The sequence below is a fragment of the Ranitomeya variabilis genome, chromosome 2 (assembly GCF_051348905.1).
Source record: "Ranitomeya variabilis isolate aRanVar5 chromosome 2, aRanVar5.hap1, whole genome shotgun sequence".
NCBI classification, from domain to species: Eukaryota; Metazoa; Chordata; class Amphibia; order Anura; family Dendrobatidae; genus Ranitomeya; species Ranitomeya variabilis.
This window is the reverse complement of record NC_135233.1, coordinates 821,064,496-821,308,288: the sequence shown is the minus strand read 5'-3', so window position 1 is coordinate 821,308,288 and position 243,793 is coordinate 821,064,496. Positions and strand designations below refer to the sequence as shown.

Sequence of the window (243,793 nt, the reverse complement as noted above, 5' to 3'; positions counted from 1 at the left end):
CCGTGCTATCCATCTGCCCATGGATGCGGACCAGATGGCCAGGCCCCTTGGCTGAGAAACAGCCCCACAGCATGATGCTGCCACCACCATGCTTGACTGTAGGGATGGTATTCTTGGGGTCGTATGCAGTGCCATCCAGTCTCCAAACGTCATGTGTGTGGTTGGCACCAAAGATCTCGATCTTGGTCTCATCAGACCAGAAAAACTTGAACCAGTCAGTCTCAGAGTCCTCCAAGTGATCATGAGCAAACTGTAGACGAGCCTTGACATGACGCTTTGAAAGTAAAGGTACCTTACGGGCTCGTCTGGAACGGAGACCATTGCGGTGGAGTACGTTACTTATGGTATTGACTGAAACCAATGTCCCCACTGCCATGAGATCTTCCCGGAGCTCCTTCCTTGTTGTCCTTGGGTTAGCCTTGACTCTTCGGACAAGCCTGGCCTCGGCACGGGAGGAAACTTTCAAAGGCTGTCCAGGCCGTGGAAGGCTAACAGTAGTTCCATAAGCCTTCCACTTCCGGATGATGCTCCCAACAGTGGAGACAGGTAGGCCCAACTCCTTGGAAAGGGTTTTGTACCCCTTGCCAGCCTTGTGACCCTCCACGATCTTGTCTCTGATGGCCTTGGAATGCTCCTTTGTCTTTCCCATGTTGACCATGTATGAGTGCTGTTCACAAGTTTGGGGAGGGTCTTAAATAGTCAGAAAAGGCTGGAAAAAGAGATAATTAATCCAAACATGTGAAGCTCATTGTTCTTTGTGCCTGAACTACTTCTTAATACTTTAGGGGAACCAAACAGAATTCTGGTGGGTTGAGGGGTTGAATAATAAATGACCCTCTGAAAAGACTTTTCACAATTTAAAAAAAAAATAAACAAAGAAATAACATTCTTTTTTGCTGCAGTGCATTTCACACTTCCAGGCTGATCTACAGTCCAAATGTCACAATGCCAAGTTAATTCCAAATGTGTAAACCTGCTAAATCTGCAGGGGGTTGAATACTACTTGTAGGCACTGTATATATATATATATATATATATATATATATATATATATATATATATATATATACATACAGTATATTGTACTTTATAGATCACCCAACAGTATTAAACCTTGAAGGCACAATCACAATTCAACATTATATACAACAACCAGATCATGTACATATTGCTTACATTCAGCTATTGACAAACTTTTAATTATGTTGCTGCTATACCACTCCACTGCTATTAGAATATTAGCATTCTATGAAGTTATAACAATTACAATATATGTATTATCCATGCATAGTATTCCATATAGCATGACAAGGAAAGTACTAATAATAAAAAGAATATTATGGCTTCATATAACATTGCTGCAAAGACAACAATTTCTTACTATAATTTCTATCACAGCTCAGAAAATAAAAAAATATATTCTAAAATAAATTATATTTAATTCATTCAATTTAGCTTAATTGGATACATTTGTTAAAATATTCATTCTGTAGGCACTGTAAAATGTTCACTGCATAATGCTGCTAATGAAACTTTGGAATTTGTCTTCTTATTTAACACAGAGGATATAAAATTCCCAGCTTCCATGACTTTGTAGAGGTCAACACCCTAGGAACACAAAGAAACCAATAGTTAAGTAAGTTAGTGAAATCATACAATATTTAAATGCTTAAATATACTATATACAGTGGCATGTAAATGTTTGGGCACCCTTGGTCAAATTACTGTTATTGTGAACAGCTAAGCAAGTTGAAGAAGAAATGATCACTAAATAACCTAAAGCTAAAGATGATACATTTCCTTTGTATTTTAGACAAAAAAATATATATTGTCGTTTTTTACATTTTAAAATTTACATAAAGTAAAATGGACATATACAATAGTTTGGGCACCCTTGGAGATGTGTGCTCAGATAACTTTGACCAATGTTTCAGACCTTAGTTAGCCTATAAGGCTTATGGCTTGTTCACTGTCATCATTAGGAAAGGAGAGGTTATGCAAATTTCCCAGCTTTATAGCAACCCAGCCTCTTCAAACCTTGTGCCAAAAATAGCAGCCATGGGTTATTCTATGCAGCTGCCTAGCACTCTAAAAAGGATAACGGTGAAAGCCTTAAAGAAGGGGAAGGCTATAAGAAGATCGTAAAGCATTTTCAAGTTGTCCTTTCCCCAGTTCAAAATGTAATTAAGAAATGGCAGTTAGCAGGAACAGAGGAGGTCAAGATTTTAGAGATCATTTCATCTTCAACTTGCTTAACTGTTCACAATAACAGTAATTTTGACCAGTGGTGCCCAAAATTTTACATGCCACTCTATATATACCTATATATCTTATTTGTTGTATAGCTCCTTTCTACAGTATCTATATGTAGTTTTTGATACAAAATTTTTATTCTCCTAATCATACGTTCCAGAATCCATAGGCTAGGGAATGACTTGCTTATCACTGGGGGTTTAACTGTCATGATCTGCAGCCCCAAGCATGTACAGTACACCTCTGTTCCTTTTACAGGGAATCTGTCACCCCATTTTAGGCCTAAAAGCTAAGGCCACAGCCATCAGGGGCTTATCTACAGCATTCTGTAATGCTGTAGATAAGCCCCCCGATGTAACCTGAAAGATAAGAGAAAAAAGTTAGATTATACTCACCTCTCTGACCTTTCCCGGCACTTGCGCACTGCAGTACTTTGCTCTGCCCTCAACAGGGCAGACAAAGTATGCCTGCACAGGAGCCATGGCAGGAAGCAAAGAAGAGGAGGTCATCATATGAAGATAGGAGGCGCCGGACCGTAATGCCCATCGGACTGGACCAAACCGGGACCACCCCTAGGTGAGTATAATCTAACTTGTTTTTCTTATCTTTCAGGATACATCGGGGGCTTATCTACAGCATTACAGAATGCTGTAGATAAGCCTCTGATGGCGGTGGCCTTAGCTTATTAGCCTAAAATGGGGTGACAAATTCCCTTTAAGAAGGCGCTCTAGAGTTCTGATCATTTTCATTTTCAATTAATGGTGTGAACAGCTACCAGCATGTTTTGGTTTAAACATTTCAATGAAATAATAATTAGTGATGAGAGATTGTGCTGTGATAATGAGCTATCCGAGCATGCTGGGTGTTATCCAAGTATCTCGGGTGTCCTCGAATAATATGTTCGATTCCCTGCAATTGCATTTGGGGATTGCCTGTTTGTTAAGCAACCCCAATGTTTTGCAGCTCTCCAACAGCCATAAAACATGCAGCCACAAGGACTTGAGCGTGCCCAAGATAGTCGGATAACACCCGAACATGCTCAGATAACACATTATCGGAGCACGTTTGCTCATCACTCGTAATAATGCATCATTTTTAGCCAATTTTGGCATACTAGTATTTTAGCCATGTATTGCTAAGTATGGTGTCTTTTGAATTATTTTTTTAAGTTCATTTATGCAATAATCTACAAAGAATGCAAATAATCAATCATAAATGTATATAGATATATGGAAAATTCACACACTAAAATAGGCAAAAAAGCAAAAGAAAACTATTGGGTTTACTGTAGAAGTGCTAAGCAAGTAACTAAAGATGGGAAGTAACATTTTATGAAATTCGCACATCCAGGAGAATTTGAACAATTTGTGATTCAAAATTTTACACATTGCAGAAGATTGTATCAGCCACCAAAGGCTGACACGACATCGTAACTGCCTATGCTTCCTTATAATGGCGTGCAGTGGTCACATTACATGGTACAGCGCAGCCAAATAGGAGGGCTATAAACACTATATAAAAGCCAAAGCATGCAATGCAGCAGCCAGTTTAAAATACTATATTGAGATGAGGTCAGAGTTCATAGTTCACCAACAAACATAGGAATAGAAAGCCCTATATCATTTGACAAATACCAAGTAATGTGTTATACAACTGCAGCAGATGGGGAGAGAGATGGGAAAGGTATCAACTACAGCAAGTACAAGCCACATCAATACGCAGGCCTGCTAAACATTTTTCTTATTGTAAGTGTACCTAATAAGCTTTTCTTGCTATGCCATTTATGCAAAGGGTTGAATAATTTGCTTTGAAAAGATAGTTAAATGTTAATTAGAGTTTTGTAAAGGCAATTGATGGGGTAGGGTAAATGAAAAAATACACATTCCATGGCTAAGAATGTGGAAGCCGCTATCAACTGCAGAAGCAGTACCACTGGCATCAGTCCTTTAGTCTGTAGAGCTACCAAAGGCAGGCAATGATTGCCTGATTTGGTCTACAGCAAGCATACTAGTGAGCATAAAGAAGGGGGCATCATAGAATACATGACACATCACTCGTCTCTGTCATAGCAGAAGGATGATATTAAGTCTGATAGCGACACTATCAATTTGAGTCAGTTTCTTGCAAAAATTACACTAGACCGAGTATCGCTAGAGTCCCCACCCCACATGTTTTGCGCATGTTAGACAACCAATAAACATGCAGGGATTGCCTGCCATACATGGAAATGCCATACTGTTATTACTGTGATTGGCCTGTGGCATCAAGTCAGTGGGTTTTTTATATGACCCTGTGATGTGATGCTCAGCACACTTTCCAAAGGAAGAAGTTCAGGGAGAATTGTTATAGGTGGGAGAGCTTACTTTAGTGCAGGCATATAGTCATGGTTTGATATTGCTATTGCAGTACTTGTAAACCAATGCTGCACCATGAAAAGAAAAATTATTTTCTAGGCTACAAACTGTCCTTTTCCTAGTAAAACCGCTGTTATCTGCATTCAGTTTAGGGATAGCTGGTGGAAGAGGGATAGTTTTTGATTATGGGCATAAAGGCAGGGTTTAATATTGTCATTGCAGTACCTATATACTGCTGGGCATCATTAAAAGAAAAGTCCTTTTCAAGGCTACATATTTTCTTTTCCCTTTTAATATCAGAAAGTTTGTAGTCATATATACCTAATTTAAACTGCAAAATGTGCGGTAAAGGAAGGGGAAGTGGATGTGCTGCTGAGGCACACACAAGCTGAGGCTATGGGCCAGGAGACACTGTGCTGGTTGTGGGAACACAACAAACATGCTCATCCACGAGACCAAGCTTCCTGTTCCACATTGCTTGGGAGTGCAGGATACCACTTATGAAACCAGAATGGTGCGAACAGGTGGTCGGTTGGATGGCAGATAATGCTTTCAGTATGTTTCCCAGCTTCCACAGTGTCCAGTGTTAGGGTACTGTCACACAGTGCAATTTTCGTCACTACGACGGCACGATCCGTGACGTCGCAGCGTCGTATGATTATCGCTCCAGCGTCGTAGACTGCGGTCACACTTTGCAATCACGGCGCTGGAGCGATGCCGAAGTCCCCGGGTAACCAGGGTAAACATCGGGTTACTAAGCGCAGGGCCGCGCATAGTAACCCGATGTTTACCCTGGTTACCAGCGTAAACGTTAAAAAAACAAACAGTACATACTTACATTCCGGTGTCTGTCCTCCGGCGTCTCAGCTTCTCTGCACTGTGTAAGCACCATAGCCGGAAAGCAGAGCGGTGACGTCACCGCTGTGCTCGCTTTCCAGCCGGCAGGCGCTCACACAGTGCAGAGAAGCTGAGACGCCGGAGGACAGACACTGGAATGTAAGTATGTACTGTTTGTTTTTTTAACGTTTACGCTGGTAACCAGGGTAAACATCGGGTTACTATTCGCGGCCCTGCGCTTAGTTACCCGATGTTTACCCTGGTTACAAGCGAACACATCGCTGGATCGCTGTCACACACAACAATCCTGCGATGTCAGCGGGTGATCAAGCGACGAAAGAAAGTTCCAAACGATCTGCTACGACGTACGATTCTCAGCGTGATGTCTGATCGCAGTAGCGTGTCAGACACAGCGATATCGTAACGATATCGCTAGAACGTCACGAATCGTGCCGTCGTAGCGATCAAAATTGCACTGTGTGACAGTACCCTTACTAGCCAAGAGTCTGGACCACATAATCCTTACTCTGATCCTCCTTTCTCTCACTATGGCGAGTCCCAGGAGACAAGTGATCCTACACTCGGACACTCTGAGGAGCTCTTGACATTTTCATTTCTTGATTCTGCCCTCTTGCCCTGTACGTTTTAAGAGGGACATGAGAGGATCATCTGCATTGATGCCCAAATATTTGAGCAACTATGATAAGAAGAAGACAATGGTGGGGAACGGCAATTAGTGTCTCAAAAGGTAGATAATGATGAAACACAGATACCAACAAGTGATGTTGTTAAGTCAACAAGAATGGAGTACCAGACTGCGGAAGTGGAAGATGAGGTGGTGAACAATTAAGTCACTGATCCATGCATAGCAAGGACAGCAGCACAGAGGGGCAGAGATCCACAGCACAACAACAAGGTGGAAGAGGCAGTGGAGTGGCCAGAGGGGGAAGGTGGGCAACTGTTCCCCAGAGCAACAACAAGCGGCAAGTTCCCAGGCTAAAGTCTAGGTATTTCCCTGTCATGTGCTTAGTAAAAGAAAGTAGGGATGATAAAAGAATAGTTATTTGCTGTACTAAGATCATCAGAAGCCTGAAAACTACCAGTCTCACCAGCATGCTCAGGCTCATGTTATCAAATCACCCGAGTAGGTGGGCAGAATGCGTGGGTCCACAATCAGTGTCTGCGGTGATACCACTACTTCTTCCACTGTGCTATGTGCTTCACAATCTTCTGTTCAGGAAACAGGCATGCATGCCTTTCGCCCTGTCATTTCACATTTACAACCAAGTTCAATCCTTTGTACTAGTGCTGCGTTCAGCTGTACCTGGTCCAGGAATTGGAATGCAAACAAAATTCCCAGCCACCCACCCACAGGCCCAAACACTAAACAGTCACATTTCCAGACTGCTTCCAGTGGAAATGTTGCCATTCAGGTTTGTGGACACTGAAGCTCTCTGCAACCTCACGAGGGCCTGGTTACTCGGTCCCCAGCCGCCACTATTTTTCCCACCTTACACCAGCATGTGTCCCATAGCATCACTTGTGCACTGACCAATCCAGTTAGTGGGAAGATCCACTTATGACCAAAACATGGACAAGTACTTATGGTCAGGGAAGCTACATTTCCCTGACGCCATACTCGGTGAAGCTTGTGGAGGCAGGGACCGAGTCTCACTCTGTGATGGCACACTGCTGTTGATGAGGATTGCAGGCTTTAATTCCATCAGGGTTTCCTTCACCTTGTACACTAGTTCCTGCACCCCTTCCTCCTTATCATCATTTATCTCCAAATTGTTATATTAAAGCATGTCGTCCATTTCAGTCGCAAGCTGCAAGCACTGCTTCGATGAAGCGACAACAGGCTCTGCTGAATCTAATTTGTTTAGGTGACAAACAGTACAGCACCAGACTTGTAGAAAGCTATAACAGACCAGACAGATATGTGGCTCCCACCATTGAGCCTACAACCAGGTATGGTTGTGTGTGATAATGACCGTTACCTGGTGGTGGCTTCGAAGCTTGGAAAACACGCACATGTACCATGTCTGGCCCACATGCTCAATTTAGTAGTTCAGTAGTTTCTGAAAACCTACCAAGATTTGCCTGAGTTACTCAAGAAGGTATACTGTGTATGTGCCCATTTCTGCAAGTAAGTTACAGCACTTGCAAGTGCCATTTCACAGACTGGTGTGCAACGTGACCACAAGCTGGAGCTTCACATTACATGCGCTGGCAAGTCTTTGTGAGCAGCAGAGGGCAGTAGTTCAATATCAGCTACAACATGCCCATCGGTCAGCCTCCACACAACTGATTGGTGGGCAAGGATGTCTGACATATTTGAGGTTCTACAAACTTTGAGGCATCATTCAAGATGGTAAACGACAATGACGCCATAATCAGTATTTTGTGGATAAACTTGGCACACACGTGGTCAAATGAAGGTGAGATTTAATTGACAATATTGACGTTTCGGTCTCAGGTTAGACCTTCATCAATGTACCTCTCTGAGTATTTCACAGATTGACGTTCTAATAGGAGATTAATCCCTCTGCTTGTGGCTGGTACAGCTATAAATAGCAGGCTACACTTGGTGCCGGTGCTGTGCTATGCGGACGCGGCATCCACCGCTCGTCCTCAGAGAGGTACATTGATGAAGGTCTAACCTGAGACCGAAACGTCAATATTGTATGTACTCTCTTTCAATTAAATCTCACCTTCATTTGACCACGTGTGTGCCAAGTTTATCCACAACATAAGTACGGTTTGGGCACCTACTTGTGCACCACAATTTATAGTAGTGCCTACGGCTATCTTCCAAGCCATAATCAGTATTACCATCCCAATTCCATGTCTTCTCAAATGCTCGCTGCTCAAAATTAAAGAGGACACTTTGCATGTGGAACAGATGGAGATGGAGAAGAAAGTATGCAGGATGATGGTACCCAACCCAGCCTTCCTTGGCATTGATTGGGCATAAATGAGGAGGAGGAGGCTACGGAATGAAAAAGGGAGATGGTTGCCTGCGCTACAGAGGATACTACCTACACCAGCTTCATGCCATCTGCTCAGCATGGATGGGATGCATAGGAGGAGGAGTAAGATTGAAAGGAGGAGATGCAGAGTTGTCCTCCTGTTGGGGACAGGGAAGTCTTGCCTGTTGGAAGTTTGGCACACATGGCTGATTTTATGTCCTGCTGCCGTTCCTTTGACCCTTGCGTTAAATGCATTTTGGCCAACAATTATTACTGGTTGTTCACCGTTCTCAATCCATGCTACAAGGAGAACTTATGATCTCTCATTCCTGCGTCAAAGAGGGCTAGTAAAATAGTGTAATACCAAAAGGCCCTAGTAGAGCAATTAGTGCAAAAATTCCTATCTAACAAGACTGACAGCAGAGGTAATAGTAATAAATCACTTGGCACTCAAATGATTTCTTTCAGATGAAAAAAGTGAACATCCCATTTATTTGTGCATCCAGTTCAAAGATTATTTAAACGTTTTCGGTCAAATCACAAGACCTTCATCAGAAATATCTTTAACAAAACGTGGCGGTCAGAGTAAATCCAGGATGGTGTTCCGTGAGTCGTGAAGGTATCTGAATCAAAGGCTGACGTGGGTACAATAGTGATCCGGGTGCTGGAGTGCCGTGCTGTACACAAAGGTACCTAATAGTGACCTGGAAGCATAGGACAATGAGGTATATGAGCCTAGATAACCCGGGATGGAAAGCGCACCTGGAGCGTCTCAGATCCTTGAATGGAGAAGGAGGGCGTGTATCCGCCGCTGCATATGGCACTTATAGACGTCCGGTCCAACACGCTGTGTGGAGTAATCCCGGGGGCCGCTCCAGGTGCGCTTTCCATCCCGGGTTGCCTAGGCTCATATACCTCATTGTCCTATGCTTCCAGGTCGCTATTAGGTACCTTTGTGTACAGCACGGCACTCCAGCACCCGGATCACTATTGTACCCACGTCAGCCTTTGATTCAGATACCTTCACGACTCACGGAACACCATCCTGGATTTACTCTGACCGCCATGTTTTGTTAAAGATATTTCTGATGAAGGTCTTGTGATTTGACCGAAAATGTTTAAATAATCTTTGAACTGGATGCACAAATAAATGGGATGTTCACTTTTTTCATCTGAAAGAAACCATTTGAGTGCCAAGTGATTTATTACTATTGGATTGACGGGCTGGAAACCTGACTTGGGCACCACACAGGATCCTTGAGTGCCGTGTGTTTTGTCTTTAGCAGAGGTAATAGATCTTTGTGAACCAAGGAGGAGAGACACACTCCAAATTTTTAAAGAATCATCATGCGGCGCTCACTCAAAAGTTTTACAGGGTCCTCATGTGAACACCAGTCCAAATTTTTACAAGATTATTATGCAGCCCTTGCTTCAAATTTTTAGAGGGTTATCAAGCAGTCCTTGCTCCAAATTTTTACAGAGCCATCATGTGATGCTTGCTCCAAACTTTTACAGACTGATCAGGTGGCAATCTCCCAACATTTTTACAAGGTCATCATGCGGCCCACGCTCATAACTTTTACAGGGTCCACATAAAGCCCTCGCTCCAAATTTTTACAGGGTAACCATGCGACCCTCGCTCTAATTTTTTAAAGAGTCATCATGCAGCCCTCGCTCCAGATTTTTACAATGTCTTTATGCTGCCCTGACTCCAAATTTTTACAGGGTCATCATGCGGCCTTCACCTTCTTTTCTGGGAGCCCTGATACCTCATGCAACAGCTGAAACTGGATTTTTGATCAGCCACACTCAGGTAACACACAAATTTTATAAACATTTAAGGATGGTAACACAGGTAGTTGGCAGAGTATTTATAGGCCTGCTGGTCTGGGAGCCCTACTTCCACATGCAACACACATGTAGGAGACCCAATTTGGAGTACAAACATTTCCCAAAATTATTGACACACGCCACTAAATTGTCATCAATTTCCTAGAGTACAAATATTATAATTGAACAGTTTTTTGAAAACCTGTTACTGCATGGTCTTCTCGACTCCCTGTCTTTGGCAGCCGCACAGCGGTATTATTATTATTTATTGTTATAGCACCATTTACGTGGGAACGGTTATACATAATATAAGCAAGTACAATAATCTTAAACAATACAAGTCTGCTACTGGAGAAGAAAGGACCCTGCCCATGAGAGCTCATATTCTACAAAAGATTGGTGTGGATTAATGATGAACAAGTATGCTCATTACTCGATATTTCTGAGCATGCTCGGAAATCTCGAGTAACGAGCATAATCGCTCATCTCTAGTGAGGATACAATAGGTGAGAATAGAGCTGATTGTGCAGCGTTATAGTGGAGCTATGGTTAGTATAGGATGTAGGCTTGTTGGAAGAGGTAATTCTTCAGGATCCTTTTTTAAGGTTCCCATGGTAGGCGAGAGTATGATATGGTGACGTACACAGTTCCAGTGTAGAGGGGATCTATGGGATAAATCTAGCATGCGATGGTGGGAAGAGGAGATAAAAGGGGAGTAGAGAAGGAGATCTTGTGATGATCGGAGATTGCATGCAGGTAAGTAACACGAGACTAGGTCACAGATGTATGGAGGAGAAAGGTTTTGAATCTCTTTGTATGCCAAAGTTAGAGTTTTGAACAGGAATCTCTAGGCAATGGGGAGCCAGTGCAGGGATTGAAAGAGGGGAGAAGCCGGGGAACAGCAGGGTTTCAGGTGGATTAGTTAGGCAGCAGGGTTTAGGATAAATTGGATGGGTGCAATAATTTTAGAAGGGAGGCCACAGGGAGGAGGTTGCAAAAGTCGAGGCGTGAGAATTATGAGGGTATGCACTATTGTTTTTGCAAATTCATGGGTGAGGAATCTGCAGATTCAGGAGACATTTTTAATTTGGAGTCAGCAGGAAAGGGTAAAGGCTTGGATCTCAGATTTAAAGGAGAGATCAGAGTCAAGCCATTGATTTTGATGGATAGGTCAGTTGGGGGGGTTGAATGAGATGGTGGAAAGATAATAAATTTGGTTTTATACATTTTAAGTTTTAGAAATCTAGCAAAGAAGAAAGATGAACTAGAGTACTGACATTGTGGGATTCTGGTTATCAGGTCCTGAGAGGCAGATCTGTGTCCTCAGCATAGATGTGATACTAAAAGCTATGAGACTCCATGAGCTGTCCCTTGCAGAAGGTGTAGATGGAGAAGGGCAGGGGTATTAAAACTGAACTTTGGGGGATTGATCAAGTTCACAGGTGGTGAGACATGATTTGGAGAGTAAAGAGAAAAGTTTATCTTTCGTGATGGTGGAGAAGTTGGTTTTGGAGTAGGAGAGTTGAGTAGTTATGAGGATGGGCTATTGGAACTTTAGGCAAAAGCTTTGCCTTATTTTGTCAATCTTCTGCTTAGAAAAATGAGGCAAAGTCTTCAGCTGAGATGAGTGGATAGGGAGGGGGAGCTGAGGGATGAGGAGAGAATTGAATGTACTTAATAGCTGTTTAGTGTTGTGAGACAGGGATGATATGAGAGATGAGAAGTAGGTTTGTTTTGCTGCAGTGACTAATTGAGTGGTATTTTGGCAACTTTTGTTACTGGATTGACTACTCGACTCCCTTTCTTTGGCAGCCGCACATGGGTATGTCTTGTAGATGAAGGCCAGAATGTGTGCACAGATAAAGAACCTCTGCAACCTTTTGCACAGATTTGTAATGGCTTCTAAGATGCATAGCACTGATGCTGCTATCATCAGCATCACTATTCCGGTCATCTACATGCTGGAGCACACTTTGAATAGTCTGTGGGAGGAGGTGGTGGTTGCAGAGGAAGAGGAAGATTATCTCTATGTTTTGGACTGTCTTCATACAGACGGGTACCATGGGAGGGTGGATTATAGCGATCAAGGGGGCTCAGGTACCAAACAAACTGTTAGTAAAGGTGCAGGAGCTGAGCAACAAATGGAGGATGATGAGAAGGAAGATGTGATGGGCGCACAACAGTCAGGAGATGAAGATGATAATGATCCCCTCTCTGTTATCTGTGGTGTGTGGGAGAGGATGGAGGAAGCAAGCTTAAAGGCCCCGTCACACATAGCGATTTACCAACGATCACGACCAGCGATACGACCTGGCCGTGATCGTTGGTAAGTCGCTGTGTGGTCGCTGGGGAGCTGTCACACAGACAGCTCTCTCCAGCGACCAACGATCAGGGGAACGACTTCGGCATCATTGAAACTGTCTTCAACGATGCCGAAGTCCCCCTGCAGCACCCGGGTAACCAGGGTAAACATCGGGTTACTAAGCGCAGGGCCGCGCTTAGTAACCCGATGTTTACCCTGGTTACCAGCGTAAATGTAAAAAAAAACAAACAGTACATACTCACCATCTGATGTCCGTCAGGTCCCTTGCCTTCTGCTTCCCGCTCTGACTGAGCCGCCGTACAGTGAGAGCACAGCACAGCAGTGACGTCACTGCTGTGCTCTGCTCTCACTGTACGGCGGCACTCAGAGCAGGAAGCAGACGGCAAGGGACCTGACGGACAGATGGTCAGATGGTCAAAACCTGGACTCCTGGACAAAGCAAAAATATCGGCACAAAATGATTACCATATTTCCCGTAAATAGGGCGCCTCCCAAAAGTAAGGCATGCTAGGGGGAGCACTGTACCTGCTAATATAAGGCACCCCCCGAAAATAAGGCATACCTTGTTCTGTGCATGGGGCATACAGTTGTGTCTCGCTCCCGCTGTCCCCGCTGTCCGGTGCCCTCTGGTGCCCACCACTACAGCCGTGCTGTTCGCAGGAGTCAATCACAGCCTCTGAGCTGTGTGCCGATCTCTGCCCATGAGCCCTGCGCCAGTCACAGCGCAGGAACCATGGGCCAGCTGATGTCATCCATAGCCTCTGATTGTTCCTGGGCTGTGATTGGCCCAGGGCTCCTGCGCTCTGATTGGCCCAGGGCTCCTGCACCACCAAAGCACTGAAAGCTGCACTGCGGAGGAAACCAGTGAGAAAGTGAAAGTGTGTGTTTGTGTGTGTCTGTGTAAGGGTGTGTGTGTGTGTGGGTTTGTGTGTGTGTGTGTGTATGGGTTTGTGTGTGTGTCTGTGTAAGGGTGCATGTGTGTGTGTCTGTGTATGGATGTGTGTGTCTGTGTAAGGTGGGGCGTGTGTGTCTGTTTATGGGTGTGTGTGCGTCTGTGTAAGGGTTTGTGTGTGTTTGTGTATGGGTGTGTGTGTGACTGTGTAAGGGTGTGTGTGTGTGTACAGTACACACATGGGAGGCTGCAGTGGGATACTGTGATAATGGAAGACTGCAGTGGAATGAGAAAATAAGACAACCCCCCCCCAGAAAATAAGACATGGTGCAACTTTCGGAGCAAAAATTAATGTAAGACTGTGTCTTATTTTCGGGGAAACAGGGTAGATACTGAAATATCCCCTGCTTTCTAGAGCACTGTATTAGAACAAACAATTTAGATTTTTAAATGTGGACTCTTGGACGGTGCACAAAATGATTAGATACTGAAATGCGGCCTGCTTTCTGCAAGTTGCTATTACAATAAATACACTAGATTCTCTAATGTGGACTCCTGGCTCAAGCACCATATTAGCAGCACAAAAGAGTTATATGCTGAAATGTGCTGAGCAAAAACGATTGATTTGCCAGAAGGTCGGTTTCACAGCCACACAGGATCCTTTGTATCTGAACTAGCTGACTGACTATCAACTGCCTACATAACTTTCTGACTACTCTGTAGCAGCAGAAGTGGCCTGTCTGCGCGGCTACACTGACAAAATAGCGCTAAAACAACATGATTGCTCTTTACGTGGAGAGAGACATGTGACTTTGGCAGCCAATGACACAAGCCCTTGTGTCTGGATGTTGTGGATGTTTTTTGCACCCTGATTTACTGCCGGAATCAACACATACAGTTAAGGGGTAAAAAAAAAGCACGACGCAGCTCCTCTATCCTCTCCACACATTTCTCTAATCTCTCCACACACCCTTCCCTCATCAAACACTCCCCCTCATTTCCCCCGCTAACACGATGCTAGCCAAAGTGATAACAAAAGCATTAGTGGAAACACAATGATTTACTGAACTTTAACCGAAATTGGTGACTATGAGTAAAAATGCTCGTGAAACCGAACACGAATCTGAATGTGCTAAATTCGTGTCGTATTTGAGATTGGTGAATGTTTTCTGAACAAGCTCGCTCATCCCTAGTCAGAGGCACTGGGGAAATAGGATGAGAGATGGCCCAACTATTGGCTTATATACAACTAATTATACAGGAAATACTGTTTTCTTTGTTCCTGTAAAATTCTATTCATCTTTGGTTTTGTATGTCTTATTCTCAGCCACTAAAAGTCGAGTAATACTCTGACAACATTGTTCTCAGCAGCTACCTGGCAAATTTGAATTTTAAAAGATTCAATCATCTCTACAACTAACATAATGAGGCACTGCCTTGAGAATAAAACCTCCTTTTTTATGACCACAGAATGAGTGTTGTGACCAGCAGCTCACAATATTTGTGTTATGACCAAGGACCATAAGGTATAGTGCACAAGATAGGCAATATTTGCTTTCTACACATTAACAGCTTGAGAGAGCTACAAATATAATGGCAAAACAAATACATAAATTGGTCAAATGAGTGTTCAATAGAATGACTTTGCATTACTGTCAGTGAGAATCAGATATACTCTAGGATGTAGGTTTTATATAGTACAGATATACTTAGACAATAAGGCAAGAAAAAAGGATTGATTGTTTAAGAGCCGTGGCTCTTAACTAGTTAAATGCTGCTGTCAATCTCTGACAGCGGTATTTAACTCACGCTTACTAGAAGTGCATCGTAAATCCCGCAGTCGGTGACCCAGTCACATGATCGTGGGTCACTGATGTGTTGGCATGACAACCAGAGGTCTGAAGCAGACCTCTATGGTTGTCACTGCCTGACTGCTATGAGCGCCACCTTGTAGCAAGTGAGCATTTCTTCTACACACAGGCGATTTGATCATCAAAGTACTGCAGCTTCTATTGAAGCATGCAAAAATAAAATGTTTTTAAAAATATAGAAAAACTGAAAAAATATATATTTAATATATAAGTTCAAATCACCCTGCCTTTCTCCCCATTCAAAATAAAACAATAAAAAATAAAATAAACACAAATTTGGTATTGCCGCATTCAGAATCGCCCGATCTATCAATATATAAAAAAAAAACCTGATTGCTAAATAATGTAAAAAGAAAATAATTCAAAATGCCAGAATTATGTTTTTTGGTCGTCGCTACATTGCAATAAAATACAATAACGAGTGATCAAAAGATCGCATCTGTACCAAAAAAGTATCAATAACAACGTCAGCTTAACGCACAAAAAACAAGCCCTCACACAGCCCAAGATGACAATTTTTGTTTTTTTTTAAACAAATTTTGGAATATTGTTTTACTACTTAAATAAAAAATAACCTAGACATGTTTGGTGTCTGTCAACTCGTACTGATCTGGAGAATCTTAACAGCAGGTCAATTTTAGCATTTAGTGAATATGGTAAAAAACAAAAAGCTACTGTGGAATTTCACTTTTATTGCAATTTCACCGCACTTGGAATTTTTTCCCTTTTTCCAGTACATTATATGTTAAAACCAATGAGGTCATTCAAAAGTACAACTTGTCTTGCAAAAAACAAGCCCTCACATGGCCATTTTGAATCAAAAATAAAAAAGTTATGCCTCTGGGAAGAAGGGGAGCAAAAACAAGAAGTTCAAAAACGTAAATACCCCTGGTTGTTAATGGGTTAAAAGAAAGTTATGTATAGAAGTCATACCCCCAGAAGAAAACACAAGGTAAAACTATTGGTTGGATTATCTCACTTCAGATATAATATTTCATGCATTGCTTTAAACAATGATTTTGTAAGTAAAATAAAAAATCTTTTGCAATAAAAAAGGTCCCATAGTGCATCATGGTTCCAAACTGTTGGTGGCTACAGTTTCGGCCTTTCCATCTTTCTTCACCAGCAGTTGGCTTCCTTTGCTTCTGTGAGTGTTGGGTTTCCATAGTAACTCATTGCGCACATCTAGTCATGTGTTTAGGCCTTATACACTATCTCAGGTGGCAGCATCCTGTATGAGTATTCAGGTACTTGACTTACCTGTAAACGTGTGTGGGACTTTGAACTACGTGATATACTCAGCTCTGCTGTTTTACTGGGTTCTGATTCATCACCACAAGTATGCCTCCCAGAAATACCCAGCTCTGCTATGCTGCTCTCTGCTACAAAACAACTTGTATTTATCCTGACTAAGGCTGGTTTCACATTTGCGGTTGTCAGAAAACACAAAGTTTGGACTGTCATTGGTTTAGATTTGGAACGTACCTTAATGTAACCAGCAGACGTTCCTCTGGTGGAATCGCTCTACGGAGCTGGGTGTCCTGTCTCCGTATGGCTCCTTGGACATGAGCAAGCAAATCCCGGAACGAGTCTTGCGACATCCTTGTATATTCATGGAATTTCTCCGGGTTGGCATTAAGCTCGCCATACAGCGTGTGATAGGCTCCACGGCTCTCACGTAGTTCGATAATGGGGTGTCTCCAAAAACGCCTACGTTGTCTCCTTCTCCATCTTTCGCGATTTCTGTCTTGCTCCCAAGCAAAAGCACAGGCAAGAAACAGCTTGATGCTTAAATCCAGGTTGAAATAAAAGCTCTCCATTCGAAGATCCATCATGACACAGGATACAGGAGCAAAAAGATTACAGCTGTTCAGGGGTCTATATAAAGAAATCCCATAATACACGCCCTCTGCAGTCCCATTGGCGGTGTCTGGTTATCTTGATTTTTGTCTTGTGAAATTTCTCATCATGCGCACCAAAAATGCAAACGCAGGAAAAAACGCATATAATCGCGTACAAACGCGGCGTTTTTTTAACCGCATACGTTACCGTATGCGTCTAAAAAGTGCCGCGTTTGTACGCGTTTATATGAGTTTTTTCCACTACTTGCAGATGCGGATTAAACGCTGCAGATTTAAATGCAAATGTGAAACTAGCCTAACTCAGCTCATATATATCACTGAGCACTGAGTAAGTTTTCCTCCTGATATTCCCAGCTCTGCAACATCACAAGTGTGCTTCTTAAATATGCCTAGTTCTGTTCTGCATGCAACATTACCTATTTTCTGGAGAAACATTCACCTGGTACCAGGGACATGTAGACTCCCCTATGCGTTTCTCCTTCCGTTCGGGGGGTTCATCAGGGGAGGTAGAGAAAAACATTTAAAAAAAATATAATGTTGTCTTAATGGGTTCCTTGCAGTGGCAAGTAGAACCTCATAGAAAACTGATTGTGTCAGGGGAAATTAAGGAAATAGTTCTCAACAGGTTAATGTCCCTATGGGTAACTTATAACAGGTTCACACTAGGGTACTGCACGACATAGAGTGATAAAATACAAAAAAGTACTCCTAAAAATCCCCTTATTATATTTGTTGATTCTTTATTGTCTGAGTCAAAGATATTCTGAATATGAAGTGACAAAAACATACAGGATGAAGGAGGCTCTATATTTGTGAGACTGTCCCAGTTTTTTATCTAGAGCACGGTTGTTTGGAGCACTTGCACTTTATGTGTGTTTTGTTGATCATTATGCATCGTGGCTTAGGGCCTTTTTAGAGTATTATTATTAAAGGTTATGTTTTATATATATATATATATATATATATATATATATATATATATATATATATATATATATACTGTATATTCTTTCCTACATTGCTGGTAACATTGGTCTCTAATTGAGAAGGTGCTGAAACTCAGATCAATATCTGATGCACTATTGCTAAATTATATGGCCTAGGAAAGGGCCATGGATTCTGGTCCCCAGGCTAAAAACATTCCCACAATAATGCATGTTGATTGCACATGTGAAGGTTCATACACGTAGTAGTCAAATTATTGCACTTTTTACCTCTACTCAGTATTTTTTTGCAAAGTTGGCAGATTATGTGAGTTGGCTCATCCTTTGCAGTGTCAAAAAAGGCCCAGGCTAGGTAACCCTTGCCACCCTTGCCAGGTGCAGGACCACGGACGCTGCTGGTCACAGCCACAGTTGTGGCTGAGGATTCATTGATCGTCGTGACTGCATCACTACTACATGTCTGCGACGTATGGCCCAATGTACCCTCCTCATCTTTTCCTCAGATAATCTACTCAGCTGTGTGCCTCTATGTTCATGCCAACTGGGATCTAACACCTCATCATCATCCTCTGTGTTATCACATTCCTCGACCTTGGAGTCCTCCTCATCCTCTTCCTGTCCTGATAGCACAGTACAGTCTGCGTGAGTCTCATCAGGATCACCTCCCCCCAGGGGTTAGCGTCTGATGATGAGGGTCAGGATGCTGTATGGACCCTACTTCATCCTGCCCAGATCCAAGCTAAAAAATATTTGGGAATCAGGTTGGAGATTTCCTCCTCCTTTCAGCTTCACCCATCTGTTGTTCCGTACAGTCAGTTATATGGTTGGAGAGTTGGGAAAAGTGGGAATGCAAGAATAATTTGAGTGCACCTCTGTGGACTGTACTGGGTTTGATGTTGAGGTGGAGAATGAGGAGGACAAGCCGCTTGAAGCTGTGCTTGCCACCCTCTCGAGCACATGCTCTTTCTGGGCCTCATCAACAAGGCGTACCGCTGTGCATCTGCCAAAGAAAGGTAGTGGAGTAGCCCATCCAGTAACAGAAGTTGCCAGATGTTTTTGTATAGGACATGACGTTATTGGTTCACATAGCTCGAATCCGGGACAGGTACATAACAAATCTGAATGTTGAGCTCTATGTAACCCTGCCCGCATCAATGATTTGCAGCTTTCTGCCTATGTACGGTGTATACAGAAACCTGCCAATTACTGATGAGTAGGGTTGAGCGACTTTTATTTTTATAGGATCGGGTCGGGTTTCACGAAACCCGACTTTCTCAAAAGTCGGGTCGAGTGAAATCGGCCGATCCTATAAAAAAGTCGGGGTCGGCCGAAACACGAAACCCAATGCAGTGCAATGGGATACTATGGTTCCCAGGATCTGAAGGAGAGGAAACTCCTGGCCCTGGGATCCATATTTAAGTGTAAAATAAAGAATAAAAATAAAAAATATTGATATATTCACCTCTCCGACGCAGCCCCATGTAACCGGCAGCTTCGGTACCTCAGAATGAGCGCTTGAAAGACCTTAGATGATGTCGCGGCCTGTGATTGGTCGCGTGGCGGTCACGTGACCGCCACGCGACCAATCACAGGCCGCGATGTCATCTAAGGTCTTTCAAGCGCTCATTCTGAGGTACCGAAGCTGCCGGTTACATCGGGCTGCGTCGGAGAGGTGAGTATATCAATATTTTTTATTTTTATTCTTTATTTTACACTTAAATATGGATTCCGATACCGATTCCCAATATCGCAAGCATATCGGAACTCGGTATCGGAATTCCGATACCAGATTCAGAAGATCGCCGACCTCATGGCCGACCCCACACAGGGGTCGGGTCGGGTTTCATGAAACCCGACTTTGCCAAAAGTCGGCGACTTCTGAAAATGGCCGACCCGTTTCGCTCAACCCTACTGATGAGGGTTATACGGAGCTCATAATTATGGAGGACTACCTAGATGCATATATACTAGTCACGTAGTGAAAATCTTCTGCTGGTAAAACTTTGATTTTATTAAATACTCAGCCACCCAGTAAATGATACATTGCTGGAATCAGGACCTCTGTCACTACCTTATGATGCTCTCAGGTGACACAAAGCTGGTGATAGCTTCCCTTTAAAAAGTGATGTTATACTGCCTGAAGGACACATCAGATTACTGTACAGTACCTGTTATAAGGAAGACCATTCCAGGAATGTTAATTACCAGGGTAAGTATTAGGCAGACATTAGACCATAAACAAATGCTAAGAGATTTTATTTCTGCTACCTGCATTATAATGAAAATAACAATGAATATTACCGTTTGAACACCAAGGCCATTAAGCATGTATAGTACATCTTCAGTTGCAACATTTCCCGTTGCTCCATTTGCATAAGGGCATCCACCAAGTCCAGCGGCTGCGCAGTCCACAACACTAACCCCCATCTTCAAAGAAATGTGGAGATTATATTAAATTTTATTTATGCACATGTCATATATTAAGAATAGAGTACATTTAGGAAAAATATAAGGTTAATTAAATATGTGTTTAAAGTCTTTAGTCCTTAAAAGTCTAATACTCCCTAATTTGCTTATAAAATTACAGAACATTGGAGACCATTAATAAATGTAATGTAACATTGGATCCATTTAATTACACCAATATTTGTAAAGTAAGACATCAATATCTATTTTACCTAGGTATAAACAAAAAGTATGCCTAGTAATTATAAACTACAATATTGTCCATCTTATCTTTACCCACCTCATCAGTGGGCATTGTCAGAAAATATAACCTAGAATAAAAACAATTCATAGAAACTCTATAGTAACACATGTAAAAAACATATGGTACTTTGTGTTAGGGCTAGCGGAATGCACCGAGTAAATAGAGATGTTTTTATTGATATTGGTGCGTTCGCAGCCCGGGGTCCACCGTGCAGGAGTACCTGCTGCTAGCAAACGGCGGCACTATATGGCGGTATGGACTAACTCAGTTAATTCACCGAGTAGCCGTGAAAGCAAAGCACTGTGCCCTGTTAGACTTCACAGAGGCACAGGCTAACTGCCCAAACAGAGAGCAGTCAGTGGTCACTTATGCACACAAAACTCCTCGCCGGAGGTGCCAGCATTCTAGGCGCTTATTTCACGTGACCACACTGGCGCAAAGCACATAACAAAGAACAATACTAGCGCATGGCCGTGCGGCCATGTGAGCCTTAAATAGTTGCAGCACGTACAGGACCTTCCTAGAAGGACCAATGAGAGGTTGCCACAGAGCGTGAGCACCTACAAGACCTTCCTGAAGGACCAATGGCCTCAGCTGCAGAATCTGATCATGTGACCCTCGATCTCTACTGAGAGATCTTACTCTGGGCATGCTCAGAATGAGAAAAGCAGGACTTAGTCCCAGAAGCGTCTGCTCGCCGCTGCCCAGCACTGACTTCAATGGCAGAAGCAGGAAAAGCAGCAGTAACTCTTTGTACAGAGTCAGACTGAGCAAGACGCTGGGACCGACGTCTCCGCTGAGCAGGTTCCACTGTGGGAGGAGAAGAATGGGAGACTGCAGCGGAGATGGCCCGAGATTCCCCCTGTGCAGAGGTGGGAACTTGACCTCTAACATTACCCCCCCTCCTTGGGCCTCGCTACGTTCGAAGGCAGCAATGAGCTGCGGAGCCCGAGTGTGCTCAGCAGACTCTCAGGACCGTAACCCTTCCAGTCCACCAAATAAATTTTTTAGCCACAAACCACCTTGCACCCCAAAATAGCGTTCACCTCGTAATCGTCGGTAGACAAACCCGATGTCCCGGCAGATGACTCAGAAAACCGGGACATGTATACGGGCTTAAGGAGGAACACATGAAAGGTGTCGGTGATACCTAGGCGTGGAGGAAGGGCTAGATGGAAGACAGGATTAACCTGTTCGAGGAACTAGAAGGGACCCAAGTAGCGAGGAGCAAACTTAGTGGACTCCAGACGCAGCCTGATGTTACGAGCGGAGAGCCACACTAAGTTGCCAGGAGCAAAGGTCGGGGCAGGGCGCCGATGTGCATCGGCGGAGGACCTCATTCTCTCCTTGGAGGGCCAGATGGCATTCTGAGTGTGGTCCCAAATGTCTCGTGCCTCCACTGCCCAGTCTGCCACCCTGGAGTCAGCAGAGGACATGGGCATAGGCACAGGAACCCGCGGATGCTGGCCGTAATTAAGGAGGAAAGGAGTCTGACTGGTGGAGTCGGCTACAGCGTTGTTAAGGGCAAACTCTGCCCACAGTAACAAGGATGCCCAGTCATCCTGCCTGGCAGAAACAAAATGTCGTAAATAAGTGACCAGAGTCTGATTGGCTCTCTCAACCAACCCATTCGTCTCGGGATGATAAGCCGAGGAGAGATTTAACTCAATACTGAGTAGATGACAAAGCTCCCTCCAGAATCGAGACGCAAACTGGAGACCCCGGTCACTGACAATCTTGTCCGGCATACCGTGTAAGCGAAAGATGAACAAGGCTGCCAGAGCCCGTGCTGAAGGTAACCGTGGAAAAGGCACCAAATGAACCATTTTGGAAAAATGGTCTGTGATCACCCAGATAGTGGTGCAACTACGAGACTTGGGTAAGCCCACCACAATGTCCATCCCGACCATCTCCCAGGGCCTGTCTGGCACTGGCAGAGGGTAAAGCAACCCAGCTGGCCATTGCCGAGGGGACTTGTTCTTGGTGCAAGAGACACACGCCCAAACATAGTCTGCGACATCACGAGGCCACCAGTATATCCTCGCCAGTAACTCAGATGTCAGAGAACCTCCGGTCGCAAACTGGATGGTACAAAAGTCTTGCCCGGAGGCACAGACTCTAGCAAAACCGGAGCCACAGTTCTCAGGCTCTCGGTGGGGACAATAAGCTGAGGCTCCTCTTCCTCCTCCACAGATGACACAACAGAGCGAGAGAGAGCGTCGGCATGAATGTTCTTCTCCCCAGAAAGAAAATGGAGGGTGAAATGAAACCGGGAGAAGAACAAGGACCATCTGGCCTGGCGAGAATTTAACCGCTGGGCTGTCTGCAGGTACACCAAATTTTTATGATCTGTGAAGACTTGGAAGGGAAAGCGAGCTCCCTCCAAGAGATGTCTCCACTCTGAGAAAGCTAACTTCATGGCTAGCAACTCCCTGTCCCCGATGGAATAATTCCTCTCTGCTGGTGAGAAGGTCTTAGAAAAGAAGAAGCAAGGATACTTCCAACCTTGAGCATCCTTTTGGAAGAGGACTGCTCCAGCACCAACAGATGAGGCATCCACCTCCATGATAAATGGCTTATCTACATCGGGGCAATGTAGGATGGGAGCACTAGTGAAGTGTGACTTTATGGAGATAAAGGCCTTGGAGACCTCCTCAGACCACAATTTGGGATTTGCCCCCTTCTTGGTGAGGGCAACCAAGGGAGCTACCAAAGTTGAGAAGTGCGGAATGAACTGGCGATAATAATTAATGAACCCCATAAAGTGCTGCACCGCTTTAAGAGAATGGGGTTCCTGCCAGTCCATCAGCACCTGCAGTTTGGCAGGATCCATAGCCAATCCCTGGGCGGAGATGATATAGCCTAGAAAAGGTAAGGACTCCTGCTCGAACATACACTTCTCCAACTTGGCATAGAGGGAGTTTGCCCGTAGGAGGTCGAAGACTTTGCAAACATCGCTCCCGTGGGAGTCAATATCTGGAGAGTAGATGAGAATATCATCCAGATAGACTACGACCGAGGTGGAGAGCATATCCCGGAAGATGTCGTTCACAAAGTCTTGGAAAATGGCTGGGGCATTACAGAGCCCGAAGGGCATCACCAGATATTCATAGTGCCCATCCCTGGTGTTAAAAGCCATCTTCCATTCGTCCCCCTCACGGATGCGAATCAGGTTGTAAGCACCCCGCAGATCTAGTTTAGTAAACACCCTTGCTCCCCGAAGCCTATCGAAGATCTCAGATATCAAGGGCAAAGGATACTTATTCTTAACGGTGATGGCGTTAAGACCCCTGTAGTCTATACATGGATGAAGTTCCTCATTCTTCTTCTGCACGAAGAAGAACCCAGCCCCAGCAGGAGACACTGACTTCCTGATGAACCCTCTTGCCAGATTCTCTTGAATGTACTGAGACATTGCCTCCGTCTCCGTGAGAGATAACGGATAAACTCGACCCCGGGGAGGCTCAGCACCAGGCAAGAATTCAATAGGACAGTCATAGGGGCGATGGAGCGGAAGGGTCTCCGCCGCCTTTTTGGAGAACACGTCTGTATAAGACCAATATTGCTTGGGGAGCGAGGATAGATCTGCAGGTACCTCTGTAGTAGCAACCTGAACGCACTCCCTCTGACACCTACCCCCACAAGATTCACCCCATCCCAGAATTCTGCCTGAGGACCACTTGATATGAGGAGAGTGGTACCGTAGCCAAGGTATCCCCAACAGGACCTCATCAATTCCCTCAGGAATGACGAGCAGAGATATAATCTCCTGATGGGATGGTGACATGGACAGAGTAAGAAGGATGGCCTGGTGTGTTATCCATGAGGGCAGTGTCGACCCATTCACCACTCGTACCGTTACTGGTTGAGCTAGCATAACCAGGGGTATTGCCTGACATTGGGCAAAGTCAGAAGACATAAAATTGCCCTCCGACCCAAAATCCACGCAGAGCTCTACCGAGTGGGAGTATGAGCCTGTAATAATTGTCCCCTTAAAGGACAATTTGGAGGCAAATGTCGCCATGTCTAGTGTACCTCCATCTACTACCACTAGACGCTGACGTTTCCTTAACCGCTGGGGACATCTGGTGGCAAGATGTCCTGACTGCTGGCAAACATGACAGACCTTGAGTGCACAAGCGGTCTGGGACTTAGATCCCGCTCGTGACACTTCCATGGCCTCATGTGACTCAGGAACCAGGACCAAAGATTCCAGAGGTTTGGCGAAGGTGGGAGCCAGCCGAAACCTCTGCCTACATGGGGCTCGCTCTAACCTCTGCTCACTAAAACGGAGGTCAATTCGAGTAGAGACAGTTATTAACTCCTCCAGTGTGGCAGGAATCTCCCTAGTGGCCAGAGCGTCCTTAATGTGATCAGCCAGGCCCCTCCAAAATATGGGGATAAGGGCTTTATCCGACCACTCCAGCTCAGAGGCTAAAGTACGAAAGCGGACGGCAAAATGGCTGACCAAGGACTCACCCTGAGTTAATGCCAGCAGTTGGAGTGCCGTGTCATGGGTGACTTGAGGTCCTAAAAAGACCTGTTTCAGAGTGCTCAGGAACAGCGGAGCACTCTGCTCCACATGGTCGCCACGCTCCCACAGCGGCGTAGCCCATTCCAACGCCCTGTCCGACAAGTGAGACACAATAAATCCCACCTTAGCCCGCTCTGTGGGAAAACGTGCAGCCAGGAGCTCGAGGTGAATTGAGCACTGACTCGCAAATCCCCTACAAGATTTGCTATCTCCAGAAAATCTTTCTGGCAGCGGGAGGCGAGATAATGTCGGAACAGGGGTGTCAGTGGACAAGGTTGCTGCAGCCACACTAGCAGCCTGAACAGCAACTGCGGTAACATCCACAGCTGAGGTTGAGCTCTCGAGAGCCGCCAACCTACCCTCCAGCTGCTGGATATACCACAAGGATTGCTGAATGTCCGCCATTTACTAGCCAGACCCTGGCTCTAGTACTATGTTAGGGCTAAGCGGAACGCACCGAGTAAATAGAGATGTTTTTATTGATATTGGTGCGTTCGCAGCCCGGGGTCCACCGTGCAGGAGTACCTGCTGCTAGCAAACGGCGGCACTATATGGCGGTATGGACTAACTCAGTTAATTCACCGAGTAGCCGTGAAAGCAAGGCACTGTGCCCTGTTAGACTTCACAGAGGCACAGGCTAACTGCCCAAACAGAGAGCAGTAAGTGGTCACGCGTGCACACAAAACTCCTCGCTGGAGGTGCCAGCATTCTAGAGGCTTATTTCAGCCAGGTCCCTGAATACATACAGACACAAACTCCTCGCCGGAGGTGCCAGCATTCTAGGGGCTTATTTCAGCCGGGTCCCTGAACACACTCTCACGTGACCACACTGGCGTAAAGCACATAACAAAGAACAATACTAGCGCATGGCCGTGTGGCCATGCGAGCCTTAAATAGTTGCAGCACGTACAGGACCTTCCTAGAACGACCAATGAGAGGTTGCCACAGAGCGTGAGCACCTACAGGACCTTCCTGAAGGACAAATGGCCTCAGCTGCAGAATCTGATCATGTGACCCTTGATCTCCACTGAGAGATCTTACTCTGGGCATGCTCAGAACGAGAAAAGCAGAACTTAGTCCCAGAAGCGTCTGCTCGCCGCTGCCCAGCACTGACTTCAATGGCAGAAGCAGGAAAAGCAGCAGTAACTCTTTGTACAGTCAGACTGAGCAAGACGCTGGGACCAACGTCTCCGCTGAGCAGGTTCCACTGCAGCAGAAGAATGGGAGACCTCAGTGGAGATGGCCCGAGATTTCCCTTGTGCAGAGGTGGGAACTCGACCCCTAACATTTTGTTACCAATTTTTGAAGCTCCACGCCAGTGTATTTTTTTATTTTACCACTAGAGTGGTGCTTTGAATCTAATGTCCCTTCATTTAGTCTCATGCTTACCTGCCACCATCATCACCTTCTATCACTGCCGCTCCAGTCGGTCTCCGGTAGTTTGTAACCTTCCTGGTCACTCCAGTGTTTTCTGGAGCGAGTTGAAGGTCAATCCTCAATGCAAGTCTATGAGAGCCTTATTGTGGCCCTCAAAGACTTGCGTTAAGAGCTGACGATGTAACTTGTGACTTCTGGCCAGTTGGAAGTTGTCACAAGATGCTGCTTCGGAACTGCAGTGGTGGCAAAAAAGGTGAAGACGCCGGAAGGTGAGTATAAGACTAGGAGCATGGACCTTACATTAGAAGCATCCCTAAAGCTCTGAAAAGAAAACAATCACTGGAATGTTCCTTTACATAAAAAAAAGTAAAAAAAAAGTGTAAAAAACATCACCCCGCAATAAAGTGTAACCAATCAGGATGGTCCCTACTCTTGCAACTTACATCACTACATACCAGTAGGCCTTAAAATAGAGAGGGACAGAGCTGGACCTGGGCCATACTGTGTTTTGCACCTGCATGTGGAAAGCTGACTATATAATGACGTACAGACCAAGGGGGTGAACACACTCCCAAATGTACTGAGTAGCAGAAACTAAAAGTACAACTCAGGGGCTTCTTTTTATTTCAACACTGGAGTAGTGGCATTAATGTAAGTTCCCTGCCCCTAGTGATATAATCACCAACCACTGTCTTCAGCTGTTGCTGGTGCCACTCTGGTACTGATCTGCCATTTTGTGAGTGCAAATTTTGACCAGAAGGGAGAGGTAACAGCCACAAGCTCTCAATGTACTCTAAGTCTATGAGAGGCTCATTCTGACTCCCATAGACTTATATTGAGAAGTGACCACCGGCTCACATAGCAAACACTGGAGCGATCTGGTAAGTCATGAACTGCAGAAGACTGATCGGAACAGTGGCAAGAAGGAAGATGGTGACCGGTAAGTATAATACGAGGGGCAGGGAACTTGCATTAGTGACACCATTCCAGGGCTATAGTACAAAAAAATACAATAGTGCTGCTAGAAACAAAGCCAAAAACATGGGCCAGCACACCTGTTAGTATTAGTGTAAGTGGTGCTCATTCCTATTCCTACTGTGGCCTTTATCAAATATAATCTAGAATAAAAACAATACATAGAAACTCAACAGTAATACATGTAAAAAACAAGTTGTTTTTTTCAAAAACAAGAAAAAGTGTTCCCCCCTTGACAAGGTGTACCCAATCAGGATAGTCCCAACTCTGGTAGCTCATTACATTTGGGGGTGCTTTTACGGGTTTTTTTTAATTAAAAAAAATTGCAACTACGGAACTACTGTTTTTACACTTGTTACTATTTATTTGCTGTAGAGTATCTATGCTTTGTATTTATTCTAGGTTATATATTTTCGGCTAATGGTCATAGTGTGTGTGCAAATACATATTACACTCATCCTAACAGGTGTGCTGGCCCATGTTTTTGGTTTTTATTTTTCGGAATTAGTCTGGGATAACATTACATGTATAAAATACTGAATTTCTTCTGCTGCCTCTTCTGCCATCTCTCGGTTTCTTTTATCTTCAGCTCTGTTTCCATAGTTATTTAGTGCTTTATGTACTTTTTTTCCGTCTTCTAATGTATTTCACAGTCATTCACCATTATTCCTACTATCATGTACCTGTCACTGTCAAGCAGCAATTTACCCCAACTCACCTCTAGCAAAGTATTTAAAGGGGTTACTAAAATGCAATAAAAGGGGTCGCGATTTGCAATGAGCGGGATGAAATTCATGGCAAGTCTACAACATAATCTGCAATAAATCTACTAGAAAAAAATGCTGATTTTTTTTTTCACAGATTCATAACGAATTTCCATACCATTTCACTCCTAAATATAGCTGCAATATACAAAATTGTATCATGTAACTTTATGTCCATAAACTAGGCACATTGTAATCTCCTAGAAAATGTTTTATTCCTTAGATTAACCTTCAAAATTTAGGCAATGAATACTATGTATTTTCTGAAATCAGATTACCCCTTAAATATTAATAGATTTAGAAATGGAATTAAAAATTGATAAGTGTAAAGGCAGATTAGCAGACATGAATAAATAGAACATCTGAGATCCTGCACAGTACTTGTGGAAATAAGCAAGGCTGAAAAAAATTAGGGAGCGGATGGGAATGAAGTGTTAAATGAATGCTTTCTCACAAGTTAGCAAATAAATGTAATCATGATTTTTTTCTTGCTGATACCTTATAATAAGCAATGTTTTAAAAGGTACAACATTGCCCTCTAGCAACAAATAACAAAAACTGCAGCAGAAGTTTTGAACTTTTTCATTTACATGTGTAACTTTCTTATAATATTCCTCATATTAAAATTAATGCTGTGATAGCTGTAAATGTTGTTGAATTTCATATTTTAATGCAATATCACTCTAGATTCTCATTTTGGATGTTAATAATACTGTATTACAGTATACAATCATTTTTTTTTTTTTTATAATCTTCTGTCTTCCAAAGTATGCAACATTAATTGACCCCATATATAGTGACACTAAAAAAACATATTTTTGAAACCATTCAAATGGTTAACGTCCCAAAGGGCTGAACTGATTATCGCCTTAGTGACCAAGCTAATTTTCAACTTCATGACCAGGACAAATTTTTTAAATCTGACCAGTGTCACTTTTTGTAGCAATAACTCTGGCAGAGGAAAAATCCAGCGTAGAAGCAGGTAACTAAAATGTCCAATTTTATTAAAGAAATAAATCACATCCATAAAAATATAGTAAGTGCGGTTGTGGTCACAATGGATACAACCAACGCGTTTCAGCTCCGATAAGCCTTATTCATGGTTGTTTAGACCACCAAACACGCACAGGGGGAATTATTACTTTCTAAGGAGCAAAATGTGGACACTGTTTTCTAGGACACTTGCAAGGGCATTCATTTTACCATCTAGAGGGCACAAATGAGGCATTTGACTTTGTAAAAGGCACAGTGGTGGGCATTATTAAGATGAGCACTGATTTTGTGCCACACAGCAGATGCAGTCATAGGGTCACATACAGCAGCAGCCATTTCTACCGCATGTGCCAGAGGATCATATCTTAGTTTTTTTACAAACAGCATAACGACACAGTTGCAGAGTAACAGAGTATTTATTCTACTAATATCAATATCCCACACTACTGTGCAGTGCTGAAGCAATGCTATGTATAGCACAAGCCATCGAACAATGGCAAATTTAAGTCTCCTAAGGGGACTATTAAATTCAGTAAACAGTGAAAAGAATGTTTTTTTTAAATATGTAAAAAATAAAAAATTCAATCACCCCCCTTTTGCCCCACTGAAAATATAACAATTGAAAAAATATACATAATTGGTATTACTGCATTCCAAAATGTCTGATATATCATGATATAAAATAAATTAATCAGATTGGTAAGCACTGCAGAGTACTGAGAAAAAAAATTGAAAAGTCAGAATTACGTTTTTTTGGCCACCTCAACATTGCAATAAAATGCAATAAGAAGCTATCAAAACATCAATGAATGAAAAAAAATTTCATTCAAAATTTCATAATGTTTCCACAATTAAAGAAAAATAAACTATAAATGTTTGGCATGTGCATACTCGTACTGATCTGGAGAATCATATTGCCAGGTCAGTTTTATTATATAGTGAACATGGCAAATAAAAAAAAAACAAAACAATTGTGCAACTGCACTTTTATTTGCAATTTCACCACACTTGGAATTTTGTTCCCATTTTCCAGTATAGTATATGGTAAAATCAATGGTGCCATTTAAAAGCACAACTCATCCCGCAAAAAACAAGGTTCCATATGGCTATAGTGATGGAAATATAAAAAAGTTATGGCTCTTGGAAGAAGGGGAGGAAAAAACTAAGATGAAAAAAAATGCAAAGTGGCCATGGCGTGAAGGGGTTAAAACAGCAAAAAATGCAAAACATTAAAGACATGTTTACAGCAAGTCTTCAGAAGGGGTGCTGACACTTCATCCACACCTTTACTACTGGGCAAAAAGAAAGCTACTTTCGGCGTTCCCTCTCCTTTCTTCCTCTTGTTTTTATGGATATTTTACCTTTATGTTCATTATTTTAGGTATGTCGGTATTGTTGCTTTGTTATTGCTCACAGCTGGTTTATTTCATTTTATGTAGTTATATCACTTCACATTTTAAAACCTACTGAACTTGGAACACTGATTTCTAAAGATTGTTACATTGTATTTGACCTCGGAAACCATTAGCGGGACTGTATTCTACTTTTGAAATTGTAACATTTGTTTATTTCCATCCTGATACTGTTATGGTCTTTTCTATGTTTCTTTTCTTTTTCTGAGCTCACATATATCTATTGCTGCTAGCTAAGGCTTTTTTTGAGCTTGATGCAACTCAAGTGATCACAACTGATGAAAAATTCATCAGTTGTCAACAGACTTTTCACCACATCAGAATGTTGGATCAAAAATTGTATTGGAAACAATGGGTTCAGGTCCTAAAAAGCTTAGGTTAAAACAATTAAGAAAATTATAAAGATGTTAATTTTCCATTAACCTATCTCTGGCTTTGGGATCTTTTAATATTTGCTCATTTTTCCTAATTATAGAAAAAATAGTTGAGCTATACCTGCATTGCTGTAAGAATATTGGCCAAAGCTTGCCCATATGTGTCATGGCAGTGAACCGCTAGAGCATGGACGGGAATCTCTTTCATTACAGCTTCCAGCATTTTTCGGATACTGCCTGGTGTTCCAACTCCAATAGTGTCCCCAAGTGAGATCTCATAACAACCCATACTGTACAGCCTTTTAGAGACCTGAGTAAAAACAAACAATACATTATGCTGCATATTTAAGATTTTGGGCAGTATTAATTTTGACTTGTAAAAATGTCATGAATTTCATGAATTTCGATTTTTTATCATTCAGAAATCTTGAACTGAAATTTTGCGGTTGTTTTTAACTTTTCTTATCGAGAACTCTAGGGAAAAATGATTAATAAGACTGCAATCTTTAAAACAGTGTTCCCAATATGTGGTACTCCATCTGTTGTGAATACTACAATTCTCATCAACACATGCTGCATTTTGTAAGGGTGCAAAAAACAGTAAGGGCGAGTTCTGTAGTTTTGTTACACAAATTTTTGTGATAGATAATCAGTATATATTCTGAATGGGGTTGCTTCAGATCAATGGATTAGCTTCAGAACTTCGCGCAATGAAATCTGAAGGTAATTCCAAATATGTGAAGGTAATCTTAGAAAAAAAAATCACAGATATAAACATTTAAACAAGGAAAAACATGCCAAAAATGTCTTCATTTTCCCCAAAATTTTGTAATTGAGGGTACCCTTAGGCTTCCTTCATATGATTATGTTTTTATTGAAGTCTATGAGAAAAAACGCCACATGTAAAAGGGTGGTCCCACAAACAAAGTACATTTGAATCAATAAATCTTGTAATAACAATAATCATAATTATACCCGAACTTGAACCCAAACCCTGACCCCATTCAAATGAATGGGGGTCTCAAACATTCAGTGTTTCCCACGCTTTCACAAGCTTCTGGCTCTCAAACTGTCATTTGTTTGACAGCGTGGGAAACACTGGGTCCGATTGGAGGTAAATTTACATGTTACTGCCAGTCATAGCACTGCCATTCCCACTGTCACATAGATGACAGAAGCTTTGACCGGCGCTGAAAAGGTTACAGATGGTCAGGCGTCAGCTGATAAGTACTACTCTCATCAGCACAAGTTGAATCGTAAATTGTTCAAATTTATTTAGATATGCGAAATTTATGACATTTTTAACCTTATTAATAGTTATAAATAACATCTTGCCTCTGCTACTTTATGAGCGTCAATTTATGAAATTTTTAACCTTATTAAGTTATAAATAACATCTTACCTCTGCTACTTTTTGAGCATCAATTCTTCCTTCATAAGGGCAGCCGATTACACAAGACACATATCTGTAAAAGCAAGCATGTTTTATATGAACAAATATGAGTGTAGCAATAGTTTTCTCATCGTAGTCTTTAAGGGAACCTGTCATATCGGACACCAATATTAACCTGCAGATATAGAGTCAGCTTAATAGCATTGTTTTTATTATGCTTTACTTGTATAATGTCATGATATTCTGCAGCACTTTACAGATATTATCATCGCTGTGCCCATTGGTGCTCACATTCTAGATTACCTTTTGATATGTCTTTGGAGTGTGGGAGGAAACCAGAGTACCAGGATGAAACCCATGCAAGCACAGGGAGAACATACAAACTCCTGGCAGGTGTTGTCCTTGGTGGGATTTGAGCCCAAGACCCTAGCACTGCAAAGCAACACTGCTAGCCACTGAACGTGAGGCACCTGGGAGAAAATGAAATTAGTAAGCATGTCCTGGCGCTTTGACTATCAGTCAGCTCTGCAGTGCATCAGTCAGTGCATCAGTACAGAGCTGGCTGTCAGTCAAAGTGTCGGGGGATGCTGATAACAGTGACTCTAGCCACAGTGACATGCCTGTATGACTGAAAAACTGTGGCTACCGGGTGGAATAAAGTTCATTTTCTTTTGAGTCCAGTACTTTTAGTAGGTTGACCAGGATCTTTTCTAATGCTAATCATTTTAATAATTTGAAGATTAACCATGTATCTCTAAGTTAATAGCATTATTTGACATAAGTTCACTTTAAAGACACAGAAAGCTAATTCCAACATTGCTTTTTAACATTTTAAATTATGTGGTGTTCCATGTATTAGTTATATTTATTCTGTCGGTAACTCAAATTTTAGTTATTCCAAATGTATATATTTTTTAATTTTTCATACATTTGCACAAGAAAAATACTTACAAACTCATTTGTGTTCCCATATTTTGAGACCTATAACATTTTTCTTTCAATACAGCTGAGCATATACAAGTTTGTAACCACTTTGTATTACTTTCATAAGGCTGGAACAGTCTGGAGAAAAACTACAAGTGAACGGCTGAGTATGTACACACAAAACAGGCTCAGAAATCATACAGGTATAGATGCTCCCATTTTGTGCATATTTGGAAACACAACAATAAATTTGTGCAGTGGAAGTGGAAAGTTTTACCGTTTCTGAAGGTTCCCTCACAGCTGGTGCTTTTAGATGGGGTTCACCAAGATTTATTGTGAACAGGAATCCTATTCCAGGAGGAAAAATGGGTACTTTTTTCACGCAATACACATTGGAGGAAAGGGGTTCCAAAGCCGTTGATAATTTTTTTTTTTTTTTTACGGTCTCAAAATAGATAAGGTGTTTGGGAATTCAGTGGACCCCTTTTTTAGATCAGAGTAAAGATGGCATCCAGTAGATCTATCTAACATGAACTATTTGCTTTCAAACAATAGTTAATGAATTAAAGCAACTTCAGTACCCCTTCCTTCAAATGTGAATTGTGAAAAAAAGTTCCTGTTTTTCCGTTACCACTAGTATTCCTGCATAATAAACTATTGAGTTAAATTTTCTTGTTGCCTTGAGATTACATTTTACAGAAGAATTATTCAGATATAACACATTTCTATTTGTCTAGCAAGGTGATTCCCAATCTTTTGTCACATCTCCACCAAAGCCTATTCCTGCAGCTTCTGCTTCTATCACCATGCCATATTCACTCTGCAGGCATCGCTGGTGATAGAAGAGAATTCAGAACCAGAAGCTCTGGACAGCTGGGACCATCCAGCCATGAAGGTAAGGGTGTATGGGACATGCAGTGTTGTCTAATCTGGCCATATGGATGTGTGTGCTGCCATGCCCAGCTGATGTTATCAGATCCTTGCTTCAGCTAATTGGAAAGCAACACACTCTTCTAAAGCTTCCAGCAAACTGTTGGAAGCTGCCAGATATAGTTTTGTGCTCCTGCTCGTCTGTGCCCCCATTCAGTTGCTTATTCCATGGTCCAAGGCCAGGGGCCCTTGTTTGGGTCCTGATTCCTTTGCAGGAGTTGAGGGACAGGGTCCAGGGTTGCCCCTGGGATCTGTTAGGCAGAGCTGCTTGCACTAGCCCTGTCTATGTTAGCCCTTTCGAAGCTGCCAGGCAACCACTGACAGATGGATTACACCTTTCCTATCTTGATATTTACATACAATACTGAGTTATATCCAGCACGGCCCTACTGTAGTGTCACCCTGAACTCACCATTAGCGATATAATGATAGCCAAAGCTTCTCAACAGAAGTCTCACTGAGACCTTCTGCCTTTTCTACCCTTATTGGTAGCATACTTACATTCAGGGATTGCCATATTACCCCTATTTTGTATTCTCACATCCACCACACTATTACATCCAGCTTCAAGCACGGTCTTTCCACTAGGGTTAGTCATAAAAGTCACCATCTGGTGTCATTCACTTTATAGCTGTATGCTAGACCTGGTGCTAAGGAACCAAGCTGACAGAGAGATGTGATCCACAAATCATGGGTCTGCACGCATTACATGGTTCTTGAGCCACAGGTTAGGGGCTCTTGATCTAAAAGCTGTCATTCTTGGTCTGTTCTTGAGTATAGAAAACCCACATGCTTTTAGGATTGTATTTTTGTTCTCCTAGAATATACTTGCCTTTAATCACATAGAAACAAATTACATTATAAAGTGGTTGTTAAAGTGTTTAACTTTGATGCTTATGAAGGGTACTTTATTTTTAACAAAATGCAACAGATAGTTCATCACCTCTAGTAATTATTTTTTCCCTGTGACGTGCTGTAGCTGCCCTCCAATTAATTTAATCATTCCATAGGTAGTAAAATCTTATCTGCTGAATCATTCTATTAATTTTCTTTCAACGTATCTACATTTTTTTATCTCTGCTTGAGCTAAGCAAAATTAGCCACTGCCAGCAATTTCATAGACAAGCAGGCATCAAAATGAAAAGCTCTCTGCAAAGAACAACTTGACTAGAAGGCTTCTCAACTGAGTTTATGTCCAGAAATAGTGACTGAATACACTTGGTGTGATCATGAGGCCAGACTTATAGATATCAAGGAAACTGAAGAAGAAAGGAGCAAAAATCCAACTTAGGCTGCCTTTCACAGTCAAAAGAACAATGGATATAATTCAATAGCAGCAATTTCTCCTCCTCCCATCTTCAAAGTCTGTTGCTATGTTATGGAACACCATGAACCTTATTAAGGAAGCAACCACCATAACCAATGCAGGACAGACACCTGTTATAACATATGACCAGCCACTATTTAAAATAATGAAAGGTTTGGCAAGAGATCCTTGGGAAAAATTTACTGTTAACAATACAGGTTGATCATTTCCAATATGCCCATTGACGAAGCACATGAGTGAGAATAATGCTATAATCAAAGGCAATGGAGGTTTGACTTAAAACCCAGATGCTTTACTTTGATGGATAGTTTGTGGACCAGAGGTAGAATGCACTTTTGAAGAGTTTGTAAATCAAATAAATTTGATCCCATAAAGACCAAACCACTATTGAATAATATCATGAATATATTGCCACTAAAAACAATGTTAATTATGGACTACACACTCTCCTGTATTATGAAACCAATTGATAGGTGTCGAGTTCCCGCCTCAGCACAGGGGGAATCTCAAACCATCTCCGCTGCGGTCTCCCATTCTTCTCCAGCTGCAGTGCAGTCTGCTCAGTGGAGATGTCGGTCCCAGCATCTAGCTCAGGCTGATACTGGATGACTGGTTACTACTGCCCTTCCAGGCTCTGTTCTTGTAGCCAGAACAGCAGCGAGCAGGTCTTTCTGGGACTAAGTCCTGCTTTTCCCTTACTGAGCATGCCCACGGAACGACCTCCCATTGGAGGTTGGGGGTCACATGCTCAGGTCCTGTTGCGGCTCCTATTGGACCATCTGGAAGGTCTTGTAGCACTGCCACTATAAAAGGTTTGCATGGCCTCTCGGCCATGCGCTAGTGTACACTTGTAAATGTGTGTATGTTGATGTGTGAAAGTCGCTCATTAATTATCCCCTCCCTTGTGACTGCTCATGTAAGGTGGATGATTGCTATGTAGCACCCGACTTGCTATCAGCACGTGACACACAACACAGCGTCAAATTGCTGTGACCGCCAGTGCGGCGCCGTGCGCTTTCACAGCGCTTTCCTTGCCCAAGCCTGGGTAGTTAGTGGCATCCGCCAGAGCCGCACTGCACGCACTCCCGTGCATTTGCATTATTATTTCAGTTACGCTGACCCCCCAGTTGTGGTGTAGAGCGCAAGAGGTCTAGTTGTATTCTAATCCTGAGTCTAGGGGTAGAGTCCTGAGACTCCTTGCTTGCGTTCTTTGTGTGGTACTGCGGCCCTGTGACGTAACAGGGTTTGCTTTCTTCATACTGGGTGAAGTTAACCCATGTGTGAATCCATATTGTACCGCCATATAGTCCGTCATTACTTAGCAGCAGGTTTCATCTCTGCATGGTGGACCCCGGGCTGCGAACGCACCTTACTCTATCTATCTAATTATTTGGTGCGTTCCGCTAGCCCTAACACCAATTGATCAGAGTTAACACCCTACATAAAGATCATCTCTTACATCACAGATAAGTGAAAACAAAATAACTTATTACTAGGGATGAGCAAACTCAAACTGTAAATTTCGGAGTCCATACCGGACACCTAGTGTCCGGACTGAACCATAAACATGGACTTTAATCAGGATGTCTTGTTTGCTGTTTGGGTTTGAATGGCTATTAAAGTTTGTTGAAAGGCTGTACAGCAGCCAATTAACAATTGTTTAGGCTGTAGGTACTTTTGGAGCCATCACAGTCATGCCAAATATTGACTCTGCTCTGCTTGGTTAACCACTCCTCTTCCCTATAAAACCCGGGTTCGATTACCAGGTCCTTGTCTAAGTTAGCATTAGCTACACAGATCTGGAATGAGAGAAGCTGGTATGGTAAAGGAGAGTTGAAGGAGTTTACTAGCGACTGTTGCTTGGTTTGTACACTTGGAAATTCCTTATCCTTTCCCATTTTAATTTCTTCCCCCTATATTTTGTGTGTTTGCATAGTTTTCTTTGTACCCTTGTCTCTGTCCCCCTGTCTGTTGGGTTGGTGTACTGCGGTACACAGTAGCGCCTCTCTTCCCCATGTGGGGGAAGGGGACAGACGTAGGGCTGTTGTAGGAAATAAAGCAAGGACGGAGGCCCCGGCATCTTTGCCATCTGAAGTATCCTGGGGAACAGAGAAAGCTAGGGCGCCCCCTAGTGCTAGGGCCGGTAAAGGTGCCCGCTAGTCCCAGGTCACTCGCCAGTTGAATTGTGACATGCCACCTTTTTGTGAGTAGTGTTTCTAAGAAAAATTTTCCACTGTGCAGTAGACTTTTTCCCATTTTTGGGCCAAAAAATGTGTTTTTTTCTACCACTGTGCCTATACACATAATGCTTCTAAAAAAAAATTATAGTACACAGCTGTCTCTTCCCCATTTGTGGGCCGAAAAAAATATTTTACTCTACAGCTTTCTTTATTCAAGTAGTGATTCTACTATACAGCCGTCTCCCACATGTGGGTCAAAATTTAAAATGTAAAAAATGTTTCTACTTTGCAGCCATCTTTTTGTGAGCTGTGTCTAAAAAAAATCCCTTTTGCTTGCCAAAAAGCCTCTGTTTGCACTGTACCAAAAAGCCTCTGGGAGTACTGTGGCAAAAAGCTTCTGATTGTACTGTACCAAAAAAACGCTGGGAGTTATGTGCCAAAAAGCCTATGAGAGTACTCTGCCAAAAAGCCTTTGTGTGTACTGTGCCAACAAGCCTCAGTTTCTACTGCACCAAAATACCTCTGGGAGTACTTTGCTCAAAAGCCTCTGTTTGTACTGTACCAAAAAGCTCTGGAAATACTGTGCCAAACAGTCTTTGTACTGCACCAAAAAAGCCTTTGTAAGTATTGTGCCAAAAAGTCTAGAAAGCTTCTGTGTACACTGCAGCCATGTTTGTACAAGTAATGTGCCTAAAAAATAATTATACTCTGCAGCTGTGTCTGTACGAGTTGTGGCCCTAAAAAAGATTTATACTCTGCACTCATGTCTGTGGGAGTACTGTGCCATAAAAACAAATGTTTCTAATCTGCAACCATTTCTGTGGGAATATGGTGCCAAAAATCCTGTGTGTGTACTCTGCACACGTCTGTCAGAGTACTCTACAAAAAAGCCTCTGTAGAGGCATGTGTGGATGCATAAAAACCGCATTTTTTATTTATTTATTTGTTTATTTTCTAATTTGGTTAGGATCCAAAATATTATGAATGGAAAATAAAACAAACAAACTCCGGTGGAAAATAACAATGGCTCAGTGAGTTTATACTTTTATATTCAGCCGAAGGTACAGAAAAGTACTGTGGGATCTATGCCTGGTTCATTTTAATGAATGTGAACTTGCCCACATTAGCTGTGGATAGGTGCATGCACCAGTCTGTGATCACACCTCATGCTGTGCTAAACTCACGTTCTGACAGTACACTTTACGCAGGGAAGGCCAGCACCTCCAAGGCTTAAAGGGCAAGTTCAGGCCATGTGTTCAATTTGGAGATCCAAAAGTTAAATGGGCCAGGCCCATCACTCAGTATGTGGAGATGTGTAGACACATACTTTCATCATTCTGTCAGTAGTGTGCCTACCAGCATGCATTTGTATTCTTGCATTTTACGATTTCGCTCTAGTGACAGAAATAAGGATTTGACAATGTGCTTGTAGCAGGGATCCAGCAGGGTGGCCACCCAGTAATATGAATTTGTAACAATCTGGGCAACTTGTCGGTCGTTGTGCAAGCCTTATGCAAAAACAAGCTGGCCTTGGTGGGAGGTGTATCGTCTTTATCCCTCCAGCCACGCTCCAGTGATGCTCATGATCTGCTTTGAGTGCCACTCTGCGGTGAACATGGTTGTTCCTCATCCTCTTCCTCATCCTCACTGTCCCTGTCTGGACATTTGTGTACCTGACCACTGTTGGTACAGGAACACATCCTCCTAAACATGTTTGGACGCCTGACCTGATAATAGTGTGAATGTTCCCCGTTTCTCCTTCTCTTCCTCCTGTGCCACAACCTCATCCATCATTGCCTGAAGCTTCTTTTTTTCTAGGCAGCACACAAGCTTTGACCATGTTTGTGAAGAACTTGAAAGAGCACAACACAGCACACATGACTCACATGGTAGCACACTTGTTCGTCGTAAAGTGGTGTTGTTCTGAAAAGCAACTCACCTGTGTGTGCTGCAGCTCAAACTCCAGTATTGCCTTTTGCTGCTCGCACAGTCTCTACAGCATGTGCAAGGTGGAGTTCCACCTTGTTGGTATGTCGTATATGAGATGGTGAGTGGGAAGGTAGAAATGAAGCTGCAGTGCAAACAGGCGAGCAGCAGTTGGGGTGAGAATGCCAAAAGCATGCACGGACAGCAAGTACTTTCAGCAGCAGTTCTGACATTGACACAGTGTAATAACCAGCCGTGTATTATCAGGTACCTTAACTCTTCTGTCCTACTATACCACTTCTGTCCTTCCTACTCCTCTAGTTCTACCCTCTGCAAATCCCTTCATTGTATCCCAATTCCACAAAGTATCTACTAAAAGCTACTAACACTGACATACAAAGCCATGTATAATCTCTCTCCCCCATATAGCTCATGACTAATCTTCCTCCTCTTCCTCCTATGCCAATACCTTATTCATCATCGCCTTAAGTGTTTTTTCAAGGAAGCATAGAATTTGAGAGGATAACGCTGTTGATGGCATCAGCACTGGCCATGTTTGTGGAGTACTCAAAACAACGCAACACTGCACACACATCCCGCATAGAGGCCCACTCATTGGTCTAGAAGTGGCGCTGTTTCACAGAGCGACTCACCCATGCATCCTGCAGCTGAAACTCCACTATCGTGTGCTGCGGCTCGCACAATCTCTCCATCATAAGCAAGGTGGAGTTGTATATTGTGGTTAGGTTGTACATGAAGTGGGAAGTGGGAAGGCCAAAGTGATGCTGCACCATAGACTGGAAAGCAGCAGCAGGGTGAGAATGCCAAAACTCAGCACTTTCTGACAAGATGAGGGGATAGTGGAGGAAGTGGAGTGGGAGGAGCCAACATGAACAGAGAAAAAGATAAGGGCTGGCAGCGGTGCGAAGTAGCAGCTAGCTTAATGTTTAGGGGGCCGGCCTTGATGCTTTTTCACCCTACTCCCTAGTTTTCTGTGCAGCTGTGGCAGCGTGACCACCACCTCTTTCTCCGAACTGCCCACGTCACTTGTATGGCCTTGAGTCCATGTAGGGTCTAGGTCCCCATCATCCCCCATCGCATCATCACACCTCCAACTTGTCTATAAATCTGCTGCCCTACTAATCCACTTCTGTTATCGCTACTTCTCAGCTTTTCTTCTCTGCAAATCCTTTCATTGTCTCACAATTTCACAATGTATTCTCTCCAAGCAACTAGCACTGACCTACAAAGCCGTACATAATCTGTCTCCTCCATATATCTCTGAACTGATCTCCCAATATCTCCCACCAGTGCCACGTAATGTCTAGTCCACCTAATACCTCCTTCTCTTCTAAAAAAACAGACATTCCTCATCAAATTGCCTGCAAGACTTCTCCCAAGTATCCCCCATCCTGTAGAATTCTGTGGCCCAACACATCTGATTATCCCCTACATTCAGAACTTTCAAGCGGAAGTTGAAAACCCATGTCTTCTGAACAGTGTACAGCCTTCAATAACCCCACTGGCACCTCTCTAACACCACAACTACTGCAGCTCTCAAACCAATTGTATCCTTCCCCATTATCCTGTAGAATGTAAGGCCACAATGATAGGGTCTTCTTCCCTCTGTACCTGTCACTATTCGTTTGTTCACTGCAATTTCAATTTGTGTTTTGTATGTAACCCTCCTCATGTACAGCACTATGGAATCAATTGTGGTCTAAAAAAAAATAATATTCTCTGCATGATGTTCCACCCAGTACTCATCTCTGCCCTCCTTACCAGTCTGCACAAAGCGGAGAGCATTTGGCACCTGTGTTTCATCAACATCATTAGAGATGTGCTGCGATGGTGCATAGACTGTTTGAAGATGAGTACATGTGAGGGGTAGTGCAAACAGAACAAGTGGTTGGGCATCAGTGCACTCAATCTCTTCCACTTGTGGGAAAGGGCCAGGTGGATGGCCCACTGAACCATAGCCAGCAGAGTCATCAAAAAGCAGACGTGCTTGCAGCATGACTTGGGGCTCAGACTGCTTGCCTGATTTTTAAGGGGGTGAGGAGGAAAACAGATACCAATAAGTTGCAGGTGCAAAGTCTGCGCTTCCAGCAGGGGACCGGGTGGAAGACAAAGCGAAGGAATTGAAGGCAATCTCTGCCAACCAATCTAAAACCACCTCTACTTGTTCTGGCCTCACCATTAATCTAGAATTATTCGGGCCTACAAAATTACACAGAATGTCCTGTTGCCTGCACCATAGGAAGGTGTTTCTTTTAGATGCATAGTAGACACAGATTGACGAGGGCCTCTCACTGTAATAGCTACACTACGACCACCAGCAATATGACCACATCCCCTACTTAATGCTGTACTCATTGTTTTCACTCTAAAAACATGTGCAGTATTACATGGCCTGCATACAGAGAGAGTGGCCACGAGATTATAACACTGCCCGTTTTCAGAGTGCCTCCAAGAAAAAAACACAAAAACAGTGTTGGCTATCTCCTCATCCTACACCTCTTCCACCTACTCCACCACCTCTTCCTCTACCATCTCTTCCACTTGGACCTCCGCCTCCTGATTCAAGATTTTATTTTTTTTTTTGTAATTTGCTATTATAAGTAATTTCCCTATCCATATTTGTTGGCAAGGCAATTTTTTTGCTCTTACCCCCATTTGGCGTCCTTTTGATACCGTACTGAACTGTCAACTGTGATTCGGCTGAACATGCTGAAGACAAACAACCACGAGTCTGCTCATCCCTACTTATTACCAATAAAATAATCTCCTACTGTAAACCACCACAATTTCCTAACATCGCCCAAAATTGGATATAAGTCCTTAATCAACATTCCCTCCATTCATAGAAGATTATTGGATGAAGGATGTATATGAGATGGACTCATTGAGACTTAAAGGGGTAACCATTTTCAACCTGAATAACCATTCTACTTCTGTTCTTAAGACTCTGTCAAAATCTCCTCCTCTGGGAGATGCTCTGATTTTTTTCTATCTCCTGGAACCTAATCAATTTAATATTCCCACCAGGCACCATCCACATATGTCTATAGATGGTAATATCCTGATTCCTCTGAATGTTGTCAACATGTTTAAGCATTGTTTTTCTAAATTCACAAATCGTCTTTCCAATGTAACTTTTTGGACATGGGCATTTTGCAATGTAAATAATCTCTTCTATTATACAATTAATGAATTTCCTATTCTGGAAGATCTTACCTGTGGAATCACTTTCAAACTTGCTTTTTTCTCTACAAATTTGCATGCTCTGCAAGACCCACACCTATAAGTACAAACTATAACCGGTCTATTAAGCTATGTGTTGTTTTCTATGTTTAGTAATAAATGAATGTGGACTAATAGATCCCTTAGATTGCGAGCTCTCTAATAAGTTACTAACACCTTTGTTGGCAATAGGTCCTTTAAATCAAGATCTAGTCTCAAAACCTTCCCAATAGGTTTTCAAAACATCCATAAGCTCTTTAGATGAATTATCCTAAGTCCCTAAAAGATGTATAAGGCCACTATATTCATCTTTCGTCTTTGATACTAAAAGGGATGATCTATTAGCTGTTCTGGCATGATGGTATGCTGAATCTAAAACTTTGCCAGGATAGCCCCGTTTACCAAACCTATACTCCAGGTCCTTAGCTCTTTCTTCAAAATCTTTAATAGATAAGAATTTCTGTCTCAATCTCAAAAATTGACATTTGGAATTCCATGTTTGAACAGATAGTGGGTGATAGCACTGAAGTTTTCCGAACTTACCACCAATCAGAGCCGGTGTTTCTTGTGCTGTCACTGAGATGACAGAGTGGGAAACACCCGATGTTCAGGTACTCCATTCACTTGAATGGGGTCCGGGTTCAGGTTCGGTACCATTATGGTACACAATCCGCATTTTGTTAAAACATTTGGGCTAACCCGCAAGACCCGAACATCGATGGATTCGCCCATCTCTATTTATGAATAAAAATAGTTTAAGCAAAATTGTAAATACCCGCGTACTGGGACTTGTAAGCTGTGTGCAGACTTTATGACGTCTTCAAATCTTCCCATGCTTTCCTCAATAGAACAATTAATGTTCTTCTCACTAAATGTCTCTGATGCTGCTCCAAATACAGATACTTCTTTAGCTCCAGCAGCAATCTGGAAAACAAATTAAAATACAATAAATAGCTAAAATACTTAAAATTCACTGAAAGAGAATTTCTACCGTTTTCCTTGTTGGTCTCCAGACTTAAACAATGTCATGTGACCACTGTATCCAATACAGTGGACATAGGGATCAGACATGAAGAGCAATGTCAGTCTGGGAGGTAAGGATAGACTATTTTGTAAAATGTATGCAGCATCTTGAGGCTGTTAGGAAAGGACTGCTTAGTAGATGGGAAGCCCTAGATATTAGAGAGCTAAGGCTATGAAATATAATGAAAAAATATGTTTGCTCACATTGTGTACTGTAAATTTCATAATTGTATAATATTAATGTTTTTAAAACAGAGGATTAATAGACTGACCCTACAAATTGTTCCGGGGTGTGTGTTAATATGTTTAGATGTGCGTGAACTTTTGGTGACTATCACTAGTGCTATTACTTTAAAAAATCAACAAACTTTGAAGAAGTCAATAGTTCAAATAAATTTACACAAATCTATAAAATATATTATCTAAAAAACATGCTGCTTTCTGCACTTAAGAGCCAGAGAGTGAAAGATAGACTGTGTTGCTTTCTAGTAAGAAGTTTTTCTTTTTCACACAGTACTAGATTGACAGCTAAACTGTTTGGTACTGATGAATTTTGGACTCCCTTCCTTTGATGTAGGCTCCGGCGCTGAGCCCACATCTTTTCTGGCACATATCAGCAGTTTTAAACAGCTGACATGTGCGTCTAACCACTGCGGGCAGAATCGCAATCCACCTGCAGCAGTTAGCTAGTTAAATGCCACTGTCAATCTCTGACACCAGCATTTAACAAGCTTTTCTGGCAAGCGAGCCAGAAATCCCACCCATTGGTGCCCGTGTCACATGTCCGTGGGTTGCTGATGGGTTGGCATGACAACCAGAGGTCTACAGCAGGTGGTCAGCGCTCATAGCAAATGAGCAATTCTGCTACATACAGGTGATCGGATAATCACCTGTATTTGTATTACTTATTATTTATTATTATAGCTCATTTATTCCATGGCGCTTTATATGTGAGGAAGGGTATACATAATAAAAACAAGTACAATAATCTTGAACAATGGAAGTCACAACTGGTTCAGGAGGAGAGAGGACCCTGCCTGCAAGGGCTCACAGTCTACAAAGGATGGGTGAGGATACAGTAGGTGAGAATAGAGCTGGTCATGCAGTGGCTTGGTCGATCAGTGGTTACTGCAGGTTGTAGGCTTGTTGGAAGAGGTGGGTCTTCAGGTTCTTTTTAAAGGTTTCGATGGTAGGTGAGAGTCTGATATGTTGTGGTAGAGAGTTCCACAGTAGGGGTGATGCGCGAGAGACATCTTGTATGCGATTGTGAGAAGAGGAGATAAGAGGGGAGTAGAGAAGGAGACCTTGTGAGGATTGGAGGTTGCGTACAGGAAAGTACCGGGAGACGAGGTCACAGATGTATGGAGGAGACAGGTTGTGGATGGCTTTGTATGTCATGGTTAGGCTTTTGTACTGGAGTCTCTGGGTAATGGGGAGCCAGTGAAGGGATTGACAGAGGGGAGAGGCCGGGGAATAGCGGGGGAACAGGTGGATTAGTTAGGCTGCCGAGTTTAGAATAGATTGGAGAGGTGCGAGAGTGTTAGAGGGATGGCCACAGAGCAGGAGGTTACATGTTATGGACCTGGTGGTTAGGTGCACCCGGAATGACCTGATAGTTAAACACGGAATCGGGACGAGCTCTGGGGAAATGGGAACTCTGCTGACCGCAAACCCTACTCCTATCAACACACACTAGAAATAGCCGTGGAGCGTGCCTGACTCTGCCTAGACGCCTCTTCACAGCCCAAGAGCTAACTACCCCTAAAGAAAGGAAACAAAGCCTCACTTGCCTCAGAGAAATTCCCCAAAGGTAAAAGCAGCCCCCCACAAGTATTGACTGTGAGTTAAGAGGAAATCACAAACACAGGAATGAAATAGGTTTTAGCAAAGGAGGCCAGTCTAACTAAACAGATTGAGGATAGAAAAGGGATCTTTGCGGTCAACACAAAAAACTACAAAAACCACGCAGAGTGTGCAAAAAAGACCCCCGCACCGACTCACGGTGCGGTGGTGCCACTCTGAACCCCCAGAGCTTCCAGCTAGTCAGGCAATTTCATGAAAGCAAGCTGGACTAGAACTTAGCAAGAAAAACAATATGCAACAAATGAACAAGCAGGAACTTAGCTTCAGCTGGAGTAGACAGGTCCTCAGAAAGGTCCAAGAGAGATCTGAACCAGTGCAAAGACATCGACAGCTGGCATGGAGTAACGATCTGAGTGGAGTTAAATAGAGCAGCCAGCCTAGCCCTAAACGAGGGCAGGTGGGGAAGGAATCTCAGAACCAGCAGCTCCATTCACAGCCACCAGAGGGAGTCCACGGACAAAACTCGCCGAAGTACCATTCATGACCACAGGAGGGAGTTCGAGAACGGAATTCACAACATTAACCCCCCCTTGAGGAGGGGTCACCGAACCCTCACCAGAGCCCCCAGGCCGATCAGGACAAGACAAATGAAAGGCACAAACTAAATCGGCAGCATGGACATTAGAGGCAACAACCCAGGAATTATTCTCCTGACCATAGCCCTTCCATTTGACCAAGTACTGAAGTTTCACTCTCAAAATACGAGAATCCAAAATCTTCTCCACCACATACTCCAACTCCCCCTCGACCAACACCGGAGCAGGAGAATCAACGGAGGGAACCAGAGGCGCCACATATCTCTGCAGCAACGACCTATGGAACACATTATGGATGGCAAAAGAAGAAGGAAGGGCCAAACGAAATGACACAGGATTAAGAATTTCAGAAATCTTATAAGGACCAATGAAACGAGGCTTAAACTTAGGAGAAGAAACCTTCATAGGAACATAACGAGACGATAACCAAACCAAGTCCCCAACATGAAGTCGGGGACCAACACGGCGACGGCGGTTGGTGGGTGGTCAAATTGTCAAATTGTCCACCACATGAGTCCAAATTTCTTGCAACCTGTCCACCACAGAATCCACACCAGGACAGTCCGAAGGCTCAACCTGCCCTGAAGAAAAACGAGGATGAAAACCAGAATTACAAAAAAAAGGTGAAACCAAAGTAGCCGAACTGGCCTGATTATTAAGGGCGAACTCAGCCAATGGCAAGAAGGTCACCCAATCATCCTGATCCGCAGAAACAAAGCATCTCAGATAAGTTTCCAAAGTCTGATTGATTCGTTCGGTTTGGCCATTTGTCTGAGGATGGAAAGCCGAAGAAAAAGACAAATCAATGCCCATCTTAGCACAAAAGGACCGCCAAAACCTTGAAACAAACTGGGAACCTCTGTCAGACACGATGTTCTCAGGAATGCCATGCAAACGAACCACATGTTGGAAAAATAATGGAACCAAATCAGAGGAAGAAGGCAATTTAGGCAAGGGTACCAAATGGACCATTTTAGAGAAGCGATCACAAACCACCCAGATGACCGACATCCTTTGAGAAACAGGAAGATCTGAAATAAAATCCATGGAAACATGCGTCCAGGGCCTTTTCGGGACCGGCAAGGGCAAAAGTAACCCACTGGCACGAGAACAGCAGGGCTTAGCCCGAGCACAAGTCCCACAAGACTGCACAAAAGAACGCACATCCCGCGACAAGGAAGGCCACCAAAAGGACCTAGCTACCAAATCTCTGGTACCAAAAATCCCAGGATGACCAGCCAACACCGAACAATGAACCTCAGAGATAACTCTATTAGTCCATCTATCAGGGACAAACAGTTTCTCCGCTGGACAACGGCCAGGTCTATCAGCCTGGAACTCCTGCAGCACCTGTCGCAAATCAGGGGAGATGACAGACAGAACTACCCCCTCTCTGAGAATACCAGCCGGTTCAGGAACTCCAGGAGAATCAGGCACAAAACTCCTTGAAAGGGCATCAGCCTTCACATTCTTAGAACCTGGAAGGTACGAAACCACAAAATTGAAACGGGAGAAAAACAGCGACCAACGAGCCTGTCTAGGATTCAACCACTTGGCAGACTCGAGATAAGTCAGATTCTTGTGATCCGTCAAGACCACCACGCGATGCTTGGCTCCTTCAAGCCAATGTCGCCACTCCTCGAATGCCCACTTCATAGCCAACAACTCTCGATTGCCAACATCATAATTACGCTCAGCAGGTGAAAACTTTCTAGAAAAGAAAGCACATGGCTTCATTACAGAGCAATCAGAACTTCTCTGAGACAAAACAGCCCCTGCTCCAATTTCAGAAGCATCAACCTCGACCTGAAAAGGGAGCAAAACATCTGGCTGACACAACACAGGAGCCGAAGAGAAATGACGTTTCAACTCCTGAAAAGCCTCAACGGCCGCAGAGGACCAATTCACCACATCAGCACCCTTCTTGGTCAAATCAGTCAACGATTTAACAACACTAGAAAAATTAGCGATGAAGCGACGGTAAAAATTGGCAAAGCCCAGAAATTTCTGAAGGCTCTTCACAGATGTAGGCCGAGTCCAATCATAAATAGCCTGGACTTTAACAGGATCCATCTCGATAGTAGAAGGGGAAAAAATGAAGCCCAAAAAGGAAACCTTCTGAACTCCGAAGAGACATTTAGATCCCTTCACAAACAAGGAATTAGCACGAAGGACCTAAAAACACCATTCTGACCTGCTTCACATGGGACTCCCAATCATCCGAAAAGACCAAAATATCATCCAAATATACGATCATGAATCTATCCAGATACTTTCGGAAGATGTCATGCATAAAGGACTGAAACACAGAGGGAGCATTAGAAAGGCCGAATGGCATCACCAGGTACTCAAAATGGCCCTCGGGCGTATTAAATGCTGTTTTCCATTCATCGCACTGTTTAATACGCACGAGATTATACGCCCCTCGAAGGTCTATCTTGGTGAACCAACTAGCCCCCTTAATCTGAGCAAATAAATCAGACGGTAGAGGCAAAGGGTACTGAAATTTGACCGTAATTTTATTAAGAAGGCGGTAATCTGTACAAGGTCTCAGAGAACCATCCTTCTTGGCCACAAAAAAGAACCCTGCTCCCAATGGTGACGTCGACGGGCGAATATGCCCTTTCTCCAAGGACTCCTTTATATAACTCCGCATAGCGGCATGTTCTGGCACAGACAAATTGAAAAGTCGTCCCTTAGGGAACTTGCTACCAGGAATCAAATTAATAGCACAATCACAATCCCTATGAGGAGATAGGGCACTAGATTTGGGCTCATCAAATACATCCCGGTAATCCGACAAAAACTCAGGGACTTCAGAAGGAGTGGAGGAAGAAATTGACAACAATGGAACATCCCCATGTACCCCTTGACAACCCCAACTGGACACCGACATTGATTTCCAATCCAATACTGGATTATGGACCTGCAGCCATGACAAACCCAACACGACCACATCATGCAAATTATGCAACACCAAAAAGCGAATATCCTCCTGATGCGCAGGAGCCATGCACATGGTCAACTGGGGCCAGTACTGAGGCTTATTCTTGGCCAAAGGTGTAGCATCAATTCCCCTCAAAGGAATGGGATGCTGCAAGGGCTCCAAGAAAAAACCACAGCGCCTGGCAAACTCTAAGTCCATCAAATTCAGGGCAGCGCCTGAATCCACAAATACCATAACAGAATAGGATGACAAAGAGCAAATCAGAGTAACGGACAAAAGAAATTTAGGCTGTACAGTACCAATGGTGACGGACCTAGCGAACCGCTTAGTGCGCTTAGGACAATCAGAGATAGCATGAGTGGAGTCACCACAGTAAAAACACAGCCCATTCTGACGTCTGTGTTCTTGCCGTTCAGCTCTGGTCAAAGTCCTATCACATTGCATAAACTCAGGCCTCTGCTCAGAGGATACCGCCAAATGGTGCACAGTTTTGCGCTCACGTAAGCGCCGATCGATCTGTATGGCCAAGGACATTGATTCATTCAGACCAGCAGATGTGGGGAACCCCACCATAACATCCTTAAGGGCTTCAGAAAGACCCTTTCTGAAAATTGCTGCCAGGGCACACTCATTCCACTGAGTAAGCACAGACCACTTTCTGAACTTCTGGCAATATACCTCCGCTTCATCCTGACCCTGACACAAAGCCAGCAAAATTTTCTGTGCCTGATCCACAGAATTCGGTTCATCATAAAGCAATCCCAGCGCCAGAAAAAACGCATCTACATTACGCAATGCAGGATCTCCTGGTCTTGAGGGTCGTGACGCAACAAAGAAATAATGATTCTTACTTGCTGAATAGGGTCACCAGAAGAGCGGGGTTTCAGAGCAAGAAACAGTTTACAATTATTTTTGAAATTCAGAAATTTAGATCTATCCCCAGAAAACAAATCAGGAATTGGAATTCTAGGCTCCAACATAGGATTCTGAACTACATAATCTTGAATGTTCTGTACCCTTGCAGTGAGTTGATCCATACTAGAGGACAGACCTTGAATGTCCATATCTACACCTGAGTCCTGAACCACCCAGAGTTTAAGGGGAAAAGAAAGACAAAACACCCTGCAGAGGAAAAAAAAAATGGTCTCAGAACTTCTCTTTTCCCTCTATTGAGATGCATTAACACTTTGTGGGCCAGCTGTACTGTTATGGACCTGGTGGTTAGGTGCACCCGGAATGACCTGATAGTTAAACACGGAATCGGGACGAGCTCTGGGGAAATGGGAACTCTGCTGACCGCAAACCCTACTCCTATCAACACACACTAGAAATTGCCGTGGAGAATGCCTGACTCTGCCTAGACGCCTCTTCACAGCCTAAGAGCTAACTACCCCTAAAGAAAGGAAACAAAGCCTCACTTGCCTCAGAGAAATTCCCCAAAGGTAAAAGCAGCCCCCCACAAGTATTGACTGTGAGTTAAGAGGAAATCACAAACACAGGAATGATATAGGTTTTAGCAAAGGAGGCCAGTCTAACTAAACAGATTGAGGATAGAAAAGGGATCTTTGCGGTCAACACAAAAAACTACAAAAACCACGCAGAGTGTGCAAAAAAGACCCCCGCACCGACTCACGGTGCGGTGGTGCTACTCTGCACCCCCAGAGCTTCCAGCTAGCCAGGCAATTTCATGAAAGCAAGCTGGACTAGAACTTAGCAAGAAAAACAATATGCAACAAATGAACAAGCAGGAACTTAGCTTCTGCTGGAGTAGACAGGTCCTCAGAAAGGTCCAAGATAGATCTGAACCAGTGCAAAGACATCAACAGCTGGCATGGAGTAACGATCTGAGTGGAGTTAAATAGAGCAGCCAGCCTAGCCCTAAACGAGGGCAGCTGGGGAAGGAATCTCAGAACCAGCAGCTCCACCCACAGCCACCAGAGGGAGTCCACGGACAGAACTCGCTGAAGTACCATTCATGACCACAGGAGGGAGTTCGAGAACGGAATTCACAACAGTTACAGTAGTCGAGGCGGGAGATGATTAGGGCATGGACTAGGGTTTTTGCAGATTCTTGGTTTAAGACTGTACAGATCCATGAAATATTTTTGAGCTGAAGGCGGCAGGAAGTGGAAAGGGCTTGGATATGTGGTTTGAAGGAGAGATCAGTGTCAAGGATTACCCCGAGACAGCGAGCTTGTGGGTTGTGTATGTAGCAGAGTCGATCGGATTATGGCAGCTTCTAGTCTCCCATGGAGACTATTGAAGCATGTCAAAAGTAAAAAAAAATGTTTACAAATATTAAAAAATAAAAAAAATAAAAGCTCAAATCACCCCCTTTTGCTCCATTCAAAATAAAACAATTTCAAAAAATCAAACATACACATATTTGGTATCGCCACATTCATAATCGCCTGATCTATCAATATAAAAAAAGATTTAACCCGATCGCTAAACGGCATAAAAGAGAAAAAAAGTCAAAATCACAGAATGATGTTTTTTGGGGTCGCCGCAACATTGAATTAAAATGCTATTGGCAATGAAAAGATCTTATCTGCACCAAAATGGTATCATTAAAAATGTCAGCTCGGCATGTAAAAAATAAGCCCTCACCCAATCTGAGATCACGAAAAATAGAGATGCTATGGGTATCGGGAAATGGCCCAATTGTTTTTTAACAAACTTTGACATTTTTTTCACCACTTAGGTAAAAAAGAACCTAGACATGTTTGGTGTCTAAGAACTCATAATGACCTGGATAATCATAATGGCAGGTCAGTTTTAGCATTTAGCAAACATTTAGTGAACATGGTAAAAACAAAACAAAAAAAAACAACTGTGGGATTGCACTTTTTTTTTGCAATTTCACCACACCTGGAATTTGTTTCCCGTTTTCCAGTACATGATATGTTAAAACCAATGGTGCTGTTCAAAAGTGCAACTCGTTCCGCAAAATGCAAGCCGTCACATAGCCATATTGTAGAAAAAATAAAAAAGTTATGGCTGTGGGAAGAAGGGGAGCAAAAAACGAAAATCCAAAAATGAAAAGACCTCCGAGGGTTAAGGGGTTAAGCTGCTGCAGCTCCTGAGCATGTACTATATATACACAATATACACAATAGAGCAGAAATCCCTCATGTGTGTACAGTGTTTGGGAGACATCATAACAGCTAATTTTTAGCCACATGCTAAGGCTAAGTTCCGGGTCCTGGTCGCCGCAGTGGTATTGCTTTCCTCTCCGGGAGAGTGATGCTTCGTTTGGAGGCAAGAAAGGATAACTGCATCCAGGTATCACAAACATGCAACACGCATTCACACTCCAGGCCACAAGGGGGATCTTCTGCTCCTATTTATTAGGACACTATATATATATATATATATATATATATATATATATATATATATATATATATATATAAAACTGGTAGTCTGTAGGGAAAGTTAGAAAGTTCCAGACAGTAGTCTGAGGAGGACAGAAGGTTAACGGAACTGTGCATGCCCTCAGAGCTGCAGCTCCCAGAAAGAGACACTGAAAGGCAGAATTGTATTGCAGCGAGCGTGAAGGAAGTCGAAGCAAAGGAGAGGATACCAGAAGGGGACCAGCCCCACTCGGGCTGCCTCCTTCTGAGGCGCAAAATCCCGGTAGCCAGAACACCGAGGTAGTCAGGAACTCTAATCCTTATTTCAGAGGCTGGTAGAACAGTTAATTGCAGGTTACCTGTCCGCACCTACACCCAGGAGGCACGGTGACACCTACAGAGCCGGGTTATCTAAGAGACCCTATAAACAGGCTCAAGTCACCAGTCATACGGGTTTTGTCCTATCCTATATGGGGGGACAGAGAGAGTGAAACATCGCATCTGTGAGACCCTTATGTGAAGCCATAGGCAGTAAGGGACTACACCACTGCAGCGCAAGGGAAGGCTACTGATTTACACCTGGATAAGGGAACTCTGGACTTGCCTCCAAACTGGCAGGACTCTGCCTGGCCTGTGATCTAGTGCCCTGGACTGTGGATGCTGAAGTCTTCAGTAAAGGTAAAGAGACTGCAACCTTGTGTCCTCGTTCTTCACCGCGCCATTCAGCATAGCACCATCTACATACTGGGAAGCCCTGGGGACATACTTCACCTGTGGGAAGGTATACCATCTAGCTGCCATAACATCACCCCAGCGGACTCCTTAAAGCAGCGTCGGTAACCCTGACCGAATACGACTGGTGGTGTCACGAACATAAACTTTATCCCTTTAAAGACCTTTCCCTTTTATACGGAAGTCCCAGGGCCATGGACCAGGTCAGCCACCGTGACATCCCCCTTTGAACCGACCAGACCCGGTACCGAGTACTCCACGGCTCTTGGGGGGCGATCCACATGCAGAAGTATGCAGAAGTAGGCAGGCTTAACGGAGGATGTACGCAGCCCTCCGCAAAGCCCCTGAACGCAAATGTGAACTTAGCCTTAGAGAGGACTCAAATTTAGTGAGCCTGGAGATGGGACGACTGGTGGAAAATGTAATTTCATGTAACTGCTATAAATACTGTTATTCCTTATTTGTGCAAGTATCTACTTATTCTGTAAAGTCAACTAAACTTCAGTTTCACTTTAAAGGTACCTTCACACTAAATGATTTTGCAACGATATCGCTAGCGATCTGTGACGTTGCAGCGTCCTGGCTAGCGATATCGTTGTGTTTGACAGGCAGCAGCGATCAGGATCCTGCTGTGCCATCATTGGTCGGAGAAGAAAGGCCAGAACTTTATTTCGTCGCTGGATCTCCCGTAGACATCGATGGATCGGTGTGTGTGACACCGATCTAGCGATGTCTTCACTGGTAACCAGGGTAAACATCGGGTTACTAAGTGCAGGGCCGTGCTTAGTAACCTGATGTTTACCCTGGTTACCAGCGTAAACGTAAAAAAAAACAAAACAGTACATACTCACATTCCGGTGTCCGTCAGGTCCCTTGCCGTCTGCTTCCTGCACTGACTGTGAGTGCCGGCCGTAAAGTAAAAGCACAGCGGTGACGTCACCGCTGTGCTGTGCCTTACGGCCGGGGCACTGACACAGTCAGTGCGGGAAGCGGACGCCGGGGGACCTGACGGACACTGGAATGTGAGTATGTACTGTTTGTTTGTTTTTTACATTTACGCTGGTAACCAGGGTAAACATCGGGTTACTAAGCGCGGCCCTGCGCTTAGTAACCCGATGTTTACCCTGGTTACCAGGGGACTTCGGCATCATTGGTCGCTGGAGAGCTGTCTGTGTGACAGCTCCCCAGCGACCACACAACGACTTACCAACGATCACGGCCAGGTCGTATCGCTGGTCGTGATCGTTGGTAAATTGTTTAGTGTGAAGGTACCTTAAGTGAGCAAAACTGAACTGCAAAGCTAGATATGACTGATGGACAATAATATTAATAATAATACTGTTATTTTTTTAAAATAAAAGAACCGCTTAGTTTTCCTACTCTTAGGCTGGTTTCACACTTGTGTTTTGATCTGCATCGTTTTTTGACGCGTGCGTTCATTTGCAGAAATGCAACATGTAGTAATTTCTAGCGGCTTTTTTTGCCGCAAAAAAACGCATGCGTTTATTCGCGGCAAAAAAACGCATTGCTGTCTATGTAAATGCATGCGTTTTTAAGCACATGCGTTTGCTTGCATTAAAAACGCATGCGTTTTTACCGAAAAACACAAGAAAACACAAGAAAAAACAAGAAAACCCTAACCCTAAACACAAGAATAAACAAGAAAACCCTAACCCTAAACACAAGAAAAAACAAGAAAACCCTAACCCTAGGGTTACTAGGGATCCTAACCCTAAACCTAACCCTAACCCTAAGGTTAGGATCCCTAGTAACCCTAGGGATCCTAACCCTAACCCTAACCCTAACCCTAGGGATCCTTACCCTAACCCTTAGAGTTAGGGTTAGGATCCTAACCCTTAGGGTTAGGGTTAGGATCACTAGGGTTAGGGTTACAGTTAGGGTTAGGATCCCTAGGGTTATGGTTAGGGTTATGGTTAGGGTTAGGGGTAGGGTTAGGGTTTGGATCTGTGGTTAGGGATAGGGTTAGGGTAAGGGTTAGGATCCCAAGGGTTATGGTTATGGTTAGGGTTAGGGTTAGGGGTAGGGTTAGGGTTAGGGGTAGGGTTAGGGGTAGGGTTAGGTTAGGGTTTGGATCCCTATGGTTAGGGTTAGGGGTCGGGTTAGGGTTAGGGTTAGGGTTTGGATCCCTTTATCACCTTGATGGGGGGGTGGCTTATCAGTGACCTGGTGACCAAGACATTCTAATAAAAAGCTACCCCTAACCCTAACCCTAGGGATCCTAGCCCTAACCCTAACCCTAGCTAATTCTATTAATAGTGTGTTTTCTAGTTGATTTTGATGATTGGCAGCTGTCACACACTTCTCAGCATGCGTTTCAAAAACGCAAACGCGGAAAAAAACGCATGTAAATGCGGGAAAATGCCGCGTTTTACCGCATTTTTTTGGCGCAAAAACGCATGCGTCTAAAAAACGCAGCATTTGCATGCGTTTACATGCGTTTTTTCACCACATGCTTTTTTAAAAAAACGCTGCAGATCAAAACGCAAGTGTGAAACCAGCTGCAACTTCTTTAAGTCAATATTTTTTTAATCTAGAAATCTAAAGAGTTATTATAATAATGTTCAGATTTATGTATTTATTTGTTCAATATAACTCAAATGTAATCTGTCATATGCAATCCTCTGCCATATATATCAACAGAGGGGCATTTGTAGCTTCACATCACTGAGCTATCTGCTACAGGCATCAAACACTGCTCAGATTTCCTTATGTCAACTCTGCTGAACCTAGTTAGCATAAATTCTGCTGTAGAGGATTGCAGAACAGTTGAAAACGAGCTAAAATAGCAATGATGTAAAGCCACACTGATGTAGATGGCAGAAGATAAAATCTGACTGGCAGAGCTTTGTACAGGAGCAGACAGTGCAGAAGAATAATAAGCTGAATTCTACACAGATTGATAATATGCAAAATATCTATGGTGGATGAAGCTGAGTCATCAACTCAAAAAGATGGGGTTAGCCACTAACATAGTAGACAAAGGGAGGGGTTTGAAGCACTGAGGAGAAGCAGGGTGCTGCTGGGAAATGTAGTGTTAGCCATATAAAAATAGGCCATTCAGCTATTTGAAGCTGGATGCACGGGGGGGCAGATAGAGATGAAATAAGACAAAGGTACAAAAAAGAAACCGTTATTCTAGTTATTCTAGGGTTAGTCTAAAAATAATAATAATAATAATTATAATAATGATACCAAAAAATATGCCTTTAGTGTGTTTTGTAAAAATAAAGCAATGTTATAAAGATCCCTTTAAAAGGTCTGTAATTTTTTGGTGTCACCTCTGTATTTTGTCAGTGAATAGACATTTTGTTTGCTTTCAAAACTTGAAAAAAGTGTTAAACTACATATGCTTAAAGGGAACCTGTCACCCCCAAAATCACCAGCAACAGGGGCTTATCTACAGCATTCTGTAATGCTCTAGATAAGCGACCGATGTATCCTGAAAGATGAGAAAAAGAGGTTAGATTATACTCACCCAGAGTGGTCCCGCTGCGGTCCGGTCTGATAGGCGTCGCGGTCCGGTCTGATAGGCGTCGCGGTCCGGTCCGGGGCCTCCTATCTTCTTACGATGACGTCCTTTTCTTGTATTCACGCTGCAGCTATGGTGCAGGTGTACTTTGTCTGCCCTGTTGAGGGCAGAACAAAGTACTGCAGTGCGCAGGTGCCGGGAATGGTCAGAGAGGCACGGCATTTGTGCACTTCAGTACTTTGTTCTGCCCTCAACAGGGCAGACAAAGTACGCCTGCGCCGGAGCCGCAGTGTGAAGACAAGAAGAGGATGTCATCCTATGAAGATAGGAGGTGCCGGACCAGACCGCAATGCCCATCGGATCGGACCTCCCCCCCACGTGAGTATAATCTAACCTCTTTTTCTAATTTTTCAGGATACATCGGGGGCTTATCTACAGCATTACAGAATGCTGTAGATAAACCCCTGATGCCGGTGGGCTTAGCTCATCTTCGATTTTGGGTTGACAGGTTCCCTTTAAAGAACTGCTGTACTTATTACAGTGCACAGAAGGCTCGATTGATTATGTGCAGTTGTGAAATACACTAAACTGGTTGAAATCCATTCTTCTAACCCCTTTACCCCAAGGGTGGTTTGCACATTAATGACCAGGCCAATTTTTACAATTCTGACCACTGTCCCTTTATGAGGTTATAACTCTGGAACGCTTCAGCGTATTCTGGTGACTCTGACAATGTTTTCTCGTGACATATTGTACTTCATGATAGTGGTAAAATTTCTTTGATATTACCTGTGTTTATTTGTGAAAAAAACAGAAATTTGGCGAAAATTTTGAAAATTTTGTAATTTTCCAACTTTGAATTTTTATGCAATTAAATCACAGAGATATGTCACACAAAATACTTAATAAGTAACATTTCTACATGTCTACTTTACATCAGCACAATTTTGGAACCAAATTTTTTTTTGTTAGGGAGTTAAGGGTTAAAAGTTGACCAGCAATTTCTCATTTTTACAACACCATTTTTTTTTTTAGGGACCACATCTCATTTGAAGTCATTTTGAGGGGTCTATATGATAGAAAATAACCAAGTGTGACACCATTCTAAAAACTGCACCCCTCAAGATGCTTAAAACCACATAAAATAAGTTTATTAACCCTTCAGGTGTTTCACAGGAATTTTTGGAATGTTTAAATAAAAATGAACATTTAACTTTTTTTCATAAAAAATTTATTTCAGCTCCAATTTGCTTTATTTTACCAAGAGTAACAGGAGAAAATGGACACTAAAAGTTGTTGTACCATTTGTTCTGAGTACACCGATACCCCATATGTGGGGGTAAACCACTGTTTGGGTGCATGGCAGAGCTCGGAATTGAAGGAGGGCCATTTGACTTTTCAATGCAAAATTGACTGGAATTGAGATGGGACGCCATGTTGCATTTGGAGAGCCTCTGATGTGCCTAAACATTGAACCCCCCAACAATTGACACCATTTTGGAAAGTAGACCCCCTAAGGAACTTAACTAGATGTGTGATGAGCACTTTGACCCATTAAGTGATTCACAGAAGTTTATAATGCAGAGCCATAAAAATAAAAAATCATATTTTTTCACAAAAATGAACTTTTCGCCCCAATTTTTTATTTTCCCAAGGGTAAGAGAAGAAATTGGACCCAAAAAGTTGTTGTACAATTTGTCCTGAGTACGCTGATACCCCATATGTGGGGGTAAACCACTGTTTGGGCTCATGGGAGAGCTCAGAAGGGAAGATGCACCGTTTGACTTTTCAATGCAAAATTGACAGGAATTGAGATGGGACGCCATGTTGTGTTTGGAGAGCCACTGATGTGCCTAAACAGTGGAAACCCCCCAATTATAACTGAAACCCTAATCCAAACACATCCCTAACCCTAATCCCAATGGTAACCCTAACAACACCCCTAACCCTGACACACCCCTAACCCTAATCCCAACCCTATTCCCAACCGTAAATGTAATCCAAACCCAAACCCTAACTTTAGCCCCAACCCTGACCCTAACTTTAGCCCCAACCCTAACTGTAGTCTTAACCCTAGCCCCAACCCTAAACATAGCCCCAACCCTAACCCTAACCATAGCCCTAACCCTAACCCTAGCCCTAACCCTAGCCCTAGCCCTAACCCTAGCCCTAACCCTAACCCTAGCCCTAACCCTAATGGGAAAATTTAAATAAATACATCTTTTTAATTTTTTAATTTTTCCCTAACTAAGGGGGTTATGAACTGGGTTTGATTTACTTTTATAGCAGTTTTACCACATTTTGAGAGCTATAATTTTTCCATATTTTGGGTCACAGTGTCATGTGAGGTCTTGTTTTTTGCGGGACGAGTTGACGTTTTTACTGGTAACATTTTCAGGCATGTGACATTTTTTGATCGCTTTTTATTCTGATTTTTGTGAGGCAGAATGACCAAAAACCAGCTATTCATGAATTTCTTTTGGGGGAGGCATTTATACCATTCCGCATTTGGTAAAATGGATAAAGCAGTTTTATTCTTCGGGTCAGTACGATTACAGCGATACCTCATTTATATCTTTATGTTTTGGTGCTTTTATACGATAAAAACTATTTTATAGAAAAAATAATTATTTTTGCATCACTTTATTCTGAGGACTATAACTTTTTTATTTTTTCTTTGATGACACTGTATGGTGGCTCGTTTTTGCGGGACAAGATGACATTTTCAGCGGTACCATGGTTATTTATATCCATCTTTTTGATCGCGTGTTATTCCACTTTTTGTTTGGCGGTATGATAATAAAGCGTTGTTTTTTGCCTCGTTTTTTTTTTACGGTGTTCAATGAAGGGGTTAACTAGTGGGACAGTTTTATAGGTCGGGTCGTTACGGATGCGGCGATACTAAATATGTGTATTTTTATTGTTTTTTTATTTAGATAAAGAAATGTATTTATAGGAACATTATATATAATTTTTTTGAATTTTTTTTTTTTTTTTTACACATGTGAATATATTTTTTTTACACTGTAACATTGCCCCAGGGGGGCATCATGTTATAGTGTAAGATCGCTGATCTGACACTTTGCTGTGCACTGTGTCAGATCAGCGATCTGACGTGCACTCCTGGAGGCTTCCCGGCTCCTGCTCTGAGCAAGCGCTGTGAAGCCACCTCCCTGCAGGACCCGGATGCAGCCCCGCAGCCATTTTGGATCTGGGCCTGCTGAAGGGAGGAGGAGGTAAGAGACCCTCGGAGCAATGCGATCACATCGCGTTGCTCCGGGGGTCTCAGGAAAGAACGCAGGGAGCCCCTTCCCTGCGCGGTGCTTCCCTATACCGCCGCAACACTGCGATCATGTTTGACCACAGTGTTCCGGGGGTTAATGTGCCAAGGGCGGTCCGTGATGTCAGCTGCGATCGGCCGCACTCCCCCCGTGAGCGCGGCCGATCGCATATGACGTACTATACGGGCCCACCCCACCTCGACGGGATAGGACGTCTAATATCAGAAAGGGGTTAAGGTCATTGTTAAGTGGACTTGTGTTTTTGCTCTTTGAGAAACTTTCTATCATAGTTTTAGTGAAATAATAAATATAACATGTATTATATGGCCATCGTTAAAAATCTGGTGTTAATTATACATAACAATCTTGTTCTGTTAATTCTGTAGTGTATTATAGCATTACATTATAGCCTATGTTTGACACCAGTTTCTCCTTCACCTCCCATATACTAGCTCTTTCCTGCTCTTGCCGCTTACACCTAAAGAACATGTCTAGAATCTGCCCTTTTCTCACCATGGAAACAACAAAAACCCTCACAGTCACCCTGATTCACTCCTGCCTGGTCTACTGTAACACTCTATTAATTGGCCTCCCCCTTGCTCGACTTTCCCCTCTCCAGCCCATCCTTAATGCAGAAGCCAGGGTCATCCACCTGGCTAATTGGTATTCAGACGTGTCCGCTCTTTGCCAGTTGTTACACTGGCTGCTCATTAATTTTAGGATCGAAGTCAAAGTACTTGTTATCACCAACAAAGCTTTCCACAGTGCGGCATCCCCTTACATTTCCTCCCTCATTTCTGTCTATCGGCTTAGCCGATCGCTGCGCTCTGTAAACGACTTTTGACTAACCTCTGCACTAATCCGTACCTCCCACTCCCGACTCCAAGACTTCTCCCGTGCTGCGCCAATCCTCTGGAATGCTCTACCCCAAGATATTAGAACCATCCACAATTTGCATAGTTCACACATTTGTTCAGAGCGTTCACTAATCAGTCAGTTTGTTTGTGTGTGTGTGGCCCATTCACTACTTCCATCTATCCCCCACCCCCTGAAGATGGCTGTACCTTCACTGTAAATACATCATTGTAAATACAAAACTGTACTTTGTATCTCCCCCACCTCATTGTAGGTTGTAAGCTCTCACGAGCAGGGTTCTTTTATTTTGCTTTAATCATTATACTGTATTATTGTTAACGCTGTTATTTATGACTGTTGTGTTTGAAACCATTTAACTGCACAGTGCTGTGGAATATGTTGGCGCTATATAAGGCTGCTTTCACACTAGCGTCGGTACGGGGCCGTCGCGCTGCGTCGGCCCGACGTACTGATGCATACTGTGAAAAAAATGCCCGACATGGGCAGCTGTTGTGAATTCTGTTTGTGGGCTCCCCCGGTGGTGTTTTATGGTAGTGCCACTTATTTGCCTTCTTCTATCCTTGATCACCTGTTGACACCCATTAGGGGAGTTTCCTATTTAAGGCTGCTTGGCTGCTGGTCTGATGCCGGCCAACAATGTATCAGTAGCATTCTGTTGCATTCTCCTGCCTCAAGATCCTGTTCAGCTAAGTTGAATTTTGTTTCTAGTTTATTCTATTTTTGTCCAGCTATTTGCAATGTGACTCTCTGTAGCTGGAAGCTCTCGTGGACTGGAATTGCCACTCCAGTGGCATGAGTTGTCACTGGAGTTTTAAAGTAATTTCAGGATGGTGTTTTTGAGTAGTGTTTTGAAGTTGACCGTGAAGTGACTCTTTCCTGTACTTCTGCTATCTAGTAAGCGGACCTCACTGTGCTAAATCTGCTGTTCATCCTACGTATGTCTTTTCCTCTTGACTCACCGTCAATATCTGTGGGGGGCTGCTATCTCCTTTTGGGGTTCATCTCTGGAGGTAAGGCAGGCCTGTATATTCCTCTGATAGGGGTAGTTAGATCTCCGGCTGGCGCGTGGTGTCTAGGGCATCGTAGGAAACACTCCCCGGCTACTTCCAGTGTCGTGTCAGGTTCAGGTCACGGTCACTTTAGTTCCCATCACCCGAGAGCTAGTCCGTTGTTATTTTGATTTCCCTGCCATTGGGAAAATCATAACAGTTTGGCCGGCCCACATGTGTTAAAACTATGCACTAAAGCAGGAAAGGATATGAAAAGGTTTTTTTTCCTTCTGTGTTTGGAAAGTGCACCTTAGTGCTTATTTGTACTCCTTGCTTAAACTGCAGTCTTCAGCCTTTTTTTTTTTCCTCTCCTCTTAATCTCTGAATGGCTTTGGTTACACCTGTTTGAATCATGGATCCACAGAGTTTGGTTGCAGGTCTGAATAACCTGGCTACAAAGGTCCAGAACTTACAAGATTTTGTTATACGTGCTCCAATGTCTGAACCTAAGATCCCTATGCCTGAATTTTTTACCGGAGACAGATCCCGTTTTTTGAATTTCAGAGAGAATTGTAAATTGTTTTTGTCTCTGAAATCTCACTCTGCTGGTGATCCTGCGCAACAGGTTAAAATTGTTATTTCTCTATTGCGGGGTGACCCACAAAGTTGGGCATTTGCATTGTCGCCAGGGGATCCTGCGTTATTAAATGTAGATGCGTTTTTTCTGGCTTTGGGGTTGCTTTATGAAGAACCTAATTTAGAGATTTTGGCTGAGAAAGCCTTGATAGCTCTTTCTCAAGGGCAAGATGAAGCTGAGATATACTGCCAAAAATTTCGTAAATGGTCGGTGCTTACTAAATGGAATGAGTGCGCTCTAGCAGCTAATTTCAGAGAAGGTCTCTCTGATGCCGTGAAGGATGTCATGGTGGGGTTCCCTGTGCCTACAGGTCTGAATGATGCCATGAAATTGGCTATCCAGATTGATCGGCGTTTACGGGAGCGCAAATCTGTGCACCATATGGCGGTATCTTCTGAGCAAAAATCTGTGCACCATATGGCGGTATCTTTTGAGCAAAAACCTGTGCACCATATGGCGGTATCTTCTGAGCAAAAACCTGTGCACCATATGGCGGTATCTTCTGAGAAAAAACCTGTGCATCATTTGGCGGTGACCTCTGAAAAGGCACCAGAGCATATGCAATGCGATAGTGTATTGTCTAGAGGCGAACGACAGAATTACAGGCGCAAAAATGGGTTGTGCTTCTATTGTGGAGATCCAGCTCATGTTATATCAGCATGCTCTAAACGCATAAAGAAGGTTGATAAAAAGGTTGATAAATCTTTTTCTATGGGTACCTTGCAGTCTAAATTTCTTTTGTCCGTGACATTGATTTGTACTTTATCATCTGTTACTGTGGATGCTTATGTGGATTCTGGCGCTGCTCTGAGTCTCATGGATTGGTCCTTTGCCAAGCGTTGTGGGTTTGATTTGGAGCCTCTGGAGGTTTCTATTCCCTTAAAGGGTATTGATTCTACACCTTTGGCTAGCAATAAACCACAATATTGGACACAAGTGACTATGCATCTGTCCCCAGACCATCAGGAGATTATTCGTTTCCTTGTGTTATATAATCTACATGACGTATTAGTACTTGGATTACCATGGTTACAAATTCATAATCCAGTCTTGGACTGGAGATCAATGTCTGTGCTGAGCTGGGGATGTCAGGGGATTCATGGGGATGCACCTTTGGTTCCCATTTCTTCATCTACTCCCTCTGAGATCCCAGCATTTCTGTCAGATTTTTATGATGTCTTTCAGGAGCCTAAAACTGATTCTCTCCCTCCTCACAGAGAGTGTGACTGCGCTATTGAGTTGATTCCCGGTAGTAAATTTCCTAAGGGTCGCTTGTTTAATTTGTCTGTACCTGAACATACTGCTATGCGGGAGTATATCAGAGAATCTTTGGAAAAGGGTCATATTCGCCCCTCTTTGTCTCCACTGGGGGCAGGGTTTTTCTTTGTGGGTAAAAAGGATGGTTCATTGAGACCTTGTATCGACTATCGACTTCTGAATAAGATTACAGTTAAATACCAGTATCCGTTACCTTTACTGACTGATCTTTTTGCTCGCATAAAGGGGGCGAAGTGGTTCACTAAGATCGATCTACGTGGTGCGTATAATTTGGTGCGGATTAAGCAGGGGGATGAGTGGAAGACCGCATTTAATACGCCTGAAGGCCATTTTGAGTATTTGGTAATGCCTTTCGGTCTCGCGAATGCCCCTTCCGTTTTTCAGTCCTTTATGCACGATATTTTCCGTGAATATCTGGATAAATTTATGATTGTGTATTTGGATGATATTTTGATTTTTTCGGAGGACTGGGAATCTCATGTTCAACAGGTCAGGAGAGTTTTTCAGGTTTTACGAGCTAATTCTCTATTTGTGAAGGGCTCAAAGTGTATTTTTGGGGTTCAGAGAATTTCCTTTTTGGGATATATTTTTTCCCCTTCATCTATGGAGATGGACCCTGTTAAGGTTCAGGTTATTTGTGATTGGGTACAACTTACTTCTCTAAAGAGTCTTCAGAAATTCTTGGGATTTGCTAATTTCTATCGCCGATTCATAGCGGGTTTTTCTGCCATTGCTAAACCTTTGACTGATTTGACCAAGAAGGGTGCTGATGTTGCTAATTGGTCCTCTGCGGCTGTGGAGGCCTTTCGGGAGCTTAAGCGCCGCTTTTCTTCTGCTCCTGTGTTGCGCCAGCCTGATGTTTCGCTCCCGTTCCAGGTTGAAGTAGATGCTTCCGAGATCGGAGCAGGTGCAGTTTTGTCGCAGAAAGGTCCTGACTGCTCAGTGATGAGACCATGTGCGTTTTTCTCTCGAAAGTTTTCGCCCGCTGAGCGAAATTATGATGTTGGAAATCAGGAGCTCTTGGCCATGAAGTGGGCATTTGAGGAGTGGCGTCATTGGCTTGAGGGTGCTAGACACCAGGTGGTGGTCTTGATTGACCACAAAAATCTAATTTATCTTGAGTCAGCCAGGCGTCTGAATCCTAGACAGGCGCGCTGGTCGTTGTTTTTCTCTCGATTTAACTTTGTGGTTTCATATCTGCCTGGGTCTAAGAATGTGAGGGCGGATGCCCTCTCTAGGAGTTTTGAGCCTGACTCGCCTGGTGATTCCGAACCTACTGGCATCCTGAAGGATGGGGTGATATTGTCAGCTGTCTCCCCAGACCTGCGGCGCTCTTTGCAGGAGTTTCAGGTGGATAGGCCTGATCGCTGTCCGCCTGGTAGATTGTTTGTCCCTGATGACTGGACCAGTAGAGTTATTTCGGAGGTTCACTCTTCCGCGTTGGCAGGTCATCCTGGAATTTTTGGCACCAGGGATCTGGTGTCTAGGTCCTTCTGGTGGCCTTCCTTGTCTCGAGATGTACGTATTTTTGTGCAGTCTTGTGATGTTTGTGCTCGGGCTAAGCCCTGCTGTTCCCGGGCCAGCGGGTTGTTGTTGCCCTTGCCTATTCCTAAGAGGCCTTGGACGCACATCTCTATGGACTTTATTTCTGACCTTCCTGTTTCTCGTAGGATGTCCGTCATCTGGGTGGTGTGTGACCGTTTTTCCAAGATGGTTCACTTGGTACCTTTGCCCAAATTGCCCTCCTCCTCTGAGCTGGTCCCTCTATTTTTTCAGAATGTTGTGCGTTTGCATGGTATTCCTGAGAATATAGTGTCTGACAGGGGTACTCAGTTTGTGTCTAGATTTTGGCGGGCGTTCTGTGCCAGGATGGGCATCGACTTGTCTTTTTCGTCTGCATTCCATCCTCAGACTAATGGCCAGACTGAGCGTACTAATCAGACCTTGGAGACTTACTTGAGGTGTTTTGTGTCCGCTGATCAGGACGATTGGCTTGATTTTTTGCCATTGGCAGAGTTTGCCCTTAACAATCGGGCCAGTTCTGCCACTTTGGTTTCTCCATTTTTTTGTAATTCAGGGTTTCACCCTCGCTTTTCGTCCGGTCAATTGGAGTCTTCGGATTGTCCTGGAGTAGATGCTGTGGTTGATAGAATGCATCAGATTTGGGGACAGGTTGTGGACAATCTGAAGTTGTCCCAGGAGAAGACTCAACAGTTCACTAATCGTCATCGGCGTGTCGGTCCTCGTCTTTGTGTTGGGGACCTGGTTTGGTTGTCTTCTCGATTTGTTCCTATGAAGGTCTCGTCTCCTAAGTTTAAGCCTCGGTTTATCGGCCCTTATAGGATTCTGGAGGTTCTCAATCCTGTGTCCTTTCGTTTGGACCTCCCAGCATCTTTTACTATTCATAATGTTTTTCATCGGTCATTGTTGCGGAGGTATGAGGTGCCGGTTGTTCCGTCTGCTGATCCTCCTGCTCCTGTGCTGGTTGAGGGTGAGTTGGAGTATGTGGTGGAAAAGATCTTGGACTCCCGTGTTTCCAGACGGAAACTTCAGTATCTGGTTAAGTGGAAAGGCTATGGTCAGGAGGATAATTCTTGGGTGACAGCATCTGATGTTCATGCTCCTGATTTGGTTCGTGCATTTTATAGTGCTCATCCAGATCGCCCTGGTGGTTCTGGTGAGGGTTCGGTGCCCCCTCCTTAAGGGGGGGGTACTGTTGTGAATTCTGTTTGTGGGCTCCCCGGTGGTGTTTTATGCAGCGATACCTCATTTATATCTTTATGTTTTGGTGCTTTTATACGATAAAAACTATTTTATAGAAAAAATAATTATTTTTGCATCACTTTATTCTGAGGACTATAACTTTTTTATTTTTTCTTTGATGACACTGTATGGTGGCTCGTTTTTGCGGGACAAGATGACATTTTCAGCGGTACCATGGTTATTTATATCCATCTTTTTGATCGCGTGTTATTCCACTTTTTGTTTGGCGGTATGATAATAAAGCGTTGTTTTTTGCCTCGTTTTTTTTTTACGGTGTTCAATGAAGGGGTTAACTAGTGGGACAGTTTTATAGGTCGGGTCGTTACGGATGCGGCGATACTAAATATGTGTATTTTTATTGTTTTTTTATTTAGATAAAGAAATGTATTTATAGGAACATTATATATATTTTTTTTGAATTTTTTTTTTTTTTTTTACACATGTGAATATATTTTTTTTACACTGTAACATTGCCCCAGGGGGGCATCATGTTATAGTGTAAGATCGCTGATCTGACACTTTGCTGTGCACTGTGTCAGATCAGCGATCTGACGTGCACTCCTGGAGGCTTCCCGGCTCCTGCTCTGAGCAAGCGCTGTGAAGCCACCTCCCTGCAGGACCCGGATGCAGCCCCGCAGCCATTTTGGATCTGGGCCTGCTGAAGGGAGGAGGAGGTAAGAGACCCTCGGAGCAATGCGATCACATCGCGTTGCTCCGGGGGTCTCAGGAAAGAACGCAGGGAGCCCCTTCCCTGCGCGGTGCTTCCCTATACCGCCGCAACACTGCGATCATGTTTGACCACAGTGTTCCGGGGGTTAATGTGCCAAGGGCGGTCCATGATGTCAGCTGCGATCGGCCGCACTCCCCCCGTGAGCGCGGCCGATCGCATATGACGTACTATACGGGCCCACCCCACCTCGACGGGATAGGACGTCTAATATCAGAAAGGGGTTAAGGTCATTGTTAAGTGGACTTGTGTTTTTGCTCTTTGAGAAACTTTCTATCATAGTTTTAGTGAAATAATAAATATAACATGTATTATATGGCCATCGTTAAAAATCTGGTGTTAATTATACATAACAATCTTGTTCTGTTAATTCTGTAGTGTATTATAGCATTACATTATAGCCTATGTTTGACACCAGTTTCTCCTTCACCTCCCATATACTAGCTCTTTCCTGCTCTTGCCGCTTACACCTAAAGAACATGTCTAGAATCTGCCCTTTTCTCACCATGGAAACAACAAAAACCCTCACAGTCACCCTGATTCACTCCTGCCTGGTCTACTGTAACACTCTATTAATTGGCCTCCCCCTTGCTCGACTTTCCCCTCTCCAGCCCATCCTTAATGCAGAAGCCAGGGTCATCCACCTGGCTAATTGGTATTCAGACGTGTCCGCTCTTTGCCAGTTGTTACACTGGCTGCTCATTAATTTTAGGATCGAAGTCAAAGTACTTGTTATCACCAACAAAGCTTTCCACAGTGCGGCATCCCCTTACATTTCCTCCCTCATTTCTGTCTATCGGCTTAGCCGATCGCTGCGCTCTGTAAACGACTTTTGACTAACCTCTGCACTAATCCGTACCTCCCACTCCCGACTCCAAGACTTCTCCCGTGCTGCGCCAATCCTCTGGAATGCTCTACCCCAAGATATTAGAACCATCCACAATTTGCATAGTTCACACATTTGTTCAGAGCGTTCACTAATCAGTCAGTTTGTTTGTGTGTGTGTGGCCCATTCACTACTTCCATCTATCCCCCACCCCCTGAAGATGGCTGTACCTTCACTGTAAATACATCATTGTAAATACAAAACTGTACTTTGTATCTCCCCCACCTCATTGTAGGTTGTAAGCTCTCACGAGCAGGGTTCTTTTATTTTGCTTTAATCATTATACTGTATTATTGTTAACGCTGTTATTTATGACTGTTGTGTTTGAAACCATTTAACTGCACAGTGCTGTGGAATATGTTGGCGCTATATAAGGCTGCTTTCACACTAGCGTCGGTACGGGGCCGTCGCGCTGCGTCGGCCCGACGTACTGATGCATACTGTGAAAAAAATGCCCGACATGGGCAGCTGTTGTGAATTCTGTTTGTGGGCTCCCCCGGTGGTGTTTTATGGTAGTGCCACTTATTTGCCTTCTTCTATCCTTGATCACCTGTTGACACCCATTAGGGGAGTTTCCTATTTAAGGCTGCTTGGCTGCTGGTCTGATGCCGGCCAACAATGTATCAGTAGCATTCTGTTGCATTCTCCTGCCTCAAGATCCTGTTCAGCTAAGTTGAATTTTGTTTCTAGTTTATTCTATTTTTGTCCAGCTATTTGCAATGTGACTCTCTGTAGCTGGAAGCTCTCGTGGACTGGAATTGCCACTCCAGTGGCATGAGTTGTCACTGGAGTTTTAAAGTAATTTCAGGATGGTGTTTTTGAGTAGTGTTTTGAAGTTGACCGTGAAGTGACTCTTTCCTGTACTTCTGCTATCTAGTAAGCGGACCTCACTGTGCTAAATCTGCTGTTCATCCTACGTATGTCTTTTCCTCTTGACTCACCGTCAATATCTGTGGGGGGCTGCTATCTCCTTTTGGGGTTCATCTCTGGAGGTAAGGCAGGCCTGTATATTCCTCTGATAGGGGTAGTTAGATCTCCGGCTGGCGCGTGGTGTCTAGGGCATCGTAGGAAACACTCCCCGGCTACTTCCAGTGTCGTGTCAGGTTCAGGTCACGGTCACTTTAGTTCCCATCACCCGAGAGCTAGTCCGTTGTTATTTTGATTTCCCTGCCATTGGGAAAATCATAACAGGCAGCATAAGCAGTCTTACGACGCTTCCACTGCCCCATTGCAAGGTCCGGGGAGGAGGGGGCAGAGTTTCGGCCGTGCATGCGCGGTCAAAAATGGCAGACTCGACGCACAAAAAAAGTTACATGTAACTTTTTTTGTGGCGGCGGTCTGCCAAAACACGACGCAACCGTCGCACGTGTGGCACTGTATTGCAATGTGTCGCTAATAAGAGTCTATGGAGAAAAAATGCATCCTGCGGGCAACTTTGCAGAATGTGTTTTTCTCCACAACGACGCATTGCGATGTACAGTGCCCGGCGCTAGTGTGAAAGTAGCCTTAATAAAGATTATTATTATTATTATTATTATTAGTGTAGAGTCAGTGTGTTACCTAGTGTAGTATTAGTATGTTATGTAGTGTAGTGTCAGCGTGTTACGTAATGCAGTGTCAGTGTGTTGTGTAGTGTCAGTGTGTTGTGTAGTGTCAGTGTGTTACGTAGTGCAGTGTCAGTGTGTAATGTAGTGTCAGTGTGTTATGTAGTGTAGTGTCAGTGTGTTAATATACTCACCTAATGCCACTTTTTCTAGTATCCAGCACCGTTCTTTTCTTCTTCTCGGTAATGTCATCTATCTGCATACTCTCCGGGACACTCTATGCTCTATGAGTGAGCCGAAGTCTCTTTTACAGTGCAAGTCTATGGATTTTCGTTCTGACACTTCATAGGCTTACATTGTAAAATCCACTTCTGGGGCACTGAGAGCGCAGAGCGACCTGCAGAGTCTGAAAAGTGGGGATGTCACTGAGTAGAAGACTGGATCGGCGTTAGATACCATAGACAATGGTGGTAGGTGGGTATATTAACACATGCACACTACCCAAACATACACAGACTTAGTGAAAAAAGTTCATGAGAAGGCTCCTTTATATAAATGGTAAAGTGTAAAATTCTGACCACTTAAAAACTAATTTGTCTAAATTTATTTACGCGGAACAATATATTGCTCATCTGAAATATGAAATATAATGTCTCTATAGGGAAAAAATTAAATGGGAATTACTAATTTCTTAATTTATTATAGAAATGAAATAGGTGTGAAATAGATGACAAAGTTAAATGTACCCATAAAAGTATGATCAACCTATGGAGGAAGAAGTGTTCAACACGCAACTACATTTTAAGGGGAGGATTCTTCTGCTATGTATTTAAGCCTAATAACAAACATACAGAATCAAAGAAAGTCAAATAGAATGTAATGTACTTACGTGAATCTGTGCAGACAATCGCTCTATTCCTTTCAGTGTTTAAAAAACTTGGACGGCTATCAACAAAACTGTGCTATGTACAGTGCAATGTAAAACACATGTGCACAACATCTGTGACTTAATGATACAAATCCGTGCCATTGTTTTAAAACATTACAATTGCAAACGTGTCTAAGATATTAGACAGTGTAGAGGAGTCATGCATCAAAGGAGTTTCAGTTCTTCATGCATAAAAATAAACCCAGACGGAGTTATGGAGATAAATTTCAACAGTTCTGTTCGAATGTACAATGGTTTATTAGAAAAGCCCACACTTACTGAAAACAGATTAAACAATGTTTCATGCTTGTGTTGTTTCCAATACCGCTAATGTGTGAGCTGTTTCCTGGGGATGTATGAAAAATATCATACACGATATGTCCTTATTAGTGGTCACAACTGGTGAAAACTGATGTCATTACTGTTGTCCCATGTATCATTGATCAATGTACATTTACATAAGTTTCACATAATACATGGGTAAGTACCCGTGCCACAAAAAAAAAAAAAAACTACTTCTATGTCGATGTTATTGGGCAATCGCCACACTTCAAACTTGAAACATCTCAAGATGCTTCAATGTCTCAGTTACAGATGATGAAAAGCAATAGAGAGGAAAGGGGAATCTGGAATATATACAGGCATGTTTGGAGGCTACATGAACTGTTGAGTGTCTGTGAATACAAAGCTGTCAGATCTCTTTATTTCCACAGGAAATCGGTGTTTCTCTGTGATGAGAAGTGTTGAGACATTACAGTTCTTCTTTAATGTAATTATAGGAACACTCCTGGCAAAAATGCTACTCAGTATCGGGCCATGACATCTTTACTTGGTGGTTTGTCATCTACTCAATCATGCACCACACCTTAGGTAGAATCCAAGGGGAACTAAGCTTAGTAAATTTCCATCAAAGTTTTCCTTTAAGTGGCATAGAGCCACCCAGACATTGATTTGGTTTTGGGAAAACACATTATGCTCCAATATGACTACCTTTATTCTCGGGATAATGATCAGACTAGAAATGAGACAATTGTGAACGATTATGCCTTAAAAGCGGGAGAACGGTAAGATGATTCTGTATTTGGACTATTTAGGCAGGACTGCATGGTGGCATCCATTATTTGCAGCCCCACAGGAATAAATATTGTGAAGGAGTAGGCAGAATGTATTTATACTGTACATGATGACTATGTTGGACCCACTGAGTAATTGGACATGCAAAATGTGTATTTGGGCTGAGGCAAGCATAATCTCCAATTCATTTATTATGTGCAAGAACTGTTTCTAAATTACACACTGCATACAAAATTAATTATTAGGCAAGTAAGTATTTTGATCATATCATCATTTTTTTGTATATTTTTCAACTCCAAGCTGTATGTCATGCCTGCAGGTGACGCATGTGGATCCACTGTTCCACAGGGCCAGACTTGCCTAGGCGCAGAGGCGCAGCTAAGCGTCCAGCAGGTCTTCACTGGAGCTGCTGATGGGGGAGACAGACAGCGCTGCAGGTAGCCGCCAGATACTAGTCCTAGGCAGGTTCGCTGGCACAGGGAGAAGTGATGGAGGTGACTAACAAGCAGGTAACGGAGACTGATGGACTGTATGGAGGACTTGAATATTGAAGTCGAATTCTTGTTCACACTCGTTGATAACAGGAACAGATCTGGAGCTAGCCACAGTAGGACCAGGGACAACAGAAACACGGGAAAACTATACTAGACTAATGGGAACACAGGAAATGGGAATATCTTTAACAGACTAAGGATTGGGGACCTGGCAACATACAGTTGGACTCACCAACACCACTAAGGCACCTCTCTATTGACCTTTTATACAAGATGCCTCCCATCTCCTATTGGCCCGGGAGACACCTTGCAAGAGATAACTTTAACTAAATGACTCACAGCTGTTAGCTGGGTGCATTTTACTATGTGACCATGCTGCCCCTTTAAGAGCAAAGGAATGCACGCCAACAGTACACAGTGTGGCGTGCAGAGGGGAGGAGGAGGCAGCTCATGAGGAAATTGCTGCAACCAGAGCAGTGAGTAAGCCAGCATTCCCGTATGGTGTGATGAGGAGAACCATGCTGAGGCGCCGGCAGACATTACACTGTATAAACTTGAATGCCTATTTGTTTAAGAATATCAGATGATGTGTACTTGCATAATGAGGGAGGATGTGGCCTAAGGATATCAACACCATTTATCAAGGTGTGCCGAATTATTAGGCAACTTATTGTCCTTGAGCCAAACAGGCAAAAGTAGAGATTTAACTGACTCCAAACATTTTTACATTGTAACAAATTTTACAAAGGGATGTAGCACTCATGAATTGCTAAGGAAGAAGGGTGTGATCAAGCAAAACCTTCAAAAGTTTTGTTGTAAATAATCGGAAGGGTTACAAAAATGTTGAGAAAAAAAAGATGCACATTAACTGTTAAAGATTTGAGAAAATCAAATATGAAGTGACCAGGAAACCATTATTCTCTAGTGCTGTCATATTCCAGAACTGCAATATTTTGGAGTGGCCATCACAAAGCCCTGATCTCAATCCTATGGAATTATGGGCAAAGCTGAAAAGGCAGGTGCGAGTAATGTGACCTACAAACCTGGATCAGTTACACCAGTTTTGTCAGGAGGAATGGGTCCAAATTCCGATATCCCAAACGTTTGACCCAAGTCATTCAGTTTAAGGACAATGGTACTAAATACTAATGAAATGTGTGTAGACTTTTGACGTTGCAGTAAGTAATAAAAATACCTTAAAACATTCTCTCTCTCTCTCTCTCTCTCTCTCATTATTCTGGCATTTGGCAAATATTAATAATTATGGTAATCCTAATTGACCTAAAAGATTTATTCTGATTTTATGTCAGATATTGAGAAAAACATGCATATGTGTCTTTTTATATAGTGTATGTAAACTTCTAATTTCATCTGCCTACTGTATGTACAGTATATCATAGCAGTATGCAGCCTATTTCTATACTAAAACTTTTTAACAGGCAAAAACCTATAGTTTGTATCTTAAAGCATTTATATTTGTCCAGGTTTCTGTACAATTCTGTTTTAATAGGTCAACTAAGCTTTCTTCAATACAAAAGGCAATATTTATGACACTTAATGAATTTCCTGAACATTTATTTTTTTAGAACTATGGAATGTTACTCTACATTGCTAAGAAAGAAAGAGCACAGAAGTTGAGATTAATAACAGACTATAACACTTACTGCAGATTGAAACCCTTGAATATTTGGAGTCAGAACTGGATAGTGTACCCCACTAAAGATCTTTATGCCTTGCATGACTTGCGTGTGATCTGACATCTGAAACAGAGAAAAACACTTGCTTGAGAGACAAAGTATTGATAATTCAGTTTTACAATATACAATAAGGAAAAACTGAGAATGATCAAAATTGGTGCATATACCAGCAGGCCATGATGCTAGAAATCATTTTCCCCAGTTGATGGTAAAGTCAGAAAGAATACCAAAGAAATTCATAATACACGTGGCTTTTATTAAAGTATTAATAAAAATGTCCTAAGAGTAACAAGGTGTGCTCTGCATATAATGCATTGCTTTCATGTAGATGAAAATTACTGTATTTGGGACTTGCATGACAACTGCAAGTTGCTCTATTGTTAGCGAAAAGAATAGGAGCGGTAAGGGGCATCCCTGCCTTGTCCCTCTATCTAGATCAGGGGTCCCCAACTTGTAGCTCGGGAGCCACATATGGCTTGCGGTCCCATGAATTGTTGCTCACGGCTGTCTGTCAGCTTGGTACATTAGTTCCAGTTCTAGCAAACAAGTTCTAGCAACAAAAAAAACATCCGGCGTGACAATATAGGTGAATTTAATGAAAATGTAGAGTCCCTGTGGGTGGAGATAAGGGGAGGGGGAAAAATAATAAATTACTGATAGGGGTTTGTTATAAATCTCCAAAAATAATGGAATCAATGGAGAATATCCTCGTAAAGCAAATAGATGAAGCTGCGACTCAAGGAGAAGTCATTATTATGGGGGACTTCAACTACCCTGAAATAGATTGAGGAACAGAAACCTACAGTTCCAGCAAAGGTAATCGGTTTTTGACAACTATGAGAGACAATTACCTTTCACAACTGGTTCAGGACCCAACAAGAAGGGGGGCACTGCTAGACCTAATATTAACCAACAGGCCAGACCGCATATCAAATATAAGGGTTGGGGGTCACTTGGGGAATAGTGATCACAAAATAATAAGTTTTCATGTATCCTTTAATAAGATGTGTAGTAGAGGGGTTACACGGACACTAAACTTCAGGAGGGCAAATTTCCAACGGATGAGAGATGATCTTGGTGCAATTAACTGGGACGATATCCTGAGACATAAAAATACACAAAGAAAATGGGAGCAGTTTATTAGCATCCTGGATAGGACCTGTGCACAGTATATACCGTATGGGAATAAACATACTAGAAATAGGAGGAAACTAATATGGCTAAATAGAGCTGTAAGGGGCGCAATAAGTGACAAAAAGAAAGCATTTAGAGAATTAAAGGAAGTAGGTAGTGAGGAGGCATTAAATAAGTACAGAAAATTAAATAAATTCTGTAAAAAGCAAATCAAGGCAGCAAAAATTGAGACAGAGACTCATTGCCAGAAAGAGTAAAAATAATCCCAAAATATTCTTTAACTACATACCGTAAATAGTAAGAAACTAAAAAATGATAGCGTTGGCCCCCTTAAAAATAGTCTGGGTGAAATGGAGGATGAGGATGAGGAAAAAGCCAATATGCTAAATGACTTTTTTTCATCAGTATTTACAAAAGAAAATCCCATGGCAGACAATATGATCAGTGATAACAAAAATTCCCCATTAACCTGCTTAACCCAGCAGGGAGTACGGCGGAGTCTAAAAATCACAAAAATTGACAAATCTCCGGGCCCGGATGGGATACACCCCCGAGTACTGCAGGAACTAAGTACAGTCATTGATAGACCATTATTTTTAATCTTTAAAGAGTCCATAATAACAAGGTCTGCACCACAGGACTGGCGTATAGCAAATGTGGTGCCAATATTCAAAAAGGGGACAAAAACTGAACTCGGTAATTATAAGCCAGTAAGCTTAACCTCTACAGTGGGTAAAATCCTGGAGGGCATTCTAAGGGATGCTATACTGGAGTATCTGAAGAGGAATAACCTCATGACCCAGTATCAGCACGGGTTTACTAGGGACCGTTCATGTCAGACTAATTTGATCAGCTTCTATGAAGAGGTAAGTTCTGGACTGGACCAAGGGAACTCAGTAGATGTAGTGTATATGGACTTTTCAAAAGCTTTTGATACGGTGCCACACAAAAGGTTGATACATAAAATGAGAATAATGGGGATAGGGGAAAATATGTGTAAGTGGGTTGAGAGCTGGCTCAGGAATAGGAAACAAAGGGTGATTATTAATGGAGCACACTCAGACTGGGTCGCGGTTAGCAGTGGGGTACCACAGGGGTCAGTATTGGGCCCTCTTCTTTTTAACATATTTATTAATGACCTTGTAGGGGGCATTCAGAGTAGAATTTCAATATTTGCAGATGACACTAAACTCTGCAGGGTAATCAGTACAGGGGAGGACAATTTTATATTACAGGATGATTTATGTAAACTAGAAGCTTGGGCTGATAAATGGCAAATGAGCTTTAATGGGGATAAATGTAAAGTCATGCACTTGGGTAGAAGTAATAAGATGTATAACTGTGTGCTTAATTCTAAAACTCTGGGCAAAACCGTCAATGAAAAAGACCTGGGTGTATGGGTGGATGACAAACTCATATTCAGTGGCCAATGTCAGGCAGCTGCTACAAAGGCAAATAAAATAATGGGATGCATTAAAAGAGGCATAGATGCTCATGAGGACAACATAATTTTACCTCTATACAAGTCACTAGTGCGACCACACTTCGAATACTGTGCACAGTTCTGGTCTCCAGTGTATAAGAAAGACATAGCTGAACTGGAGCGGGTGCAGAGAAGAGCGACCAAGGTTATTAGAGGACTGGGGGTCTGCAATACCAAGATAGGTTATTACACTTGGGGCTATTTAGTTTGGAAAAAGGAAGACTAAAGGGTGATCTTATTTTAATGTAAAAATATATGAGGGGACAGTACAAAGACCTTTCTGATGATCTTTTTAATCATAGACCTGAGACAGGGACAAGGGGGCATCCTCTACGTCTGGAGGAAAGAGAGTTTAAGCATAATAACAGACGCGGATTCTTTACAGTAAGAGCAGTGAGACTATGGAACTCTCTGACGTATGATGTTGTAATGAGTGATACGTTACTTAAATTTAAGAGGGGACTGGATACCTTTCTGGAAAAGTATAATGTTATATGTTTTATACACTTGATTCCTTGATAGGGTGTTGATCCAAGGAATTAGTCTGATTGCCGTATGTGGAGCCGGGAAGGATTTTTTTTCCCCAATGTGGAGCTTACTCTTTGCCACATGGTTTTTTTTTGGCCTTTCTCTGCTCTGGATCAACATGTTAGGGCATGTTAGGTTAGGCTATGGGTTAAGCTATATGGACTTAAAGTCTTCCTTCAACCTTAATAACTATGTAACTATATGTAACTATGAAGAGCACATCTGAAAATGGTGAATTTTGTGAGCAGCCCTGCACAGAAGAGCAGATCTGATGCACATATGCTGGTATTAGGGGTTTTGAGATAATTTAAGTATGCTACGCTGAAGACAAGATGACACTACCCGTCAGAGGAGGTGTTTGAAGCTCGATGTGACAGTGTCTTGGGAGTGCTTTATAGGAGAACACTGAATGGGGGATATTGTGGGATCCCCTGGATCTTTGTATACTGCTTTGGGGTGATTTTTGTGGAAAAGCTTTAGTTACCATTATGACTGTAATTGGGGCTTTGGTTGCCACTATTGTGAGGGGGCGGGAGTTGAATGTGGCTCGCAACCCTCTCTCAAGGCTGGATGTGGCTCGCGACCCTCTGTCAGAGCTGAATGTGGCTCTCAAGGTCAGAAACATTGGGGACCTCTGATCTAGATGGATTGCCTTGATCTCAGCTTTGACAGAAATTTATAATAGTTTGACCCATGATCTATAGTCTGAGCCAAAGCCCATTCTAGCCAAAGTAGACCATGGATATGGCCATTCTATACTAACAAAAGCCTGTATAATAACTGCCATAGACACATCAGGCATTAATCTGATCTGAATGCACCACAGGTGTGATCACCACGAAGAGCTTATTGTCAGTAATTTTGATAGTATTTTAATGTTTACTGGCAACAATGAAATAGTCCTGTAAGAATCTAAATGTTGAGGGGTTTTATTTGGTTTAGGGAATCACAACTTTCCATCACTGATTGGGGTAATGTACCCTTCCACAGTGCAGTATTAAATACTTCCTGAAATTGAGGTAGTAATTAGTGATCGTATGTTTGAGTCGCCATGGCTGCATGTCTCGCAGCAGTTCAACAGCTGCAACGTATGCAGGGATTGCGTAACAAATAGGCAAACCCTGCATATGTTGCAGATGTCTAACAGCCATGAGACATGCAGCCACAGTGACTCAAACATAGTATTCGAGCATGCTGAAGACACTTTGTTAGCAAACAAGCATGCTCGGCTAACACCTTAACCAAACACGCTCGCTCATCACTATTATTAATGTCTCTCTGTTAAACTTAATCATCTCAGATCAGCTGGCAACCTATCTGCGCTAGTGATTTTTCATTTGCCATAAAGTAAAGGGCCTTTTCAAGCTGCTCCAATATCAGTAGAGAATCCAGGAGTGCCGCACATCTTATCAACAACCAGGGTAGAGTAAGTGGATCCTTCCAAGTCCTCTTCTGTAGGCCATAATTTGGAGGTATAATATTTGGTGTTGAGGTTAGTAATATCCCATGCAGGTCCTTAACCCCTTCACCCCCAAGGGTGGTTTGCACGTTAATGACCAGGCCAATTTTTACAATTCTGACCACTGTCCCTTTATGAGGTTATAACTCTGGAACGCTTCAACGGATCTTGGCGATTCTGACCTTGTTTTCTCGTGACATATTGTACTTCATGATAGTGGTAAAATTTCTTTGATATAACTTGCGATTATTTGTGAAAAAAATGGATATTTGGCGAAAATTTTGAAAATTTCGCAATTTTCCAACTTTGAATTTTTATGCCCTTAAATCACAGACATATGTCACGCAAAATACTTAATAAGTAACATTTCCCACATGTCTACTTTACATCAGCACAATTTTGGAACCAAATTTTTTTTTGTTAGGGAGTTATAAGGGTTAAAAGTTGACCAGAAATTTCTCATTTTTACAGCACCATTTTTTTTTAGGGACCACATCTCATTTGAAGTCATTTTGAGGGGTCTATATGACAGAAAATACCCAAGTGTGACACCATTCTAAAAACTGCACCCCTCAAGGTGCTCAAAACCACATTCAAGAAATGTATTAACCCTTCAGGTGTTTCACAGGAATTTTTGGAATGTTTAAATAAAAATGAACATTTAACTTTTTTTCACACAAAATTTATTTCAGCTCCAATTTGTTTTATTTTACCATGGGTAATAGGAGAAAATGGACCCCAAAAGTTGTTGTACAATTTGTCCTGAGTACGCTCATACCCCATATGTGGGGGTACACCACTGTTTGGGCGCATGGCAGAGCTCGGAAGGAAAGGAGCGCCATTTGACTTTTCAATGCAAAATTGACTGGAATTGACATGGGACGCCATGTTGCATTTGGAGAGCCCCTGATGTGCCTAAACATTGAAACACCCCACAATTGACACCATTTTGGAAAGTAGACCCCAAAAGGAACTTATCTAGATGTGTGGTGAGCACTTTGACCCAACAAGTGCTTCACAGAAGTTTATAATGCAGAGCCGTAAAAATAAAAAATCATATTTTTTCACAAAAATGATCTTTTCGCCCCCATTTTTTTTATTTTCCCAAGGAAAAGAGAAGAAATTAGACCACAAAAGTTGTTGTGCAATTTGTCCTGAGTACGACGATACCCCATATGTGGGTGTAAACCATTGTTTGGGCGCAGGGCAGAGCTCGGAAGGGAAGGAGCGCCATTTGACTTTTCAATGCAAAATTGACTGGAATTGAGATGGGACGCCATGTTGCGTTTGGAGAGACCCTGATGTGCCTAAACATTAAAAACCCCAACAAGTGACACCATTTTGGAAAGTAGACCCCCTAAGGAACTTATCTAGATGTGTTTTGAGAGCTTTGAACCCCCAAGTGTTTCACTACAGTTTATAACGCAGAGCCGTGAAAATAAAAATTCCTCTTTTTTTTTTCACAGAAATGATATTTTAGCCCCCAGCTTTGTATTTTCCCAAGGGTAACATAATAAATTGGACCCCAAAAGTTGTTGTCCAATTTGTCCTGAGTACTCTGATACCCCATATGTGAGGGGGAACCACTGTTTGGGCGCATGACAGAGCTCGGAAGGGAAGGAGCACCATTTGGAATGCAGACTTAAATGGATTGGTCTGCAGGCGTCACGTTGCATTTGCAGAGCCCCTGATGTACCCAAACAGTAGAAACCCCCAACAAGTGACCCCAAATTGGAAACTAGACCTCCCAAGGAACTTATCTAGATGTGTTGTGAGAACTTTGAACCCCCAAGTGTTTCACTACAGTTTATAACGCAGAGCCGTGAAAATAAAAATTATTTTTTTTTCACAAAAATGATTTTTTAGCCCCCAGTTTTGTATTTTCACAAGGGTAACAGGATAAATTGGACCCCAAATGTTGTTGTCCAATTTGTCCTGTGTACGCCGATACCCCATATGTGGGGGTAAACCACTGTTTGGGCGCATGGCAGAGCTCGGAAGGGAAGGAGCGCCGTTTGGAATGCAGACTTAGATGGATTGGTCTGCAGGCGTCATGTTGCATTTGCAGAGCCCCTGATGTACCTATACAGTAGAAACCCCCCACAAGTGACCTCATATTGGAAATTAGACCCCCCAACGAACTTATCTAGATGTGTTGTGAAAACTTTGAACCCCCAAGTGTTTCACTACAGTTTACAACGCAGAGCCGTGAAAATAAAAAATCCTTTTTTTTCCTACAAAACTTATTTTTTAGCCCCCAGTTTTGTATTTTCCCAAGGGTAACAGGAGAAATTGGACCCCAAAAGATGTTGTCCAATTTGTCCTGAGTACGCTGATACCCCATATGTTGGGGTAAACCCCTGTTTGGGCACACGGGAGAGCTCTGAAGGGAAGGAGCACTGTTTTACTTTTTCAGCACAGAATTGTCTGGAATTGAGATCGGATGCCATTTCCCGTTTGGAGAGCCCCTGATGTGCCTAAACAGTGGAAACCCCCCAATTATAACTGAAACCCTAATCCAAACACACCCCTTACCCTAATCCCAACAGTAACCCTAACCACACCCCTAACCCTGACACACCCCTAACCCTAATCCCAACCCTATTCCCAACCGTAAATGTAATCCAAACCCTAACCCTAACTTTAGCCCCAATCCTAACTGTAGCCCTAACCCTAGCCCTAACCCTAGCCCTAACCCTAGCAATGACCCTAGCCCTAACCCTAGCCCTAAACCTAGCCCTAACCCTAACCCTAACCCTAACCCTAGCCCTAGCCCTAACCCTATCCCTAGCCCTAACCCTAACCCTAGCCCTAACCCTAATGGGAAAATGGAAATAAATACATTTTTTTAATTTTTTTATTTTTCCCTAACTAAGGGGGTGATGAAGGGGGGTTTGATTTACTTTTATAGCGGGTTATTTAGTGGATTTTTATGATTGGCAGCCGTCACACACTGAAAGATGCTTTTTATTGCAAAAAATATTTTTTGCATTACCACATTTTGAGAGCTATAATTTTTCCATATTTGAGTCCACAGAGTCATGTGAGGTCTTGTTTTTTGTGGGACGAGTTGACGTTTTTATTGGTAACATTTTCGGGCACATGACATATTTTGATCACTTTTTATTCCGATTTTTGTGAGGCAGAATGATCAAAAACCAGCTATTCATGAATTTCTTTTGGGGAAGGCGTTTATACCGTTCCGCGTTTGGTAAAATAGATAAAGCAGTTTTATTCTTCGGGTCAATGCGATTACAGCGATACCTCATTTATATCATTTTTTTATGTTTTGGCGCTTTTATACGATAAAAGCTATTTTATAGAAAAAATAATTATTTTGGTATCGCTTTATTCTCAGGACTATAACTTTTTTATTTTTTTGCTGATGATGCTGTATGGCAGCTCGTTTTTTGCAGGACAAGATGACGTTTTGACGTTTTCAGCGGTACCATGGTTATTTATATCTGTCTTTTTGATCGCGTGTTATTCCACTTTTTGTTCGGAGGTATGGTAATAAAGCGTTGTTTTTTGCCTCGTTTTTTTTTTTTCTTACGATGTTTACTGAAGGGGTTAACTAGTGGGGCAGTTTTATAGGTTGGGTCGTTACGGACGCGGCGATACTAAATATGTGTACTTTTATTGTTTTGTTTTTTTATTTAGATAAAGAAATGTATTTATGGGAATAATTTTTTTTTTCTTTATTTAGGAATTTATTTTTTATTTATTTTTTTACACATGTGGAAAATTTTTTTTTTTACTTTTTTACTTTGTCCCAGGGGGGGACATTACAGATTGGTGATCTGACAGTGTGCACAGCACTCTGTCAGATCACCGATCTCACTTAGAGTGCAGCAGGCTTACCAGCGCCAGCTCTCAGCAGGCACTCGGTAAGCCACCTCCCTCCCTGCAGGACCCGGATGCCGCGGCCATCTTGGATCCGGGACCTGCGGTGAGGAGGGAGGTAGGAGACCCTTGGAGCAACGCGATCACATCGCGTTGCTGCGGGGGTCTCAGGGAAGCCCGCAGGGAGCCCCCTCCCTGCACGATGCTTCCCTATACCACCGGTACACCGCGATCATGTTTGATCGCGGTGTGCCGGGGGTTAATGTGCCGGGGGCGGTCCGTGACCGCTCCTGGCACATAGTGCCAGATGTCAGCTGCGATAGGCAGCTGACACCCGGCCGCGCTCCCCCCGAGAGCGCGGCCGATCGCGTATGATGTACTATCCCGTTGGTGGTGGTCATACGGGCCCACCCCACCTCGACAGGATAGTACGTCAGATGTCAGAAAGGGGTTAAGCTCTTTTTGAATTGATCAATGGCACTAAACGATTTGTTTTCTGATGGGAGATCATTGAATAGACTGTTTTCACAGACAGACCATGCTTCAGATGCACATTAAATGATCTGTAATAAATTCAGTGCAGATAGGCTGCCATTATCCTCAACAGCACTAGTCTTGTTTATATAGGATGATTTACTGCGGAGAACAATGATTTTTTGTGCTGCATTTTTCTCATTCATCAGCGTGTTTCAACTCAAAGATTATTGTGAGATGTGCATCTCTAAGAATGCTCGTGAAATGAACCGTCACTAACTAATCAGCAAGTGGCCAACCAGTTGCCCCTGTTCAAACTACCGCTGTTTGAAGAAGAATCTTTAAAGGTCCACAGTAAGGCTAGGGTCACATGACCATATTTCCTTTCTGAGAAAATTGGTTCGATTACGCTAATCACTCTCTAAACAGACTCTGATCAGAATTTGATCCCAGTTTGATCCAATTTTCTCAGATGTGGAGAAGATAGACAAAAAAAAATTCTCCATCTGTTCCATACTGTCAGTCTGTGACAATTGTTTTGCACTTTGATATCATTCGAGTGAGGTCCAATTTTTTTGTAAAATGGAAAGAAATCCCAGCAGTCACGTGTAGAATAATTGCCTATTTAATCCAGCGAAATCAAAAAAATCAGGCGTTTCAGCCCATCCCAGACTTTTGTAAATAGCCTGGGATGCGCTGAAACAGCTGAATGTTTGGATTTCAATGGATGAAATTAGTAATTATTGTTTACATGAGTGTCGGGATTTCTTTCCATTTTGCCATTTCTCTTCATGTGCACTACTATCACACGGAGTGCTGACCAGCTTCTTATTATTTAAATTCTTTTGATAGACCCAATTACTTGCCTGATCGAGTGTTTTCGGATTTACAGATGCAAATTGTGTATGCTGCGATTATTTCCTGGGACAGACTTGATCCAAAGAAAAAAATTGGACATATGCATGGTCCCATAGACTAACATTGGTCCTAGTGCGATCCAATGTTTTGTCGTATTCACTCGGACTGAAAATACCGCCATCTGCACAAACCCTTACTCACTTGGCCGGCCCCTGGCCACATATTTTAACTATTTTGGCCTTATCTGAGGAATCTTTCACACAACCCTCATATGCCTCTTCTGCTGCACAAATAAATACTTATTCTAGTTCTCTAGATGAACTTTTTACCCTTTTTACCTCTTTAATCAATAAAAATGCTTTCATATCATTCTTATTCAAATTGCCTCTTCTGAGAAAAAGAGGACTTAAACTCTATAGCGCCACCTGTTGGAAGTAGCGATCCTACAAGTCACAATCAACCCTTTAACGAGTCGTGCAATATGACAGGATAAAAGCCAAATCAGTATCTCAATTCGCAGACACGGTGTTTCGGGCTGTTGGCCCTCGTCAGTGCGAAGCATGAGAACTGATTTGGCTAGGTGAGAGGCTCTGGACTGGGGTCTAAGGGGCAACGTTTCTCCTTATGGAGAGTGACATACCAGCTGGCTTGTTAAGGTAAGGAGGCTTATTCGCCGTGCAATGCTCCTCTGTGAAATTAAATATTCAAATTGCCTCTTCTAAGAAAAAGAGGACTTAAACTCTATAGCGCCACCTGTTGGAAGTAGCGATCCAACAAGTCACAATTAACCCTTTAACGAGTCATGCAATATGACTTAGGATAAAAGCCAAATCAGTATCTCAATTCGCATTCTAGAATTCTAAAACTATAAACAGAAATGTACATTCTCCCAAAATCCTCACAACCTTATCAGTTTAGTTCTGAAGACTTATGGTTCAGATGACACTGTATAATCATTTACTGTTTTGAAAACATTCCTACAAGTGAATTTATTTTTTGTATAAAATAAATGCACACTGGTGCTACACTCATTTTAGAGAAAAGGGATGGGGGAGTTAATCTAGAAACAAAGCTGCTGGTGATGCAACAGGGTCTGTGTAAAGCCCTGTTTGTAATAAAACAAAAAGATTATATATATATATATATATATATATATATATATATATATATATATATATATATATATATATATATATATATATAGATTATCACCTGCGCTATACACTGTTCCAAATTATTATGCAAATAATATTTCCTCATATTTTCTCTAAATTACCTATCTGAATTGCAGTCATTGTTATTTTCCAGTCATTTACTATTCTAGTATAATTGCAATGTTTTGGAACAAACTGCCTATGAAAACAGTATCTTTTTAAAAAAAATAAACACTCAAAATGCATGTTCCAAATTATTATGCACAGCAGAGTTTTCTACCTTTTTTTTATTTTGAACCAAAAAATGGTCAGTTGTGAAGTTATAAGCATTATCAGCTTATTACAAAATGAAATCAAACAGTTTTCAAGTGAAAACTTTATTCTAGGTGATGTTACATTTGCACATAGGACCCCTTGTTTGAAAGAAGCTTCTGAACTCTCTCGTCCATTGAATTTGTCAGTTTTTGGATGGTTTCTGCTTCAATTGTTTTGCATGTGGACAGAATACCCTCCCAGAGCTGTTGCTTAGATGTGAACTGCCTCCCGTCATCATAGACACTCCTTTTGATGACACTCCAGAGGTTCTCAATGGGGTTGAGGTCAGGGGAAGATGGTGGCCACACCATAAGTTTGTCCTCTTTTATGCCCATAGCAGCCAGAGATGCAGATGTGTTTTTTGCAGCATGAGACGGTGCATTATCATGCATGAAAATGATCTTGCTGCGGAAAGCACGGTTCTTCCTCTTGAACCATGGCAGGAAGTGTTGTTTTAGAAACTCCACATAGATTATGGAGTTCATCTTTACCCCTTCAGGGATCATAAAGGGGCCGACAATCTCTCTCCCCATGATTCCAGCCCAAAACATTACTCCATCTCCTCCATGTTGGCGCCTTAGCCGTGTTTTCATGGGGTGTTCATCAACCAGCCATCCTCCACTCCATCTATCTGGACCATCGAGCATTGCACGGCACTCATCGGTGAACAAAACAGTTTGGAAGTCAGTCTTCATGTATCGTTTGGCCCACTGGAGCCGTTTCTGCTTGTGTGCAGTGGATAGAGGTGGTTGTCAGGATGGCTTACGCACAGCTGCAAACCTCTGAAGGACCCTGCATCTTGTTGTTCTGGGGACGTTGGAGGCACCAGCAGCTTCAAAAACTTGTCTGCTGCTATGACAAGGCATTTTTGCAGCTGCTCTTTTAACCTTACGCAATTGCCTGTTGGAAAGAGTCCTCAATTTTTCCTTATCAGCACGCACACGTGTGTGCTGGGAATCAGCTACATACTTCTTGATTGTGCGATGATCACGATGGAGTGTCTTGGCAATGTTGATTGTAGTCATGCCTTGACCTAAATACTCCACAATTTGTTGCTTCTCAGCAGCCGACATCCTTTTTCTTTCCCATTTTGGCAAAAAATGTAGGCTGCTTAATAATGTGGAACAGACTTCTTAAGTAGTCTTGCCTTTATTTGGACACACCTGCCAAACTAATTTGCACAGGTATCTGCAATTGCTTTCAGTGATATAGAGAGCCCTGACACACATCACCATCAATGAGTTTAAATGACAAACAAAAAAATTCTAACCTTATCACTCCAAAACTCTTTGTGCATAATAATTTGGAACACAGTGTAAAAGTACGTTAGTGGATGGAAAGTAAAGGTGGACACAGGGAGAATTAATGCCCGCACTGGGAGGAGAGGAAAAGGTATGCAGTTCCAGTGATCAGGGAGCGATATGATGGTATTAGTCACAGTGAGATCCTTTGCTATGCCTTAAATAAAAGGACAGTTTGCACTCATGCACTTACTGAGTTAATCTGTAATGATGCTTTCGAGTAGCTGGATCTTGATATTCTGCAAAATGCCGAGATAAAGAATGTCCTTTATATCCTTTATTTATGTTGTCTAGATGTTCTTTTATTCTGACTCTCTAAGGCACCTTTTTGTATGGCCCACATAAATTTTCATAGTCACTCATGCACTAATGTTTCTTTCTGTGGAATTCAAATGGTCCAGCAGAATGCTAGGGGTGGCAACTTTGTAAAAATAATGTCTAGGGTGGAATCCAAATGGATTTTTACCCTTGACAGCTTAGCCCCTAAAGGACTTAATCGGGAGATAGTGCTATACGCTTTCTAGTTCTCCAATCTGTCAATAAATCTATAAGTCATCACCAATTCACATTTTATCAGCTACATCTACATTTGAAATGCATTTTACCTTTTAAATTTCACCTATTATAGTTTATTTTCTATTTATGCTATACAGTAGTAAAGCAGCCCCACTAGTGTTGGGTTTTAAATTCTGATCAGGTGATCCTGACCGGTTCTTTTAGTTATGTACATACACATACATTCTTTAGCCCAATACCGTATATACTCGAGTATAAGCCGAGATTTTCAGCCCAAATTTTTGGGCTGAAAGTGCCCCTCTCAGCTTATACTCGAGTCATGATCGGCGGTGGGGTCGGTGGGTGAGGGGGAGAGAGGACTGTCGCATACTCACCTAGTCCCGGCTCTCCTGGCGCTCCACCTGCCCGTCCCACGGTTTTCGGTGCTGCAGCTCGTCCCCTGTTCAGCGGTCACGTGGGACCGCTCATTAAAGTTATGAATATGGACTCCACTCCCATAGGGGCGGAGCCGCATACTCATTTCTCTAATGAGCGGTAACGGTGACCACTGACAGAGGAAGAGGCTGCGGCACCCGGAGACCAGCTGTCCAGGATAAGGAGCCAGGGACGCCGGGAGCAGGTAAGTATGTCATAGTTACCTGTCCACGTTCCACATGCCGGGCGCCGTTCCATCTTCCCGGCGTCTCTCCGCACTGACTGTTCAGGTCAGAGGGCGCAATGACGTACTAGTGTGTGCGTCGCCCTCTGCCTGAACAGTCAGTGCGGAGAGACGCCGAGACGGGACGCTGAGGAGCTGCAGGCAGCAAGAGAGGTGAGCATGTCATTTTTTTTTATTGCAGCAGCAGCATTATATATTGCACAGATTTATATGGGGCAATAATGAATGGTGAAGAGCATTCTATATGGCACAGATTTATATGGAGCATCTATGGGACCATAATGAACGGTGCAGAGCATTATATATGGCACAGCTTTCTATGGAGCATCTATGGGGCCATAATGAATGGTGCAGAGCATTATATATGGCAGAGCTTTATGTGGAGCATCTATGGGGCCATAATGAACGGTGCAGAGCATTTTATGTGGCACAGCTTTATATGAAGCATCTATTTTTATTTTTGAAATTCACCAGTAGCTGCTGCATTTTCCACCCTAGGCTTAAACTCGAGTCAATAAGTTTTCCCATTTTTTTGTGGCAAAATTAGGGGGGTCGGCTTATACTCGGGTCAGCTTATACTCGAGTATATACGGTATTTTAATAAAGGCATGTTTTTATAAATATTGTTCATATAACTTGCATTTTCTGCAACGTCTCTTTTAGTCCACTACAAACACATCCAAGAGTAAGTGATATTTATTACTACTTAAAGAATACACCATCTAATGATCCGCACAATTGCGATATACATTCACCTTTTAATAAGCGCAAAAAAAATGCAGGTGCACCTATTACTGGTTCTTGCTTTTTATGTGAATGCCCAGTTCAGTCTGTTTATTCACTTGTTCACCTATAAATGGCCTAATGTAACCATTACTTCTAGAGGTAGGAAGTGGACCATCCACTTGATCCCCTCTGCAGGTCATGCAAACAGGCTGGGAAAGGGTTAGTGATCTAGTACTATATAAGGATGGGCCTCACAGGGAACTGCAGCCCTGACGAAGAAGGATCGTATCCTTTGAAATGCGTTGGATTGCCTGGTCCCTTCACGCGCCCGTCCATCTACCTGTGTGAAGTCACTTTCTTTCCACGCCCTTTCTACACTCCGCCACCGCTTCGGCGTCACTTCTGGCCGGGGCACGCCTGAGGCAGGCAATCTAGCCTAGCTCCCTGTGACCAGTGAGGAGGAATACAGCAGGCGAAAGCCCTCACACTACCTCCTAGCTCCACAATCTTGCACCGTGGGACTGAACACCGAACATTCATCGGGAGAAGATCCAGCTACTCGAAAGCATCATTACAGATTAACTCAGTAAGTGCATGAGTGCAAACTGTCCTTTTGTTTAAGGCATAGCAAAGGATCTCACTGTGATTGATACCATCATATCGCTCCCTGATCACTGGAACTGCATACCTTTTCCTCTCCTCCCAGTGCGGGCATTAATTCTCCCTGTGTCCACCTTTACTTTCCATCCACCAATGTACTTTTATAGCACAGGTGATAATCTATATATTTATCTTTTTGGATTTATTTTTTATGTCATGGTACATTTATTTACATAAGATTGTCCCTTTTTACAACAGTCAAAACAGACTTCCCTTATGTTCTGTAACAAAAAATACTATCTTTAATTGTACATACTGTAATAAAGGAATAATGACTTGAAATGCCTTAGAATGCACTTTATAATCTATATATATATAATTGTCTAAGGTCCACTTCCGTCTGTCTGTTTGTCTGTCACGGAAATCCGGCATCGCTGATTGGTCGCGGCCAGCTGGGCGCAACCAATCAGTGACAGGCACAGTCTGGCCGCAAATTGGCCCCTCCCTACTCCCCTCCAGTCAGTCCCCCTCCATACTCCCCTCCAGTCAGTGCCCACATAGCATTTTAGCAGTCCTTTAAACGGACTGCTTTACACCGTGGCATAACGCGGTGTAATGCAGTCCGTTAACTCTGCCATTAACCTTGTTACTGGGCACATCGCTAACTCATGCCATACTGGGCATGTGCTAGCGATGTGCCGCCATTCTGTGACGGACCTGGAAACGCTGCCTGCAGCATTTCCAGGTCCGTCACCGCTTTTGACAAGTGCGACCAACTTTTTACTATTGATGCTGCTTATGCAGCATCAATAGTAAAAACATATAATGTTAAAAATAATAAAACATTTAAAAAATCGTGATATTCTCACCTTCCGGCGTCCTCGGCAGCTAAACCCACTCCTCGCGATGCTCCAGTCCCAGTAATGCTTTGCGGTAATGACCCCAGATGACAGCGACAGGTGCAGTCACGGCCCGGCTGGCAGCGACCAATTAGCGACAGGCGTAGTCCAGACGTGAATTGGTGCGGGATTTAAATCACGCTTTGCTGATTGGTCGCGCCCGGCTGGCCGCGACCAATCAGCGGCATTGGCGCGGGATTTAAACACCGCTTCACTGATTGGTCGCGTACTGTGTTTAAATCCCGCGCTAATGTCGCTGACTGGTCGCAGCCAGGCACGACCAATCAGTGAAGCGTGGTTGAAATCCCGCACCAATTCGCAGCCGGACTGTGCCTGTCGGTGATTGGCGCAGGATTTAAACACCTTCTAGAATACCATATGCGTTACAATCGGGCCACCATCTAGTATACTTTATATTTATTGTATAATATATGGTAGAAGGTGTCAGATTGACAGTAGTAACATATTGCTTTTTCCTCTTTTAACCACTGGATGGCATTGTGATAATATAACACAACCTGCGCCTTCTAGATGTGCAGTAGGTAATCACACCGCTTAGTAAAGTACAATTCAGGTCGTCAACATTCGTAAAAAGATTGCAAGAATGAAAAACAATTCTTAAATGTTTAAGATAATTTGTAAGTTTATCAATAACTTTTTTATTTTTCTATAGACACAGTTATGACTTCTTGAGTCTTTTTGGGACAAGTTGTAGTTTTCTTATGACACTTTTAGGTAAATAATTATTTTTAATCCATTTTTCCTTTTTTTTTCCTTTTTGTACAAGAGATAAACAAAAAAAATAGCATTTCACACTTTCTTTATATATTTTTTTTTACAGAAACCACACTGCAGGATAATAATGATATAGCTTTAGAGCATAGAAGGATACAATTGCAGTGATACCCAATTTATATCATTTTTTTTATGTTTTACTACTTTTGCACAAGAAAATTCCTACTTAAATGTCACACAAAAAGGTTACAAATTTACTCCAGCAAGGAGGTGGAGTTAAGGGGAATCGGTCTTGTGAAAAAATGCTATTAAGGCCGGGGTCACACTACAACGTAATACGGACGAGTGCTAAGAGATAAAAAAATCGCATAGCGCTCGGACCAATGTTAATCTGTGGGGCAGCTCCCATCTTCCGTTTTTTTCTTGTCCGTATTATACTTGCGAGTGAAATCGCAGCATGCTGCTATTGTCCACGTATCTCAGCCGAGAATCGCCAATGCAAGTCTATGGGTGTGAGAAAAAAAATCGCACAGCACACGGACCATGCGTGTGATTTGCAAGAAATTCTCAGGCATTGGGCAGGTGACAGGAAAGGCTCAGCCATTATTTGCTCATTTTGCAAGCGTGTGAGAAAATTTCATTATAAGGATGACACACGGATACTTTTTTTAAAAAAAAAACGCATCCTGGCATTGCACACGGATGACATACAGATCACCATACAGAGAACATTTGTGCGATTCTCGGCAGACAAAATTGGACAGATTTTTTATGCATTGTGTGTGACTCCAACCTAATATGCAGATATAATCTTTATTTTTATTTATTTATTTTTATATAGTGCTAACATATTCCGCAGTGCTTTACAGTTTGCACACATTATCATCTATGTCCCAGATGGAGCTCACAATCTAAATTCCCTATCAGTATGTCTTTGGAATGTGGGAGGAAACCGGGGTACCTGGAGTAAACCCACGCAAACACGGGGAGAACATACAAACTCCTTGCAGATGTTGTCATTGGGGGATTTGAACCCAGGACTCCAGCACTGCCAGGTATAAAGTTAATGTGTAGGCTAATAGCTTTCTGAAGTCCTGCAGCTGCTGCAATGAGAGCTCTGCTGATGGGAGGAAATGAATTGTAATTCTTCCGGCAGCTTCCGGCTTTCAGTCATATAGATGCACCTGGTGTGGCTTCTATCACTGCTCAGTACATAGTAAAAGGCGGCTGTAACATGTGCTAAGCCAGCAGTTACAGCTGCCTCTTACTATGTTGTCAGCAGGGACTGAAGTTGCGTCAGCTGCACCTCTATGACTGAAAGTCGTAGGCTGGCAAAGGGATTAAAGATAATTTTCTCCTGGCAGCCAGGTTTTAAGTACAGCAGCCGCACAGCTTCAGAATGCTATTAACCTGCAGATTAACTTTCTTTCTACGGATTAACAGCATTTTTTCACATGACTGATTCCCCATATTTGCAGGTTAATAGCGTTTTCTTTAAAAGTGGAAAAGCTACTCTAGACAGAAGTGTTATTTCTATTTATTAAGCTTATTTATATTCATTAATTCCACAGTGCTTCAGAGTCACTGTCATCGCTGTTTTCATTGGGACTGACGATTTAAGTTTCCTATCAGTATGTCTTTGGAGTGTGGGAGGAGACCAGAAGACCTGGAGGAAACTCACGCAAAAACGGGGAGAACATACAAGCTCATTACAGATGTTGTCCTTGGTGTGATTGGTTCCCAATATCCCCACACTGCAAAGCAACTAATAACCATCGAGTCACCGTACTGCCCGCATTTCTAAAGATGCACCAAATTTATCAAACATTAGTTTTTTCCTCTTCTACTTGCTACAGGCATAATTTTATTTTTTTTGTCAACATAGCCACATGAGAGTTTGTTTTCTGCAGGACAAGTAGTTTTAAATGACACAATCCATTTTACCATATAATGTACTAAAAAAAGGAAACAAAACTCCAAATGGGGTGGAATGGTAAAAAAATGCAATTTCACCATTGTTTTGGGGTTTCGATTTTGAAGGCACTAGCTGACTTTTTATGTCTTAAAACAATGAGAATTTTGTAAAAAAAAAAACAAGAAATTTGGTATGTATAGCCATTATTTTAAGCCAATAATGGTTTTTTTTGTCAATTGAGCTATGAGAGGGCTAGTTTTTGAGTGGCAAGCTGACGGGTTTATTGATATCAATTTGTGGAACATCCAAAGTTTTGATCACTTTTTAAGTATATACAAAGGGAAGGGGAATGGGGGAGTCAGCTCACAGTTTTAAGTCTGTTCAAGGGAGTAGGTTCCATCCACAAACGGGGCCATCCTGGCTTTAGACGTGCAGGTGCTAAAGAATATGAAAAGAATTTTTGCTCAAACGTGGTAAGATAAAACTTCACTTTTATTCTTGAAGCATTAAACGCGTTTCGACTGTAAAGTCTCAATCATCATGATTAAGACTTTACAGCTGAAACGCGTCTGTCGCTAGTGCATTGGGATCTCTTTGTGTGTCTACAATACGCCATTTTAATGTTTCAGGAATAAAAGTGAAGTTTTATCTTACTACGCTGGAACAAAAATTTTTTTCGTATTCTCTTTGATCACTTTTTGTTGCATATTTTATGAAGGTGTGGTGACAAAAAAACACAATTCTGACATTTTCAATTTTTTTTCTCTTTATTGTATGAGTTAACTAATTTAAATATTTTGATAAGCTGGGCTAAAATGGACATGAAGAAAAGCAAATATGTTTAATTTTTTAAAACAACTATTTTAGTCTACGTTCACATTTGCGGTCTGCGCCGCAGCGTCGGGCGCCGCAGCGTCGCCGCATGCATCATGCGCCCCTATATTTAACATGGGGGCGCATGGACATGCGTTGCACTTGCGTTTTGCGACACATGCGTGACTGCGGCGCACGCGTCCGGGCGCAGAGGAAGCAGCAAGTTGCATTTTTGCTGCGTCCAAAATCAACCAAAAAAAGGATGCATGTGTCTCAAAACGCAGCGTTTTGCATGCGTTTTGCTGCGTTTTTGTTTGTTTAATGTGAACGTAGCCTAAAATGGAGGAAAATGGGGATGATTAATATTTTTACTTTTCTTATTTTTTATATATTTTTAAGTATTGTTTTCAACTTTTTTTACTTTATTTTTAGTCCTCTTGATTGCTTGATTTATTATATTTATTTTTATTGTATTTTACTCACAATATATATTTCCATGTAATGCAGTAATACATAATTGCAGTATATAGTGTAATCTGCAGTATTCTATTAAGGTCATGTTATAGCTGAGCTTCACAGGAGTATCAAGATGACATTGATGGGGCCTTTAGCAGGCCTGTCTACAATTGTAACTTATTGATGCCTTGCAAACACGTCGCAAGGGGGTCGATGGGAACCAGTGTGCTATAGCACCGGCAACAGCGCCTTATAAATGCCACTGTAAACTCAGATCGCTGCTGTTAAACACATATGCTTGCTGTATGCCGGCTTCATACATGGGTGGAGAGAAGTCAGCTACTGAGACCCCTCCACATGTAGTCACCACAGCAATGATGTAATGTTACATCATTTTGTGGTAAGGGGATAATAAGTTAAGTCCCGTGCTTCGACATAAATAAATGTGATGGCTACATGTAGATAATTTGGAAGTTACTCTTTTAATTGTAATGGGTTTTATATAATAGAAAAAGTAAAAGATCCTGTGTAAAATGTAATGTTTTACATGTTACATAACAAAAATGAGTTTTATTTCTATATGAAGACAAGATGCTTTTTACCTAGAAAGAAATATAGGTTCACCTTTTTTGTTTTCAGTATTCCGCATCACTGTTTAATTTTCCAGTTGCTTGGAAATCCTTTCATCCCCAGGAAATCATTCTTTCTGGCTGTTTTCCCAGAAGTATAGCTTTTTCCCAGTTACATTTATGATTTGTTCACGGTGGTTTGAAGGCAGCATATATAGATTTCCTATTCACAAAGTACTTATTGTCACATTTATAATATTTTGATTTTCATGTTCTTTAGCCAAAATAATCTTTATGTTATGTAAGTATTAAACTTTTATTTATGATGTGTATTTATATACCGAAGAACTCCCATTTTTGACACAGATGTCCAAATGACCATTGCAAGAAATAAGAAATGCATTTCATGTATGTAAATCTTATATTATGATAAAGGGAAGTTCGAGAAATAAAAATTGTTTATAAACTTACAGCAACTGTTAAAATAATCAATGTAACTTATTTCTTAAAAAAAAATCTCAATTGTTTTATCACTATTTGTCCTCTTAGAAGGGGACCTGGAAGATGTCTAATTTCCTCAGTCTCAAAACAGAAGAAGACAGATCCATATAGACATAAGGTTGATAATTGATCTACTATTGAATGATCATTTTACCAACTTATTCATACATGTTTTAGTCCATGTTGGTCATTAGGAGTACTCACTTTGGCCCAAAATGTTCAAGGACACTTTTCAAAGAATAAAGGTGACAGATCTTTATTGGAACTTTCTAGTTTCATCTATGAAATATCTTTCCTCTGACCATCAAATGAAAAGTTAAAATGTAGCTAATTTCTTTCCAGACAATGACAGTAAGTCATTGGTGAACTAAAATGATCATGTGTTCTTATACCTCACACAAGCAAACATTGAGATGATTTTAATCACAATTTTAATTAATTTTAATCTGAGTATGGCCACCTTTAGATTATGCTTCCATAGGGTAAAGCTATGATCCAAATGCTGATAAGGAGTCTGAAGCAGATAGCAATGAATCTCCTTTCTAAGCTCAGAGGTAAGGTACCTGTTTTTTGGATACATAGTAGTCATGCATTCACTGCGGTATATACAAAGTGAAAAATAACCTTGGGGTGGCTCGTTCCAACTTATAGTGAGTTTCTGACATATCATATTAACTTCATATAAAATATATTTTTTAAGTTCCGCTGCAGAAGGTCATGTCAAATTTCCGTCACTTTGGAATTTGTGCTATCATGAAAGAAGTTGTCCAGTACTTGGACAACTTCTTGTCATACCCCTCACTTTGCCCCGATAACATAATAAAGCTTATACTCATTTCCAATGCCGGCGCCATTCCCATGGCTCTCGTGCGGTGTGGTCATATGTGACGTCAGTGCTCAATTAGCTGATCCTTAAATTACTCTTCATGTTTGATTTATCCCAAAGTGGGGACAGTAAGACCTAGTGCTGACTGGGCGCTGGCATCACGTGTCACAACACTGCATAGGATCCCAGGGGAGAGTGAGTGCCGACACTGCAGGAACAGCGCCAACACGGGAGGTGAGTGTGAGCTTTATTATTTTGGGGGGGCAAAAATTTTGATCAAGAAGAGGTCATTCTAGTAGTGGACAACCCCTTTAACTCTTATGTGTGAAATATGTAGCACCATTGTGTAGGCATTTTATATATGGCTTTCTGATACACAATATAAACAAAGTATTGGGACACTCCTCTTAATCATGAATTCAGGTTTTTCAATCAGTCCCGTTACCAGAAGTGTATAAAATCCAGCACTTAGTCATGCGCTCTGGCTTTATAAATTGTGACGGTATGGCTCATTTGGAAGAGCTCGTTGAATTCAAGTTTACTACTTTTATAAGATGCAATTATTGTAAAAAATTAGTTTGAGACATTTGTTACCACTTAACTAAATATTCCATAATCAACTGTGAGTGGTATTATTGAAAAGCTGAAATGTTTAGCAACTCTGCCACAGTGGTAGACCACATAAAGTTACAGATTTGGGTTCCTCAGTGCTTTGGCTCATGGTGCCCAAAAGTCACCAACTCAATAATTGCAGAGTTCCAAATCTTCTCTGGCATTAACGTCTGTCATGATCTTATGGTAGTTTTCGGACTGACGTGCCAGGAGTAGTGTTGAGTGATACCGTCCGATACTTGAAAGTATCGGTATCGGATAGTATCGGCCGATACCCGAAAAGTATCGGATATCGCCGATACCGATACCCGATACCAATACAAGTCAATGGGACACCAAGTATCAGAAGGTATCCTGATGGTTCCCAGGGTCTGAAGGAGAGGAAACTCTCCTTCAGGCCCTGGGATCCATATTAATGTGTAAAATAAAGAATTAAAATAAAAAATATTGATATACTCACCTCTCCGGAGGCCCCTGCACCTTACCGCTGTTAACCGGCAGTCTCCTTTGCTTAAAATGAGCGCGTTTAGGGCCTTCCATGACATCACGGCTTCTGCTTGGTCATGTGCCGCTCATGTGACCGCGACGCGACCAATCAAAAGCCGCGTCATCATTTTCAGGCCCTAAACTCCTCATTCTAGGAATTTAGGACCTGAGAATGACGTCGCGGCTTGTGATTGGTCGCGTGGTGGTCACATGAGTGGCACGCGACCAATCAGAAGCTGTGACGTCATGGAAGGCCCTAAACATGCTCATTTTAAGCAAAGGAGGCTGCCGGTTAACAGCGGTAAGGTGCAGGGGCCTCCGGAGAGGTGAGTATATCAATATTTTTTATTATAATTCTTTATTTTACACATTAATATGGATCCGATACCGATTCCCGATACCACAAAAGTATCGGAACTCGGTATCGGAATTCCGATACCGCAAGTATCGGCCGATACCCGATAATTGCGGTATCGGAATGCTCAACACTAGCCAGGAGTTAATTATTTGTGGCCTCTTTCTGGTTCTGGGAGGACCTTTTATAGCCTTGGTTAGCTTGAGTCCTTGTCATAAATACTCTTGCTCTTGGCTGAGTTAAGTTGACCCTGGTGTTTTGTGCGTTTGTGCCTTGTGCCTACTCTGCGTGAATATTTCCTGTTGCTGATCCGCTCTGTCCCCCACTTTGCTATTGCCTGTTGATTCTGTACCTCATTTTTCGGTTCTACTGTTAATTGACTCTGGCTTCACACCTAACTACGCTTTTATCTCACTCCTTTTATCCTGTGCTCTCCTCCTGTTACTGACCTTGAATTGTCTGACTCCGCTCCCGGCGTTGCTGGCTTTTATTTTCTGCCTTGCGCCCCCTAGTATGCTCGGGTGCTTGCTCTTGTCTTTAGGACCTTCTCGCTCTGGTCACGTGACCCGCCAGGTCTGTGTCTTCACACCGCCACTTCAGCCTGCTACTCTCTCCTTCCCTCCCCCTCTGGAGTGTGCACACGGTAAGCACAGTCTTCTTCGGAACAGTCCTCTCCCTCTCTAGTGTGTATGCAAATGTGCAGCATGTGCATTTGGAAGCTGTTGCTGTAAACCCACAAAATGTGGTCAAAGAAGCTCTCAATGGAAGTAAAACAGATCATCATTAGTCTGAAAAAAAGAACTCCATCAGAGAGATAGCAGAAATGTTGGCCAAATAAACAGTTTTGTAACTTTCTGCAAAATAAAGGAACAGTGGGGCATGGTCACAGAATCATTTTCAATGTGAGGAAAAATCTCTTCACAACATCCACCTAAGAGAAGGATTCTTTCCAGGAAGTACAGTAGGTGTTTCAGTATCTAAGTCTACCATAAAGAGAAGACTTCATGAGAGCAAATACAGAGGGTTCACCACAAGGTACAAACCATTAATCAACTTTAAAAATAGAAAAGCCAGATTAGACTTTGCCAAAGAAAACATCTAAAGAAGCCAGCTCAGTTCTGGAAAAGCATTCTTTTGACAGATGAAATTAAGATCAACTGTAGCAGAATGATGTAAAGAAGAAAGTATGGAGAAGAATTGGAATGGCTCATGATCCAAAGCACACCACACCTTATGTAAAACATGATGGAGGCAGTGTGATGGCATAGGCATGCATGGCTTGCAATTTCACTGGGTTGATAGTTTTTACTGATGATGTGACTGAAGACAAAAAAAAATAATAAATTCTGAAGTCTACATGGCTATACTTTCTACTCAGATTCAAACAAATGCAGCAAGGTTGATAGGATGGTGCTTCACAGTACAGAGGGACAAACATATGACAAAACATATGATGAAAGCAACCCAAGAGATCTCCACTTTGCACTGATGAGAAGCAGTGCCTCGAAACACAGTGTCTGCAAATTGAGATTCTGGTTTGGCTTTTATCCGAAGTCATGTGACAAGGCTCATTAAAGGCTCGACATTGACTGTTAGGATTGCTACTTCCAATAGGTGGCACTAGAGTTCTAGTCCTCCTCTCTGAAGAGACAATTTGCATAACAAGATGAAAAAATTAATGCATATAATAAATACATTAAATGAGATACTGGCCCCTGCTCCAACAAACTAAGCACACCAAATACAGCTCAAAGGAGCTTCCTGACAAGACATGGGTGGTTTTCATGATGTGCCATCTGACACTGAAGCGAGGCATAAATGTTTTTAACCTGAGCACCATCTGCATGACGAAGCATATGACTGCAAAGCCTGAGCTGCAGTGCAGTACACACCTGAAAAATTAGGAAAGATCTGAGACTCTTCCTGCTCCCTCTTCTGCTACAGTCTTAGCATCTTCTTCCCTCTTCTGAGCAACAGGGCCTCCTGGCTTCCTGCACCAGCAGTGTCACCGAGGACCTCCACATCATCGCATTGAAGGGTTCAGCTGAACATCCCCCAAACATTGGATACCATATTCTAGGTGTGGCCTCACAAATTATTTCTAAAGGGCTAACAATATGTTGGAATCATGGAAACCATAGTATGTGGTTCCCAGCTGCCACTACTTTTCCAGCCGTCCATCACTGCCCAGCAGGAACAAGTTGCGTACAAAATAAGATGTGCACTGTGCAATGCCATTACTGTAAAGGTCCACATAACCACCGATACCCAGACCAGTAAGAATGGGCAGGGATGTTATATCTCTCTAACTGCCCACTGGGTAAACGTTTGGCAGCTGGGCCTGAAGCAGAAAGCATTTTAGTGCTTGTTCTATCACTGTAGAGGATTGCTGAATGCTTTTGGGATGTTTATCTGTCCATGTTGCCTCCTTCTCCTACGCTGCTTTCTCCAATGCCTTCTTTTCTGGATAAAGTACACCTGCACCACCAACTTCAGCACAGCCAGAGGTAAACTACAGTAGGATGTCCTGAAACTCATTGTCAAGGTCGTGGTTTGTGGAACCACTGTGTCACGGACCGCGGAGAGCCTGGGGGGTGTGACTAAGCGAGCACCAGACAGTTCACTAGAGCCTCTAATGATGAGGTTAGACTTGGCTCCCAATGAACACCAGGTGCCACTCCAGGACAGAACAACGGTTGCACAGCAGCTGGACCCTGAAGGACAGACTGGATGGAGCAGCAGGCAGAGCTTGCATCAGAGTGAGTTCAGCAGTTTGTGTAAGAGTGCAGCAGACAGGATTTGTGTCAGACTGCAGCAGGCAGGATTTTCATCCGAGTGCAGGAGGCAGGATTTGTATCTGAGTGCAACAGGCAGGGTTTGCATCCAAGTGTAGCAGGCAGGATTTGCATCCAAGTGCAGCAGACAGGAATTGCACTAGCATGCAGCAGACAGGACTTGCACTGGTATGCGACATTGCACAACATAGACTGTAAACAGGAAGGTTGCTTAGGCACCTCCCCTGTGGGTAGGTAGCAATATATAGACAATGTCCCACAGCCATTGGCTGGGTAGGAAATAGCTAGTGCACGTGCTGGCCCTTTAAGAGAGCAGGAGTGCCCTATGGACATGGCTAGAGGACAGGCTGAAAGCATGCAGAGCATGGGGAAGGGAAGAACTGTCTGCAGCATGGGTGAGTGAAAAGACATGCCGAAGACCCTGCCTGTCAGGGCAGGGATCCGAAGTAGCGCTAACACTCTGTTTGTAGCAAAATTCCACACTGCACAGAAGCTGTGGATGGGGATCAAAACACCACTTCACGATCGAGTGGGCCATCCTGCAGGACGTGTGTGCCATGTTGCGCTGCTTCAAGTGCTCAATGAGCATGGGCAGTGCTGATGCTGCCATCATCAGAGTCACTATACCACTTCTATGCCTCCCACAAAAACAAAGTTTTAGGTGATGATGGATGAGGTGGAACAAAAAAAGATTGGAATGGGGATACAGAGAATACAAATGATATAGATGAGCCATACGATACACCTCCCACCGATGCCAAATTATTATTGCCTCTGGACAGCCTGGCACACATGAGGTAATACATGCTGCTGTGCCTGCGCAATGACCACCAAGTTTCCATGATTGTTACAAGTGTTTATTACTGTGTGGCCATCCTGTTGGATCCCCACTACAAGCAAAACATGCCATCCTTATAGCCATCACTAGAGCATGGAAAAAAACTGCGGGAATACAAGTGCACGCTGATAGACGCAGTACTGATTGCATCCCCAGTAAAAGCACAAGGCAGTGGAGGAGGAAGTCACTATCACTGCTATAGCACCGGCACCTCCATGAAAGGGAGGGTTAACCTGGCAGAAATGTGGAAAACCTTACTCAGCATGTTGCAACATACAGCACCACCATCTGATACAGTCCATATTAGCAGTAGGCAGCGTTTAAGTTATGCCTGTGTAGCAACTCCTTAGTTTAAAAATGCAACTGATCCTGCTGGTTCCTGTACATACTAGATATCCTGACACCGCAGTGCCTAGTGGTGCCTGTGGGTATAGAGATAAACCTAACCAAAGAACCTTTAGATGGCAACCTTAGCTCCCTCAACAGCCATCGAGTTGCTTCATGTTCCTCCTAAAGAACCGATGGGCAGAGCAGAATGTGAAATAAATACAAGAGTAGAAGTGTGCTGAATAAAGGAAAGATGATACAGTGAGTAAAGTAAATAATTAAATACCAAACAAAAATAAAGTAATTACTCTTAACAAATATACTGCCTTCTTACTAAAGTTAAACAGAGGAGAGGTGCACAGTGTATCAACAGCAAGGTGAAAATCCTTAGTTCAACGCTCACGGACTAGCTCCAAACATCAATACAATGTCAAAACATCTAAATGAATCTGTCACCAGAAGGATCGCCTACTAGGAGAGAGACTATAATGTTGCACCCAAAAGGTGATAGGTGGACAAATGAAAACTCCTGGTTTAAGCTAGACAGACTGCAGCCAGAGAACAGAACCCAAACACCAAGAGAAAAGGTGTGTCTCCTGTGACTCGACAGAAAGAGAAAACGACAACAAAACACAAGTTCAAGGGATAAAATCTATGAGCTTGACAGTTTCAACAACAGAGTAGAAGAATATTCTCACACATCTCCACATACTAATTGATGAGTCTGGCCCTTTTAACTTCTGGGTCTCCAAATTGGACACATGGCCTGAGCTTTGTAATGTGCATGAACCAGGCTGTTAGCTGCATCTGATGTCACGATCACTGACACTTAGTGTTGAGCGATACCTTCCGATACTCAAAGGTATCGGTATCGGATGGTATCGGCCGATATCCAAAAAATATCGGATATCGCCGATACCGATACCCGATACCAATGCAAGTCAATGGGACACAAGTATCGGAAGGTATCCTACATGGTTCCCAGGGTCTGAAGGAGAGGAAACTCTCCTTCAGGCCCTGGGATCCATATTCATGTAAAAAATAAAGAATTAAAATAAAAAATATGGATATACTCACCCGTCCGGCGGCCCTTGGACCTTACCGATGTAACCGGCAGCCTCCGTTCCTAAGAATGAGGAGTTTAGGGCATTCAATGACGTCGCGGCTTGTGACGCCGGACGGGTGAGTATATCCATATTTTTTATTTTAATTCTTTATTTTTTACATGAATATGGATCCCAGGGCCTGAAGGAGAGTCTCCTCTCCTCCAGACCCTGGGAACCATACACTGGGAACTTCCGATTCCGATATCACAAAAATATCGGAACTCGGTATCGGAATTCCGATACCGCAAGTATCGACCGATACCCGATACTTGCGGTATCGGAATGCTCAACACTACTGACACTGCTTTTTCCATGTGTCTCCTGATGAACTTTTATCATGGAAGAGAAACGCGTTGAGGCTGTTCATACACATTAAGAAGTATCAGATAAGTGTAGTCTGTTATTGACTCTGTTATTCATTGTTATATGTCTCTATGATTGGGACAATAATCCTGAAGTGTTTTGGAGCATGGGTTTTTCTTTGAATTGTGTAAGATTCTTCATGTATATGTAATATAGTCAAGGCTTGATTTATTTGTAAGATTTCAGATACCTTTTTTATTGTGGTGATTGTCTGTTAGTGTTGTGACAACCACAAGGAAGTGAATGGGTGGCTTGTATATCATCCTAGTCTTTATTCCACCAACCAGTGAAAAAACCTTGCCTTGAATAATCTCACTTGTGGTTGGATCTACTATGATCTTTTGAAATGAGTTGCCTAGGAATCTCTGCTATGAGTGTTTCACCTTCCCCATCCTATTGGATGTAATCATCTTGTTATATTTTAATAAATCTAAACACCCCCTCCTTCCCCTCCATTAGAGGCTTATTCGTGCCTTCATTATCTGGAGTGTGAATGTCAAGGTAAGTGAGGGTAAGCTGTCGGTGAGCAGGGGCACCATTTTGCTTACACGCTAGGGTGCCAACCTCCACGGCAAGGTAGGGACACTCTTTTTAGGGATACTTGAGGGTGAACCATGTATCAGGTCCAACCTTTATTATTGCCCCTACATATCGATGGTATTTGATGTTTTTATCTCTGTTTATCTGGCCATCTTGGACGCTTGTCATTGTGATTGAATATATGCTCTTAATCGGTTGGCATCAAGGTATGGTGACTCCTTGAGGTCCACTCCCTATAGCTGCTCACAAACCCTCCCTCTATTATCCGTGTCTCAGACACCATATGCTGTGTGGAAATTTTTTGTCAGTTTATCATTCCTAATTTATGGGTTTATGGTCTGGTTTTCTATCGGACATGAAGTGTTGGTTTTGGTAATGGTGGAGAATAGAGCGGTATAAAGGACATTTACAGTGAGCCATCATTGAGCAAGGGCACAAATTCACGTTTAAGGTAGGCAGGTGAGATTCTAGGGTGCTCTAGGGCCACTCAGGCACTTTTTTGTGGTCACTCCATGTGGTTTTTATCATACTAGTAGGTTATTATATATGTTATCTGATTCAGTAAGAATATTGATTTTTTTTTTGCCTGGTGGGCATTATTTGTAGTTTAGGTGTTTGTGATTTTTTAGCAACGTTTGAATAAAATTTAGTTTAATTTGATGAGCATGGGACATGTGTTTAGCAAGGCAGGAGGTGTGATCACAGACTGGCGCATGCTCCTGTCCACAGCCATTTTGGGCAAGCTCATATTCATTAAAATGAAACAGGCATGGATCCCACAGGACTTGTGCAGAGTATAACTATTTTTGGACCAACAACTCATACAGACACATGTGTGTTGTGATCCTAGTGGTAGAGGATCTCAGAAGTTCCAGCTAAGTCCGCAAACACAAAAACCAGCTCATAGGGAGGTGGTAACTTGGCTGACCATATATCTAATCCTAGCACAACAACTAGAAGTAGCCGGGGAACGTACCTACGTTGATTCTAGACGTCTCGCACCAGCCGGAGAACTAACTAACCCTTTCAGAGAAAATAAGACCTCACTTGCCTCAAGAGAAAGGACCCCAAAGTTATAATACAAGCCCCCAACAAATAATAACGGTGAGGTAAGAAGAAAAGACAAACGTAAGAATGAACTAGATTTAGCAAAGAGAGGCCCACTAATTAATAGCAGAAAATAGGAAGGAGACTTATACGGTCAGCAAAAACCCTACAAAAATATCCACGCTGAAAATCCAAGAACCCCCGCACCGACTAACGGTGTGGGGGGAGAATATCAGCCCCCTAGAGCTTCCAGCAAAAATCAGGAATCACATTATGAACAAGCTGGAACAAAATAGAAGCAAAGCAAATAAACAAAAATAAGAAAGCAGGACTTAGCTTACCTTGCAAAGAACAGGAGACCAGGAGTCAGGAGCAAACAGACATAGACTGACTACATCGATTCCAGGCACTAGACTGAGTTTCCAGGAAGTCTAAATAGGAACACCCAAGGCCTAACGAACCAGGTGGGTACCAACCTGGAGAAAGATGATCCAAGTGTAATACCGCTAGTGACCACAAGAGGGAGCCAATAAATATAGTTCACAACAGTACCCCCCCTTTAAGGAGGGGTCACCGAACCCTCACCAAGACCACCAGGGCGATCAGGATGAGCAGCGTGAAAGGCACGCACCAAATCGGCCGCATGAACATCAGAGGCGACCACCCAGGAATAATCCTCCTGACCATAGCCCTTCCATTTGACCAGATACTGAAGCCTCCGTCTAGAGAGACGAGAATCCAAGGTCTTCTCCACCACGTACTCCAACTCGCCCTCAACCAAGATTGGAGCCGGAGGGTCAACAGCAGGAACCACAGGCACAACGTACCGCCATAACAGAGACCTATGGAACACATTGTGAATGGCAAATGACACCGGAAGATCCAAACGAAAAGACACCGGATTAAGGACTTCCAAAATTTTATAAGGACCAATAAAGCGAGGCTTAAACTTAGGAGAGGAAACCTTCAGAGGGACATACCGAGAAGATAACCAAACCAAATCCCCAACACGAAGTCGGGGACCCACACCGCGGCGGCGGTTGGCAAAACGCTGAGCCTTCTCCTGTGACAACTTCAAGTTGTCCACCACATGATTCCAAATCCGCTGCAACCTATCCACCACGGAATCCACCCCAGGACAGTCAGAAGGTTCAACATGACCCGAGGAAAAACGGGGATGAAAACCAGAGTTGCAGAAAAATGGCGAAACCAAAGTAGCGGAACTAGCCCGATTATTGAGGGCAAACTCAGCCAATGGCAAGAAGGTCACCCAATCATCCTGATCCGCAGAAACAAAACATCTCAAATAAGCCTCCAGCGTCTGATTGGTTCGCTCCGTGTGGCCATTAGTCTGAGGATGAAAGGCAGATGAAAACGACAAATCAATGCCTATCTTAGCACAAAAAGATCGCCAGAATCTGGACACAAACTGGGATCCTCTGTCAGACACGATATTCTCAGGAATGCCATGCAAGCGAACCACATTCTGAAAGAACAAAGGAACCAGATCAGAAGAGGAAGGCAACTTAGGCAAGGGCACCAAATGGACCATCTTGGAAAAGCGATCACACACCACCCAGATGACAGACATACCTTGAGACACCGGAAGATCTGAAATGAAATCCATGGAAATGTGTGTCCAGGGCCTCTTCGGGACGGGCAAGGGCAAAAGCAACCCGCTGGCACGAGAACAGCAAGGCTTAGCCCGAGCACAAATCCCACAGGACTGCACAAAAGAACGCACATCCCGCGACAAGGAAGGCCACCAAAAGGACCTAGCCACCAAATCTCTGGTACCAAAAATCCCAGGATGCCCCGCCAACACTGAGGAATGAACCTCGGAGATAACTCTGCTGGTCCATTTATCAGGAACAAACAGTCTATCAGGTGGGCAAGGGTCAGGTCTACCAGCCTGAAATCTCTGCAACACACGACGCAAATCAGGAGAAATGGCCGACAAGATTACTCCCTCTTTAAGAATACCAGCTGGCTCTGAGACTCCCGGAGAGTCAGGCACAAAACTCCTAGAAAGAGCATCGGCCTTCACATTCTTCGAACCAGGCAGGTACGAGACCACAAAGTCAAAACGGGAGAAAAACAACGACCAACGAGCCTGTCTAGGATTCAGGCGCTTAGCAGACTCGAGATACATCAAATTTTTGTGATCCGTCAAGACCACCACACGATGCTTAGCTCCCTCGAGCCAATGACGCCATTCCTCAAATGCCCACTTCATGGCCAACAACTCCCGATTACCAACATCATAGTTCCGCTCCGCAGGCGAAAATTTCCTAGAAAAAAAAAGCACAAGGTCTCATCACAGAGCAACCAGAGCCTTTCTGCGACAAAACAGCCCCTGCACCGATCTCAGAAGCGTCCACTTCAACCTGAAAGGGAAGTGAGACATCAGGCTGGCACAAAACAGGCGCCGAAGTAAACCGGCGCTTCAGCTCCCGGAAAGCCTCCACGGCTGCTGGAGCCCAATTAGCCACATCAGAACCTTTCTTGGTCATATCCGTCAAAGGTTTAACAACGCTAGAGAAATTAGCAATAAAACGACGGTAGAAATTAGCAAAACCCAAGAACTTCTGAAGACTCTTAACAGACGTGGGTTGAGTCCAATCATGAATAGCTCGGACCTAGACTGGGTCCATCTCTACTGTAGAAGGGGAGAAAATGAAACCCAGAAAGGAAACCTTCTGCACTCCAAAGAGACACTTTGAGCCCTTCACAAACAAAGCATTATCACGCAAAACCTGAAACACCATCTGACCTGCTTTACATGAGAATCCCAATCATCAGAAAAAAACAGAATATCATCCAGATAAACAATCATAAATTTATCTAGATACTTCCGGAAGATGTCATGCATAAAAGACTGAAACACTGAGGGAGCATTAGAGAGCCCAAAAGGCATCACCAAGTACTCAAAATGACCTTCGGGCGTATTAAACGCAGTTTTCCATTCATCTCCCTGCTTAATGCGCACAAGGTTGTACGCACCACGAAGATCTATCTTGGTGAACCACTTGGCACCCTTAATCCGAGCAAACAAGTCCGACAATAGTGACAAAGGATACTGAAATTTGACCATGATTTTATTCAGAAGCCGATAGTCTATACAAGGTCTCAAAGACCCGTCTTTCTTGGCTACAAAAAAGAATCCCGCACCAAGAGGGGAAGAGGATGGACGAATATGTCCCTTCTCCAAAGACTCCTTTATATAAGAACGCATTGCGGCATGCTCAGGTACAGATAAATTAAATAATCGTCCCTTAGGAAATTTACTACCAGGAATCAAATCTATAGCGCAGTCACAGTCCCTATGAGGAGGAAGGGCACTGGACCCACTGAATACATCCTGATAGTCCAACAAATACTCCGGAACTTCAGAAGGAGTAGAAGAAACAATAGACACCGACGAGGAATCGCAATGAATTCCCTGACAACCCCAACTTGACACAGACATTGCCTTCCAATCCAAAACTGGATTATGGGTCTGTAACCATGGCAGACCTAAAACGACCAAATCATGCATTTTATGCAGAACAAGAAAACGAATCACCTCCCGATGTTCAGGAGTCATACACATGGTCACTTGTGTCCAATACTGTGGTTTATTCTCTGCCAATGGCGTAGCATCAATTCCTCTAAGAGGAATAGGATTTTTCAAAGGCTCCAGGACAAAACCACAGCGCTTGGCGAACGACAAGTCCATAAGACTCAGGGCAGCACCTGAATCCACAAATGCCATTACAGGGTAGGAAGACAATGAGCAAATTAGAGTTACAGACAAAATAAATTTAGGATGCAAATTACCAATGGCGACAGGACTAACCATCTTTGTTAGGCGTTTAGAGCATGCTGAGATAACATGTGTAGAATCACCACAGTAAAAACACAACCCATTCTGACGTCTATGATTTTGTCGTTCAGTTCTAGTCTGAATTCTATCACATAGTATTGAGTCAGGTGTCCGTTCAGACAACACTGCAAGAGGATTAGCAGATTTACGCTCCCGCAAACGCCGATCTATCTGAATGGCCAGAGCCATAGAATCACTCAAATTTGTAGGAATGGGAAAACCCACCATCACATTCTTAATGGCTTCAGAAAGGCCATTTCTGAAATTTGCGGCCAGAGCACACTCATTCCATTGAGTAAGCACGGACCATTTCCGAAATTTTTGGCAATACACTTCAGCCTCATCTTGGCCCTGAGAGATAGCCAGCAACGCTTTTTCTGCCTGAATTTCAAGATTGGGCTCCTCATAAAGCAATCCGAGCGCCAGAAAAAATGCATCAATATTTGCCAATGCCGGATCTCCTGGCGCCAATGAAAAAGCGCAATCCTGAGGGTCGCCACGCAAGAAAGAGATAACAATTTTAACTTGCTGAGCTGAGTCTCCAGACGAACGCGGTCTCAAAGATAGAAACAATTTACAATTATTCCTAAAATTCCCAAATTTAAATCGATCACCAGAGAAAAGCTCAGGAATAGGTATCTTAGGCTCTGACATAGGACTACTAATAACAAAATCCTGAATGCCCTGCACTCGTGCAGCAAGCTGATCCACACTAGTAATCAGAGTCTGAACATTCATGTCTGCAGCAGAGCTTCAAGCCACTCAGAGGAAAAAGGGGAAGAAGAAAAAAAAAACAAAAAAAAAAAACTCAGAACTTCTTTTCTTTTAATCCCACTTCTGCAATGCAATAAATATTCACTTTCGGCCTGGAATACTGTTGTGATCCTAGTGGTAGAGGATCTCAGAAGTTCCAGCTAAGTCCGCAAACACAAAAACCAGCTCATAGGGAGGTGGTAACTTGGCTGACCGTATATCTAATCCTAGCACAACAACTAGAAGTAGCCGGGGAACGTACCTACGTTTATTCTAGACGTCTCGCACCAGCCGGAGAACTAACTAACCCTTTCAGAGAAAATAAGACCTCACTTGCCTAAAGAGAAAGGACCCCAAAGTTATAATACAAGCCCCCAACAAATAATAACGGTGAGGTAAGAAGAAAAGACAAACGTAAGAATGAACTAGATTTAGCAAAGAGAGGCCCACTAATTAATAGCAGAAAATAGGAAGGAGACTTATACGGTCAGCAAAAACCCTACAAAAATATCCACGCTGAAAATCCAAGAACCCCCGCACCGACTAACGGTGTGGGGGGAGAATATCAGCCCCCTAGAGCTTCCAGCAAAAATCAGGAATCACATTATGAACAAGCTGGAACAAAATAGAAGCAAAGCGAATAAACAAAAATAAGAAAGCAGGACTTAGCTTATCTTGCAAAGAACAGGAGACCAGGAGTCAGGAGCAAACAGACATAGACTGACTACATCGATTCCAGGCACTAGACTGAGTTTCCAGGAAGTCTAAATAGGAACACCCAAGGCCTAACGAACCAGGTGGGTACCAACCTGGAGAAAGATGATCCAAGTGTAATACCGCTAGTGACCACAAGAGGGAGCCAATAAATATAGTTCACAACACATGTGCAGAGTACATAGAGAGGCTTTTTGGCACAATACACACATATTTGGCTCAGAAGTCTAGCAGCCGCACCCGAAATTAAAATAAAAAAATAAAAAAAAGTGTGTTTTGCAGAGCACACCCACACAGGCTGTTTTGCAGAGTACCCCCACTGAATTTATTTTTAGAGTACTCCCACAGATACACATGTAGAGTACACACACAGGTTTTTCTGCACAGTATTCCCACAGACAGGGTTGCAGAGCAGAGGAATTTGTTTTTAAGCATAGTACTCCCACAGACACAGGTGCAGAGTATAAGTATTTTTAGACCCACAACTTGTACAGACACAGCTGCAAAATACAAAGAGGCTTTTTGGCACAATATACACGTAGGCTTTTGGCACAATATTCCCACAGGCTTTTTGGCACAGTAGGCACAAAGGCTTTTTGACTCAGTACTCTCCGGAGCTTTTTGGCAAAGTAGTTTCGGAGGCTTTTCACACAGTATGCACAAAGGCTTTTTGGCACAGTACACACATATACTTTTTGACACAGTATTCCCAAAGGCAGCGTTGCAGAGTACACAGAGGCTTAAAGGCACAATTATTTTTTTATTAATGGACACCATTCGTACAGATACAGCGGTACAGTAGTATTATTGTTAGACACACTACTCACAAAAATTCTGCTGAAGCATAGAATAATTTTTATACACACTACTTGTATAGACACAGCGATAAAAATAATTTTTTCCGCTTACAAATGGGAAACAGATGACTGCAGAGTAGAATTTTATTGTAGACACCCTACTCCCAAAAACATGGCTGCAGAGTATACAAATTTTTTAGAAACACTGCTCAAATAGACACAGCGGTAAAATAAAGTACTTTTTGGGCCCACAAATGGGAAAGAGATGGCTGCATGGTAGAATGATTTTTTAGACAAACAACTTGTATAGACACAGAGGTAGAATAAAATATTTTTTTTGTAACCACAAATGGGAAAGAGACTGCTGTATAATAGAATTATTATTTAGACACATTACTCACAAACAAATGGCTGCAGAGTAGAATAATTTTTTAGACACAGCAGTAATATAAAATAAAAAAATTGGCACAAAAATGGAAAAGAATCGGCTGCACAGTAAAATTTTATTTTAGACACACAACTCTCAAAAACTTGGCTGCGGAGTATGCAAATGTTTTAGAAACACTGCTCGTATAGGCCCTGAGGTGAAATAAAAAAATTTTTTCGGGCCACAAATGGGAGACGCATTTTTAGGCACACTACTTATATAGACACAGTTGAACAGAATTTATTTTAGACTCACTACTCACAACATGATGGCTGCAGAGTATAATAATATTTTAGACACACTACTCATACAGACACAGAGGTAGAATAAAATATTTTTTTCAGCCCACTAATGGGAAAGAGATGGCTGCAGAGTAGAATTTTATTTTAGACACACTATTCCCAAAAACATGACTGCAGAGTATACAATTTTTTTTAGAAATAGTACTCGTGTATATACATATAGTGGAACAGTAAAACTGCTGCTGAGATTTATTTATTTGCCACACTACTAGTATAGACACAGTGGTACTGAAACATTTTTGTTTGACCTACAAATGGCAGCTAGATGGCTGATGCCAGTTATTTATTTGCACCTCTACTAGAAAACACACAGCTGTTCTGGAACATTTTTTGGCCTAGAAATGACAACTAGATGGCTGAGACCAATTATTTCTTTCCCAGACCACTAAAAATCCCACAGCAGTCCTGAAAAATGATTTATTTGGCCTACTAATGGCAATGAGATGGCTAATGCCAATTATGCATTTGCCACACTAGAAAAGACACAGAGGTACAAAAAAATTATTTATTTGGCCTACAAATGGCAATGATATGGCTGATGAATTGTTTATTTGCCATGCTACTAAAAAATAAACAGCAGTCCTGAAAAATTATTTATTTGGGGTAGAAATGGCAACAAGACAGATGATGCCAATTATATATTTCCCAGACTACTAATAAACACACAGCAGTCCTGAAAAATTATTTATTTGGCCTAGAAATGGCAATCAGATGGCCAATGCCAATTATTTATTTCTTAGGCTACTAAAAAACACCACATCGGTTCTGAAAAAATGATTTCTTAGGCATACAAATGGCAACGAGATGGCTGATGCCAATTGTTTATTTGCCAGACTACTACTGTAGTGTCACTGAAAAATATTTTTTTGGCTACAACATGATGGCTGATCACAATTATTTATTTGCAACACTTCTAGAAACAAATAACAACAGTCCGGAAAAATTATTTCTTTAGCCTAGAAATATCAACTAGGTAGCTGATGCCAAGTGTTTATTTCTTAGACAACTAAAAAACACAGACCAGTCCAGAAAATTATTTATTTGACATTTAAATGGCAATGAGATGGCCTATGCCAGTTATTTATTATACTACTAGAAAACACACAGCGGTCCAGAAAAAATGAGATGGCTGATAACAATTACTTGTTTCCCAGACTACTAGAAAACACACACCGGTCCAGGAAATTTTATTTTTTGACCTAGAAAAACTGAATAGTGAGACGTGCAATATTATTTGGCCCCTTTAACTTAATACTTTGTCGCGCAACATTTTTGCTGCAGTTAGAGCTGTAAATCACTTGGGGAATGTCTCTATCAGTTTTGTACATTGAGTATTAGGAGATGAGTTTCCTCTGCTGCACAGGGGGAATCTCGATCCGTGTCTGCTGCGGTCTCCCATTCTCCATCGGCCGCAGTGGAGCCTGCTCAGCGGAGATGTCGGTCCCAGTGTCTCACTGAGTCTGATTCTGTGCAAAGGGTTATTGCTGCCTCTCCAGGCTCTGCTATTGTACCCTGCACTGATCTACAGCGAACAGGCTTTTCTGGGACTATGTCCTGCTTTGCACACACTGAGCATGCCCAGGGTAAGATCTCTCAGTGGAGATCAAGGATCACATGTTCAGGTACTGCAGCCAAATCTATTGGTCTTTCTAGGAAGGTCCTGAAGGTACGCAGGCTCTGTATTCTCTCATTGGTCCTCTTTTGGAAGGTCTTGTACGCGCTGCAGCTATTTAAGGCTCGCATGGCCACACGGCCATGCGCTAGTATCTTCTAAAGTTACATGCTTTGCGCCACTGTGGTCATATGCATGAATGTGTTCAGGGACCTGGCTGAAATAAGCCTCTAGAACGCTGGCACCTCCGGCGAGGAGTGTTGTGTGCATGCATGACCACTGACTGCTCTCTTCTGGGTAGTTAGCCTGTGTCTCTGTGAGAGTTAACAGGGCACAGAGCTTTGTTTTTTGGCCACTCTGTGAAGCTAACAGAGCTGGTTAATACCGCCATATTGTGCCGCCATTTACTTAGCGGCAGGATATTTCCTGCACGGTGGATCCCGGATTGCGAACGCACCAATCACATCAATAAATATATTTGTGCGTTCCGCAAACCCTAACATTGAGTGACTGAAATTCTTGCCCATTCTTCCTTGGCAAACAGCTCGAGCTCAGTGAGGTTTGATGGAGATCGTTTGTGAACAGCAGTTTTCAGCTATTTCCACAGATTCTCAATTGGATTGACGTCTGAACTTTTACTTGGCCATTCTTAAGGCCCCGTCTCACACAGCGACGCTGCAGCGATACAGACAACGATGCTGATCGCTGCAGCGTCGCTGTTTTGTCGCTGTTTGGTCACTGGGGAGCTGTCACACAGACAGCTCTCTCCAGCGACCAACGATCAGGGGAACGACTTCGGCATCATTGAAACTGTCTTCAACGATGCCGAAGTCCCCCTGCAGCACCCGGGTAACCAGGGTAAACATCGGGTTACTAAGTGCAGGGCCGCGCTTAGTAACCCGATGTTTACCCTGGTTACCAAAAAAAACAAACACTACATACTCACCATCTGATGCCCGTCAGGTTCCTGGCCGTCTGCTTCCCGCTCTGACTGAGCCGCCGTACAGTGAGAGCAGAGCGCAGCGGTGACGTCACTGCTGTGCTCTCACTTTACGGCGGCAGTCAGAGCAGGAAGCAGACGGCAAGGGACCTGACGGGCAACAGATGGTGAGTATGTACTGTTTGTTTTTTTTTACATTTACGCTGGTAACCAGGGTAAACATCGGGTTACTAAGCGCGGCCCTGCGCTTAGTAACCCGATGTTTACCCTGGTTACCAGTGAAGATATCGCTGGATCGGTGTCACACACACCGATTCAGCGATGTCAGCGGGACCTCAACGACCAAAAAAAGGTCCAGGCCATTCCGACACGACCAGCGATCTCGCAGCAGGGGCCTGATCGCTGGTACGTGTCACACATAGCGAGATCGCTACTGAGGTCGCTGTTGCGTCACAAAACTAGTGACTCAGCAGCGATCTCGCTATGTGAGACGGGGCCTTTACACCTGAATACGTTTGTTTGTGAACCGTTCCATTGTAGATTTTGCTTTATGTTTGGGATCATTGTCTTGTTGGAAGACAAATCTCCATCCCAGTCTCTTCTGCAGATTCCAACAGGTTTTCTTCAAGAATGGTCCTGTATTTGGATTCATCAATCTTCCCATCAATTTGAACCATCTTCCCTGTCCCTGCTGAAGAAAAGCAGGCCAAAACCATGATGCTGCCACTACCATGTTTGACAGTGGGGGTGGTGTGTTGCCTTTACGCCAAACATATCGTTTGGCATTGTTGCCAAAAAGTTCAATTTTGGTTTCATCTTACCAAAGCACCTTCTTCCACATGTTTGGTGTATCTCCCAGGTGGCTTGTTGCAAACTTTAAACACTTTTTATGGATATCTTTGGCAAATGGCTTTCTTCTTGCCACTTTTCCATAAAGGCCAGATTTGTGCTTTGTATGACTGATTGTTGTCCTATGGACAGACTATCCCACCTCATCTGTAGATCTCTGCAGTTCATCCAGAGTGATCATGGGCCTCTTGGCTGCATCTCTGATCTGTCTTCTCCTTGTTTGAGATGAAAGTTTAGAGGGACGGCCGGGTCTTGGTAGATTTGCAGTGGTATGATACTCCTTCCATTTCAATATAATCGCTTGCACAGTGCTCCTTGGGATGTTTAAAGTTTTGGAACTAATTGTACATCCAAATCCAGCTTTAAATGTCTCCACAACTGTATCAAGGACCTACCTGTTGTGTTCCTTGGTCTTCATGATGCTCTCTGTGCTTCAAACAAACCCTGAGACTATCACAGAGCAGGTGCATTTATACGGAGACTTGGATACACACAGGTTGATTATATTTATCATCATTAGGCATTTAGGACAACATTGGATAATTCAGAGATCCACAATGAACTTCTGGAGTGAGTTTCCTGCACTGAAAGTAAAGGGGCCGAATAATATTGCACGCCCCACTTTTCAGTTTTTGAATTTCCACAAAAATTTTAAATAACCAATAAATTTTGTTCAACTTCACAATTGTGTTCCACTTGCTGTTGATTCTTCACCAAAAATTTACATTTGGTATCTTTATGTTTGAAGCATGATGTATGGGAAAAGGCTAAAACATTCCAGGGGGCCGAAAACTTTCGCAAGGCACTGTATTTGTTTGCAAAAAGAAGAGAAAACACACATTGGTCAAGAAAAAATATGTCTTTGGCCTAGAAATGTCAATGAGAAGGTTGATGCCAATTGTTTATTTCCCAGACTAATAAAAAACACACAGTCCTAAAAAATTATTTATTTGGCCTTGAAATGGCAACTAGATGGTTGATGCCAATTATTTTTTCCCCAAACTACTAATAAAAAAAATCTAGTGGTCCTGAAAAATTATTTGTTTGGCCCACTAATGGTAATGAGACAACTGATGTCAATTATGTATTTACCACACTACTAGAAAAGATACACTGAAAAAAAAGAATTCTTTGGCCTCCAAATTACAACGAGATGGCTGAAGCCAATTATTTATTTCCCAGACTACTAAAAAAGACAAAACGTTACTGAAAAAATATTTATTTGGCATATAATTGGCACCAAGATGGCTTATGTCAGTTATTTATTTGGAACACTACTAGAAAACACACAGCAGTCTTGAAAAAATATCTATTTGCCCTAAAAATGGCAGGAAGATGGCTGATGACAATTATTTTTTCCCCAGGCTACTAGAAAGCACTCACAGGTCCTTAAAAATTATTTCTTTGGCCTAGAAATGGCAACTAGATGGCTGATGCTAATTATTTTCCAGACTACTAAAAAACACACAGCTATCCTGAATAATTATTTATTTGGCTTACTGATGGCAATGACACAGTTGATGCCAATTATGTATTTGAAGCACTACTAGACAAGACACAGTGGTACAGAAAAATTATTTATTTGGCCTACAAATGGCAAGAAGATGGCTGATGCCAATTATTTATTTGCCACACTACTAAAAAAGTCACAATGGTATGGAAAAATTATTTCTGTGGCCTAACAGTGGCAACTAGACAGCTGATGCCAATTATTAATTTCACAGATTACTAAAAAACACATACCAGTTGAGAAAAAATATTTTTTTGTGCCTAGAAATGGCAACAAGACAGTTGATGCAATATATTGATTTTCAAAACTACTAAAAAGCACAACGGTCCAAAATAATTATTTATTTGGTCTAGAAATGACAATGAGATGGCTGATGCCAATTGTTTATTTCTCAGGCTACTAAAAAACCATGACTTAAAGGAACAGTATTCCCAAAGGCTGGGAGGAGGGGACACAGTACATACAGTGTCTCAAAGGAACAGTACTCCCACAGGCAGGCAGGTGCAGAGTGCACACAGCAGTGTTTAGCACAGTTCTCTCATAGATGGTTTTGCAGAGTATGCACAGCAGCTTAAAGGACAGTACTCCCATAGGCAGGGGGTGCAGGGTACACACAGCAGCTTAGAGGACAGTACTCTGACAGAAAGGGTAGTGCAGAGTACACTCAGCGGCTTAAAGGACAGTACTCTCACAGGCAAAATAAACACAGCGGCATTTAGCACAATACTCACATATGAGTTGGCAGCATACACTCAGTGGCTTTTAGCGCAGTACTAGCACAGTACTACCACAGATAATAGTCACGTGCAGTGCCTACCACTCGAGTCATGCCAATACTCAGCATGGCTGTGATGGTTTCTCAAGTGCCCACAGTCTAAAACCATGTTGATTGACTGTGCTGCAACCTGAACAGGAGACCGGACGTACAGTAAAAAGTCTGTGTTTGGGGTTCAGTAACGGACACTAGATGTCCAGTACGGACCCTATACTTTCCCATTTGGGTTTGTTCATCCCTATTCAGATGTGAAGAAATTTTCTAAGGAGAAGACAAGGATACGACACTAATGTAAACCACAGTCTATACATGTGTTTCATTTATAAGTTAATTTCATAAACCAATATTCACTACAGTGTATAAGATGTTGCATAAAAGCCCAATTCTCTAAATAACAAGTGTGCTGGTTTTATTATCAGGCCAAAGCTGCTCTTCACCCAAACCCAAGGGCACGTTTGTCATTGACAATCTAATGTGTTATCTGAGTTGGATGATATCTTTTCCCTGACCTCAAGGTTAACCTCTCACTCCCCCTCTAGCTAGGTGTTCAATATACCAAGAACTATAATTTGAAATCAATTCAAAAGCTTATTGTCTGTTCTGTTAAACCTTTCACCTTGCCAGCTTCAGGTTTCCATCTCTTAGAATATATTTTTCTCTTTGTTGAAATGTATATGCTACCATATTTCTCATTTGCAGAAAGGTTTATTTAGTAGACAAGTTATGTAGATATTAAAAAAATATAAATAACTGTAAAGGAAATGAAAGTTGACAGTGGTCATTTCTCTAAAAGGAACCTGTCACGTGAAAAAAATGCTATTACCCTGATATAGGTTTAATCTGCAGGTTAATAGTGTTCTTAACCTGCACAGCATCAGCTCTTAGATGTCCGCTGCTGGGAGGAAATTAACTTTATTCCTCCCGACAGCATTTAGGCATTAGTCATGGGGTGGTAGATAGGTGACAAACCATTTTTGCATTTTGGTTTCATTACAAATTTTACTCCATTTGGCTTTCACGGGTGCTTTGTTTCCCTGCACATTCAAATTTGATGTGGTGTGTTGTCATAAATTGGCTGAAAGGAACAAAAGAAAAGATAGATAAAAAATGTACCAGCTCTCCCCCTGGACATTATAACAAGTTTACTGACAGATTTTCAGTTAACTCATTATGCAGCATGCAATAGATATTGCAGCACAGAAACTATTGAAGGCAAATGGTGTAAATGTTTCATTGAAACCCAATTATAAAAAATGATTTGTAGCCAGAAATAAATACATTCAAGTAAGAAAAAAAGTGTCCCCAAGGTGGACAATAAATATCTCACCTGCGGAACCCATTTGGAAGAGACAAAACTGGTAACTTCTATGACCGGTAGACCTGCTTCTGAGAGGCGATTGATTAACTCAATTTTAACATCAGTTGGTACAAAAGTCTGAAAAGGAAATAATAAATATCAATATTATAATTTGCATTATTCTTACAGATAATAATCTTCCTGTAATTATGATACATTTTCATTTAGCCGTCTGTACTTCTCCATCTAAAACTACAAAAGTAGCAGAAAAAAATTATCTTTGTGCACTGTAAAGTTAACTGATGTGCCAGTCAGTTTTTTGTCATTTGTATGTTAGCTCACTGACCGAGCACTTCGCCCTTCAACATGTGGTGATTTTAATTACAGAAGGTTCCTACCTACCCATACATGCAGGCATTGCTGACAGAGGTGTCCACATTCACCCAGGAATTCAGACATCAGCTTAAGGCCGGGATCACACACAGCGAGATACGGCCGAGTCTCGCAGGTTAAAACCAAGCTCTGGCACCGGCACTCCAGAGCGGAGCGTGTGGCCGCATAGCAATACATGGAGCCGCACACTCCGCTCCGGAGTGCCGGTGCCAGAGCTTTGTTTTAACCTGCGAGACCCGGCCGTATCTCGCTGCAGTGTGACTCCGGCCTAAGAGAGATGTTCACACACGTAGGTACCCATCAGTTTTTGAGACCACCTTGACGATGGTTGATGGGCCGATATAATTTGGCCAAATTTTATGCTAAGCATCTCAAATTCTTTTCCCTAATATTGAAAAGCCATATTGCTATTCATATTTCATATATTTCATATGCTTTAGCATGATAGAGTGCAACCTTTTTTGTATATTGTATGGACTTGTTACTTTATGTTTCACTTTGTGCCAGGACAAAGGCTGTATTTAAGCTTTCCTCTCATGGGGTTTATGAGGACTGAAATTCACCAGCCAGACTTTAAATAGAAATGGTTCATATGATATTGCACATCTCTCTCAAATGAATAGCATTGTTACACATTACGCAGTACACAGCAGGAGCACATTTATAAGACTCTCTCAGCACAGGAACATTTTTTAAACACATCCAATTGTAAAACTTATTATTGTTCCAAAATCTATTGATTAAAATGTACTTTGCTTGTGGGAAAACCCCTTTAAGGGCTGTTTGATAAATAATAGCACACCACTATTTTAAAAGGTATATAGTAGCAGCTCAAATAAACAAAATGATCCAGCTCGCCCCTTCCAAAACTAATAAAGTCAGTGGGGAATCCAGGAAAGCCCACCACTGCATGGCATTTTGGGTAAAGGCCTTGTACTAAGACGAAGAACGCTACAGCTTTCGAAATGCATTGGCTTTTTATGGAGAGAATTTGCGTCAACTTTTTACAAAGTACATATATTTTTTCACTTTTTTACTGGATTAAATAAAATGTAATGTTTTTATATACCGTATACTAGAAGCTGGATCCTTTACCTTTCTTAAACATATATAGTAGCTGCTATATGCTTTCCATTAGAGCCCTGGAGCTTCAACATACTCTCCTAGAACAATCTTTATATCTATGGCCAGCTATATGGGAAAACTTAATTAGTATTCACAATGAGAAATCAATGAGAAAATCAATAGCACACCATTCTTTGTCACATTTTATCAAGCTAAAGAACTTAAACAGGTTGCAAATGACAATAAGCAAAATATTACCGACCAAGTGCAAAGAACTAACTGCTCAGTTTCTTAGCTGCTGGTAAATGTTTAGTTACTAAATATTGACTTGATTAGATGAATATTGATTGTATTATTTTAATTTGATAATGACTTCTATATGAACTTTTTATAACTCCATATGTTACCTTTTCATTTTGTAAACCATCTCTTGGCCCAACTTCAACTATTTTGACATATTTTGGAAAACCACTTGCACATGGCTCCTAAAGAAATAATACAATACAACATGTATTAAATTCAATAACCAAGTATAACCAAATATTTTACAAAGTCCATTGTTGTTTCCAGTTATTTACATTCATTTAGTCATTTACAGTCACCCTGATACTAGTATCCCTCAATTCCCAGCATCAAAAGTAAATGCCTAGATAATCTCCCAGCTATATGCTAGTTAAGATATTATAATAGTCACTAGTTATATTAATTAAGAAAAGTTAAGAGGTGTTTGAGATATGACAGGAAGGTAATCATTCATTTTGAATCTATGATAAACTATATACCCCCCCCAAAGAAAAAAAAAATGAGGCTGCAATTTTTATGATTAATAAATACTTATACAACAGCAACAGCAAATCTTCACTCTTTCCAAATAACATGACAGGTGATACATGCTATCTGGTCTACGGGGCTGCCACTACGTATTTTGGGGACCCATACTGGCAACATTTTCGGGGCCCCCTTGAGATTCCACCCCAGCTCCGCCTCCAACCCTCGAAACTTCCACAGTCCCACCACCCATTATTGGAAAAGCTTCACTTCTGCACCACATCCTCACCAGTCACACATTAACAGTTCCCATCACCAGATTAAATACATAGCCAGCAGCTTTTGTAGACTCTCTTGGCCGGGCTCTACTCTACTGTAACTTATTAAACATTTGTTAAAATATCCAATACAATTTTAGGTACATTTATTTTTATTTTTAAAATGATCAATAATACCACATACAAGGGACAAATACTACTGCACCATGACCGAATCACATATTACCACCACATGGTGAGCGATTACTACAATACTGATCATTAATTTAAAAAAAACACGATACTGATATCTACATAAGTGCCATTACACACAGGAAATGTGTGTACTTAGTTTACAGTGTCCGTGTATAGGTAATACAGTGATCACCAGTGACTTAATACACAGGAGCTCTGTATACAGTGTCAGTGTACAGGTAATACAGTGATCACTGGTGACATTGCACACAGATGTTGGACGCTGTGTACTTGTACAGCATCCAACGATCAGCGTCTAGCTGTTACAGTATAGTGGAAAGGATTTCAAGAAATCCCATGTATACTATACCTTCAGAGACGCCCGCAGATCACCCGTGGAGATGGACATGCGACACATCTCTCCAGACAGCAGCATGTATATTTCTCTTGCGTAGATGAGAGAAAGTGTTTAAAACATGTGATATAAAACGGAACATGTGCACAGTAATGTGGTTTTAACAGTGCTGGGCATTATTTCCATTTTATAGGGCGCCTTTAAGAGACACTTTGTGGGCATACCCTTAGAGTAAACTCCCTTTTTAGTGAAAGAAGTAATCATTGCCACTATCAATGAAATGTTTAGCAGGCAGGTAGCCGAGAGCTGTACCTGGCTATCTCTGGCATTCCAATACAGAGTGAATGGAATGTGATGTGCATTGTGACATTCAAGCAGGGAACTTGAAAGACCCAGTATGACAATGATTAATAGGGTACCATATTTAAAAATCCTTCGTCCAGTGGTTCCTAACACCTTAATACTAAAAGGTACTAAAACACTATTAATCAAATGGAAATATTTACCAGGTAGCTGTAAATGAAACCACACATGTACATCCGTGTAAACACACATGTACAAGAAACATACAAAAAGCATACATAAGCAATAAAAAAAAGCATGTTACAAAAATGTTTTGTTTAATACTGTACTTGTTCAGAAGTTGTTACATCTCCAATCCAGTTTTGATCTCTTAGAAGATGTTGGTAACTGAGACAATGCTTAACTGCAGTTGGGACGTTACCCATCAGCCACAATAAACAGTCAGACAGGCTTGCTTTAATTAACAAATAACTGAAACAAAAGAAAAACATGTGACTTGTACAATTGCTTTGTGTGATTTCCATTACATAATATGTTCTCTTTTAAAGAGATTATTCAATTTGCACATTCACTACTTGATAGAAGCATCCTTTGAAAACAATCGCAATGCAACGTTCATTTTTCCTACAGCAGCACCACGAGGGAAATAACGTACTGCGTAATACCAACTGAACCTTTCAAATTAATTTGTTGCCCATGTAGTGCGGAAAGGTCTCCAGAGCAAGAGACACTCTACCTTTTAGCCATGAGAACATATTCATGACCTAAACCATTAAAGGGGTTATTCCAGACTTTAACACTGATAGCATTGAACTGTGTTAGCGTCAATACGCCAACACATTTCAATCCCATGACACAAGCTCTGTGCCCTATCACTATCTGTCTTGTAAGCTGCAGGTTTACCATAGACCTGTGGCTTATGAGATTTCAACGTACCTACGCAGGTATTGAGATGATGTCACAACATCGTGCCACTTCTGCGGACCGGTTGTAGAAGTCAGAACAGACGGAGGCTGGTAGTCAAGATTAGATGAGTATAATCTTTATTGGTTTTTTTTATGATCCGGTTGTGGTGCCCATAATGACATGTATAAAGGCCTGTTAGGCCATAGTAAAGTATATAGGGAACTATGGGCCCATCGCACTATATGCACACGTGGTCAAAATTGTTGGTACCCCTCGTTTTATGACAGAAAAACCCACAATGGTCACAGAAATAACTTGATTCTGACCAAAGTAATAATAAATAAAAGTTCTATGAAAACCCTTTGGGGTAGTGATGATTTTGACTCCATGGGTTTTTTCCAGAAATAATCAGCAGTGGATGTTGCTGAATAAAAATTGCAAACTGCCATTGTCGTCCCCAGTACTTTGTAGTCCACTGTATGCTGTAGTGACCAGTACATTGTGGTGAGGAGACAAGCACTCGTTAATTAGACTGGCTGTCATCGCTACAGAAATGACAAACATGTAGATGCTAAATGTGGTTTAGGCACACTGGGGATCAGAAGAAAGGGGGCATTTGGATTGTTGAATATCTTTTAGGGGTCGAGGAGCAATTTCGCTTTTCCAACAGAAACATGGATTATAGACCTGAGTGGGGACTTGCTTTTTACATGGATTGATCTGAAGGTTTTTTAAAGAAAATTTTACATAACGTTTGGGATCATATTCAGGGCAGAGACACACTGCCCTATTTCTCGTGTGATAATCGCATCGCACCGCATGGACTAGCCGGCAGCTCTCCTGACCTGAGCATGACAGCATGATGGATTACTATGCAGCTGTCAAGCTCAGGTCAGGAGAGCCCACAGCCAGTACAAGGTTTACAATGTGATTCTCACCCAAGAAATATGGCAGTGTGTCTCTACCCTTATTCTGAGTGGCACGTTGAGCACTTACTTTGGGGTTTCCATCTAAATTTCTGAGTGATGTAATTCAAATGAAACGCCTGAGGGTTGCCTTTACTATAATGAGGCAGCACAGTTACTCTGCACTCAGTCTAGCCTCTGTTCAGCATTGTCCTTATATTCAGAAGTGCATAAATCTATGGCCATATTTTATGCATGCCTAAAAAGACGGACAGCGCCGGATCACAGGCCAGACGATGTCCACAGTGCCTTCATCTACCTCACTATAGGGTATCTTCCACCTGGGGTTCCATCTGCAATGTATTTCAGAGATTTACACAGAAACCCATGTGTAAGCAATCAGCAGAGCACAGGATAAATGTGACCAGGGCCTTACTGCGATCTTTGGGAGGCAGAGTGAAAAAAAATCAACAGCAGATGAAGAATTGTTTTTCTTTATTTTTACAACGTTCCTCTTGAGGTATAAGTGATTAGACTACTTTATTCTTCAGGTCAGTGCAATACCATATTTATATCATTTTTTTTTCTATTTGGCTGTTGTCACCCACTAAAAAAAAAGCTTTTTATTGCAAAATATAGTTGCATCGCCATATTTTAAGAGCTATAATTTTTCCACATTTCTGCCGACGGAGTCATTTGAGAGCTTGTTTTTTGGGGACGAGTTGCCGTTTTTATTGGTAACATTTTCGGGTACATGTCAATTTTGATCGCTTTCTATTCCAAGTTTCGGAAGGCAGAATGAACAAAAACCAGCAATTTAGCAATAGTTTCTTGGGATTTTTTTTCATGCCGTTTAGCGTGCGGTAAAATTGATGAGGCAGCTTTATTCTTTGGGTTAGTATGACTACAGTGATAGCACATTTATAGCATTGTTTTGTTTTTTGGCTCTTCTACACAATTCTACATATCTTGTGATTTAAAACAAAAATATTATTCCAATTTTTTTTTTTTTGCTATTTTACATAGTCCCACTATGGGATTTTCACTCTTTATAGTCTGATTGTTGGTATAAAACATTGCAGCCCTGTTAGGTTAAGTTAGTTAGGTTATGTACTGCCCATGAGCTATCTTGCTAGTGCCTGGTGACCTGGAGGTCATCATGATGACATCAGGTCACAATTGCAACGATTGGGCCCCCACAATGACATCCCTGTGAATGCAATATCGCCATGATGAATCCATACATACAAGGTCTGTAAATACCAGCCAACCTGGATGTATGGACATATCCAAGGTCATAAGGGGGCTAAATGGGTGGTTCAGAGGTTAAAGAAATTTTAATCTAAATCCCTATTTTATACCGTAATCTAAACTATTTTCTAATATACTTACCTACTGTTCCCTAACTACACTATTTAACTGCTATTGTGTTTTTCCCCTTTAATTGGTTGGGATGTCATATGGGGAGACAGGTACTTTTGGGGCATGGGCCCCTGATCTTTTAGGACCCTATCAACAGACCTGGGATAGGTCATCAATGTCTGATCAGTGGGAGTACAATACCTGGCTCCTCAACTGATAAGCTGCTCCCAGAACTGCTCAGTTATGTAGCTGCACAGCGCAGCTCCATCTACTGTATAATGGAAGCAGCTGGGTACTGCACATCCATGCCCTATTCACATCAATAGGGGTCAGATGGGCAGTACTCGGCCACGGACACTATCCTGTCGATGGAGCTGTGCTGTACAGCTCTGTTACTGAGCAGTTTCAGCCACCATAAACATTCAGAACAACTGATCGATGGGGATATCGATCAGAAATTGATGACCTATTTTAAGGATAGGCCATCAATATTAAAGTCCCGGAGAACTCTTTGAATAGGATATATCTAAATAGTAATAATTTCTAAACTGGAAAACATTTTACCAGACTCATCCTGGGGTCACACGGCCGTCAATTCTCATGAGAGAGAATGGGGCAGAGTATGATAATGACACTCAGGTTGAAACACTCTCAGAGTTTTGCAATTGTCTTGCATGCAGCACAGATGCAGAGATTTTCCCTAATGTCTCTGCGCTTACATGACATCCTAGTGCAGTCCAATGTTTAACATGTACCCACAGACTTAAATGGGTGAGTGAGATCTGATTATCGGATGTGTCACAGCATGCTGCGATTGTTTGCTCATGCTGAATTGGCAAATCGCATATTTGAGTTGCCCCATAGAATAACATTGGGCCGACTGCGATCTGATAAAACAATGGATGGCAGTCAAGTACAATGTATGAAATAAAATAAAAGAAATAAGAGTTTCTTTAACAGTAATATTAATAAACCAACACCTGCTGAAGAAAACGTGCCAGTAAAATATTGCTCTGTAATGCTGCACACTAATTAACACCCACTTATGTTCTGCATTACTTTCCAACTCAGACCTGCACAAGCTGCATCCTAAACATTCAATACATATAACCCATTTCTGTCACGATAAACAAATGTGCCAATATAATAATGAGCATTTCCTGCCTTTTCTTTCTCAGCACTCTACCAGCATATACAGCACATTACAGTAAATTGCATGCCTTTCACATTTCTGATCATTGATTGCAGAGGTCACCTCCGCATTATTTGCCTTTATGCTTACCCATAATGTACAGATCTGTAATCTGCTCGGTATATTTTACTCTATCAGGTTGCTGGTATACATTTTCTGCCTGTATCCCAGTTCTGCACTAGGCATGCTCAGCTGCTATCGCATCTCTGTTAAAGGGGCGAAGATGCACAGCTGCTTAAAAGGGCGATACCACACTATGCTCAGATTTCTGTACAAATGAAGACAAGTGTCTTTGTTTCATAAATGTAAAGATACATTCAGCAGGAGACTAGCTATTGATGAGATATTGATGGGAGTCTGACTATATTGGAGGATTATTTCAAAATGTAAAAAAAAGAAGTCAGAGTTGGTGGCTATTTCCATGTTTTCACTGTTTCTTTATTTGTTTTTTTTTTTTTTTGTATAAGCTATTGCAGGACGCAATTGATTACTTACCAAAATCTCAATACGTGCACATGTATAAGAGTCAATTTACACTGTGTGATTCAAAGCGTGAAAACAACTGCCAAAAAGCTACTTGTTTGCTTATCAGAATACCTTCATGAACTCAAGCAGTCATAATAAAGAATTAACACATTTTATTAAAAAATAAATTACCAAACATAGCATATATAATAATGAACAGCTAAAAGGACACAGGCACATAGAAGGCTCATGTGTGAAGGACAGCAAATGTTGGTTATATCACAGGGAGGGTGCAATAGACAAGGCTGAGCAAACTACACCTCAAAAAAGAGTTCAGAGTAGAAGTGTAAAAAGGGCGACTGGGGGGGAAGTTATGGCCAAGTTACTTAAAGACACAGTTCACAGACAGAGCATTTGGTCAGCGAACACCCCCCGGTCCCTTGTACATAAATAGACGGGACCGACACAGCTTTTCCCATGAGTTACAGTGCCTTCCGAAAGTATTCGGCCCCCTGGAACTTTTCAATCTTTTCCCACATATCATGCTTCAAACATAAAGATACCAAATGTAAATTTTTGGTGAAGAATCAACAACAAGTGGAACACAATTGTGAAGTTGGTTATTTTAAATTTTTGTGGAAATTCAAAAACTGAAAAGTGGGGCGTGCAATATTATTAGGCCCCTTTAACTGAATACTTTGTTGCGCCATCTTTTGCTGCGATTACAGCTACAAGTCGCTTGGGGTATATCTCTATCAGTTTTGTACATCGAGAGACTGACATTCTTGTCCATTCTTTCTTGGTAAACAGCTCGAACTCGATGAGGTTTGATGGAGATCGTTTGTGAACAGCAGTTTTCAGCTCTTTCCACAGATTCTCGATTGGAATGAGGTCTGGACTTTGACTTGGCCATTCTAACTCCTGGATATGTTTGTTTGTGAACCATTCCATTGTAGATTTTGCTTTATGTTTGGGATCATTGTCTTGTTGGAAGACAAATCCCTGTCCCAGTCTCAGGTCTTTTGCAGACTCCAACCATCTTCCCATCAATTTGAACCATCTTTCCTGTCCCTGCTGAAGAAAAGCAGTCCCAAACCATGATGCTGCCACCACCATGTTTGACAGTAGGGATGGTGTGTTCAGGGTGATGAGCTGTGTTGCCTTTAAGCCAAACATATCGTTTGGCATTGTTGCCAAAAAGGTCAATTTTGGTTTCATCTGACCAGAGCACCTTTTTCCACATGTTTGGTGTGTCTCTCAGCTGGTTTGTTGCAAACTTTAAACAACACTTTTTATGGATATCCTTGAGAAATGGCTTTCTCCTTGCCACTCTTCCATAAAGGCCAGATTTGTGCAGTGTACGACTGATTGTTGTCCTATGGACAGACTGTCCCACCTCAGCTGTAGATCTCTGCAGTTCATCCAGAGTGATCATGAACCTCTTGGCTGAATCTCTGATCAGTCTTCTCCTTGTTTGAGATGAAAGTTTAGAGGGACGGCCGGGTTTTGGTAGATTTGCAGTGGTATGATACTCCTATTTCAATATGATCGTTTGCACAGTGCTCCTTGGAATGTTTAAAGTTTTGGAAATTGTTTTGTATCCAAATCCAGCTTTAAACCTCTCCACAACAGTATCACGGACCTGCCTGTTGTGTTCCTTGGTCTTTATGATGCTCTCTGTGCTTCAAACAGAACCCTGAGACTATCACAGAGCAGGTGCATTTATACGGAGACTTGATTACACACAGGTGAATTATATTTATCATCATTAGGCATTTAGGACAACATTGGATCATTCAGAGATCCTCAATGAACTTCTGGAGTGAATTTGCTGCACTGAAAGTAAAGGGGCCAAATAATATTGCACGCCCCACTTTTCAGTTTTTGAATTTCCACAAAAATTTAAAATAACCAGTAAATTTCATTCAACTTCACAATTGTGTTCCACTTGTTGTTGATTCTTCACCAAAATTTACATTTGGCATCTTTATGTTTGAAGCATGATATGTGGGAAAAGATTGAAAAGTTCCAGGGGGGGCAAATACTTTCACAAGACACTGTACCTTTCTCTTCCTCTGGTCAATTTAGTCCAGGCAAGGAGAGTTGAAGACTGCAGCTGCTTTCCAACAGGGAAATAACTTTTAATGAATGAGAATGATAGGTAGACAAAAAGACAATTTCAACACTGGCTTGCTGCTCTCTCCCTGACACTTGCTACGGCCATACCCACGATGACTGCAGCAGCCGAAGTTTGCAGAAGTCCACTCACTGGGATCTGGGCGCTTAAATCCAATTCAGCGGGGGCCCTTCCAGAGTCCTGGGACCCATGTTGTGGTCCTTCAGTCCTGTTAAGTCCTTGAGTCCTTCGTTAGTTCCTGGAGTCTTTTTGAGCTTGGGGCAGCAGATCTCGCCCATCCAAGAGTCTGGCAATGCCCCATCTGTATTATACGTCTGCCCTGGGCCAACGTGTCTGGGCTACTGATGAGCAGCAGCTTCCTGCTGCCTTCTGCTGCTACTGGCCCAGCCCACATCCTTAACTCCTCCGTTTCCCTAACTCAATACAATGACACAGCACAATATACAGGGCAAACACAGCACAACAATAAAGACATAGAGGATTTAAAGGGGAACTCCCCTCAATGAAAGGATATAGACACATTTACATACGATCGCGCATGGCAAATACATCAGGTCAATATGAGGCAGTTCAATGGAATTATAAGGCATTTACAGTAGGAACAACGTTAGCACAATATATTAAGAACATGTTTATATTAAGTGCTTGGCACCACAAAGGAAGGAGAGAGGGAGCACTGAGATCCTCCGCCACCTCCTTACATAAACATACTCAAAAGTGCATAGTGCATCTAAGGTGCAGTATATATAGAAGAACCCCAGGTCAAAAGGATATACAGCAAGAATAAAGATACAAGAGTGAATGCTAGTTTCCACATGTCTCAGAACCCAGGGGAAACAGTATCATAGAAGATGCTCAGCTTACCCATAATACTGCCTGCCAACGTGTGTCCAGTGCAGCCCCGACGAGCGTTTTGCGTGGGCTTCCTCACGAGCTGCACGGGACACACGTCATGAAACATTTGCTTCATTTTGGGAAGTGAAATATTATATAAATACATTCCTTTTTTTTCCTCTCCTTAATTATAAAAGGTCGTTTTTTATGTTTACCTTTTTAATTGTCTACTCTAAATGCCATGTGTAGGGGATGTGAAATGCTTTATTGTTCCTTCTTCTCCTCAACTCCTTTAAGAATGTTTAATGTGAATTATTAATGTGTTCATGCACAAGAGTACTGCTACACCTTATTACTCTGCATATTTAGATATGTCTACATGTTTATACACATGTTGGTTAGGGAAAGTAAGTGCCCCGGGTCTGTATAGTGTTAGGGGGAGTAGTACCCCAAGTTGGCCATTAGATGGGGGCATTATAGAACATAGACCTAGTGATAGGTTTAGTTAGAAAAGGAGGGACATGATGGGGATAAGTAATAGTGTAGCTTCCTGTTTTAGTCAGTTGTGGCCTGGGCGCCCATGCAGCTCATATTGTGGCTGGCTAGCCCAAGGTACTTTGTGCCCCGTAACGTTCCTTAGGAAGGATAAGGCCCAGCAAAGATATCCAGGGGGCCGATACTAAGAAGAGAGAGAGTGAGAGAAAGAACACTGCAACAGCAGGATCAGCAGTGCAGGAATAGTGCAGCTGCTGAACAGAAGAAGGTTGAGCCATTTGGAAGAAAGTGCACCGAGATGTGGCAGATTTTTGCAAGGGCCGCCATTCTCAGAACCGGTGCGAACCGGCAGGGTATGCCCCCACGGAGGACAGAAATACTGGACATTAAGGACACTGCGGAACCGTATAGTACGGACCGCTCCGAACATAGGCTAAGCGACAGGCAAGGGTCAGAGACACCGATGCCTGATGCTGTAACCATGTGTGCCCTGGATGACGTTGTTGAATAAAGATGTTGAAGTTGAAGTGAAACCGGATTGTGACTCTTTATTCTTGGAATCGTCTGCAGAGGTAACTGACCCGTAGCGGGAAGGCCCTGATGGAGTAGAGAAGCAGCACCGAGGTACTCAGAATGGAAGACGTGTCTGCATGCAGGAGGGGGCCCAAGGAGTGATACAGGGATTGATGTCGGCCATGATTACCACTCTAGCACCCCCTGGCCCTTCCTTCACATGCACCCTACAATTGTTGCAATATATTTATTACTGGTCATGAACCTACATATAAAAACTTTTATTTTGGTTAAGCGTCATTATTAAAAAAAAATCAAAATAAAAAAGTAAAAAAAATAAGAGATTAAGATTTTGCAACTGTTTGACTAGTCAGTTTAATAGTCATAGGCGCCACAACAATACTACTCGCTCACTATTGTTGCAAATTACTTTCTGTGTAAATAAATACTTACCTCTTTATTTAGCTATTTAGCTTATTTTGTCAAGGGTGGGAACATTTTAAACCAAAAAGTTTGTCAACAAAGTTAATAAATAAAATAAACATTACACATTTTTCCAAAAGGTATGCTAAACCCAAACATGGGGACTTAATTACAGAACATGGGACATTACAACAGGATGGGAGCTAGAATTACTATATGGAGCTAATTGTAAAACTATATTACTGTACAGGGGTCATTGGGGGTTGTAAAAAAGAATAACATTTAAAAAAAGTAAAATAAAGAATGACAAAATAATGGAAGACCTGTACCATAACCAATAAGATAAACACCATTAAAAATAATAAATAACATGTCAAAAAAATAAAGATGATGATTGAAAAGTCAAATAGAAAAAAAATAGTATCACTGAAAACGTAATCTACACCCGCAAATAACTACATATGGATCCTTTATATACTACAGCAGTTATGGACTGGAGCCAGTGGATAGTGGTGCTGTCTGAGTGCATGCAGAGTTCGCAGAGCTGGGCTACATTGCAATGTGCAGGATCTGTGAGGCAGCAGTGAGGACAGCGACAGGTGGTGAAATCTTTGCCTGCATTTTAAGCAGAGCTGCTGGGACACATCTACAGCCCCGACTGTACACTGGCATTCTCATGTGTGGTCATTATACAGTAGGGAGCACTGTGTGGCCATTATACAGTATGGAGCATCATGTGTTAGTGGCCATTATACTGTATGCAGCATCATGTGGGGCCATTATACAGTATGCAGCACTGTGTGGCCATTATACAGTATTGAGCATCATGTGTGGCCATTATATAGTATGGAGCACTGTGTGGCCATATTTTTTTCCGTTTATAATTATTGTTTATGAAACAGTGTGTTCAGCAGTGCTAAATGGGTGTGGTTTGGGCATGGATATGGGTGTTATTATGCGTGAAATGGGTGTGGTCAGGGGTGTGGCCTAACATTTGCTGCGCATGCCGCTCCCTTTGTCCCTCTTTGCCTTCTTCAAAAGTTGGGAGGTATGCTGGTGCAGAGTGCCCTGAAACAGCCTGGTGCAGAGTACCCTAACACAGCCTGGTGCAGACTACCTTATTAGTCTGGCGAAGAGTGCCTTAATACAGCCTGGTGAAGGGTACCCTAATATAGCCTGATTAAGACTACCATATTAGCCTTGTGGAGAGTGCCCTAACAAAGCCTAGTTCAGAGTACCCTACAAGTATAATAATCTGCTGGGCACTTTCTATTCTCTACTGTGCACTTTTTTGGATTCAAAAAAAGAGAAGAGCATCAAATAGGGAATGTTACCCTGGTGCTGCTGGTTGTAGTGGTGTAGCTGCTGCAGGGAGAGGTCTTTCTGTGCCTGCTATGTACCCAAATGAAACACCTTCCTCTGGTGCACACAGGAAAAAACAACAGAAACATAATGATCGTGAATTTAAATTGTGAGCTCCAATGGGAACAAAATATTTGGTTAATCTCATAGGCCCGAGAACTGCTGGACAAATGGCGAGGCCAAAATATGTTGAGGTGGTTTCAGATTGGATGGCTGAGAGGGCCTCCAGTTCCTTTGCATTGTCTTCCAGCTGGTCCACTGCTGAAAGTGCAGAGTTAGCACAATGGACCATGGGCATGTCATGCACCTCACCCTCTTGCAAATCAGCCAAGCAGTCTGAGCCCCAAGTCATGCAGCAATCAATTCTGCTTTTTTGATGACTCCGCTGGCTGGGTTTGCGGGGGCCATACAACTGGCCCTGCCCCAGAAGTGGAAGTGATTGTGTCAAGGATCCTGGGTGTAACTACTGCTGGGAGACTACTTGTCACAGTAAGGGGGCCAAGAGCGGAAAGGCAGAGAACTCACCGGGTAGCAACCAGGACCTGAACCATGTGACAGAGGGAGAGTGGCCAGGGAAGGAGCCAGGCACCAGGGTGCATAGGAGGCGAACGGCGCTGGACAGTAGTCAAATGTGCCAAGGTCAATAACCAGGAGATAAGCGAGGTACCGGAGGATTAGGCAGAAGCAGGGCCGGCGTCAGCACCCGGCGTACCTGGGCAAGTGCTGGGGCCCTGGTGAGACAGGGGAGACTATTCAGGGCTGGTTTTAGGGGCAGGCAGCTGCCTAGGGTGGGCCCCCGCTCCCCCAGGGGCCCTCAGCTAGCGGCACATCACGCAGCCGCTATGGGGCCTCTGTGAGGCAGGGGGGCCCGCCTGTCACAAGCGCCAACTCCCCCGCCACCGCATTGAACTATACCAGCGTCTGCCGGTAAAGTTCAAAGCAAATGATGGAGGAGAGAGCATCACCTGATGCTCCTTCTCCCATCATTCCCTACTCTGCCTCTGACACTGCCGCTGCGGGTCCGCAATGATGTCATCGTGCACTCGCTGTGTGTCAGGCAGTGCAGCGGCATCCGCCGAGACCGGAGCAGGGAGCAGCGTGGGCACGTTGAGAGGTGAGGAGTGTTTTTAATTTTTTTCTAACTTTAACAGTGAGTATTGCACTATAGGGCCATTCTTGGGAGGAGGGAGCTGTGCTGTATACTACATGTCTGTGCTATATACTACATGGCTGTGTTATATACTACGTGAGTTGTGCTATATACTATATGGGCTGTTATATGCTATGTGGGCTGTGCGATATACTACATGGCTGTTCTATATACTACGTGGGCCATGTTATGTACTACGTGGGCTGTTATATGCTATGTGGGCTGTGCTATGTACTACGTGCCTGTTCTATATACTACATGGGCCGTGTTATATACTGAAAAAAGAAAAGTTTATGGTTACATAAACCTCAGCCAGCTCACCGATCAGACGCAGGTGCTTGGAACTTCGTCCAGGACCACGACGAGAGAAGATACAGCAACAAAAAAAAAAAAGGGCGTTCTGGCTCCATAAAACAATGTTTCTTTATTTGTTCCTTACAATTCCTCCAATTCCATAACTCCTTGCATGTATGCAAATGCTTAGGTACAAGAAATATGCGATGCGTTTCGATCGTGTCAGATCTTAATCAATGCATAATCCTAACAGGCACATACTGATTCTTTTGTATTGTGCTTGGACCAATGCCAAAAGCAGTCCAAGTCACCTGACCAGAGCTGCAAGTCCTGAACAGAAATTATACCCTATGCATATACAAATATAACTATTGCTTTGTACAAAACTATGAAGTAAATTTACAAAAGTTAAAATATATACGCATAATACAATTTAGCAATATTAATACATTATTTTAGTTTTTTAGTTGAGACCTAGTAAATGTCTCAATTCTTTCATATATTGCTCGGACCAATGTCAAAAGCAGTTCAAGTCACCTGACCAGGACTGCAGGTCCTAAACAGAAATTCTGCCCTTTGCATATATAAGTATATATATAACACTTCATTCTGTACAAAAATATCAAATACATTTACAAATATTAAAATATAAACACATAATACAATTTAACAATAGTGATACATTATTTCATTTTTTCGGTTGAGACCTAATGGATATCTGGTTTGTAAATTATATATCCAGAAAGCTTCTCTGGTGAGAAGCCGTCTTTTAACATCACCTCCACGCTGCGACATTTTAACATGTTCAATTCCTTGAATCCTCATACTAGACGTGCTTCCTGCGTGATGTATAGCAAAGTGTTTGGCAACTGCTGATATATTACGATTCCCAGCATTAATACTGGCCACATCTCTCAAATGCTCTGATATTCTCACCTTTAATTTCCTGGTGGTGCATCCTATATAAGAGACATTACAGGAGGTACAGTCAAACTTATAAACAACATTATTGGTATGACAATTAATAAAATCCTTAATAAAATAGGATTTTGTTTCCTCCTTGTTTTGAAAAGTATTTTTTGTTACAGCATTACGACAAGTACTACATACTGTAACACCACATCTAAAAAAACCCTTACAATCTAACCAGGTTTTTTATGTCACCTGGGGAATATGAGAGCAGGGGGATAATGTACTGCCAATTGTCGGCGCTCTTCTTGCCACTATATTCAGTCCATCTTTTAAGATTTCGGAAAACACATCATCCTCCTGTAAAATAGGTAATCTTTTTAGGATTATGTTTTTTATGTCCGAAAATTGAGGACTATACTGGAAACAGACATATGGTTTGCTTTTATTTTTTTCTTTACCTTCATTATTTTCTATATTAGTTCTAAGAAAATTATCTCTGGATTTACTGCATACTAATTTATGTGCCCCATCCAGGGTCCAATTGGGGTAGTCTCGCTTCTTTAATTTAGCCCTCAAATGGTGAAATTCCTCATCTCTATCCATTTCCCCACTACAATTCCTTTTTAACTTGGTATACTCCCCCACCAGGATAGATTTTATCGTATGTCTTGGATGACTACTCCTTGCGTGTAATATAGTATTACCACTTAGGGGCTTCACATGAGTTTTACTTCCAATTATTTTATTTTCCAAGCATGAAATGAGAATCTGGTGGGACAAAACTACATTGCACAACTATTTAGCAAAGGACATGATTCCACCTGGTCTAAGGATCCAAAAAATATCCACTGTGATATACTCAGAGGATTTTTGGAAGGAGTGGAATCAGGTGCTGACTAATAGTTCCTTGAATCTCATGAGACTATTGATCAAGCACGAAGTATCTAAGCTTGGTGAGATCCAAAAAAACATAGAAGAGATTAATGTCACTATGGATAAATACAAAAATCTGTCACTATTTGAGTCATCAATGACAGAAATGAAAGGAAATGTCAGCAAATTAGAAAGTGAAATTATGGATCGAAAAAAACTAAAATTTGAGAGAGACTTAAAAGACTATGCTCTAGATCAAGTCTATGATTGGGGACATGGAAATAAAAATTCTAAATCCCCCAGGTCTATTTTGAAAAACAGCTCAGCTCACAGAAGATCGGTCAATAAAACTCAGGTGGGATTTTTTTCATCTGACGCCGAATCATCGGATGCGAATTTGAGTGCATCGGACGTATCCCTTGAGAATAATATGTGGGAGAACAGTAAAAGTCCATACAAGCCGACAAAAAACGGAAGAGACGGGGTGGAAGAAAACATAAGAAACATCCACCAGATACAAAGGGAAACAGAAAAAGTGACTGAGTGCAATGTGATTAATTTATCATCACAAGAGTTAACAAAAGAACAGCTGAGTGTGTTGTCCTTGGGATTGAATTTTGTGCCAGACACAGAATTCAATCTGTTTATGACTATCATGGATGTGAACAAATTCGTCCGCAATTTAACCATAAAGAAACAAGTGAAGAAGATCTAACTCAAAGAAATAAATTAAACGGGAAAAATGAATATGAAAATTTAGACTTTCATGAACAATTAGCGCTCTTGTGTTTACAAGATTTATCTACCCAGGGCGCGGTAGGAGGCATACAGGATAATCAGTCGCTAACATTTACCACTAAAAATCCATACTTCTACCCCATACAATCAAGGGTGGAATGTATGGATACATTCCAGGAAATGATAGAAAAAGATCTTAAATCATTAAAAGATAGGAAAATTGAAGAAAATTATGATAAAAAACAAAATAATCTTTCATATAAACAAAAAAAAGCCTTTAGGGAATTAAAAGAAATGAAAAACATTGTCATTAAAAGAAGTGACAACCCCCTTGTTGCATGATAGTAGTTATGAATGTGAAGGACTATAGAGGAAAAATGTTAGAATTATTATCAGATGAAAAAACTTACAAAAAATTAAAAGATAATCCTTCAAAAAAATACAATGAAGAAATTAATACTATAGTCAATGAAGGAATAAGCCTTGGTGTCCTCAGCAAAAAACAAGCTGATTACCTGTATGTTCCCTGTCCAAAATTGCCAATTCTATATGGACTGCCAAAAGTTCATAAGGGAGAAGGTTTGCCCGCAATGAGACCAATAGTGTCGGGAATGGGCTCGATGAATGAACACTTATGTGAATGGGTGGATTCCATTTTGCAGTCGCTTGTGGTGAAATTGCCAGGTTATATTAAAGACTCTAGGGAGGTGTTAAAAACTTTTTCAAATAAAATATGGCAGAGTAATTTTTCTTGGCTTTGCTGCGATGTTATATCGCTATACACCTGTATACCGCATACATTGGCAATGGAAGCGCTGCAATACCATCTGGAAAATAATAGTTCATGTACACAAGATCTTATTAATTTTGTTCTGCAGGTGACTTTTTTTCTCCTTAAACGAGGGTAATGGTGTGCACTCTGGTCAAGAGGGTGGAGGTGCTGGTAAATCAGACCGTGAGGTCAAGTCAATAGTAGAGAAAAAAAAGTGTGCGGTACTTTTTTCTCTACTTTTTTTCTCCTTAAGCATAACATCTTTTCCTTTGAAAATGTGGTATATGAACAGAGAACAGGAGTTCCTATGGGAGCTAAATACTCCCCGTCGCTAGCAAATTTGACTATGGCGTATTGGGAGCGTAAATACATTTATAGCGTGGATAATCCCTTTGTTGAGGCTTTTGTCTGGTACGGTAGATACATCGACGACACCCTAATTATTTGGGGGGGCGATGTGTCTACCGTACCAGACTTTATAAATTACATTACCGCAAATGAATATGGAATCAGATTTACCCACAGATGGGATGCGGATAAAATGTCATTTCTAGATTTGGATCTGATGGGGGTAACTAACAAAATAATTGGAAGTAAAACTCATGTGAAGCCCCTAAGTGGTAATACTATATTACACGCAAGGAGTAGTCATCCAAGACATACGATAAAATCTATCCTGGTGGGGGAGTATACCAGGTTAAAAAGGAATTGTAGTGGGGAAATGGATAGAGATGAGGAATTTCACCATTTGAGGGCTAAATTAAAGAAGCAAGACTACCCAATTGGACCCTGGATAGGGCACATAAATTAGTATGCAGTAAATCCAGAGATAATTTTCTTAGAACTAATATAGAAAATAATGAAGGTAAAGAAAAAAATAAAAGCAAACCATATGTCTGTTTCCAGTATAGTCCTCAATTTTCGGACATAAAAAACATAATCCTAAAAAGATTACCTATTTTACAGGAGGATGATGTGCTTTCCGAAATCTTAAAAGATGGACTGAATATAGTGGCAAGAGCGCTGACAATTGGTAGTACATTATCCCCCTGCTCTCATATTCCCCAGGTGACATCAAAAACCTGGTTAGATTGTAAGGTTTTTTTTAGATGTGGTGTTACAGCATGTAGTACTTGTCGTAATGCTGTAACAAAAAATACTTTTCAAAACAAGGAGGAAACAAAATCCTATTTTATTAAGGATTTTATTAATTGTCATACCAATAATGTTGTTTATAAGATTGACTGTACCTCCTGTAATGTCTCTTATATAGAATGCACCACCAGGAAATTAAAGGTGAGAATATCAGAGCATTTGAGAGATGTGGCCAGTATTAATGCTGGGAATCGTAATATATCAGCAGTTGCCAAACACTTTGCTATACATCACGCAGGAAGCACGTCCAGTATGAGGATTCAAGGAATTGAACATGTTAAAATGTCGCAGCGTGGAGGTGATGTTAAAAGACGGCTTCTCACCAGAGAAGCTTTCTGGATATATAATTTACAAACCAGATATCCATTAGGTCTCAACCGAAAAAATGAAATAATGTATCACTATTGTTAAATTGTATTATGTGTTTATATTTTAATATTTGTAAATTTATTTGATATTTTTGTACAGAATGAAGTGTTATATCTATACTTATATATGCAAAGGGCAGAATTTCTGTTTAGGACCTGCAGTCCTGGTCAGGTGACTTGAACTGCTTTTGATATTGGTCCGAGCAATATATGAAAGAATTGAGACATTTACTAGGTCTCAACTAAAAAACTAAAATAATGTATTAATATTGCTAAATTGTATTATGCGTATATATTTTAACTTTTGTAAATTTACTTCATAGTTTTGTACAAAGCAATAGTTATATTTGTATATGCAAAGGGTAGAATTTCTGTTCAGGACTTGCAGCTCTGGTCAGGTGACTTGGACTGCTTTTGGCATTGGTCCAAGCACAATACAAAAGAATCAGTATGTGCCTGTTAGGATTATGCATTGATTAAGATCTGACATGATCGAAACGCGTCGCATATTTCTTGTACCTAAGCATTTGCATGCATGCAAGGAGTTATGGAATTGGAGGAATTTTAAGGAACAAATAAAGAAACATTGTTTTATGGAGCCGGAACGCCCTTTTTTTTGTTGTTGTTGTGTTATATACTACGTGGGCTGTGTTATATACTATGTGGGCTGTGTTATATAATATGTGGATGTGCTATATACTATATGGGCTGTTATATGCTACGTGGGATGTGCTATATACTACGTGGCTGTGTTATATGCGATGTCGGCTGTTATATACTACATGGCTGTGTTTATATGCTACGTGGCTGTGTTTATATACTACATGGGCTGTGTTATATACTACATGGCTGTGTTATATGCGATCATGAATCATGGTAAGTATTAAAGGGGGGGCCCACTGAGACTCTTTCACCCGGGGCCCTCAAAAACCTGGAGCCGGCCATGGGCAGAAGGATAGTCAATTGGAAGCCAGAGGTCAGTAAGCCGAGAGAATCTAACAGACCAGATCGAGCAGGGAGAGCAAACAAACAACACAGTATGCACACGCACACCAGGGGGTCAGGCACAAAGACAAAACAAAAGTAATACTGACAGAGAATCCTAGACCATCATGGGCATAAATATCCCTCCCAGATCCAAAAGGAGGCCACAACAGTTAACCCTGAGAGGGCAGGGCATTAACCCTGTCCAAACCATGACAGATTGAATGCACTGATGCCCCACCACTTGTTTAGTTTGAGGATGAGTACATGGGAGGGCTAGTGCACACTGTCAGCGGACCATCTCAGCACATCTCTGATGATGATGATGAAACACAGGTGCCAAGTGCTGCGTATTTCTGCAGTGTGCAGACCGACAAAGAGGGTAGGAGTGAGTGTGGTGAAATATGTATATATCTGTATGTGTGTAGTGACATATGTCTAGGGTTATAAGTGTAACTAGTAGTAGTTGAACATCTGTCCTTAAACTGCAGGCCTCACAAAGGTCACAGCATACATATCTTGAGAAGTCAGACTACTGACTCCACTCTCGCTAGGGGGTTGTGCTGGGAACCAAGAAAAAGGGAAACATTTGACACCTCCTTGTTGTGAACTCTGTTTCCGGGCTCCCTCCTGTGGTCGTGAGTGGTACTGTGTGAGTTCTCTCTTTGGGCTCCCCCTGGTGGCTCTTTTTGTTATTTTGCAGGTTTCTGGCAGGATCAGCTGTCTCGTCATCTGCTAGTTAGGTTTCCTATTTAATCCACCTGGTCCTTCATTCCTTTCCTGTTGTCGTTGTATTCAGTGCTATTCTGATTGCTCCTGTCTACATCCGTTATCAGTCTCTCCAAGAGAAGCTAAGTTTGGTTTGCTTATTTTTGCTCATCTGTGTTCAAGATGTTTCCTAGTATATGATGAGTTTTGTCCAGCTTGCTAATATGTGATTTCCCCTGCTTGCTGGTGCTCTGGGGTGCTGAGTTGCTCCCCCCACATCGTTAGTTGGTGTGGGGGTTCTCGCATTCTCTGCGTGGATATTTTTGCATAGGGTTTTTTACTGACCGCACAGATCCCTTGCTATTTTCTGCTATCTAGCGTTAGCGGGCCTCATTTGCTTAACCTGTTTCATCTCTGTGTTTGTCTTTTCCTCTTAACTCACCGTTATTATTTGTGGGGGGCTTCTATATCTCTGTGGTTATTTCTCTGAGGCAAGTGAGGTCTTTACTTTCTCTTTAGGGGTAGTCAGTTTCTCAGGCCGTGAAGAGACGTCTAGGATTTCAGGAAACGTTCCACGGCTGCCTATAGTGTGTGCGGTTAGGATCAGGTTTGCGGTTAGTCCAGTTACCACATCCCCAGAGCTCGTCCTATTATCTTCTACTTAGCTGGTTAGATTTGTGATCCTAAGCCACTAGGATCATAACACTCCTAGCTCTTTGCAGAGAGATGTCAATTACAGCCTGACACCATCTATCTGGGAGAACTTTTACACAGGGAATGTCAGAGCAAATAATATATTCATTGGGGGAGTGGCCGCGGTCCAATCAAAAACAAGCAATTATGATATTAACCTGAGGGGCTGGTCTAGAAATCTAACCTCCAAAGTTAAGCTATAAATTAGGCCTGTATACATAGAATCGGGTTCACATGTGTGAGGGCAGCCTGGGAAGCTGATGTGTTTCACCAACTCCATATTCACCTACCCTCAGGGAGCAGAAAACAGACTACATAGTTAGATGTTTCTGTAAGTTTTCTCCTGTTTATTTTATACTGTTTTGCATACCTGTATGTCTTTTTATTATCATATTTTTATACCTTTTTCTTACTGTAAGCACTGAATCTTTTTTTGTATTAAAGCATAAAACTTTAACAAGTTGAACCTTAAATGTTTTAAAAGAATCCATAGCCTTAAACTACATGATCTGTATGAGTGGTAGACGGTATTAGTAATGGCCGGGACTCATCACCCGTGTATTCAGTGAATGGTGGCAGCGTGTATGAGCGGGTGGAAGCAGGGTGCAAAAACACAGCAGGAAGCCCCTAATCAGTACGTCGGCTGCTACTACCCACCATACCAATGAACTGAGCACACCAAAGCCAGCTCAAAGGAGCTTCCTGGTGTGGCAATTCTTCAGGCAATGTGTTGGTGACAAGAGAAGGGTGGTTTGCACGCTGTGCAGTCAGAGTCTGAAGCAACGCATAAAAGTTAAGAACCTGAGCGCCACCTGCATGATGAGGCATCTTAATTCAAAGTACAAGCTGCAGTGGAGTACACACCTGAAAAAACAGGAAAGATCTGAGACTCCTCTTGCTCCCTCTTCTGCTGTAGTCTCAAACTCTTCCTCCCTCTCCCAATAAACAAGGCCACCTAACTCACCACAAAGGAAGGATGTGATGGCATCACCACCACCAGCACTGTCATGTCATTGAGCATCTCCACAGAGTTTCATGGGAGCGTTCAGCTGTCTACCCCAAAAAAACTGAAGAGAAAGAGAAAGTACCCCCCCACCCACCCACAAGCCATTGCCCTGAAAGACAGTAGAGCACCTGCTATGACCATGGGGTACTCGGGAGAGGGCCGGTTCTTAAAGGGTATGTGGTCACGGCAGCGGTGACCCGATCCATGGCCCTGGGCATCCAATTAAAGGTTAAATAAAGGGGAAATTAAGTTTATGGGAGTTTTGTTCATGATGCCACCTGTGGTATTTGGCAATAAAGGTGTTAGATGGTCCACTGGAGCTGTTGGTGATGCAGCAGAGTTGGTACAGCTCTCCACTGGTAGAGCTAGACCCCAGGGCAACTGTATGTATAAATGATGAGATGATGGTGGTTGCGGTAGTCCGGGCAGGTGTTATAGGAATAAAGCAACAATTCAGTAAGGTGCATTTTCCACTTTTACTCGCAGTTCTCCAGTTCACAAACATCATCCTGATGCTGTGTTCTCCAGGTTAGTGGTCCAGCAAACTCCCAGGTAAATTGGGATGCACCTTTCCAGGATTCCTTTCAAATGCCTTTCTCTGGCCATCTCACTATGCTGGCTTCCACTTCTCCTGCCCAGTGCCTTACCCACAGTGTCCCAAGCCAGCAGCCACGAACCTGGTTGGGCGACGTCTTCTCAGTCCCCTGGATTCTATACGGCTGCCTTTTTGGCGTTTCTGGTTTCTTAGCTGAACTTGAAGTATTCCACTAGGTTGGGGCAGGTCCCCTAACTGTGACCTGGTCCCTCCACGTCTGGATATGGGCCCCACGGGTGGCTTCTGCACTTCCTGTGCCCCTAGGACTCCTTCTGTCCTCCAGGGAGCTTCTTTCAATCTCTCCCTTTTAATTCTCTCTTCTGCTCTCTCACTCTTTCTCCTTTGGTCTCCTAGGACTAACTGCTCTCCCCACTGTTTTTCCAAATAAGCCCCAGCCACTCCCACCACCCATTTCTGTCCAGTCTGGGATGAGGCCTTCCTCCCTAACGGTACATCTAGATGCCCCAACTGAACTGGTGTGTGTTGGATGTGAGTGTTAGAGTCTTGGGTAGTGCTCCCTCCTTACCTGAGAGTGGGATACCACACCTCTGGGTGGGGTGCAGTACCTCTGTGGTGACTGGACCCCAGGGGCACCACAACGGCCTATCAAAATTCCTGGCCACTTGGAGTAAAAATCCCTATACTGCGCATGAGCTGTGGATGGGGATCAATTAACAGGCTGAATAGTGGTTGGTGCCAATAAAACTCATGCCTGTCCAGGTGATGTGCCATAATGGGCAAAATCTCCAAGCACCTCTGGACCTAGCCAGTTTGACACAACACTTACCTGGTGCATTGGTGCATGTGCTGAATTTGATGGTGCAGAATTTCCTTAAAAATCACCCATATACGTATGATATAGCTTCTTTTGAAAGTGTAGGCCATCTGAGAACGCTTTGGGCATTTTTACCCTGCTGCTCATCTGTCTGCTCTGCAGCATCACTTCTGCCTTTCCGCATTACCTCATATTCGACGTACCCACAAGGTATAAATCCACCTTGCACATGCTGTAGAGACTGTGCGAACAGCAGCAGGCAATAGCGGAGTATCAGCTGCAGGATACACTGGTGTGTTGTTCTGTGAAACAACACCACTTCACCACAAATGAGTGGGCCTTCATGCAGGATGTGTGTGCCATGTTACACTGCTTTGAGTGCTCCACCAACATGGCTAGCGCTGATGACGCCATCATCATCCTTACTATCCCACTTCTGTGCCTCCTTGAAAAAGGTGGTGGCACAGGAGGAAAAGTAAGAGGAGCAGGGACCATTCACATTATTATAAGGCAAGTCATCCACACATGGCTCGGAGGGTGGGTTCCTGTACCAATAGCAGCCAAGTACACAACCAACCAGCCAGTTAGACAGTTTTGGAGGTTGAGAATGAGCAGAAGGAGGAACTGTGTTCACATTACAGTGGCTCTCAAAGCAGCTTACAGGCATCACTGGAGCATGGCTAAGGGTATACAGAGGACCCAGATGATACCCCTTCCCACCATGAATAGCTTGTCGTTGTCTCAGCATGGCACATATGAGCTAATACATGCTGCTGTGGCTGCTCAATGACAGCTGAGTTGCCCAGATTGTTACCAGTGCTGATTACTTTGTCGCCACCCTTTTGAATCCCTGCTATATGGACAATGTACCATCCTTACTTCTTTCACTACTTTAGTGGGATCGGAAAATGTGGGAATACAAGCACACGCTGTTGAATGCAATACTGATGGTATTCCCACCTAACAGCAGTCGAAGAACAAGGCAGAGGAGCAGGAAGTTGCCAACACAGCTGGGGCACTGGCTCCGCCTTGAAAGTGATAGTAAGCCTGGACAAAATGTGGAAAACCTTTCTCAGAAGAAAGCCACAACATTCGGCACCACCATCTGAAATGGCCAGCATTAGCAGGAGGCAGTGTTTCAACAACATGGTGAAAGAGTACATATACACACATCTCCACGTACTGATCGATAAGTCTGCCTCATTTAACTACTGGGTCTCCAAATTGTACACATGACCAGAGCTTGTCTTTTTTGCCTTGGATTCACTGACCTGCCATGTGGCAAGTGTACTGTTGGAACGTGTGTTTATCACGGCAGGGAGTATGATCACACACAGGTGCATACGCCTGTCAATAGCCAAAGTGAACAAGCTCACATTCATTGAAATGAACCAGGCGTGGATCTTACAGGAGTAATTTTCCTTAAAAAGAAAAGAAAAAAAAGAGAAACACAATATCAGTGCTGAATACCTCCTTCTCCGATTCCACCTACATTGCAAAATCCACCTACATCTCTTCCTCCACTTAACCCTCCACCTCTTGGTTCAAGATTATTCTTATTTTTTTATTCTGTTATTTTATGTAATTTTTCCTATCTACATTTGTTTGCAGGGCAATTGTTCTGCTCTTACCCCTATTTTGCTTCCTTTTTCAGTCCCCTATTCCCTACTATGACCATTTTACAGCCATTTTGCAGCACAAGAGTTCGGGTCACCATTGGCTTCTCTGGGGTTCAAATTCAGGGTCAAGCTCGGGTCAAATTCTGGTACCTGAACTGAACTTTGGACCACTGTTCAACCAAACTCAATGAACCCGAATATCCACGGGTCCGCTCATCCCTAGTCCTGGGTTCAAATCCCACGAAATACAACATCTGCATGGAGTTTTAATGTTATCCCCATGTTTGCATGGGTTTTCTTCTTGGTAATCTGATTTCCTCCCAGACTACACAAACATAATGATTGGGAATTTAAATTGTGAGCCCCAATGGGAACAGCTATGATGATGTCTGCTAAGAGCTCTGGAAAATGATGGCGCTATGTAAGCAAACCATAATATATAATAAGTAAGCAAAATGGGCTAAAACAAGACAGATGGAGACAAAGAAAAAATCATAGCCAAGTGTGAAATATGAGGATAGATTACTTCCAGTCCAAGAGGCAATGGCAAAGGCATACTATGCTTGGAAGATTTATATAAAGTGCTGTAAGCACAGATTGACTGAAATCCATTCTGCTAATGGTCAACTGGCCAGCTCCAGCAACATCACAGCACCACCATGACTGACAGTAACTATTTTATTAAGTATATTGCCAGGGCATTACACATTGCCCCATCATATGAATGGTCCAAAGTGTTTGCTCTGTGACAATATGTAATGAGGAGGATTACTGTCCCCTCTTATTTAAGCAACATAGTATTATTGGCTGTTAATATGGAAGGGAGGTGGAGCTTGGACAGAAAGGTTTGTTAAGACAGGAAAAAAACAAGGGTGTAAAGTTTAAGTGTCTTTTTTACAAGGTTAAAGGTTCTACATTTCCAAGTGGCAGAGACTTTCCATCATTCTTCTGATAAATTGGCCACAAGTGAATATTTATATCATACCAGACAACCCATTTCAGTACTTTTTGTCTCCAATAGCATGGTTGATGAAGGAACATTTACTGCAGGTACTGAGAATAATGTTGGCTTACTGTCTGAGCTAACAATTCACAATAAAGGTCCTGCTTTAATAACAGGTTAGCATTCACAAAAAAAGAAATACAGCACAATTAAACTAGAAACCATCTGGAAAACTGTGGTCAGTTTTGAAGAATGAAAGATATTATTTGTTTAATGCTTTGTGAGTCTCTTTCCGTTAAGTAAATATATCTAACCGTAAAAACAAGTTATAAATACACAACTGTCACATGTTATTAAAATGTATCTGCAGATACCCAAAAGTGATGATAAAAAGAAAAGTAAGTGTACATAATATGTAATCACTTATACCCTTTCTAAAATAACTCGCTCTGTTTATCAACCTTGACATATGCCAAGCTTTTCAAATATAAGAAATTATAATATAATTACAAAAATTATTGTCATATGTTTTACATCAAGAGCGAGGGGTTCAAAATTACCACATTCCAAACAATAGATGGCTTTTCGCAGATTAAATTGATGACAGCTTTAACTGGATCAGAAGTATTGGAGCTGTTTGTAATAATGAAAGGCATTGAACCAATGTGCCCATTTTTAAAGAGCCACATATGGAATATTTTGTCTAGCAAACGAGATCCAGGGGGTTGGCAGAAAAAGTTCCTCACTCATGCTTGAGGGAGAATAAAGGAATGCCAGTGAAACCTCCTAGTATAAGTAATATGCAAAAACGGTCATCAGTGTAGTCTGACTTTTAGATGAATCAGTATAAAGTGCAAATAAATAACTAAATATTTGCTGTAATAACAATGTTTGTGAAGAAAGTTAAAATAAAAAAGTTATGCATTCCTAGATTATTGTTTTAATCAGATATTACATTAGTTTATGTCAAATGTTAACAATTATATTTCACATTATTATGTTAAAGAGTAACCATCGTTTTAATTTCTATTTCATAAATCTATAGTACATGTGTAAATAAGAAACTTTGTAATATACTTTACCAGATAAATTTGCTCCATGATGTTCAGTTTTTTGTTCCTCAACTGAACACAAATGATGTAAAAAATTTATTGGTTGTCATCCGTCTTTTTCAGCATTTTCTCCACAAACACATCAGTTTGAATCAGCTGAATTGCATAAAACATTGTGGTTAAGACCACAGAAAAGGGCCTGGAAGTGTCCAGCGCAATGATTAATGGGCTGAGTAGGTGGGAAAAATCCTTTAAGGCCTTTTTCACACGTCCGTGTCTCCGGTACGTTTGGCGACAGTTTTCATTTGTACGTGAAACACTGACACACGTAGACCCATTCAAATGAATGGGTCTGGGCACATGTCCGTGTGTTTCATTGGATCGTGTGTCCGTGTGCCCCACTCATAGACATGTCCATTTTTTTCAGTTAGCATCCCGCACAAGGAGAACACACATTGATGTCCTCCATGTGACACGCATCGGAACAGGGGAAGAAGCGCTACAGTAAGTGCTGTTCTCTGGTGGCAGGTGCAGAAGACGGCTCTCATCATTCTCCCTTGTTATGTTGGCGATCGGCTCCCCTGCATACTCCCATCATCTGACACCTGCTGCTGCTAATAACAGTGACAGCAGGAGCAGATGATTAGGGTATTCCTCATCCGCCGCCTAAAATCTTACAAAATAAATGAATGAAAAATCTGATGTGGGTTCCCCCCTATTTTCTTGAACCAACCAGGCAACCCTCAGCTGTCAGTTTCAGCAAGGTTGGTTATCAAAAATAGAGGGGTCCACATGCAGTTTTTTAAATTATCTATATAAATAATTTTAAAAAATGGCATGGGGTCCCCCCATTTTTGAAAACCAGCCTTGCTAAAGCTCACAGCTGGGGGCTGGTATTCTCAAGTTGGTAAGGGGCCATTGATATAACCCCCCAGCCTAAAAACAGCAGCCCTGGCATTTTCCCAAGGCCCTGAGGTCATCGCAATTCAGCCCGGCCTTGATGATGTCACTGCTGGTGAATGATGCTGCGCTCTCAGCAGCTCATTCACCAGTAGTTTTCAGCCTGGACAGTCGCATCTTGGCACCATCCAGGTTGAAAGCTATTTAGCCCCCAGACATGGATTACAGTGTGGGACAGAACGATGGACAGATATGGTATATTGTTGTTTTCTATTTTACTTTTATTACAGGAGATTGAGGACTTTGGTGGAGTTAGACGTTGCAATTAGTATGGTTTAATTGAGAATAATAAAATAGTCTGTGTAATTTTTTCAATTAAAGGATTTTATTCTGGCTGTGTCTTTATTTAACATATAATTATAGGATTAGTAATGGATAGGTGTCTCATAGACACCTCTCCATTACTAAGCCGTGTGCTTGATGTAACCTGACAATACAAAGGTGACATTAACCCCACAAATATTAACTCCACTTGCCAACGCTACAGGGCAAGTGGGAAGAGCTGGGCAAAGCACCAGAAAAGGCACATTTAGGGGGCCTATATCAATGGCACCTTACCATCCTGAGAATACCAGCCCCAAGCTGTGAGCTTTAGCAAGGCTGGTTATCAAAAATTGGGGGGACCCCACGCCATTATTTTTAATTATTTATTCTAATTATTAATTAATTAATCTTGATAACCAACCTTGCTGAAGCTGACAGCTGAGAGTTGCCTGGTTGGTTCAAGAAAACAGGGGAGAACCCACATTGGGCTTTTCATTAATTTATTTTGTTAGATTGCAGGTGGCAGCTGAGGAATACCCAGATCATCGGCTCCGGCTGTCACTGTTATTAGCGGCAGCAGGTGTCAGATGATGGGAGTAAAAGCCCCAAAAGACTCCACCTGCTATCATCATTTGGACATTAATATAACTCTCATCATTCACCTCTGCTCGTGCCGATCACCGGCAGAGCAGGGGAGAATGATGAGAGCCATCTTTTGCACCCGCCGCCGGGTAACAGTGCTTACTGTAGCACTTCTTCTCCGGCGTCCATCCGTGTGGTAGTGATGCGGCACACAGTTGCCACAGGCGTGCCACAAGTAGTACTTTCACAACACATGGACACAGATATCTCTGGTACCGTTTTTTCCGATACTGGAAATAAACGGACATGTGAAAGAGACCTTAAAATCAATATGGACATTTCCTCCAACAGTTTCCATCAAATAAAACACTTAATGGAAAATACAGCGGAAGGCAGGCTAACATGTGCAAGGGGCATAATATAGGCTGTTATAATAGGAAAAACACATACTTAGGCCGGAGTCACACTACCGTAGAATACAGCCGAGTACTATGTGAGAAAACATCGCAAGGCACTCAGCCCAGTGTTAATCTATGGGGCAGCTCACATCAGCGTTTATTTTTCAGGTGTATTCGGCATGTGTGGAAAATTGCAGCATGCTGTGATTGGCACTGAGACTCAGCCGAAACTCACCAATACAAGCCTATGGGTGCGATAAAAAAATTGCACAGCACTTGGACCATGCGAGTGCTGTCCAATTTTTACGCACCAGTGTCCTTTGAAAATTCTGTAAAATCACAGAGTGATAGGTTAGAATACAGTAGCTATAATAGATATACAAATATAGCACAAAAAAGGATTCAGAGATCCTCCAAAAATTCAGAAAACAGCCAAACGGCAGAGATGTTTATCTGCCTAGGCCTCCAAACAAATGCACTATCAGGATGCAGTGGACCCATGTGGTTAAGATGGCGGCAACACAGGTGCAGAATTACCACTCACAACCTACCAAACTAATGGAGGGGATGGCTGCTTGGCATATTACTGCACATAAAAGACTTGTATGTGACGCTGTTCACACAATATGAAGGATCTCTGAATCCCCTTTTTTTGTGCTATATTTATTTAACGTTAGGATTCATAAGCGTGGGGACCCGCAACGTGGGTTACGAGCTTGCATATTTTGGCCAAAATATTAACCAATACCTCACATAATTTTTTATATGTGTTTTTTGCACTTTTTTTGGGGGTGCAGTTGGGCTCATTCTGTCTTGTAAGCTGTGGTGTCTGTGCACATGGGATGCATTTGGAAAGCACTGGGCAGCTAGCCTGATCTAATAGAAGGGTGTCACTACTAGGCTGTTAACCTGGATGCTGTGCATCTCCATTGTATGAACAGCACCACATACAAGTCTTTTATGTGCAGTAATATGCCAAGTAGCCATCCCCTCCATTAGTTTGGTAGGTTGTGAGTGGTTGCCTCATCGGTAATTCTGCACCTGTGTTGCCGCCTTCTTAACCACATGGGTCCACTGCATCCTGTTCATTTGTTTGGAGGCCTAGGCCGGTAAGCATCTCTGCCATTTTGCTGCTTTCTAGAATAGATATATACACATAAATACAAAGATATATAGATGTCAGTGACGCATATATATAGATAGATAGATAGATAGATAGATAGATAGATAGATAGATAGATAGATAGATAGATAGAAGAAAAGCTGGCAATTCAGCAGCCGCATAGTGTAAAATCACAGCAGGAGCCGACAGGAAAGAGTAGATGGAATACATACAGTATATACACATAGAATAGATAGAATTATTGTCAGTGACACATACAATTAGTACAGTGTGTGTGCAGCTTAAATAGTAAAAGATTATTTTTCTGAAAAAAATGGTGTGGGCTCACTCGTAATTTTATTAACCCAGAGGGAAAGCTGGTGGCTGGGAGCAGATGTTTATAACATGGGAAGGGGGCAATACCCATGGAGATTCCCAGGCTGTTAATATCAGCTCACAACTGTACACTTAACCTTTACTGGCTATTAAAATTGGGGACCCTAACAAGAACGACGTAGGGTCCCCCTATAATTAATAACCAGCAAAAGCTATGCAGACAGCTGTGGGCTAATATTAATACCCTAGGAAGGGACCATGGATACTGGCCCCCAGGCTAAAAACATCAGCTCTCAGCCACCAAAGAAAAGGCACATCTCTAAGATATGCCAATTCTGGCACTTAGCTTAACTCTTCCCACTTGCCCTGTAGCGGTGACAAGTGGGTTGATGGTTTGGAGGATTGATGTCACCTTTGTGTTGTCAGGTGACATCAAGCCCTGAGGTTAGCCTCGAGCTCCTGCTGTGATTTTACACTATGCGGCTGCTGAATTCCTGGTTTTTTTCTATATGTCATCTATCTATCTATCCATGAAATATATAAATTACACATGCAGTTGCTTTTCACAAAATTAGAATATCCTCAAAAAGTAAATTTATTTCAGATCTTCAATACAAAAAGTGAAATTCATATTTTATATAGATTCATTACAAAAAGAGTGACCTATTTGAAGTGATCATTTCTGTTAATGTTGATGATTATGGCTTACAGCCAACTAAAACCCAAAAGTCATTATCAGTAAATTAGAATAATTAACAAAAAACACTTGCAATGGCTTCCTAAGCACTTATCACCTTCCCGCATGCACCATACTAGTACTGCTCTGCGGGAATTGTGTTCCCGCAAACACCAGCACTAGTATGGTGCACCGATTGTGCAGCCTCAGTGCTGCAGCAATTGGGTGCGGGTGTCAGCTGCATGTGACAGCTGACACCCCGCAGCAATGCCCACGATTGATGCTAGCACCAAATGAAGGCTTTTAATCCCTCTGATGCTGCTGTCAATAGTGATAGTGACATAGAGAAGCATCGCGCAGGGAGGGTGCTCCCTGCACGCTTCCATCAGAACAACATGATGCGATTGTGTGGGCCTGATGTTCTCCCTGGAGACCCCTGGCACCAAGATGGCCATGGGTTCATTCCGGGACCTGCAGGGAGATGGCTTGTGAGCATCTGCTGAGAGCAGGTGCCGGCATGCTTCCTTCCCTACCTATCAGATCGCTGATCTGATACTCTGCAGTGCAGAGTGTCAGATCAGTGATCTGACGTTATATAGTGATGTCCCATCCTAGGACAATGTAAAAATGTTTTTTAAAATATGTATTAGAATGTCTAAAAATTAGTGATGAGCGAATATACTCGTTACTCGAGATTTCCCAAGCACGCTCGGGTGTCCACCGAGTATTTTTTAGTGCTCGGAAATTTAGTTTCTATTGCCGCAGCTGAATGATTTACATCTGTTAGCCAGCATAAGTACATGTGGGGATTCCCTAGCAACCAGGCAACCCCCACATGCATTTATGCTGGCTAACAGATGTAAATCATTCAGCTGCGGCAATAAAAGCTACATTTCTGAGCACTAAAAAATACTCGGAGGACACCCGAGCGTGCTCGGGAAATCTCGAGTAATGAGTATATTCGCTCATCACTAGTAAAAAGTATATATATTTTTTAAATTAATAAACAAAGAAAAAAATACATAAATATTTTTCCAACAAATACAATTATTTATGTAAAAATAAAAAAAAATATAAAAATAAAAGTACACATATTTAGTATTGGCATGTCTATAACGACACACTCTGTAGAACTATCCCACTAGTTAACCCTTCAGTGATCACCGTAAAAGAATAAATAAAAAAACGAGGCAAAAAGCAATGCTTTATCATAATACCGCCAAACAAAAAGTGCAATTAAACGCGATCACAAAGACAAATGTAAATAAAAATGGTACTGCTGAAAAGTCTTCCTGTCCCGCAAGAAATAAGCTGCTACACAGCTCCATCAGCAAAACAATTAAAAAAAGTTATAGCTCTCAGAATAAAGCGATGCAAAAATAATAATTTTTTCTTTAAAATAGTTTTCATTGTGTAAAAGCGCCAAAACATAAAAAAAGATATAATTGTTGTCTTTTTTTAATTGTACTGAACCGAAGAAATAAGCTGCTTTACCAATTTTTCCACACGCGGAACGGTGAATAAAAAAGCAATTCCTGAATTGCTGGTTTTAGTTCATTCTGTCTCCTAAAAATCGGAATAGAAAGGCGATCAAAAAATGTCATGTGCCCAAAAATGGTACCAATAAAACCATCAGCTCGTCCCGCAAAAAACAAGCCCTCACCTGACGCTGTTAGCTGAAATATGAAAACATTTTAGCTCTCAAAATGTGGTGATGCAAAAACTATTTTTCGCAATAAAAGGCACCTTTTAGTGGGCGACAGCAGCCAAACATAAAGACCCAATATAAATCTGGTATCGCTGTAATCGCACCGATCCGAAGGATAAAGTCACCTAATCACTTACACCGCATGATGAACGACGTAAAAATCAATAAAACCAATTCTTCACATGCTGTTGATTTTCTCATTCTGCATCACAAAGATTACAGTAAGGCTTGGCACACATTTATCCTGCCCTCCGCGCTGAGCACTTACCCCGAGGTTTCTGCATAAATCTCTGAAATACGTGATTCAGAAAGAACCCCCAGTGGAAGATTCCCTATAATGAGGCAGATGGAGGCACTGTGAACCCAGTCTGACCTGTGATCTGGCGGTGTCAGTCTTTTTAGGATTGCATAAAAGTGCCGTTGGCCACAGTTTTATGCACTTCTGAAAAGGACACCACTGAGCTGAGGCCAGATGGAGTCCAGAGTAACTCTGCTGCCTCACTATAGTGAATGGATCCATCAGGTTTTTGGAAGTGCATTTGAACAGCAAGGTGGATTGCTGTTGAGGGGAAATACAGAAGAAAAGAAAAAAAAAATCTATAAATCTTCAGCATAGCGAGTGTGAGCGAGCTGAGTGTGACCTGAGCGTAAGTGTGAAAGGCGGTAAGTGTGACTTGTGATTCAGTGAAGAGGTATTTGGAAAGCCTTTAGCAAATACCTGTGTGAATTGGTGTGAGTTGCTGAATTGGGAGTAGCTATATTCACAAGGGGTTAACTTAGGGAGGGGGCTCATAATTAAGGGGTTATAAGGGGCAGCTGTTTGGGACTCAAGTCCTTTTTGGTAGAGCATTGAACAGCAAGGTGGATTGTTGCTAAAGGGAAAAAAAATAAAATCTTTAAATCTTCAGCTTAGTGAGTGTGAGCGAGCTGAGTGTGACCTGAGCATAAGTGTGAACGGTGGTAAGTGTGACTTGTGATTCAGTGACCTTGGAATCAGGGAGGTTCCAAGGGAGGAATTGCTGTCTGTTTTTTTATTAATACTTTGTATTTATTTTTTATTTAATGTTTCTGTGTGGTGCAATCCCCATTAGGAAATGTGCTCCACTATTGTTAATGCCATCCAGTGCACATCTTGCCACATGTATGCAATCCTTGATCAGCCGGTCGAGGGTGCATACTGCTGTGCGAGATGTGAGCACGTTGAGCATTTGGAAGCCCAGATTCTGGATCTAAATGTGCAGCTTGCAACACTGAGATCCATTGACAACATGGAAAGGAGTCTTCTGCTCACTGAGTAGATGCTAAATGGGATAGATGGGGGGATGGTAGGATGGAGCTGCAGGACAGTGATGTAGCAAGCTGGGTGACATTTAGGAAGCTGGGTAGAGGGAAGAGTGCCAGGGAGGCTAGTCCTGATCTGGCACACCCTAACAAGTTTGCTAAGTTGGCAGATGAGGGGGATGCCAGTACAGGGGTAGCACTGCTGCAGCCAGGCATGTCCTCTGAAAGCCAGAGGAGTGACTGCTCCAGTAAGGAGGGAAATAGGAGAGCAGGGCAGGCCAGACAGGTACTGGTAGTGGGGGACTCAATTATTAGGGGAAAAGATAGGGCAATCTGTCACAAAGACAGGGATTGTCGAACGGTGTGCTGCCTACCTGGCGCTCGAGTCCGACACATCACTGATCGGGTGGACAGAATACTGGGAGAGGCTGGTGAGAACCCAGCAGTCATGGTGCATATTGGCACAAATGACAAAGTTAGAGGTAGGTGAAAGGTCCTTAAAGATGATTTCAGGGAATTAGGCAGCAAGCTGAAAGCAAGGACCTCCAACGTGGTATTTTCCGAAATACTGCCTGTACCATGTGCCACGCCAGAGAGACAACGGGAGATTAGGGAGGTTAATAAGTGGCTCAAGAATTGGTGTAGGAAGGAGGGGTTTGGATTCCTGCAGAACTGGGCCGACTTCTCAGTTGGCTACAGGCTCTATGCTAGGGACGGGCTGCACCTCAATGGGGAAGGTGCAGCTGTGCTGGGGGAGAAAATGGCTAGAAGGTTGGAGGAGTGTTTAAACTAGGGATTAGGGGGAGGGTATTCAATTTATAGGAGGGGAAGATAGCGCAGATAGAGACCTGGTCACAAATAAGGAAGTTGGGGGTGGCGGTGGCATGGGAGGTGGGGTTAGAACAGTTAATAATTTAAGAAAGAATAGAGGTACAGAGAGGAACATCAAGTGCATGTATACTAATGCCAGAAGCCTCGCCAACAAAATGGACGAATTAGAATTAATGTTGTTGGAGCATAATTATGACATGGTGGGGATATCTGAAACATGGCTGGATGAGAGCCATGACTGGGCTGTTAACTTGCAGGGCTATAGCCTGTTCAGAAATGACCGTACAGATAAGCGAGGGGGTGGGGTGTGTCTATATGTAAAATCGTCCTTAAAACCCATCCTGCGTGATAATATAGGTGAATTTAATGAAAATGTAGAGTCCCTGTGGGTGGAGATAAGGGGAGGGGGAAAAATAATAAATTACTGATAGGGGATTGTTATAAATCTCCAAAAATAATGGAAGCAATGGAGAATATCCTCGTAAAGCAAATAGATGAAGCTGCGACTCAAGGAGAAGTCATTATTATGGGGGACTTCAACTACCCTGAAATAGATTGGGGAACAGAAACCTGCAGTTCCAGCAAAGGTAACTGGTTTTTGACAACTATGAGAGACAATTACCTTTCACAACTGGTTCAGGATCCAACAAGAAGGGGGGCACTGCTAGACCTAATATTAATCAACAGACCAGACCGCATATCAAATATAAGGGTTGGGGGTCACTTGGGGAATAGTGATCACAAAATAATAAGTTTTCGTGTATCCTTTAATAAGATGTGTAGTAGAGGGGTGACAAGGACACTAAACTTCAGGAGGGCAAATTTCCATCGGATGATAGAGGATCTTGGTGCAATTAACTGGGACGATATCCTGAGACATAAAAATACACAAAGAAAATGGGAGACGTTTATTAGCATCATGGATAGGACCTGTGCACAGTATATACCGTATGGGAATAAACATACTAGAAATAGGAGGAAACCAATATGGCTAAATAGAGCTGTAAGGGGCACAATAAGTGACAAAAAGAAAGCATTTAGAGAATTAAAGGAAGTAGGTAGCGAGGAGGCATTAAATAAATACAAAAAATTAAATAAATTCTGCAAAAAGCAAATCAAGGCAGCAAAGATTGAGACAGAGAGACTCATTGCCAGAGAGAGTAAAAATAATCCCAAAATATTCTTTAACTACATAAATAGTAAGAAATTAATAAATGATAGTGTTGGCCCCCTTAAAAATAGTCTGGGTGAAATGGTGGATGAGGATGAGGAAAAAGCCAATATGCTAAATGAGTTTTTTTCATCAGTATTTACAAAGGAAAATCCCATGGCATACAATATGATCAGTGATAACAAAAATTCCCCATTAAGTGTCACCTGCTTAACCCAGCAGGAAGTACGGCGGCGTCTAAAAATCACTAAAATTGACAATCTCCGGGCCCGGATGAGATACACCCTCGAGTACTGCAGGAATTAAGTACAGTCATTGATAGACCATTATTTTTAATCTTTAAAGACTCCATAATGACAGGGTCTGTACCACAGGACTGGCGTATAGCAAATGTGGTGCCAATATTCAAAAAGGGGACAAAAACTGAAATCGGTAATTATAGGCCAGTAAGCTTAACCTCTACTGTGGGCAAAATCCTGGAGGGCTTTCTAAGGGATGCTATACTGGAGTATCTGAAGAGGAATAACTTCATGACCCAGTATCAGCACGGGTTTACTAGGGACCGAGCATGTCAGACTAATTTGATCAGCTTCTAGGAAGAGGTAAGTTCCAGACTGGACCAAGGGAGCCCAGTGGATGTAGTGTATATGGACTTTTCAAAAGCTTTTGATATGGTGCCACACAAAAGGTTGTTACATAAAATGAGAATAATGGGGGTAGGGGAAAATATGTGTAAGTGGATTGAGAGCTGGCTCAGGTATAGGAAACAAAGGGTGGTTATTATTGGAGCACACTCAGACTGGGTCACGGTTAGCAGTGGGGTACCACAGGGGTCAGTATTGGGCCCTCTTCTTTTTAACATATTTATTAATGACCTTGTAGGGGGCATTCAGAATAGAATTTCAATATTTGCAGATGACACTAAACTCTGGAGGGTAATCAATACAGGGGAGGACAATTTTATATTACAGGATGATTTATGTAAACTAGAAGCTTGGGCTGATAAATGGCAAATGAGCTTTAATGGGGATAAATGTAAGGTCATGCACTTGCGTAGAAGTAATAAGATGTATAACTATGTGCTTAATTCTAAAACTCTGGGCAAAACCGTCAATGAAAAAGACCTGGGTGTATGGGTGGATGACAAACTCATATTCAGTGGCCAGTGTCAGGCAGCTGCTACAAAGGCAAATAAAATAATGGGATGCATTAAAAGAGGCATAGATGCTCATGAGGAGAACATAATTTTACCTCTATACAAGTCACTAGTTCGACCACACTTAGAATACTGTGCACAGTTCTGGTCTCCGGTGTATAAGAAAGACATAGCTGAACTGGAGCGGGTGCAGAGAAGAGCGATCAAGGTTATTAGAGGACTGGGGGGTCTGCAATACCAACATAGGTTATTACAATTGGGGCTATTTAGTTTGGAAAAACGAAGGCTAAGGGGTGATCTTATGTTAACCCCTTCATGACCGTGGGATTTTCTGTTTTTCCGTATTCGTTTTTCACTCCCCTCCTTCCCATAACTTTTTATTTTTCCGTCAATTTGGCCATGTAGGGGTTTATTTTTTGCAGGACAAGTTGTACTTTTGAACAACGTCATTGGTTTTACCATGTCGTGTACTAGAAAATGGGAAAAAAATTCCAAGTGCGGTGAAATTGCAAAAAAAGTGCAATCCCACACTTGTTTTTTGCTTGGCTTTTTTGCTAGGTTCACTAAATGCTAAAACTGACCTGCCATTATGATTCTCCAGGTCATTACGAGTTCATAGACAGCTAACATGACTAGGTTATTTTTTACCTAAGTGGTGAAAAAAAATTCCAAACTTTGCTAAAAAAAAAAAAAAATTTGCGCCATTTTCCGGTACTCGTAGCGTCTCCATTTTTCATGAGCTGGGGTTGATTGAGGGCTTATTTTTTTGCGTGCCAAGCTGGCGTTTTTAATGATACCATAATGGTGCAGATACGTTCTTTTGATCGCCCGTTATTGCATTTTAATGCAATGTCACGGCGACCAAAAAAACGTAATTCTGGCGTTTCGGATTTTTTTCTCATTACGCCGTTTAGCGATCAGGTTAATGCTTTTTTTATTGATAGATTGGGGGCGATTCTGAACGCGGCAATACCAAATATGTGTAGGTTTGATTTTTTTTTAATTGATTTATTTTGGTTGGGGCGAAAGGGGGGTGATTTAAACTTTTATGTTTTTTTTATTTTTTTCACAATTTTTTTAACTTTTTTTTTTTACTTTTGCCATGCTTCAAGAGCCTCCATGGGAGGCTAGAAGCAGGCACAAGTCGATCGCCTCTGCTACATAACAGCGATCACCAGATCGCTGCTATGCAGCAGAAAATCAGGTGTGCTGTGAGCGCCGATCACAGGGTGGCGCTCACAGCTACTGGCGATCAGTAACCATAGAGGTCTCAAGGACCTCTATGGTTACAATACTGAAGCATCGCAACCCCCGATCATGTGACGGGGGTCGGCGATGATGTCATTTCCGGCCGCCCGGCCGGATGCGGTACTGAAATACCGCTGTCTGCGTTTGACAGTGGCATTTAACTAGTTAATAGCGGCGGGTGAATCGCGATTTCACCCGCCGCTATTGCGGGCACATGTCAGCTGTTCAAAACAGCTGACATGTCCCGGCTTTGATGCGGGCTCACCGCGGAGCCCTGCATCAAAGCAGGGGACCTGACGTCGGACGTACTATCCCGTCCGACGTCAGGAAGGGGTTAATGTATAAATATATGAGGGGACAGTACAAAGACCTTTCTGATGATCTTTTTAATCATAGACCGGTGTTATGATCCTTAGTGGTTGAGGATCACGAATTACTCCAGCTAAGTAACAAACATAGGACAAGCTCTAGGGATGTGGCAAACTGGACTGACCGCAAATCTGAACCTATCCAAACACACTAGAAGTAGCCGGTGAACGTGCCTAAAAAAATCCTAGACGTCTCGAGCCAGCCTGAGGAACTAACTACCCCTAAAGAGAAAGAAAGACCTCTCTTGCCTCCAGAGAAATAATCCCCAAAGATATAGAAGCCCCCAACAAATAATAACGGTGAGGTAAGAGGAAGGCACATACACAGGGGTGAAAACAGATTCAGCAAATGAGGCCCACTAATACTAGATAGCAGAAAATAGTCAAGGGGTCTGTGCGGTCAGTAAAAAACCCTTACAAAATATCCACACTGAGATTCAAGAACCCCCGCACCAACTAACGGTGTGGGGGGAGAAACTCAGTCCCCTAGAGCAACCAGCAAGCGAGGAGATTACATCTTAGCAAGCTGGACAAGAAACATGATGAATGCTGATAATCAAAAATGAACGGACAAAAACTTAGCTTGTCTTGGAGAGGCTGGGAGCAAGGTAATCACAAGGAATCTGAAGAGCACTGAATACATTGATAGCAGGCAAGGAACTGAGTATCCAGGTGAGCTAAATAGGAAACCAACCAAGGATAATGAACCAGCTGATACAGCCAACCTGCAGAAAGACAACACTACACAGTTGTTGTGAATTAGACTTTTTGGCTCCCTCTTGTGGTCACTAGTGGTATGACTCTGGGATTGTCTTTTTTCTGTTTGGCACTCACCTGGGTCGTTAGTCCAGGGGTGTCGCTATATTAACTTCCTGGATCCTTAGTCCAGTGCCTGGCATCGTTGTAATCAGATCCTTCTGTTGCTCCTGTCTGCTGGTCCTGGCTCTTGCAAAATTAAGCTAAGTCTTGCTTCTTGTTTTTTGAGTTACTTGCTTTGCTACTATTTTTGTCCAGCTTGTACTAAATGTGATTTCTGACCTTGCTGGAAGCTCTAGAGGGCTGGTGTTCTCCCCCCGGCCGTTAGACGGTTCGGGGGTTCTTGAATATCCAGCGTGGATATTTTAATAGGGTTTTTGCTGACCATATAAGTCATCTTACTATATTCTGCTATTAGCTAGTGGGCCTCTCTTTGCTAAATACCTAGCTCATTCTTATGTTTGTCTTTTCCTCTTACCTCACCGTTATTATTTGTTGGGGGCTTGTATCCAACTTTTGGGGTCTTTTCTCTGGAGGCAAGAAAGGTCTTTCTTTTCCCTTCTAGGGTTAGTTAGTTCTCCGCGAGACGTCTAGAACCAACGTAGGCACGTTCCCCGGCTACTTCTATTTGTGGTGCTAGGATTAGATATATGGTCAGCCCAGTTACCACTGCCCTATGAGCTGGTTTTTTGTGTTTGCAGACTTGGTATTGATTCCTGAGACCCTCTGCCATTGGGGTCATAACAGTATGCCAGGCCGACATTGAATGTTTAATGCATTGCAGAAGTGGGATATAAGAAAGGAAATTCTGAATTTTTTATTTTTTTTTTCCTCTCTTCCTCCCCTTTACCTCTGAGTGGCTTGAGCTTGCTGCAGACATGAATGTCCAGACCTTGATTACAAGTGTGGACCAGCTTGCTGCTCGTGTGCAAAGCATACAAGATTTTGTTACCAGTAGTCCTATGTCTGAACCTAAAATACCTATTCCTGAACTGTTTTCTGGAGACTGATTTAAGTTTAGGAATTTCAGGGATAATTGTAAATTGTTTCTATCTCTGAGACCCCGTTCATCTGGAGACTCAGTTCAGCAAGTTAAAATTGTTATCTCTTTTTTACGGGGCGACCCTCAGAATTGGGCTTTCTCGCTAGCGCCAGGATTGGCAAATATTGATGCGTTTTTTCTGGCGCTCGGATTGCTTTATGAGGAACCCAATCTTGAGGTTCAGGCAGAAAAAGCCTTGCTGGCTATTTCTCAGGGTCAGGATGAAGCTGAAGTGTATTGCCAAAAATTTCGGAAATGGTCCGTGCTTACTCAGTGGAATGAGTGTGCTCTGGCCGCAAATTTCAGAAATGGCCTTTCTGAAGCCATTAAGAATGTGATGGTGGGTTTCTCCATTCCTACAGGTCTGAATGATTCCATGGCACTGGCTATTCAAATTGACCGGCATTTGCGGGAGCGCAAAGCCGCGAATCCTCTGGTGGTGTTGTCTAAACAAACACCTGATTTGATGCAATGTGATAGAATTCAGACCAGAAATGAGCGGAAAAATCATAGACGTCAGAATGGGTTGTGTTTTTACTGTGGTGATTCTACACATGTTATATCAGCATGCTCTAAACGCCTAACAAGGGTTGTTAGTCCTGTCGCCATTGGTAATTTGCAACCTAAATTTATTTTGTCTGTGACTTTAATTTGCTCATTGTCCTCTTACCCTGTTATGGCGTTTGTGGATTCAGGTGCTGCCCTGAGTCTTATGGATCTGTCATTTGCCAAGCGCTGTGGTTTTGTTCTTGAGCCGTTGGTTAATCCTATCCCTCTGAGGGGTATTGATGCTACGCCATTGGCGGAAAATAAACCGCAGTTTTGGACACAGGTAACCATGTGCATGACTCCTGAACATCGGGAGGTGATTTGTTTTCTTGTTCTGCATAAAATGCATGATTTGGTTGTTTTGGGTTTGCCATGGTTACAGACTCATAATCCAGTCTGGGATTGGAAGGCAATGTCTGTGTCAAGTTGGGGCTGTCAGGGTATTCATGGTGATTCCCCACCGGTGTCTATTGCTTCCTCTACTCCTTCGGAAGTTCCTGAGTATTTGTCTGATTATCAGGATGTGTTCAGCGAGTCCAGGTCCAGTGTTTTGCCTCCTCATAGGGACTGTGACTGTGCCATAGATTTGATTCCAGGTAGCAAATTTCCTAAGGGAAGACTATTTAATCTGTCTGTACCTGAGCATACCGCAATGCGTTCGTATATCAAGGAATCTCTGGAGAAGGGGCATATCCGTCCTTCCTCTTCCCCTCTTGGTGCGGGATTCTTTTTTGTGGCCAAGAAGGACGGATCTTTGAGACCTTGTATTGACTATCGGCTTTTGAATAAAATCACTGTTAAATTTCAGTATCCTTTGCCTCTGTTGTCAGACTTGTTTGCCCGAATTAACGGTGCCAAGTGGTTCACCAAGATAGATCTTCGTGGTGCGTACAACCTTGTGCGCATTAAGCGAGGAGATGAATGGAAAACCGCGTTTAATATGCCCGAAGGTCATTTTGAGTACTTGGTGATGCCTTTTGGGCTCTCTAATGCTCCTTCAGTGTTTCAGTCCTTTATGCATGATATTTTCCGGAAGTATCTGGATAAATTTATGATCGTTTATCTGGATGATATTCTGTTTTTTTCTGATGACTGGGACTCGCATGTAGAGCAGGTCAGGATGGTGTTTCAGGTTTTGCGTGAGAATGCTTTATTTGTTAAGGGCTCAAAGTGTCTCTTTGGAGTACAGAAGGTTCCCTTTTTGGGGTTTATTTTTTCCCCTTCTGCGGTGGAGATGGACCCAGTCAAGGTCCGTGCTATTCATGATTGGGCTCAACCCACGTCAGTTAAGAGTCTTCAGAAGTTCTTGGGTTTTGCTAACTTCTACCGTCATTTAATTGCTAATTTTTCTAGCATTGCTAAACCTTTGACGGATATGACCAAGAAAGGTTCTGATGTTGCTAACTGGGCTCCTGCAGCCGTGGAGGCTTTCCAGGAGTTGAAGCGCCGGTTTACTTCGGCGCCTGTTTTGTGCCAGCCTGATGTCTCACTTCCCTTTCAGGTTGAAGTGGATGCTTCTGAGATTGGGGCAGGGGCCGTTTTGTCGCAGAGAGGCCCTGGTTGCTCTGTGATGAGACCTTGTGCCTTTTTCTCGAGGAAGTTTTCGCCTGCTGAGCGGAATTATGATGTTGGCAATCGGGAGTTGTTGGCCATGAAGTGGGCATTTGAGGAGTGGCGTCATTGGCTTGAGGGTGCTAAGCATCGTGTGGTGGTCTTGACTGATCACAAAAATTTGATGTATCTCGAGTCTGCTAAACGCCTGAATCCTAGACAGGCCCGCTGGTCATTGTTTTTCTCCCGTTTTGACTTTGTGGTCTCGTATTTACCAGGTACAAAGAATGTGAAGGCTGATGCTCTTTCAAGGAGCTTTGTGCCTGACTCTCCGGGAGTCGCAGAACCAGTTGGTATTCTTAAAGAGGGAGTTATCTTGTCAGCCATTTCTCCGGATTTGCGACGTGTGTTGCAGAGATTTCAGGCTGGTAGACCTGACTCTTGTCCACCTGACAGACTGTTTGTTCCTGATAAGTGGACCAGCAGAGTCATTTCCGAGGTTCATTCCTCGGTGTTGGCAGGGCATCCGGGAATTTTTGGTACCAGAGATCTGGTGGCTATGTCCTTTTGGTGGCCTTCCTTGTCACGGGATGTGCGGTCGTTTGTGCAGTCCTGTGGGACTTGTGCTCGAGCTAAGCCTTGCTGTTCGCGTGCCAGTGGGTTGCTCTTGCCCTTGCCTGTCCTGAAGAGGCCTTGGACACACATTTCCATGGATTTCATTTCAGATCTCCCGGTGTCTCAGGGCATGTCTGTCATCTGGGTGGTATGTGATCGCTTTTCTAAGATGGTCCATTTGGTACCTTTGCCTAAGCTGCCTTCCTCTTCCGATCTGGTTCCTGTGTTCTTTCAGAATGTGGTTTGTTTACACGGCATTCCTGAGAATATTGTGTCTGACAGAGGATCCCAGTTTGTTTCCAGGTTCTGGCGATCCTTTTGTGCTAGGATGGGCATTGAGTTGTCGTTTTCGTCTGCCTTTCATCCTCAGACTAATGGACAAATGGAGCGAACTAATCAGACTCTGGAGGCTTATTTGAGGTGTTTTGTTTCTGCGGATCAGGATGATTGGGTGACCTTCTTGCCGTTGGCTGAGTTTGCCCTTAATAATCGGGCTAGTTCCGCTACATTGGTTTCGCTATTTTTCTGCAACTCTGGTTTCCATCCTCGTTTTTCCTCGGGACATGTGGAGCCTTCTGACTGTCCTGGGGTAGATTCTGTGGTGGATAGGTTGCAGCAGATCTGGAATCATGTGGTGGACAACTTAAAGTTGTCACAAGAGAAAGCTCAGCGTTTTGCCAACCGCCGCCGCGGTGTGGGTCCCCGACTTCGTGTTGGGGATTTGGTATGGCTGTCTTCTCGATTAGTTCCTATGAAGGTCTCCTCTCCTAAATTTAAGCCTCGCTTCATCGGTCCTTACAAGATATTGGAAATCCTTAATCCTGTGTCCTTTCACTTGGATCTTCCTGTGTCGTTTGCTATTCACAACGTGTTCCATAGGTCTTTGTTGCGGCGGTACATTGTACCTGTGGTTCCTTCTGTTGAGCCTCCTGCTCCGGCGTTGGTTGAGGGTGAGTTGGAGTACGTGGTGGAGAAGATCTTGGATTCTCGTCTCTCCAGGTGGTGGCTTCAGTATCTGGTCAAGTGGAAGGGCTATGGTCAGGAGGATAATTCCTGGGTGGTTGCCTCTAATGTGCATGCGGCCGATTTAGTTCGTGCCTTTCACGCTGCTCATCCTGATCGCCCTGGTGGTCTTGGTGAGGGTTCGGTGACCCCTCCTTAAGGGGGGGGTACTGTTGTGAATTAGACTTTTTGGCTCCTTCTTGTGGTCACTAGTGGTATGACTCTGGGATTGTCTTTTTTCTGTTTGGCACTCACCTGGGTCGTTAGTCCAGGGGTGTCGCTATATTAACTTCCTGGATCCTTAGTCCAGTGCCTGGCATCGTTGTAATCAGATCCTTCTGTTGCTCCTGTCTGCTGGTCCTGGCTCTTGCAAAATTAAGCTAAGTCTTGCTTCTTTGTTTTTTGAGTTACTTGCTTTGCTACTATTTTTGTCCAGCTTGTACTAAATGTGATTTCTGACCTTGCTGGAAGCTCTAGGGGGCTGGTGTTCTCCCCCCGGCCGTTAGACGGTTCGGGGGTTCTTGAATATCCAGCGTGGATATTTTAATAGGGTTTTTGCTGACCATATAAGTCATCTTACTATATTCTGCTATTAGCTAGTGGGCCTCTCTTTGCTAAATACCTAGCTCATTCTTATGTTTGTCTTTTCCTCTTACCTCACCGTTATTATTTGTTGGGGGCTTGTATCCAACTTTTGGGGTCTTTTCTCTGGAGGCAAGAAAGGTCTTTCTTTTCCCTTCTAGGGTTAGTTAATTCTCCGGCTGGCGCGAGACGTCTAGAACCAACGTAGGCACGTTCCCCGGCTACTTCTATTTGTGGTGCTAGGATTAGATATATGGTCAGCCCAGTTACCACTGCCCTATGAGCTGGTTTTTTGTGTTTGCAGACTTGGTATTGATTCCTGAGACCCTCTGCCATTGGAGTCATAACACACAGTACCGCTTGTGACCACTAGAGGGAGCCTAAAAATAGAGTTCACAACAGTACCCCCCCCTTGAGGAGGGGTCACCGAACCCTCATCAAGACCCCCAGGGCGATCAGGACGAGCCGCATGGAAGGCACGAACCAATTCGGCCGCATGAACATCAGAGGCGACAACCCAGGAATTATCCTCCTGACCATAGCCCTTCCACTTCACCAAATACTGAAGCCTCCGTCTAGAGATACGAGAATCCAAGATCTTCTCCACTACATACTCCAATTCTCCCTCGACCAGCACCGGAGCAGAAGGCTCAACAGAAGGAACCACATTCTGAAAAAATAGAGGAACCAAATCGGAGGAGGAAGTGTTGTGATTCGGTTATTTGGCTCCCCCAGTGGTCGCTTGAGGTACTGGTGTTTTGTGAGCTTTTCACCTGTTTTAATCAGGATGTGGGAGTTTCCTATTTAGCCTTGTTCCTCAGTCATTCAAATGCCGGCCATCAATGTAACCAGAGTCTTTCTGTTGCATGTACCTGCTCCCAGTCTGCTGACCAGCTAAGTTGGACATTTCTGTCCTTAGTCTTTTTTTGTATGTTTTGTCCAGTTTGCAGTTATGTGATTCTCTGCAGCTGGAAGCTCTTGTGGGCTGAAATTGCCACTCCGGTGCCATGAGTTGGCACATGAGTTTAAGGTAATTTCAGGATGGTTTTTGATAGGGTTTTGTAGCTGACTGCGAAGTCCACTATTGTATCCTTCTGCTATCTAGTTAGTGGGCCTCGCTGTGCTAAATCTGTTTTCATACTACGTTTGTCTTTTCACCTTAACTCACCGTTATTATATGTGGGGGGCTACTATCTCCTGTGGGGAATTTTCCTCTGGAGGCAAGCCAGGACTGTGTTTCATCTATTAGGGGTAGTTAGTCCTTTGGCTGGTGCGAGACGTCTAGCGAAAACGTAGGCACGTTCCCTGGCTACTATTAGTTGTGTGTATAGGTTTAGCATCGCGGTCAGCTCTAGTTTCCATCACCCGAGAGCTTGTCCGTTTTTCTATGTTTCTGATGTTCCCCTGCCATTGGGAACCATAACAGTATGGCCGGCCCACATGTTTAATCTATGGGCTGAAGCAGGAGAGAAAAAGGAACTGTGTGGAATTGTTTTTTTTTTTTTTTTTCTCTGAAGTTGCACTCCAGCTCTAATTGCAGTCTCCTGCTTTCCTCTCCTCTTAACCCCTGAATGGCTCAGATTTTATCTGTTGAAATATGGATCTCCAGAGTCTGGCTACAAATTTGAATAATCTTGCTGCTAAAGTTCAGAATATACAAGATTTTGTTATACATGCTCCTCGGTCTGAACCTAAAATTCCTTTACCAGAGTTTTTCTCCGGAGATCGATCTTGTTTTCTGAATTTTAAATACAATTGTAAATTGTTTCTTTCTCTGAGATCTCACTCTGCTGGAGATCCTGCACAGCGGGTTAAAATAGTGATTTCATTATTGCGGGGTGACCCTCAAAATTGGGCATTTTCATTGGCGCCAGGGGATCCTGCGTTGCTCAATGTGGATGCGTATTTTCTGGCCTTAGGGTTGCTTTATGAGGAACCTAATTTAGAGATACAGGCTGAAAAGGCCTTGATAGCCTTCTCTCAAGGGCAAGATGAAGCCGAAATATATTGCCAAAAATTTCTTAAATGGTCTGTGCTTACTCAGTGGAATGAGTGCGCTCTGGCGGCAAATTTCAGAGAAGGTCTCTCTGATGCCGTAAAAGACGTCATGGTGGGGTTTCCTACGCCTACGGGTCTGAATGAGTCCATGACAATGGCTATTCAGATTGATCGGCGTTTACGGGAACGCAAACCTGTGCACCATTTGGCGGTGTCTTCTGAGAAAGCACCAGAGAGTATGCAATGTGATAGTTTTCTGTCCAGAAGCGAACGACAGAATTATAGGCGCAAAAATAAGTTGTGCTTCTATTGTGGGAATTCAACTCATGTTATATCAGCATGCTCAAAACGAACAAACAAAGTTGCTAAATCCTCTGCTATTGGCACTTTGCAGTCCAAGTTTATTTTGTCTGTGACTTTAATTTGTTCGTTATCTTCTATTGTCGCGGATGCTTATGTGGATTCTGGTGCCACTTTGAGTCTTATGGATTGGTCCTTTGCCAGGCGCTGTGGGTTTGATCTAGAGCCTCTGGAAGTCCCTATACCTTTAAAGGGTATTGATTCTACACCATTGGCTAGTAATAAACCACAATACTGGAGGACACAAGTGACTATGCGTATGACTCCAGACCATCAGGAGGTGATTCGCTTCCTTGTGTTGTTTAATCTACATGATGTATTAGTGCTGGGATTGCCATGGTTGCAAACCCATAACCCAGTCCTTGACTGGAAAACAATGTCTGTACTAAGCTGGGGATGTCAGGGAAATCATGGGGGCGCACCTTTGGTTTCCATTGCTTCATCTATTCCCTCTGAGATCCCGGCTTTTTTGTCTGATTATTGTGATGTTTTTGAGGAGTCTACTCTTAATTCTCTTCCCCCTCACAGAGATTGTGATTGCGCCATAGATTTGATTCCTGGCAGTAAATTTCCTAAGGGTCGTTTATTCAATCTGTCTGTACCTGAACTTGCTGCTATGCGAGAGTATATTAGGGAGTCCTTGGAAAAAGGACATATTCGTCCTTCTTCGTCTCCTTTGGGAGCAGGGTTCTTTTTTGTAGCCAAAAGAGATGGTTCTTTGAGACCTTGTATTGATTATAGACTCTTAAATAAGATCACAGTCAAATATCAGTATCCTTTGCCATTGCTGACAGATTTATTTGCTCGCATTAAGGGAGCTAAGTGGTTCTCTAAGATTGATCTTCGCGGTGCGTATAAGTTGGTGCGAATTAAGCAGGGGGATGAGTGGAAAACCGCATTTAATACGCCCGAGGGCCATTTTGAGTATTTGGTAATGCCTTTTGGTTTGTCAAATGCCCCTTCGGTCTTTCAGTCTTTTATGCACAATATTTTCCGTGAATATCTGGATAAATTCATGGTTGTGTATCTGGATGATGTTTTGATTTTTTCGGATGACTGGGAGTCTCATGTTCAACAGGTTAGGAAGGTTTTTCAGGTTTTGCGGACCAATTCTCTGTTTGTAAAGGGTGCAAAGTGTGTTTTTGGGGTTCAGAAGATTTCTTTTCTGGGGTACATTTTTTCCCCTTCTTCTATTGAGATGGATCCTGTTAAGGTTCAGGCAATTTGTGACTGGACGCAGCCGACTTCTCTTAAGAGCCTTCAGAAATTTTTGGGCTTTGCTAATTTTTATTGTCGATTCATAACTGGTTTTTCTAGCGTGGTCAAGCCTTTGACTGATTTGACTAAAAAAGGTGCTGATGTTGCCGATTGGTCTCCTGCTGCTCTGGAGGCCTTTAGAGAGCTTAAGCGCCGCTTTTCTTCTGCCCCTGTGTTGCGCCAGCCTGATGTTTCACTTCCTTTTCAGGTGGAAGTTGATGCTTCCGAGATTGGAGCGGGGGCGGTTTTGTCACAGAAAAGTTCAGATGGTTCAGTGATGAGACCTTGTGCGTTCTTTTCTCGAAAATTTTCGCCCGCCGAGCGAAACTATGATGTTGGTAATCGGGAGCTTTTGGCGATGAAATGGGCATTCGAGGAGTGGCGTCATTGGCTTGAGGGTGCTAGACATCAGGTGGTGGTCTTGACTGATCACAAGAATTTGATTTATCTTGAGTCGGCCAGACGTCTGAATTCTAGACAGGCGCGCTGGTCGTTGTTTTTCTCTCGGTTTAATTTTGTGGTCTCGTATCTGCCAGGTTCTAAAAATGTGAAGGCTGATGCCCTTTCTAGGAGTTTTGAACCTGATTTCCCTGGTGATTCCAAACCTACGGGTATCCTTAAGGATGGGGTGATATTGTCTGCTGTCTCCCCTGACCTGCGACGTGCTTTACAAGAGTTTCAGGCGGATCGGCCTGATCGTTGTCCGCCTGGTAGATTGTTTGTGCCGGATGAGTGGACCAGTAGAGTCATCTCGGAGGTTCATTCTTCTGCGTTGGCAGGTCATCCGGGAATTTTTGGTACCAGGGATTTGGTGGCTAGGTCCTTCTGGTGGCCTTCTCTGTCTCGGGACGTGCGTACTTTTGTGCAGTCTTGTGATGTTTGTGCTCGGGCCAAGCCTTGTTGTTCTCGGGCTAGTGGATTGTAGTTGTCCTTGCCTATTCCTAAGAGGCCTTGGACACACATCTCTATGGATTTTATTTCTGATCTCCCTGTTTCTCAGAAAATGTCTGTCATCTGGGTGGTGTGTGACCGTTTTTCTAAGATGGTTCATTTGGTACCTTTGCCCAAGTTGCCTTCCTCATCTGAGTTGGTGCCTCTGTTTTTTCAGAATGTGGTTCGGTTGCATGGTATCCCGGAGAATATAGTTTCTGACAGGGGATCTCAGTTTGTGTCCAGATTTTGGCGGGCGTTTTGTGCCAGGATGGGCATTGATTTGTCTTTTTCGTCTGCATTTCATCCTCAGACGAATGGCCAGACAGAGCGTACTAATCAGACCTTGGAGACTTATTTGAGGTGTTTTGTGTCTGCTGATCAGGATGACTGGGTCACCTTTTTGCCGTTGGCAGAGTTTGCCCTTAATAATCGGGCCAGTTCTGCCACTTTGGTTTCCCCTTTCTTTTGCAATTCGGGGTTCCATCCTCGTTTTTCATCTGGTCAGGTGGAATCTTCGGATTGTCCTGGAGTGGATACTATGGTGGACAGGTTGCATCGTATTTGGGGTCAGGTGGTGGACAATTTAAAGTTGTCCCAGGAGAGGACTCAGCATTTTGCTAATCGCCATCGTCGTGTTGGTCCTCGTCTTCGTGCTGGGGACTTGGTGTGGTTGTCTTCCCGTTTTGTCCCTATGAGGGTCTCTTCTCCTAAGTTTAAGCCTCGGTTCATCGGTCCTTATAGGATTTTGGAAATTCTTAACCCTGTGTCTTTTCGTTTGGACCTCCCAGCATCCTTTGCTATCCATAATGTTTTCCATCGGTCGTTATTGCGGAGGTATGAGGTGCCAGTTGTGCCTTCTGTTGAGCCTCCTGCTCCTGTGCTGGTTGAGGGTGAGTTGGAGTACGTGGTGGAGAAAATCTTGGACTCCCGTGTTTCCAGACGGAGACTTCAATATCTGGTTAAGTGGAAGGGCTACGGTCAGGAGGATAATTCTTGGGTTTCAGCTTCAGATGTTCATGCCTCTGATTTGGTCCGTGCCTTTCATAGGGCTCATCCAGATCGCCCTGGTGGTTCTTGTGAGGGTTCGGTGCCCCCTCCTTAAGGGGGGGGGTACTTGTTGTGAATTTACCTTTTGGCTCCCTCTAGTGGTTACTAGTGATTTGACTCTGGGTATGTCATTCATCCCTTGTATGCTCACCTGGGTCGTTAGGTCAGGGGTGTTGCTATATAAGCTCCCTGGACCTTCAGTTCAATGCCTGGCAACGTTGTAATCAGAGCTAATCTGTTGTGCTCTTGTCTACTGATCCTGGTTCCTGCTAAATTAAGCTAAGTCTGCTTTCTTGCTTTTTGCTATTTGTTTTTGTTTGCATTTTTGTCCAGCTTGTACATAATCTGTATCCTAACCTTGCTGGAAGCTCTAGGGAGGCTGGAGTTCTCCCCCCGGGCCGTTAGACGGTTCGGGGGTTCTTGTATCTCCAGTGTGGAATTTTGTTAGGGTTTTTGTTGACCATATAAGTTATCTTACTACATTCTGCTATTAGTAAGTGGGCCTCTCTTTGCTAAACCTAGTTCATCTCTGTGTTTGTCATTTCCTCTTACCTCACCGTTATTATTTGTGGGGGGCTTGTATCCGACTTTTGGGGTCTATTCTCTGGAGGCAAGAGAGGTCTTTGTTTTCCTCTTCTAGGGGTAGTTAGTCCTCCGGCTGGCGCGAGACATCTAGCGACCAACGTAGGCATGTTCCCCGGCTACTTCTAGTGTTGGCATTAGGAGTAGTTATATGGTCAACCCAGTTACCACTGCCCTATGAGCTGGATTTTTGTACGTCGCAGACTTACTTGTTCCTCTGAGACCCTCGCCATTGGGGTCATAACAGTTTGCCAGGCCAGTATTAAATGTTAAATGCATTGCAGAAGCGGGATTATAAGAAAGAAAGTTCTGAGTTTTTTTTTCTCTCTCTCATTTTTTTTTTCTTTTCCCCTTTACCTCTGAGTGGCTTGTGTTTGCTGCAGACATAAATGTCCAGACCTTGATTACAAGTGTGGATCAGCTTGCTGCTCGTGTGCAGGGCATACAAGAGTATGTTATCAGAAATCCTGTGTCAGAACCTAAGATACCGATTCCTGAACCGTTTTCCGGAGACCGATTTAAATTTAGAAATTTCAGGAATAATTGTAAATTGTTTTTGTCCCTGAAACCCTGTTCATCTGGAGACTCCGCTCAGCAAGTAAAAATTGTTATTGTTATTGTTATTGTTACTTTTTTACGGGGCGACCCTCAGGATTGGGCTTTCTCGCTGGCGCCAGGAGATCCGGCATTGGCTGACATTGATGCGTTTTTTCTGGCGCTTGGTTTGCTTTATGAGGAACCCAATCTTGAGATTCAGGCAGAAAAAGCCTTGCTGGCGATGTCTCAGGGCCAGGACGAGGCTGAAGTGTATTGCCAAAAATTTCGGAAATGGTCCGTGCTGACCCAGTGGAACGAGTGTGCACTGGCTGCAAATTTTAGAAATAGCCTTTCTGAAGCCATTAAGAATGTGATGGTGGGTTTTCCCATTCCCACAGGTCTGAATGATTCTATGGCCCTGGCTATTCAAATCGACCGGCGGTTGCGGGAGCGCAAGACCGCAAATTCCCTCATGGTGTTGTCTGAACAGGCACCTGATTTAATGCAATGTGATAGAATCCTGACTAGAAATGAGCGGAAAATTCATAGACGCCAGAATGGCTTGTGTTACTACTGTGGTGATTCTACACATGTTATCTCAGCATGCTCTAAACGTCTTACTAAGGTGGTTAGTCCGGTCGCCATTGGTAATTTGCAACCTAAGTTTATTCTATCTGTAACTTTGATTTGCTCACTGTCATCGTATCCTGTCATGGCGTTTGTGGACTCAGGTGCTGCCCTGAGCCTTATGGATCTGTCATTTGCCAAGCGCTGCGGATTTGTTCTTGAACCATTGGAAAATCCTATCCCTCTTAGGGGTATTGATTCTACGCCATTGGCAAAAAATAAACCGCAGTTTTGGACACAGGTTACCATGTGCATGACTCCCGAACATCGGGAGGTAATACGTTTTCTTGTTCTGCATAAAATGCATGATTTGGTTGTTTTGGGTTTGCCATGGTTACAGACCCATAATCCAGTCTTGGACTGGAAGGCTATGTCAGTGTCAAGTTGGGGCTGCCATGGAATTCATGGAGATTCCCTGCCCTTGTCTATTGCTTCTTCTACGCCTTCGGAAGTTCCGGCGTATTTGTCTGATTATCAGGATGTCTTCAGCGAGTCTAAGTCCAGTGCACTGCCTCCTCATAGGGAATGTGACTGTGCAATAGATTTGATTCCTGGCAGTAAGTTTCCTAAGGGGAGACTGTTTAATCTGTCGGTACCTGAACATACCGCGATGCGTTCATATATCAAGGAATCTCTTGAGAAGGGGCATATCCGTCCTTCTTCTTCCCCTCTTGGTGCGGGATTCTTTTTTGTGGCCAAAAAGGACGGATCTTTGAGGCCTTGTATTGACTATCGGCTTTTAAATAAGATCACTGTCAAATTTCAGTATCATTTGCCGCTGTTGTCAGATTTGTTTGCCCGGATTAAAGGTGCCAAGTGGTTCACCAAGATAGACTTTCGTGGTGCGTACAACCTTGTGCGCATTAGGCAGGGCGATGAATAGAAAACCGCATTCAATACGCCCGAAGGTCATTTTGAGTACTTGGTGATGCCATTTGGGCTCCCTAATGCCCCTTCAGTTTTTCAGTCCTTCATGCATGACATTTTCCGGAAGTATCTGGATAAATTTTTGATTGTTTATCTGGATGATATTCTGGTTTTTTCTGATGATTGGGACTCGCATGTGGAGCAGGTCAGGATGGTTTTTGAGATTCTGTGTGAAAATTCTTTGTTTGTAAAAGGCTCAAAGTGTCTCTTTGGTGTACAGAAGGTTCCCTTTTTGGGGTTCATTTTTTCCCCTTCTGCTGTGGAGATGGATCCAGTCAAGGTCCGAGCTATTCATGATTGGACTCAACCCTCGTCAGTTAAGAGTCTTCAGAAGTTCTTGGGTTTTGCTAACTTCTACCGTCGTTTTATCGCAAATTTCTCTAGCGTTGTTAAACCGCTGACGGATATGACCAAGAAAGGCTCTGATGTAGCTAACTGGGCTCCTGCTGCCGTGGAGGCTTTCCAGGAGTTGAAACGCCGATTTACTTCGGCGCCTGTTTTGTGCCAGCCTGACGTCTCACTTCCCTTTCAGGTTGAGGTGGATGCTTCGGAGATTGGGGCAGGGGCCGTTTTGTCGCAGAGAGGCCCTGGTTGCTCTACTATGAGGCCTTGTGCCTTTTTCTCTAGGAAGTTTTCGCCGGCAGAGCGAAATTATGATGTGGGCAATCGGGAGTTGTTGGCCATGAAGTGGGCATTTGAGGAGTGGCGTCATTGGCTCGAGGGTGCTAAGCATCGTGTGGTGGTCTTGACTGATCACAAAAATCTGATGTATCTCGAGTCTGCTAAACGCCTGAATCCTAGACAGGCCCGCTGGTCATTGTTTTTCTCCCGTTTTGACTTTGTGGTCTCGTATTTACCAGGTTCTAAGAATGTGAAGGCCGATGCTCTGTCTAGGAGCTTTGTGCCTGATGCTCCTGGAGTCGCTGAACCTGTGGGTATTCTTAAGGAAGGAGTTATCGTGTCTGCTATTTCTCCAGATCTGCGACGTGTGTTGCAGAGATTTCAGGCTGGTAGGCCTGACTCTTGTCCACCTGACAGATTGTTTGTGCCTGCTAGATGGACCAGCAGAGTCATTTCCGAGGTTCATTCCTCGGTGTTGGCAGGGCACCCGGGAATTTTTGGCACCAGAGATCTGGTGGCCAGGTCCTTTTGGTGGCCTTCCTTGTCAAGGGATGTGCGGTCATTTGTGCAGTCCTGTGGTACTTGTGCCCGAGCTAAGCCTTGTTGCTCTCGTGCCAGCGGGTTGCTCTTGCCCTTGCCTGTCCCGAAGAGACCTTGGACACACATCTCTATGGATTTCATTTCAGATCTTCCGGTGTCTCAGGGCATGTCTGTCATCTGGGTGATATGTGATCGTTTCTCCAAGATGGTCCATCTGGTTCCTTTGCCTAAGCTGCCTTCCTCTTCTGATCTGGTTCCTGTGTTCTTCCAGAACGTGGTTCGTTTGCACGGCATTCCTGAGAATATTGTGTCGGACAGAGGATCCCAGTTTGTTTCCAGGTTCTGGCGATCCTTTTGTGGTAGGATGGGCATTGATTTGTCGTTTTCGTTCGCTTTCCATCCCCAGACTAACGGACAAACGGAGCGAACTAATCAGACTCTGGAGGCTTATTTGAGGTGTTTTGTCTCTTCTGATCAGGATGATTGGGTGACCTTCTTGCCGTTGGCTGAATTTGCCCTTAATAATCGGGCTAGTTCCGCCACCTTGGTTTCGCCATTTTTCTGCAACTCTGGTTTCCATCCTCGTTTTTCCTCGGGACATGTGGAGCCTTCTGACTGTCCTGGGGTGGATTCCATGGTGGATAGGTTGCAGCGGATCTGGAGTCATGTGGTGGACAACTTGAAGTTGTCACAGGAGAAGGCTTAGCGTTTTGCCAACCGCCGCCGCGGTGTGGGTCCCCGACTTCGCGTTGGGGATTTGGTATGGCTGTCTTCTCGATTTGTTCCTATGAAGGTCTCCTCTCCCAAATTTAAGCCTCGCTTCATTGGTCCTTACAAGATATTGGAAATCATTAATCCTGTATCCTTTCGCCTGGATCTTCCGGTGTCGTTTGCCATTCACAACGTATTTCATAGGTCCTTGTTGCGGCGGTACGTTGTGCCTGTGGTTCCTTCTGCTGAGCCTCCTGCTCCGGTGTTGGTTGAGGGCGAGTTGGAGTACGTGGTGGAGAAGATCTTAGATTCTCGTCTCTCCAGGCGGAGGCTTCAGTACCTGGTCAAGTGGAAGGGCTATGGTCAGGAGGATAATTCCTGGGTGGTCGCCTCTGATGTGCATGCGGCCGATTTAGTTTGTGCCTTTCACGCCGCTCATCCTGATCGCCCTGGTGGTCTTGGTGAGGGTTCGGTGACCCCTCACTAAGGGGGGGGTACTGTTGTGAATTTACCTTTTGGCTCCCTCTAGTGGTTACTAGTGATTTGACTCTGGGTATGTCATTCATCCCTTGTATGCTCACCTGGGTCGTTAGGTCAGGGGTGTTGCTATATAAGCTCCCTGGACCTTCAGTTCAATGCCTGGCAACGTTGTAATCAGAGCTAATCTGTTGTGCTCTTGTCTACTGATCCTGGTTCCTGCTAAATTAAGCTAAGTCTGCTTTCTTGCTTTTTGCTATTTGTTTTTGTTTGCATTTTTGTCCAGCTTGTACATAATCTGTATCCTAACCTTGCTGGAAGCTCTAGGAAGGCTGGAGTTCTCCCCCCGGGCCGTTAGACGGTTCGGGGGTTCTTGTATCTCCAGTGTGGAATTTTGTTAGGGTTTTTGTTGACCATATAAGTTATCTTACTACATTCTGCTATTAGTAAGTGGGCCTCTCTTTGCTAAACCTAGTTCATCTCTGTGTTTGTCATTTCCTCTTACCTCACCGTTAATATTTGTGGGGGGCTTGTATCCGACTTTTGGGGTCTATTCTCTGGAGGCAAGAGAGGTCTTTGTTTTCCTCTTCTAGGGGTAGTTAGTCCTCCGGCTGGCGCGAGACATCTAGCGACCAACGTAGGCATGTTCCCCGGCTACTTCTAGTGTTGGCATTAGGAGTAGTTATATGGTCAACCCAGTTACCACTGCCCTATGAGCTGGATTTTTGTACGTCGCAGACTTACTTGTTCCTCTGAGACCCTCGCCATTGGGGTCATAACAGGTACTGTTGTGATTCGGTTATTTGGCTCCCCCAGTGGTCGCTTGTGGTACTGGTGTTTTGTGAGCTTTTCACCTGTTTCTATCAGGATGTGGGAGTTTCCTATTTAGCCTTGTTCCTCAGTCATTCCAATGCCGGCCATCAATGTAACCAGAGTCTTTCTGTTGCATGTACCTGCTCCCAGTCTGCTGACCAGCTAAGTTGGACATTTCTGTCCTTAGTCTTTTTTTGTATGTTTTGTCCAGTTTGCAGTTATGTGATTCTCTGCAGCTGGAAGCTCTTGTGGGCTGAAATTGCCACTCCGGTGCCATGAGTTGGCACATGAGTTTAAGGTAATTTCAGGATGGTTTTTGATAGGGTTTTGTAGCTGACTGCGAAGTCCACTATTGTATCCTTCTGCTATCTAGTTAGTGGGCCTCGCTGTGCTAAATCTGTTTTCATACTACGTTTGTCTTTTCACCTTAACTCACCGTTATTATATGTGGGGGGCTACTATAACCTGTGGGGAATTTTCCTCTGGAGGCAAGCCAGGACTGTGTTTCATCTATTAGGGGTAGTTAGTCCTTCGGCTGGTGTGAGACGTCTAGCGAAAACTTGGTCACGTTCCCTGGCTACTATTAGTTGTGTGTATAGGTTTAGCATCGCGGTCAGCTCTAGTTTCCATCACCCGAGAGCTTGTCCGTTTTTCTATGTTTCTGATGTTCCCCTGCCATTGGGAACCATAACAAGGAAGGCAGCTTAGGCAAGGGCACCAAATGGACCATTTTGGAAAAACGATCACACACCACCCAGATGACAGACATTTTCTGAGACACTGGCAGATCCGAAATAAAATCCATGGAAATGTGCGTCCAAGACCTTTTCGGGACAGGCAAAGGCAAAAGCAAACCGCTGGCACGAGAACAGCAAGGCTTAGCCCGAGCACAAATCCCACAAGACTGCACAAAGGAACGCACATCCCGCGACAAGGAAGGCCACCAGAAGGCCCTTCCTACCAAATCTCTGGTACCAAAAATCCCAGGATGACCTGCCAACACTGAAGAATGAACCTCGGAAATAACTCTGCTGGTCCATCTATCCGGGACAAACAGTCTCTCTGGTGGACAACGGTCAGGTCTATCCGCCTGAAATTTCTGCAGCACTCGTCGCAAATCTGGAGAAATGGCAGACAAAATCACTCCCTCTCTGAGAATACCAGCCGGCTCAGAAACTCCCAGAGAGTCAGGCACAAAACTCCTAGAAAGTGCATCAGCTTTCACGTTCTTCGAACCAGGCAGGTATGAGACCACGAAGTTGAAACGGGAGAAAAACAACGACCAACGAGCCTGTCTAGGATTCAGGCGCTTGGTAGACTCGAGGTAAATCAGATTTTTGTGATCAGTCAGGACCACCACACGATGTTTAGCTCCTTCGAGCCAATGTCGCCGCTCCTCAAATGCCCACTTCATAGCCAACAACTCCCGATTACCAACATCATAATTTTGCTCGGCAGGCGAAAACTTTCTTGAAGAGAAAGCACACGGCTTCATCACAGAGCCCTCAGAGCTTCTCTGCGACAAAACAGCCCCTGCTCCAATCTCAGAAGCATCAACTTCGACCTGGAAGGGGAGAGAGACATCTGGCTGACATAAGACTGGAGCTGAAGAAAACCGGTGCTTAAGCTCCTGAAAGGCCCCCACGGCCGCAGGAGACCAATTAGTCACATCAGAGCCCTTTTTGGTCAAATCCGTCAAAGGTTTAACCACGCTAGAAAAATTAGTGATGAAACGACGGTAAAAATTAGCAAAACCCAAAAACTTCTGAAGACTCTTAACAGACGTGGGCTGAGTCCAGTCATGAATAGCCTGGACCTTGACTGGGTCCATCTCCACAGTAGAAGGAGAAAAAATAAAACCCAAAAAGGAGACCTTCTGTACTCCGAAGAGGCATTTTGAGCCCTTCACAAATAAAGCATTAGCACGCAGGACCTGAAACACCATCCTGACCTGCTTCACATGGGACTCTCAATCATCAGAAAAGACCAAAATGTCATCCAGATAAACAATCATAAATTTATCCAGATATTCTCGGAAAATGTCATGCATGAAGGACTGAAACACAGAAGGAGCATTAGAGAGTCCAAAAGGCATCACCAAGTACTCAAAATGGCCTTCGGGCGTATTAAATGCTGTTTTCCATTCATCTCCCTGCTTAATGCGCACAAGATTATACGCACCACGGAGATCTATCTTGGTGAACCAACTGGCACCCTTAATCCGAGCAAACAAATCAGACAATAGTGGCAAAGGATACTGAAATTTGACTGTGATTTTATTCAGAAGACGATAATCTATACACGGTCTCAAAGAACCATTCTTCTTGGCCACAAAAAAGAATCCTGCACCAAGAGGGGAAGAGGATGGGCGAATATGTCCCTTCTCCAAAGACTCCTTTATATAACTCCGCATCGCGGCATGCTCTGGTAAAGACAAATTAAAAAGTCGTCCCTTAGGGAATTTACTACCAGGAATTAAATTTAAAGCACAGTCACAATCCCTATGAGGGGGCAGGGCACTGGACCTGGGCTCATCAAATACATCCTGGTAGTCAGACAAAAACTCAGGGACCTCCGAAGGAATGGAAGAAGCAATAGACACCAATGGAGTATCGCCATGAATTCCCTGACAACCCCAACTAGACACAGACATAGCTTTCCAATCTAAAACTGGATTATGAGCCTGCAGCCATGGCAGACCCAACACGACAACATCATGTAAATTATGCAGAACAAGAAAGCGAATCACCTCCTGATGAACAAGAGTCATGCACATGGTCATTTGCGTCCAATACTGAGGTTTATTCTCAGCCAATGGCGTAGCATCAATTCCCCTCAGAGGAATAGGAAATTCCAAAGGCTCCAGGACAAAACCACAGCGCCTGGCAAATGACAAATCCATCAGATTCAGGGCAGCACCCGAATCCACAAAGGCCATAACTGGGTAGGACAACAAAGAACAAATCAAAGTAACAGACAAAATAAATTTAGGCTGTATAGTACCAATGGTGAGAGGTTTAGCGACCTTTTTTAAGCGTTTAGAGCATGATGAGATAACATGAGCAGAATCACCACAGTAAAAGCACAACCCATTTTGACGTCTATGACTTTGTCGCTCAATTCTGGTCCGAGTTCGATCACATTGCATAGACTCAGGTCTCTGTTCAGAAAATACCGCCAAAGGATGAGCAGATTTGCGCTCCCGCAAACGCCGATCAACCTGAATGGCTAAAGCCATAGAATCACTCAGACTTGTAGGGGTAGGGAACCCCACCATAACATCCTTAATGGCTTCAGAAAGACCTTCTCTGAAATTTGCAGCCAGGGCACACTCATTCCATTGAGTAAGCACTGACCATTTCCGAAATTTTTGACAATACACCTCTGCTTCATCCTGCCCTTGAGAGAGGGCCAGCAACACTTTTTCTGCCTGATTCTCAAGATTAGGCTCCTCATAAAGCAGTCCAAGAGCCAGAAAAAACGCATCCACATTAAGCAATGCAGGATCTCCTGGCGCCAGAGAGAAAGCCCAATCCTGAGGGTCGCCACGCAACAAGGAGATAACAATTTTTACTTGCTGAGCGGAATCACCAGAGGAACGAGAGAGATAGAAATAACTTACAATTATTCTTAAAATTCTGAAACCTAGATCTATCTCCAGAAAACAACTCAGGAATGGGTATCTTTGGTTCTGACATAGGGCTATGAATAACAAAATCCTGAATACTTTGCACCCGTGCAGCAAGACGATCCACACTAGAAGTCAGAGTCTGAACATCCATGTCTGCAGCTGAGCTCAAAACCACTCAGAGGTCAAGGAGATGAAAGAAGCTAGACAGACTGCAGCAAAAAAAAAAATGTACTAAGGTCTTCTTTTAATCCCACTTCTGCGATGCATTAAACATTTTACTGGCCTGCTATACTGTTATGATCCTTAGTGGTTGAGGATCACGAATTACTCCAGCTAAGTAACAAACATAGGACAAGCTCTAGGGAGGTGGCAAACTGGACTGACCGCAAATCTGAACCTATCCAAACACACTAGAAGTAGCCGGTGAACGTGCCTAAAAAAATCCTAGATGTCTCGAGCCAGCCTGAGGAACTAACTACCCCTAAAGAGAAAGAAAGACCTCTCTTGCCTCCAGAGAAATAATCCCCAAAGATATAGAAGCCCCCAACAAATAATAACGGTGAGGTAAGAGGAAGGCACATACACAGGGGTGAAAACAGATTCAGCAAATGAGGCCCACTAATACTAGATAGCAGAAAATAGTAAAGGGGTCTGTGCGGTCAGTAAAAAACCCTTACAAAATATCCACACTGAGATTCAAGAACCCCCACACCAACTAACAGTGTGGGGGGAGAAACTCAGTCCCCTAGAGCAACCAGCAAGCGAGGAGATTACATCTTAGCAAGCTGGACAAGAAACATGATGAATGCTGATAATCAAAAATGAACGGACAAAAACTGGGAGCAAGGTAATCACAAGGAATCTGAAGAGCACTGAATACATTGATAGCAGGCAAGGAACTGAGTATCCAGGTGAGCTAAATAGGAAACCAACCAAGGATAATGAACCAGCTGATACAGCCAACCTGCAGAAAGACAACACTACACAGTACCGCTTGTGACCACTAGAGGGAGCCTAAAAATAGAGATCACAACAGACCGGTGACAGGGACAAGGGGGCATCCTCTACGTGTGGAGGAAAGAAGGTTTAAGCATAATAACAGACACAGATTCTTTACTGTAAGAGCAGTGAGACTATGGAACTCTCTGCCATATGATGTTGTAATGAGTGATTCATTACTTAAATTTAAGAGGGGACCAGATACCTTTCTGGAAAAGTATAATGTTACAGGGTATATACACTAGATTCCTTGATAGGGCATTGATCCAGGGAACTAGTCTGATTGCCGTATGTGGAGTCGGGAAGGAATTTTTTCCCCCAAGGTGGAGCTTACTCTTTGCCACATGGGTTTTTTTTTGCCTTCCTCTGGATCAACATGTTAGGGCATGTTAGGTTAGGCTATGGGTTGAACTAGATGGACTTAAAGTCTTCCTTCAACCTTAATAACTATGTAACTATGTAAGGTGTTTAATCTGTCACATCACTCGAAGATTTAGATGGAAACCCCAAAGTAAGAGCTCAGCGAGAGCACCAGATAAATGTGATCCCAAAAGTTATGTAAAATGTTCCCAATAAAAGCTTCAACTAAATCCACAAAAAAGCAAGTCCCCACTCAGGTCCGTCTTCTGTTAATGGTAATATAGGGGTCCACATTACTGGTAGCACAATGGCTCTGGAAAAGCTAAATGGCTTTCAAAAGAAATAGAGAAAATTCTCCACTCCCAAATCCAAATGCCCCTCCCTTCTGAGCCCCAGTGTGTCTAAACAAGATTTAGCTCTCACATGTTTGGCTTTTCTGTAGTGATGGGAGCCCATCTAATTTACAGGTGTGTGTCTCCAGAAACATGAGCTTGGCATAATGTACTGCTGTCTGCAACGTACTGGTCACTACAACGGCAGTTTGCAATTTTCACTCAGCAACATCCACTGCTGCCTGTTTCTGGAAAACACCCATGAAGTCAAAATCGTCACTACATCTGTGGATAAATTCCCAAAGGGTTATAATTTCCAAAATGTGGTCACTTGAAGGAGAATTCTGCTTTTCTAGCATTTAGAGGCTCTTTATATGGAATCCGCAAACTAGTCTAGGAAAATCTGCACTCCAGGAGGCAAATAGTGCTCCGTCCCTCCCGAGTCACTCCATATGGCAAAGTAGTAATGTATAGCCACACATTGGGTATTTCTACATTCAGCAGAAATTGTTAGTTAGACACATTCTGGTGCCATTTTTACCCATTTTCCAGTGGGAAAATGTAAAACTTGGGGCTAACATACATACAATCTTGATGGTAAAAATGTAAATTATTTTTTCTTCACTGCTCAATGGTATAAAAGTTTGTCACACACCTGTGGTATCAATATAATCACTGCACCCCTAATTGAATTCATTGAGAGGTTTAATTGGTAAAATGGGGTCACTTATGGGGGTTCTGCTGTTTTGGCACCTCAGGGGCTCTGCCAATGTAACATTGCACCCTCAAACAAGTGCAGCAAAATCTGCACTGTAATATGGTGTATCTTCCCTTCTGAGCTTTGCACTATGTCTCAAAAGTAGTTTTTGACCTCATATGGGGTATCTGTGAACTAAGGAGAAATTGCACAAAAAACTTTGGGGTCTATTTTCTTCTTTTGCCCTTTTGAAAATACAAAATTTGTAGCTAAAAAGATTTTTGTGGGAAAAATGTGATTTTTTTTATTTTCACGACTTAACATTATAAACTTCTGTGAAGCACCCTGGAGTTCAAGGTGCTCAATTCACATCTATCTAAGGTCCCTAATGGGTCTAGTTTCCAAAATGGTGTCACTTATGGAGGGTTTCCACTGTTTAGGCACATCAGGTGCTCTCCAAATGTGACATGGCATCCGCTAATTATTCTAGTGAATTTTACATTCAAAAAGTGAAATGGCGTTCCTTCCCTTCCAAGCCCTGCCATGTGCCCAAAAAGTAGGATTCCTCCACAAATGGGGTATCGGTGTACTCAGTTGAAATTTCACAACAAATTGTTTGGAGCATTTTCTCCTGTTACCCGTGCAAAAGCAAAAAAAAAATAGGCCTACATTTTTATGAAAGAAAAGTAAATGTTTATTTTTTTGTTCCACATTCCAAGAATTCCTTTGAAGCACCTGAAGGGTTAATAAACTTCTTGATTGTTGTTTTGAGTACCTTGAGGGGTGCAATTTTTAGAATGGTGTCATTTGTGGGCATTTTCTATCATATAGGCCCCTCAAAGTCAGTTCAGATGTGATGCAGTTCCTAAAAAAATGGTTTGGCAAATCTTGTTGTACAAATGAGAAATCGCTGGTCAAAATTGTGCTTTTGTAAAGTAGACATGTTGGCAATGTTATTTATTAACTATTTTGTGTGATATGACTGTATAATTAAAGGGCATAAAACTTAAAAGTTTGAAAATTGCAAAATTTTCTACATTTTCACCAAATTTCCTTTTTTTTAAACAAATAAATAGTGATGAGAGAGCCTACTCGCCACTACTCGGTGCCCGCCTGGGCATCACAGTGCTTGCGATGCTTGGAGCTCGCCGAGTATCTCTGGCTTTGCTCAGCGGGAGTTCGAGTCACCGCCCTGCATGTTTGGTGCTCTTTAGAGGAATAATCAACATGCAGGGATTGTCTGCCACACACTGTAATGCTGCAGCCATTTTGGTTGTGGTATTACAGTGATTGGCTGGCAGTACAGCGTTATCAGGTCTATATCAGACATGGCGCCGCCCTGCTTGTCACAGTCAGCTCCAGAATCACACAGTGTAGGGAGAGTTGCTGCTGAGATAGGGAGAGATTTTCATTTTTATTAGTTAGTGTGGGTATACCATCTGCAATACACAAATCCATCTCAACCAACAGTCCTTCCGAGGACTAATCAAGGTGTATATAGATATCAGTGCTTGGCAGGCAGGCATTTTATTTGGGTATATAGATATCAGTGTTAGGCAAACAGGCAGTGTATGTGGGTATATAGATATCAGTGCTAAGCAGGCAAGCAGTTGTCCATTCCAGTTCTGTCTGCTGCTGCCTACTACAGATATTTATATACATAATTCCAGGTATCAGAGGCCAGGAATAATTTTTTGGAGATCTTAATCCTGATTATTTTCTTTAAAAGCAATCCAGAGCACACCGTTTTTCTGCTCCATTTGCTGGTTGGCACTGCAGAATACAGCCAGATCCTTTCTATATTACAGCATAAAAATCCAGCTATTTTAAACAGGGGTTTGGCCGTAACATGGATCACATCTCAGTGCCTTGAAAATTCTGCCATTTGTGGCCTACTGTTAAATTTTGTTGTAGTGTGTTAGATAAGACACCAGTTTGCTGAAAAAAATAGTTACCTACATGACCGGTATTTTAAACAGGGGTTTGGCCATCACACGGATCGCCTACCAGTGCGGTCAAAATTGTGCCATTTCAGGCCTCAATTTAAATTTTGTTGCAGTGTCTTAGGCAAGTTATTTACACCAGTTTGCTGAAAAACAAAAGTTACCAATAGGCTAGATATTTTACACTGGGGTTTTCTGTCACATGGATCACATATAAGTTTGCTTCAAATTCAGCCATTTGCAGTGAACGTTGAAAATATTGTACTCCATTTAAAATGGGCAAGACGCATGGCAGGGGATGGGAAAGTTGACATGATAGTGATGGTGCATGCAGAGGCCGAGGCAGTGGGCAAGCTGAAATTGTGCCCACACACATCTTCTCACCCGACCTTCCTGTCCCAGTTACTAGGGGACCACAGCAGCACACCACTATTGAACAAAGCAGTGTCAAAAGGTTGTTGGTTGGATAGTAGATAATGCTTCCAGTCACTTTGCTGCCACCACCTTCACCACCCTGTCTTCCACACCGTCAAGTCTGAGTAGCCGTGAGTCTGGATCGAGTAGTCCTCACCCTGCCGAGTGCCCAGAGACATCTGATCTAACACTTGGACACTCTGAAGAGCTGTTCACTTTTCCATTCATAGATTCAGGCCTCTCGCCTGGTCTACTTGAAGCGGGGCAACAGGAGATTGCTTGTAGTGATGCCCAAATATTTGAGCAGCCATGTGTTGTGAATTCTGTTCTGGAGCTCCCTCCTGTGGTTGCTAATGGTATTTTTGTGAGTTCTGCCCTTGGGCTCCCTCTGGTGGTTTTGAGTGGAACTACTGCTCCTTTAGGTAGCTGTATCAGCTGCCTTCACTAATCGCCTTGCCTGGGTTTGTTATTTAAACCTGCTCTGGGCTTTAGTTCATGCCAGCTGCCAATGTTCTTGGTTGGATTTGGTTCTCTCCTTGGATTTCTCATATGGCCTGTCCTTTTCAGCAAAAGATAAGTTTTTGCTAGTTCTTGTTTGTCCATTTGCTTTGGACTCTATTGTTCTGCAAATATGTCTCTTTTTGTCCAGCTTGTCACTATGACATATTTAGGCTAGCTGGAAGCTCTGGGGAAGCAGATTTGCCCCTCCACACCGTGAGTCGGTGTGGAGTTCATTTTTGTAAACTCTGCATGGATTTTTAGTTTTTAATACTGACCGCACAGTGTCCTTTTCTACTCTGTCTATCAAGTTTAGTATTGGCCTCCTTTGCTAAGATCTGATTTCATTTCTGTGTACGTCATTTCCCTCTCCACTCACAGTCAATATTTGTGGGGGGGCTATCTTTCCTTTTGGGGTTTTCTCTGAGGCAAGATAGCTTTCTATTTCCTTCTTTAGGGGTAGTTAGTTCTTAGGCTGTGACGAGGTGTCTAGGGAGAGTCAGGAACATCCCACGGCTATTACTAGTGTTGTTGTTAGGATTAGGAACTGCGGTCAGTAGAGTTACCACCTCCTCAGAGCTCGTCCCATGTTGCGTTTAAGCCACCAGGTCATATCAGTGAGGCTCCTTAACCACCAGGTCATAACAGTACAGCTGGCCCGCAATGTGTTAAATGCATCTCAAAAGAGGGAAAAGAAAGTTATGAGTCATTTTTTTTTCCTTTGTAGCTTGTTTTGTCTTTTTTTTCCCCTTAATCTCTGGGTGGTTCAGGATTCTGGTGCTGATATGGAGGTTCAGGGTCTGTCCTTGCGTGTGGATTAACTCGCTGCAAGGGTACAGAGTATCCCAGATTATGTTGTCCAGACTCCCATTTTAGAGCCTAGAATTCCTATTCCTGATTTGTTTTCTGGGGATAGATCTAAATTTTTGAACTTTAAAAATAATTGCAGATTGTTTTTTGCTCTGAGACCCCGTTCCTCTGGTGACCCCATTCAGCAGGTGAAGATTGTTATTTCTTTGCTGCGTGGCGACCCGCAGAACTGGGCATTCTCCATTGAGCCAGGAAATCCTGCATTGCTCAATATTGACGCATTTTTTCAAGCGCTCGGATTGCTGTATGACGAGCCTAATTCTGTGGATCAGGCAGAAAAAACTTTGCTGGCTCTGTGTCAGGGTCAGGAAGCAGCAGAAGTATACTGCCAGAAATTTAGAAAGTGGTCTGTGCTCACAAAATGGAATGAGTATGCCCTGGCAGCGATTTTCAGAAAGGGTCTTTCTGAAGCCCTTAAAGATGTTATGGTGGGGTTTCCCACGCCTGCTGGTCTGAATGAATCAATGTCTTTGGCCATTCAGATTGATTGGCGCCTGCGCGAGCGCAAGGTGGTGCACCATATGGCAGTGTCCTCTGAGCAGAGTCCTGAGCCTATGCAATGTGATAGGATTTTGACTAGAGCAGAAAGGCAGGAATTCAGACATCAGAATGGGCTGTGTTTTTACTGTGGTGACTCTACTCATGCTATTTCTGATTGTCCGAAGCGTACTAAGAGGGTCCCTAGGTCTGTTACCATTAGTACTGTACAGCCTAAATTTCTCTTGTCTATTACCCTGATTTGCTCATTGTCGTCCTTTTCTGTTATGGCATTTGTGGATTCTGGCGCTGCCCTGAACTTAATGGACTTAGAATTTGCCAAGCGCTGTGGTTTTTCCTTGGAGCCTTTGCAGAGCCCTATTCCCTTAAGGAGGATTGATGCTACGCCATTGGTCAAGAATAATCCTCAGTACTGGACACAGTTAACCATGTACATGGCTCCAGCACATCAGGAAAATATTCGCTTTTTGGTGTTGCGTAATTTGCATGATGTTGTTGTGCTGGGTTTACCATGGTTACAGGTACATAATCCAGTGCTGGATTGGAAATCTATGTCTGTAACTAGTTGGGGTTGTCAAGGGATACATAGTGATATTCCTTTGATGTCAATTTCCTCGTCCCCTTCTTCTGAAGTTCCTGAGTTTTTGCCGGATTTCCAGGATATATTTGATGATCCTAAGTCCAGTTCCCTGCCTCCTCATAGGGACTGCGATTGTGCCATTAATTTGATTCCTGGCTGTAAGTTCCCTAAGGGCCGACTTTTCAATCTGTCTGTGCCAGAGCTGTTATGGACCTGGTGGTTAGGAGCACTAGGAATGACCTGATGGTTAAACTGTAGAACAGGACAAGCTCTGGGAAGTGGGAGCTCTGCTGACTGCAAACCCTAATCCTATCACACACACTAGAAATAGCCGTGGAGCGTACCTAACTCTGCCTAGATGCCTCTTCACAGCCTAAGAGCTAACTACCCCTAAAGATAGGAAATAAAGCCTTACCTTGCCTCAGAGAAATTCCCCAAAGGAAAAGGCAGCCCCCCACAAATATTGACTGTGAGTTAAGATGGAAGTCACAAACACAGGAATGAAACAGGTTTCAGCAAAGGAGGCCAAACTTCACTAAACAGACAGAGGATAGAAAAGGTATCTTTGCGGTCAGCACAAAAAACTACAAAATACCACGCAGTGTGCAAAAAGACCCCCGCACCGACTCACGGTGTGGAGGTGCCACTCTGCATCCCAGAGCTTCCAGCTAGCAAGGCAATATCATGATAGCAAGCTGGACTAGAAAACAATAAACAACAAATTAACTAGCAGGGACTTAGCTTCTGCTGGAGTAGACAGGTCATCAGAAAGATCCAGGAGAGATCTGAACCAGTGCTAAGACATTGACAGCTGGCATGAAGTAACGATCTGAGTGGAGTTAAATAGAGAAGCCAGCCTAGCACTAAACGAGGGCAGCTGAGGAAGGAATCTCAGAACCAGCAGCTCCACTCACAGCCACCAGAGGGAGTCCACGGACAGAACTCGCCGAAGTACCATTCATGACCACAGGAGGGAGTTCGAGAAATGGAATTCACAACACAGAGCATGCCGCTATGCGGAGTTATGTAAAGGAGTCCTTGGAGAAGGGGCATATTCGCCCGTCTTCGTCACCGTTGGGAGCAGGATTCTTTTTTGTTGCCAAGAAGGATGGCTCCTTGAGACCCTGTATAGATTATCGCCTTCTCAATAAGATCACGGTCAAATTTCAGTACCCTTTACCTTTACTTTCTGATTTGTTTGCTCGGATTAAGGGTGCTAGTTGGTTTACTAAGATCGACCTTCGAGGGGCGTATAATCTTGTGCGTATTAAACAAGGTGATGAATGGAAAACAGCATTTAATACGCCCGAAGGCCATTTTGAATACCTTGTGATGCCATTCGGGCTCTCTAATGCTCCATCGTTATTTCAGTCCTTTATGCATGATATCTTCCGGAATTATCTGGATAAATTCATGATTGTATATTTGGATGATATTTTGGTTTTTTCTGATGATTGGGAGTCTCATGTGAAGCAGGTTAGGATGGTATTTCAGGTCCTTCGTGCTAATGCGTTGTTTGTGAAGGGGTCTAAGTGCCTCTTTGGAGTTCAGAAGGTTTCTTTTTTGGGTTTTATTTTTTCTCCCTCGGCAATTGAAATGGACCCTGTTAAAGTCCAGGCCATTCATGATTGGACTCAACCCACATGTGTAAAGAGCCTTCAGAAATTTTTGGGCTTTGCTAATTTTTATCACCGCTTTATTGCTAATTTTTCTAGTGTGGTGAAGCCTCTGACCGATTTGACGAAGAAAGGCGCTGATGTGATGAATTGGTCCTCTGCGGCTGTTGAGGCCTTTCAGGAGCTTAAACGTCATTTTACTTCTGCCTCTGTGTTGCGTCAGCCAGATGTTTCTCTCCCTTTTCAGGTTGAGGTTGACGCTTCTGAGATTGGGGCAGGGGCCGTTTTGTCTCAGAGAAGTTCTGATGGCTCTTTGATGAAACCGTGTGCTTTCTTCTCCAGAAAGTTTTCGCCTGCTGAGCGTAATTATGATGTCGGCAATCGGGAGTTGTTGGCTATGAAGTGGGCATTTGAGGAGTGGTGACATTGGCTTGAGGGAGCCAAGCATCGCGTGGTGGTCTTGACTGATCATAAGAATCTGATTTACCTCGAGTCTGCTAAGCGGTTGAATCCTAGACAAGCTCGGTGGTCTCTGTTTTTCTCCCGTTTTGATTTTGTGGTCTCGTATATTCCGGGATCTAAGAATGTGAAGGCTGAAGCCCTTTCTAGGAGTTTTTTGCCTGATTCTCCGGGAGTTCTTGAGCCAGCTGGGATTCTCAAGGAGGGGGTGATTCTTTCTGCCATCTCCCCTGATTTGCGGCGGGTACTTCACGAGTTTCAGGCTGATAAACCTGACCGCTGTCCAGTGGGGAAACTGTTTGTTCCTGATAGATGGACTAGCAGGGTAATTTCTGAGGTTCATTGTTCGGTATTGGCTGGTCATCCTGGGATTTTTGGTACCAGAGATTTGGTGGCTAGGTCCTTTTGGTGGCCTTCCTTGTCGCGGGTGTGCATTCGTTTGTGCAGTCCTGTGGGACTTGTGCTCGGGCTAAGCCTTGCTGTTCCCGTGCTAGTGGGTTGCTTTTGCCTTTGCCGGTCCCTGAGAGACCCTGGACGCATATTTCCATGGATTTTATTTCTGATCTTCCTGTTTCTCAGAAGATGTCTGTCATCTGGGTGGTTTGTGACCGGTTTTCTAAGATGGTCCATTTGGTACCTTTGCCTAAGTTGCCTTCCTCCTCTGATTTAGTTCCATTATTTTTTCAGCATGTGGTTCGTTTGCATGGTATTCCGGAGAATATTGTGTCTGACAGAGGTTCCCAGTTTGTTTCTAGGTTTTGGCGGTCCTTTTGTGCTAGAATGGGCATTGATTTGTCTTTTTCTTCAGCATTCCATCCTCAGACAAATGGCCAAACGGAGCGAACCAATCAGACCTTGGAAACCTATTTGAGATGCTTCGTGTCTGCTGATCAGGATGATTGGGTGACCTTTTTGCCATTGGCCGAGTTTGCCCTTAATAATTGGGCCAGTTCGGCTACCTTGGTTTCGCCTTTCTTTTGTAACTTTGGTTTTCATCCTCGTTTTTCTTTGGGGCAGCTTGAGCCTTCTGACTGTCCTGGTGTGGATTCTGTGGTGGACAGGTTGCAGCAAATTTGGACTCATGTGGTGGACAATTTGACGTTGTGTCAGGAAAAGGCTCAACGTTTTGCTAACCGTCGTCGGTGTGTTGGTCCCCGACTTCGTGTTGGGGATTTTGTCTGGCTGTCTTCTCGTCATGTTCCTATGAAGGTTTCTTCCCCTAAATTCAAGCCTCGTTTTATTGGGCCTTATAAGATTTCTGAAATTATCAATCCTGTGTCTTTTTGTTTGGCCCTTCCAGCTTCTTTTTCCCTTCTTAATGTTTTCCATAGATCCTTGTTGCGGAGATATGTGGTACCTATGGTTCCCTCCGTTGATCCTCCTGCTCCGGTGTTGGTTGAGGGGGAATTGGAATATGTGGTGGAGAAGATTTTGGATTCTCATTTTTCGAGGCGGAAGCTTCAGTATCTGGTCAAGTGGAAGGGTTATGGCCAGGAGGATAATTCTTGGGTTGTTGCCTCAGATGTTCATGCTGCCGATTTGGTTCGTGCTTTCCATTTGGCTCACCCTGATCGGCCTGGGAGCTCTGGTGAGGGTTCGGTGACCCCTCCTCAAGGGGGGGTACTGTTGTGAATTCCGTTCTGGAGCTCCCTCCTGTGGTTGCTAATGGTACTTTTGTGAGTTCTGCCCTTGGGCTCCCTCTGGTGGTTTCGAGTGGAACTACTGCTCCTTTAGGTAGCTGTAGCAGCTGCCTTCACTAATCGCCTTGCCTGGGTTTGTTATTTAAACCTGCTCTGGGCTTTAGTTCATGCCAGCTGCCAATGTTCTTGGTTGGATTTGGTTCTCTCCTTGGATTTCTCATATGGCCTGTCCTTTTCAGCAAAAGATAAGTTTTTGCTAGTTCTTGTTTGTCCATTTGCTTTCGACTCTATTGCTCTGCAAATATGTCTCTTTTTGTCCAGCTTGTCACTATGTCATATTCAGGCTAGCTGGAAGCTCTGGGGAAGCAGATTTGCCCCTCCACACCGTGAGTCGGTGTGGAGTTCATTTTTGTAAACTCTGCGTGGATTTTTAGTTTTTAATACTGACCGCACAGTGTCCTTTTCTACTCTGTCTATCAAGTTTAGTATTGGCCTCCTTTGCTAAGATCTGATTTCATTTCTGTGTATGTCATTTCCCTCTCCACTCACAGTCAATATTTGTGGGGGGCTATCTTTCCTTTTGGGGTTTTCTCTGAGGCAAGATAGCTTTCTATTTCCTTCTTTAGGGGTAGTTAGTTCTTAGGCTGTGACGAGGTGTCTAGGGAGAGTCAGGAACATCCCACGGCTATTACTAGTGTTGTTGCTAGGATTAGGAACTGCGGTCAGTAGAGTTACCACCTCCTCAGAGCTCGTCCAATGTTGCGCTTTAGCCACCAGGTCATATCAGTGAGGCTCCTTAACCACCAGGTCATAACAGCCATGGTCACACGAAGGCGACAGTGGGAAAGTGTCACAAGAGGTGGACAATGATCAGACACAATTGCCAGAAAGTCAGGAGGAGGACCAGGATGTGGAAGTGGAGGACGCGGTGGTGGATGATAGAGTAACTGACCAAATCTGGCAGAAAGGCAGGCAGAGCAAGGACAGCAGCACAAAGGGGAATGGAGCCACAGCACCCCTTCAGGCAGGAAGAAGCAGTGTGGTTGCCGCAGACAGAAGGTGGGCAACCATTCCCCTTAACACCAACACAACGGAGGTTGCCAGTACAACTGTTAGGTCTACTCGAGTCAGGTTGTTTTTAATAGACTCTGCCAATAAGCCCAAAAAGGCCATTTGCACCACCTGCCAGGCCAGCATCAGCAGGGGTAGCAAAACTACCAGCCTGACTACCACCAGCATGATCAGGCTCATGGCAGCAAAGCACCCAATTTTGTGGGCCGAACCCCAGGGTCCAGGAACAGTGTCTACAGGTGACACCACTGCTTCTTCCGCTGATGTGCATGCAAGCCAATCCCCTGTCCATGGTGCATGCGAAGATGCCTTCTGCCCTGCACTTGTTGTTGCACCCACTCAAGTAGCACCATCAGCAAGCACATCCACGTCTTTGTCCCAGTGCAGCGTTCAATTGTCCATACCCCAGTCCTTGGAACGCAACAGTAAATATGCAGCCAATGCCCCACAGGCCACACTACTAAATTCCCACATTTTTAGACTGCTTGCACTCGAAATGTTGTCTTTTAGGTTCATGGAGATGTATCTTCCTACAACCTGATGGCGGCGGCCGTCCCTTGATACTCGATCCCCAGCCGCCAGTATTTCTCCTGGTGTGCCATCCCCGCATTACACAAGCAAGTGTCCCACAACATTAGCCATGCCCTCAACAATGCAGTTACTGGGAAAGTCCACCTAACCACGGACATGTGGACAAGTGCTTGTGGGGAGGGACGGTAAATCTCACTGATGGCACACTGGGTTAACATAGTGTAAGCCAGGACCCAGTCAGACCTTGGGATGGAACACATCCTCCTAACGCCGAGGATTGCGGGCTCTAGGTTAATCAGGGTTGCCCTCACAGTCTATAGCTCCTGCACCTCATCCTCCTCCTCCTCTGCAGCCTCCATCTCCGAAATGACCACATCAGTCACAAGCTGGTAGCACTGCAGCACTGCCTCAGCTAAGCAGCAACAAACTGGGCTGAAGTTAGTTGTGGACAGCTCTGAAAGAGCAGGCAGATCTGTGGCTGACACCACTGAACCTACAGCCAGCCATGGTCGTGTGTGACAATATCCAAAACCTGGAGGCGGCTATGAGGCCAGGCGGGATCACACACATGTCATGCATGGACCATGTGCTTAAACTTGTGGTTCAGCGGTTTCTCAAAATCTACCTGGAGCTGCTGGATCTTCTTCCGCTGCCCTCGCCGTGCTTCAGCAGCATTTGCAGCTCATGGCTCACCAACTGTTGTGTGATGTCTGCACACGTTGGAACTCTACACTGCAAATGTTGTAAAGGATTTGTGAGCAGAACAGGGCAGTTGTTGACTACCAGCATCAACAAGGTCGTCGGTATTCAGTTCAGACTCCACACATAAAACCTCAGGAGTGGACATGGATGTCAGACATATGTACCATCCTCCAAAACACTGAGGACTCCACCAAGATGGTGAGTGGCAATGACGCCATAATTAGCATCACATCCCCATCCTGCTTCTCTGTGTTCTGAAATGCTCTCTGGTCACAATCAAAGAAGATACATGATAAGATGGAGCAAGGAACCATACAGGGTGATTACACACAGCCCAGCCTCATCTCATCCCAACGTGGATTGGGTGAAAATGAGGAAGAGGAGGAGGAAGAACAGGAGCTAGTTTCATGCGCTGTAGATGGTACTACAAGCACAACTGTCATACCGTTTGTTCCGCGTGGATGGCCTGAGGACAGGAGGAGGAGGAGAGCATGGTCAGTCATCTTGTTGGTGAGGACACGGAAGTCTTGCCTGTTAGCAGTCTGGTGCCCATTGCTGAGTTTATGTTACGCTGCCTTTCCCGTGACCCTCTCGTTCTCAAAATTTTTGGGTGACAGTCATTACTGGTTGGTAACACTTCTAGATGCATGCTACAAGGAGAACTTTCTATCTATTATTCCAGAGGCAGACAGGTCTACTAAAAGGGGGCAGTACCAGATGGCCCTTGTTGCAGAATTATTTAAAAAATCCCCATCTGAAAATGCTGGTGGCAGAGGTCACAGTTTGTTGGACAACCAAGGGGTACAGTCAAGACAGACACAACTCCAATTCAGCAGAGGCAAGGGAACACTGGCAGAGATTTCTCAGGCCCTCCCATCGCACTAGCCCTGAGGAGCAGGGTACTCTCACAAGGAATGCAAAGTTTTGGAAGATGCTGAGGGAGAACCCTGCTGACTGTACTAATTTCCTCTGTGATTTCTCTGTACCTTATAATTATTGGGTATCCAAGCTGGACACGTGGCATGAGCTGGCTCTCTATGCCTTGGAGGTCCTGGCCTGCCCTGCTGCTAGCCTGTTGTCAGACTGGGTTTTTAGTGCCACTGGTGGAATCATAATTGATAAGCGCATTTGCCTGACATCTGAATATGCTGACAGGCTGACTCTTATAAAAATGAAGAGGAGCTGGATTGGGTCTCTACACCACCGAATGATAAACTGAAATCCAGTGTCTTTTTTGGGGAGGTCTATTGCCATGCAACTCTTCACACCTACACATGGGTATAAGCTTCCCGATTTTGGCTAATTGCTGTTGTCCTCCTAATTTTCCTCATCCTCATCCTACACCACCAGATTACCAGGGTGATGCAACATCCAAATAATTTTTTTAAAGCATGTTTGATTTCCAGCAAAAATGGTTTTACAGTATGTTCATGTATACCAGCAGGGGTACATGTTTGTCAGCCCATAGACTTAGTGTATGGACATTACAAGTATTGGAGACCTGCTCCTTTGTAATGGAACATTTATTATGAGGCCCTCCTCTACGTCTTATCAAAGGGTTATTGGGGTGCGCCCACATTTTTGGCAGCATTTTAATTAACTGAATAGGCAATAATGGGAAAATTGTTTTCTTAATGAACCAAAAAAATTGGTTAACTCTAGCAGGCCAAGAGGTTTTTAACAATTTTAAACATCCACAAGTTACGTGCAGCTGCTATACATTTTGACTGTGAAGACCTCAGCCCTTGCTGGAGCCTTTATTTTACCACTCGCTCTGCAACTGTCCCTAGACTAAATTCACAATGTTTCTGATACAAACAACATAGCTCTGGATTAGCCATTAGAAGAAATTTTAGTATGATGTTTCAGCATTACCTCCAGTATCAAAACTAGGCCTGGACAAGCACTCTCTATGCCCAATATGAACTGTTCCTGAGCTGTGCTATGGCGTCAGTAGAGCGTTGCGATGCCTGTCCTTTTATAATCTCTGATGAGGATATGCGGCCAGCCAATCACAGTAATGCCACTACCAAAATAGCTGCAGCACTACACTGATTGACAGGTATGTTTACTGGCTATGCAAATATGTGAGGCAGGGATTCAAGCATTACATCCACCACCAGTCAATGCTCTTTGAGTGCCAAGCATATCCGAGCATCCTGATACTTCAGTGATATCCGAGTATCACGAAGCACTCTTGCTCATCCGTACTGTTTAACAAAAATTTTTCCAAATTCCCAAAAAGTTTTTTAAAGAAATGTTTGATTGATCCGTGCTGGGTTCCTCCATAGAGAAGACTGGTGAAACTTTAAATAAACGTGAAGATAAGTCCATAGGTGAAAAAAATGAGGAATTAGTAGGTGTTGTTGCTATAATAAAGAAAATATATTGTAGCATAGCGACTGGTCATGTGAATGATGGATGGTATGTATTGCAGAGATGGGTGGGTTCACTCACCTACAAACCCAGCCAAAGAGGCGTGTCTGAACACGTAAGATGGTTTTGTGTGCAAGGACCTGTGGTGATGTCACGCTCACCTGACTAGCCATGTGACAGGTACCCGAGTGTGGTTACACCTATGTAAAGGAGGTGTGTGTAGCACATGGGAAGAGAGGGAAAGAGAGAGAGATTGAGTGAGTGTGTGTGTCTGTCAGGGTGGACACACTTCCGTGTGTCCTGGCAGGACACTGCAGAATGGCCTGTGTGTTGGACGGTTCCAAGTGGGGACGTCCTGGAAGCACACAGAGACCATTCCAGGCTGGAGAGCCTGTGTGCTGGACATAGCACGGATGGTTGGTGTTGGAGACTCCTGGGAGTGGAGTCGTCCTGGAAGGACCTGGAGACCGTAGACCTGGACGGTCTGTGTTGAGGACCTGGGACTGACCTGAAGTCAGTGTAAGGAGTGGAACTTCTGAGAGGTAACCCCGGACAATGGTATTATAATACACAGCAGATAAGCCTATCTGCTACGTGAACTGTCTAATGTTTCATGGCTGTAATGAAATGGACTGTACCCTGTCTGGTTTATGCGGAGTTGGAATAAACCATATGGACTGATATGTCTGAGATATCGTGCCTGAAGTGTTTATCCTGCTGCCAAGCGAGTATCCCCAAGACCCGTAGCGGGTGAAATGCTACAATATATATATGTGTATTGTCCTTATGAAATGAAAATTTTGTAGTATAATCAAGCATATAATCTGTAGTGTTGAAAGTGGAAGCACAATATTTCAGAAAACAATTGCAAAAAATGGGAAAAAGATATAAAGCTGTTGAAAAATGTCTTGAATGGAAGGAGCGGTGTGAGCAGTGGTGTAACTTGAACAGCATGGGCGCCAAAGCAAAAGCTCTGGTATTTTTAGTTAGGCCAAAGGAACATTTGGGGCCCCTAGGCTCCAGGGCCCGGGTGTGATTGCAACCCTCATACCTACTGTAGTTATGCCCCTGGGAATGAGGTAAGTATATTAAAACATTATTTTATTGGCGACATTATTAAAAATGGAAAAAATAAAATGGACACGAGCCTATGCGTTTCGAGCATAACCGCTCTTAGTGAAGACGGCATTGTGTCCATAATCCAAGGTTCTATATAACCGGTGGTAAATAGCAAAGTATTTAACAGCACACTGCATTATCAGACATGTTCAGCTATAATTTAAATTATGGAAAGAATCCAAAAATTATCTTTTTGGCTCAGATACAGTGGGGGAAAATAAGTATTGAATACACTACTGATTTTGCAAGTTTTCCCACCTGCGAAAAATGGAGACGTCTGTAATTTGTATCGTAGGTACATTACAACTGTGAGAAACAGAATCTAAAAATAAAAATTCATGAAATCACATTGTATTATTTGCACATAAATAATTTGCATTTAATTGCATGAAATAAGTATTTGATCACCTGCCAACCAGCCAGAATCTTGTCTCTCACAGACCTGTTAGTTTTTCTTTAAGAAGCCCTCCTACTCTGCACTCATTTCCTTTATTAATTGTACCTTTTTGAACTGCACCTGTATAAAAGAAACCTGTCCACACACAATCAATTACACTCCATCCTCTACAAGATGGCAAAGACCAAAAATCTGTTTTAGGAAATCAGGGACAAAATTTTAGGCTTTGCACAAGGCTGGGATGGGCTACAGGACAATAGGAAGCAGCATGACGGGAAGGCAAAAAAAGTCCGCGCAATTATTAGAAAATGGAAGGAACGCAAGATGACTGTCAATCTTCCTCAGTCTGGGGCTCCATGCAAGATCTCACCTTGCGGGGTAAGGATGATTCTGAGAAAAGTCACGAATGACCTGAAGAGAATTGGGACCACAGTCCAAAATTTAATTATTGTAATAATTTAAAAAAAAACACATGGGGACCCCTTTATTCTTGATAACCAGCCTTGCTAATGCTGACAGCTGAGGGTTTCAGCCCACAGCTGTTTGTTTTGCCTGGCTGGTTATCAAAAATACAGGGAAACCCACACCATTTTTTAAATTTATTTATTTAGAGCGCAGGCGGCAACTGATGAATACTCCCATCAGCCGCCACCTGCTCTCTCTGTTATTAGCGGGAGCAGGTGTAGGCTGATGGGAGTAAGGCCAGTCTCACATGTCCAGATAATTCCGGTACCGGAAAAATCGGTACCGGAGTTATCCGTGTCGGTGTGCTCACATGGCACATCAGTGTGGCACACGTGCGGCAGCCATGTGCCGCCCATGTGCCGACTGGGTACCACACGGACCGTGCAGGAGACAGCGCTAGAGATATGCCCTGTCCCCTGCATCTGGTGCTGAAGCCGGAATTCATTCCTTCTCCCCAGCAGTGTTCGCTGGAGAGAAGGAATGAAAAACCTTTTTTTTTGTGTTTAAAATAAAGATCCTTGTCAACAACCCCCTCCCACCCCCTGTGCACCCGCCCGCTGGAAATAAAATACTCACCCGGCTCCCTCGATGCTTCCTCTCAGCACCGCAGCTTCTTCCTGTATGAACGGTCACGTGGTACCGCTCATTACAGTGATGAATATGCGGCTCCACCCTTATGGGAGGTGGAACCACATATTCATCACTGTAATGAGCGGCACTACGTGACCGCTCATACAGGACAAGCTGCGACGCTGAAAGGAAGCATCGAGGGAGCCGGGTGAGTATTTTATTTCCAGCGGGCGGGCGCACAGGGGGTGGGAGGGGGGTGGTGACAAGGATCTTTATTTTAAACACAAAAAAAATGATTTTTCATTTCTTCTCTCCAGCGAACGCTGCTGGGGATAGGGAATGAATGGCGGCTTCAGCACCACGCTGGGGGGACAGCGCTTACTGTAGCGCTGTCTCCTGCACGGCACACGGACTGCACATGGACAGCATCCGTGTGCGGTACGTGTTTTACACGGACTCATTGACTTTAATGGGTCCGTGTGATCCGTGCGCTTTCACGAACACTGATATGTCTCTGTGTTTTGCACACGGACACATGGTCCGCAAAAAATCAATGACATCTGCAGAGACACATTGATTTTAATGTGTCTACGTGTGTCAGTGTCTCCGGTACGTGAGAAAACTGACACCACACGTACCGGAGCCACTGACGTGTGAAACCAGCCTAATAGTCAGCCGCCACCTGTTATCGCTGTTATCAGTTGAATATAACTCTCATCATTCTCTCCTGCTCACGCTGATGTCTGGAAGAGCAGGGGAGAATGATGAGAGCCGTCTTCTGCACCCGGCATCGGGAAACAGTGCTAACTGTACAGCTGCTTCTCAGGCATCGATACATGTGGTACTGATGCGGCACATGGTTGCCACACGTATGCCACGAGTATTACACACACGTACACATGAATACTGATATCTCCGGTACGGTGTGTGAAATTGCATTTTTTTTTCATCCTTTCCATGCAAATCGAATCACTGTTCAAATGTTCGTGTATTTGGGAATCTATTCAATTATCTCTAGTCATTCATACCAAACTTATTTAGAATAACAAGTGATAGAAGAGGGGAAAAAGCAATATACGGTATGACAAGTAGTATACATAAAAGTCGAGATATCCATCTGTACTGCCTCCCCATATGACCACATCCTCAGACTTTTTTTTAATAATCTTTTTGCTTTGGCTTTTGCTGTGATTTAGGTCTCATTCAGACTTCCTTTTTTTGCATAGGAGAAAAAAAGGACTGTTTTTTTTTTTGGTAGTCTTGATTCATTTTTTTTTCAGTTTTGGTCCATTTTTCCCATCAATGAGCACAGATGGAACATGTCCATAAAGTGAGTTTGTTTTTTGACAAATACTTGTGAATGCTTACTAATTAAATGTTTACATAAACCTATAAAAACAAATTTGTCAAGTCTAAAGTGTTTTATTATCTGAAGGCAGCATAGAAAAGAGAATCAAGCTTGTACGTTACAACATACTAATATTTGTATCCCAGCATCTTTAGGTCAACTACATAGTGCATTTTAGTGTGAAAAGCTATGGAAATATAAATACCATCACTCATTTACAGATTTGACTATAAATAAAAAGAAAAGAAGTTGCGTTTGAATATAACTAGGATATTTGTTTTTAAGTTATATTAAGTTATCTTTGGTTTTAAGCTATACTTAGTTACTAGTGGGTGTATACTATTTATTGCTCCAGGATATTTTGAGTGGATTGTTGATTGGAAATATATTAATAGTTTACTTTGACCACAAACATTTCTTACCAACATTCACTCTATCTGGAAAGTTACGGACAAATAGGTAAACATTTTGACATTAGTCATACAGTTGATACAAACAATATTGCCTAAAGAGCTAACATGATGGCAAGTTTCAACCATGTGTAGTTGTGATTAATGAGTAAATATTAGCGATGGGCAAGCATGCTTGGCACCATTTTTTTTGGCTTAATCGAGCATCCTGCTGCTCAAGAAACTCTACACATGATCGAGTATCCACATACTCTCTTATCATGCTCGATTTCCCACCCCGCATGTTTGGGACTGATTTTCAGCCACTAAACATCCTGGGATTGCCAGGCAAACACAGTAATGCCTTATCCATGTTGGCAACTGGCATTAATGTGATTGGCCAGCCGAATAGCATCATCAGGTCTATATAAGATACAGTGCCATCATTTTCCTAGCATTTTATGCAGAAATAGCTTATGGAGAGCTGCAGGAGAAGTGGCAGTGTGCTGGACAGCATTTATCTACAGTATCTGATTGGGCAATCTTAAATCAATCGCCATTTTTAGGGTTAATGCAAATAGATTATATGCTATAACACTGCAGTTAGCTAAATTTTAATCAGCATTAGTTGCTATAGTAGGAAGTGTGTTGTTTTGTTAAGGTTCAAAGAATTGTGATGAATAAATAAATGCTCACACGAAAATTGAATAAGACAAAAAATGAATTTACTTAATAATAGATAATAAATATAAACAGTCACTCAAAATTGCAAATAGTCAATAAAGTCATAAGTCATACATTACATTGGAAATGGTAGGAGTCAAATCAGTCTGCTCTGTGTCCTCTCTCTTCCATCTGTCTCTCTTCCCCTGTGTCCAAGGCATGCCTCATTTATATGTAAAGTCACTGTCCATTCAATGTTATCTGAAAACTTTTAATCTATATCATGGCATGTATACTGAAGCCTTCAGGGTATGTACACACGTCAGGATTTCTTGCAGAAATTTCCTGAGGAAACCGGAAATTTTCTGCAAGAAATCCACATTTTTTTTGCGTTTTTTCCCCGTTTTTTTTCGCTTTTTTTAGCATTTTGCAAGCGTAATTAGCTTGCAGAATGCTAAAGTTTTCCAAGCGATCTGTAGCATCGCTTGGAAAACTGATTGACAGGTTGGTCACACTTGTCAAACATAGTGTTTGACAAGTGTGACCAACTTTTTACTATAGATGCTGCCTATGCAGCATCAATAGTAAAAGATAGAATGTTTAAAAATAATAAAAAAAATAAAATAAAATGGTTATACTCACCTGCAGACAGCCGATCTCCTCAGCGGCTTCCGTTCCTATAGATGGTGTGTGTGTGCAGGACCTTCGATGATGGCTGCGCTCTGCAAATGACTTTCGACTAACCTCTGCACTAATCCGTACCTCCCACTCCCGACTCCAAGACTTCTCCCGTGCTTCACCAATCCTCTGGAATGCTCTACCCCAAGATATTAGGACCATCCACAACTTGCATAGCTTTAGGCGCTCACTCAAAACTCATTTGTTCAGAGCGGCCTATCACGTTCCCTAATCAGTCATTTTATGTTTGTGTGTGTGTGTGTGTGTGTGTGTGTGTGTGTGTGTGCAGCCCATTCACTATCTCATCTACCCCCCACCCCCTGAAGATGGCTGGACCATCATTGTAAATACATCATTGTAAATACACACCTGTACTTTGTATCTCCCCCACCTCATTGTAGATTGTAAGCTCTCACGAGCAGGGTCGTCTTATTTTGCTTTATTGCTGTATTGTTAACATTGTTACCTATGATTGTTGTTTGAAACTGTTAAACTGTAAAGCGCTGCGGAATATGTTGGCGCTATATAAATAAAGATTATTATTATTATTATTATGTCGCAGGTCCTTCACACACACCAGTTATAGGAACGGAAGCGGCAGCGTGCACCTGGGAGGCGGGAAGACTCCGGGGGCCATCGAAGGTGAGTATATCACTATTTTTTATTTTAATTCTTTTTTTTTTACCAATTATATGGTGCCCAGTCCGTGGAGGAGAGTCTCCTCTCCTCCACCCTGGGTACCAACTGCACATGATCTGCTTACTTCCCGCATGGTGGGCACAGCCACATGCGGAAAGTAAGCAGATCAATGCTTTCCTAGGTGTGCGGAATCCCCGCAATTCCGCAAATTTAATGAACATGTTGCTTTTCTTTCCGCTATGCGATTTTTTCGCGGAAAAAAATGCAACATTTGCACAATAAATGCAGAATACACTGAAAATAATGGGAGGCATATGTAAGCGTTTTTTTTGCGTTTTTTGGCATTTTTATCACGTTTTTTAGCGAAAAAATACTGAACGTGTGCACATGGCCTCAGGCCAAAATAGATAAGAACACCACCTGGCATCCCTGGGGGCTTAACAAGTATCTGTCTAATTAACATTTACATGATACCATCTCATGGGAACAAGTCCATTCCATTGGTTCTCATCTTTGAAGATAAATGTCCTTTGTTTAGACTGACCATTTGAACAATTAACATGTGGCTGGACAAGTTTTCAATTAGCTTTCTGTGGACTCCATTGAAAAAGTATGTACAGTACAGACCAAAAGTTTGGACACATCGTCTCATTTAAAGATTTTTCTGTATTTTCATGACTATGAAAATTGTACATACACACTAAAGGCATCAAAACTATGAATTAACACATGTGGAATTATATACTTGAAACAACTGAAAATATGTCTTATATTCTAGGTTCTTCAAAGTAGCCACCTTTTATTTTGATGACTGCTTTGCACACTCTTGGCATTCTCTTGATGAGCTTCAAGAGGTAGTCACCGGGAATGGTGTTCCAACAATCTTGAAGGAGTTCCCAGAGATGCTTAGCACTTGTTGGCCCTTTTGCCTTCACTCTGCAGTCCAGCTCACCCCAACATCTCGATTGGGTTCAGGTCTGGTGACTGTGGAGGCCAGGTCACCTGGCGTAGCACCCCATCACTCTCCATCTTGGTCAAAAAGCCCTTACACAGCCTGGTGTGTTTGGGGTCATTGCCCTGTTGAAAAATAAATAATGGTCCAACTACATGCAAACCGGATGGAATAGCATGCCGCTGCAAGATGCTGTGGTAGCCATGCTGGTTCAATATGCCTTCAATTTTGAATAAATCCCCAACAGTGTCACCAGCAAAGCACCCCCACACCATCACACCTCCTCCTCCATGCTTCACTGTGGGAACCAGGCTGTAGAGTTCATCCATTCATCTTTTCTGCATCGCACAAAGACACGGTGGTTGGAACCAAAGATCTCAAATTTGGACTCATCAGACCAAAGCACAGATTTCCACTAATGTCCATTCCTTGTGTTCTTTAGCCCAAACAAGTCTCTTCTGCTTGTTGCCTGTCCTTAGCAGTGATTTCATAGCAGTTATTTTACCATGAAGGCCTGCTGCACAAAGTCTCCTCTTAACAGTTGTTGTAGAGATGTGTCTGCTGCTAGAACTCTGTGTGGCATTGACCTGGTCTCTAATCTGAGCTGCTATTAACCTGCGATTTCTGAGGCTGGTGACTCGGATAAAGTTATCCTCAGAAGCAGAGGTAACTCTTGGTCTTCCTTTCCTGGGGTGGTCCTCATGTGAGCCAGTTTCTTTGAAGCGCTTGATGGTTTTTGCCACTGCACTTGGGGACACTTTCAAAGTTTGCCCAATTTTTCAGACTGACTGACCTTCATTTCTTAAAGTAATGATGGCCACTCATTTTTCTTTACTTAGCTGCTTTTTTCTTGCCATAATACAAATGCTAACAGTTTATTCAGTAGGACCATCAGCTATGTATCCACCAGACTTCTGCATAACACAACTGATGGTCCCAACCCCATTTATAAGGCAAGAAATCCCACTTATTAAACCTGACAGGGAACACCTTTGAAGTGAAAACCATTCCCGGTTACTACCTCTTGAAGCTCATCAAGAGAATGCCAAGAGTGTGCAAAGCAGTCATCAAAGCAAAAGGTGGCTACTTTGAAGAACCTAGAATATAAGACATAATTTCCGTTGTTTCACACTTTTTTGTTAAGAATTTAATTCTGCATGTGTTGATTCATAGTTTTGATGCCTTCAGTGTGAATGTACAATTTTCATAGTCATGAAAATACAGAGAAATCTTTCACCCCTTCATGACCTTGAGATTTTCCGTTTTTCCGTGTTCGTTTTTCACTCCCCTCCTTCCCAGAGCCATAACTTTTTTATTTTTACATCAATTTGGCCATGTGAGGGCTTATTTTTTGCAGGACGAGTTGTATTTTGAACAACATCATTGGTTTTAGCATGTCGTGTACTAGAAAACGGGAAAAAAATTCCAAGTGCCATTATGATTCTCCAGGTCAGTACAAGTTCATAGACACCTAACATGACTAGGTTATTTTTTACCTAAGTGGTGAAAACAAATTCCAAAATTTGCTAAAAAAAAAAAAAAATTGCGTAATTTTCCGATACTCGTAGCATCTCTATTTTTCATTATCTGGGGTCAGTTGAGGGCTTATTTTTTGCGAGCCGAGCTGACATTTTTAATGATAGCATATTGGTGCAGATACGTTCTTTTGATCGCCCGTTATTGCATTTTAATGCAATGTCGTGGCGACAAAAAAACGTAATTCTGGTGTTTCGAATTTTTTTCTCGCTACACTGTTTAGCGATCAGGTGAAAGATTTTTTTTATTGATAGATTGGGCGATTCTGAATGCGTCGATACCAAATAAGTGTAGGTTTGATTTTTTTATTGATTTATTTTGATTGGGGCGAAAAGGGGGTGATTTAAACTTTTATATTTTTTTTAATTTTTTTCACATTTTTTTAACTTTTTTTTTTACTTTTGCCATGCTTCAATAGCCTCCATGGGAGGCTAGAAGCAGGCACAGCGCGATTGCCTCTGCTACATAGCAGCGATCTGCTGTTCGCTGCTAAGTAGCAGAAGATCAGGTGTGCTGTGAGCGCCAACCACAGGGTGGCGCTCACAGCTGCCAGGGATCAGTAACCATAGAGTCTCAAGGACCTCTATGGTTACTATTCTGAAGCATTGCCGACCTCCGATCATGTGACGGGGGTCGGCGATGCCATCATTTCCGGCCGCCCGGCCGGATGCGGTAGTTAAATGCCGCTGTCTGCGTTTGACAGCGGCATATAACTAGTTAATAGGCACGGTCAGATCGCGATTCTGCCCGCGCCTATTACAGGCACATGTCAGCTGTTCAAAACAGTGGACATGTCCTGGCTTTGATGCGGGCTCACCGCCGGAGCCCGCATCAAAGCGGGGCTTCTGACCTCGGACATACTATCCCGTCCGAGGTCAGAAAGGGGTTAAATGAGAGGGTGTGTCCAAACTTTTGGTCTGTACTGTATATATATATATATATATATATATATATATATATATATATATATATAATGTATATTATATAATAAAACCCATCAATATCTCTATCATTCGTATTGATTAATTGGAGTGTTGAAATCATTTAAAGTATATAACATACTAAACAAGTATATTTGGGGAAATTAGAGCAGACTTGATTTCAAAATATTTTACATTTTGGTGTTCTAAATATTGTTATTATAATTATTAATTTGCATGTTCTTTTTTCAGTATATTATGTTTTTGTGCACTGTCACATTAAGATTTCACATTAATGCACAGTCACTTTAAATGAGCGCTGCCTCAAGTTTTTCATTGCACATAGATATACAGTATATACCCTGTGAGTTGGGATTTAGTATAGGGACACACTATTATGAGATCTTTATATCAAGGATTTTGCAATCTAAATTTGTACCCATGCTCGGTGAGTGCATTCCCTTACCAAATTATTAAAAAATTTCATCTTATATGTTGTCCTCGCATAACTGAGTTTGTACCCTTACTTAATATTTCCATGGTCGTTGTTGCCCTTGCTTGAAATAGCGTCATCTAAGCTAGTGCGCTTGCGCGGTGCATGTGTTCTCTGGCCGCATTGCTGAAGGTCTCTATTTCTGGTGCAGTCTGTGTAATGCCATCACACGGGTTTTCCCCATCCAATGGCGCCAGTCTGAGGTGGATGTGATGCGGCCGCGGGCCCCTCTTGCACCGTGCATGCGCCGACACTGTTTAGATGATTGAGATCACATTTTAAAGACATCACATTTTTTGTTACAGCCCCCCCGAGGAAGCCCACGTGAAACGCGTGTTGGAGCTGCATGCATTGGGTCCTAAAGTGGAGATGATGGGTAAGGGCTAGTGATGGGCGAGCACTAAAATGCTCTGGTGCTCGTTGCTCGGGTCAAGCAACCTAGAATGCTTGAGTGCTTGACCCGATCAATGAGCCCAATATAAGTCTATGGGAAACTGGAGCATTTTTCTGTTGACCCCCAGGAGGTCTGCAGAGGGACTAGAAATTGCAGAAATTGCTGGGAACACTACTCAAGTTACATGGGAACAGCATGGGCAAGACCCCTGGAAGCATTTCTGACTCCCAGGTCACTGCTGTGAACAATGTTGTCAGAGTCTTATGCCACTTCTACAGACTCACAACAAAACATACAAAAACAAAACCAAAATGGACTTTCCTGGGAAATATGTTAATCAATATCCTTTACAGGGTAATGACTTGTATATAAAGGCAAAATGAATAGCCAAAAACAAAAATGCTCCTCCATATATTGGGCTATGTTCACACGTAGCGTTTTTGATGCATTTTTGAAATTTAGCATTGCTTTCAACCAAGACAAATGCATTCACTGGGAAATGTCATTTTAACATTTTACAACCTTATATGGCCTGTTTCATTTATGAAGGAGGGACTCTGAAAGTCACAAAGCCTATTTTTATAGGGCCACCCTTTACTATTCTTAAAGGGCCAGCAGTCGGCCCTCACTATTTTTAGAGAGCCATCAGCTGGCTGTGCTTTGTTGTTCCTATTATTAAACAGTGGATCTCCTATACTTTTGTTGCATATGCAGTGAGTGGTAGGACTGCCCAAAATTTGGGCTCACCAGAATATCCCTTTGAAGAGACATACAGGAGGGCCTCCTGAAAACAATGTTCCCATTATTAGGAAGTGGGTCTCCCATACTATTTGCCTATGCAGTGAATGCAAGGGCTGCCAAAAATTTGGTCCTACTCCAATGCCCCTTGGAAGAGTTGTAGAGGTCAGAGGGCCTCCTGAAAAAAATGTTCCCATTATTAGGAAATGCGTCTCCCACAGTGTTTTCCTATGCAGTGAATGCAAGGGCTGCCCAAAATTTGGACGCACCCCAAAACCCCTTTGAAGAGATGTACAGGAGGGCCTCCTGAAAACAATGTTCTCATTATTAGGAAGTGGGTCTCCCTTAGTGTTTGCATATGCAGTGAATGCAAGGACTGGCAAAATTTGGACCTACTCCAATGCCCCATGGAAGGGACGTAGAGGACAGAGGGCCTCCTCTAAAAATGTTCCCATTATTAGTAAGTGGGTCTTCCATAGTGTTTTCCTATGTAGTGAATGCAAAAGCTGCCCAAAAGTTGGACACACCCCAATACCCCTTTCAAGAGACATACAGCAAGGCTTCCTGAAACCAATGTACCCATTATTAGAAAGTGGGTCTCCCATTCTGTTTGACTAAGCAGTCAATGTAAGGGCTGCCAAAAATTTTGACATGCCCCTTTGAAGAGACGTAGAGGAGGGCCTCATGAAAAAATGTTCCCATTAGAAAGGAGCGGGTCTCCTAGACTTGTAATGCCCATGCGCTAAGTGTATGAGCTGACAAACATTTACCCCTGGGTGGTATTGATGAAGATACTGTATAAAACTTTTTTTTACCGGCATCATAAACACCATTTTTAAAAATTATGTGGGTGCTACATCACGGACCACAGTCACCCTGGTTATATGATGATGGAGGATGAGGATGAGGAGAAGGTGGAGGACAACAGCAAATAGCCAAAATCAGGAAGCATATATCCATGTGTGGATGTGAAGAGGTACATGGGAATAGACCTCCCAAAAAAAGACACTGTATTTGAGTTTATGTAAAGCTGCTATCATTCGGTGGTGTTGAGAAGTCCGGTTCAATCCAGCATTTGTTCATTTTTATAAGTGTCAGCCTATCAGCATTTTCAGTTGACAGGTGGATGCACTAGTTATAATTCTACCAGTGATGCTAAAAACCCACTCTGACAAAATGCTAGCAGCAGGGTAGGCCAAGACCTCCAAGGCATAGAGAGCCAGTTCATGCCACATGTCCAGCTTGGATACACAATAATTATAAGGCACAGAGGAATCATGGAGGATGTTTCTACGGTCAGCAAGGTACTCCCTCAGCATCTTCTAAAACTTTGAACTCCTTGTGAGAGTACCCCACGCCTCAGGGCCTGTGTGATGGGAGGGTCTGAGAAAACTCTCGCAGAACTTTGCCAATGTTCCCCTGCTCCTGAACTATTGGAGTTGTGTCTCTCTCGACTGTACTCCCTTCAGATGGGATTTTTTAAAATAATTCCGCAACAATGGCTTTCTGGCAATGCCCCATTTTAGTAGACCTGTGCGCTCGGGACTAAGAAATAGAAAGTTCTCCTTGTAGCATGGGTCTAGAAGTGTCACCAACCAGTAATGACAGTCACACAAAATTTGGAGAATGCGAGGGTCACGGGAAAGGCAGCGTAACATAAACTCAGCAATGCGTCCCAGACTGCGAACAGGCAAGACTTCTGTGTTCTCACCAAGAGGACGACTGGTCATGCTCTCCTCCTCCTCCTCTTCCACCCTGTCCTCAGGCCATCCACGCTGAACAGATCGTATGACAGTTGTGCAGGTAGTACCGTCCATAGCTCATGAACCTAACTAATGTTCTTGAGATGAGATTTGGCTGAACTGTGAGTAATCACACTGCATGGTTCCTTTCTCCATCTAATCGTCATCCGCCAGCAATGCATCCTCTTTGATTGTGAGCAGAGAGCATTTCAGAAAACAGAGAAATGGGATGGTGATGCTAATTATGGCATCATCACCGCTCACCATCTTGGTGGAGTCCTTAAAGCTTTGGAGGATGGTACATACAGTATGTCTGACATCCATGTCCACTCCAGAGGTCTTATGTGTGGAGTCTGAACTGAATATCGACAGCCTTCTTGATACTGATAGTCAAAATTGCCCTCTTCTGCTCATAAATCCTTTCCAACATCTGCAGTGTAGAGTTCCAATGCGTTGGGACATCACACAACAGTCAGTGAGTCGGAAGCTGCAAACACTGTTGAAGCTCGGCAAGGGTGGCGGAAGCTGTAGCTCACTTTCTAAAATGGGCACACAGGTGGCGTACTTTGACAAGCAGGTCTGGCAGCTTCGGGTAGGTTTTTTAGAAACTGCTGAACCACGAGGTTAAGCACATGGGCCAGGCATAGTACATGTGTGAGCTTGCCTCGCCTCATAGATGCCACCATGTCCCAGTCATTGTCACACATGATGATGCCTGGCTGTAGGTTCAGTGGTGTCAGCCAAAGATTTGCCTGCTCTTTCAGAGGTGTCCACAACTCTTCAGCATTTGTGACCTAAGCATATTAACTTCAGCACAGCTTGTTGCCGCTTGGCTGAAGCAGTGCTGCAGTGCTTCCACCTTGTGACTGATGTGGTCATTTCGAAGATGAAGGCTGAAGAGGAGGAGGATTATGAGGTGCAGGAGCTATAGACTGTGAGGGCAACCCCGATTGACTTAGGGCCCGCAATTCTCGGCGTTGGAAAGACGTGTTCCATCCCAAGGTCTGTCTGGGTCCAGGCTTCCACTATTTTAACCCAAGTGTACCATCAGTGAGATGTACTGTCCCTGCCCACAAGCACTTGTCCACATGTCTATGGTTAGGTGGACTTTCCCAGTAACTACATTGTTGAGGGCCCAACTGATGTTGTGGGACATGTGCTTGTGTTATGCAGGGGTGGCACACGGGAAGAAAAAGTGGCCACTGGGGACCAAGTACAGAGCGACGGCCGCCGCCCTCAGGTTGTGGAAAGCTTCCATCTCCACTAGCCTAAAAGGAAACATTTCGGGTGTAAGCAGTTGCGAAATGTGGGAATTTAGTAGTGTGGCCTGTGGGCCTTGGCTGCGTATTTGCTCTTGCATTCCAAAGAATGGAGTGTTGACAACTGGATGCTGTGCTGGGCGAAGGATGTGGACGTGCTTGCTGATGGTGCTAGTTGAGTATGCACAAGAACAGGTGCAGGACGGAAGCCATCTTCGCATGCTCCATGGACAGGGGATTGGCTTGCATGCCCAACAGTGGAAGAAGCAATGGTGTCACCTGCAGACACTAATTTGGAACCCTGGGATTCGACCCACAAAGTCGGGTGCTTTGCTACCATGTGCCTGATCATGTTGGTGGTGGTCAGGCTGATGGTTTTGCTACCCCTGCTGATGCTGGCCTGGCAGGTGGTGCAAATGGCCTTTTTGGGGTTATCGGCAGAGTCTTTAAAAAACAACCAGACTCGGGAAGATCTAACAGTTGTACTGGTAATTTCTGTTGTGTTGGTGCTATGGGGAAAAGTTGTCCGCCTTCTGTCTGAGGCCACAACACTGCTTCTTCCTGCCTGTTGGGGTGCTACGCCTCCCACCCCATGTGTGCTGCTGTACTCACTCTGCATGTCCTCCTGCCAGGATGGATCAGTTGCTATAACATCCACCACCTCGTGTTCCACTTCCGTACCTTTGTCCTCCTCCTGACTTTTTGGAAATTGTGTCTCATCATCGTCCACCTCTTGTGACACTTTCCCACCATCGCCTTCGTGTGACTGTGGCTGCTCAAATATTTGGGCATCGCTACATGTGATCTCCTCTTGCCCCGCTTCAAGTGGACCGGGCGAGAGGCCCGATCTGTAAATCGAAAAGTGAACAGCTCTTCAGAATGTCCAAGTGTAGGATCAGTTGTCTCTGGGCACTCAGCATGGTGGTAGGAAGGAGAATCAGGGTGAGGAATATGCGGTCCAGACTTACGGCTACTGAGACTTGACACTCCTCTAGGTTCAATAGCGGTGTGCTGAGGTCCCCTAGTAATTGGGACAGGAAAGTCAGGTGAGAAGATGAAGGTATATGTTGTGGCACAATTTCAGCTTGCCCATGGCCTCGGCCTTGGCCTCTTCATGCACCAACACCATCACCATCACATCCTGTTCCCCGTCACTTTCCACGTGCCTTGCCCATTTAAAAAGAAGGACAATATTTTCCACGTTCATTACAAATGGCTGAATTTGGAGTGAACTTATATGTGATCCGTGGACGGACAAACCACAGTTTGAAATAGCTGTCCTGCAGGTAACTATTTTGAACAGCAAACTGGTGTCAATCACTTCGCTAAAACACTGCAACAAAATTTAAAGGGAGGCCTGAAACGGCAGAATTTTGAGCGCACGTTTATGTGATCCATTGTGACTGACAAATCACAGTTTGAAATTTCTGGTCTCTAGGTAACTATTTTGAACAGCAAACTGGTGTCACGGGAAAGGCAGCGTAACATAAACTCAGCAATCACTTCGCAACCACACTGCAACAAAATTTAAAGAGAGGTCAGAAATGGCAAAATTTTGAGTGCACGTTTCTCTGATCCATGTGACAGACAAACCACAGTTTGAAATAGCTGGCCTGTAGGTAACTATTTTGATACAATACTCCATGGTCTAGGGAACATTTATTGTGATCTATAAAACTGAAATAGAAGCGTTTACATTTTTTGAAAGCTTACATTTCTCATCTATATAGTATTATGTGGTCTGTGTACATTTTTGTGATCTTTAAAACTGAGAAAAAGCATTAAATATTTTTGTAGGGTTATACTTTCAGCCATACAGTATTACATTGTCTGGATACATTTTAGTGATCTATGAAACTGAAAAGCAGCATTTAAAAATTTAGCAAGGTTACATTTCTCATCCATACAGTATTATGTGGTCTGGGGAACATTTCTGTGATTCATAACACTCTAAAAAAGAGTTTTTTACTGTATTAAATTAGTCATAGATACAGTGAAATGTGCTTAGTGAGCTACAAACATGGCAGAAGCACATGAGACTCCTGAGGGAGAGACCGGAGGAATATCGGAGCCAGAGGATGCTGGCGCAACAGCAGAGGTGGCAGGAGCCTGTGGTCCTAATCTGGCTGATATCCCGGACCCACCAAGGCCTGATGCCAGGCCATATTTTTTACCACTAGGGTTTTTGCAGACTGCAGATGGGAGAGACAGGAACTGGAGAGCAGACTGCTGTGCCAAGGCTGATCAAAAGAGACAAGGAGGCAAACCAGGGCTAGGTCTGGACAAATGTTATCGGGCCCACTAGACATAAGGTGCCAAGAGTTGGCATTCTGAGGATGGTAGTTACTTATGGCCATCAGCGGAGAAGAGGGTTTATTGAAGAGTTTGTGACCTATCATCACATCTCGTTCAACCATCTGGTATTAGAGACGGAACATTGGGTTACCAGTAGAAGCGCCACTGCAGCGTGAAAAAGCTGTCATCCATTCCACTCCTGCTTCCATCCTCCCGACGCCGATGTTTTAAAGTATTGGAATAAAGAAGTTTTTTAACCGGTGAATGCCATCCGTTCCTTTCAATTTTTGTATCCAGAGACGGAACACTTGCCTCAAAGGCTACTAGAGCAGATGGCAGGAACTAGGGTCACGTTCCTCAAAATGGAGAGTCAACATCACTGGTAGGCAGTGGGTGTGATCCAAGAAGAAAGGGAGCTTGATGAACCATTCTTGAGGAATGAAGCCTGGGAGAGTCTTCTTGAGGTGACTCAAGACACAGTTACTACCACCCCCGAGTGATCATACTGTGCTTTGGGTTTCCCACCTCCTACAAGTAAGCAGCTGATGGTGCAGGTGACACGGAGCTGTTGTCCATTTCTATATGATGGAGGCTCTGGCACTACCTGAATCCAGGTCATTTACAGTCTAGGCACGTGGGAATCGGGCTCCAGGAAGCAGGTAGAGGCAGTCCCCTCTGCCTCAAAAGGAAGGAGAAGAAGAAGCGAACACCTGAAGAGGGTTACTGTATTGCCCTGATTATCATCTTTTAATAGATTTGTACTTTGTGCAAAGCCTTTATGAATGTAAAAGTACAGCATCTACACTAAAAAAAATATTTGAATGAGGCCTGAAAATGTTGCCTTTCAGGAGTCTATGGATGACTGTCCCTCTCTATAATATTTTCCTGTCTTTGTACTTTGTGCAAAGCCTTTATCAGTGTATGAGTACAGCATCTATAGTTTTATAATATTTGAAAGAGGCCTGCCAGTCCTTGCCTTTCAGGTGTCTATGGATGACCATCAAAAATCATGTTCAAAATTTATCGGTATTACATTGATAATCCATGGGATATTACATCTTCTTGAGTACATTTCATTGCTATATAAGCCTCAAAAAACTTGTAAAGAAAATTATTGGTATTCAATTGCTCATCTATAGACTATTCCATAGTCTGGAGTACATTCCATTGGTATATAACCCATAAAAAACTTGTTTAAAAATGTATTGGTATTATATTGCTTATCCATAGAGTATTACATTTCTTGGGTACTTTTTGTTGCTATATATAAGCCTCAAAAAACTTGCTAAAAATGTCAGCAATATGTTTCATCAATATGTGAATCTTCAGGGGAACTAGTGCAGACAGAAGTGGACACTCCTGGGCTCTTCCTGTGATTGTTTGAGGCCACGGGATGCACAGGCAAAGTGTAGTGCCTCTATTGCAAAGGTCAGATGTAGACTTTCTTTGTCAGGGTGGGAGTCTTGGGGTTTAGGTAGTGCAAGCCTCGGTAGGGACTCTAAAGGCTGTGTGCACACGTTGCAGATTTGGGTGCAGAATTTTCTGCACAAAATCTGCATCTCCTGGCAGAAAACGCAGCTGCGTTTTTTATGCGTTTTTTGCGCGGATTTGATGCAGTTTTTGGTGTGTTTTTTTGCCATTTTTTTGCACAGTTTTGCGCTTTTTTTGTGTGCGTTTTTTAATTCTTTTTTGTATGCGTTTTGAAAGCTAAATAAAGATGTATTATTGAACAAAAAAAAAGATTTGTGATGTCATTATTGTCCAACCTCCTCTTTTACATTTGTCCAACCCACACTCCATTACACACACAGATAGACAGATAGATAGATAGATAGATAGATAGATAGATAGATCTATAGATAGATAGAAGGAATGAGATAGATACAGTAGATAGATCTACATATAGATAGATCTATACATGCATACATCTATCTATTCATATATCTATCTATAGATATATCTGGATAGATATATCTATGGATAGATATATATATATATTGATAGATGTATGGATAGTGTAGGGTATGTGTCCACGGACCGGATTACATCCGGATTAGCAGCTGCGGATTGGATGCTGCTTACGACCGCAGCATTCAACCCGCAGCGTCCAGATGTTACCGCATAGTGGAAGGGATTTTATGAAATCCTATCTCCACTATGCGTGCGAACATGCATCCGGCAGTCCTGCGATTACGGACATGCTGCGTATATTTTTAGAATGCAGCATGTCTGTTTACCTTGCGGCGATGCAAGGTAAATCACAGGGTCCTTTGTGTGGGGTGCGACGATTCGGGATGTGTGCAATGAACACATCTGGAATCACCGAGCATACAGAAGGGGCTGCGCTTTGGGCAAAGAGATTGTTCCACTCCATCCAAAGTGCCGGCAATCCGGCCCGTGGACACATACCCTATGAATATATCTATGCATCTATAGATATATCTATAAATATATCTATATATATATAGATTATCCATAGATATATAATAGCAAGTCCGATGTTTATTAATGAACTTTTAATTAAAAAAAGGAACAAAAATGGCATGGGCTGCCGCTCAATTTTCTGCATCAGAGAGGGAAAGCCGACGGCCGGGGGCCAATATTTGTAGCCTGGGAAGGGGGTAATGCCCATGGCCCCTTCCCAGGCTATGAATATTAGCCTGCAGCTGTTTGCGTAGCCTTTACTGGCTATTAAAATAGGGGGACCCCCCAAAAAAATAATGTGGGGTCCCCCTACATTTTATAACCAGAAAGGCTATGCAGACAGCTGTGAGCTGATATTCATAGCCTAGAGAGGGGCCATGGATATTTGACCCCCGACCCGGCTACAAATACCAGCCCCAAGCTGCCCAGAAATGGCACATCAGTAAGATGCGCCAAGTCCGGCACTTAGCCCCTCTCTCCCCACTCCCCTGTAACAGTGGGATATGGGGAAATAAGGGGTTAATGTCACCTTGCTATTGTAAGGTGACTTTAAGCCCGGTTAATAATGGAGAGGAGTCAATAAGACGCCTATCCATTATTAATCCTATAGTAATGAAAGGGTTAAAAAATAAAGACACAGTCAGAAAAAAAATATTTTAATATTCTTAATTTAACCATACTTACCATACTCGATCGCCTGCAAAAAATTAAAAATAATAAACCGTATACTCACTTTCTGCCATAGTCCAATTAATAACGAGTGTCCCACAACGATCTCCCCTATAGAACAGTGACATCAGGTGATGTCACTGCTCTATAGACCTTCAGTGACACACTGACAGGAGACAATGGCTCCTGCAGTGCATCACTGAGGTTACCTGAGTTCATAGTCTCACTTTATGGCAATGCTGCATGGGAATTTCCCCACACAGCAGTGCCACAAGTGAGGCTAGGGACTATTTCTCACAGGGGCGGAGGAATACTTTGTGGAAGGATACCTTCCGTCATTGTATTCCTGGAGCACCTGGAGAGCGGTCGCATCAGCTGATGTGGCTGCTCTCCACGGGAGATCGTCGTGGGGCACTCGTTTTAATTGGAAATCTGTGGATCAGGGAGTTTATTGTTTGTTTATTATTTAAATTTTTTTACAGGTGACAATGGCTTTGGGGATCAAGGTGACAAGGTGATGGTGAGTATCTACTCTATGTTGTATGTGCTGTATGTCTACATGTATGTTGTATGTATGTTGTATGTATGTACTGTATGTTGTATGTACTGTATGTGGCATGTTGTATGTTTCATGGTGTATGTTGCATGTTGTATGTTGCATGATGTATGTTGAATTTTGCATGTTGCATGGTTTATGTTGCATGTTGTATGTTGCATGGTGTATGTTGTATGTTGCATGTTGCATGTTGCATGGTGTATGTTGCATGTTGCATGGTGTATGTTGTATGTTCTATGGTACATGTTGCATGGTGTATGTTGTATGTTGTATGGTGTATGTTGCATGTCGTATGTTGCATGGTGTATATTGAATGGTGCATGGTGCATGTTGTATGTTGCATTCTGTATGTTGCATGTTGTATGGTGTATGTTGCATGTTGTATGCTGCATGGTGTATGCTCTATGGTGTATGCTGCATGGTGTATGTTGCATGTTGTATGTTGTATGGTGTATGTTGCATGTTGTATGTTGTATGTTGCATGTTGTATGTACTGTACTTGTGTATTTGTATTTGTATTTTGTTTTTTTTTACATTCAACACATTAGCCGGATGATGGGACTACTACTTTCCCATCATTGGCTAATGTGTCTGTCACTGTCACTGTAGCAGGCATAGCCTGATGGGACTTGTAGTCCCATCGGATGATGCCTGCACACCTCCCCAAAGACCCCCCGCACAGCTCCGCACACACCCGAACAGCCCTGCACACATCCGGACAGCCCCGCACACACCCGGACAGCCCTGCACAGCCCTGCATACACCCGAACAGTCCCGCACACATCCACACACACCTGAACAGCCTGCAGACCCCGCCCACACACACAGACACGCACACAGTCTCCGCTCACACTCCGCCCAAAAACTTCCCTCCTCCCAAACTGCAGCGTTTCTCAGACCCACATCCACAGCAAAATATTTTTTTACATCTGCGGTTTTGCCCGACTCAATGCAAGTCTATGGGTGCAGAAACGCTGCAGTACCGTACAAAAGAAGTGACATGCTGCGGGAAAAAAAAGCTGTGTTTCAGTGCGGCTTTTTCTCCAGCATGTGCACAACAAGTCTGTGGCTCCCATAGACTTACATTGGTTGTGCACTACACTGTGGATTTGATGCAATTCTGTGTGGCAAAAAACACTGCGGATCTGCAATCAAATCCACAACGTGTGCACACAGCCTCAGGGCCAGTTTACCCACCCTGTTTCTCCTGGTGAATTTCCGCAGTACCGCGATGACCTCCGACACCTGACTTGATTTCCACACATGGGTGAGACCACTCCATATTACATTTTATATGTTATTGTTTGGATGGATATCTATGCCTCACTCACATCTGTATTTCCTAAATCCACACAGGCAATTGTGATGTTTTGTTGTTCTGTTAGGTTAGAGCTGTTTTGACCACTGTCAAACTGTATTTATTTAGTACTTATAGTAGTAAGGGAACTACTGCTCTTTATACTTATTTGTGCCTATTGTGTCTGCTAGTGGGGTCTAATCCAGTCATTCTGCTCTGCATGGGTGTCTGTGTTTATATGCCTTACTATATATAGACCCCTATGTGCATAGCCTACATCTCTGTTAAGGTTAGTAGTGAGGTTTTATATTTATGTATTTGGTATCTCACCTTCCCTTTTAGTGTAGCTCTTATTTTACTTCTATTAAATAAAAGTTACATTTTATATTTTCTCTATTGTTGATATTTCCCATTGACTCCCATTATACTTGTTACTAGTGTTGAGCTTTCCGATACTGCAAATATCGGGTATCGGCCGATATTCACTGTATCGGAATTCCAATACCGATTTCCGATATTTTTGTGATATCGGAAATCGAATCGGAAGTTCCCAGTGTATGGTTCCCAGGGTCTGGAGGAGAGTAGACTCTCCTTCAGGCTCTGGGATCCATATTCATGTAAAAAATAAAGAATAAAAATAAAAAATATGGATATACTCACCCCTCCGACTGACCCTGGGCCTTAGCGGTGCAACCGGCAGCCTCCGTTCCTAAGAATGCAGTGAGTGAAGGACCTTCGATGACGTCGCGGTCATGTGAGTGGTCACATGAGCGGTCACGCGACCAATCACAAGACCGCGACGTCATCGCAGGTCCTGTACACTCACTGCATTCTTAGGAACGGAGGCTGCCGGAGGCACCGCTAAGGTCCAGGGCTCGTCCAAGGGTGAGTATATCCATATTTTTTATTTTTATTCTTTATTTTTTTACATGAATATGGATTCCAGGGCCTGAAGGAGAGTTTCCTCTCCTTCAGACCCTGGGAACCATCCAGGATACCTTCCAATATTTGTGTCCCATTGACTTGTATTGGTATCGGGTATCGGTATCGGCGATATCCGATATTTTTGGGATATCGGCCGATCCAATCCGATACCGATACTTTTGAATATCGGAAGGTATCGCTCAACACTACTTGTTACTTGAAACTATCACTCGAGTATTAAGAATTGTTCCGTTCGAATAACTAGTACCTGAGCATTTTAGTGCTCGCTCATCTTTAATTCTATTCTCTAATGCTACTGCTGATATCTGAAAACATTTTGGCAGGTTTGATTTGAATATAATTATGGGTTTGGTGGTGGAGTAGGGATTATCGTATTACTGACAATTTTTTTATGTTTGATTGCATTACAGTCTTTGTTTCTGCCATATACAACAAAAAATCCTTTCAGGGACAATTCAAATAGACTCTATTTTGCAATAATACCTCTTAGCTCTTAGCTGTTAGATAACTTAAAATGTGCAAGGTGTGCGATTCGGAAGGGGAAGCGGAAGTGTTGCTGCACACAGAAGCCGTGGCCCAGGTGAAATTGAGTAAGTTACACGAGCACAACAAACCTGCTTATCCACGAGATCTAACATCCTGTCCCACTTTTCGGGGGGGGGGGCATTGGACACCACTATTTAAGCCAGAACAGTATGAGTAGGTTGTGGGTTTGATGGCACATAATGCTTCCAGTCTGCTTCCAACAGTACCCTGTCTTCCACACGATCCAGTCTCTCTAGCAAAGAATCTTTACCAAATATTCTCCCTGGTCCTCCTTCCTCCCACCATATTGAGTCCCAACAAGTAACCCCATCATTGGACACTCCGAAGAGCTTTTTATCTTTCCATTCATAGCTTCTTCTGGACTGTAACGGTGCAAGTTTCAACAGGGATTTGAAGAGATTGTGTGGGCTAATGCTTATTTATTTCTTTAGCCACAGTCAGGAGAAGCCGATGTTTGTTAATGGCAAATACAGTATTCAATTGTCATGACACAGCTGTTGGGTGACCCGGGACCAGGGAGGGAAGGAAATTATCACATTTACAATCCTACGCAACAGTCACAGATAACTCCTCCAAACTCCTTCTCCTATAACCACCAAAACACTTCTCCCCCAAGCCACGCAGCACAAGCTAGCTCTGATGATGTGTTTCAATCAGGACCCAGATTATAAAGAGGATAGGAGTGGATAACTGAGCTCAGCTGAGAGCTCAGACTCTCGGAGCTCCCAACATGGCCAATTAACCCATGTTCTGCCAAGAGAAATTAACACCATTTAAAAAGAAGGTGAAGTGCTTCTTTTCAGCGCAGGAGTAGGAGCAATCAGAGGTTACGGTCTTCTGTCTCCTCTTTGTTGCGGTAACATCTGACATCAACAGTTGTATGATGATGAAACACGGTTGCCTCAAGTCATGTAAAGATAACATCCTGGAAGGAGGACCACAGGAAATGGAAGAGGAGGTAGTGAACGATGAAGTCACTGACCCAACCTGGCAAGGTAGCATGCAGAGCAAGCACAGCAGTCAGAAATGGAAGTATCTGCAGTGCCGCAAAAGGCAGGATGAGGCAGGGCTGACAGAAAGAGAAGGCAGTCAACTGTTCTCAAGAAGTTCCCCACATGGCCAGGTTGTAGGCCAAAGGTCAGGTGTTCCCCAGTCTGGTACTATTTTTACAGAAAGTGTGGAAGATAAGAAAACTATCATTTGCAACCCTTACCATGCAAAGATCAGCAGGGACCTGACCACTACCATCATGCTCAGTCACAACTCATACAAGCGCCCGGCTAGGACAGAACACCTGTGTCACCAATCAATGTCTGCAGGTGTCACCACTGCCTCTTTCTCTTTGCTATGTGCTTGCCAATCCCCTGTCCAGAATGCAGGTGCGGATGCCTCCCACCATGCACCTGTCATTGCATGTACACAGCAACCATCAGCAATCACATCCACTTCCTAGTCTGAGCGCAGCATTCAGCTGTCCATACCACAGGAATTGGAATGCAATTGGAAATATGCAGTCAGCCACCCACAGGTCTAAACACTAAATGGACACATTTCCAGACTGCTTGCCCTTTAAATGTTGATGTCTAGGCTTGTAGATATTGAGGCTTTCCACAAACTCATGGAGGCAGATGTTCTCCAACTGACACTATTTCTCCCGGAAAGCCATTCCTGCCTCATATTAGTAAGTGACCCATAACATAACTAGTTCTAGTGGCGAGGGAAGCTGTATTTGCATTATAGCACACTGGGTGAAACTGCTGGAGCTCGGGACCAAGTTGGACTCTGGGACCTTACAAGCGCTACCGATGCCTAGGATTGGTCATGTGTGATAATGGCCATAACATGGTGGTGGCTCTAAAGTTTGGCAGCCTCACACACATACCATGCCTGGCCCATGTTCTCAACTAAGTGGTTCAACGGTTTCTCAATAACTACCAGTATTTGCCTGAGCTACTTGTGAAAGTACACCATGTGTGTGACCATTTCTACAAGTCAGCTACATCTGCCGCCGCTCTGGCAGTGCTGCAGCAATGTTTGTAACTTCCAGCTCACCAACTGGTGTGTTGATGTGTTGGAACTCAATGTTACATATATTGGCAAGATTTTGAGAGCAGCAGAAGGCTGTAGTTGAATACCAGCTGCAGCATGCCCATCAGTCTTTACAGCCTCCGCACATAATGGATGTGCAAGACAATCACATTATCTTTTATATGGTGTGTGGATGTCACTTGGGGTAACAGATGGTAATTTTTGTGGTTCTGGTGATCATATAAATGTGACACTGAGTTCAGTGAGTTCACCACAGTTGACTGTAAGAAGTGACCTGCAGTAGCCTTCATGACGTCATCGCTAGTTACTGATGCTGTCGTCACAGAAGCTCATTCTCCTGTGGTTTTTAGCCTGAACCGTCATATATTGGCACTGTCCAGGTTGAAAACTGCCTATCGCAGACATGGATTACGGAGTGGGACAGATGAGGGATATGGTTCTTTATATTTTTGATTTATATTGCAGGAGACCAGGGCTTCAACGGAATGGGTGTTGAATATTATTATTGTTTATTATGTTCTGTTTTTTACAAGGGACATGCGCTTCAACCACTTTGAATAAAGGACTTTATTCTGGCTTTGTGTTTACTTACAATTTGACTATGGGGTTAGTAATGGAGAGGCGTCTTATAGATGGCTCTCCATTACTAACTTGTGAGCTTGATGTCAGTGGCCATAAAACAGCTGACATCAGTGGAAAGATCCGAGCAAAGCACTAGAATTGACATCTCTAACAGTTGTGCCTTTTCTGGGGCGGCTGCGGGCTGCTATTTTTAGACTTTTGGGGCTCCTTACCATTCTAACAATACTCCTAAATAGCTAGCTTCTTACTGTAATAATCTGATCTTTTTTCAAATATGCTTTAATTTAAAATTCCCTATCCTTCCTTCACTACTCTAACTGCTTTATTTTATTTTCTATTACTTTTTTTTTCTATTACCCAGATCCTGATACCTCAGCAGGGCTCATTGCTGCGGTGCCATTCTAAAATTTGTACTGTGGGTTAATTTAGGCCACTTTCCTAATGTTTACTCCAAATTTGATGTGTTTTTTCAGCTTTTGGGCCCATTTGAAGATGTGGTGTATTCATTTGTTTTTGCCTCCCATTGACTTCAATGGCTTTTGGCTAAGTGCGGTGAATATTCAACAAATATATCATTATATATTGCAAAATTGGCGATCGTGATCCGAACCTAACATTGAAATATTGGCTCATCTCTAGTTGCGAGATTGCGTATATTGGCCAAAATATTGTAATGTACAGTGGGTACAGAAAGTATTCATACACCTTTACATTTTTCACTCTTTGTTTCATTGCACTCATTTGGTAAATTCAAAAAAGTTCCTTTTTTTTCCTTATTAATGTGCACTTTGCATCCCATCGTGACTGAAAAAAACAGAAATGTAGTAATTTTTGCAAATTTATTTAAAAAAACCTGAAATATCACATGGTCATAAGTATTCAGACCCTTTGCTTAGTATTGAGTAGAAGCACCCTTTTGAGCTAGTACAGCCATGAGTCTTTTTGGGAATCATGCAACAAGTTTTTCACACCTGGATTTGGGGATCCTATGCCATTCTTCTTTGCAGAGCCTCTCCAGTTCTGACAAGATGGATGGTGAATAGCCATTTTCAAGTCTCCCCAGAGATACTCAGTTGGGTTTAGGTCAGGGCTCTGGCTAGGCCAGTCAAGAATGGTCAGAGTTGTTCTGAAGCCACTTCTTTGTTATTTTAGCTGTGTGCTTAGGGTCATTGTCTTGTTGGAAGGTGAACCTTCGGCCAAGCCAAGTCTGAGATCCAAAGCACTCTGAAAGAGGTTTTCATCCATCTTTACCTGGCCACATTCATGTTTCTTTCAATGACAAACAGTCATCATGTCCCTGCAGCTGAAAAACACCCCCATAGCTTGATGATGCCAACACCATGTTTCACTGTTAGGATTATATTGGGCAGGTGATGAGCAGTGCCTGGTGATTTTTAGCAAACTCTATGCAGGCTTTCATATGTCTTGCACTGAGTAGAGGCTTCCGTTGGGCCACTCTGCCATAAAGGCCCAACTGGTGGAGGGCTGCAGTGATAGTTGACTTTGTGTAACTTTCTCCCATCTCCCTACTGCATCTCTGGAGCTCAGCCACAGTGATCTTGGGGTTCTTCTTTACCTCTCTCACCAAGGCTCTTCTCCCACAATTGCTCAGTTTGGCTGGACGCCCTAGTCTAGAAAGATTTCTGGTCATCCCAAACTTCTTCTGTTGTGAATTTGGATTCTGGGCTCCCCCGGTGGCCGCTTGTGGAATTGGACTTGTCATCCTCTTTCCTGTTTCACCTGGTTCCATCAGTAGTGGGTGTCGCTATTTAAGCTCATTTCTCTGGTGGTTTCTTGCCGGTCAACAATGTTATCTGATGCCTCTCAGTGCTTGTTCCTGCTTCTAGACAACTACTAGATAAGTTGGACTTTTGTCCATGTTTTGTTTTGCCTATTTGTTCCAGTTCACAGCTGAAGTTTTGTTACTGTGTCTGGAAAGCTCTCGTTGATCAGGGATTGCTACTCTGGCGTTATGAGTTAATGCCAGAGTTTAAGGTAATCTCTGGATGGTGTTTTGTTAGTGTTTTTCTGCTGACCATGAAAGTATACTATCTGTCTTCTGCTATCTAGTAAGCGGACCTCAAATTTGCTAAGACTATTTTCCTGCTGCGTTTGTTGTTTCATCTGAACTCACCGTCATTATATGTGGGGGGCTACTGTCTTCTTTGGAATATTTCTCTAGAGGTGAGCCAGGTCTTATATTTCCCTCTGCTAGCTATTTAGGTCTTAGGCCAGAGCTGGGCATCTAGCGATAAATAGGAAATGCTACCTGGCTATTTCTAGTTGCGCGGCAGGCTTAGTTCATGGTCAGTATAGTTCCATCTTCCGAGAGCTTGTCCCTCTATAGGCTTGCTATGATCTCTGCCTGCAGAGATCATGACAGTTTGACCGGCCAATAAAGTGTTAAAGACCCAGGTTGAGAAAGGAGAGTTATAAGAAGTCTGCTGGAATTTTTTTTTTTTTTCCTCCAGTCTGCCTTGCTGCAGTCTTTTTTCTCTCTCTCCTCCTAATCTCTGTATGCTCTGTGTGCACCTGACAATAATGGATCTCCAGAGTGTAACTGCGGGTCTGAATAATCTCATCACGAAAGTACAAAATTTACAAGATTTTGTGGTACATGCTCCGGTATCTGAGCCGAGAATTCCTTTGCCGGAGTTCTTCACAGGGAATAGAGCTAGCTTCCAGAATTTCCGAAATAATTGTAAGCTTTATTTGTCCCTGAAGTCTCGTTCAGCTGGAGACCCTGCTCAGCAGGTTAGGATTGTGATTTCCTTGCTCAGGGGTGACCCTCAAGATTGGGCCTTCTCATTGCCAGCAGGGGATCCTGCGTTACGCGATGTGGATGCGTTTTTTCTGGCCTTGGGCTTGCTTTATGAGGAACCTCATTTGGAACTTCAGGCAGAAAAAACTTTGATGGCACTATCTCAGGGGCAAGACGAAGCTGAAGTTTTCTGCCAAAAATTCCGTAAATGGTCTGTGCTTACTCAGTGGAATGAGTGCGCCTTGGCGGCAACTTTCAGAGAAGGTCTCTCTGATGCCGTTAAGGATGTTATGGTGGGGTTCCCTTTGCCTGCAGGTCTGAATGAGTCCATGACAATGGCTATTCAGATTGATAGGCGTCTGCGGGAGCGCAAACCGGTGCACCATCTGGCGGTGTCTATGGAAAAGACGCCAGAAAGTATGCAGTGTGATAGAATTCTGTCCAGGAGCGAGCGACAGAATTTTAGACGGAAGAATGGATTGTGTTTCTATTGTGGGGATTCTACTCATGTTATATCAGCATGCTCTAGGCGTACAAAGAAGCTTGATAAGTCTGTTTCCATTGGCACCATTCAGTCTAAGTTTATTTTGTCTGTAACCCTGATTTGTTCTTTGTCATCCATTGCCACGGACGCCTATGTTGACTCTGGCGCCGCTCTGAGTCTTATGGATTGGTCCTTTGCCAATCGTTGTGGTTTTGATTTAGAGCCTTTGGAGACTCTTATTCCTCTGAAGGGGATTGACTCCACCCCATTGGCTAATAATAAACCACAATACTGGACACAAGTAACCATGCGTATCAATCCGGATCACCAGGAGATTATTCGTTTCCTGGTGCTGTATAATTTACATGACGATTTGGTACTGGGATTGCCATGGTTGCAGTCTCACAACCCAGTCTTGGACTGGAGAGCAATGTCTGTGTTGAGCTGGGGATGTAAGGGTATTCATGGGGACGTACCTTTGGTTTCTATTTCGTCGTCCATTCCCTCTGAAGTCCCTGAGTTCCTCTCTGATTATCAAGACGTCTTTGACGAACCCAAGCTTGGGTCGTTACCTCCGCACCGTGAGTGCGATTGTGCCATAGATTTGATACCGGGTTGTAAATATCCAAAGGGTCGTTTGTTTAATTTGTCTGTGCCGGAACATGCTGCTATGCGGGAATATATAAAGGAGTCTTTGGAAAAGGGACATATTCGTCCATCTTCTTCTCCCTTGGGAGCTGGGTTTTTCTTTGTCTCAAAAAAGGACGGCTCTTTGAGACCATGTATTGATTATCGGCTTCTGAATAAGATCACTGTTAAGTATCAATACCCATTGCCATTGCTTACTGATTTGTTTGCTCGTATAGAGGGTGCTAAGTGGTTCTCTAAAATTGATCTTCGTGGGGCGTATAATTTGGTGCGGATCAGGCAGGGGGATGAGTGGAAGACCGCATTTAATACGCCCGAGGGCCACTTTGAGTATTTGGTCATGCCTTTTGGTCTTTCTAATGCCCCTTCAGTTTTCCAGTCTTTTATGCATGATATTTTCCGCGATTTTCTGGATAAATTTATGATAATATATCTGGATGATATTCTGATTTTTTCTGATGACTGGGACTCTCATGTCCAGCAGGTCAGGAGAGTTTTTCAGGTTCTGCGGTCTAATTCTTTATGTGTGAAGGGGTCTAAGTGCGTTTTTGGGGTCCAGAAAATTTCCTTTTTGGGGTATATTTTTTCTCCCTCTTCCATTGAGATGGATCCCGTCAAGGTGCAAGCTATTTGTGACTGGACTCAGCCCTCCTCTCTTAAGGGTCTTCAGAGATTTTTGGGCTTTGCCAACTTTTACCGCCGATTTATTGCTGGTTTTTCGGATGTCGTTAAACCACTGACTGATTTGACCAGACAAGGCGCTGATGTTGCTAATTGGTCCTCTCATGCTGTAGAGGCCTTTCAGGAGCTTAAGCGCCGTTTTGCCTCTGCCCCTGTGTTGCGTCAGCCAGATGTGAATCTGCCTTTTCAGGTTGAGGTTGACGCTTCGGAGATCGGAGCTGGGGCAGTGTTGTCGCAGAAAGGTTCCGACTGCTCCGTCATTAGGCCTTGTGCCTTCTTTTCTCGCAAATTTTCGCCCGCAGAGCGGAATTATGATGTTGGGAATCGGGAGCTTTTGGCCATGAAGTGGGCGTTTGAGGAGTGGCGCCATTGGCTCGAGGGGGCTAGGCATCAGGTGGTGGTATTGACTGACCACAAAAATTTGATTTATCTTGAGACTGCCAGACGCCTGAATCCTAGACAGGCGCGCTGGTCTTTATTTTTTTCTCGCTTTAATTTTGTGGTGTCATACCTACCGGGTTCTAAGAATGTTAAGGCAGATGCCCTTTCTAGGAGTTTTGACCCGGACTCTCCTGGTAATTCTGAACCCACAGGTATCCTTAGGGAGGGAGTAATTTTGTCGGCCGTTTCTCCTGATCTGCGGCGGTCCTTGCAAGAGTTTCAGGCGGATAGACCGGATCGTTGTCCGCCTGATAGACTGTTTGTTCCGGATGATTGGACCAGCAGAGTCATCTCTGAGGTACATTCTTCTGCATTGGCAGGTCATCCCGGAATTTTTGGTACCAGGGATTTGGTGGCAAGATCCTTCTGGTGGCCTTCCCTGTCACGAGATGTGCGAGTCTTTGTGCAGTCATGTGACGTTTGTGCTCGGGCCAAGTCTTGTAGTTCTCGGGCTAGCGGACTGCTGTTGCCCTTGCCTATTCCTAAGAGGCCTTGGACACACATCTCGATGGATTTTATTTCAGATCTGCCTGTTTCCCAGAAGATGTCTGTCATCTGGGTGGTCTGTGACCGTTTCTCTAAAATGGTCCATTTGGTTCCTCTGCCCAAGTTGCCTTCTTCTTCTGAGTTGGTTCCTCTGTTTTTTCAGAATGTTGTCCGATTGCACGGTATTCCTGAGAATATTGTTTCTGACAGAGGTACCCAATTTGTGTCTAGATTTTGGCGGGCATTCTGTGCTAGGATGGGCATAGATTTGTCTTTTTCATCTGCTTTTCACCCTCAGACTAATGGCCAGACCGAGCGGACTAATCAGACCCTTGAGACATATCTGAGGTGTTTTGTCTCTGCTGACCAGGATGATTGGGTTGCTTTTTTGCCATTGGCAGAGTTCGCCCTCAATAATCGGGCCAGTTCTTCCACCTTGGTGTCCCCGTTTTTCTGTAATTCGGGGTTTCACCCTCGATTTTCCTCCGGTCAGGTGGAATCCTCGGATTGTCCTGGAGTGGATGCGGTGGTGGAGAGATTGCATCACATCTGGGGGCAGGTTATGGACAATTTGAAGTTGTCCCAGGAGAAGACTCAGCGTTTTGCCAACCGTCATCGTCGTGTTGGTTCTCGGCTTTGTGTTGGAGATTTGGTGTGGTTGTCTTCTCGTTTTGTCCCTATGAGGGTCTCTTCTCCTAAGTTTAAACCTCGGTTCATCGGCCCTTATAGAATATTGGAGATTCTTAATCCTGTTTCTTTCCGTTTGGACCTCCCTGCGTCCTTTTCCATTCATAACGTTTTTCATCGGTCGTTGTTGCGCAGGTATGAGGTACCTGTTGTACCTTCAGTTGAGCCTCCTGCTCCGGTGTTGGTTGAGGGTGAGTTGGAGTACGTTGTGGAGAAAATTTTGGACTCTCGTGTTTCCAGACGGAAACTCCAGTATCTGGTCAACTGGAAGGGTTACGGCCAGGAGGATAATTCTTGGGTCAATGCATCTGATGTTCATGCTTCTGATCTTGTTCGTGCCTTCCATAGGGCTCATCCTGGTCGCCCTGGTGGATCTGGTGAGGGTTCGGTGCCCCCTCCTTGAGGGGGGGGTACTGTTGTGAATTTGGATTCTGGGCTCCCCCGGTGGCCGCTTGTGGAATTGGACTTGTCATCCTCTTTCCTGTTTCACCTGGTTCCATCAGTAGTGGGTGTCGCTATTTAAGCTCATTTCTCTGGTGGTTTCTTGCCGGTCAACAATGTTATCTGATGCCTCTCAGTGCTTGTTCCTGCTTCTAGACAACTACTAGATAAGTTGGACTTTTGTCCATGTTTTGTTTTGCCTATTTGTTCCAGTTCACAGCTGAAGTTTTGTTACTGTGTCTGGAAAGCTCTCGTTGATCAGGGATTGCTACTCTGGCGTTATGAGTTAATGCCAGAGTTTAAGGTAATCTCTGGATGGTGTTTTGTTAGTGTTTTTCTGCTGACCATGAAAGTATACTATCTGTCTTCTGCTATCTAGTAAGCGGACCTCAAATTTGCTAAGACTATTTTCCTGCTGCGTTTGTTGTTTCATCTGAACTCACCGTCATTATATGTGGGGGGCTACTGTCTTCTTTGGAATATTTCTCTAGAGGTGAGCCAGGTCTTATATTTCCCTCTGCTAGCTATTTAGGTCTTAGGCCAGAGCTGGGCATCTAGCGATAAATAGGAAATGCTACCTGGCTATTTCTAGTTGCGCGGCAGGCTTAGTTCATGGTCAGTATAGTTCCATCTTCCGAGAGCTTGTCCCTCTATAGGCTTGCTATGATCTCTGCCTGCAGAGATCATGACATTCTTCCATTTAAAGATTATGGAGGCCATTGTGCTCCTAGGAACCTTGAGTACTGCAGAAATTCTGTTGTAACCTTGGCCAGATTTGTGCCTTGCCACAATTCTGTCTCTGAGCTCCTTGGCCGTTCCTTTGACCTCATGATTCTAATTTGGTCTGACATGCACTGTGACCTATGAGGTCTTATGTAGACAGGTTTGTGCCTTTCCAAATCAAGTTCTAACAGTTTAATTAAATACAGCTGGACTCCAATGAAGGAGTAGAACCATTTCAAGGAGGATCACAAGGAAATGGACAGCATGTGACTTAAATATGAGTGTCTGAGCAAAGGGTCTGAATACTTATGACCATGTGATATATGTTTTTCTTTTTTTATTAAATTTGCAAACATTTCTACTGTTAGGGCTAGCCGAACGCACCAAATGGATATAGAGACTTTATTATAACATATGCATTCGCAGCCTGGGGTCCACCGTGCAGGAGAACCTGCTCCTAGCAAATGGCGGAACTAAATGGCGGTATGAACTACCTCTGTTACTTCACAGAGTAGACGTGAACTCAAAGCACTGCGCCCTGTTAATCTTCACAGTGGCACAGGCTAACTACCCAAACGAGAGCAGTCAGTGGTCATGCATGCACACAAAACTCCTCGCCGTAGGTGACGGCATGCTAGGGCCTTATTTCAGCCAGGTCCCTGAATACGCAAACACACAAACTCCTTGCCGGAGGTGCCAGCATTCTAGGGGCTTATTTCAGCCAGGTCCCTGAACACAATCATATGTGACCACACTGGCGCAAAGTATAACATAGAACATATAACAATATTAGCGCATGGCCGTGCGGCCATGCAAGCCTTAAATACTTGCAGCACATACAGGACCTTCCTAGAAGGACCAATGAGAGGCTGCCACAGAGTGTGAGCACCTACAGGACCTTCCTGAAGGACCAATGGCCTTAGCTGCAGTGTCTGATCATGTGACCCTCGATCTCCACTGAGAGATCTTACTCTGGGCATGCCCAGAACGAGAAAAGCAGGACTTAGTCCCAGAAGCATCTGCTCGCCGCTGCCCAGCACTGACTTCAATGGCAGAAGCAGGAAAAGCAGCAGTAACTCTCTGTACAGAGTCAGACTGAGCGAGATGCTGGGACCGATGTCTCCGCTGAGCAGGCTCCACTGCGGCAGGAGCAGAATGGGAGACTGCAGCGGAGATGGCCCGAGATTCCCCCTGTGCAGAGGCAGGAACTCAACCTCTAACATTACCGCCCCTAGGGCCCCCCTCCTTGGGCCTCGCTACTTTCGAAGGCAGCAATGAGCTGCAGAGCCCAAATGTGCTCAGCAGGCTCTCAGGACCGTAACCCTTCCAGTCCACCAAATAAAATTTTTGCCACGAACCACCTTGCACCCCAAAATAGCGTTCACCTCATAATCATCCGTAGATGAACCCGATGTCCCGGCAGATGACTCAGAAAACCGGGACATATATACGGGCTTAAGGAGGGACACATGAAAGGTGTCGGTGATACTTAGGCGTGGAGGAAGGGCTAGACGGTAAACCACAGGGTTAACCTGTTCGAGGGCCTTGAAGGGACCCAAGTAGCGAGGTGCAAACTTAGTGGACTCAACACGCAGCCTGATGTTATGGGCGGAGAGCCACACTAAGTCACCAGGAGCAAAGGTCAGGGCAGGGTGCCGATGTGCATCGGCAGAGGACCTCATTCTGTCCTTGGAGGCCTGGATAGCATCCTGAGTGTGGTGCCAAATGTCTCGTGCCTCCACTGCCCAGTCTGCCACCCTGGAATCAGCAGAGGACATGGGCATAGGCACAGGAACCCGTGGATCTTGGCTGTAATTAAGAAGGAAAGGAGTCTGACCAGTGGACTCGGCTACAGCGTTGTTAAGGGCAAACTCAGCCCACGGTAACAAGGATGCCCAGTCATCCTGCCTGGCAGAAACAAAATGTTGTAAATAAGTGACCAGAGTCTGATTGACCCTCTCAACCAACCCATTTGTCTCAGGATGATAAGCCGAGGAGAGATTTAACTCAATACTGAGTAGACAACAAAGCTCCCTCCAGAATCGAGACGCAAACTGGGGACCCGGTCACTGACAATCTTGTCCGGCATACCGTGTAAGCGAAAGATATGCTTGATGAACAAGGCTACCAGAGCCCGTGCAGACGGTAGCCGTGGAAGAGGCACCAAATGAACCATTTTGGAAAAATGGTTGGTGATCACCCAGATAATGGTGCAGTTACGAGACTTGGGTAAGCCCACCACAAAGTCCATCCCGACCATCTCCCAGGGCCTGTCTGCCACCTGCAGAGGATAAAGCAACCCAGCTGGCCATTGCTGAGGGGACTTGTTCTTGGCGCAAGAGACACAAGCCCGAACATAGTCTGCGACATCACGAGCCATATGCGGCCACCAGTATGTCCTCGCCAGTAACTCAGATGTCCTTTTGGAACCAAAATGTCCACCCACCCTGGACGAGTGAGCCCAAGAGAGAACCTCCGGTCGCAAACTGGATGGTACAAAAGTCTTGCCCGGAGGCACAGACTCTAGCGAAACCGGGGCCACTGTTCTCAGGCTCTCAGTGGGGACAATAAGCCGATGCTCCTCTTCCTCCTCCACAGATAACATAACGGAGCGAGAGAGAGTGTCGGCACGAATGTTCTTCTCCCCAGAAAGAAAATGGAGGGTGAAATGAAACTGGGAGACGAACAAGGACCATCTGGCCTGGCGAGAATTTAACCGCTGGGCTGTCTGCAGGTACACCAAATTTTTATGATCTGTGAAGACTTGGAATGGAAAACGAGCTCCCTCCAAGAGATGTCTCCACTCCGAGAAGGCCAACTTCATGGCTAGCAACTCCCTGTCCCCGATGGAATAATTCCTCTCTGCTGGTGAGAAGGTCTTAGAAAAGAAGAAGCAAGGATGCTTCCGACCTTGAGTATCCTTTTGGAAGAGGACTGCTCCAGCACCAACGGATGAGGCATACACCTCCATGATAAATGGCTTATCTACATCGGGGCGATGTAGGATGGAAGCGCTAGCGAAGTGTGACTTTATGGAGTTAAAGGCCTTGGAGACCTCCTCAGACCACAATTTGGGATTTTCCCCCTTCTTGGTGAGGGCAACCAAGGGAGCTACCAAAGTTGAGAAGTGCGGAATGAACTAGCGATAATAATTAATGAACCCCATAAAGCGCTGCACCGCTTTAAGAGAATGGGGTTCCTGCCAGTCCATCACGGCCTGTAGTTTGGCAGGATCCATAGCCAATCCCTGGGCGGAGGTGATATAGCCTAGGAAAGGTAAGGACTCCTGCTCGAACATACACTTCTCCAACTTGGCATAGAGGGAGTTTGCCCGTAGGAGGTCGAAGACTTTGCAAACATCTCTCCGGTGGGAGTCAATATCTGGAGAGTAGATGAGAATATCATCCAGATAGACTACGACCAAGGTGGTGAGCATATCCCGAAAGATGTCGTTCACAAAGTCTTGGAAAACAGCTGGGGCATTACAGAGCCCGAAGGGCATCACCAGATATTCATAGTGCCCATCCCTGGTGTTAAAAGCCGTCTTCCATTCATCCCCCTTACAGATGCAAATCAGGTTGTAAGCTGTTGTGAATTAGACTTTTTTGGCTCCCTCTTGTGGTCACTAGTGATATGACTCTGGGATTGTTGTCATGGTTCCCAATGGCAAGGGAACGTAAGAAACATATAAGTAACGAACGAGCTCTCGGGTGATGGAAACTCGAGTTGACCGTGAGCTAAAACTACCACACAACTAACAGTAGCCAGGGAGCATACCTACGGCTTCCTATATGCCACGCGCCAGCCGGAGGACTAACTACGCCTGGTAGAGGAAGAAACAGACCTGGCTTACCTCTAGGGAAATACTCCAAAAGATGATAGCAGCCCCCCACATGTAATAACGGTGAATTAAGAGGAAAAGACATACACAGTATGAAAGTAGATTTAGCAAAGAGAGGTCCACTTACTAGATAGCAGAAGGATACAAAAGAGGACTTCACGGTCAACTGAAAACCCTTTCAAAAACCATCCTGAAATTACTTTAAGACTCCTGTGTCAACTCATGACACAGGAGTGGCAATTTCAGCCCGCAAGAGCTTCCAGCTACAGAGAATTACAAAAACTGCAAACTGGACAAAAGGTACAAAACAAAAGGACAAAGTCCACTTAGCTGATCAGCAGACTAGTAGCAGGAACATGCAACCGAAGGCTCTGGTTACAATGATGACCGGCAAGGAAATGACTGGAGAGCAAGGCTAAATAGGAAACTCCCAAACACTGATGGAAGCAGGTGAACAGAAGAAGCAAAGTGCAAACAAGTCACCAGTACCACCAGCAACCACCAGGGGAGCCCAAAAAGCGGATACACAACAGTACCCTCCCCTTAAGGAGGGGGCACCGAACCCTCACAAGAACCGCCAGGGCGATCTGGATGTGCCCTATGAAAGGCACGAACCAAATCCGAGGCATGAACATCAGAGGCAGTTACCCAAGAATTATCTTCCTGACCATAGCCTTTCCATTTAACCAGATATTGAAGTCTCCGTCTGGAAATACGGGAGTCCAAGATCTTCTCTACGACGTACTCCAATTCACCCTCCACCAGCACAGGAGCAGGAGGTTCAGTAGAAGGAACCACCGGTACCTCATATCTCCGCAACAACGACCGATGGAACACATTATGGATAGCGAAAGATGTCGGGAGGTCCAAACGAAAGGAAACAGGGTTAAGAATCTCCAAAATCCTATAAGGACCGATGAACCGAGGCTTAAATTTGGGAGAAGAAACCCTCATAGGGACAAAACGGGAAGACAACCACACCAAGTCCCCAACGCGAAGGTGGGGACCAACACGACGACGACGGTTAGCAAACTGCTGAGTCCTCTCCTGGGACAATTCCAAATTATCCACCACTTGTCCCCAAATCCGATGCAACCGATCCACCACCGCATCCACTCCAGGACAATCCGAAGATTCAACCTGACCAGATGAAAAACGCGGATGAAACCCTGAATTGCAAAAGAAAGGAGAAACCAAAGTGGCAGAACTAGCCCGATTATTAAGAGCAAACTCCGCCAACGGCAGAAAGGCAACCCAATCATCCTGATCCGCAGACACAAAACACCTCAAATAAGTCTACAAAGTTTGATTAGTTCGCTCCGTCTGGCCATTGGTCTGAGGATGGAATGCAGACGAAAAGGACAAATCAATGCCCAACCTGGCACAGACTGCCCGCCAAAATCTAGACACGAACTGGGTACCCCTGTCAGAAACGATGTTTTCCGGAATACCATGCAAGCGAACCACATTTTGAAAAAACAGAGGGACCAACTCAGATGAGGAAGGCAACTTAGGCAATGGCACCAAATGAACCATTTTAGAAAAACGGTCACACACCACCCAGATGACAGACATCTTCTGAGAAACAGGGAGATCAGAAATAAAGTCCATAGAGATGTGCGTCCAAGGCCTCTTCGGAATAGGCAAGGGCAACAACAACCCACTAGCCCTAGAACAACAAGGCTTGGCCCGAGCACACACATCGCAAGACTGCACAAAAACACGCACATCTCGAGACAGGGAAGGCCACCAGAAGGATCTAGCCACCAAATCTCTGGTGCCAAAAATTCCCAGATGACCTGCCAGAGTAGAAGAATGAACTTCCGAGATGACTCTAGTGGTCCACTCGTCAGGAACAAACAGTCTACCAGACGGACAACGATCAGGTCTATCCGCCTGAAATTCTTGCAAAGCACGTCGCAAATCTGGAGAGACAGCAGACAAAACCACTCCATCCTTAAGGACACCAGCAGGTTCAGAATTCCCAGGAGAGTCAGGCTCAAAACTCCTAGAAAGAGCATCTGCTTTCACATTCCTAGAACCCGGTAAGTACGAGACCACAAAATTAAACCGGGAAAAGAACAACGACCAACGTGCCTGTCTAGGATTCAGGCGCCTGGCAGACTCCAAATAAATTAAATTCTTGTGATCAGTCAAAACTACCACCTGATGTCTGGCACCCTCAAGCCAATGACGCCACTCCTCAAATGCCCACTTCATGGCCAAAAGCTCCCGATTACCAACATCATAGTTTCGCTCGGCGGCCGAAAATTTTCGCGAAAAGAACGCACAAGGTCTCATCACTGAGCAGTCGGAACTTTTCTGCGACAAAACCGCCCCCGCTCCGATCTCGGAAGCATCGACCTCAACCTGAAAGGGAAGAGAAACATCAGGCTGGCGCAACACAGGGGCAGACAAAAAGCGGCGCTTAAGCTCCCGAAAGGCCTCCACGGCAGCAGGGGACCAATTGGCAACATCAGCACCCTTTTTAGTCAAATCCGTCAGAGGTTTAGCAACGCCAGAAAAATCAGCTATAAATCGACGATAAAAATTAGCAAAGCCCAAGAATTTCTGGAGACTCTTCAGAGAAGTAGGCTGCGTCCAGTCGTAAATAGCCCGAACCTTGACAGGGTCCATCTCAATAGAAGAAGGGGAAAAAACATACCCCAAAAATGAAATTTTTTGAACCCCAAAAACACACTTTGAACCCTTTACACACAAAGAATTCTCCCGCAAAACCTGAAAAACCCTCCTGACCTGCTGAACATGAGACTCCCAGTCATCAGAAAAAATCAAAATATCATCCAAGTACACAATCATAAATTTATCCAAATATTCACGGAAAATATCATGCATTAAGGACTGAAAGACAGAAGGTGCATTAGAAAGGCCGAAAGGCATTACCAAATACTCAAAATGGCCCTCAGGCGTATTAAATGCGGTCTTCCACTCATCCCCCTGCTTAATTCGCACCAAATTATACGCCCCACGAAGATCAATCTTAGAGAACCACTTAGCCCCCCTTATGCGAGCAAACAAATCAGTCAGCAAAGGCAACGGATACTGATATTTGACTGTAATTTTATTCAGGAGACGATAATCAATACAAGGCCTCAGAGAGCCATCCTTTTTAGAGACAAAGAAAAAACCGGCTCCTAAAGGTGATGAAGAAGGACGAATATGTCCCTTTTCCAGGGACTCCTTAATATACTCTCGCATAGCAGCATGTTCAGGTACAGATAGGTTAAACAAACGACCCTTTGGAAATTTACTGCCAGGAATCAGATCTATGGCGCAATCACAATCCCTGTGAGGAGGGAGTGAACCAATCTTAGGCTCTTCAAAAATATCATGATAATCAGACAAAAATGCCGGAATCTCAGATGGAATAGATGACGAAATGGACACTATAGGAGTGTCCCCATGAGCCCCCCGACATCCCCAGCTTAACACAGACATAGCCTTCCAGTCAAGGACTGGGTTATGAGACTGTAACCATGGTAATCCAAGCACCAAAACATCATGTAAATTGTACAACACAAGGAAGCGAATCACCTCCTGATGGTCTGGAGTCATACGCATAGTCACTTGCGTCCAGAACTGTGGTTTATTACAAGCCAAAGGTGTAGAATCAATACCCTTCAGAGGTATAGGGACTTCCAGAGGCTCTAAATCAAACCCACAGCGCCTGGCAAAGGACCAGTCCATAAGACTCAGAGTGGCGCCAGAGTCCACATAGGCATCCACGGTAATAACTGATAATGAACAAATCAAGGTTACAGACAAAATAAATTTGGACTGTAAAGTGCCAATTGAAATTGACTTGTCAACCTTCCTAGTACGCTTAGAGCATGCCGATATAACATGAGCAGAATCACCACAATAGAAGCATAACCCATTTTTACGCCTATAATTCTGCCGCTCGCTTCTGGACATAACTCTGTCACATTGCATTTTCTCTGGCGTCTCTTCAGAAGATACCGCCAAATGGTGCACGGGTTTGCGCTCCCGCAAACGCCGATCAATCTGAATTGCCATTGTCATGGACTCATTCAGACCTGTAGGCGCAGGGAACCCGACCATAACATCTTTAACGGCATCAGAAAGGCCCTCTCTGAAATTTGCCGCTAAGGCGCACTCATTCCACTGAGTAAGCACAGACCACCTACGAAATTTTTGGCAGTATATCTCCGCTTCATCTTGCCCTTGAGATAGGGCTATCAAAGCTTTTTCAGCTTGAATCTCCAAATTAGGTTCCTCATAAAGCAACCCTAAAGCCAGGAAAAACGCATCCACATTGAGCAACGCAGGATCCCCTGGTGCCAATAAAAATGCCCAATTTTGAGGGTCACCTCGCAGCAAAGAGATTACAATCTTAACCTGCTGGACAGGATCTCCTGAGGAGTGAGGTCTGAGAGAAAGGAATAATTTACAATTATATTTGAAATTCAAAAACCGAGATCTATCTCCGGAAAACACCTCTGGTGTAGGGATTTTAGGTTCAGAAATAGGAGCATGTATAACAAAATCTTGTAAATTTTGAACCTTCGTAGCAAGATTATTTAAAAATGCAGCCAAACTCTGAGGATCCATCTTTAAACAGGTGAGCTCAGAGCCATTCAAGGATTATAAGGAGAGAAAGGCAAAGGCTGTAATTAAAGCTGAAATACAACAGATCCAACTATGGAGCAAGCATAGAGGAAAAAGGGAAAAAAAAAAAAATCTACAGACTTCTTTTTTCTCTCCTTTCTTCTGCCAATAAGTTTAACACAGGCCGGTCATACTGTCATGGTTCCCAATGGCAAGGGAACGTAAGAAACATATAAGTAACGAACGAGCTCTCGGGTGATGGAAACTCGAGTTGACCGTGAGCTAAAACTACCACACAACTAACAGTAGCCAGGGAGCATACCTACGGCTTCCTATATGCCACGCGCCAGCCGGAGGACTAACTACGCCTGGTAGAGGAAGAAACAGACCTGGCTTACCTCTAGGGAAATACTCCAAAAGATGATAGCAGCCCCCCACATGTAATAACGGTGAATTAAGAGGAAAAGACATACACAGTATGAAAGTAGATTTAGCAAAGAGAGGTCCACTTACTAGATAGCAGAAGGATACAAAAGAGGACTTCACGGTCAACTGAAAACCCTTTCAAAAACCATCCTGAAATTACTTTAAGACTCCTGTGTCAACTCATGACACAGGAGTGGCAATTTCAGCCCGCAAGAGCTTCCAGCTACAGAGAATTACAAAAACTGCAAACTGGACAAAAGGTACAAAACAAAAGGACAAAGTCCACTTAGCTGATCAGCAGACTAGTAGCAGGAACATGCAACCGAAGGCTCTGGTTACAATGATGACCGGCAAGGAAATGACTGGAGAGCAAGGCTAAATAGGAAACTCCCAAACACTGATGGAAGCAGGTGAACAGAAGAAGCAAAGTGCAAACAAGTCACCAGTACCACCAGCAACCACCAGGGGAGCCCAAAAAGCGGATACACAACAGATTGTCTTTCCTCAGTTTGGCACTCACCTGGGTCGTTAGTCCAGGGGTGTTGCTATATGAACTTCCTGAATTCTCAGTCTGGTGCCTGGCATCATTGTAATCAGTTCTTTCTGTTTGCTCCAGTCTGCTGGTCCGGGTTCTTGCAAAATTAAGCTAAGTCCTGCTTCCTTGTCTTTTGGTTATTTGCATTGCTCTTATTTTTTGTCCAGCTTGTACTAAATGTGATTCCTGATTTTGCTGGAAGCTCTAGGGGGCTGATATTCTCCCCCCGGGCCGTTAGACGGTTCGGGGGTTCTTGAATATCCAGCGTGGAATTTTTGATAGGGTTTTTGCTGACCATATAAGTCATCTTACTATATTCTGCTATTAGTCAGTGGGCCTCTCTTTGCTAAATACCTAGTTCATTCTTACGTTTGTCTTTTCTTCTTACCTCACCGTTATTATTTGTTGGGGGCTTGTATCCAACTTTTGGGGTCTTTTCTCTGGAGGCAAGAAAGGTCTTTCTTTTCCCTTCTAGGGTTAGTTAGTTCTCCGGCTGGCGCGAGACGTCTAGAACCAACGTAGGCACGTTCCCCGGCTGCTGCTATTTGTGGTGCTAGGATTAGATATACGGTCAGCCCAGTTACCACTGCCCTATGAGCTTTTTTTTGTGTTTGCAGACTTGGTATTTATTTCTGAGACCCTCTGCCATTGGGGTCATAACAGTAAGCACCCCGCAGATCTAGTTTAGTAAACACCCTTGCTCCCCGAAGACTATCGAAGAGCTCAGATATCAATGGCAAAGGATACTTATTCTTAACGGTGATGGCGTTAAGACCCCTGTAGTCTATGAATGGACGCAGTTCCCCATTCTTCTTCTGCACGAAGAAGAACCCAGCCACTGCAGGTGACACTGACTTCCTGATGAACCCTCTTGCCAGATTCTCTTGAATCTACTGAGACATTGCCTCCGTCTCCGGGAGAGATAACGGATAAACTCGACCCCGGGGAGGCTCAGCACCAGGCAAGAGATCAATAGGACAGTCATAGGAGCGATGGGGCAGAAGAGTCTCTGCCGCCTTTTTGGAGAATACGTCTGCGTAAGATCAATATTGCTTGGGGAGAGGATAGATCTGCGGGTACCTCTGTTGTAGCAACCTGAACGCACTCCCTCTGACACCTACCCCCACAAGATTCACCCCAACCCAAAATTCTGCCTGAGGACCACTCAATATGAGGAGAGTGGTACCGTAGCCATGGTATCCCCAACAGGACCTCATCAATTCCCTCAGGAATGATGAGCAGAGATACAATCTCCTGATGGGATGGCGACATGGACAGAGTAAAAGGGATGGTCTGGTGTGTTATCTGTGAGGGCAGTGTCGACCCATTCACAACTCGTACCGTTACTGGTTGAGCTAGCATAACCAGGGGTATTGCGTGACGTTGGGCGAAGGCTGAAGACATAAAATTGCCCTCTGCCCCAGAGTCCACACAGAGCTCTACCGAGTGGGAGGATGAGCCTATAATTATTGTCCCTTTAAAGGACAATTTGGAGGCAAACGTCGCCGTGTCTAGTGTACCTCCACCTACTACCACTAGACGCTGACGTGTCCTCAACCGCTGGGGACATCTGGTGGCAAGATGTCCTGACTGCTGGCAAACATGACAGACCTTGAGTGCACAAGCGGTCCGGGACTTAGATCCCTCACGTGACACTTCCATGGCCTCATGTGACTCAGGAACCAGGACCGGAGATTCCAGAGGTTCGGCAAAGGTGGGAGCCAGCCGAAACCTCTGCCTGCACTGGGCTCGCTCTAACCTCCACTCGTTAAAATGGAGGTCAATACGAGTAGAGATGGATATTAACTCCTCCAGTGTGGCAGGAATCTCCCTAGTGGCCAGAGCGTCCTTAACGTGATCAGCCAGCCCCCTCCCAAATATGGGGATAAGGGCTTTATCCGACCACTCCAGCTCAGAAGCTAAAGTACGGAAGTGGACGGCAAATTGGCTGACCAAGGACTCACCCTGAGTTAATGCCAGCAGTTTGAGCGCCGTGTCATGAGTGACTCGAGGTCCTAAAAAGACCTGTTTCAGAGTGCTCAGGAACAGCGGAGCACTCTGCACCACATGATCGCCACGCTCCCACAGCGGTGTAGCCCATTCCAACGCCCTGTCCGACAAGAGGGACACAATAAATCCCACCTTAGCTCGCTCTGTGGGAAAACATGCAGCCAGGAGCTCGAGGTGAATAGAGCACTGACTCACGAATCCCCTACAGGATTTGCTGTCTCCAGAAAATTTCTCTGGCAGCGGAAGGCGAGATAATGTCGGAACAGGGGTGGCAGTGGACAAGGTTGCTGCAGCCACGCTAGAAGCCTGTACAGCAACTGCAGCAACATCCACAGCTGAGGTTGAGTTCTCGAGAGCTGCCAACCTACCCTCCAGCTGCTGGACATACCGCAGTGATTGCTGAATGTCCGCCATTTACTAGCCAGACCCTGGCGCTAGTATTATGTTAGGGCTAGCGGAACGCACCAAATGGATATAGAGACTTTATTATAATATATGCATTCGCAGCCCGGGGTCCACTGTGCAGGAGAACCTGCTGCTGGCAAATGGCGGAACTAAATGGTGGTATGAGCTACCTCTGTTACTTCACAGAGTAGACGTGAACTCAAAGCACTGCGCCCTGTTAAACTTCACAGTGGCACAGGCTAACTACCCAAACGAGAGCAGTCAGTGGTCATGCATGCACACAAAACTCCTCGACGGAGGTGCCAGCATGCTAGGGCCTTATTTCAGCCAGGTCCCTGAATACTCAAAAACACAAACTCCTTGCCGGAGGTGCCAGCATTCTAGGGGCTTATTTCAGCCGGGTCCCTGAACACAATCATACGTGACCACACTGACGCAAAGTATAACATAGAACAATACTAGCGCATGGCCGTGCGGCCATGCGAGCCTTAAATAGTTGCAGCACGTACAGGACCTTCCTATAAGGACCAATGAGAGGCTGCCACAGAGTGTGAGCACCTACAGGACCTTCCTGAAGGACCAATGGCCTTAGCTGCAGTGTCTGATCATGTGACCCTCGATCTCCACTGAGAGATCTTACTCTGGGCATGCTCAGAAGGAGAAAAGCAGGACTTAGTCCCAGAAGCGTCTGCTTGCCGCTGCCCAGCACTGACTTCAATGGCAGAAGCAGGAAAAGCAGCAGTAACTCTCTGCACAGAGTCAGACTGAGCGAGATGCTGGGACCAATGTCTCCGCTGAGCAGGCTCCACTGCAGCAGGAGAAGAATGGGAGACCGCAGCGGAGATGGCCCGAGATCCCCCCTGTGCAGAGGTGGGAACTCAACCCCAAACATCTACATTTCTGTTTTTTTCAGTTAAGATGGGGTGCAGAGTGTACATTATTGTGAAAAATAATGAACTTTTTTTGAATTTACCAAATGGCTGCAATGAAACAAAATGCCCACTGTATTTATTTTATACATTATTTTTCATCTTTTTATTGTACTTTTGCCCATTTTCATGCATGATGCAGCCAGGCTCTTTTAGTGTTAGCATCATGGTGTTCTGCTGCATTCTACTACTGCATTAGTCTGACCTGGTGTTGGTAATGCTGTATTTTTTCTGTGATGGTTTTTCCATATAAGGCATCACTAAAATATCAAGGCTTATGGTGTTCTCAGCAATTTTTGCCCAGCTTTGATAAAATGGGTGTAGCTGGGGAGGGACAGGGACATGTCAACCCCTTTATGTCACAAGTGTTACTCCATCTTACAACAATAGTGGAGTTCATGAATTCATTACAGTGTGCTGATGCATCGTGTATGTATGTTTGTATATTGTCCACATTGTGTATTTGAGCATCTACACATTATTATTATTTTTCTTTTTTTGTAGTGTATATTGGGACCCCCTCCAGGGCTCAGCACCCTTATCTACACATCCTTCTGAGACAAGGTTTTAATTGTGAGCTATGCCTGGCTTTCTTTCACTCATCATTCAGATAAGGCCTGGTTTGGCACATGGAAAGGTAAGTCATAAGTGACAGGTACCATCCATATTTTGGTACGCCTTGACATGGTTGACTGGCTTTTGCACACTTTTATTAAAAAAACGCTAACTAAGTACCTTTTGTTTTTAACTCTTACAGACATAGTGGAGTTCATGTATTCATGATGAATGTCCGGCGATGCCTAGTATATGTATATTTTTGTATTTTGGACATATGGCATATTTCTACACCTGTACATTAAGGGACCACTTCAGCATTTTGTTTTATTAAAGAGCTGGAGTGTGCTACTAATGTAAAGTCCCTGCAATTAGTCTTATATTTACCAGCTGTCGTTTTTATCTTTTATCCCTGCTGCTCCTGTCAGTCTTCTCAGCCGTTTGTTACCTGCTGGAAGGTTCCAGTGTTTGCTGGAGCAAGCAGAGGTCACTTTTCAATGTAAGCCTATGAGATCCAGAACGAGGCTCTCATAGACTTACATTGAGAGTTTGTGACCATTACTTCTGACATCCGGTTAGTCAGAAGTTGTGGTCACAAGACGGGAGCAGGACCAATGCTGGGAAGAGCTGAAGAATGCTGCAGATGAGTATAAGACAATGTGAAGCTAACTTAAGTTAATAGCACCACTCTAGTGCTGCAATAAAAAAAACACTGCAGTGGTGCTTTAATTTGATACATTTGATACTAAAGGTGTGATTCTAAAGGTCCCTATATTTTTTATTTACTTTTTTGTTTGTTTGCGTTTTAGTAAGATTTATGTCAATGCTCATATGAAGGTGCACTCTACTTGGATTTTACCAAGAGATTAAATTTGTAGTGAATGTGAATTGTCTGCGAATTAAATATCCTTTACTATGCAATGAACTTTTTCCAGACTATAGAGCATAATAAATGTAAGATGTATAAAAAAAAACATAATTAATGCTCACCTCTTTGACAGTGCCAACTGCATGATGTCCGCTATCCTGTCCTTGGCACCTCTTTTTACAGCCTCAGGGCATTGAAATCTCACACCTGTAAACTTTCAGCTTGGACTTCCAGGTGTCACCAAGCCCAGGATTAGAGATAAGCGAACTTGTTCAGAAAATGTTTGCCGAATTCGGCAAAGAATGTAGCTCATTTGGATTCGTGTTCAGATTTCGGAGCTTTTTACTAGTGTTGAGCGATACCGTCCGATACTTGAAAGTATCGGCCGATACCGGCAAAGTATCGGATCTAATCCGATACCGATACCCGATACCAATACGAGTCAATGGGACTCAAGTATTGGACGGTATCCTGATGGTTCCCAGGGTCTGAAGGAGAGGAAACTCTCCTTCAGGCCCTGGGAACCATATTAATGTGTAAAATAAAGAATTAAAATAAAAAATATTGATATACTCACCTCTCCGACGCAGCCTGGACATCACCGCTGGTAACCGGCAGCCTGCTTTGTTTAAAATGAGCGCGTTCAGTACCTTCCATGGCGTCACAGCTTCTGATTGGTCGCGTGCCGCTCATGTGACCGCCACGCGACCAATCAGAAGCCGTGACGTAATTCTCTGGTCCTAAATTCCTAGAAGGGAATTTAGGACCTGAGGGATGACGTCGCGGCTTGTGATTGGTCGCGTGGCGGTCACATGAGCGGCACGCGACCAA

General features: G+C 43.3%; 1 protein-coding gene across 2 annotated transcripts; it reads right to left on the bottom strand.

Annotated features, from left to right (window-relative positions):
* Positions 1–1,092: 1,092 nt before the first annotated feature.
* HMGCLL1 (3-hydroxy-3-methylglutaryl-CoA lyase like 1) lies at positions 1,093–126,291 on the bottom strand. 2 transcript variants are annotated; one of them, XM_077292889.1, is made up of 10 exons: positions 126,186–126,291; positions 122,060–122,201; positions 120,260–120,337; positions 118,425–118,532; positions 74,289–74,384; positions 43,976–44,124; positions 32,680–32,743; positions 31,399–31,587; positions 20,440–20,565; positions 1,093–1,608 (listed from the first exon to the last, which is right to left on the bottom strand). In XM_077292889.1, exons 2-10 carry the CDS (start codon positions 122,153–122,155, stop codon positions 1,483–1,485), a joined length of 1,032 nt encoding a protein of 343 aa, XP_077149004.1. In that variant the 5' UTR covers positions 122,156–122,201; positions 126,186–126,291; the 3' UTR covers positions 1,093–1,482. The 2 variants fall into 2 exon arrangements, with proteins under 2 accessions (XP_077149004.1, XP_077149005.1); XM_077292890.1 differs by lacking the exon at positions 31,399–31,587.
* Between the last annotated feature and the right edge of the window lie 117,502 nt (positions 126,292–243,793).

Coding starts and splice junctions, on each gene's coding strand:
- HMGCLL1 (XM_077292889.1), bottom strand. CDS start 122,155: ATGGGTAACGTCCCAACTGCAGTTAAGCATTGTCTCAGTTACCAACAT. Junction 120,338..122,059: donor ATGTAACAACTTCTGAACAA/GTACAGTATTAA, acceptor TTATTTCTTTAG/GAGCCATGTGCAAGTGGTTT. Junction 44,125..74,288: donor TTCAAGGGTTTCAATCTGCA/GTAAGTGTTATA, acceptor TTTGTTTTCCAG/ATTGCTGCTGGAGCTAAAGA.